This window comes from Aulonocara sp. 'chitande type north' Nkhata Bay, linkage group LG16 (genome assembly GCF_057382095.1).
Source record: "Aulonocara sp. 'chitande type north' Nkhata Bay isolate Kocher_YH1m ecotype deep benthic linkage group LG16, A_spYH_male_GT1.1, whole genome shotgun sequence".
Classification (NCBI taxonomy): domain Eukaryota; kingdom Metazoa; phylum Chordata; class Actinopteri; order Cichliformes; family Cichlidae; genus Aulonocara; species Aulonocara sp. 'chitande type north' Nkhata Bay.
This window is the reverse complement of record NC_141359.1, coordinates 40,435,659-40,664,053: the sequence shown is the minus strand read 5'-3', so window position 1 is coordinate 40,664,053 and position 228,395 is coordinate 40,435,659. Positions and strand designations below refer to the sequence as shown.

Here is a 228,395-nt window from a genome sequence, read left to right as displayed (position 1 = left end):
GAGGAACAGTTTATTCCCCCAACACACACACACCAAGTCAGGGCTGGCTTTATGCTGGGGCAAGAGGGGGCAACGCCTCCTTAAACAATCGTTCTGCCTCCTTAAGTTAAACTTTTAGAAGTTGAGAAAGAAAATAATAGATTTCTGTGCTTTTTACTGTCTGTTTGCTCTGTGCAGTGCTTCACAGCTGGGAGCTCTTTTTGCTCGTTAAAGAGGACATGAAACACTGAACATGTTTACCCCACTGATCCTGACACACCGGGTCATGTTCAGCACCATCTTCTGTCAGTACGAGCGTGACGTCATGTGATTGGTTGGTTGAGGCTAACAGACGCACATTAGTTTATGTTAGCTAACTAGTGACAGGATCGATACCTCAGAGGAAAATAGGGACATTAAAGCTAAACATCAGTGTGAGGGGATCACTGTAGTGCTGCAGCAGTGAGTTTATGTGAAACCAGGACATACTGTGGACATACTGTCCACTTTACTGTCTGTGTCTGTAGCAGGAAGTGGCTGTTTGGCTAGCTGCACTGAAACAGGAAATCCAGCTGTTAGCCGTGATGTTGGTGTTTGTAAAGGACAGTGTAGAGGAGAGGCTGTTAGCTGCAGCCAACCAACCACCTGACGTCACGTTCGTACTGACAGAAACATGTTTTTATAACTTTAAGCTGTTATTTGTTAAATCCAGCTTCACAGCAGTTACATGTGTGTCAGAGTCAGAGCTCAGTGGGGTAAATTAGCCTCGATGTGTTCAGTGTTTCCTCTTTAAAGCTCAGTACAGACAACAGAAGGTTCACACCTGTGGTTCATTGAGCAGCTCTGTGTTACCGCGGTCATACAACAGAAGAGCCCCGCCTGCAGCTACAGACGCCGTGTTATGGCGAGCAGGTGTGAGGTGAGACGGCCTGCAGACAAACCAACAGTGACGCTGTTGGAGGTGTGCAAATCACTTGCTGTCATTAAAGGTTTAAGTCTGGATGAACTCCTGAACAGGTGATGGTACCGCCACAAGACGACCTCTGACCTTTGACCTCTTCTATCTGTTTCAGGTCAGGGGATGACCGAGCCTGATCAGAGTCTTCTTGGCAGCGGGAACGGTGGGATCACCGTGGGAGGCCTCAAGTCCGTCCTGGAAGACGCCATCTCCCCGGCCTTTGGCGCCACCATCATCATCATCATCACGGTGATCATGTCCGGCAGTGCGTACCTCTGCTTCCTCAAGTACATCTGCAACGGCTGCTGCAAGCCCATGCAGGTGGTACCGGCCGCTGACGTGGACCCCAACAAGGTGGAGGAGCAGGTGTAGGTGATGGAGTCGGTCCCCGTGCTCGATTCAGGCCGTCGAGTTTTTCTGTCTGAAACGTTGTTTTCAGTTTCCTGCAGCTGGATGGATCAGAGGCCTCTGCAGGCGAGACGTGAAGCTCAGCACAGGCTGGAGAAACCAGCCAATCAGTGAACACCAACATGGTGCAACCACCTGCCAGACGCGTCACAAAATCAAAGACCTTACTTCAGTGGTTTGTTGGATCTCTGTGTTTGTGTTCAGTGGAGCTCCGTGTGCTGACATGTTCATGGAGCGTCAGCAGGTAAAAATACGAGGCTGCAGTTTCTGTGAGGATCTTCAGGAACTGTTCTCCAGGCTTCCTGAAGGACAGTCAAAGCTCTTCTTTGGATGTTTCTGCCTTTGCTTGTGTTCTCTGTCAGGATGATCCCACACTGCTTCAGTGGAGCTGAGCTCTGAGGAGGCGCATCCATCACTGATGTGTGCTTTGTGTTTGGCATCACTATGATGTTTCCAGATGTTCCTGCGTGGTGGATCAGACTCTGTAATTCATCAGTTTAAGATCTCCAACAGCACTGACTGACCTGAAACCATGACACAGCCTCCACCGTGCTTCACAGATGGCTGCAGACGCTCACTGCTGGACCTCCTCCTGACCTCCTCGTACACACTGACCATGATGTGGATCCATCTCTCCATCACACCTGTTCCTCTGACCTTCAGTCCAGTTCTGGTGTCATTTTCAGCCTCAGGTTACTTTATTTCTACATGGAGGTAGCTTTGTTCTGCAGCTGTGAATCCTCACATACACACTCTCAGTACAGCTACACACAAACACAACGTTCATTCGTCCGTCTCAGTAACGGCGGCTACAACAAAGCCATTTTTAAACGTGCTGTTTTACGTTTTGGGACCAGAAGGAAAAACTGAAACGGACCAGCTGCACCTGCCTGCTGTGGTTCCTCTGTCGGCCCGTTGGACTGAGTTTCTTTTCTTTACCGATAAATATCCAAACTGTGACACCAAAGAAAAATGACAGGGTGATAAAATAAACCATCATGGTTTTGTCAACATGGAAGCGAGAAAGCTGTGCGAGACATGAGCGTGGCTGGTGGGCGTTAAGCTCCACAGTCTGACCTGTAATAAGACTGACTTCATGTGTGCGAGTGCTTTTCCTAAAGTCACGAGTCGTATCTTTAGACGTAGCTATGCTCGGCTGCAGACAGGACACCTCAGCAAGTACTGAGTCATGGCTGCTACGTGCTGTGGCTGGAAAGAAACACAGCAGATTTCCATGAGACTTACTGCTTCTTACGGAGCAGAAGGCTTTTCCACGTGACCCCCGCTCGATGCCAATGTGCTCGTTATGTTTGCGGCTGAATGAACTGAACATCAGCTGGCTCACAGTCTGGATGCTGCTGTGGTTCTCACTCTGGACCAGGCTTGGTGTTCCTCAGCAGCACGGCGAGGTCAGACGGCGTACGTGTTTAAAAACAGGATTCCTACAGATTCAGTCACTCATGGTTTAATCTTAGGATGAGCTCTAACTCACCTGGAAGGAATAATCGTGTCTTTTCAAAACACAGAATAAGAACACATCAGCAAGCGTCCACATCATCCCCACAAGTCTCTGTGAACATGTCCCCACTGTGTGCTGCGTAAGTGAGCAGTGAGTGCACACAGCTGTGATCTGGACTCATCTGTTTGCCTTCAGTAAGGATGTCTTCCTCACAGACGTCCTTACTCAGAGCATTTCTGAGGAGGCTTCAGTGAACAGCAGATGATCAGCTGAAGGTCCTCCTTGTTTACCTGCTGTGGATGGGCTGGTTCTGTGTTCATGTCTGTTATGTGTTGACACGGCTCTGGTTCATCTTTTTGTTAGGAGCCTTTGATGCTTGAATGAGTTGTAGGTCAGAGTTCAGACCCTTAATAAAAAACCTTCCTCTGGTACAAAGACTGGACTGAACCTGAGTGTAAGAGCAGCCAGTGTCCAAAGAAGACCTTTTACAGACCTTCAGGGGGATGTGGATCAAAGGTAAGGAAATGACGGTGGCTCAACAGTACTGAGCTGTAAAAAGACTAAAGCAGCATTTCAGGAAAACATGAGTGTTTCACACAGACTGTCCTGTCGCCGTGCTGATTGTTGTACGTGTGTGCGTGCGTGTGTGTGTGTGTGTGCGTGTGTGTGCGTGTGTGTGTGTGCGTGTGTGTGTGTGTGTGTGCGTGTGTGTGTGTGCGTGTGTGCATGTGTGTGCATGTGTGTGTGTGCGCGCCGAGCTCTGTATTCTCCAAAACGTGTTTTTTAATAATTAAAAACATGAACGCTGAGGCTGTGACGCCGAGTTAATGATCCCAGCCGTGAGCTCGGAGCTCATCAAACACACAAACATGGACGCTGCAGCATCCTGTCAGCAGACCCATCACCATGGAGACCAAACATGTCCTCCTGTGACAAAAACTCCGCCCTGATGTGATTTGAATCTGCTTCCTCCTGATTGTTCGGAGGCGCCTCACGCATCCAGCAACGGAAGTGAGTTCAGAACTGACACACACACGTACTCGTTTTCATATGCTAGTGAGGACATCTCATTGACATAACCCTAACCTGACCCCGACACTAAAACCTTCAAATTCATGTGGACGACCCTTTGTCCCCAGGACTGCGGGTCCCCACAAGTATAGTAGGATGCCAATTTTTGGTCCTCACAAAGATACATTTTATTTATGAGCACCTTTCAAGTCACCCCAGGACACTTTACAATAGGATAAAACACTTAGTAAAGATAACATTAACAAACAGTGGAGTCACAGTGAATATGCAGATTTGAACAGATGAGTTTTGAGTTGGGATTTAAACTGGGAGAGAACCAGTGTTTCTTATTTCTGGGAGCAGAGCAGCTGAAAGCTCTGCTTCCCACGGTGGTGAGGCGGAAGGAAGGCACAGCAAGCTGGATGGAAGAAGAAGATCGAAGTGAACGGGCAGAACAGGTGGTGGTTAACAGGTCAGCAAGGTAAGGAGGAGCGAGGTTATGAATGGCCTTGAAGGTGAGCAGAAGAAGTTTGAATATTATCTGGATTTTCACAGGGAGCCAGTGAAGTTCCTGAAGAACAGGTGATGTGCTGGTAGGAGGGGTTCTGGTGGTAATGTGAGCAGCAGAGTTCTGAACCAGCTGAAGCTGATGGAGGGATTTTTGGGGGAAACCATGCAAAAGAGAGTTGCAGTAGTCGATACAGGAGGTAACAAGACTGTGGACAAGAATGGACGTAGACTGGGTGGAGAGAGAAGGAAGCAATCTGTTAATGTTACGTAGATGGAAGTAGAATGGCCTGGATGACACCAAGGCTCTTAACCTGAAGATGCCTAAACATGGCGCGCACACACACACACACACACACACACACGACATAAAACTGACAGATTGATGATGTCACCTACACCTGTCAGTGAGGGGGGCGGACCCTTCCTGTCTTCGTGCTCACTGGTTACAGGCTGTCATGTGACTGCCCTCCTCGCCTGTCGCTTTACCTGCTCATCATTAAAGCTGCTGTGCAGGTGCGAGTTTTCAGAGCGTCCACCTGAAGCGGGCCTCAGAGTGGAGGGAGGTTCACGCCTCCTCTCTGAGGGACAGTGAAGAGCTTTGAAGTGGGAGGAGTCAGATCAGGATTTACTGTTTGAGTTTCATGATGTTCAGTTTTCATGGTGATAGATCCACAGCCGATTACCCACACATGCATGTCTCTCTGTTACCGATGACCTCTGACCCTTAGACTGAGAATCCTCTCAGAGCTCCAGACGTACCCAAAGCATCAGCAAACGCCCGCGGCTGATGGAGCAGGAGGGCCGTGAGGAGCGCACGGCTGAGCTGTGGAGTCCATCTGTGTCCATCAGCCACTGTGGGACACAAATCCATGGCTGACACCTGAAATCTGTATATGACAGTTTGGGGGTTGAGTCACGAGACCGATGCTCGTCGTGTTCGTGGTCCTGTAAAACCATCACACAACAAAGAACGACGTTCAGCTGCTCGTGAGGATTTCATCGACCTTTAAACACAACCTCACAAATTTTACTGTTTTATTATAAAGACAAAGAGACTTTTCTTTCTTTACATTAAATAACTGAATTTTTCAATGTAATATTTATCTTTCTTCCTGACTTGATGGAAATAAGCAGTGGTTGGACCCTCTGGGTGGACGCTTCTGGCCCACGGGCCGTATGTTTGCCACCGTTGCTGTAAAGCTTGTGAAGCTAGAGTAGCTGCATCGTGAAGGTTCGCTGTGCCAGCTGCTGTTTGTTTGTGCGGCGTCTCACTGGGACACAAAGACTCGGCTCAGGTTTAAAACGGTTTTTATTAAAGCAACAACAGAAAGAAGTGCGGTTGGCGTGAGAGCGCCGTCAGCAGAGACCGCCACGGTCATCAGGGCTGCTCAGGTCCTCGAGCGGGGAATTGGTGAGCAGCCTTTCATCCTCTCTGCTGACGCGCCGAGACGTGAGGAAGGAGGAGCCGAAAGAGCGCCGAGAGCCGGAAGCAGGAAGAGGTCGAGGTCAGAGTCAGCGTCTGATTTGGCACGGCGTCTGATTGGGATGCTTTTTGGACCTCCCTGCCCTCCAGCTCTCGGCTTACTTTCAGGACCCACAGTTCTCCTTCGGCAGCACGTCGACGTCCTGCTCTGTGGGCGGGGTCATCAGGGCGGGTTCGCTGCTCATCCTGTCGCCCTTGCGAGCTGCGGAGACAGAGAGAGATGGAGAACAGGAAAGAGTTTATTTAAAATGGAAGAACTTCCTGTCTGACACTGTTCTAACTTTAGAGGCTTTTATTCTGTAAAAACGTCAGCCTGAAGCTCCTCCAGCTTCACGCAGTCGGAGCTCTGATGTCTCTGTTCTCCTCACACAGGTGTGCTCAGGTGAGTCCAGCTCCTGTGCTGGACCGTTTGTCTCTGGGTCCCGGTGATTCTGCTGCTCAGTCGCCATCAGACTCACAAAAGCGCCGAGTGTCGGCTCTGCAGCTCCACAGCACAGAAACAGGCGTTTCTTTGTGTCTGCAGGTCAAAGGTCGCGGTTCTGCTGAAGTGGAGTCGAAGCTCCACACAGGTTGCCCCTCTGGGAGTCGTGTCACGTAAACACGGAGCGGCGAGGACTGCAGGACTGGAGCTGCTGGTCCAAACCTCAAACGTCCACATGACGCACCAAAGAGCGTCTGTGAGCGCAGACGGGGTTTCCTCTGCAGTGAGGCGCACCGCAGGGTTTAAATACAGCTTCTGTTCAGGTGAGCTGCCCAGAGTGTTTCTGTGGTGAAGTTTCTGTGCGAACGCTCTCACCAGGCTCTCTTGATTTCCTCTGTCAGCGCTGCAGAGGCGCCTCGTTGGCCACGGCGGCGTGGAGAAAAGAGGACAGTCTAAAACAGCTGCGAGAGCTTCACCACATCCTTCTCACCGCAGCTGCAGCTCTGAGCGCCGCTTTCTCACAGTAAACAGAGTCTGAGGCGAGTCTGCAGAGGATCTCTGACCGAACCTGAGCGTCACCTCTTTGTCCTCTGAGGTCGACTGACACCGATACATCACTGGAGGACACTGACCACACTCACATTTAGCCTGCTTGCATCCCGCGGTGCTCGGCTTCTCCGGCTGCTCCTCTCCTCGCGCCGCAGCCCGGATCTTCCTCGCCACGTACCGACAGGCTGCAAACAGAACGACATGAACTCGAGTGAGTTAACGGACCCACCGTGAGTCCCATTCCCCGAGAACATCGGGACTTAGGATCAGACTTAACTGAAATCATATCTGAGCCAGCAGGCTCTGACACCGCCACACCGTCCCCGAGTTTGACCCCTAACCCTGAATTATCCTGCCGGTGCAGGAAATGCTGATTACATCTCATAAATGCAAATTAACAGTCCGTTCATGTCTTTGTCAGAAGCTGACCTGATTGGCACTTTTTGGGGGGTAACAACAATAATAATATTGATATTTATAACAAAGTGCAGTAATAACAGTGTGCAATACACTTATTCTACATTTTATTACTAACTTAAGTTACTGCGTGGTGTTGTACGTAGTGCCGACGGGGGAGTTTTTCCATTGTACTGCTGTACTATGCCTGACTGTGCAATGACAGTAAAGAGTCCTTATCTTATCTTGTGGTAATTATCTGATGGTTCAGGCTTAACGGGCTCGTTTGCATCTGGAGCTCCGGCTGTGGGAACCCCGCGATGATGGTGTCAGAGTCTGAAACCGGATGCAGGCTCGTGACCGTCTCGCTCGGCCGGTTTGGCTTCAGAGGAATCCAGAGAATGAATGTGGGTCCCAGCCACTGCTCCTTAATCTGACAGCTAAAATAATCCCAGCTTCTATTATCATTATTATTATGAAATCCTGTTTAGCTTCCGGTCGGCATCAATGAACATGCTGAAGCAAACAGAGACCATCGTTCATAATGTAAAGAGCCGCAGCGGCCACACACGAGAAACCAACACAGTGAAAAATGTCTCCACACACACGGAACTAAAGAAACGACACGTTACACGGTTCACGCTGACAGCTTTGGTTTTAAGTCATCTTTTCATTACTTATTTCTTTCTTTAATTTTCACTGATCGCTGAAGAAAGACTGTCGCTGTGTTCAGGCGCTCCGGAAGCTCCTTTACACCAGTTCAAAGTCTGGCACGTAAATCCAGGTGAGACCAAATCAGCGCTGTTTACCATCTGCACTCAGATTAGACCGAGATTATCTTTAAAGGTGGGAGTTAATCTGGGCTGTCTCTCAGCCGCAGGTTTGGCTCTCGGGGTTAATCCAGAGTTTAGCCAGAGCCAGGCCCTCAACTGTGGGCTCGATCTAATCCCTGGAGTAACCCTGACAGAGCCGCAGGTAACCCGGAAGTGAGAAGCCTGGTCTCGGGTTCAGACCTGAGCCAGAGTCTGTCGGACTCACCGCTGATGATCAGTCACACCATCCTTCAGATGCGCGGTGTCAGGAGCTGCTGTTCTGGTCCGTGTGTCCGTGTGTGTTAACGCTCAGCTGATATCTGAGCTCTTCCTCAATAACAAGTCTCCTCTGATAGCCCCTCCCTCTGAGGAGGGGGAGGAGCCTTCACTGTCGCTGCAACAAGCTCAGATCCTCCTTCTGAGTGATCTGTGCTCCTGGATCGTCCAACACTGAATCTGACTGTAACCCACGATGCTGTCAGGTCAACGATGGTGTTCAGAGGGGTCAGACAGATTGTAACTGAGTACATGTACTCAAATACTTACTGAAGTGCAGCTTTAATGTACTTCAGTAAGTATTTGAGTACATGTACTCAAATACTTACTGAAGTGCAGCTTTAATGTACTTCAGTAAGTATTTGAGTACATGTACTCAAATACTTACTGAAGTGCAGCTTTAATGTACTTCAGTAAGTATTTCTGTGCAGTGGCGGTCCTAGCCTGTTTGGCGCCCTGGGCGAACACTCCCTCTGCCCCCCCCCCCCCCCCCCCCCCACACACACACACACACACACACACATATGGAGAGAGAGAGAGAGAGAGAGAGAGAGAGAGAGAGAGAGAGAGTGCATAGTATGCAAACGGCTACCAAACAGCCATCATAATTCGTCATACAATGAGAACAGGACAAATCAACAACTGACACTGACTCATTAATATTAAAACCTGTAACATAATGTGTTGTTTGGAGTTTCGTCTGTTACTGTTGCTGTTTTTACCATTTCTTCTGGGAGCAACTGTAACCCACATTATTTCCTCATTGTCAGTTGTTGATTAGCTTCCCCAGCTCATGAATGGACGCGATGCTGTTTTGATCCTGAGAGACAGTTACTTCTACATCTGCATCATCGCTCTCAGCGCCACTCTCCCAAAACTCTTCGTCAGGCTCAACATGAGCTTCCTCCATGAGGCCGCCTCTCTCTGACTCTCTGTCCAGTTCAACATCCAAACTAGGCAGAGGGTGACGTCACACAATGCACTGGCACAAGATGGCGCTGCACATGCTCTAAAACATAGGTGTCAAACTCTGGCCCGCGAAGCCATACCAAATTACTATTAGAGCTGGACTACTGGTATTATACAGCTAATATATATGTTGTTTAGTATTAAGCTTTGCTTGTTCCATATTCAGTCCATAAGAAAAGATTCATTCATATATCTGGAGGAAGGTTTTTTTTCAATAAATATCAATGTTAGCCCACGATTTTGTTCCAGTTTTCAATTTTGGCCCACTTTGTATTTGAGTTTGACACCCCTGAAAACCAGTAACTTTAAACACTTACTGGTCAAATCCATCACAGACCTGACACAGCACCTGAGCGACGGTCCACAGTTCACTGAAACCTCCTCAGAAATGCTGTCATGAAGACATTCTTAATGAAGGGAAACAGGAGGACAGACTGAGGCTGAAAATGACACCAGAACTGGACTGAAGGTCAGAGGAACAGGTGTGATGGAGAGATGGATCCACATCATGGTCAGTGTGTACGAGGAGGTCAGGAGGAGGTCCAGCAGTGAGCGTCTGCAGCCATCTGTGAAGCACGGTGGAGGCTGTGTCATGGTTTCAGGTCAGTCAGTGCTGTTGGAGATCTTAAACTGATGAATTACAGAGTCTGATCCACCACGCAGGAACATCTGGAAACATCTGACTGGCAGCAGCTTCATTTTTCAGCACGCCGATGATCCCAAACACACTGAGAGAGCAGTGAAAGCACACAGGAACACACACACGAGTCATGGAGTCCAGTGTCGAGTGGAGACTGCTTTGTTCCTCCTGAATTGGAGGCCTTGTTTCTTGAAGAGTCAAACACCATCCCGCTCATGCAGCGTTGTAGAGACATGCAGCCAGAGCTGCAAAGCACTGTGGGTGAGCCTCATGCACCCGCGTAGCTTCTACGTCTCTAAGCAGGCCTTAGCCATCACTCGTCATCGCTCGCTGTGTTATCAGTTAAATACAGGGACCAAACAGTGCTGCAAACATGCTTATCTGCTGGGAAGCTTTAACATGGGAGTCTACGGGGACGGGCTCGCTGCTTCCCCTACTGGACGTCAGAGGAACTGCATGTTTTGTGCTTCAGTGTGTTTCCGTCACCACGAGTGTGTGAACAGGTCCTCACAGCATCACACACACACTCCTGCCTTCCTTCCTTATGAGGCCCACTGTCATAATGACTTCAACCACAGACTGACCCGAGCCTCAGCTTGAACACACCGCGAGTCCGAACCCCCCTGCCCCCTAAAGCTGCCACCTGCCCACGTGACTGCACACTGTAAAAAGTAAGTGTCGGTGAAAACGTTGAGAAGTGTTACGGTTCCGTTTCGGAATAACTCGGTGCTGTTGGTTCGTCTGCCTGTGACTAAGCAGCAGACATGCGCGCTGTCACATAAATAAACCCACGTATAAATAAAGGCACGTGACACCCCGTGTGCGCGTGCTCTGGGTGAACCCACACTTTTTCCAGCGCGCTCTGATTCCTTGAAGCCGGACTCGTTTCTGCGCACACGCCAGTTTCGCTTCCGCGTACTTCCCCGCCTCTTGTTGCCGTGAAAGCTACCAGGAAACACACTCGGAGCCGGATCACAGCACACTGACAGCGGCGAACCTGCCGGGGACATGGCAGCCTCTGTGTGCGCCTTCATCCTGGCGCTTTACGCACTGTGCGGCTCCGCAGGTAAGCACACCTTTACTTTGAGGGCAGGTGAGGAGGAGGCGGTCTGACGGAGGGAAAGGCAGCGCAGAGCGTCTGGAGCTCAAAAAGAAAGCTCAGCTAGTGACGAGTGTTTAAACTAAAGCTGTGAGCTGAAACCCAGAGCACAGTCTGCTGTTTACTCAGTCAGACAGGTGAACTTTGACCCCAGCACAAGAGACAGCAGTGTGTTTTAGTGTCAGCGAACAGCGCTCATGTCTTTGTGTTTGTGCTCAGCCGGCTCAGGAGGGCTCAGCGCACCCACCCACGTCCGACTGACGTCCTACAACATGGACCTGGTGCTCAGGTGGGATCCACCTGAAGGGACGACCGATGTTCTGACCTACACGGCCGAGTACAGGTGAGTCACCGGCGGGTGTGACAGCTTCAGGTGATCGCAGTTTAGTGTCAGAGAACTGAGTCACTTTCAGTTTGAATGTTTACCTTCAGGAGGGCGAGTGCGATCATCACACTTAGGGCTGGGTATCGTCACTGATTTCTAGAATCGATTCAATTCCGATTCGATTTAATTCGATTCTATTCAATTTGAATCTGGGAAATTTTGACAGTCAGAAATATTATAATTCAGATCAGTACATTTACATATTTTTGTATCTATAAAAAGGAAGCTGACACACGCAAGACTTTATCAAAGGTGTGAGCATCACAGCAGAGGCCTTTGTGTCAAAGTAGCTGAGGATAAAACACAAAAAAACATGAAGGTGATTTTCCTGGCCTGGGATTTTATAAAAATATTCTGCAGTACATCAAAAACGAAAGAAAACCATTAATCAACACATGATTGTAATCTGAAGTTACAGCGGTTTTATTAGAGACACAGCATTTTGCATAATTTCAAAAAGTTTTAATTTGTTCAGTATTGAACGGCAGAAATTAGGTTTTCTTTTCGGAAGTATATAAAACGAAAAAAAAAGAAAGTCGGCCGACAGCGCTGTAAACAACGGTAGTCTTGTGCGTAACAAGTAAGCGAATAATGAAGAAAACAGATTTTTAGACGGGAAACTGTTCTTGAAGTATACTGAGAGAGAGAGGGAGAGAGAGAGAGAGCTGTGCATCGTGGTCGAAGCAAAACAGTAAAAGTCAGAGTGAATACATGACGATGTTTATGTGAAGCGTAGTTTGGATCTTCTTTTGCTGCTGGTTCGGTCAATATTGTTTGGAGAGACATCAAACTAACAGCTTTAGAATCAGCGCATAAAGGGCGTGAACACACGGACCCGCCGAATCAGAATCAGCGAGCTGTCGGCTTTCAGCCCCGACCGTGAGAAAGGCGACATCTCACTGATTCTGATCCGTGGGTTCGCGCTGTGTGTTTAAGTCTTTGTGCAGAATCCGTGTTCCTGCTCTCATTTACTGTCTTAGCTGTTTGGTGGTTCTTGAAATTTTGTGAGATTTCACCTGAGATTCTGGCATTTCGGGCAAAATAAATTTATATAAAAAAATCGATTCAGGATTTTAATGAATCGATTTTACGTTATCCAAGCCAGAATCGATTTTAATCGATGAATCGATTATAAAAACCCAGCCCTAATCACACTGCGAGCTAGAAAAGGAAACTTAATCTTTGGGTCTTACTCGTCGCTGTCAGTGGAAAATCAAAGATTCCAGAGCAGCTGGGCTCAGAAATGGACGTTATTCTTCCTCCGAAGAGTCCGATCACCTCAGTGTTTGGGAGCAGGTCACACTTCGCTTTGTCATATTTTTAGTTGCTCTCTGAATCAGGGATGCCAAACATGAGGCCTGGGGACCAGCACCGGCCCACCAGAGGCTCCATTCTGGACAGTTCATAAAGTATTATGAAGAAGTTTTACCTGCAGGACACTGGCTTGGGAATACGTGGAAAGTTAAAATATTCCTAGATCTTTATAAACTACTGACATCATACAGAATGAGTGCACGTTTGCTCACTCCTGCCAAAATAAAAAATGAAAGGCTGCAGCAATAAAACATCCGCTGATGCTTTCTCCTATGAAACCCTTCGGTTCAGCGATGCTGCAGAGCTTCAGGTCCTGCTGGGATTTGTCCCAAGTAAGGCGCGAGCCTTTTCCCAGGGTCTGCATGGACTGAAGGAACAGTGACTGCAATAAAGCCTGTGAGCGCAGGATGTACTCTGTTCAGGCCACATAGAGGAAGTTGGATAAACTGTCAGTAAGATAATCCATGCAGAATGTGAACTAATGAAATCCGATGTGGCCACAGACCGCCCCTGAGAAGACCCGCCTACCTTGATGTACTCACGCGTGCGAGCAAACCTGACCCCCACGACAAGCCCATTACCGTCAGATTATGAAACGCCACCCTATTCAGCTCTTCCCACCATGTCTGTGTCCGATGGGCTCCTGCAAAAAGCTCATTATCTGCAAACTGACGCGCCGCCATCCCTGCATGAGGAAGCACCTGTACCTCCAGGTGAAGCGCTGATGGTGCCTCGCGATGAGGAGACTGAAACAGCCGTGTCCAAAGAAGAAGTACAAACGCAGTTATGGAATCACAAAGTCACAAAAGTTACTCATCCAAGAGCAGGGGAACGGTGAGTTCCAGCTGTTGTTCTGGGAGAGATCATTCTAAGAAGAACGGATTTCATGAGTCTGTATAAATGTGCCCTCGTGTCCAGCATCAGGAGTTTTTCCTGCAGGCAGTATAAATTTGAACCTGATGTCTTTCTGTAGGAACAAACATTTAAAACTCAGCGCTGAGTAAACCTTCCATCACACCTGGATTTACCTGGATGCAGAGGTGCGGCGGTTATTCTGTAGAACGCCGTGCGCTGATGAACAGTGTGTTTGCAGACTCGTGGATTAGTCGTGTTTTTTCTCTCCTGTTGAGATGTCGAGTAAAACCGTCACAGGAACATCTTCGCTTCTTTGTGGGTGTTGACCTCCGACCTCAGCCCCTCCTCCCTGCGCTGTCAGATCTCGGCTTTATGAGGTCGATCTGATGAAGACGTGCGTTCAGGCAGAAGTCAGGAGGCGGAGTCGTGTTCAGATGAACAGATTAAACTGCGGTGCGTTTGTGGAACCGACACAACCGCCGTCATGTCCAAACATAATCTCAGCATCTGATTGGTCAGGGCACAGCCTTCCATCTGTGCCCGGCTCAGGCAAGCCGGCGGCGTTCCCGGGTCTTCTTTGCGTGGACGCAGTGATGATCCTGAGCCCATGCAGATGTGTCCATCCAGCTGTGTGCGCTCTGGAAACACCCGGCCTCCTCTTTAGTTGGCAGACGTCGAGGTTTACACTCTTCTCCAGCCTTTTGTTGCAGCTCGTCCAACTTTTCTGAAAAACGATTCTAAAGCGGTGTCAGTGTCAGCACTCGATGTGCTCCCTTTGTGCGTTTTCAGATGATCCTTAATGATTATTTAAAAACAGTATGCACGTGCTCTGAAACGGTGAGGACAGCGCAGTGACTGCAGACCGGTTTAGTCCTGCTTTGCATATGAATCTGTGATATCTGCACCATCAGTCCTGCTGTTCCACATTTCTGAAAAGCTGCAATCAGATCACTTACAGGAAGAACAGCACCTGCCTTTCTCCTGCTCTCCGGCCCACTGAAGCCATTTTAATATGTGTGGTGTGGTTTGTGAGGACCGTGGTGAAATCGAAGCTGTTATTGTTGCGGTCCAGGTGTTCACACAACAGAAACGTCCTCTTATCTGCAGCGTCTCTGTTCTGGGAAACGCCTCCACTCGACTGACTCGTTAGAAAGCAAACGCACGCTTTTCTGTCCCGATGCACAAACGGTGAACGTGGCGTTCCAGCTTTGATGTAACCAGCACCGCCAGCTCGTGTGAGCGTTAGTTTCTTTGCTTCGTGCCGTCACACGTCCTGCAGGATAAAGTCGTGAGATCTTCTTGAACAGCGGTCGTGTTCCCGAGAGGAGAACATCTGTCTGAAGTCACACCTGTGACGCCATCGCTGTGTTTCTCTGTTACAGAAGCTTAGCAACTGGATACAACAATGGCTGCACAAACACATCAGCCCTCAAATGTGAGTTCACCTCCTCCTCCATCACCGTGCACGGGAGTTACACGGGCAGAGTGCGGGCGCATCGGGGGGCCGAGAGCTCCAGCTGGGTGGAGAGTAACGTCATTGACATGGACAGACACAGTAAGTGAATCTCGTCATATGTGCCGAGCTCGTTTGTCTCTGATCCAGTAGCGTGACACAGAGAGGAAAACCGAGTATTAGCCGATGACGAGCTGATGGGTGTCGTTTATCCCACTGAAACTTTTGCCCGTTTGGCACTCGGGTGGAAATTTTAGCTCTGTGCTAAAAAACCAGCCCATAGTGATTGGAGAGGGGATCTAACCCCTGCAGTTATCTGCATTTGAAACTATGAAATCTGCAGGCACAAAGCAAGACCTCTGCTTCTGGGAGCTTTTGGTATCCTCTCGTTGGCCACTTCTACTGGACAGAGCTGAAGCTTTTCCAGTTGTGCCACATGTGCTCCACAGTGGGAAATGTTGCTCTAACTCCCATCGGCTGCTCAGTTTTGTTCCAAGCTTCCATGTTAGTGGATTTCCAGGCCAAGACTTTCCCCTCTGTCGTCTGGTATTTACAAAGGAAGAGGCTAAAAAGCCAGCTGACAATTATAAGGCAGCAGATAATAACCCTCACAGCTGACTTGTAGATGATTAAGGTTATTTTCCCTCGTGTAATGTCATCATTCAAGTCAAGTCAAGTCAAGTTTATTTATAGAGCACATTTAAAAACAACCAAGGCTGACCAAAGTGCTGTACAGTAAATACAGATAAAAATACAATAGAACACAATTTCGTAAAACACCTCGTTGATCAAAATAAAAAATAAATAAACAAATAAATTAAACCTTTCTAAAAGCCAATGAAAAGAGGTGAGTTTTAAGAGCAGTTTTAAAAGTTTCTAGGCTTTTGGAGAATCTGACGTGAGGAGGTAAACTGTTCCACAGTCTGGGTGCAGCCACAGCAAACGCCCTCTCTCCCTTTGTCTTTAATTTATACCTGGGAACATCTAAAAGCATCAGATCGGCTGACCTCAAAGATCTCCTGGGGCGATAAGTACTAAGGAGTTCTGACAGGTAAGAAGGTGCAGTGCCATTTAAAACCTTAAAAGCCAGCAATAAGATTTTAAAATCAATCCTAAAAGCAACTGGGAGCCAGTGGAGAGAGCAGAGAACCGGAGTGATGTGGTCTCTTTTTTTTGAACCGGTCAACAGGCGAGCGGCAGCGTTCTGCACCAGTTGAAGGCGATGTAGACAGGAACGATCTAGGCCAGCATAGAGGGAATTGCAGTAGTCCAGCCGTGAAGTAATAAAAGCATGGACCACTCTTTCTAGATCGTTCCTGCAAAGGTAAGACTTGACTTACCTTGACTTGACTTGATCATTGATCTAACAGAACAAGTTTTGGGAGGTAAAATGAAAGATTGGTGAATGAGACCATTTGGTGGGTCTCAGAGAAGCTTCCTGAGATCAGGATGGTCCCCTTCAGCTCCGGTTCAGACTGTGGCAGCAGCTGTGTGGGGAGTCTGCAGTTATGCAATGACTGCTTCAGCAGGGGACGTCTGAAGAGCCTCGCTGAGCTGAAGACGATCAGAAATGAAACCGTGAGCGAGCTTTTCAGCGTCTCGCTCGTCAGAGCTCTCGCCGTCGCTGACTTCAGTCCAGTCAGAGTGAAATCCTGGTTTCTGTGTTTCTGTCTGTGTCCTCAGTGAAACCGTCTGCCGTCATGGTGGGAACCTCCCCAGCTCCAAGCACACTGGCATAACAGAGCTGTAGCAGATGGAGTGGACTGTTAGAGAAGCTGCAGCTTTGATTTTGTCCAATAAAAACGTCTCTCCACATCTGTCCCCCTCAGCCTTCATCGGTCCACCTGATGTGACTCTTCATGTCACTGGGACATCTTTGGAAGTCAGCATTAAAGACCCAGTGTTCAAGCAGTCAGAACTGAGGGAGACGTACACCTCGGCCACCTATAACATCACCTACTGGAAGAGCAGCTCGAAGGAAGAGGTGGGAACGCCGGTTTGTAGTTTTAGCTTCTAATATTATTAGAAGCTAACATTATGCCAGCTAATATCAGGCTCCAGTGTCCTAAAATCACACTTTCCCTCTGATAAACAGTTTGATTACGTTCTCATATCACACGAGAGTTTGTTCACAAAGCGTCTGGGTGCAACAATGTTAGATGCACAATAAAGTTTCATTAAACCAGCTAAAAGCAGCAGAAACAGCATTGCTAAGGACACTTAAGCATAAGCTCAACAACTCATGGCTGAGCTTCCCTGACTTGCACTGGCCTCCTGTCACAGAGCTTCACAGCCTCTTTCAGATTAAATAAAGGTGGCGGCGTCTCGCCCACCAGTGACAGCTGAGGTAAACAGCACTGACAGCCTTCCACAGGCTTGGAGGTGGACGCGGTCCAAACAGTAGCAGGAATACGGCCACAACCGTTATGATGTACAGTCCAAATTTCATGTGTTTGATCTCTCATAGAAGCATGTTTGTCCTACAGCAGCCACCGTAGTTAGAGCTACGCACTTAAAGTGTGAGGGGTAAGAAACTGCTGACAGCTAGTGATGATGTTTTACACACTCATAGGGTGAGAGATGGGTACACCAGTATCGGTGCATCCCTAACTGTAACTTTTAAAAATTCAAAGAGTGAAAACAGTGAAATCAGCTGAGCTCCTCTGCTGCCTCCTACAGGTAGAAACAATGAGTGACATGATGCAGGACCGAGTGGTTCTTAGTGACCTGGACCCGCTGAGCGAATACTGCGTCCAGGTCCAAATCATCACCAACATGAACCCCAGACCGAGCGAGTACAGCGACGTCGTCTGTGAGCGCACCGGTGACGGTAGGCACCGCCGTCACACAGCCGTCACAATCGCTCAAGGTGTCGCTGATGGGCTCACCTGCTGCTGTGTGGTTTTCTTACAGTGGATGCAGCTCCGTGGGTGGCGGCCGTGGTGGCGTTTGTGGTCATGGCCACGGTGGTGGCTCTGGTGGTGACTCTGGTGGTCTACTGGAAACAAATCTCCAAGTTCCTGTGCCCAGAAGTCGTGCTGCCGCCACACTTTAAAGAGGTGTGTGTGTGTGTGTGTGTGTGTGTGTGTGTGTGTGTGTGTGTGTGTGTGTGTGTGTGTGTGTGAATATGTGCGTGAGTGTGTTCTTTAATCTAACACTGACCTTTCTGCCCCGCCCCCTCAGTCTCTGCTGCTGAATGATCCCAACTCCATCTACCCAGTCTCGCTGCCCTCTGAGCACTGCGACCACGTCAGCATCGTAGCAGACCACAGGACTGAGGAGGAAGGAGGGTGCAGCACTCAGCCTGATACCTCACAGGATGGGGGCTAGGAGGCGCAGGAGGGGGTGGGATGCACTTTAAAGACTCTGAGAATCGGCCTCTGACTGTGAGGTTTTAGAGCTGTGAACTCTGCAGCAGTGAAGTGATGAAGACGAGCAAGAACAGGTGAAGCTGGCCCAGGTGAAGCTGTTCCCACTGTCACAGGCTGCTGTTTATACTTTAATAGTTTATTCATGTCAATGTAAATGTTTTGCTTTCTACTGGTTTTTTAATGGTTTTAATGGTCGGAGGTTAACCGAAGCCTCTGCTGCTCCTGCTCGTAGGAACCAGGTGACCCGATGCTGGGCTGTACTGAGACAGTCTGGGTCTTTTACTGCTCTGTCTTCGTAGCCCAGTTTAATTACGTGTTCAGTAACTGGATTACAACATAACTACATGTGAAGGTGTAGCCCTGCAGGCTGTGTGTTTGGGTGTAGTAATAACTGATGTGGGGATGAGGTTGGCTTGGGTTTGCCACCAGCTGCTGTGAGACCTCGCCGTCCTCTGCTGTTTCCAGCGGGTTCACCTTGGATCTCCATCAGGCAGGATTCGGGCCGTCCAGCAGAACTTATGATGAAGAAGTGTGAACACTGTAAATACTCTGATTTATTTCTAATAAAAGTCTTTGTGACGGATGAAATGCTTCTGATTGTTCTTCGCTACAGAAACACGTGAAACATCGTTTTAAATCAGACTCAAACTTGGCTGCTGGTGTTCCAGATCAAGTGGCGTTGGTCAAACAGATGTGTGGTAGACTTGCTTTTCAGGACTCCATTTGAGTGCTCACAAAGTAAACTGCACGCTTTAGTTGTGAAGCGAAAACGCTGAAATCGCAGTAATAACACGTGCGAGGGGAACGATAACAACGACAAGATTCTCCAGATCGTTTGCTCTGTCCTGTGAACTGCATCGGCGTGGTGTCAGTCGTTTGGTGTTTCTGCGATCGTGCGAGAGAACATCACCAGGTAAACTTTTTGAATATTTTATTGTTCAGCAGCAACAAGACTGACGGAGTGTGTTTGAGGGAAGCTCACAAATGTCAGGGAGGAAATATTTGATGTTTATTTGCTGGTTTGTCGGTAGCAGCTCCTGAAAAGCAAGTCTACCACACATCTGTTCGAGCAACTGTTGCCAACCAAGTTGATTTTGCCTCTGACAAAGACGACTCCTCAGCCAGGCCTCATTTCAAAGCCCTGTAGCGCCACCCTGAGGCCCCAGTGCTACCTGTACACGGGCCGTTGAGGCCAGCAGGAGGCGCTCCAGTTGAACTTGTTTTCCCATCAGTCACTGCGTGGACGCACACTTCAGCTGCATTTATGAATCATTTGAACCCTCCTTTATTTATTTTGTGCATCTCGATGATGTTTTGTTCTGCTGGGCTGTTCTTTTGGTCCGGCTCTCAGACTAAAGGTCAGCTGTCACATACATGTTTTTTTACAGGCTACTGACAAAAAAACAAACACTTTTAACCACATCCTCGCTGAAAACACAGAAATGCAGAACTTCAGCAGCACAGGAAGTTTCAGGGTTTTACTCAGAACCAGAAAAACTTTATTTTGAGACGTGAGGCAGAGCCTTCAGTTTTCAGGCCCCTCTTCTGTGGAACCAGTTTGGATCCAGGAGACAGACACTATCTCTACTTTCAAGATCAGGCTTCAAACTTTCCTCTTTGCTAAAGCATATAGTTAGGGCTGGACCAGGTGACCCTGAATCCTCCCTTAGTTATGCTGCAATAGACGTAGGCTGCCGGGGATTCCCATGATGCACTGGGTGTTTCTTCTTCACTCTCTTAAACAAAGTCTATTTTAGTTTCATGATCTGTAATGAAATGATCTAAATCATTTATAAAACAAACTGACCTCTACACCTGATCTTAAAACCTATTTTGTCACATCTAAGTTGTAATTGGAACATGAGATGAAAATGCAAAATTTTCTTTTCTTCACTGTTACTTGTGTTGTTGCAGGATGGGGTTAAAATCATATTTTCCTGGGTATGAGCTCCTGATCCCTCAGCTCCCAGTATGAAGTGGTTTAGTGGTGTTCTTCTCACAGGCATCTGTGTCACCTTCCCTGGAGCTGCTGGTTTAATCTTTTAAACTTGTAGGTCCTGAAACAATCTTTGCTTTCCAGTAAAATTCCTTTTGTGTCTCGTTTGTCCTGAAAAGTTTATCTGGCTGTGTTTCCTACTGACGTTGGAACTGTGACAGTTTCAGTATGGCTGTTGAGGACAGCGTGCATACTAGGGCTGCCACGACTAGTCACGATTAGTCGACTAGTCACGATTAGTCGACTAGTCACGATTAGTCGACTATCAAAATGGTCGACGACTGATTTAATAGTCGACGCGTCGTTTGAAGCTTTGTAAGATCCTAAAAGATCTAATCTTTTGTGAGCTAGTAGTAGGATAAAGGAATGAGTAGCAGGATTTAAGAGTGTAATAACGGACTGAAACAGAAGATGGCAGCACTGCATGTACAAGGATGCCAGCTGCCGTTAAACCCCGTAGAAGAAGAAGAAGAAGTAGCTGTGTCCGGTATCATAGCTTTTTTTTATCGGAGCATTTTTTCTTTTTTTGCCGATGCCCGTGATGCCGCCCCGGGCAAACCGCCCGTGTCGCCCGTATCTAAAACCGCTGCTGTTTCTGTGTTCTGTTGCTTCCTGTGTACTCCACTCTGTCATACTGTAGATTTGATTCATCGTTTACAGGTGAAGCTGTCATTAAAATCATTGAATGAGATCAATGAATCAGTGATCAGGATCCAGTGGATGGATACGATTCAGCCTGTGGTTGTGATGTGAATAAAAGTGACGTGAATAAATCTGTGATCTCTGATCAGTTTGTTTAAGGATCACATTTTCATACAGAGGGATTTATTTTGGCTTCACAGACGCTGAAGCTTCAAACATGTCAGCAGGCTGGTGGTTATTATGGGATGGCATCCTCTCCTGCTGGGTGAGCAGAGTCTGTTCATTTTCATTACAGTCCAGGGTCATGGTGTGGGCGGAGCCTATCACAGGTCTCATAGGGTGAGAGATGGGTACACCTGTACAGGTTTCGATCCATCACAGAGCTCTGTGTGCCTGAGTCAGACATTTGAACTTTATACAGCTTTAGGTTGTGTTTTAGTTTCAGCTGCTGAAAAAGAATCTTAGCTTATCTTGTGTTATGTTGAAGGAAAACTGAATCTCTCTCCGTAGACTCTAACACCTCAGAGTGATCTATCAGTGAGTCTGCAGATATGAACAAAAGCAGACTCCGAGCCTACCATATCGCCTCTTATCATCGCTTTAATGACGTTTCCATCTGCTATCTCACCTGCTGACACGTCTGAACCTTCACCGACACCCACAGCTGGACTCTGAACATCTGGCTGCCTAAAAAGAAGAAAACCATCCACACAAAGATTAGGAGCTGGAAAGTGATCGGGGTGAGTTTACTGCTCTGTGTGTAGCTGTTCAGTGTTGAATGTTCACGGATGAACCTCCTCAGGAGGAGAGTGAAGGAGTCGTCCTGCATCAGTATCTGTTCAGTTAGGTCCATATATATATGGACACTGACAAGTTTTGTGTTGTGACCTGTTTACTGAGTCATATTCCAGTTATAGTTATATAATAGACGTGGATATGATGGTTAGACTCTCAGCTTTCGATCGAGGGTAACCACGTTCAGACTGGGTGAAGGGTTTAGGAGTTTCAGCTCCTTAACGTGTGCAACCCTCTTCTTAAGTGGGCCAAAAGTAATTGGACAGTTGACTCAAAGGCTATTTCATGGACAGGTGTGGGGAATTTCTTCATTACATCCTTATCTGTGGCCAAGTCAGTCACCTGACCTTCACCCAACTGAGCATTTCAGTTGTTCGAGACTAAACTTTGGTCAAAAAGACCCACAAACACACAGGAGCTGAAAGCTGCTGCAGTAAAGGCCTGAGAGAGAGAAGGAAACCAGCATCTGGTGATGTCTGTGAGTTTAAGACCGTCAGCAAACCCAGCAAAGGGTTTTCAACAGCGTATTAGAAATGAACACTTCATTATCACTTATTGAATCTGTGTGGGAATGAAGGGATTGTGTTAAACATACTTTAGTTCCTCACATTTTAATCCAATCTTTTTGTCCAACCCACTGAGTTAAAGCTGAAGCTCTGCATCTGAGCTGTTTCGTTTAAAATGTATTGTGTTGATGCACAGAACCAAAAACAGTTGTCTGTGTCCAAATATTTATGGACCTGACTGTATTTAATCTGTATCAGGACCTTTATCCGTATCTGTATGTGTGCCTGTACCTTTATCAGCATCAGTATTTGTACATGTATCAGTATCAGGGCTGAAAGGGTTAGGGCAAGTAATCAGGCTTTCTCTGGAGTGGGTGGAGGTGACGGTGCTGTGAGTCTGCATCGCCTCTCTGAACAGAAATCTGACCTTCCACATGCTGTTCTGGTCATTAGAAGAAAAATATATTTTTAGTAAATGAAAGCTGACGTTTCAATAAAATGAAGTGAGAGAGCGGCCGATTGTCCTTTGGTGGAAGAGAAAAGCTGTGGCCTGTGTTTCTGAACGAAGCCCAGAGGTCTGTCCATGACAGGAACGCTTGTCTGAGGCTCTCTGATGATGAAGAGCACCGCTCTGCTTCATGTTCACGTCTGACTGAAGCTCGTTCAGAGCAGCAGCTCTCAGGTCAACCTCGCAGCCTTTTTCTCTCGCCGTCTGTCTGTGTCTGAAGTCTGGAGCCGTTTCAGACTTTCATGCTGATGTTTGGCTCGAACAAGCAGGAGATTTCTGAGGTTTTCTCATGAATCAGTCTCTGCTGGTTTGTGGAAAAACCATCAACATCAAACATCAAAGCAAGGCAGCAACATGAGTCCAGCTCAGAGAAGACTCAGTGAAAACAGCGACACCTACTGGACACTTACTGTGGCCACATGTGATAATGCCGTTGCTGTTCTACTCTTCTCTCTCATTTTTAGTTCATGGACAACAAACCAGCTTATAGAACAAAACATATTAAGAAGGCTGCTGTGTTTATGGTGCTCACCACACGGGTCTCACAGATAAGACCTGAGACATCTTTCATCTGTGCTGGACTGAAGTGTGAGTGAATGCAGATCGATATGCTGATGGGAAATAAAGATGAATGAATGAAATGCAAAAACCTCCCTATGTGTAAAGATTTTTAATTTAAAACATTTTATGTAAAAATATATTTTTATATGGTTATATAATTATTCTTTGTAAACGGCCTCCCCAGCCTTGGGGAATCGTTCATCACATGTGTGTATACGTGGTATTTGTTTGCCAGCATACAGCGCTTCACTACTGCTAAAGTTAGTGACTTTACAGGATGCAGAGCCTGGTCCTGACCGCAGGAGGCAGCAGTGTGCCGCAGAGCCCGTGAGGCTCCCGGAAATGAAGCCGCAGACGAGGGGCTGTGCCGTAAATGGAAAGTGAAAAACGTTGTTGCGCGGCTCTGTTTCATGGGGGTGATTGATATCAGGTGAGTTTTCAGACAGCTGGGAGGCTCGCAGGCAGGTGCGACTAACGCGCTGCTTCAGATGTTACTTGAAGGAATAAAGCGGGAAACGAGGCGGGTTACGAGCAGTTAGCGTTAGCCTCCGTTAGCTCCCGTTTGCTCGGTGGAACAAATGCTCGGTGAGCTGTGACCGTCACAGGACAGGTGTACGGTTATTAATCCAGCAGGGAGCGAAGAACAGACAGGTGTTGACAACCCTGACGGTGTGGGAATCCGCACACCTGCAGGAGGCTGACGGAGCAGCTACGCCTGTGCTGCGGTGGAGCTAACAGTTAGCCCCCGACCAGCTAGCAAACACTTTGCCCTGCGGATACACCTGCGCTTTAAATATGTACATGAGAACAAGTGAACCAGCCGGAACAAAACAGACCTCAATAACTGTGAAAGAAATAAAAAGCTGAACTACAGTGTAAAGTTATAAAATACCAATTAAATTCTAAAAGACCACAAAAGAAGCTCCTTTAAATGTAAAAGATCTCAGACTGAAAAAGAATAATAAGTCAAAATAAAGTAATTATATCACGAAATGGCTTGTTAAAAAATAAAGAAACAGTAAAATAATCAGGTTCCTGCAGGAAACTGGTGAGCAGGTGTTAGCAGGTCAGCATCTGCAGCTTCAGTCCATCACTGAAGCATCTCAGTGTTGGAGCCGGGACAGGTGACACTCCTAAAATTGGGCCTCTCTTTTTACCCACTAAGTCACCATGGTAACGGATGCTCAACACCTTACCTGGTCATAACCTGCACCTGGTCAGGAGGAGGTAATGTTCAGAGTTTCCTCCGATTCGTGAAGCTTTTTCCTGAGAGCAGTGAAAGAACCCCGGCTGTGAATCTCAGACTGAACTTGTGATCATCTGATCACGTGCTGTTGGAGGAAATGTCTAAATGTTGTTCTGTGTGATTCTGACCTGCTGCTGAGTAGGGCTGCACGATTTTGCATAAAATGAGAATCACGATTTTTTGCTTAGAATTGAGATCACGATTCTCTCACGATTCTCTTTTCCAGTATAAATATTTATTGCACTTATTAACTGCACATCAACTTCGTAACAGTTGAGACTGAACATAAAAACAATAAATAAACATAAAAACAACAAATGTCTCACGTTTTGTCGTTGCTGCAAAATGTTGTACTGCTTGAAATTCCGTCTCCACCGTTGCTCGACGCTGCGTGTACAGAGCAGGTAGTGCAACAATAGAAAAATAGTTGCGGGACGGCACTGTGTAGCGTTTGTCTAGGGTGTTGATCATTTTCCTAAATCCCTCGTTTTGCACAGTGTTGATGGAGCCATATCTTTGGTCAGGTGATAAGTGATAGCCTCCGTAATGTCTTTGAGTTCGACGGGTATAGGGAAGCGCTGTGTAAGGTTCCCGTTATTGATGTTTGGGTGGTTGACCGGGACGGATTTTCTCCAGTCACTTTCTCGTCATCCCTGACGTGCGCTCCGTTGTTTTTTCCTGCTAATTTTAGCATCACACCTTCTGTATCACGTGGTATAAGGCTCCGCCCTTGTCATTTGTTGAGCAGGAAGAGTGAGCGCTTGTTTTCATGCAGATTACGTCCCGGATCAAAATGCGGTACAATCGTCTTTAAATCGTTGTCATTTGGAAATGAGATCGCACATAAGTATGAATCGAGATCGCGATTTTCTAACGATTAATCGTGCAGCCCTACTGCTGAGTCTGTAAGCTGATGCGTGACAGTGAGCTAAACCCAGGTAGAAACATGGATCTGTTTCTCCCGTCTGTTTATTTTTCAAAACGTTCTTCTGCGATTAAAATGGAAAAAAAAACCTTCTGAATGACGATGTGTCCTCATATTTCTGACAGTTTGTAGCAGATGTGGTGAAAATCAATGTCCGTTGGTTCTGGTTGAATCTTCAGGTCCAGACGTCCTTCACCCGCTGCAGGACGCTGTTAACGGCCTGTGTTTGTTTTAAAGGCGCCTTTCACAGAGTGTGAGCAGCTGCTGAGGGGGCGGCAGACTCGCCTGTCAGGACAACTGAAGAAGAAGAAGGCGGAGGAGGAGGATGGCCGGCTTTTTGGATAACTTCCGCTGGCCCGAGTGTGAATGCATCGACTGGGGCGAGAGGAGGAATGCCGTGGCCTCCATCGTGGCCGGAGTTCTGGTTAGTGTGAGGCAGAGAGGGGCGGAGTCTGTTTGAAATCTCCGATAAGATAAATGTTCGCCGCTGGGAGGTTGGTGAATGGTGGAGGTCTTATTGGAGCTGTAAATATTCCGCTTCACGCGATCTGTTTCCCGTTTGTCCCAGAACAATGCCATAATCTGTGTTTACCTCAAACATGACTGTTAATAATCCAGAAGTTTGCTGTGATAGTCTGATGTAAAAACCAGTCCAGCTAAGACACATCTGATCAATCAAAGCCTCATTCACACAAACACTTTTTGCTTTGCTTTCTATCCAACATTCACACACATTCATCCATCGGAGAGCAGTGAGGTTTAGTATCTTTCCAAGGATATTTGGTATGCAGACTGGAGCAGCCAGATGAGCTGAGCTGCAGCCACCCCATGATCTGTAAACACTCAGACATTAGTGACAGCACGGATGTCTGCTAAGGATGGACAGGAAGTAAAACCTTTAGAAACGTCACGTCTCGCTGTGCACGTTCTCTTCTTTTAGTTCTTCACCGGCTGGTGGATCATGATCGACGCCGCTGTGGCGTATCCAACCCAGGAGCAGATGAACCACGCCTTCCACACCTGTGGCGTCTTTTCCACCATCGCTTTCTTCATGTAAGTGTGAAACGTTGCTTTCATACCGTACATGCTTTCAGAGTTGTTAGACCATTGAGGGTGGGGGAGAGTTATCCACATGAAAACACATGTAAGATTTGCTTGGGTTTGTTCATGTGCCTCACAGCCTCTTTACAAGCAGCTGCTTTATATGGTTTCCTCCTGCAGTGAAATGTAATTTCAGCTTAAACATCTCAGCGAGGCTTTGAAAGGACAAATTGTGACCTCTGATGATGCCTCATTACTTAGAACTCTTCTTTCACCAAAGAGGAACCAAAACCTTTCACGATGTGACAGGAGAGCAGCCAAACTGCAGAATCATTCAGTCTGTTGTTATTCTGACCTCGATGCTGTTAATGAGCTGAGCTGGTGTCAGACAGGTTTGACCTCAGACTCCGAGGAAGTTACAGACCTGCCAGATTTCACGGTGTGCTTGGAAACTGGTGCTGCAGTCAAATGTGAATCAACAAAGGTCAAAAACAAAGCAGAGACTCTGAAACATCATGTGATCACTTCCTGTTTATGTCTGCAGTGTGAGCAGCATGAAGCGCTCAGACTCCTCTATGTGACTCTGTGTTCATTCTCAGGATTAATGCAGTTTCCAACGGCCAGGTGAGGGGGGACACGTACGGAGAAGGCTGCATGGGCCGGACAGGTGAGTGTTTGTCACCTGTCAGGGATCTGCTGTGGCGCTCAGAGGTGTGAGAAACACACACGTGAGGCAGATGTTAAGAGTAAAGTGCAGAGCCTCAGCTGTCTGTGTGGCTGTAAAGAGACTAATATGTGGTGTAGCTCAGTGGGTGCACAGACCACATGCCGGCGTGGGTTAGGGTTACCCTAACCCTAACCCTGTCTCTCTTCGCTGTATCTAGCCAATAAAAGCTAAAATGATATTTTAAAAAAACGTATATCTGACGGCGGTGTGAATCCTGCCCTTTGCACAGCCGTCAGGATGGACAAACACAGCAGACACAGCACTGCTCATATGTAATTGTACTGCATGTGTCTGCGATTGCAGGAGCTCGTCTCTGGCTCTTCATCGGCTTCATGATGATGTTCGGCTCGCTCATCGGCTCCATCTGGATCCTGTTTGGAGGCTACGTAGTGCCGAGTGAGTTTCTCCCCTCAGTCTGTCCTTGCTGGTCAAACATGCAAACCTGGAAATGATCAGAAGGCTGGAGGGAAAACCAGAAGTTATACCTTTAAGTTAATAACAGCTCAGCCTGGACAAAGTCAGAGAGTATGTTATGGTTTGGAGCGCGAAGTCACTGCTGGCCTTTATCAGCTGCTTCATGGTGTTTTCTTCTGCTCTGAATCACATGACCGTTTTGGAAACTTGGAGCTTTTTCCTGTGGTTTGGTCTCGTTTCACACAGAAAAAATCCACACGAACCGAAAGCAAACCTCAGTGAATCACTACAAACCACACAAGGTTCAAACTGCTCATTGTTCTCGTGACTGAGGCGCAGGTAGCACTCAGGGACAGCCCTCGGTTCATTTCACCTCCAGCGGGTGCAGTTTGTGGCCTCTCACACGTGACCACAGCAGGGTGTTTGAGGTTGCAGCGTAGACCTGGTAGTTGGTCGGATTTGATCCTGAAACGATGGATCAGGGAGTCTTATTTTAAATTCAGCTTTGCTCCTGCAGCAGGTCCATGCGCTGCAGTCTTCACCCTGCTGCGCTTGCTGTGTGAGCAGCAGAAGAAAAGCCTTGTGGTTATTACACTGTGGAGTCTAAAAATACAACAAATGATTTTAATCTGACTTCCTTAGACCTGCGCAGGGAGTCGGCTCTCTCTGAGCATGCTCAGTCACAGTGAAACCTGATGTGACTGATAACATGTCGCTGTGTTCCCGCAGAGAAAGAAGTGGCTCCGGGGATGGCTGTGTTCTTTCAGAACGCCTTCATCTTTTTTAGGTGAGTGAAAAGCAGCAGCGCTGACACTGAAGCAGCTGAAACGGCACACTGTTGTAATTAACCAGCTTGGTGCCAAATATGTGCTTCCTGCAGCGTTGCGACACATTACATGAAACCTGTTGCATCTTATTTCCCGTAATGGGCGGGAGCTCCTGCCAGGAAAGCCTGGCTCAGTTTAACCCATTCAGGCCCCTTTCTGTTCCACTAACTGATGCAGAAAGAAGAACTAAAGGCGGGTGGATGGATACGAGCGTGAAAAGAAGCTTTAACATCCACACAGACTGTAAATACCAGATTTCTCAGGGAGGGGTTTCCAGCTCTGAATGAGTGTTTGTTTTCTAACCTGCTGCAGATTAATGATTGATTCACACCCTGTCGTGGTTGGAGTTTGTCTCAGTCCATCAGGACCATCATGTTTCACCTCCACCTGCCTTGTGCTCATGTTAGTTTAACCACAGCTGTGTAGCTTGTCGCTACCCGATCCGTACCGGAAACCCGATCGGTACCCCGCATGCGCAAATCTTACGTCACTTCCTCTCTTTGCCAACATTGCGACATAGTTGAATGATACGGTTAGCGCCCAGTTAGCTCCTAGCATTTCTCAACAGCTCTTCCTCCTTTTCGACTGCCCGGGACATTTAAACAATGGATAATCCGTTTACAAACAAATTCATGCTTTTCTCCTCAACAGAGGTGAGCAACAGCGCCGTAAAATAAGAAGAATGGCGCCTAATTTTGCTACTTGTATTACTTTTGCTGTAACAAAACAAATTTCCCACCTGTGGGACTAATAAAGGTCATCTTATCTTATCTTAATTACAGAGTTAATAATACAGACTTTATAATGTGTCACGCGAAGATTCATCAGCCACATGAAGTGTTTACTGACAACTGACAGTGATGGCAAACATCATCATCACTATTCCAATCAATCCTCTTCACAGACGAGCATAAACACGCTCGACTATCACTACATCAGATTGAGGCCACGGTTGTAATGACGCTAATTCAGTTTACAATACGGTTCATTCGCTCGGTCAGCAGGTGGCGGTATCCTCGTACACTGGGGAGTAAACTGCCATTAAACGAACAGAAGAAGAAGAAGAAAACATCTGCACATGCGCAGTACGGATCGGGAGCCCTGATCTGTAACTCTTTTTATTTTTGTCTACATTATATTGACATGTTTCATTATTGGAAACATTTTAACAGATGCTTGTTATTCTTAACAACAGATACTCTGACCTGTAACTATCGTAAAACGCTTCGACCGGAAGTAGACACCTTTGGCGCATGCGGGGTACCGATCGGGTTTCCGGTAGTGACACAGCTATTACATGACAGAGAGCTTCATTAGCCTCCAAACATCACAGCACTGTGGAGCTGAGCTGTGAGTTTGGATCTGTCTGCTCAGTGTGTGACATCACTGTGACATCACTGTCTTCTCTCTCTGCAGCACTCTGATCTACAAGTTTGGCCGCACTGAAGATTTATGGGGTTAAGACGTCTCTACACACACACACACACACACACACACACACACACACACGTGTATTTATATCCTTGTGGGGACATCTCATTGACATAATGCTTTCCCTAGCCGTTTACCCTAACCATCAAAAATGAACGCCTGACCCTAAACCAAATCATAACCTAGTTGAGTCTCAAAAATGCCTTCAAACTGGGGCCCGGTATTTTGGTCCCCATGAGGGCTGCTTGTCCCCACAAGTATAGTATACTACCAAATGTTGGTCCCCATTAAGATGTTAATACCCGTGCACACACACACACACACACACACACACACACACACACACACACACACACACACACACACACACACACACACACACACACACACGGCCTTCAGATGTTTTGTATTCTGCTGTTTTAATCGAAGCTGTAAAAACAGTTTTAGTATTGTTGCTTTTTAAATGGAGACCAATCAGTGCTGCTGCGCGCACACACACGCACACACACACACACACGCACGCACACACACACACACGTGTAAATATAGTTCTGTCATGTTTCACTTCTCTGTGTCAGTCTCAGTGTGTTTTGTAAAATGAGGGAATTCCTGCTGGCGGGCAGGACCGCCGGTCTTACTGTTAAAGTGTCACTCTGGGAGATTTCAGCCTCACTTCCTGTTGATTAAATGCTAATGGTCACATGTTAGCCGTAAACAGCTGGATGTGAGACTCGCCTCTCGCTCTGACGAGAAGCCGTAAACAAATAGCCGAGCAAACCGGCCCCGTCCTGCTGTGGTTGGATGTAGCACAGTCGAGCGGAGCGATGTGTAGCCGCCACAGGACGGATGCTAACCTGTTAGCCACAGGTGACACACACACACGTTTCACCTCGTCCATCAGGTCACGCTCACTCTGGACCGTTTTAGATAAAAAAAATTTTTTACCTCAGACTGTACCTGATTGGTTTCCAGATTGTACTTCCTGTGACTCCTCCAAATTAAAAGTCTGTGATTGTTACATGTATTTTTAATGAAAATCTTCCAGGCTGACACTTCAAGGGGGCGGGGCTAATTTATAGCTGGAAGCACATTTGCTGTCTCGTCTCCGTCTGACACTGGATTATAAAAGGACGTTTTTTGTTCCTGAACTTCCTGTTTGTGACTACGATGTGTGTTGATGATTTTTCAGTATTAAAGTTAAAAATCTCGGCTGCTTCAGTCGTTCCTGAAACAATAAAAAGTGTTGTGGGCGTGGCTGTGAGCTGCTGCTTTGTTTGTTACTGTAACCTTTAACTTGCTGTTTACTGGAAGCAATGACTCAGCCTCACCAGTGACTCAGACATTTTATTAAGGTGAACTCCGCTTATTCAGAAGGACGGGGAGTTGACCTCTGCAGGGAGGAGGGGCTTCCTGTGTCCCCGCCCCCCCCAAAAAATTACATGAAAATTTCCCGTAGACAAACATTTACCCAACAGTGTTCATGTTACAGGCGCATGCGACACTTCCTATTTCACTGAAACAGGAAGTGTTGGCCACAACTGTCCTCTTACCGCAGCCAGTCAGATCCAGCAGTGAGCGTGTTATTCCCACCTGCCCAGGAACGCTCTCACCGACAGTTATTAATAAAGGAACTAACTCTCAGAGTTAAACAGGACTGTAGGAAGTTTGAGAAAGAGCACGCAGACGTGTTTGCAGTTCCTGTTTTTCTACTATTTTCTGTCATCGGAGGTTTGAAGCAGTGGCAGCGTGGAGAACATTCAGGGAGGCGTGGCCATTCAGAAACGATACTTGGTTAATGCTAGAGTGACCCGCTTCTCTGCTGCGATGGTTGTTAGCGCGCAGTGGTTAAAATTAGTGTCAGGAAGCTGCTCGCTGCGCTCCATCCTGGTTTTACTCCACCCACTGTCCTCATGGGAGTAGTTCACAAATGTTCTGAGATCAGGTGCTCACAGGTAAATAATCCAGATGGTGCACGGTTAGATCACCTGGAGCAGGTGAGCGACTCAGTCGCCTCTGCTGGTAAACTGAGTGGAGTCTCTGTGAGTGGGCGGAGCCTCTCCAAGAGTTCAGGAAGCAGCGGCGGGAGGGCTGAGTGCTGATCTGGGCTCGTAGTTACCGTGAGAGATCTGGAGGTCGTCATAGCGCTCTACGATGGGAGTAAATGGTCGGACTTCAAATTCCCCACGAAACAGATTCTGAAGGAGGAGAAGACACAGGAACCTCAGAGGCAGTGAAGACTAACGATGGGCGATTGGCTGAGCCTTTCACCGATTGTTTTTACAACAGTCATTTATCTGCCCATGAGTACGTCTGCTAATAATGTTGGTCGAAGCTCAGAGAAGCGGTTTTAACTCTTCCAGCTGCGAACAAATGCAGCGATTCGTTTACTCAAACACATAACAGAACAAAAGAACGGCAGCAGCCTGCTTAAAAACAAACAAATTATTCAAATAAAAAAACAATAGTGGGAAACACAGGACGGCCTTTTCCCCACTCTAACCGTGTCTGTCTCACACACTCGACCAAACAAGTACAAAATTAAACCCATCTAACTTTGGCTCTAACTTTGCTGGACTGACGGCTCTGTTAACACCATTGGACAGTTCAGCGACTCACCAGTCACCATGAAGAACCACGTCGGTCTTACACACTGATCGTGAAGCGAACACTTTCAAAATCAGCTCTTTTACTCGCTGACACGCTCTGAGTAGATACAGCGCCCACCAGTGTCTGTGTGGTGAGTGTGCAGCAGTGTTGGTCTTACCAGCGGGATTTCATATTTATGTGGCTCCAGGCAGCGTTTGATTTTCTCAGTTTGGAAAAACCCGAGGTATCCCAATGTAAGAATGATGATGGCGAGGACCACGATGCCGACGAGCAGCCCCACGATCATCGGCGTCCTGTTCACGTGTTCTGAGAAAACAGACGCAGTGAGTTTACTGCTGCAGCTTTAAAACCTTCAGCTGATTCAAAAGCAGCGGAGTAGTTTTTAGTATTACATCTGTGTCTCTGGTTGGAGTCGGAGCGCGTTAAAGGAACGTTACACCAAGAAGAGCAGCTTACCTGATGCAGGGATGACCTCACACTGGATGCAGCTGCGTGGTTCCACGAGGTCCCCGTGGACCGTATAGGCCACCTGAACACAGTACCGCTGCCCCTCCTCCAGGTCTTCAATGGTCCTGGAGTCTATGGTGTCTTCATACTTCTGATGAAGACAATGACACACACACACACACACACACACACACAGTGTGAGTGAATTAAACTGAAGTGTTTGCTTCTGCTCGTCTTCTCCTGTATCCAGCTGAATTATCAGACTGTCAGAGCTCCACGGAAAGTAACCCAGCTGTGCAGCTTAACATTGATAAGAGCAGATGTTTATCCCTCCATGGACCCATGACCACATGCTGCTTCAGGGCTTCACTGCAGCTGCTGCCCGTTTGTGGCTCTCTGGCTTCCCTGAGCCTGGTTCTGCCAGAGGTTTCTTCCTGTTAAAAGGGAGTTTTTCCTTCCCACTGTCGCCAAAGTGCTGCTCATAGGGGGTCATATGACTGTTGGGTTTTTCTCTGTATCTATGAAGCGCCTTGAGGCGACTTTTGTTGTGATTTGGCGCTATATAAATAAAATTGAATTGAAAATTGAATTGAGTTTAGTCCTAAAAATGAAGGCGCAGGATTCATCTGGACACGAAACTGCTTCTCAGTCACTTTGAGCTTCTGAAAATGGGAACTGTGTAAAAATAGCTGTAATTCTGAAACAGTTTGTGCAGACTGTCTGTTGGTGCAGAGGCAAACTGTCCAAATATGCTTGGACCTGCCTGCACACACTGACAGACACATGTGGCTGTATCAGCAAGCACACTGGCATGAATAATAATAATTTTAAAAAAAACTGCTCAAAGGAATTAAAAGAACACTAAAAACTACAGAGCCCAGCAAGGGACATTCTTCAACGCACATATTAAACAAATATGTCAGACTGCTTTCTTCCATTTGCGCAACATCTCTAAAGTTAGAAATATCCTGTCTCAGAGTGACGCTGAAAAACTAGTTCATGCATTTATTACTTCCAGGCTGGACGACTGTTATTATTATCAGGAAGTCCTAAAAACTCCCTGAAAAGCCTTCAGCTGATCCAAAATGCTGCAGCAAGAGTCCTGACAGGGACTAGAAAGAGAGAGCAGATTTCTCCTGTTTTGGCTTCCTGTTAAATCCAGAATTCAAAATCCTGCTCCTCACATACAAGGTCTTAAATAATCAGGCCCCATCTTATCTTAATGACCTTGTAGTACCATATCACCCTATTAGAGCACTTCGCTCTCGCTCTGCAGGCCTACTTGTTGTTCCTAGAGTATTTAAAAGTAGAATGGGAGGCAGAGCCTTCAGTTTTCAGGCCCCTCTTCTGTGGAACCAGAATGAAGTCTGTTTCTGGTCGTTTGGTCAAACACATTCACACTAATGTGCTGCCAGAAGTCATTTTGTAGCTCTGGCAGGACTCATCCTGCTCCTCTTTACACAAAGGAGCAGATACCACCCAACATCAGGTGAGCATAAACACCTGGAGGAATCACTCCGTGTTCTCACCTGCAGAGGACTCTCTCCCTCTCTGCCAAAGTAAATCCTGTGCTTGGCATTGTTGGCGTGTTCCTTCGCCAGCTCGTGGTCATCGTTAAGGAATACGGTGAGTGATCCAGGCCGGGTCAAAATGCTTAACGGAGGCGTGCAGACGTCACCTGGAAGAGCAGAGCGAGCGTCAGCACAGCAGCAGCTCGTGGTTCACACTGTGGTCAGGATGGTTAACACCTCGAGTCTCACAGCTTCACCCACAGACAGCGCTGACACATATCTGAGGGTTCTCACCGTATCTGCTGCAGGCGTTAACACCCTCAGATCTCAGCCCCCGTCTCTCGGCCCGCACACGCAGCGTCACGCAGCTGTTCTCGGGCGAGTCGTTAGTGTCGCGCGGCCCAACCGCTGATATGTTGCAGGAATGGAAAGGCGTCTGGATGCAGGCTGGAAGAGCTTCCCATTTATCAGAGTTAAATCTGAGGATGAGGAACAGAAACGAGTCAGAGAAAACATCTGCTCAGCGTTCTCTCTGCTGTGAAACCCAATCACTCGTTGCTTTGAAGCAGGAGCTTTGCTGACCTCTGACCTCTTCCTAAACATTTTACCAGCCCACTGTGGATTAGAATCTGTGACAGTGACACTACACTCAGCCTGCTGCTCTCTGATGGCGGCTTTCATGTGAAACTGTGAGAACGATGGAGTAAATAAAATGTCATCAGCTGACCTCTCGCCACCAACGGCCGTGACGATATAAAAGGAAGCTCCACCTTAAAACAGAGCACCTTCCCTGGCTGTGAGGGCTCACCTGCGGTAATTCACAGTGTAGGTAACGTCCGGCTCCCCTGGAGTCCACGTCAGCTGACCCTTCTCCACCTGGACGTTCTGTGGAGGCGGCGGCGCCTGAGACGCGACTGCAAAGGTGAAGAAAGCAAACCAGAGAAATCCCTGCATAATCCAGATTATTGTTATTCATGTGATCACGGCCTCAGATGATTTATTAAAGAGACAGCAGGAACCATCGACGCCACGACGCCTGAGCTCAGAGGGACAAAGATTCAAAAACGAGGAATAACATCTGTCTGCTGCACACGGCACGTTTTTAAAAACTGAACAGATGTGAACCTGATGTTTGTGGTGACGTCATTTATTCACTTTCATGTCTGTTTTCTGATTGGACAGATCAGTTATTTATTGCCTGAGAGTGTCAGAGTCAAAAGTGTTTACAGTGAACAGATGAATGAACATTTATTGCATCAGTAATAATGAAGGTTAAACATGTTTACAGGCTGATTTAAACAAACACAGAAGTGATGATTATAACCTGAAATAAACTCTTTGAAAGCCTCACAGATCCTTTCCTGTCATGTCAGGAGCTTTGGACATTTATAGCCCACTTCCATGTTTCACAGGAACCTTTAACCCTCCAGCAGCTGCGACTGTTTCACCTTTTTAACCTGAAACAGTCGCAGCAAACAGAAAAAGGACATTTTCTCATGTTAGACGCGCTGAACCGAACATTTCCTGGTCTGAGCTCAACGAGTTCCGTATTTTATCCGGATGATCAGTTTTAAGATAACCTCTGACATTTGAACCTGAATGTGACGGCCACGCTAAATCCACAGGTGAAACCCAGCTGGCAGGTAACAGCAGCCTTTCGTGTTCAGCTGGAAACACCTGACGCCGATTACAACAAAACAGCTTGAATGAGTCATTAATAACTGAAGACATTAGAAAATGACATTTTAACATCGGTTATTTTAAAGTTCAGTCTGACTCCGGAGCGAAAACGTGATTCAAACACAAAATCTCTGTCTGTCTGTCGCGCACACGCACAGAATATTGCTTCATCCGTGGTTAGCCTGCGGGGCTACAGGCCGTTGTTAGCCGGTAGCTCGGCAGGTATTGTCCGGCGGCGGCGGCGGCTCCTTACCCCAGGAGACGGCGTGGAGGCAGAGCAGGATCAGCAGCATGGTGTCGGCCTCATTCCTCGGTCTGTGGCCGAACGTGCTGGCTGGAGCTGAAGAATCGAAACACACACCGACGCACTTCCTCGTCCTGGATAATCTGGACGTCTCCGTCCCAGACTGCTTCTGTCTTGGGGGATTTCCGGTTCCGCCTCTTAAAGCTGTACGTGACAAACGATAACAAAACACCAACAACTGCTCCACACGGTGTTTGATCACCGCTCACAGCCGCTGGGACAGACTGTGTTTACCAGCAGAGCTCAGAATCAGCTCAGATTCAGCTCAGCCCCACCTCACCTGTGCAGCCAGGTGAGTTACGCTGCCCTCCCACCTGAGGGTCCCGGGCCCTGCACGTCGAAGCTCAGCAACGCCCGTGTGTGGACTCGCCCTCACACCAGCTCACACGGGGCTGAGTATCGACCGACCGGGGATTCCCCCGCGCGTTCACGCGAGGGTGACGTCAGCAGCATGTGATCAATCACAGGAAATGAGAGTTAAATCTTCCAAATAAATAAATCAATGAACCGTTTATTTTATGATTTTCTGTGCTGTGTTCAAGGAAAACGAAATGCATTCTAACACAGAGTGATGCACTTTGGTAACTGTGTACAGTGCACTGGAAAGTTTGTTTTATTTTATGTCATTATATTACAGGTTTGGTTTTAGTTTTTAATATATCAAAGATATAATCAGTCATTTTTCAAGTTATTTAATCAAAAAAAGAATGTTGTACTCAGAAACTTACATGTTAGTCTGTAATTTCATCTTCCAGCAAACTGATAAGTTTAGAATTAACTTCTTAAAATAGAAACGGGCACCAGTTTGTGGAGGCTGTCATGCTGAACACAGCGGCAAAGATATCTGGATACTGCACCCTGCCGCTCAGCCTTATCACATTTTAGGCTGGAGTACGCCAAAGGCAGAGGACAAGAGCAACTGTAGATGTTTGCATACTGTGGACGGACAGCTAGATTCATACCTGCATCATACCTGTTTGATCATCTGAGAAGGGGAAGCTTTCACCAAAGAAACCAGAATATGAACGAAAGGGACTACGCCACCGGCACCTTAATCAAATCCCACCCTCTTCCTCCTCAAGCTGAAGTCTCTAACATGTGGAAATGTGCATAAACGTGCTCATTTACTCCTGATATTGTGACTATTATCAGCAGATCGGACGTGACCCCGCTGTTTCCAGACAGCTGACAACAATAACAGCTGGTTAAAAGTTAACAATTTACCAACTAATGTCAGGCTATACTTTCCCCTGATAAACAGTTTGGTTACATTTTCATTAAGGCCATTTCTCAATTCGCGAGTACTCGAGTCCGTACTCGCGTTCTCGGCAACATGGCGCGATTTCTGTACACCAGCGTACTTGATGACACCACAGCTCTGGAGTTTGATTTAACTGTGATTAATATCTGCACTGGAAATTACACATGACATGAAAAAAATTATACATGATGTAGTTGATTTCTTTAACGAAAAAAAGATAATTAAAAAATGATCTTAAGCACTTTGGTAAAATGCACTACACGTCGCTTACATGTCATCTGTTTGATAATGTCTAATAAGCTTCATACAGTTAAGCACAATCACTAAATGAACGAAACACAAGCTTAATCTCTCTATTAATAAAAATAGTACACATGTATGCCTGATTAAAAATTATAACAGGTGAGATGTTATAACGCTTTTATTTTTATTTTAGTAAACATTTAAAAATTACAACTGACAGCTGCTGGGTTTGGAAGAGAACTGAACAAATACTTAAAATCTAATCTGATCACTTTTGGAGCCTTCAGGATCTCCACGTATTAACCTGCTGTTTTTGTTCCCGGTGAAAATGTTTCCTCCTGAATTGAAATATTTTTAATGTCAGATTTAATTCAGAGTCAGCTAATTTCAGCCGGCTCTAGTGAGCCTCGAGCTCCCGGCTAGCTATTGAGCGGGTGGGTAACAGACGTCTCCGAAAACATCGGAGCACTTTTGCAAATTGTTTGCAAAACTTGTGCATATAAATTAAAATTGACGATTTATATTTGCATTTAAAGTTATGAAATATGATCATTAAACATGTTTGTGGTTGTTACAGTAAAAATATATAACTTTTTACTCAAATTTTATGTTTGTTGTCTGATTTTAGATCAATTGTGTTAATACAGTATGTCAAAAGGAAAACATAACTGTAAATTCAGACACGTGAGGTTGTGCTGAAAAGAATGAGACCAAACAAAGCAAATAAACAGTTTTTAAAGGTGAGATGTAGAGGAAACATCAAAAGTAGTTAAAAATGGACAATAATACCCTGGACCCCAGAGGGTTAAACATTGTAGCAACCCCCCCAATGAAGGATGCCACTTTACTGATGAAGTTTTGAAGGTTTAATGGCAGTAAACCATCAATCTCAGAGATGGGGATATATACACAGAAGCAGCGTGTAAGCAAAATTCCACACTCTTACAATTGTAAACCTTATAACATAAAGTAAGCTTCAACATAAAATGTAACAAATGTAGCCTCTGTCACACAAAACATGTAAACGTGTCCTTATTTATGTCATAAACATACCTTGTGCCTCCCGCCACTGCTGCAAAAACTGCAAACATTTTTACAGGAAATCGTCCCATCAAAATAAAAGCTTCTAAACCCAAACAGGAAGCTGGTAAGTGAAAACAGCGATGAGTGCCAAAATAAGGTGCAAGGAATTGAGTAAAAGCATTTAGGGTTATTTACAAACATTTTTTTTAAAGTAACGCAATAATTACTTTTCAAGTAATTAATTACTTTTAGAGTCTTGTAACTCAGTTACTAACTCAGTTACTTTTTTGAAGAAGTAACTAGTAACTATAATTAATTACTTTTTCACAGTAACTTGCCTAACACTGAACACAAGTACACATATTGTGACATGGCTTAAGTGTCTGAGTCTAACAACTCTAAACCTACTTCAAGTTTCACCAACAGCGGCTAACAACAACTAGCAGAGACCAACAGCAGCAAAAACAGCAGCGCTTACCAACAGATCTCACAAATCCACCTTAGTATGGCTGACATGGAAAAGTGAGCCTCTCTCACTCATCAACTGGTGTCCAACTTTCACAAAGTTTTACAGCCTCTTTCAAATGAAATAAAGGACACTTATCACACAGCATTGACAGCTGATGTCAACCACTGACTGGGAATGAGCCATTCCAATCCATTTTCACTTAAGCCTTTCCATCATGTCCAGAGATGGGCAGTAACGCGTTACTTGTAACGCGTTACTGTAATCTGATTACTTTTTTCAAGTAACGAGTAAAGTAAGGGATTACTATTGCAAAAATGGTAATTAGATTACAGTTACTTTCCCGTAGGAACGCTGCGTTACTGCGTTACTAAAACCGTGATTTTTTTGCGAGAATGTCTCATGACAGTGACGTAAGCGAGTGCGACGTTCGTGACAACAGCTGTGTGCAGATCAACAGTGGATCATATATCGAGTGCAGAGAGAGTATGAGCGTGCAGCGTTTAAAGCGTGGAAGTACTGACCTTACTTTGAGTTTGATTCCATAAAAAGTGACAAAAACATTAGTGTCCGCTGTGCGTGGGAAGAAAACTTCTTTTTACAGCGAAAAAACCCCTAAACTTCCAACAAGCACCGAGTAGCTACGACGTAATGGGAAACTCACAGAGAAACTCGCGGATTCTTCCACTGACCGCGGCACACCTGCACCAGGGTAAACCTCCGCCTACCCCACTCCTGCTTTACAGGTGAAAATAGAGCAACAGGACCGCTGAGTCTTTGACTTTATTTATTTTCTGCTGTGTTTTACTTGCATCTATTTGAAGGACTGAGTGTAAACACAAAAAATATTTTATTTTATGTGCAGAAAATAGGTTTAAATGTTCAACTAATTTCTTCCAGTCAGAGAATGTTGCAGATAATTAAATCTTTGCTTGATGCATAAAGTTAAAAGATTAAAACTAATAAAACAAGTTTTAAAAAGAGACTTTTCCATTTGATTACATTTTGTATGATGGATTATGCAGAAAAAGTAGAATTGGGCTGAAAGATCTATCACTTTATCACCTCTTCAGGTTGTAAATCGTGTTTTTAAAAAGTAACTAAGTAACTAAGTAACTAAGTAATTAATTACTTTTGAAAATAAGTAATCAGTAAAGTAACGGGATTACTTTTTTGGGGAAGTAATCAGTAATTAGTTACTGATTACTTTTTTCAAGTAACTTGACCAACACTGATCATGTCTCATACATTCCTATTGGTTCATCCTTCTTCCTTGTTCTTTATTATCAGCACGTATACACCACCACAAAAAGAGAAATCGTGTGCGTAAGGCCTAGAAACCTGTAACTCCCTCCAAGTTCAATAACTGACACAAGGTGCTCTTGAGTCTTACGGGCATTTGTTGGACACAGGTGCACCAACGACGCCGTGAGATCTGCACAAAGCAACATAAAATAATCATTTTTCACAGTAAGGTGTTCTAATCGAGAATAAACAATAAAGTGTATTATATGACAACATAAAACATTCACAAAAATGTTGTATGCTGTTGATTTAACCTTTACAAAATGTCGACACATTCGGTATGACACGTGACTAATATGAACTCGACAGCTCTGTCACCAGCCTTAGCTGAGATATGCAGAGCTGTCTGGAAGTCCGACCCCAGCATCGGTCAGGCTGCGGTCTGGACTCTGACTGGACCACTGCAGCAGCTCCATTCTTTCCTTTTTCAGCCGTTCCGTTGGAGATCTGCTGCTGTGCTTGGATCATTGTCCTGTTGATGACCCAGTTTAGCCGTGGGACAGACAGCCTCACACTGACTCCTTTGGTATACAGTTCATGTTCCACAGAGATCATCGTCCTTCCACTGCTGTGCTGACAGCTGCTGACAGCTGTTTCCTCCAAATGTGCTGCTGTGCGTTTAGACAAACATCTTGTTATGGAAAATTCTAGTTTATCCTCACATTAGATTTATGTGTTTAGAATCTTGTATAACCTTTGCCTGCTTAAGATGAAGCAAGTATGTGTCAGCATGACCTTGTGAAAACTGCTTAGCTAGGCCTAACGATGTTTCACTATGTTATCTGCAAACTGTTTTGCTCAGAGGGATGAAGCTCAGGGTCAGCGGCAGGTGCTGGCCTGGGAAAGGATGGTGGGAGTCTTCTGTGTACAGCAACAGCCCGGGTTGGACAAAAGACTGTTGTAACTGAAAAGATACACAGAGTTTGTGCGATGGTATGAAAGGGCGCTGCGATGCCCCGAGGTTAGACGTTCGTTACTATGAACCTGCTATGTTTTGATGTGTATGTGTGTTCTCCTGCGCACAGTAATAAATAGCATGACCACAGACTTTATTTACAAAATTCCACGACAATCTCCACTTTGGTCTCGTTTGTTCCTGAAGTCTTTGCAAACCTAAGCTATGCTAACATGTTCTTTTAGAGAGAAGAGGCGTTCTCCTGCAGCACGTCTAACAGCCACACTTCTTTATCTTCACGGTGTGACTGTGTGGCCGACCACAGGCCACGATTTGAATACACATTAGAATGAGAGTTTGGATTTTCTTCATGTGACTGTAAAACAGGCGCTGCTCTGTCACACTGTGCTTCGTCAGCCTGCATCAGTTTTTATAACCAGCTGACATTAGATTGAGTTGTTCTGGAGCACTTTGTTGGCAGAGCTTCCACAGAAACACAAACGCAGTGATTGTAGGAAACTGTGCTCCGCTCTGGTCCTCGCATGTGTGTCCCTGAAAGCTTCATGTTAACGTTGGACATTTATTAAAAGTGACAGAGCCTCAAACTGGCTGCGAGACACAGAGAAACAAACTGCACACCAGCCTAACACTGCTGATGGAGCTTCACCTGAAATCCACTCTGAAGCTGCTCCTTAGTCATGTCAAACTCACCGGGGCCCTCTGCTGGACAAAGACGCTCTCTGCAGAATTCAGTTCACTCACCTGCTGCTGCTACTTGAACTCTGTGAGGCATTAATGTGGGCTCTGAGCTGAGCTATGCTACTATTATACTGCTCTCTGTGAGAAGCAGAGCAGGAGGATGCAGCTTTCCTGATTCAGTGTTCATAAAAAGGAAATCAGAAGAAATTAGAGACCAAGAACTAAAGTTACACAGGGGGTAAAACAAGTACTGAGCACCAATATATTTCTAAAGGTGCTACTGACATCAAATTCTCACCAGATGTTGGTAACAGCTCATCCAATCCACATTCAAAGAAATCAAAGCACAGACGTCCATAAAAGTAGTTATGTGTAATAATGAGAAATAACACAGAGGAAAGAAAGGAGTCGCACAAAGACACAACAAATTTTGGTCTTCCATCATCATCCTCGATGAAGCTGATTTGATGCAACTGTTGTCATGTGTTCTCATTTTAGCTGGTTTGCTTTTGCATAACTCGATGAATAAATGTTTGTCCTCTGTGCTAATTAGCTCAACCCCAGATGATGCACATGTGTTTACTGCCATGACGTGTTTTCATAGACAACCAGTCAATGGCTCGTGGACCCGCGGGGGTCTGGGGACCCCAGTTTGAGGGCCGCTGCTATAAAGCATCTATGATGCTGCACAGCTTACATTCTGTATGTGTACATCAGCGGGAAACAAGAACTGAGACTGAGGTATGGAAATAAAACACGGCAGTAAACTAGGACATGTTTCTGACTCCTCAGTTCAGAAGATGAGTCTGACTTGGCGCTGTTTGTTCAATACTCTGTTTACTTGTAGTTAAGACGTATTACTTCTACACAACAGCCTTGAGCTGTGCCAGGATAACTGTCATTTAAACATAAATTTAATGATCTTCTGTGTTATGAGCCAACAGATTCTCCAGTGTCTGAATTATGCAGCTGAGATATTGAGAAGTCTCCTCAATTCTGCTTCAAACAGCTGAACTGTATAAATATAGAAGGTGTTTCCAGTGCAGCTGCTTAAAGCACACACACATCCAAACAGCAGCTGTCTTCTTTTTAGTTTGTATTTTGTGTTTAATCGCTTCATATTTTTATACTATGATAGTTTCATCCTCCGCTCTGGTGTTGGTGGAGTCTTATCCATGTTTGTGATTGGTCAGATGCTCCCAGCACCAGCTCTGTCACGTGAACGTGCAGTGAAAACCCCGGATTACCTGAGTGAGTTGATAACCATCTGATGGCGACTGCTTACACAGACTGATGATGTCAGGCTGAATCCAGACAGATCCCGACGTACTGTACACGGTGCAGGGAGGAGGAACAACAGAAAGTCACTGTTTCATTGGATGAAATAAGGTCACTGTTGTGATATTTTGATACCATGGGAGCATTTACAGGATATTGTTTTGTAGTGATATTATACAGGAAAACTGTTACTCAATAAGGCCCATTTACTAGTTGTTTTTCTCTTTCTCTGTGACCCAAGAATTAATGTGTAAGAATCACAGGATGGTACCTCAAGGTCGAAAACACCACAGAGATCACTTCCTTACTCCCATCCTCCCTTCTTTATCTCCTAGAAAAGAGCTTGTTAAAGGCCAGGTGGTTTGTTTCAGAATTCACTAATGAAAGAACTCTGTATTCTATGTCTAGGAGTGTATTTTGCTGGGATGATCATAAATTGTAACTGAAGAGATAAACTACACAAAGGATACTTCTTTGCTCAGGAGGCAGGAACACGTTTCCTTATTTGGTCTGTACCGGTTTGAACTGAGAACATGCTGACACACGAACCTTTTTCCTCTATATAAGCTGTTGTATACTTAATAAACCTTAGAGTTGATTTTGGAAGAGCAACCTGAAGCAGTTTCTGTGTCATTTTGTTCTCCCAAGCTACTCCCGGCGCTGTAACTAACCTGCTGAACAGCATACTTGAGTGTTACTTTGAATAATTAGGAATCTTATAAGGAAAGGACAAAACTCTGCTTATCGGTGCTCACGCCTCGGAGGAAACCCGATCCACGGATGAACCCGGGACGGAGATTTCTTTCAGTCACCATGAGGAATGAGCACAACTCCCAAAGCTTGCAAATAAATCAGGAGAAACATGAAACACACTGAGGAACAAACACAGAAACTATGATGATCTGATGACAGGACAATTATTAGTCCTTTATTTATCCAGGTAAAAAAATCTCATTTCCAAAGAGAGACCTGGTATCATGGCAACAAAAGTCAAAATACACTTACCACATGTGAGTGTATTCAAATTAAGAGCAACACTAAAAACAATCACACTGAGTTATTCTCTCGTTGCTTTAAGACAGACTTCCTTTCCAGCTGCCTTCTTCACTCACTATGTGTTAACAGACCTCTCTGCACTGAATCATATCTGTTATTAATCTCTGTCTCTCTTCCACAGCATGTCTTTATCCTGTCTTCCTTCTCTCACCCCAACCAATCACAGCAGATGGCCCCGCCCCTCCCTGAGCCTGGTTCTGTCAGAGGTTTCTTCCTGTTAAAAGGGAGTTTTTCCTTCCCACTGTCGCACTTTGGCAACAGTGGGAAGGTCATATGATTGCTGGGTTTTTCTCTGTATCTATTAATGTACGATCTACTGTACAATATAAAGCACCTTGAGGTGACTGTTGTTGTGATTTGGTGCTGTATAAATAAATTGAATTGAACTTAAACTCCCCCGAGGTAACAAATTCTGATCATTTCAGTTCCTTCTGCAGATTATTCCAGGAAGCAGGGGCAGCGTATTGAAAAGCCTTTTTCCTCAGTTCTGTCCTAATTTTTGGGACAATCAATTGTATGATATTGTGAGAACGAAGGCTGTATTGGTTGCGTTTTTTACACATATAAACACATAAATAAGAGGGAACCAGCCCAAGCAGAGATTATAGATAAAGATCAACCGATGGGAAAGTCTGTGAATATGAAAAAAAGAAAGACATTTAGCAGAAGCATACAAAGGACAATGATGTACACGATTTCCATAGCCAGTAATAAAACATAAAGTGTTTTCTCACTTGGAGGGAGAAACAGGATTGATTTCCAAAAAAACCCCCCAAAAACTATTTATACTCAGAGGAGGCTGAACATCATCAGTACAGGAGCAGATAATAAACACATCATGAAGACATCTTGGGCTTGTATAAAGCATATCAGCAAACATGCATTCATAGTCTCCATCCAAACCCTGACATCCTCCATCGTGCCGGGTCATCTCCATGGAGATGGCTGATTTCTTTGCCGTCTTCCTTCTGCATCAGATGGACAGCAGCACACCAGCAGAGATGCAATATGGACAAAAGACCACTAGATGGCAGGATAGTCTCAGTACAGACAAAAAGTGAGGAGGAGGAGGAAGGGAGGAAGAAAAGGGGGACGAGGGGAGGAAGAAGGGGTGACAGCAGGCTCTGCAGGAGAGATGATGAAGGTGGGTCTGTCAGCGATCAGTTTAGTTAGGTCACGTCTTTAAACAGGAAGTGATGTCAGTGTCCTCACCTCTGACCCTCAGAAAGCTCTTAAGAGATTCTTCATCTACGCCGACAGAACACGAGTAGACGCCTTCATCAGACCTCTGCACATTAGTGATGATGAGCTCTGACTTGTGTTCAGCTCCAACATGACTCCCATTAATGAAGAAATAAGCTTCAACCTTTGAACCCCTGTGGTTTCTGCAGCGCAGCGTGACATTACTTCCTGCCCTCACAGGAAGTGCAGGGATCTCCAGGATCACACTTCTATCTGACCAACAGAGACACAAAAGGGTGATACAGAGACAAAGATCCACCAGCAGAGCAGAGTCGCACAAAGACAGCTCACTTCCTGTACCTGAAATGCTGATGGAGACTTCATCGCTCTGCTGTCCAGACGAGTTTTCACAGAAGTAAAGAGGATCAGAGGAGAAGAATGAATCCAGAATACAGAAAGAGTAATATCCCACACCATATCCATGCAAGCTTAGACTGTCAGCACAGTCATAACTGTAGTCATCTGTTGTTATCATCACCTTCCACCCATCAGCTGTCTCTCCTTCATCATCAACACAACTCAGAGACACAGAAGAAGCGTAATTTTTGAAGATCTGCTGGAGGTTTGGACTGACCTGCAGAGAGACTGAGCACAGACACACAGTAAATGTATTTGTGATCTTTTGGAGTCTCTGATTGTTTTCACTTCATCAACTCACCTGCAGAAACAGCCAGTGCAGACAGCAGCAGCACACACACACCTGCAACAGGACACAGGTCAGTAAAGGTCAGAGGTCACTGAAGGTCAGGTGGATCAGCTGCTTCTGCTTCACGCTCATTTAAAGAAACCAAAAACTCCCAGCATTCATTCATCAACTGTCCTTCAACTGGACCTGGACTCACTCTGGTTCCTCAGTCAGTGGATGGATGGATGATGGATGGATGGATGGATGGATGGATGGATGGATGGATGGATGGGTGGATGCATGGATGGATGGATGATGGATGGATGGATGGATGGATGGATGGGTGGATGGATGGATGGATGGATGGATGGATGGATGGATGGATGGTGGATGGGTGGATGATGGATAGAGGGTGGATGGAGGGTGGATGGATGGATGGATGGATGGATGGGTGCATGCATGGATGGATAGAGGATAGATGGATGGGTGGATGGATGGATGATGGATGGAGGGTGGATGGATGGATGATGCATGGATGGATGGATGGATGATGGATGGATGGATGGATGGATGGATGGATGGATGGATGGATGGATGATGCATGCATGGATGGATGGATGGATGGATGGATGGATGGATGCATGGATGGATGGATGGATGGATGCATGGATGGATGGATGCATGGATGGATGGATGGATGGATGGATGGAGGAGCTGTGTTTGACTCACCGAGGAGCAGAGAGACAGCTGGAGTCTTCATGTCGTCCGGATGCCGACTGAATGTCAGTCGGAGCAGTGAGACGCGTTCAGCTTCACCACTTCCTTGTTTACACGGAAGCGAAATGCAGACGCGAGTTTGACATAAATAAGACGCCCACCTCCTTCACTCGTTTTATGGACTCTGACATTTTGACTGTTTCAGTACATAATTAGACTCTATGGAGCTCAACAGTAAGACTCCACACAGATCTAGATTGTGAGCCATGACGTTGTAACCTTCCACAGCACACTGACTGCCACACGGTGGCATGTGCGCTTGAAGAAACCACACGTCTGTAAGATCCGTCTGATTTTAACAGAAAAAACATTTTATGACATGACACTGTGGAAAAGAGTCTCCTCATGGTCCCCAACAACATTGTCTCTTATTGGTGGAGCTCACCGTTACCAGAGAAACCAGTTCAGTTTAGAGGAGGTCAGAAGGGTCTTCACTCTGTCTCTGTGGATCAGGGGAAGCAGATGATTGGCTGCTGACCGAGGGACTGTGCTGGACATGCAGGACATGTATGAGGACAGTTTAGACACTGATTGTTCTCTCCGACTTCATTCTGGTTTAGAAAAGAGTTGTGTGAGTCTTGGACAGCAGTTTAGAAAGCTGTGTGCTCACTATATTCAGGTGATATTTTCCTGCTGTATTCTAAATAAAAATGTTTTTATGCTGATAGATGAGTTTTCATAGCTTAAAGCCATTTCAACATCGTTCATGAGGTCCCAGACTTTCTCTTGATTTTCGTGTTACACTAATACAATTCTCATCAGGAGACTGTCTTGCTGACAGCCTCTTACACGGTTTTAAACAGAAAGAAACCTTGGCCAGTTTAACTAATTGGTGTGTATTATCTGGCTTCATGGACAGATAGAGCTGGGTGTCATCTGCATAGCAGTGTAAATGTATGCTATGTCTTCTAATGATGCTGCCTAAGGGAAGCATGTATAATGTAAACAGAATTGGTCCTAGCACTGAACCCTGTGGAACTCCATAATTAACCTCAGTGTGTGAAGAGGACTCTCCATTTACATGCACAAACTGGAGTCTATTAGATAGATATGATGCAATCCACTGCAACACAGTACCTGTAAATGGCCTGCATTTGTATAGCGCTTTTCTAGTCCCAAAGTGCTTCACACTACATTCAGTCATCCACCCATTCACACACTGGCGATGGCAAGCTACATTGTAGCCACAGCTGCCCTGGGGCGCACTGACAGAGGCGAGGCTGCCGGACACTGGCGCCACCGGGCCCTCTGACCACCACAAGTAGGCAACAGGTGAAGTGTCTTGCCCAAGGACACAACAACTGAGACTGTTCAAGCCGGAGCTCGAACCGGCAACCTTCCGATTACAAGGCGAACTCCCAACTCTTGAGCCACGATCGCCCTAGCCAGCTCCCCCGCTGACCCCAGTAGGCACCCCCATACTCCGCAACCCGCCAGGGCAAGGGGGCCCAGGCCCATCCGGACCAGGGCTCAGAACAGCAGCGCCGCCCAGCCCCGCAGAGCCCAGGACAGCCCACTTGACCCCACCACAGAGAAAACTGCACCCACCCCGTCATCCACTTATCTTGCAGACTACACAAGACAATAGACGCTCAGGCTGAGATCTTCCTCCACCTCTCCTGTATCTCTCCCTCCTGCAGAGTGAGTTCTTGAAGAGAGGAGAGCTCCTGCAAGGTGTAACAACCTCCCCCACCAGTCGAAGAGCCCCCAGGTGGCTCGATGCACTGGCGGCACCCTGCGCCAGGGCTGGGCCCCCATACACCCACCCGCCCACAACCCCAGCAACATACCAACCAGGACCCAAGCCCCCGAGGCCCGGCCAGGGCCCCAGCCCAGAGACGGAGCACCCCCAGAACCTCACGCCCGTCCCGGACCCACCCAGGGGCAGCCAGGCTACCAGGTCAGTAACCCACGTCCATCAGTACAGACCCTCCCCTAGCCCCACTGCACGCAGCCACGAGGAAACCGTCACCTAAGAGCCAACAGAGCCCTTAATAGGCCATGACCGCTACCCCGGGTTGAGCCCCCCAAGGAAGATGCTCCTGGGGAACCCCCTGACGCCCTAAGCCTGTCCCTACCCCCACACTAATCACAACAGTGAAGGCGGGACAAAACTATGACCACCCACCCCCACTAGGTGATGGAGGTAATCAAAGGAGCCCAGAGCAATTGATCTGATGTGGTGGCAGAGGCTGTATCAAGACTAATGTAATCTAATAGATAATTTCTATATTGGTTAGAATTAAGATTATTTTTATTTTTCCAGTTCATGAGGACTGTTTTCTTGGCTATGCATAGGGCAGTGAAAACCATATGGGCTATATTCTTTTCTGAAGTGACATTATCTAAGCTGCCCAACAAACACACTAAGGGGGAAGTTGGAATGTTACATTTCAGACACTTCGATAAGTCTTCACATATCTCGCGCCAAAACTTCTGCACTGGTGGATGAAGGAAACGGTTTCCAAGGCCTAATCCGTGGATCGACTTCCTCGGAGGCGTGGACGTCTATCAGCAGAGAATGTACCTTCACCTATCAGCAGAGAATGTCCCTTAGTCTGTAACACAGTCAAATATATTCTCAAGTAATATTCAAGCATGCCATTCAGCGTGTTAGTACGAGCTCGGGAGCAGCTTGGGAGAACAAGAAAACAGAGACTGCTTCAGATTGTCTTCCCAAATTGACTCAACTTTATTCACAAGTACAACAGTTTATATAGAGGGTAAAATTCATGAGACAGCAGATTATCAGTTTAAACCAGTACAGACCAAGATAAGGCAGCGTCTTCCTGCCCATGGGTGAAGAAGCATCCTTTGTGTAGTTTATCAGTTCAGCTACAATTGTGATTATCTCAGCGACATATTTTCAAGGCACAAAACAAAGAGTTCTTACATTAGTGAAATCTGAAACAAACCATTTGGCCTTCAACAGGCATCTAAAAGATTAAGAAACTAATGTAGCTGAGGGAGTGATCTCTGTGGTATTTCAACCTTGTACCAGCCTGTGATTCTCACACATCAATTCTTGGGTCAAAGAGAAAAATAACTAAAACAAAGGGGCCTTATTGAATGACAGAGTTTTCCTGTATAATGTCACTATAAAACAATATCCAGTAAATGCTAACCGTAGTGCTAAAATACCTAACAGTGGACAGTACCAAAGAGCGTGGATATAATTGTCCGGTGAATTGGTTTGGCAGTGTGAGCAGTTGTTGGTAGACGTAAAGCCCATCTTGAACATCCGATGACCTGTATAGTGCACTCTATGTAATATTTTGTATTGAATTAATTGAAGACTGGGATTTCTAATTAGATGAAAGGTTTTTAAGCAAATCTGAGACCAGAAGTTTTGGTCTAAGTTAACTGATAAATCCGCTTCCCATTTTGCAATAGGAAGTGATATTGATTCATCTGTTTTAGAAAGCATTCTGTATATTTTGGATAGTAATTTGGGGGTTTTAAGAGTAAGAAATTGAACCACACTTGGTGGTGTTTGTAGTTCAACTTGACCCGGTTTAAATTTCTTTTTTACTTTTTACTTTTTTACTGTTGATATTCTAAAAATCTTTTCTTGTTGATCCCATATTGTGTAACTAGTCCGTCAAATGAAATAAATTCTGTTCCTTCTAGTATATGTTCTAAATATTTGATTCCTTTACCACTCCAATCTGGAAAGTTTATCATATTATTGTTTTGTAATATGTCAGGGTGTTCCAGATAGGTGTACGTTTGCATGGGATTAATGAAGACTCTGTCAATTTTAGAAACTCCCACCATGCTGTCAGAGAAGAGCTGATGCTGATGCGTTTGAGGCCTTAGTTTTCACCGGAGCTACAGTATCCAGAGTCGTACGTAGTGAGGAGGTGAAATTATTAACAAGATGATCGACCTCTGTTGGGGTAGCGTTCAGATAGCTGCTCTGCTCTGTGTTGGTACAGGGCATTGGAGATGATAACAGTGGGTGGATTATATTCTTAAACTTAGTTACAGCGCTTTCAGAAAGACATCTACTGTGATAAAGTCTACTCTCCACTGCTGTGTAATCAATTATTGTAAATGTAAATGTTATCAGGAAATGATCAGACAGGAGAGGGTTTTCAGGAAACACTGTTAAATGTTCAGTTTCTATGCCATATGTTAAAACAAGATCTAGAGTGTGATTAAAGTGGTGGGTGGGTTCTTTTACATTTTGAGAGAAGCCAATTGAGTCTAATAACAGACTAAATGCCATGTTGAGGCTGTCATTTTTAGCATCTACATGGATGTTAAAATCACCCACAATAATTATTTTATCTGAGCTCAGGACTAAACCAGATAAAAAGTCTGAGCAATCAGACAGAAACTCTGTGTAAGGCCCAGGTGGACGATAGATGATAACAAGTAAGACTGGTTTCTGAGTTTCACAGCTGGGGTGGACGAGGCTAAGGATCAGACTTTCAAATGAATTAAAAGTCTTTCTGGGTCTTTGGTTGATTAATAGGCTGGTGTGAAAAATTGCTGCCACACCTCCCCCTCGGCCTGTGCTTCGAGATTTCTGGTAGTTAGAATGATTCGGGGGTGTTGATTCATTTAAACTAACATAATCATCCTGCTGCAACCAGGTTTCTGTAAGGCAGAGTAAATCGATTTGTTGATCAATTATTAAGTCATGTACTGACAGGGACTTGGAGGAGAGAGACCTAATAGAATAGAATTCAACTTTATTGTCATTGCACATGCACAGGTACAGGGCAACGAAATGCAGTTTGCATCCATCCAGAAGTGCTTTAGTGATATAGATATATTACAATATATATTAGCAATAATATAGATATGTGAGTATATTACAGAAATGGGTCTATTATGGTATGTTATAATGTACACGGTATGAAGTATGTTGTGAATATTCTATAACTATAAGTATGTACAGGCTGTAGTGAGTACAAGCTATGTACAGGATATGAACAGGATATAAATATGAAAAACTATACAGAATATGAAATAAATAACTTTACAGAATCTGGGATATACAGCTATACAGAAATGGGAACTATGCAAGTTGTAAACAGTTGTAGGATTAAAAATTATCGAATGTACAGAATGATTATTTACACAGAGCTATACAGTAGTGCAGTTAAGATAAGTGAGGGTGTAGATAGTTTCTACAGAGGCTATATAAAGTGCTAGTGGTTGTGAGTGGTGGTTCAGTCCATGTTATTATTGTGTTTGAGGGTACAGTTGTCCATTGTGGGTGTGTGTATGTTCAGTCCATGAGTTTAACGTGGGTCAGATGTCAGGAGGCAGAGTTCAGGAGTCTGACAGCTGTGGGGAAGAAGCTGTTCCGGTACCTGGTGGTCTTAGTCCGGAGGCTCCTGTGGCGCCTCCCAGAGGGCAGGAGGGTGAAGAGTCCATGTGATGGGTGACTGGGGTCTTTGATGATTTTCCCAGCCCTTTTCAGACACCGCTTCCTGTAGATGTCTTTTATGGCAGGAAGTGGTGCTCCGGCGATGCGCTGGGCAGTTTTCACGACCCTCTGCAACGCCTTCCGGTCCGAGGCAGAGCAGTTCCCGTACCAGACTGTTATACAGTTGGTCAGCATGCTCTCGATGGTGCAGCGATAGAAGTTCACCAGGATGTCTGAGGACAGGTGGTTCTTCCTCAGAGTCCTCAAGAAGAAGAGGCGCTGGTGAGCCTTCTTGACCAGCTTGGAGCAGTTGGTCGTCCAGGTGAGATCCTCGGAGATGTGGACTCCCAGGAACTTGAAGCTGCTCACACGCTCCACAGCCGTCCCCTTAATGTGGATGGGTGGATGTGGGTCAGCATTCCTCCTGTAGTCCACGATGAGCTCCTTGGTCTTCTCGGTGTTAAGCAGCAGGTTGTTTCTGTCGCACCACTCAGCCAGACGATCCACCTCCTCCTTGTAGGCGGCCTCATCGTTGTCACTGATGAGGCCAATCACCGTGGTGTCATCTGCAAACTTAATGATGGTGTTGGAACCATCAGCAGGTCTGCAGTCGTGGGTGAAGAGGGAGTAGAGGAAAGGGCTCATCACACAGCCTTGTGGTACACCGGTGTTCATTGTGATGGTAGATGAGCAGCGGTTATCCAGCCGGACATGTTTGGGGCGGTTGGTCAGGAAGTCCAGTAACCATTTGCAGATGAGGGAACTGATACCCAGGTCTGTCAGTTTCCTGATGAGTTGTGAGGGGTGGATTGTGTTGAATGCTGAACTGAAGTCTATAAACAGCATTCTGGCGTAGGTGTTGTTGTTGTCCAGGTGTGAGAGGACAGAGTGCGATGGAGACTGCATCCTCTGTGCTCCTGTTCTGGCGGTATGCGAATTGGTGGGGGTCCAGGGTGGGGGGGAGACAGGATTTGAAGTGTGCTAGGACCAGTCGCTCTAAGCACTTAGTGATGATGGGGGTGAGTGCTACTGGGCGGTAATCATTGAGGCAAGATGGGTTGGAGTTTTTGGGTATCGGGACGATGGAGGTGGATTTGAAGCAGGCCGGTACCACAGCGTGGGCCAAGGACAGATTGAATATGTCTGTGAGCACTCCTGCAAGCTCCCCAGAACACGCTCTGAGAACACGCCCGGGGATGCCATCAGGGCCTGCAGCCTTGTGGACATTGATCCTGCTCAGCACCGCTCCTACATCGGTGGGGGAGAGAGTCATAGGTTGGTGGTCTGGCATCATGTCTGCTTTGGTTGTGGTTGTGGGGTTCCCTCGCTCAAAACGAGCATAAAAGTTGTTGAGCTCGTTGAGGAAGGAGACATCAGAGGATGCGGGGGAGGGTTTGGTGGTCCTGTAGTCTGTGATGGTCTGGAGTCCTTGCCACATGCGTCGGGGGTTGGAGTTGGAGAAGTGTTCTTCTACCTTCTTTTTGTAATGGTGTTTGGCTTTTTTGATGCCCTTCTTTAGATTAGCCCTGGCTGTACTGTAGGCATGTGCATCTCCTGACCTAAAGGCAGTGTTGCGGGCCTTCAGGAGGAGACGAACATCCCGGTTCATCCAAGGCTTCTGGTTGGGGTACATGGTGATCCGTTTCTGGGTGGTGACACTGTCTGTGGTTTTGGAGATGTAATCCAGTACAGATGAGGCGTACTGGTCCAGGTCTGTGTGGGTGAACATATTCCAGTCTGTGTTTTTAAATCTGTCCTGGAGCACTGCGTCTGTCCCCTCTGGCCACACTTTAATTGTCCTCACAGCAGGTTTCACACGTTGGATGAGTGGTGAATACCGAGGTGTGAGGCAACAGGGAGAGATGGTCCGATTGTCCAATGTGGGGGAGGGGTGTGGCTTTGTAGGCTCCAGCCAGGTTGGAATACACATGGTCTAAAGTCTTGTCTCCTCTGGTGTGGCAGGAGACATGTTGGTGGAATCTGGGGAGGACTGTCTTTAAGTTGGTGTGGTTGAAGTCGCCAGCAACAATAAAAGCAGCCTCGGGGTGTTTATTCTGGTGTTTGTTAATGGCTGCAGAAAGTTCTTTCATGGCTAACCTAGCATTAGCATCGGGGGGTATATACACGGCAGTGAGTATGATCGAAGTGAATTCTCTGGGGAGATAATAAGGTCTGCATTTGACCATTAAAAACTCCGCATTAGGTGAGCAGTGACTCTCAGTAGTAGTGGAGTTCATGCACCAAGCATTGTTAATATAAATGCACAAACCTCCACCTCTGGTCTTGCCGGAGTCATCTGCTAGCCTGTCGGCTCGGTGTGTGTGGCGTCCTGCTAACTCGATAGCATTGTCCGGGCAGCTGTTGTTCAACCATGTTTCGGTGAAAAACATGACATTTGAGTCCATAATCCGTCTGTTGTTAGTGATGGAGAGCCGTATCTCATCCATTTTGTTTGCCAGAGAACGGACATTGGCGAGAAAAATACTGGGTAAAGGCAGCCGGTGTGGTGTTAGCTTTAGCTTAGCCCGTAGCCCTCCGCGCCTACCTCGCCTTTGTTTACGATCTCGGCGCCGTCTGCGTGCACTTCCGCCCAGCCGGGGAGAGTGGGCAGCCTCCGGTGTTCTGGAGATCTCTGGGATGAGTCGGAGATCGGCGATAAAACTGTTGGAGTTGTGAGTCCAGATGTCCAGAAGCTCTTGTCTGCTGTAGGTCAGCAACGCACAGCAATTCTGGACGAATAATCCGGTTAAAAGTAGATAAAAAACCGCTAAATAGCAGATTCTGGAGAGACACTGAGCCTCGCGTTGTTCACGCGCCGCCATCTTGGATCTAACTATTTAATAATCCACATTTCACTGTTTTACTCTTTAGATCAGATGTGGATACTGTATTGTTCTTTCTTTGTGATTTTTTTATGTTTAAAAAATGATGGTCTTTAGTTTTAGTTTGTGTTTTGTCTGTTTGGGAGCTGACACAGTCGCTAAGCAGGGCTCTAACTAACTTTTTGCCACGGTTTGCACTGGTGTGCCTAATGTTTTCTTCTTAGGTGCACCAGTTCAAAAGTTAGGTGAACCCAAATTTTTCAACCACATTGCTTAACACCGCAGCTTTACACGTTCACTTTTTTTATTGCTGTCCATACAGACAATATTGATTTGTAAATGATTAACTAACAGTCTTGTCAACACAAAGTTCTTTATTTGGAGCACATTTCTACAAGAAAGATAAGTTACCGTAAGCAAAACCAAACAGTCAAATAAATCAGACTTTACTCAACTCATTCTTCTTGCTTCCTCCACTTCCGTACCATTGATTCAGTAATGTTGAATTCTTTGGCAGCTGCTCCATTCCCATGTTCTACTGAGTGACTGATAAATGTGCTTCGTAAGCATGTCTCTTAACTGGAGCCATTTTCGGGTCCTTATACACACACAATACGTTAATATTACGTTGAAGCATGGTATGTATTACTCCGTGAGGCTCCTGACTACAGCAGCCGTAATGCTCCAACAATCCATCAAGCGGTGCAGCTTCATAGCTTAGCAAAGTCATACTAAAACATTTTTGACAGATTTTAGAGCGCCGTGTAGCACATAAAACCGGTTCGAGGTCAGTAAGCACAACCAGAATTCATACATAAGACACACTTTTGAGGAAATGAAAGGATTTTAAGTGCATCTTATAGGCCTAAAAATACGGTACTGAAAAAGTTCTTGTGCTTAAAGTGCTTCACTGAACTCAATTTTACATTTAAAATATCTCAAGATATATAAAATAAAAAGAAAGTGTAAATTAAAAATGGCTCAAAGGCTTCGAACTGAACATCTCAATATCTGAACATCTTACCTTGGGCGTCTCAGAGGTCCCGCCCTCTCTGCTGTTGGCCACACAGAGACTTTCAGAGTTGCTGAGACCTTTTTTTGTCTACTCGAATAGCTGGTCGCACCTATGCGGTATGTTTTTCAGTCGCACCATTGAGAAATTGGTCACACTCTAGAGCCCTGCTCTAAGCGGATGGGTTTTTGGGGGGTAGCAGGAGGAGAGAAGCTGCAGAGAGGCGTGTAAGACTGCAACTCTGCTTCCTGGTCCCAACTCTGGATAGTCATATTTTGGGGGGTTTAATAAATTTGTCCATATTTCTAGAAATGAGAGCTGCTCCATCCAAAGTGGGATGGATGCCGTCTCTCCTAACAAGACCAGGTTTCCTCCAGAAGGTTTGCCAATTATCTATGAAGCCCACATCGTTTCTGGGACACCACTCAGACAGCCAGCAATTTAAGGAGAACATGCGGCTAAACATGTTACTCCTGGTCTGATTGGGGAGGGGACCAGAGAAAACTACAGAGTCCGACATTGTTTTAGCAAAGTTGCACACCAATTCAATATTGATTTTAGTGACCTCCGATTGGCGTAACCGGGTGTCATTTCTGCCGACGTGAATTATGATCTTACTGAATTTACGTTTACCCTTAGCCAGCAGTTTTAAATTTCCTTCAATGTCGCCTGCTCTGGCCCCTGGAAGACAATTGACTATGGTTGCCGGTGTCTCTAGCTTCACATGTCTGAGAACAGAATCGCCAATTACCAGAGTTTGACCCCCGGCGGGTGTGTCGCCGAGTGGGGAAAAACGGTTAGACACATAAACGGGTTGGTGGTGTACCTGGGGCTTCTGTTTAGGACTATGCTTCCTCCTCACCGTCACCCAGCCACCCTGTTTCCGTGGCTGCTTGGGACCTACGCCTGAGTAGGAACGTGCAGGAGGGACAGGTGAAAAGGCCATGCTGCTAGCTAGTTGGCTACAATCTAAGCTAGCAAATCCCTAAAGACACAGTGAGTGAATACTGTGAATATAAATTAGCGAGTACACAGATACACAGAGCATGTGCTTTGGATAAAGAACATGAAGATTACATTATAAGTTGTTATGTAAAGTTTGTAATTAACTGGCTACACTGATAAGCTACACAAAACACCGCTATGCGTGTTACATTACTGCACTAAGATCCAACACCAAGTGAAAGCCCCACTTCTACAACCCTGAAGAACACATGAATCCATGAACACTCAGGATCATCCACTATTCAAACAAAAGCTCAGACATAACGCTCGGTGGTGACATCATCACTGATGACCTCCCACTCTTCATCCAGTTTGTCACCGCCTCCATTGTTCTGGGTCATCTCCATGGTGATGGCTGGCTTGTTTTCCAACTTCCTGCTGCAGCAGATGTACATCAGCAGACCAGCAGAGATACAGTATGGACAGAAGGCCAGTAGATAACACAAGAATTTGAACTGAGTATGACTGAGAGAAAGTGGAGGAGGAGGAGTGGAAGAGGCAGTCGGAGGAGGAGAAGGGAGAGCTGTACTGGGATCAGACTCTGCAGGAGAGAGAATTGTGGTTTAGTTAGTGATTAGTCTTTTATCAGGTCTGTAGTTCATGTCTTTAAATAGGAAGTGCTGTCAGTGTGCTGACCTCTGACCCTCAAAAAGCTCTGAGGAGATCTCCAATGTTGATCAACCAAACATGAGTAGAAACCTTCATCAGATTTCTGGACATTAGTGATGAGGAGCTCTGATTGATGTTCAGAAACAACACGACTTCCTTTAAAGTAGAATTCAGCTGAATATCTGTGATTATATTCACGACTCAGGAATTTATGTCTGCATCGAAGAGTGACATTACTTCCTGCCCTCACAGGAAGTGCAGGGATCTCCAGGATTGTACCAAACCCTGATCAACAGAGACACACACAGAGTGATGTAGAGACAAAGGTACACCAACAGATCAGAGTCATACAGACATATAGAGACAGGTGGGAGCAGCTTACAGCTTGTTACTGTTACATTGATGGAGACTTCATCGCTCTGCTGTCCAGATGAGTTTTCACAGAAGAAAATCCCATTAAAGGAATCAGACATGTCGAGAACACAGAAAGAATCAAACTTCCTCCAAAAGGCTGAAGCATCTGCTCTGCAGTCCACAGTGTATCCTCTTCCAGTCCTCTTCACCAGCCATCCATCAGCTGTCTCTCCTTCATCATCAACACAACTCAGAGACACAGAAGAAGCGTAATTTTTGAAGATCTGCTGGAGGTTTGGACTGACCTGCAGAGAGACTGAGCACAGACACACAGTAAATGTATTTGTGATCTTTTGGAGTCTCTGATTGTTTTCACTTCAACTCACCTGCAGAAACAGCCAGTGCAGACAGCAGCAGCACACACACACCTGCAACAGGACACAGGTCAGTAAAGGTCAGAGGTCACTGAAGGTCAGGTGGATCAGCTGCTTCACGCTCATTTAAAGAAACCAAAAACTCCCAGCATTCATTCATCAACTGTCCTTCAACTGGACCTGGACTCACTCTGGTTCCTCAGTCAGTGGATGGATGGATGATGGGTGGATGATGATGGATGGGTGGATGTAGGAGCTGTGTTTGACTCACCGAGGAGCAGAGAGACAGCTGGAGTCTTCATGTCGTCCGGATGCTGACTGAACATCAGTTTGAGCAGTGAGACACCTTCAGCTTCACCACTTCCTGTTAGCAGGGAAGTAAAATACCATATGTGGCACAAGTCCTTGCATTCTGCATTTAAGTAGAATTACAGATACTTTTGTTAGAAAATACTCCTTAAAGTACTTATGATTCTTCTTTACTCAAGTACAGGGTCAGAAATGTACTCAAGGTATAGAATAGAATAGAATAGAATAGAATAGAATAGAATAGAATAAACCTTTATTATCCCACAGATGAGAAATTTCGGTGTTCCAGAGCTCTTACAGCACAGGAAAATAAAATATAAAAGGAAGACACAAGGTCCTATAAATATAGGCAGCCAAAGTTCATATATACAGGTACAGAATATGTATAGAAAAATTGAGAAAATCTACAGAGCTATCTATAAAATGTACAGTAAACAAACAGGCTGGTGAGTAAGATGACCAAAAGAATTTTTTAAACTGCATTATAGAGTCTGACAGCTGCTGTAAGCACTCCTTCCTACACTGTGGGTGTAAAAGTCCACTGCTGAACGAGCTGCTCAGGACTCAGGACAAACAAGTTTGAGTCTGAAAAACTGAATATGAAACAAGCAAAGCTCAATACTAAACAATATATAACTTATATAAACGTATATATAACTTAATATTGCACATATGCAAAATCGAAATTCCAATTAAAAAACACATCAGTGGAATTCATTTCTTAAATAAAAATTGTATTTGCAGCCTTCTGAATTAAATTTTATCATTTTATCATTTATCAAATTTTCATCATATTCTCCCACCTGTCCAGAAAGCTCCTGTTTTCTGCCTTTCTTTCTGCCATTTTGGGATAGGTAGCATGGCAATATTTGCATGGTTGCTATGACTATGGTCAACAGAGGAGAGGGTGCTAATGGGTCCTGTCGTGACTGACGTGCCAAAACACCAACAGAACATTCTGGGAATTGTAGTATTAGCAGTACATGAACTGTATAATACCAGCAGACCAGCTCTAATAGTAATTTTGTATGGCTTCGCGGGCCAAATGTAATTAGGCTACGGGCCAAATTTGGCCCGCGGGCCAGAGTTTGACACCTATGCACTAGCAGATCCATAACTATGAGAGCAAAACTAATCAGTGTGCACATTTCACACAGTTTGCATAATTTTTCTTGCACTCTTTCTCTTTGTGCAGAGTGAGACTATTTCTGGGCACATACACATTAGTAAATGAAGTGAATGAGCGAGTGAGTGTAGGAGCTCGGTTTGACTCAGAGACCGATGGAAACATCAGTCTGAGCCGCCGACAGGACTGCATAGTGAAGTAGTTCTGTCCCCCACCCCGAACACGACAGGGCAATAGATGCTGCAGCTCCTCCTGGTGGATGGTAGAGGAGCTGTCTGTCCCCAAAATTAAAGGTTTCATTTACTTTTAGTCTTTCACTCAGTTGTCATTTTTTACTACATGATTTATTTTCCAGCAGAAAAACAGCAGATCTTAGTTTCCTCAGGTTCAGTCACATCTATCATCACACTGATAAGCACTAAACTGTCTCTGTGTGACTCTGTCTGTCTCTGTTGGTCTCTTACCCTTCCTGTGAAGGTGGGAGTGCTGTCCTCAGCTGCAACTGATTTCTTCTGATTTCTTCATTAATAGAAGTCTTCTTCTATCTGCTTTTTTAATCCAAATCAGAGCTTATCATCACTAATGTGGTGAATGTCTGTACTCGCGTTCTTCAAATTTTCTTTGAAGTTTCGAGGGCCAGAGGCGAGGACACTGACATCACTTCCTGTTTACATCCATGAATTAACCTGTTGACCTGATAATAAAGTGATCATTGACTGAGCTATCTTCCTCATCTCTCCTGCAGAGCTGCCTCATACCTCCTCTTCCTCCCCTCCTATCATCCCCGTGTCTGTCTATTCTGCCATCTAGTGGCCTTCTATGTGTACTGAACACAGACTGTTCTGCTAGTGCCCATCTGCTGCAGCAAGAAGACAGAAAACAATGGGCAACTTTAAACCCTTTTAGAGGATGCTTATCAGAGGATTTTTAAAAATTACTCTAGTAAGAGTAACAATAATCATGTATTTTAGTATTATTTTCCTAAGTTTTCTTCTAATGTGCACCTGCAGCAACTCTGAAAATGGATTAGAGGAAAAGGATGGATGATGGATAGATGGATGGATGGAGGGATGTGTAACGGAGTTACAAATACATCTGGAAAAACATGCACTTACCTGTTCTTAATTATTATTTTAAGTGTAAATTTTATCATTTTTTAAATTTTATTTTATTTTGAAAACCAAGAAACCGGATCTCACCCTAGTGTTTAGAAGCTGCTAAGGCTTCCGCTCCTCACAGCGCGCGTTTGCACTGTGAGGGTAAGTTCTGTAATGAAAGGCTCTGGCATTTTTATGGTTTCTGGTGTGAATGTTGGTACATAAGTTGTACATGTCGATGCATATAGGTTCATATTGATGTTAGAAAGTTTCTGTGTAACCGAAACAAAGGCTGGTTGCTGTTAAACAGTGTTTCTGCCGTATTTATGCTCTTTGGCAGTAAGCTTTTGTCAGCCCCCTAGTGGTTGCTGCGCATAGCAGGAAATGTGTTTGGATTTACTGTTTTTCTGTGCTTTTTGTGATGTTGTTTTACATTGTATGAGATACAATTGCTGGTACCATCAGAAGACACCTGTTGAGTGTGTTTTATGTCTTCTGCAGGTACGTGAGCTTGTTAACAGTCATTTTGTCTGTAAAGCACAAGCAAGTGAAGATGTAATGCGCTATTGTTAATTTGTCCACTAGAGGGCAATGATTAGCCGGTGATACTGTTTACTGAGACTTCTGTAACCTGTTATTTTGTTTTATACGGCTGTGAAATGGATTTTTATTAGTCATAAGATTTTTTTTTTGTATACAAGTTCAGTGTGACAGACTGTAAAATGGGAGAAATTATTATTTTCCAATTTTTCTTTATTAAAAAGTTAATTGTAAGTCTGTCAAGACAGCGCGCGTTTGCACTGTGAGGGAGATACAATTGCTGGTACCATCAGAAGACACCTGTTGAGTGGGGTCAGCGGGGGAGCTGGCCCCAGGGAGGGGTCACTTGCCCCTCCCTTCCTTCCCTCCCCATCTCCAGCTGCCTCCCTCTTCCCGCTCCACCACAACCACCCACACATGCAGGGCCTTGGAGTAGGGGTATGTCACCAGGGTGCAGAGGAGGCTACCCCCCCCCCCCCCCTCTGTCCCCTTCTGGCTGCCTCTGCCTCAATTTTATCCCACAACTTAGACATTCACAGTACTCACACTCTCATTACACATACATATAGGATCTTGGGGGTGGGCACGATACACGGAGTCCAAAGTACCATCAGGGTGTACAACCCACCCCTGGTGTCGTTGCCCACCTCTCAATTTTAAATACACATAGACATTGAGGGCTAGCAGGAGGGACCATGCGCTTACCTGCTGCTCTCTGGCAGGTAGCTCCAAGCCCTCCTGGGTTTTAAATGCACCTTAGAACACACATGCATCAACACTACAATGAGCGGGTGGAGGGAGGTTTGGAGTCTTCTCTCACCCCCATTCTCTGCGGCCTGCTGGAGCGGGGGGGCTAGGAGGAGGAGTTGGCCGTCCGACTGCGGTCTGGAGTGTGGAGCCTTCCTGCTGCTGCGGAGTCGGGGCGGTCTGCCTCCCCCCACCGCAGGGAAAAGGGAAACACCACCTGGGTCTGGGTGCAGTTCCCCCCTCCAGGGGCGGGGGCACCTAGACCCGGTTTGTAGAGTACGCTTGGGGAGTGTGATCGTGTGTACAACGTCTCTTTATGTCTGTCTCCACGTTGGTTGAGTGTGGAGTAAGTGCATATGAGAGCATGAGGGTGGGAATGGATGTTTGTGTCTGTGTGTGCCTGTATGTCTGTGTCTATATGTCAGGTTGGGTATCAGACGCCACCTCTCTGGGGACATCTCAGGCCCTCCAAGGTTTGGAGGCCTATCTCCCCCTACCACCACTTCCCCTGCCAGTGGCGGACTCCCTCAGACATCGGTGCGTTGGTGGTTCTTTGTGTCCGGGGATGGGCGTCCAGGTACACACCGGCTCACTCCTTGGCGGCCGCTTATCGGGGCCTGGAGCCTGGGGCTCGCTCGGGCCACTTCGGAGGTGGGGTGCCCCCGGCCTCTCGGCCTGGGGCTCGGTCACTCAGGCACAGCTGGCTGCCGGCGGAGCTCACGGGCGCGTCACTGCAACTCCCCCTGGCTTCTGCTCCGCGGCTGCTGAGTGAGCCCTCATCTGGGACTCTCCTCAGCTCTTTCCGGGACAGTGGCGCAGCTGCCCCTCTGTTGGTCTTCCTTGGTCTCTTGTGTTCTGGGGGCCTCTGGATGTCTGGAGTTTTGATCTCCTCCACACCTGCTTCACGCCCTGGAGGACGGGGCTGTGGCCCCCCCACACCCTCTAGCAGATTATTACATGAAGGAACCTTTTAAAAAACAAAAAACAAGCGCGTCCATGCTCACAGGTAGGGCTGCTCGATTATGGCAAAAATGATAATCACGATTATTTTCACTGAAATTGAGATCTCGATTATTTGACGATATTTATTTAACCCTTTAAGACCTCTTTGCTTAGGCTGCTGCCCCCGCGACCCGGCCCCGGACAAAGCGGATGAAGATGGATGGATGGATGGATGGACCTACTATAGAACCAAGTCCGCCAGAGCTTATATTATTTTTTTACATGTTGTAGTGCCATTTATGGGAGCATTTCAAGTTGCTATACAACTGTTATAGCCCATATTTTAATAATATGTATGCATTAAGTCCATAGTAACTACATTAATTGCAAAAAAGTGCAATAAACTACAAAAAACAAATTGAAAATCGTTTTTGTTTTTTTTACATATATTTCTACTTGGAGAAATTTAAGAGGTTTGTCCCTCAAAACTTTAAATACAAAAAAGTTGCAAAAAATAGTTTACAACAGGAAATTTATTTTGAGTGTCTTCATAGTTTTATTTTGGAGATACACCAATTTTTATATACACTGCAGGAAAAACGAAAAAACAATCCTATGATGCAAATTTGCAAAGAAAACAGCATGTGCATCAAAATAAACTATTTCCAGCAGTGCAATTCGAGTTCTAAGCATCCCAGCAACTATTCAGAAAAGTCAAACATGACCAGTATAGGCTTTTAAGGCCTACAAGTAAAAAACTACATTTCCGCGAAAATGACGTCACTTCCGGTTTTGGCCAGGAAATGGCGGACATGTGATAGTTCGCGCTGACGTCTGTTTCACGGTGGGAAGTGTTAAGAACAGCTGATCGGCGAAGCGTGTTTCTGGAATATTATGCTTTTGTTCCTGCAAGCGCTTTTTATGCAATTTTTGCAAAGCTTTTTGTGGAAGGAAACCGTGACCGAGGACAAGCTGATGGCATCAGTGTAAGTACAACTCCTCCGGTTTCATATGGTAAATGGCCTGTATTTATATAGCGCTTTACTAGTCCCTAAGGACCCCAAAGCGCTTTACACATCCAGTCATCCACACATTCACACACTGGTGATGGCAGCTACATTGTAGCCACAGCCACCCTGGGGCGCACTGACAGAGGCGAGGCTGCCGGACACTGGCGCCACCGGGCCCTCTGACCACCACCAGTAGGCAACGGGTGAAGTGTCTTGCCCAAGGACACAACGACCGAGACTGTCCGAGCCGGGGCTCGAACCGGCAACCTTCCGATTACAAGGCGAACTCCCAACTCTTGAGCCACGATCGCCCATATGCAAAACAAATTATTGTGCTAGCTTACGCGGTTCCGGTTCTACAGGGATTTAAAAATAGTTACACAAAACGGAGCGTGCTGCTCTGACCGGCTTTAAAGGATTAACAATGACTTTAAAAAATAATATAACATAGTGTGCAACACCACTGAAGTTTTTTTTTACCTGTCTTTTCAACCAACGGCAGTCACTCTCCAAATAACTCCTGCTTAGCTTTCCGAGCTTCCCTCGGGTCCTCTTAATCAGCGGTCTCCAACCTTTTTTGCGCCACGACCGGTTTATGCCCGACAATATTTTTACGGACCGGCCTTTAAGGTGTCGCGGATAAACGAGGGAGGGGCTAATAATCGGCTCACTCATTTTTAATGATCGTTGAAAGCCCAGATCGTAATCGTGATTAAAATTCGATTAATTGAGCAGCCCTACTCACAGGTGTACACACGGGTGATCACACCCACAAACTACACCCTTTTTGGCTCCTACCTCAAAGCACACTGTGTTCTGTTGATCCTATGTGCTGCACAATAATGTTTAACATTTAGTATTTACTGTCATATTCCCATATATCATTGTGATGTTGTTTATTCTATTACTCTTGTTCTCTTCTGCTTGCTTTCTTTTTTCTTTCTCAGCAGGTGATCCAGGTGATTGATATATGCATTTTTTTTTCTCTGCCCGTTCTGTTGGTTTTTGTCTTTTGCCCTTCTCCCCCGTCCCTCTTCTCAGCTGTTTCTCTTTCCCTCTTTCTTTCTCCCCTTCTTTCCCCCAGTCAAGTCTGTCCCGTATTCAGTAAGTGAAAATAAAATAAACAATAAAAGGTGAATCAAATGGACCATTACGGCAAGGCTGGGATGGTCAGTTTGGTAAAGTAAATCCGTTGGGCATCTTTCTTTGCCTTTAGACAACAATTCTGATGGCAAAAGAGCCAAACGGGACAGGCCAAAAAAACAAAAAAACAAAACAAAAAAAAAAACAGTCATTTTGTCTGTAAAGCACAAGCAAGTGAAGATGTAATGCGCTATTGTTAATTTGTCCACTAGAGGGCAATGATTAGCCGGTGATACTGTTTACTGAGACTTCTGTAACCTGTTATTTTGTTTTATACGGTTGTGAAATGGATTTTTATTAGTCATAAGATTTTTTTTTGTATACAAGTTCAGTGTGACAGACTGTAAAATGGGAGAAATTATTATTTTCCAATTTTTCTTTATTAAAAAGTTAATTGTAAGTCTGTCAAGACAGCGCGCGTTTGCACTGTGAGGGAGATACAATTGCTGGTACCATCAGAAGACACCTGTTGAGTGTGTTTTATGTCTTCTGCAGGAATAAACTGTGAAAAGCCAACCTTTCTGAGCGTCTGTGATTTTTGAAGAGCTGGAAGTGTTACAGATGGACGATGGATAATGGATGGATGGATGATGGATGGATTTTGCCAACGCAGGTTTAAATGTCCAGTGTTGTTGATATCACGATGTTACGGTACAGAGCAATGTTGCTGCCTCACACACATGTTTGTCATTAATAATTAAGACGTGTGTTGCAGCAGATAAAGAGATGTTTCATGATGCTAATCATAACAGATTTAAACACTCTTTACCTGCAACACAGCAAGTTGGAAATTGTTCTGATAATGAGGGATAATTTCAGTGTCTGTTGTTACGTTTCGGTGTGTCAGTGTTTTGTTTTTGCATGACTTATGTATTTCCTGCTTTACTTTGAAAGTCTGTGTTATCTTAGTGTTCAGTTTACGTTTCCCTGTCTCGTCAGTTCTAATTTGCCCCAGCTGTGTTTCCCTCCTGTTGTCCATTTTCCTGATTGCTCCCTCTATGTATTTAAGCCTTGTGTTTCAGTGTGTCATGGTCGCGATCTCCCCCGTGTTGTAAATAGTTTGGTGTTTTGTTGTGAATAAATAGTGTGTTGTAAATAGATTTGTCAATATTTTCGTCATGGGATTTTTCGTTTTGGGATTTTGGTGGAGAGCTTTAGTTTGTTTCTCGTGTGGGGTTTGTGTGTGTTTTTTTTCTTTATTTTTACTTTTTTTCGTGTTGCACTCCGGTTGCCTAGGCCGGGGTGTAACATATGGGGGCTCGTCCAATCGCTGAGGGGTCCGAGGACCGCTTCAGCCGTCTGTCTTCGCTGGAGGGTCCGAGGGCCGGTCCAGCCTTCATCCGCCTTCGCTGGAGGGTCCGAGGGACCGCTCCAGCCTCCGTCTGTCTTCGCTGGAGGGTCCGTGGGACCGCTCCACACTTCATCCGCCTTCGCTGGAGGGTCCGTGGGACCGCTCCAGCCTTCATCTGCCTTCGCTGGAGAGTCCGAGGGACCGCTCCGGCCTTCGTCTGCTGGAGGGTCAGTGGGACCGCTCCAGCCTTCGTCAGCCTTCGTTTGTCTTCGCTGGAGGGTCCGAGGGACCGCTCCAGCCTTCGTCGTCTGCTGGAGGGTCAGTGGGACCGCTCCAGCCTTCATCAGCCTTCGTCCGTCTTCGCTGGAGGGTCCGTAGGAGGGACCGCTTCAGCCTTCGTCCGCCTTCGCTGGAGGGTCCGAGGCACCGCTCCGGCCTTCGTCTGCCTTCGCTGGAGGGTCCGAGGGACCGCTCCAGCCTTTGTCGTCGCTGGAGGGTCCGTGGGACCGCTCCAGCCTTCATCCGCCTTCGCTGGAGGGTCCGAGGGACCGCTCCAGCCTTCGTCGTCTGCTGGAGGGTCAGTGGGACCGCTCCAGCCTCCATCAGCTTCGTCTGCCTTCATCCGCCTTCGCTGGGGGGAGGGTCCGTGGGACCGCTCCAGCCTTCGTCGTCTGCTGGAGGGTCAGTGGGACCGCTCCAGCCTCCATCAGCTTCGTCTGCCTTCGTTTCAGCCTTCGTTTGTCTGCATCAAACTTTTCACTTGGGGTTACATGTTTGATTTTTGGGTAGGGGGAAATGTTACGTTTCGGTGTGTCAGTGTTTTGTTTTTGCATGACTTATGTATTTCCTGCTTTACTTTGAAAGTCTGTGTTATCTTAGTGTTCAGTTTACGTTTCCCTGTCTCGTCAGTTCTAATTTGCCCCAGCTGTGTTTCCCTCCTGTTGTCCATTTTCCTGATTGCTCCCTCTATGTATTTAAACCCTGTGTTTCAGTGTGTCATGGTCGCGATCTTCCCCCCGTTGTAAATAGTTTGACGTCTTGTGTTTGGTGATGTAAATAAATGTCGTTTCTTGCTTTAAATCTCGTTTTGGGATTATTTTTGTGGAAGCCCGTATTAGTTTTTTCTCGTGTGTTTTTGCCTTATTTTTACTTTTTTCGTGTTGCACTCCGGTTGCCTAGGCCGGGGTGTAACACTGTTAATTTATATTTTATTCTCTAAAGCTTATCAAAGCCATTAGTTAGTGTAGTTTAATCACCAGAAATTATGAGCTGAAGTTAACTCTCTGAGTAAGTGAGAGAGAATTCCTAACAAACACAATGTGATGAAAGTGGAGCAGAGAAGAAGAAATAGAAAGGTTCGCCTTGTTTTCACTGTGGACAGTCTCGGTCGTTAGAGGAAGATTTGAGAAGTTTTGTTTCTCCTCAGAAAGGATTTCATCCAGCGTGGCTAAGGCCAGAACTCATTTACAGCTGAGGTGTTCTCTCTCTCCTGACTAAAAACTCATCAAAGCTGGCAGTAGATATTTAGCAACAGTTTAGATTGCATTACTTTAATTTTTTAGTTTTACTTTTTTTATTTTAAATTGTAAAACGATCTGACTGATTTGTGATTATGATCGTCTCTTCTGATTCCATACAGGGCAGCTGTGGCTACAACTGTAGCCTTCACCAGTGTGTGAATGTGAGAGTGAATGAATAGTGGTATTGTAAAGCGCTTTGAGGGGTCCCGAAAAGCGCTATATAAATGCAATCTATTATTATTATTATTATTATTATTATTAACTGTTTGAGCTCTTTGCTTAAATAAAATATTGTATCTGCCATTAAAGTCAGTTTTGAGGAGGTTCTTATTGAACTCTGCTATTGCCGGTCCCAAGCCCGGATGAGAAAGGAGGAGGGTTGGGCGTGGGGCTAGCAACCCCACCCTGTAAAAACTCCAACTGCTACGGAAACAGCAAGTGAATTTCATTATCGACTATGGAATATGGAATGTACGGACTCTGTACCAAACAGGTAAATTGGCCCAGCTTCTATATGAATTTGACTCGTACCATATGGACATCTTGGGCATCTCAGAAATGCGATGGGCAGGAAGCGGGAAGATGGTTAGTGATGGAAAGATGGTGCTCTACTCTGGCCATGCCCAAGACCATGCACGTGGCGTGGGCTTCATCCTCTCGCAACGTGCAACAACATTATTGCTGGCCTGGAAGCCCATTTCAGACCGCCTAATCTTGGCTCGTTTCCAAGCTAGGCATGTGAAAGTCACAATTCTTCAAGTATACGCTCCAACAGAAGAGGCTGACGATACTGACAAGATGGGTTCTATGCGATGCTCCAGGATCCATGATTTGCTGATCGTGGGCGGAGATTTCAACGCGTAAATAAGCAGTAACCGGGACGGCCTGGAATCAGCTATCGGCCCGTTTGGAATTGCAGCAATGACAAATGAAAACGGTGGGCGGCTGATCTCGTTCTGTGTGGCAAACCGGCTGACCATCAAGAACACCTTCTTCGGCCACAATCGGATACACAAGGCGACGTGGAAGGCCCCCGGTGGCGGATATACAAGCGAGATCGACTACATCTGCATATCATCCCGCTGGGCATCCACCATTAGCGATGTTAGAGTGTGGCGTGGAGCCGACATTGACTCTGATCACTACCTGCTAATTGCCAAATGTAAACTTCACCTGAAGAGCCTCCAACCACGACTGCAGCGGCCAAGTCCTTTTAACGTTCAACGCCTAAAAACGCAAATACGGCAGCGGAATTTCAACTCGAATTGAGAAACCGCTTCCAGCTCCTTGCTGCAGAAGGAAATAACAACAAAAATCCAGATACACTCTGGGATGAGCTAAAAGAGGCTGTGGTCGGTGCAGCAGAATTGAAGATTGGTCACCGACGGGGAGGCTTTAAGGAGCGCTGGATCTCCGACCGTTCATGGGAACTTACAGATCAACGTCGCTTGGCAAAGTCAGTTCGGGACCAGGTGGCCTTTGACTCACCAGCGTGAGAGGGCCATGGCCACCTACCAAGACCTTGCCCGACAGGTCAAACGCAGCTGCCGGCATGAAAAGCGTGAATGGATCGAAGCTAAAGGCATCGAAGCCCAAGAAGCAGCCGATCGGAACGATACCCGAACCTTATATCGCATTGTACGAGATCTAACTGGGGCTCGTGGTGGCCGCGGTGTTCCAATCCAAGACAAAAATGGACATGTCCTCCTTACTGCAGCTGAACAAGACCAACGATGGGTCGAACACTTCCGCGATACTCTGAACCAACCTGAGCCACCCCAACGGTTCGAGACCGAAGACCTGGCACCTTCCATGGATCTTCTTCCTGTCGATATTGGACAAATCACCATCACCATCACATCCGACTCCTCAAGAGTGGAAAGGCCGCAGGCCTGGACGAAATCCTCGCCGAAATGCTGAAGCATGATGGACCCCATCTTGAAGCCGCCCTTACAAGACTCCTAAACGCCTGCTGGTCAACATCACATGTACCCGATGATTGGACAAAAGGCACCATCATCAAACTTCCAAAAAAAGGTGATTTGGGTGACTGTAACAACTGGCGGGGCATCACGTTGCTGTCAGTACCCGGGAAAGTGTTTTGCCTCGCTCTTTTGAATCGGCTACGACACGCAGTGAACGAACGATTGCGAGAAGAGCAGGCTGGGTTTCAGAGTGGCCGGTCATGCGTCGAGCAAATCTTCACCCTCCGCATGATCATTGAACAAACATTGGAATACCAAAGGAAGATTTCTATTAATTTCATTGACTTCGAGAAGGCTTTTGACAGCGTCCACCGGCCGACTCTATGGGCAATCCTACGCCACTATGGAGTCCCTCAGCAGTTTGTAGATGCCTTGCGTTGTCTCGACTCCAACTCCCGTTGCTGCGTCCGGACAGATGACGGCTGCACATATTTCTTCAAGACAAGTCCGACAAGGATGCATGCTATCCCCTTTCCTCTTCCTGTTGGTAATTGACTTCATCATGCGACGATCAGTTGACCAAGCTGGCATCGGTGTGCCCTGGCACGAAGCGCGTAATCTCACTGACTTGGACTTCGCAGATGACATCGCCCTGCTGGGCTCGACTCAGGAAGACCTCCAAAAGTTGACCGCGGCCCTGCAGAGGGAGGCGACGAAAGTTGGATTAAGAATCAGCGCCAAAAAAACCAAGGTACTCCGAGTTGGCTATGCACATGCCCGCATTCCTGTCATGATCAGCCAACAATGTGCTGAAGAGGTGGAGAATTTTACATATCTTGGCAGCATCATCTCGAATGACGGGGTCTCTGATCGGGATGTCGACGCCAGAGTAGGGAAGGCAGTTGGTGTCCTGCGACATCTCCAACCTATTTGGAACTCGACCTCCCTGAATGTAAGGGTCAAGATCAGACTACTGAACTCTATCGTCTTCCCTACTGCACTTTACGCTAGTGAAACCTGGTGCTCAACAAGTGCAATTATTCAACACCTGAACGTGCTTCAACAACGTGGCCTGTGGCGAATCCTGAGAATTTCCTACCGGGACCGAATAACAAATGAGGAGGTCCTACGAAGAGCAGGCACCCGCCCATTAGCCGATGTTGTTGCAGAAAGGCGCTTCCGCTTTGCGGGCCATATTTTACGCCTACCCCCTCATCGCCCAGCTAAGATTGCCATGACATGGCGTCCACGCACTGGCAAGCGAAAGCAAGGCCGACCAAAGACCACATGGCGTCGAACATTCATGGACGATCTGAGAACTGTCGACATTGCCTGGGACGAAGCTGAAGCAGTCGCTGCTGACCGACATCGATGGAGATCACTAGCTGCCCGATGCGCTGCCCGGCGTAGGAGGAACTAAGTCTAAGTCTTATTGAGTATTCTAGTCTTTAAAAATGAACAGATCCCTGGCGCCTACTTTTCAGGTCATCCATCCATCCGTGTTCTTCCACTTATCCTAGGCCGGGTCGCAGGGGCAGCAGCCTAAGCAGAGAAGCTCAGACCTCCCTGTCCATGGCCTTCTCTTCCAGCATGTGGGACATGCCCAGAAAGATCGACCGGTAAATTGAGAGCTTTGGTTTTAGACTCAGCTCTCTCTTCACCACGACAGACTGGTATCCACATCACTGCAGCTGCAGCACCAGTCGATCTCCTGCTCCCCTCTCGCCTCACTCCTGAAGGTCTGGAGACACTTAAACTCCTCCATTTAAGGCTGGAACTCTTCCCAACTCCCAAGGAGTTTTTTAACTGCCTCAGTGACTTCGCCCCCAGTGATGGACGAGTCCAGAGACTCTGCTTCCTCTACAGAAGACATGTCACTAAACTTAAGGCGGTCCTCGAAGAATGTCTTCCACCACCCAACAATATCCTCAGTTGAAACCAGCAGTGCTTCACCTGTACTACACACAGTGAGGGAAAGCACCCTCCTGAGTTCCCTGAAAGTTGGCCAGAAAGCTTCGAGGGAGTCTTTTTCCATGGCCTTCTCCGGCCACTGATGTGAATCCTAGCAAAGTTCCACGTGCCATAGATCATTAGAGGAGCGCTACCGTTAATAACTGTGGCTGTTGATTGAACTTTACTGAGGGTTGCTATTGGGGTGCATCATCTAGCAGACAGCATGGGCATGAAGATGGAGGTAGTCAGTTCCTGCATGAATCCCCCCACCACCTGCTTAACTTAGTTTCTTTTGACCTATTACAGTAACGAGTCTGGCGAGCAGAGCCTTCACAGTAACATGTTCCAGCCTGAACAGTGAAAAAGCCAGATACTGTGGCACTGAGGTCCGGCCATGTCTCTGTGAAGCACAACACAGTGAACTTCCAATCCTCCCTCTGATGTCTGACCAGCGCCCACAGCTTGTCCATCTCATTAGCCAGAGACCCTCAAGTTCCCTGTGATGGCCGAAGGAAGGCAGGGTTTATATTTCCTGCTCCTCACTTTCCTCACACTGAGACACTCTGCTCAGTGTCCCCCCGCAGGGCTGGACTGGGACAAAAAATCAGCCTGGGCATTTTGACTAGAGACCGGCCCACCAGGTATTACAGGAAAAACCAAATAGCCTTTGAATGAAAACAAATGTCGTTGTCACAGTGATGTACACTGTCTTGTTGGTACATATGTATCAGTCTAATAAACTTAAACCTCCACCATCCCCCCTATTCTGGTATTCTAAACAGTACTTAGCCGAAACCCAAAGACTGCTTGGTCGAGTTAACCTCCTGAACTATCTACAACACATGGTGGAAACCTGAAATTAAGACAGAGAAGACTAGAGGTGAGACATGACCATTACTGAATATTAAAAATAATAAATGACAGTTTATAATTTTCATAAACTATTTATTTACCACATCAATAAACAGCATGCCAGGGCAAAATATTTTTTCTAACATGGCAACCTTTTATAAGTGAAAGGAGACAGAAAGACAGGTGAGAAAGAATAAAACTTAACTGAGTTTTTGATGGCATTTTACACAAAGTACTTGTACAGTATCTGGAAAATGTGGGAAAATACTGGCATCATGTACAGTACTTTTTTCTGAAGAAATTATGTTGGGACCCTGAAAAAAACGTACTACGTACAATAATGGATTTCTATAAATTTGACATCAGATGAAAACTTTGGTTGTAAGATTCGGATAATTATTTGTTAAAAGCGAGACATTTTAAATGAGAATAAGAAAGAAAAGTATATCTTTGTGCCCCCCCTTCCCTGTTAATGCCCTGCCTAGGCCCCTGGCAACACTTTTCTAGATCCGCCCCTGCACAGTTACCAGCTGTCAGCTACTTAGAAAAGGATCCTGGTGTTATTAGTCTCTCAGAAACAGTTCAATCTGACAGCGTAAAGACAGAATAACTCCAGCTTTTTGTCTTTTTTTTTTATTGTAGCTGAAGACAAATCACGTTTATTTTCAGCTCAATACGAAACGGTAATATTAATTCTGAATACCAGAGGATTCCGTTTTTTAGGGGACGGTTGGCAACTCTACTAAGTAACCATATGAATAAAATAAAGTTCACCAGTAACATCATAGCACCCACCCAACTGTATAGAAACTCCGTCATGCTAGCTAGTACACAGTACAAGTTACTGTAAGAGTCAGAATCCTCTAAACTGCTTCTCAGGAGACGTCCTCCTCCTGCAGTTGAGCAGACTCCAGTATCAGCTTTTTTAACCTATCCTATTACGTCACTTCAGAAATCTTGTTTTCCCCTCATCACGGTCCAAACGCATACATCCCAGCAGCCCACGAAAATAATCCGAAAACTCATTCATCTGATAGTCCAGTTTGTAGGAAACACACAAGCTCTGCCATAATAAAGTCCTCCATCAGACTCTGTTTTGAGAAGTTTGTGTGTTTAGGTTTAAGAAGTAAGACGTCGTCTTGGACAGCAGCACAGCTTCTTGAATGTCCTCTACCTGCTGCCTGCTGAAGGCTTCTGGATGTCACCATTAGCAGCCTGGGAAACACGACTCTCACTGCATCTGTAATCACACAAGCAGAAAACATCAGTTTATAGTGTTAATGTGACCAGCAGCCTTTAGTGTGTCTGGTGTACGCTGCTCAGAAAATGTTACAAAATAGAGGAGCAGTTCAACATCAAGTCAGTGAAACTTTGGGATATTGATCTGATTAGTTCAGTATCAGAGGTGTTAATCAGGTTCAGCTGCTTTGGTGTTAATGAAACTAACAACAGGTGCAACAAGGACACATCCCCCAAAACAGTTTCACAGGCGGAGGACGCTCACGTCTCCCGCCTCTTATGTCTTAGTCTTACAATATCAGAGCCTTGAGACGAGCGCTGTTGTCACAAATAACTGAACTGAACACTGTGTGTCTATCACAGCCATTTCCATAGAACAAGATTTAATGTGATGTTAATTTATTTTGTTTAGGTTTTTACCTTTTTTTACTCATTTTCACTTTTAGCTGTGATTGTTTTTTTGTTCAGTCATTTGTGTGTTTCTCGTCTTATTTCCCAGTGGTAAAGCACCTTACCTTCTTTCGGTTCCCAATTTTGAATTGTTCCATATCTGAGGCGTGATCCCAGGTTTTCTGGTTTTCTTTTCCTCTTGACCATCTTCAGCGCTGACAAACTCATGGGCTTTAAAACCTTTAATGGTCAGCTTGTAAAAACTGCTCCTTCTTTAAGGAGGAACACATAAACTACTATGTGAAACACAATTTCTTGTGAATGTCAAACTGAGAAGCAGAGAACCAATCAGAGTGTTTTTAGCTGTGATGTTGGTGCTGCACTGCTGGTTAGCTCAGCTTGATAGTGCCTTTGAACCCAGAGGATGCTGAAAGGTTCCCGGTTCAGTATGCTCTCTGTTTTAGTTTCATGTTAGAATTTTAGCCTGTTATTAACTTTTCCACACTTTTAGAATTGACAGAGTTTGTGGCTCAGTGTTTTCCTTTCTTTGTTTTTCTTTGTTGTGGGGTTTTGTGGATTTGGGGGAAGGCATGTTAGCAGGCAGTGAGAGAGAAGGAAAGACAGAAGTGTGGACATGAGAGCAGGAAGTTAAAGCATGTAGGGACTATGAGTTGTACAGATAGAGGGGAAGTAAGAGCAGGATCATTGGAGGTGGATTCAAACTGTTGTGCCGCGGTGTCAACAGGAAGACCAGTGGAGGATGGGCAATCGTTTGTGTTTGTGAGCAGTGGAGGTGAAGAGAGGGTCAGACGGGATCATGAGTTTGAAATCAAATAGTTGATGCTGAATGTTGTCAGTGGCCCACAGGTTGGGTGTCAGTTAGAAGACAAAGAGGAAGTGATAGAGAGAGTTCCCAGGAGGCAAGAGTGATGACTGGAGCCGATTTACCAGAAGTTAACTAGTGTTGTAAATATGGTTCTGTTTGTGTGTTTCACTTCACTCTGTGTCAGTTTCAGTGTGAGTGAAACACCGATCTTATGTCTAAGTGTCACTCTGGGAGATTTCAGCCGCTCACGTTCTGTTGGTTAAATGTGAAATGTCACGTGTTTGTTGGTAAATACAAAGATGTGAGACTCGCTGTCTGATAGGAAGACAAACCAAAAGCCGAGCAAACTGGCGTGACGACCAGAGCTGGTTGTAACACTCCCACCAGTTATGTGGCAGGAAATTCAAGGTCAAACAAGTTTTTCTACCACAGAAAATGACTTTTCTTTCTCGAGTAAACTCTGGTACTCTCCAGTGTTTAACACCATTGGACATTTCATTGACTCACCAGTCACCAAGAAGAATCACATCAGTCTTACACACTGAGTAATCGTGAGTAGAAGGCTTTCAAACTGTCGAATCAGCTCTTTTACGTGCCCCGCTGACACGCTCGGAGTGGATACAGCACCCACTGGTGTCTGTGTGGTGAGTGTGTGCAGCAGTGTGGCTTCTTACCGGTGAGGCATACCATGGTTAGTGTAGGCAGCGTTTGATTTTCTCAGTTTGGAAAAACCCGAGGTATCCCAATGCAAGAATGGCGAGGACTACGATGCCGACGAGCAGCCCCACGATCATCGGCGTCCTGTTCACGTGTTCTGAGAAAACAGACGCAGTGAGTTTACTGCTGCAGCTTTAAAACCTTCAGCTGATTCAAAAGCAGCGGAGTCGTTTACATCTGTGTCTCTGGTTGGAGTCGGAGCGCGTTAAAGGAACGTTACACCAAGAAGAGCAGCTTACCTGATGCAGGGATGACCTCACACTGGATGCAGCTGCGTGGTTCCACGAGGTCCCCGTGGACCGTATAGGCCACCTGAACACAGTACCGCTGCCCCTCCTCCAGGTCTTCAATGGTCATGGAGGCTATGGTGTCTTCATACTCCTGACAATATGAAATTAGAAGATATTTACTTGATATTTACTTTGCTTGGGCTCCTGTTGTAATTTTAAAATGTTGACTCTCTGAGCGATTCCAGTTGTTAAACATGCAGGTTTAGTTTTTGCTGCTGATGTCTGAAATAATAATTTAACCAAAACAATTAAAAGTAAGTGGACAAACTACTGAATTTTATATATATATATATATATATATATATATATATGAGTTTTTAATGTGGCTGAAAATCTCTTGCAGTCAGTAACAGCCTGAAGTGGCGGACACATGACTCTCTGGCTTCAGTTTAGTTCTAAAAATGAAGGCGCAGGATTCATCTGGACACGAAACTGCTTCTCAGTCACTTTGAGTCTCTGAAAATGGGAACTGTGTAAAAATAGCTGTAATTCTGAAACAGTTTGTGCAGACTGTCTGTTGGTGCAGAGGCAAACTGTCCAAATATGCTTGGACCTGCCTGCACACACTGACAGACACATGTGCACATCTTTCTTTAAAAAAAAAATAAAAATATCAGATATATTCTGAGCAGTGACACGTGCTGTAACATCAGGTGAGCATAAACACCTGGAGGAATCACTCCGTGTTCTCACCTGCAGAGGACTCTCTCCCTCTCTGCCAAAGTAAATCCTGTGCTTGGCATTGCTGTCGTGTTCCTTCGCCAGCTCGTGGTCATCGTTAAGGAATACGGTGAGTGATCCAGGCCGGGTCAAAATGCTTAACGGAGGCGTGCAGACGTCACCTGGAAGAGCAGAGCGAGCGTCAGCACAGCAGCAGCTCGTGGTTCACACTGTGGTCAGGATGGTTAACACCTCGAGTCTCACAGCTTCACCCACAGACAGCGCTGACACATATCTGAGGGTTCTCACCGTATCTGCTGCAGGCGTTAACACCCTCAGATCTCAGCCCCCGTCTCTCGGCCCGCACACGCAGCGTCACGCAGCTGTTCTCGGGCGAGTCGTTAGTGTCGCGCGGCCCAACCGCTGATATGTTGCAGGAATGGAAAGGCGTCTGGATGCAGGCTGGAAGAGCTTCCCATTTATCAGAGTTAAATCTGAGGATGAGGAACAGAAACGAGTCAGAGAAAACATCTGCTCAGCGTTCTCTCCATGAAATCCCTGCAGCGGGTGGAGAACTGCAGCACAGCAGACAACTGTCCATCAGCAACATATTTAATAATAAGAACAGTGCAGTAAAGTTGCTGCTGGTACATGTGCTAGTAATTTATCAATATATTAATTTGCTCTGTGTTACAGAAACATGGTTACAGCGGGATGAACACAATGCACCTCAAAGGTCTTGACAACACTTCACTTGTTCTACAATTTTTCATGTTACAGCTTTATTCCAAAATTCATTTTTCATCCTTGCGACAGGAATGACAGATCACATAGTTCGCTCACTCGGTCGCAGCTTTCCAGCTGCAGCCCCACACACAACCACAACCTCAGGTGCCGGCACGCTCTTATTCATGGGAGGCGTTATGAGCTAATGGAGGTCCGGTGTGTCTCAGCCTCCCCTGCAGCCGTGCCCAGGCCACACCCAACCTAGGTCGGGCAGCCATCCAGCCTAGCCCAATCGGCCATGGCCATGTGCATCCGTGGTCCATGGACTAGCGGCAGGGATGAGTTGTGTCCGGGGCCGACCGAGTGTGTCCAGCGACGGCGCAGCAGTCGAGGAGGTAAGCCGCGTCTCACATGCAGCTTGGCAGGCCGCCGGCAGGCTAGACCACAAACGCTGACCTCTGGTGTAAACAATCCAGGTTCAGACGGTGCTGGCCTCTGCCGAGGACGCCGCTTGGACCAGACAGCACGGTGACCTCTGACATGAATGTGGCAGGTTCAGATGGCGCGCAGACCTCCAACTCAGCCTGGGCAGGTCCCTGTTCTGGGCGACCTCTGGCTCGGCATGAGCTGGTCCAGATAGCACGCAGACCGCTGGCTTGCAAAACAGGTCCCTCTCGTGCATGGACATCTGCAACACCATGGGGGTCGTCTCCCTCCCCAATGCGGTCTAGGAACGCCGGTCAGGCTGGCGGCGGTGTCCGTCAGGAACCAACCAAGCTTCCAGACTCAATATCAGTTGCATCTGGAGCTCGGAACGGTCCTGCAGCCGTTCCAACTGGCGGCGAGACACCACCACCTGCTCCCTTCACGTAGCTGCAAGCTCAACCACCATTCGGGCCAGCGTGTCCATTGGCTGGCCCGGTCGAGGTTCCGCCATGCCACCTCCCGGGTTTCAGCACCACTGTGACGGACCCGACCATGTAGTTCGCTCTTTACACACTTTTCTTTATTCAGGTGCTCCTTCTTACACACAACCACAACCTCAGGTCCCAGCACACTCTTTTACTCACGGGAGGCGTGACGAGCTAATGGAGTTCCGGTGTGTCTTAGCCTCCCCTGCAGCCGCGCCCAAGCCACACCCCTCCACAATCCTACGACAACTTTGGATCTTTTACGGAAGAGTGACTTCTGTCTGATCACTCCACCATGCAGATCTGATTGGTGGGATGCTGCACAAATTGTAGTCCTTTCTCCACAAAGCAACACTGGAGCGATATCAGAGTGACCAACATTCTTGGTCATCTACCTAAATAAGGCTCTTCTACCCCAATTGCTCAGATTGACTGGGGACAGACCTACATGGAACTCCAGTCACCCCAGTGTGTGAAGAGGATTCCCCAGTAACGAATCGATTCAACTCAATTCAATTTTGTTTATATAGCGACAAATGACAACAACATTTGCCTCAAGGTGCTTTATATTGTAAAGTAAAGACCCTACAATAATACCCTGCGCTTTGGCATCAGTGGGAAGGAAAAACTCCCCTTTAACACGAAGAAACCTCCAGCAGAGCCAGGGTCATTGTCAGGACTTCCTGATAATAATGACTTACAGTCGTCCAGCCTGGAAGTAATAAATGCATGAACTAGTTTTTCAGCGTCACTCTGAGACAGGATATTTCTAATTTTAGAGATCGTGAATGACCACGGCAGACCCGGTGACATTAACATGCTTTGCAGCATGCTTTATTAGCACACACACGATGCCGTTCACAATACACACAGAGATGCAGCTCTCCCGCTGCCAGCCCAACAACAACCCACCACAGGACCCAGTACAATATTTAAGTCAGCAGGGCGTGAAGTGCTTCGAGAAACTGGTCCGACATCACATCATGTCCTGCATGCCACCCACACTCAACCTGCTCCAGTTTGCACACAGAGCTAACAGATCTACTGAAGATGCCATTGTTACAACGCTCCACACCACCATCTCTCACCTGGAACAACAGCGGTGTGACACCAGGCTGCTCTTTGTTGACTTTGGCTCTGGTTTTAATACCATACTCCCGGTGAGACTAACCGTAAAACTGCTGGATATCGGACTTCCTTCTACCACCTCCTGCTAGATCAGAGACTTCCTGTCAGACCGTGTACAGAGTTAGAGTGGGGCCTCATCTTCCCTCAGCCCTCAGCCTTAACATCGGCTCTCCACAAGACTGTGTACTGAGCCCCCTACTGTAAACTCTGTACACACATGACTGTGTTAGTTCCCACCCAGACAACGCAGTCATCAAGTTTGCAGATGATACCACCGTGGTGGGGCTCATCTCTGGGGAGACGGCGTACAGAGCTGAGGTTCAGAGGCTGTCAGATTGGTGTGCCGACAACAACCTGGACCTCAAAACCACCAAGACAACAGAGCTGGTAGTCGACTTCAGAAGGAGGAAGTCTGAGCTGCAGCCTGTCAGCATCAATGGGGAGTGCGTGGAAAGGGTGTCCAGTTTCAAGTTCCTGGGTGTGCACATAGACACAGACCTCCAATGGTGCTCAAACACCTCGGCTGTTGTAAAGAAGACCCAACAGTGTCTCCACTTTCTGACAATCCTCAGAAAAATGGACCTGAAGAAGGAGCTTCTACTGCTGCTCCATTGAAAGTGTGCTGACATCCTGCATCTGTACAGTAGTGACACCTGAGAATGCTGTTTGTTTCAGCTCCGCCTTCAATACAGTCCAACCCCACAAACTGGTTAATAAACTAAGCAACTTAGGACTCAGCAGCTCACTGTGCAGCTGGATATTGGACTTCCTGAGCGTTAGACCCCATAACGTCAGGATGGGAGAGCACACCTCCTCCACCCTCATTCTGAACGTAGGCGTCCCACAGGGGTGTGTCCTCAGCCCCCTCTTATACACACTTTTCTATCTGTGTGTGGTTCTCCAGCTGCACCATAGCACACAGAAAGACAAAAAAAAAATCACGACTTCCTCCCTGACCTGTACAGCACTCGCTGTCTCAAGAGGGCATGCAGCATCCTACGGGACTGCACACACCCAGGACACCGGGCGTTCAAGCTGCTGCCATCTGGCAGGAGAGTCAGGCTGCTGAGGGTCCAGACAAACTGACTCAAGGACAGCTTTTACAACAGGGCACCAGCTTTTTCGTCATCATCAGGTGACGTCTTCAGTCTCAGCTGACTGCAGGTTTCAATCTTATAAACAGGACATTTGCATAATGACTGAAACCAGCCCACTGAAGGAACAATGGGCTGGGAGGTCAGTTCCTTAATCTTAATTATGCAAATTCTCAAGATTATTGATCAACAAACACTGATCAATGGCCATGAGTCCCATTCACAGAGAGTTGGGGAATGGCTGCAATCACAGCATTGTAAGATGGTGACAGATGTACCCTTGTCCCCTTTTCGAGGTTGGACTAAGGTTCGGTCACCAGATGCTTGCCCTCGGGCACCCTCCCCTGGCCTGGCTCCAGGGCGGGGCCCCGGTAACCCTATCCTGGGCAGGGTAAACTGTTCCCTTGGTGATATTCTCATACGGGTCTTCTGAATCGCTCTTTGGCCCTTTCTCAACTCTCAAGTAAGCAAGTCCACGCTCCCGTGCGTTCCCGGCGAGTCTGGACTTGTCGAGAACGCACTGGAGAATGGACTCACGATTTGTACAATTGTACAATTTATTTTTTGAAGATGCAACACTCAGGAACAAATAAAACACTGAAATAAACCAAACATTAACATTTCGAAGTGATCTAAGTGACTTATATATCATGTTTAACCTCAATAGCGAAATCTCTATTTATAAAAATAAGGTACATGTATGCCTTAATAAAAACAAACAGGTGAGATTTTAGAACGCGTTTATTTTTGTTTTTGTTTTAGTGGACACTCAAAAGTTGCAATAGACAGCTGCTGGGGTTTGAAAGAGAACTGAACAAATATTTCTGGAGCTTCATCAGGTGATGGCCTCCAGCTCGCACTGCAACAGTTTGCAGCAGAGTGCGAAACGCTGGGAATGAGAATCAGCACCTTTAAATCTGAGGCCATGGTTCTCAGCCGGAAAAGGGTGGAGTGCTCACTCCGGGTCAGGGATAAGTTCCTGCCCCAAGCGGAGGAGTTTAAGTATCTCGGGGTCTTGTTCACGAGTGATGGGAGAAGGGAGCGGGAGATCGACAGACGGATTGGTGCTGTGGGAGAGCTGAGTGTAAAAGCGAAGTTCTCAATTTACCAGTCGATCTAGGCCCCTGCCCTTGCCTACGGCCACGAGCTGTGGGTAGTGACTGAAAGAACAAGATCGCTGATACAAGCGGCGGAAATGAGCTTCCTCTGAAGGGTGGCTGGCCTCTCCCTTAGAGATAGGGTGAGAAGTTCGGCCATTCGGGAGGGGCTCAGAGTAGAGCCGCTGCTGCTCCACATCGAAAGGAGCCAGTTGAGGTGGTTCGGGCAGCTGACAAGGATGCCCCCTGGGCGCCTCCTGGGTGAAGTGTTCTGGGCATGTCCCACCGGAGGAGGCCCCGGAGCAGACCCAGGACACGCTGGAGAGATTATATCTCTCGGCTGGACAGCATTGAATTCATACAGTAAACGTGCTTCCTGTAGGCCGGGGATTTCCAACTCAGTTTACACTTCGATCCTTGCAGGCCTGACAAGTGAAACAACCCTTTCAGTCAGTGTGAAGTGCAGTTTCAAAGTACATCTCAATTGTTCCACATGATAAAGAATTGCTGCTGTATCTAATGAAAGAAATCTATCAGCACGACTACACAGTGGAACCCCGAGTTACGAATACCCCGTTTCACGAAAAATTTAAGTTACGAAGGCACTGAACGGCAATATTTCTGCCTGTGTTACGGCAAAATGCCCAAGTAACAAAATGCCATCCGAATCATGTGACAACCCCTTGGCTTCCGTACTTGCGCTTCGCTGTTCCACTTGAATGACGTATTGTTGTTCTAGTTAGCAATTAGCCTGTAGCCTATATCGTTCAGCATCGCCTCACTCAAAACGCGCAATGGGTGCTTTGACTTACGAAAGCTTTCGACTTACGAAAGACCCTCGGGAACGGATTAATTTCCTAAGTCGGGGTTCCACTGTATTGGTTTAAATAGTAAGAAAGAAATGTGTCAGGCTAAAGTACAAGTTGTGGTAGCTGGTCTGCTAGATTAGATTAGATTAGATAGAACTTTATTAATCCCTCGGGTGGGTTCCTCTGGGAAATTCGATTTCCAAAAAAGCACAGCACCGACAGAAGTTACAGAGTTACAGAATATTATTTATATATATACACACACACACACACACATATATATAAATACAGAGACAATATAAATCAGAATCAGAATCAGAAAGGGTTTTATTGCCAAATGTTGAGCAGGTTTACAACATTAGGAAATTGCTGTGGTGCTTCAGTGCAAACATACTGTCATAAAAATATAAAAATAAGAATAAGAATTAAAAGTGCTAAGTGGATAGATAAATAAAATATACGAAGGGGATAAATAGAATAAATAGGAATAAAAAATAAAAATACAAGTGAATTGCACATTTCAAGTATTGAGTCTATTGCTAGTAATCAGACCTGGTTACTGGCCTTGTTTGAACCTGAATCTGACTGAGATGCTGTGGCATCAAAGAGGCAGTTCATTCTCGAAAACCCTCGAATGTGGCTGAATGACATCAACTGTCCAAAGATGAGTGGGTCAGCGCTGCTTGATTGCAGCAGTTGCTGCAAAGGGTGGCCCAACCAGTTACTAGGTTTTAGCAACAATCCCTTTTTCACACAGGGCCATGTAGGGTTGGAGTTTTTCCCTTAATAATAAACACCTTCATTTAGAAACTGCATTTTGTCTTATCTTTGCCTGATATTTAAATTTGTTTAATGATCTGAAAAACACAGCTGTATGCCCTCCTTCACATTTCCAAAGCTGCCTGCTGGGCAGGATCGTACTTTTTCTGTTCTAATTTGAAGCGATATAAATAAAACCGCATTGAATAACAGCTGCCGACTCATTCTCAGTCAATGATCTGATTTATCGATAAACCGACGAACCTCTGAAACTGTTCAAAAACAGAAGTGGTTATGTGGCACAGTCGGCCTTCCACTTTCTGTTTGAATGGATTTTATTCTCAGTTTTACTTTTATTTCTTGTTATTAGCTTTCTTTTTCTTTTTCTTTTTTTAACCTATGTTTATCTTTACTGTAGTTTATTTAATTCAAATTATTATTCAAATGGTACGTTCTGGGCTCCTTTTATTTTAAAAATATTTCTATTTAATTTCTTTCTGTAGTTTTTAGCTTATTAAAATGTTTTATTTAACCCATCCAGTTTGTTTGTTTGTTTGTTGTTTTGTCTTCTGTAAAAGTGATGACCTAAATCCAGAAAATGATATCTTCAGTATAGTTTGGAGCATGAGATGAAATTCTTTCGTTCATTTTAATTATCACTAAAGGAAAAGGAAGCTCCACCTTAAAACAGAGCACCTTCCCTGGCTGTGAGGGCTCACCTGCGGTAATTCACAGTGTAGGTAACGTCCGGCTCCCTTGGAGTCCACGTCAGCTGACCCTTCTCCACCTGGACGTTCTGTGGAGGCGGCGGCGCCTGAGACGCGACTGCAAAGGTGAAGAAAGCAAACCAGAGAAATCCCTGCATAATCCAGATTATTGTTATTCATGTGATCACGGCCTCAGATGATTTATTAAAGAGACAGCAGGAACCATCGACGCCACGACGCCTGAGCTCAGAGGGACAAAGATTCAAAAACGAGGAATAACATCTGTCTGCTGCACACGGCACGTTTTTAAAAACTGAACAGATGTGAACCTGATGTTTGTGGTGACGTCATTTATTCACTTTCATGTCTGTTTTCTGATTGGACAGATCAGTTATTTATTGCCTGAGAGTGTCAGAGTCAAAAGTGTTTACAGTGAACAGATGAATGAACATTTATTGCATCAGTAATAATGAAGGTTAAACATGTTTACAGGCTGATTTAAACAAACACAGAAGTGATGATTATAACCTGAAATAAACTCTTTGAAAGCCTCACAGATCCTTTCCTGTCATGTCAGGAGCTTTGGACATTTATAGCCCACTTCCATGTTTCACAGGAACCTTTAACCCTCCAGCAGCTGCGACTGTTTCACCTTTTTAACCTGAAACAGTCGCAGCAAACAGAAAAAGGACATTTTCTCATGTTAGACGCGCTGAACTGACCTATCAGGAATAACCTACTGCTGACTCTGTTATACCATTAAATGAGTCACCGTCAGCTGAAGAAATGAAAGTAAGCTTTAAAGTGTGACTCAGGAGCAAAAATAATCGATTTACATAATTAAAGGACAAAATCACACACAGGATGTTGCTTCATCTGTGGTTAGTGTGCCGTTGGCGGCGGCTCCTTACCCCAGGTGAAGGTGTGGAAGCAGAGCAGGATCAGCAGCATGGTGACGGCGAGAATGAGAAGCTGAGCACTGTTTCAGCTGTGTGTGTGTGTGTGTGTGTGTGTGTGTGCGCGCTCAGGAAGCACAGACAGCTCAGATGTCATGTGACCCGACTGAGGTTTTGGGATGTTTGACCACAGTTTCCACAGGAGGTGGAGCTTGCTAAGCTAGAAATTACAAAAAGAAAGAACTTAAATTAAAAATTTTAAAATATTAAATGACAGAGCTTAAAAAGTACAGATCTAAGTTAAATAAAATAATTAGTTAAAGCATTTAAATAAACATTCCTAAGCATTCACAGACATTACTGCAGTTTAACTAATTAGTGTTTGTTATGAGGCTTCAGGGATCGAAAGACTGCATCTGCATGGCAATGAATATATCTAAGCTGCCTTCTGAACAGTCTCACAGATGTAATATTATCTACAGCTACTCTTAGTACCATTGATGTTAAGTTAGACTCTTTTTCTCCAACTGATCTTTCTGAGTTAACTTCAATAATTACTTCCTCCAAACCATCAACGTGTCTTTTAGACCCCATTCCTACAAAACTGCTCAAAGAAGTCCTGCCATTAATTAATTCTTCGATCTTAAATATGATCAACCTATCTCTAATAATCAGCTATGTACCACAGGCCTTCAAGCTGGCTGTAGTTAAACCTTTACTCAAAAAGCATCTCTAGACCCAGCAGTCTTAGCTAATTATAGGCCAATCTCCAACCTTCCTTTCATATCAAACATCCTTGAAAGAGTAGTTGTCAAACAGCTAACAGATCATCTGCAGAGGTTTATTTGAAGAGTTTCAGTCAGGTTTCAGAGCTCATCACAGCACAGAAACAGCTTTAGTGAAGGTTACAAATGATCTTCTTATGGCCTCTGACAGTGGACTCATCTCTGTGCTTGTCCTGCTAGACCTCAGTGCAGCGTTCGATACTGTCGACCATAATATCCTATTAGAGCGATTAGAACATGCTGTAGGTATTACAGGTACTGTGCTGCAGTGGTTTGTATCATATCTATCTAATAGACTCCAGTTTGTGCATGTAAATGGAGAGTCCTCTTCACACACTGAGGTTAATTATGGAGTTCCACAGGGTGAACATGATTTATTGATGTACAGAGTCATGTTTGACCCCCTGGAGTCTAGACTCTGCTGGTGGAGATAGAGACGGAGGCTTGAATGGAGCCTGAGTGAGCAGGGAGAGGCCATGATGGGAGGAGGTGGGTTGCACAAAGGAGTCTGTGAGACAGAGTGAACGTTGACTGGCCTGAATAAGGCCGGCAGATAATTGGACTAAAAAAAAAAAAGCGCAAAGGCCACGAGATGAAGGATGTATTTGGTCATACATGATGAGCACAGCAGGAGACGGAGCTTTCTGGAGCATTTTGATAACAGAGCCGATCCATATCCCAGATCCAGAAGGCTGGGAATGAATCCTGGGAAAGCTCACTAACATTTGTGCTTCCTTCATCGTTGTGATCGCCTCACTCTTCCCAGGGTTAACCCAGGGCATTTGTGCTGTGTGCATCTATTTGAGCAGTGTATGGATCAGCATGTTACAGACCCCAGAGAGAAGCCTCCTTTACCATCAGCACCTTAAATGTTGACGGGACCTTAATTCCCACAGGAGCATCAGGACAATCACACTTAATCTGAGGCATCCCAGCACATCTGAGGGCCTTTTTGCATTTGCTTCTTTCACTGAGCAGCTCATCATGTAAAGCTCCATAACTGCGGTACCATTAGCTGGACAGGGAGGATCACGAAAGACATAAAGAAGAACCAATAATCAAACTGGAACAAGGCGGTGGATCCCGCTGACGTGATGGAAACCTTCTTCCTTGAGTTAAAGTCAGGATTCTCAGTGCCATGACTCATATTTCATCAAATCTCTGCTTAAAGTTTAACTCTGATACAGACTTTATAAATCAGGTTATTTTTTGCATCAATAAATCATTGGGCTGAAACATTTTCACTGCAAGATGGCACTAAGAGACAAACAGTCTGCCCAGCTCCCTCCATCAGAGGGCGCCATTGATCTGTACACTTCCCTCCGACTGGTAGTTGTTACATGCGCTGTGTTCAGAGCCATGGTGGCTTAAGTATTCTTCATAACAGCACCGAGCAGTTACACATCAATCAATCAATCAACTAATCAAAGCTTTATTTGTCACAAGCAGGTTGCCCTGCCGTGAAATGGGACCACCCCCGACCTTACACACATAACACAGACATCACATGGGGTTACAAGTCGGAGATCGGTAGCGTTGCACTGAAAACACTGAAATGTACATAACAACGGGAAGGTACAAGAGGAAAAAAAGAGACCTCCACTCATGCTGTGCTTCCATGGTAGGACAGCACGAGAGCAGGAAACAAAAAAAGTCCTCTGCACAAAAAAGCACATGAATGTCCACAGCACAACATCGTGAAGACATGACAAGCCACAGGGTTGGGTAGGGGATGAGGAGTAATCCCAGGCAACACAGCAGCCATCCTGCAACGGCGCCGTCTCTAGCGCGGGCCCAGACCCGCCTCGTGTTCCCAGGAGGCAACAAGCATCGAAGGCGTTGGAAAGGGAGGGGGGATGAGTGAGTGCTTATCAGTGTAAGTGTATGTGTGTGCGTGTCCATAGTTCAGCTGAGACAGTGTCCTTCACCCTATCAGGCTAAGTAAACAGTCCTCCAGCCAACCCAGGTGGCCTTGCATGGGATGGGAAGAATAGTCATCACACAGTCGTTATCAGCGAGTGATTGTTCGGCTGGCGCCGTGGTGGTGTCTGCATTACGATGTTGATTTTGTTGATTTTTCATGCGAGCAGCCCAGGAGAACGTCAAGCTGCTCTTTAACACTCTGATGCTGGCCTCTCAATCTCCCGTTGGAGAGCCGCGAGCCTCCCCATGATGGTATCAAACTTCTGTTCCATGGTGTTGTCATTCTTTTGATTCTGAGACCTCACAACTGCAGTGATCCGTTCCGCGATGTTTTCCAACTGTCGCTCAAGGGTCTCATTCTGAGCAGGCCTCTCTCTGATGTATCCCCCCATACGCTCAATGTTGTTGTTTTGAGTCTTCACGGCAGCTGTAAGCATCTCCAAGGTGTTACCCATGCTGCGTTCGTTGTGAGAGGTCGCACCTCGTCCCATCACTTCGATTCCAGCGGGCAGCCTTGGGGGGGTTTGAACAGCCGGTTCCGCTGTCTTAATTCTCCGATAAGCCAGGGCCAAGCCAGCTCCGATCAGCAAGAACCCTGTTATCATGGTTCCAAATAGGTAGATATCTTCAGCGTCCTCGATCGACAGTCCCGCCAGGCACACAACCCTCCATTCCTGCCACCTGTCCATCGTGTATCTGGCAGGGAAAGTCCCTCCAGGGCACTCAGGCTCTCCCAAGCCCAGACTTCTCATTGAGAAAAGGGAGTCAATAACATTCAGAGACCAGTTGATCAAATCCATAATTCTCTTTTAGGTTTTAGAGAACGACAGTGAGAGACTGTTCCAGGGAAAGTAACACACACAAGACAAGACAAGGACACAAGAGGCTAAGCAGGGAAGATAAGGGTGAGGAGGAGAGGAGAAAAAGTGCGACCGCCTTTGCTGAGAGCCAAAACGAGATGTCCAACATGACCAACGACCTGTGTGAACCTCTGAGCTGCTCACTCTGAAAGACCAGAGGAAGCTTAGACGTTCTGCTTCACAAACTCAAGGCTGAGAGAGAAGCTACCTCAACAAGACCCAACAAAGAGATGCATGAATCCCTGTAATAATTCACAGTCACATCCCTTAAACCACATGAGTCATACGCTAGAAACAAAATGGTATTCTAAGGTCTAAGACTTTCCAAAAAAGAAGCAAAGTTAGGACAACTTACTGTCCTCTGAGGAAAACAGGAACAAACCCAGGTTTCTTTTCAGCTCTGAAGCCAGACAGGCAAGCAGAGTCCTTACCACTGTCCTCCCAACCTGTCCATGAATAACAGTTTTCCACAATAACTGGGCATTGTGATGTGATCGTACAGTCACACATTCAGGTGGCTTAAACACATGGAGAGGAGATTCAAAAATCCCTCCTTCAGTCATATCTGAGTTTTTACTTCTATGTTCTAAAACCGTGCCAGCCTGTGCAGAAAGTATAATCCACAATGTAGATGCTTCCCTTTGGTACTATTACTAGAAAACCTGATACTGATTGCTACGCAGAGGATACTCAATTACAGTTATGTGTGAAATCACATGACACATAGATGGCTACCCCTCCCTGAGCAGGACAGAGTTTTCTTGTTGGAGGTCAGGTTTAGGGTTCCTGCCAATTATGTACCTGGTATTTAAGAAGCAAACTCAGTCTGATGGAGAAGTCTGGGTTCAATAGTCAACAGTACTTGTCTGACCGCTCTGTGCCATGGTGTGGGGGTGTTTTGCAGTAGCTGGGCTCAGCCTCTCAGATCCAGTGAAAGGAACTCTCAATGCTTCAGCATAAGAAGACTTTATGGACAATTTCATGCTCCCAAATTTGTGGGAACAGTTTGGGGATGTCCTCTTCCTGTTCCAACATGACTGCACACCAGCACAGAGTCCTGACAGAACGGATGGATGGATGATGGGTATATGGGATGATGAATGGATGGATGGATGCCTAGGTTGATGGATGGACCTTTGGAATGAATTAGCCAGGCCTTCTCGTCCAACATCAGGGTGACCAATCCTGTACCTGTGGAAAGACTTCCTAGAAGATTTGCAGCTGTTATCGCTGCAAGAGGGGGGCTGACATCATATTAAACCTATGGATGGATTAAGAATGGGAATGCCACTCAAGCTGATATCCGTGTGAAGCCAGCTGAGCCAATCCTTTTGTCAATATACTGAACAAAAGCACAGAAGCTAAACTAGTGATATCAGGTAACGTTGCTAAGCAGGAGAGGACGGCAAAACAAACAGAGGCGTTGACTGACTCAAGCCCAGAAGCCCTAAACAAACACCAAAAGCATCAAAGCCTGAGACCATAAGCGCGCAAACAAAGGAGCTAAATCCATACTTCAAAGAATGACCGGAGAACTACAGGCACAGGTTCATAATCAGAAAGACTGGAGGTGACAGCAAGGCACACAGGAAAACCAGAAAATGAAGAAAAACAGGATAAAACTACAAAAATCTGACAAAAAGTCAAAAACATCAAAGACAATTAAAACCTGAACCACATTTAAATCTGGTTCTTTCAATGACTACCGCCCAGTAGCACTCACCCCCATCATCACTAAGTGCTTAGAGCAGCTGGTCCTAGCACACTTCAAATCCTGTCTCCCCCCCCACCCTGGACCCCCACCAATTCGCATACCGCCAGAACAGGAGCACAGAGGATGCAGTCTCCATCGCAATGCACTCTGTCCTCTCACACCTGGACAACAACAACACCTACGTCAGAATGCTGTTTATAGACTTCAGTTCAGCGTTCAATACAATCCACCCCTCACAACTCATCAGGAAACTGACAGACCTGGGCATCAGTTCCCTCATCTGCAAATGGTTACTGGACTTCCTGACCAACCGCCCCCAACATGTCCGGCTGGATAACCGCTGCTCATCTACCATCACGATGAACACCGGTGTACCACAAGGCTGTGTGATGAGCCCTTTCCTCTACTCCCTCTTCACCCACGACTGCAGACCTGCTGATGGTTCCAACACCATCATTAAGTTTGCAGATGACACCACGGTGATTGGCCTCATCAGTGACAACGATGAGGCCGCCTACAGGGAGGAGGTGGATCGTCTGGCTGAGTGGTGCGACAGAAACAACCTGCTGCTTAACACCGAGAAGACCAAGGAGCTCATCGTGGACTACAGGAGGAATGCTGACCCACATCCACCCATCCACATTAAGGGGACGGCTGTGGAGCGTGTGAGCAGCTTCAAGTTCCTGGGAGTCCACATCTCCGAGGATCTCACCTGGACGACCAACTGCTCCAAACTGGTCAAGAAGGCTCACCAGCGCCTCTTCTTCTTGAGGACTCTGAGGAAGAACCACCTGTCCTCAGACATCCTGGTGAACTTCTATCGCTGCACCATCGAGAGCATCCTGACCAACTGTATAACAGTCTGGTACGGGAACTGCTCTGCCTCGGACCGGAAGGCGTTGCAGAGGGTCGTGAAAACTGCCCAGCGCATCGCCGGAGCACCACTTCCTGCCATAAAAGATATCTACAGGAAGCGGTGTCTGAAAAGGGCTGGGAAAATCATCAAAGACCCCAGTCACCCATCACATGGACTCTTCACCCTCCTGCCCTCTGGGAGGCGCCACAGGAGCCTCCGGACTAAGACCACCAGGTACCGGAACAGCTTCTTCCCCACAGCTGTCAGACTCCTGAACTCTGCCTCCTGACATCTGACCCACGTTAAACTCATGGACTGAACATACACACACCCACAATGGACAACTGTACCCTCAAACACACAATAATAACATGGAGTGAACCACCACTCACAACCACTAGCACTTTATATAGCCTCTGTAGAAACTATCTACACCCTCACTTATCTTAACTGCACTACTGTATAGCTCTGTGTAAATAATCATTCTGTACATTCAATAATCTTTAATCCTACAACTGTTTACAACTTGCATAGTTCCCATTTCTGTATAGCTGTATATCTCAGATTCTGTAAAGTTATTTATTTCATATTCTGTATAGTTTTTCATATTTATATCCTGTTCATAGCCTGTACATAGCTTGTACTCACTACAGCCTGTACATACTTAGTTATAGAATATTCACAACATACTTCATACTGTGTACATTATAACATACCATAATAGACCCATTTCTGTAATATACTCACATATCTATATTATTGCTAATATATATTGTAATATATCTATATCACTAAAGCACTTCTGGATGGATGCAAACTGCATTTCGTTGCCCTGTACCTGTGCATGTGCAATGACAATAAAGTTGAATTCTATTCTATTCTATTCTAAAATCAGCAGGTTTTCAACCCAATCACTTCCTGTATGAGGAGTAACAGGACCCCAGGTCAAAAAGATATCTGGAATATTTGGAAATGAGAAACAGGGAGAAGAAAGCTTCAGGCGGGAGAACAGAGGACTGATTAAGAGAATAAACAGAAATCAAATATCAGCTGTTTATCAGCTGTTTATCAGCTCCCACCACATGTTTGGAACTGTTTTGGTTCTTGGCCCCGCTGCGACCCTTTGTTGGTCGTGCTCGGAGCGGTTTCATTTTCTGTCTGACTCGGGGAAGTGACGGGGAATACCAGCTGAGAGCAGGGAGAGGGAGCAGCTGTGAATCACGAGGCTCGACCGCCGCTCTCCGCTGGGCGCCACGGAGCGCACTCACAGCACAGTGACTGTCTCACCTGTCTGTGCACGGCAACATCACAGAACATCTCTCAGCTTATATGTAAGTACGACAGATTATTGAAACCTCAGTCTCTCTCCACCACCATCACAAGTACATAAAAGATGGCCCTCGCTCCCGTCTCATCTCCCATTAGCTTGTTTTATTTGGATGAAAGCTCAGAGCTGAGGAGGCATCAGCCAATGCTAGTGCTGGTCACGGGCACGCCTCTAATATTTGGTAAACGTTCCTCAGAAAGGCACGCCTCAGCGTCGTCAGCAGGCTTCTGGCATAATTCTGGTTCAATTCACCTCAGGCTGCACGGACTACTTTTTCAGGTCTGTCCCATGTACTCCATACATTCCTGACAGAACAAGAGCAGTTCAAACACATATCACATCAAACACAGAGAAAGACTCAGCTCAGACTTGTTGGACGGTCTGTTAACCAAACGTAGAGTCTGTGGGGACTGACACACTGCTGGAGCCTCTGCTGGACGTCAGAGGAACTGCAGGTTGCAGCTCCATGTTCGCCGAAAGTGTCGTCCAGTCTCCTTCAGGCAACCTTTGGCACTGACTCAGGGAGAATAGGAAACTCAGGCGCACAGCAGCATTTGCCAGTAACTGAGAGAAAATTAGCCCAGATTATTCCCAGATATGTCTGCTGTCTGAAATCATCACAGTCAACTTTCAGCCATTAAATCTGTAGAGCACGCCACCATTTCTGCAGATGTAGACCTCTCTGCATTGAATCATATCTGTTATTAACCTCTGTCTCTCTTCCACAGCATGTCTTTAGCCTGTCTTCCTTCTCTCAAACAATCACAGCAGATGGCCCCGCCCCTGCCTGGTCCTGCTGGAGGTTTCTTCCTGTTAAAAGGGAGTTTTTCTTTCCCACTGTCGCCAAAGTGCTCATAGGGGGTCATATGATTGTTGGATTTTTGTCTGTATGTATTATTGTACGATCTACTGTATGATATAAAGCACCTTGAGACGACTGTTGTTGCAATTTGGCGCTGTATAAAACTAATTGAACTCCCCAAGGTCATTGTTGGGAAAGCTACAAGATCAACCATCCTTTTTCCATGTGACAGTGTGAGCAAATAAACACAGAATTAGAAGTGGTTCATCTTGGAGGGATTTAGTAGCTGAACTTTACATGAATCATGTTTCCTGTTCTCAGGTCATTTCACCCGAGGAAAGTGCAGCTTTGGTCGAGCTTTCACGTACCTGTCCAACATTTCTGCCACGGGAACAGAACCGGCTGCAGTTTATCAGCGACACTCAAGCTTTTCTTCATGACGTGGAAAAAACCAAAGAAAAGCTCTGCAGCAGAGCAAACGCCTGTCACGTGAAAAATCACTCGTTTCATGTTTTTGCACTGTTGGGCAACAGTGTACCATAGAAACGCAGGGGCGTGAGTTTGAGTCCGCACAGAGGCTCTTTGCTGCTGTAAACATGGGAGTTTATGGGGACTGACTCACTGCTGCCTCTGCTGGACGTCACAGGAACTGCGTCATCAAACATGTGAAACGAGGGTTTGGAACGAGAAGATGTTGCGCACAGTAACATGAAGCGAGTTTGGTTTTTTCAGGAGTTTATTTAGTTTCTGATTGTAAACACAGCTGCACAACAAGCTTATATACAAAGGTTAACAGAGGTCAGCAGATGGGCGGGGCGATTCAGAGCAGGAAGTCAAACCACACGACTGATGCTTCTTTGATTACAATTACTGTTTGATTTGTCCTGCTGATACATGCCACAGATTCGGTTTCTACATCACCATGTGGGCGGAGCATAAGCTGCAGATGGAGGTGAGACAGACCCATAAAGAAAGCAAGAGTTACCAGAACAGAGATTCTATAAGAACCATAAATGGAAGAATAAAACGTGCTGTTACGGTAAAACGGAGATTAAATGAAAGCGACACAGAGGCCGCCGCCCGCAGAGATGTCATGCTTGTAGCCAGGTGCGCTCACGTAATGAACTGCTTCCTCTTTGATTAATGCTAGCACCTGCAAGCTACCTGTGAAAGTTAAAGTGATGCATGATGGCGCGCAGAGTCGAGCTGTGTGGCGAGGGTTAAGACGACAGTAGCGGCTGAAGGAGGAATGTTTCTGTCAGCACCAGCAGGACTTCCTGTCTGCCTGAACCAGGATCAGCAGCTGCAAACGGCGACGCTCCAGCACGACTCATTCCTTCTGCGTGAGGGGCGTGGCTCAGCAGTTCAGTCTTTTTCAGTGTTTGTGTTTAAAAAGAGACGCTCGTTTCACAGTGACTGGTGGAAAAAAGGCACGCCACACATTTCCCACGGACCCGTCTCCTCTTCGCTCAGACGCACACGTCCACGACGCCCTCGTCTGCGACCTCGGGCTGGCTCTTGAGGTGGGCTGTCATCTCCCGCAGGTTCACCCGCTCAGGGTCCAACAAACCCTTAAAGATGTCATCGCTCCCCATGTGGTTGTGGCGAACGGCGCTGAGATGCTTCAGGGCAGAGCTGCTTGAGGAGCCGCCGCCAGAGGAGTAGACGCCGGAGTCGCCGCTGCTGCTGCTGTCCTGCCGGCTGTGCCTGACACTGCAAACACAGAGACACGGTTTAGCTGGCGTTGCCGGATCTGCCATCATGAACGCTCTCTAATGAACACGCCAACACTGACCTGCTGTTCGGCTCCAGGCCCGAGGGGGGTGCTGCCAGCTCCTCGGCAGGAGGGATGTGGATTTCCAGGACGGTGGGCGGTGGACAGATGGTCACACCTTCACACAGCAGCTCAGACTCAGAGTCCGGGGTGAGGAGGCGAGGGATGTCGGAGCCCGGAGAGCTGCAGAGGTACTGCAGGAGGACAGAGGAGAGAAGAAGAGCTGCTGATGATGCACACATCACAGAGAAACGCCCCGATCACACCTCATCATAAGTGTTCCAGTTCATGGTTTAAATAAAACAGATCAATCAGGTGAACACCACCCGCTCATCAACTGCAAGCTACCTTCTTCAGGTGGGAGGGCATCTGGTCGGACGGGTTCAGAACATCCTTCATGGTCTTGCAGCACCTGAATAAACCGTAAATGGTTCCCAGCACGATCAGGAAGAAGAACAGCAGCGAGCCCAGGAAGTACAGGAAGATGTTCCACCAGGGGATCGAACCTGGAAACAAACCGACGCCGTTAGATGGAGGCGCTCCGCCTTCAGAGTCACAGCTGTCACCATGAAGATGGTGGCAGACCATGTGACCACCCTCTCAGACCCTCAGAGAACTTCACTTATCTCCTCTGCAGGCTATGATTGGACGAGTTTACATTCTGACACCTGATTGGTTCTCCTCTGATGTGTCCCTGCGTGGAGGCTGTGCTGGTATCGGTTTTAATTTCTACAATCAATTCGATTCAATTTTGACTCAGAAAGAAGCTGGTCTCTGAGAGAGAGAGGGCGAGAGAGAGAGGGCGAGAGAGAGAGCGGGCGGGCGAGAGAGAGAGAGAGGGCGAGAGAGAGAGAGAGGGCGAGAGAGAGAGGGCGAGAGAGAGAGGGCGAGAGAGAGAGAGCGAGAGAGAGAGAGAGGGCGAGAGAGAGAGAGAGAGAGAGAGAGGGCGGGCGAGAGAGAGAGAGAGGGCGGGCGAGCGAGAGAGGGCGAGCGAGAGAGGGCGAGAGAGAGAGGGCGGGCGAGAGAGAGCGAGAGAGAGAGGGCGAGAGAGAGAGAGCGAGAGAGAGAGAGAGGGCGAGAGAGAGAGAGAGGGCGAGAGAGAGGGCGAGAAAGAGAGAGGGCGGGCGAGAGAGAGAGGGCGGGCGAGAGAGAGAGAGAGGGCGGGCGAGAGAGAGAGAGAGAGAGGGCGAGAGAGAGAGAGAGAGGGCGAGAGAGAGAGAGAGAGAGGGCGAGAGAGAGAGGGCGGGCGAGAGAGGGCGGGCGAGAGAGAGAGGGCGAGAGAGAGAGAGAGGGCGGGCGAGAGAGAGAGGGCGGGCGAGAGAGAGAGAGGGCGGGCGAGAGAGAGAGAGAGAGAGACAGGGCGAGAGGGCGAGAGAGAGACAGGGCGAGAGAGAGAGAGGGCGAGAGAGCGAGGGCGAGAGAGCGAGGGCGAGAGAGAGGGCGAGAGAGCGAGGGCGAGAGAGAGGGCGAGAGAGAGAGTGGGCGAGAGAGAGGGAGGGCGAGAGAGGGCGAGAGAGAGAGGGCGAGAGAGAGAGAGGGCGGGCGAGAGGGCGAGAGAGAGGGCGAGAGAGAGAGGGCGAGAGAGAGAGAGGGCGGGCAAGAGAGAGAGGGCGAGAGAGAGAGAGAGAGAGAGGGCGGGCGAGAGAGAGAGAGAGAGGGCGGGCGAGAGAGAGAGAGAGGGCGAGAGAGAGAGAGAGGGCGGGCGAGAGAGAGAGAGAGAGAGGGCGAGAGAGAGAGAGAGAGAGAGAGAGGGCGGGCGAGAGAGAGAGAGAGGGCGGGCGAGCGAGAGAGGGCGAGAGAGAGAGGGCGGGCGAGAGAGAGCGAGAGAGAGAGGGCGAGAGAGAGAGCGAGAGAGGGCGAGAGAGAGAGAGAGAGAGGGCGAGAGAGAGAGAGAGGGCGAGAGAGAGGGCGAGAAAGAGAGAGGGCGGGCGAGAGAGAGAGGGCGGGCGAGAGAGAGAGAGAGAGAGGGCGAGAGAGAGAGAGAGAGAGGGCGAGAGAGAGAGGGCGGGCGAGAGAGGGCGGGCGAGAGAGGGCGGGCGAGAGAGGGCGGGCGAGAGAGAGAGAGAGGGCGGGCGAGAGAGGGCGGGCGAGAGAGGGCGGGCGAGAGAGGGCGGGCGAGAGAGAGAGAGAGGGCGGGCGAGAGAGAGAGGGCGAGAGAGAGAGAGAGGGCGGGCGAGAGAGAGAGGGCGGGCGAGAGAGAGAGAGGGCGGGCGAGAGAGAGAGAGGGCGGGCGAGAGAGAGAGAGAGAGAGACAGGGCGAGAGGGCGAGAGAGAGAGGGCGAGAGAGAGAGGGCGAGAGAGAGCGAGGGCGAGAGAGCGAGGGCGAGAGAGAGGGAGGGCGAGAGAGTGGGCGAGAGAGGGCGAGAGAGAGGGAGGGCGAGAGAGAGGGAGGGCGAGAGAGAGAGAGAGGGCGAGAGAGAGAGAGGGCGAGAGAGAGAGAGAGGGCCGGCGAGAGAGAGAGGGCGGGCGAGAGAGAGAGGGCGGGCGAGAGAGAGAGGGCGAGAGAGAGAGAGAGGGCGAGAGAGAGAGGGCGGGCGAGAGAGAGAGGGCGGGCGAGAGGGCGAGAGAGAGAGGGCGAGAGAGAGAGAGGGCGGGCAAGAGAGAGAGGGCGAGAGAGAGAGAGAGAGAGAGGGCGAGAGAGAGAGAGCGAGAGAGAGAGGGCGAGAGAGAGAGAGCGAGAGAGAGAGGGCGAGAGAGAGAGGGCGGGCGAGAGAGGGCGGGCGAGAAAGAGAGGGCGGGCGAGAGAGGGCGGGCGAGAGAGAGAGAGAGGGCGGGCGAGAGAGGGCGGGCGAGAGAGGGCGGGCGAGAGAGGGCGGGCGAGAGAGAGAGAGAGGGCGGGCGAGAGAGAGAGGGCGAGAGAGAGAGAGAGGGCGGGCGAGAGAGAGAGGGCGGGCGAGAGAGAGAGAGGGCGGGCGAGAGAGAGAGAGGGCGGGCGAGAGAGAGAGAGAGAGAGACAGGGCGAGAGGGCGAGAGAGAGAGGGCGAGAGAGAGAGGGCGAGAGAGAGCGAGGGCGAGAGAGCGAGGGCGAGAGAGAGGGAGGGCGAGAGAGTGGGCGAGAGAGGGCGAGAGAGAGGGAGGGCGAGAGAGAGGGAGGGCGAGAGAGAGAGAGAGGGCGAGAGAGAGAGAGGGCGAGAGAGAGAGAGAGGGCCGGCGAGAGAGAGAGGGCGGGCGAGAGAGAGAGGGCGGGCGAGAGAGAGAGGGCGAGAGAGAGAGAGAGGGCGAGAGAGAGAGGGCGGGCGAGAGAGAGAGGGCGGGCGAGAGGGCGAGAGAGAGAGGGCGAGAGAGAGAGAGGGCGGGCAAGAGAGAGAGGGCGAGAGAGAGAGAGAGAGAGAGGGCGAGAGAGAGAGAGCGAGAGAGAGAGGGCGAGAGAGAGAGAGCGAGAGAGAGAGGGCGAGAGAGAGAGAGAGGGCGAGAGAGAGGGCGAGAAAGAGAGAGGGCGGGCGAGAGAGAGAGGGCGAGAGAGAGAGAGAGAGAGGGCGAGAAAGAGAGAGGGCGGGCGAGAGAGAGAGGGCGAGAGAGAGAGAGAGAGAGGGCGAGAGAGAGAGGGCGGGCGAGAGAGGGCGGGCGAGAGAGAGAGGGCGAGAGAGGGCGGGCGAGAGAGAGAGGGCGAGAGAGAGAGAGAGGGCGGGCGAGAGAGAGAGGGCGGGCGAGAGAGAGAGAGGGCGGGCGAGAGAGAGAGAGAGAGAGACAGGGCGAGAGGGCGAGAGAGCGAGGGCGAGAGAGCGAGGGCGAGAGAGCGAGGGCGAGAGAGAGAGAGAGGGCGAGAGAGAGGGCGAGAAAGAGAGAGGGCGGGCGAGAGAGAGAGGGCGAGAGAGAGAGAGAGAGAGGGCGAGAGAGAGAGGGCGGGCGAGAGAGGGCGGGCGAGAGAGAGAGGGCGAGAGAGGGCGGGCGAGAGAGAGAGGGCGAGAGAGAGGGCGGGCGAGAGAGAGAGGGCGAGAGAGCGAGGGCGAGAGAGCGAGGGCGAGAGAGCGAGGGCGAGAGAGAGAGTGGGCGAGAGAGAGGGAGGGCGAGAGAGTGGGCGAGAGAGGGCGAGAGAGAGGGAGGGCGAGAGAGAGAGAGAGGGCGAGAGAGAGAGAGGGCGAGAGAGAGAGAGAGGGCGGGCGAGAGAGAGAGGGCGAGAGAGAGAGAGAGGGCGAGAGAGAGGGCGGGCGAGAGAGAGAGGGCGGGCGAGAGAGAGAGGGCGGGCGAGAGAGAGAGGGCGAGAGAGAGAGAGGGCGGGCAAGAGAGAGAGGGCGAGAGAGAGAGAGAGAGAGGGCGAGAGAGAGAGGGCGGGCGAGAGAGAGAGAGAGGGCGGGCGAGAGAGAGAGGGCGAGAGAGAGCGAGAGAGCGGGCGAGAGAGAGCGGGCGAGAGAGAGCGGGCGAGAGAGAGCGGGCGAGAGAGAGAGAGAGAGAGCGAGAGAGCGGGCGAGAGAGAGAGAGAGAGCGAGAGAGCGGGCGAGAGAGAGCGGGCGAGAGAGAGAGAGGGGGGGCGGGCGAGAGAGAGGGGGGGCGGGCGAGAGAGAGCGAGGGCGAGAGGGCGAGAGAGAGGGCGAGAGAGAGAGAGGGAGGGCGAGAGGGAGGGCGAGCGAGAGAGAGAGAGGGCGGGCGAGAGAGAGAGAGAGAGGGCGAGAGAGAGAGAGAGAGGGCGAGAGAGAGGGCGAGAGAGAGAGGGCGGGCGAGAGAGAGGGGGAGCGGGCGAGAGAGAGAGAGGGCGAGAGAGAGGGCGAGAGAGAGGGTGAGAGAGAGAGAGGGAGGGCGAGAGAGAGAGAGGGAGGGCGAGAGAGAGAGAGGGAGGGAGAGCGGGGGCGAGAGAGAGGGCGAGAGAGAGAGGGCGAGAGAGAGCGGGGGCGAGAGAGAGAGGGGGGCGCGAGAGAGAGAGAGGGGGGGCGAGAGAGAGAGGGCGAGGGAGAGAGAGAGGGCGAGAGAGAGAGAGAGGGCGAGAGAGAGAGGGCGGGCGAGAGAGAGAGGGCGGGCGAGAGAGAGAGGGCGAGAGAGAGAGAGAGGGCGAGAGAGAGAGAGAGAGAGGGAGAGAGAGAGAGCGAGAGAGAGAGGGCGAGAGAGAGAGAGCGGGCGAGAGAGAGGGCGAGAAAGAGAGAGGGCGGGCGAGAGAGAGAGGGCGAGAGAGAGAGAGAGAGAGGGCGAGAGAGAGAGAGAGAGGGCGAGAGAGAGAGAGGGCGGGCGAGAGAGGGCGGGCGAGAGAGGGCGGGCGAGAGAGGGCGGGCGAGAGAGGGCGGGCGAGAGAGGGCGGGCGAGAGAGAGAGGGCGAGAGAGGGCGGGCGAGAGAGAGAGGGCGAGAGAGGGCGGGCGAGAGAGAGAGGGCGAGAGAGAGAGAGAGGGCGGGCGAGAGAGAGAGGGCGGGCGAGAGAGAGAGGGCGAGAGAGAGAGAGGGCGAGAGAGCGAGGGCGAGAGAGAGAGTGGGCGAGAGAGAGGGAGGGCGAGAGAGTGGGCGAGAGAGGGCGAGAGAGAGGGAGGGCGAGAGAGAGAGAGAGGGCGAGAGAGAGAGAGGGCGAGAGAGAGAGAGAGGGCGGGCGAGAGAGAGAGGGCGGGCGAGAGAGAGAGGGCGAGAGAGAGAGAGAGGGCGAGAGAGAGAGAGAGGGCGAGAGAGAGAGGGCGGGCGAGAGAGAGAGGGCGGGCGAGAGAGGGCGAGAGAGAGAGAGGGCGGGCAAGAGAGAGAGGGCGAGAGAGAGAGAGAGGGCGGGCAAGAGAGAGAGGGCGAGAGAGAGAGAGAGAGAGGGCGAGAGAGAGAGGGCGGGCGAGAGAGAGAGGGCGGGCGAGAGAGAGAGGGCGGGCGAGAGAGAGAGAGAGGGCGGGCGAGAGAGAGAGGGCGAGAGAGAGCGAGAGAGAGGGCGGGCGAGAGAGAGAGGGCGAGAGAGGGCGAGAGAGAGCGAGAGAGAGCGAGAGAGAGCGGGCGAGAGAGAGCGGGCGAGAGAGAGCGGGCGAGAGAGAGCGGGCGAGAGAGAGAGAGAGAGAGCGAGAGAGCGGGCGAGAGAGAGCGGGCGAGAGAGAGCGGGCGAGAGAGAGCGGGCGAGAGAGAGCGGGCGAGAGAGAGCGGGCGAGAGAGAGAGAGGGGGGGCGGGCGAGAGAGAGAGGGCGAGAGAGAGGGGGGGCGGGCGAGAGAGAGCGAGGGCGAGAGGGCGAGAGAGAGGGCGAGAGAGAGAGAGGGAGGGCGAGCGAGAGAGAGAGAGGGCGGGCGAGAGAGAGAGAGAGAGGGCGAGAGAGAGAGAGAGAGGGCGAGAGAGAGGGCGAGAGAGAGGGGGAGCGGGCGAGAGAGAGGGGGAGCGGGCGAGAGAGAGCGAGGGCGAGAGGGCGAGAGAGAGAGAGGGCGAGAGAGAGGGCGAGAGAGAGGGCGAGAGAGAGAGAGGGAGGGCGAGAGAGAGAGAGGGAGGGCGAGAGCGGGGGCGAGAGAGAGGGCGAGAGAGAGAGGGCGAGAGAGAGCGGGGGCGAGAGAGAGAGGGGGGCGCGAGAGAGAGAGAGGGGGGGCGAGAGAGAGGGGGCGAGAGAGAGAGGGGGCGAGAGAGAGAGGGCGCGCGAGAGAGGGCGGGCGAGAGAGAGAGAGGCTGTGCTGTCACAGCTGCAGGAAGCAGAGCGCCAAGCTTAGTGAGAGTGACGGCGTTACCTTCGGTCTGCATGCAGTGCGGCACCGTGAAGTCGCTGGTCTTCGAGTAGAAGTCGTCGCGAGACTGCACCCTCACACAGTACCAGGTCCACGCCTTCAAGCCCGGCAGCGTCACCATGGTGGTGTTGATCCTCAGCCGCTTTGCCTGAGGGGGAGGGGCAAAGGTCAGAGGGGTAACGGCAGAGAGCATCACTCTGAGCGGACCGCCACGCACCAGCATCAACATGCAGTCAGACATCATCATCATCAGTCCTGTAATAGTCAGCCTGACTGCAGCCAATCAGGACAGACTGCAAACAGGACTGTGTGCGTGTCTGTGTGTGATTGTGTGTCTGTGTGTGATTGTGTGTCTGTGTGTGATTGTGTGTCTCATCCTAACTTAAACTCCACCACGAGTGTAAACGTGACGTCTGTGTGGTTTCCTGTGCGTTTGGGGGTTTGGTGCTGAACACGTTTGTGCTCCCACCGTCACCGACATGATCACTGAGGCTGCACCTCTGCAGCTGGACCACGTCTTCATCATCACCTTTATCACACACACAGGCCTGAGACGCTCACGTGTCCCGTCTACTCACTCGACCACCTTTGTACAGTCTGAGTCAGTCAGCTGACCCGAGGGGGCGGGTCCTTCTGCAGATGTGGTGGGCTCTGATAGGTTCCCGTGTTTCTGTGTGAGGCTCTGAGCTGTCCGATTCCTCCGTGCATGTCGTGTTTGTGTGGCGTTAACCCTCATCATCGACTCGCTCGTCACGCGCTCGGCTTATTTTGGGACGTGCTGCAGTGACCTGTTTCTTCCTCATCAAACCAGTTTTCAGCTCGCTGCTCAACTGCAGCCAGCTGGCAGGAAGTACGGCAGGAAGTACGGCGAGATTCACACAGGAAATACATCTGTTCTCCACCGAAACGTCTTGGGGAGGCGAGAACAAACACACACACACACACACACACACGAGGAGAAAAGGTAATACTGAAGTGGGAGGGGCTTCCTACCTGCCCATCAGCCTGGCGCTCCCAGTACTGGACGTGGTAGTACAGGTTGGGGACGTGCTCCCTCATGGAGGTGTTGTTGCTGGTCAGCGGGTCGGTGACGACCACGTCCAGGTCGCTTCCAGCAGGAGCGAGGGTCACGTTGCTGGGAGGCCCCAGAGCCGCTAGACGGGACAGAGAGGAGATCACATTTATTCACCTGATGAGCAGGTGTTTCACCTGCTCTGACACCTGTGAGGCGGTCCTTAAACACCATGTGACCGTCTACTGAAGGAGCTCAAGCAGACTGCTGTCTCACTGCACAGGGCCTGAAACCTCTGCAGCTGGACTTTAGCTCAGGCCGCCAACGCTGAAATAACAAGCACAGAGGACGTGACAGCTGTCCTGGTTTCTCCCCGTCGGCTGCTTCCTTCCTCTTTCTTTCTGCTTGTCTGACGCCAGCAGCAGATTTAAGCAACACCTGACTGCAATCTTACAAAAACAACTGAAATCGTCTACAGAGATGAAGACACGAGGAAAAGAACAGAAAATATTAATAGTAACATTCAAAGGCTGAACAGAGAAGAACAAGAGCAGGAACATTTTCTACTATCACACACTCAGCAGGCGTTACATAAACCTCTCCTCCTCCTCCTGACCCGTCATCTTCATCAGCACAGGTACAAACCAGCAGGTGAGTCTGGAGACGCCCACACCGACCTGAGACCTGCGCCTCGCTCTGATCAGTGATATCAGGCTGCACTGAATAATAACTCACAGCGTGCTTCGATGTTATCACCGCACCAAACAACAAATAAACCGCTGCAGTGCAGACGTGTGTGAAAGCGGCGTGCCCACGCAGCCTGCAGTCTGATGTCATAGTTTAAGATAGAGTCTGTCGACAAAGAGGCGGAGCCTCTTCCACAGGTAGAAACAAAATGTGTTTGTAGCAGCGCCCGTTCCAGCTCTGCATCGCCCGGCGTTAACTTACAGCCACAGGCGTCAGAACAGACTCATCCTTACATGGCAGGGCTGCGTCTAAAGGGGGGCACGGGGTGGACTACCATACTTATTTTAAGGCTTTGCCATTTTATGCAGACAGCCTGGATTCAAACCCAGGACCTTGTTACTGTGAGGCGACAGACCACAATCGATGAAATACTCGATTACTCAAATCAATGCGACGCGTTCGCGGTGTCGGTCGTCTACATGCAGAGAGCTCCGCTGCTCGGGCTGCATATTTGCATGTTGGTATATGTGAGGCAGCACACAGTGCAGGCTCAGCTAGGCAAATACAGCCAAGCCCATAATTATAACACACTGTCACGAGGCCACATCTCACGCTTTCCAAAGTTCCAGTGGCTGCAGTTTCCACGGATGCATCTCAAGGAGGACGCCACCTCTCCAGAGGAGGCGCACAAATACCCGCTTGGCCTTTGCAAATGCTCATCTGGACAAAGAAGAGGACGTCTGGTCTTCTGTGTTTTGGTCGGAGGAAGAAAAAATTTAGTTGTTTAGTAACGATGACGTTTCTTTAATTGATCCCAAAGAACACCATCCCCACTGTCGAACATGAACGCCACCATGAACGAAGATTCTCAACAACAACATCAGGCAGTCTGCAGAGAGACTTGGCCTCAGGCACCAGTGGACATTTCACAGCAAAACCAACAGTTAGCAGACAAAACCATTAACACTGTGCAGCAGCCCGGCCAGAGTCCTGACTCCAACCCAACTGAGACTCTGTGGATGAGCTGAGAAACCTCTTGGACATCGACTTAGAGAGACTCCCGCGTCACTTAGGGTAAAAACAAAACAAAATAAAAAAACTCGCTGGTTGAATAAAAGTTGGGTCAGAACTGTGGGCTTGAGGGCATCTACACTAATGGTTCAGACAACAGGTGAGCTCAGGTCCCAGGATGTGTAGTGAACACCTGCACAGACTTTCTGTGACTGCTTGGCTGATTCTGGTTCATTTACTGCAGCGATGAGAGCCTCACACATGGACGCACGATTCACAGTCACATATTTGAAGCTGGAGATCTTTATCCCTGCTGAGCGCAGCTCTCGGCTGTTGCACCGATACTGTGCGAAGGCTGTTCACCTCTGAGTCATAACACCTTGTTTTTCATGGTTTGTGGTGAGCTCACACGCTCACACGCTGCTGCAGCATGTGCACATGCTGCAGCAGCGTGTGAGCGTGTGAGCTGCAGCATGTGCACATCGCAGTTCCTGGAAAGCCAAGCACTCGTCTTACCCTCCTTATCGGGGCAGAACTCCGTCTGCGCCCACTCCGAGTGCTGCCCGTCCACGGTGGCTCGCACCTGGAGCACGAAGATGCCCAGGTAGTGCAGGTTGAACCGTGTGAGGTCACATGACCGGTGTGACGTCTGGTTGCACGCCGTGATCCAGTTTGTCTTCTTCTTCTTAAACTTCAGCTGGTACCTCCTGAGGATACGAGAACATGAAAACACATTAGTGGAGGGAGAGCTTTCATTGAATCAAATCTAATTACAACAGCAACACACCAGCCGTGTTTCAGTAAACGTGTCTGTTTCATAGGTCGGGGCTGGGAGGTTAACGCCTGTGGAAGCAGGATGATGGGGACGAGGGAGGAAAACTGCGAAGAGGAAGGCTGCTCCACGGCTCTCTGAGGCATGGAGCACACTCTGACTTACACTTAAACTTGTATTAAAATACCAGCGAGGAGTTAAAAGGTCTTTATGTGATCACATGATGGCAGGCCAGGTGGTTAATAAACGTCTCAAATGAATTCCAGTGAAACCAGAGAGGAGAAACACGAGCCGGGCTCAGGCTCTGCTTCAAGTATGAGGAAGAGATGGCTGAGCCTGAGCCCGTTTCCAGTAAGCCTCTCTGACAGCTTCCTGTCGCTGGTTTGGTGAGGTGGACCACGCCCCCTGTGTCCACCGTCTGACAGGTAAATAAGCCCCGCCCTCGTGATTCTCAGACTTACGGCACATATTGCGTGGTGAAGGTGACGGCGTGGGTCCCTGCAGCGCCCGGCGGCCAGTCCCAGCTCAGCGTGTAGTTGGTGTTCAAGGTCTTCGTGATGACGTTCTGAGGAGGCGGCACCTCGGATCCATCGGCTCCACCTGCAGGACAGAAACAGAGGATTGGCTGGAGTGGGGTTAACAGTTTGCATACTATGCGTTCTATATCGCTCTCTCTCTGAGAAAGTCAACATGTGTGTGCGAAGAGAAAAACAGAAATCTTTCCAGCTCAGTGTCGTCAGCGCGACCTCACAGGAAGTAGTCCCGAGACATCGGCCTTTCAGGCAGCAGCAAACAGGTCGTCAGAGGACGCCGACATGAGGTTTAACATTGCCTACGATATTCCCAAAGAAGATGTTCCGTTCAAAGTTCAAATGGCTTGAAAATAAACCCCACCTCCAGTAATGATGTCACGTGCACCCAGGTTACAGGTGTCATCGCAGACACATGGGGAAAAGGACAAGTTACAGAAGTAAACGTTAGTCTATAGCCCTGCTGTGTGTGTGTGTGTGTGTGTGTGTGTGTGTGTCTGAGGGTTTGTAACACGTGCACACGCAGCAGATCAGCTGCCGCCATCTTGCCTCTAGTCTCGGTCTTCAGGTGTCCACAGGTGGTCATTGTGACCTCAGTCTGGGACATGAACCCCGTGTTTGATTCCCTCCCCAATTATCCATCCCTAGGTCCTAGAACTAAGTGAGGCTTTTATTTTGAAAAATAGCCATCAATTTGTCACATGACCCTTATGTTGTTCCTTCGTCCTCAGCTGCTGGCCCCGCAGCTGTAAATCAGGTCCACGTGGCTGTGATCAGAATAGAGCTGTGCGATATGACCAAAATCTCACATCCCGATATCAGAATTCTATCGTCCTGACAACGATATAAATCACAAAAATGTAACAATTTCTGTAAATTCTGTGAATCTCGGGCAGCTCGACTTGCGTGAAGTGTTTCCAGCTGCGCGTCCTTTACCCGGAGTCGAGTGTTTTAACGATGCATGAAACGATACATTTTTTTCTTTGTGAGTATTTATCACACGGCGTGCTGCGGGGAAAAGCCTGTTCTGATGTTTGAGTCTAAGGTTGATTTTTTTAGCACCTGGCGGCTTTTTTTTTTTATTTTTATTTTTTATTTTTATAACTTTTTATTTTATTTATTTGAAGAACTCACCTGTCCATTACGCATACAGTTTCTTCAGAATAACAGAATACAAAGAGAGTCACAAACTCAAGACAGTGAAATTAGAAAGAAAAAGAAACAAACAAATATATATGTATAAAAATATAGATACATATAGAATAATAATTAGAAAAATAAGATAAAAACAAAAGAAAAAAAAGGAAACATGCCTGTGGTGTCAAACATTTCCATCGTTCATTTCACTTTTTTTTTTTTTTCTTCTTCTTGTATGCTCATCTTCATTCAGTTCAGTCTTTTTTCCCCTTCCGTTGTACGTCAACCATTTTCCCCAGTCCTTCAAAAAGCGTTCTTCCTTTACTTTCAGTTTATATGTAAGGTTCTCCATCTCCATAATGTCCTCCACAATTGCTACCCACTGCTGCTTTCCTGGTGTTTCTGTCTTAAGCCAGTTTTTGGTGATGGCCTTCTTTGCTGCCAAAAGGAGAATCTTAGCCAGGTAACGATCCTTTACATCTACAGTACCTTCCAAGTACCCTAGATACAAAACAAGGCAGGTTCTAGGAATAATATAACCTAATATATCACAGAGAGCTGAGTGAATTTTAACCCAGAAAGTGTGAATTTTTCTGCATTTCCAGAAAATGTGTGTATGGTCTGGTTCATCCCATCCACGCAGCCTCCAGCATTGTTGTTGTGTATTGGTTTGTTTATTTTTAATCTGAGGTGTAATAAAATAGCGAATTTGATTTTTCCAGATGAATTCTCTCCACCTCAATGAGTGAGTTGTATTCTTATGTTCTTTCCATGTTTCATACCACACCCCCTCAGTGATTTCTTCACTCAGCTCTCTTTCCCATTTTACTTTAACATATACAGTTGAGTCCTGTCTTGATTCCATCAAACATTTGTAGACACTGTTTTTGGAATAACACTTTTATATGCCAGTATAATTATTTTTATAATAGGATGGATTTTGTCTTCCTCTATTTTTATGTTTTTATTAAAGTAATCTCTCACCTGTAAGTATCTGAAAAAATCCTTGTTTTTTAAGTTGTATTCCCGTTTTAATTCTTCAAAACTTTTAATTTCTCCTTTTTTGATTAATAAACAAATTGCTGTGATTCCCTTTTCATTCCAATTTTTAAAACCAAGATCCAATTTTCCTGGTCTAAATTCTTCATCGAAGGCTATCCATTTTAGCAAACCAAGCTCTTTGCCAATCCTGAACTCCCTTACTGTATCATACCATACATTTAATGTAAAGGATATTATCGGGTTCCTATCTTGGTCTTTAGTTACGTATTCAGGGGTCTTCTTCATACCCATGTTTGTTTGGATTGGGACATTGAGTGTGGAGAGCTCCACATCCTTCCAGCGAGCCCCGTCATCATCACTACACCAATATGTTATCTGGCGTATCTGTGCAGCACGAAAATATTCTTTTAAATTAGGAAGCGACATTCCTCCTTTCTCCTTAGTAAGCTGTAAAGTAGTGTATCGTACCCTTGGCCGCTTGCCTTCCCAGACAAATCTAGATATATACTTATCCCATTCTGAGAATATGCTTATCGGAAAAAAGAGGAATAAATATAGCAATCGTGGTAAGCTATTTATCTTTATCACATTTATCCTGTCACTAAATCCTAACGGATATGTATTCCATCTTTCCATATCCTGCCTTATCCTGTAATTTATATGTCCACAGTTACTTTGATATAGTTTGTCATAGTCTTTGGTTATATTTATACCTAAATATTTAAGGGTTTTTGCCTCCCACTTTATTTCCCATTCCTTAAGATTTTGAGTTGGTGTACAATTAAACAGAACTTGAGTTTTAAGTATATTTACTTTGTAGCCAGAAAGCGTACCAAATTTTCCTAACATTTCTGTAAGCTGCATAAAAGAGTTTGTGGGGTTTTTGAGGGCTATCAACACGTCATCAGCAAACAGACTAATTACATGCTCTTGTCTATTGATTTCTATTCCTGTTATTAGGGCGTCTTGTCTAATCATTTGTGCCAATGGCTCAATATACAAGGCAAATAAGGTTGGACTTAAACAGCAACCCTGTCTAGTTCCTCTCTCTACTTGGAATGTCTTTGTCAATGAGCCGTTAACTTTTAGTCTTGCAGTCGGTTTGTCATAGAGAGATTTAATACATTGGATTGATTTCGTAGTGAACCCGAACTTTGCCATGGTTAGGTACAGGAAGTCCCAGCTGACTCGATCGAAGGCTTTTTCTGCGTCTAAACTTATCAATGCAGCCGGTATCTTGTCTTTATGTATTTGGTGTATGATGTGTAGGGTCCTTCTAATATTGTCTTGTGCCTGTCTATTTTTGACAAAACCTGCTTGGTCCTCATCTATCAGGTCTGGTATAAACGACTGGAGCCTATTTGATAGGATTGTAGTATAGATTTTATAATCAACATTCAACACCGATATAGGCCTGTAATTTTGGCAGTATTCTCTTTGTTTTTGTGGTTTTGGCAGCACCGTGATAATTGCCTCCCTCCAAGAGGGGGGAATCACATGTTTAGTGTGAGTCCAATTAAGAGTCTGGTGGAGTAAGGGTATCAATTCTTTTCCACATTTCTTGTACCATTCGGCAGGAAACCCATCACTGCCTGGTGCCTTGTTTGTACGTAATTTTCCAATCGCTTTCTGAATCTCCTCTATCGTTATTGGCGGCTCTTTTTTACTTCTCATCGTAAATAATCTGCTCTTTCACGTGATTCAGTTTATTTTGAAAAGTCTCAACAGGATCTTGAGCTTTATTGTGAAAGGTTTATGTGGAACATAAACAAGCGGACACGCGATGCTGTTACCGTCGTTGTTGCTAACGACAACGCATAAAAACAGGCGCTTGTCCGTCCGTAGTGTGGTGATATTAAATATAAGAGAAAGAGAACTTTAATAAATGAATATAGCCACTACAGTGACATCAGAACCATGAACACATATTGCTGTAAACAGTTTATTTCCGACACCACGAAACAAACGATAGCGTGAAATGAAACGACGTTTTTATATCGTCATCCATATAAGATAAGATAAAACTTTATTAATCCCTCGGGTGGGTTGCTCTGGGAAATTCGGTTTCCAAAAGCACAGCACCGACAGAAGTTACAGTTACAGAATATTACACACACACACACGCACTCTCACACACACACACACACACACACACACACACACATAAATAAAATATACGAAGGGGATAAATAGAATAAATAGGAATAAAAATAAAAATACAAGTGAAATTGCACATTTCAAGTATTGAGGTCTATTGCACCATTGACTATTTACAAAAGTATTGCACAGTGAGGTGAAGAGGCACTACAGCTTAGTTGTCCCCCCTCCTTTGTCCTCCTGTTTCCCCTCCCTCTCCCCTCCAGAGAGGAGTTAAACAGTCTGATGGCGTGTGGGACAAAGGAGTTTTTAAGTCTGTTAGTTCTTGTCTTGGGGAGAAGCAACCTGTCACTGAACAGACTCTTCTGGTTGTTTATGGCCGTGTGCAGAGGATGCCCAGCATTGTTCATAATGTCCATCAGTTTCTTTAATGTCCTTTTCTCTGCCACTGTCACCAGAGTGTCCAGCTTCATGCCGACCACAGAGCCAGCCCTCCTGATCAGTTTCTCCAGCCTGCATGAGTCCTTCTTTGCTGCGCTGCTCCCCCAGCACACCACAGCATAGAAAAGTACTCCAGCAACCAATATATATGGTTATATCAAACAGCCCTAGATCAGAATAACAATAATCGTATCAGCCACGAAAACGAGCGTCTGCACATCGAGTAAAAACACCAGCACAGCGTCTGCCGAGGAACAGGAAGTGCTGCGACTAACCTGACCGCACTGGGAGTGAGAGTGATTATTTACCCAGCAGCCCCAGGGACAAAAATAAAGCACAGGTGTTTCCGAGCAGAATAAAAATATGAGCGAGAAAGCATTCGTGAGAGTGAAGGAGGAACTGTGGATAAAGACCGAGCTTCCCCCACACCTGGATCCAGATGTGCTGGCCACAGCAACAAAACAATAATCCCCCAGAATCACAGCCACTCTGAGATTATTCAGCGGTGAGGAGTATCTGCCTGACGACGCTCCGAGCAGACAAAGAGCCTCAAAGTTTACCCACAATGCACTTTGAGAAGGTACCAGCGCTGGGTTGTGCGCCTCTCTGAACACAGCGGCCCAGCCTGAGCGCTCCTGGGAAGTAGAGCTGGGCGATATGAGATTTTTTCATATCACGATATGTTTTTTTCATTTCAGGCGATAACGATATCTATCACGATATAAGCCAAATAACTATATTTGTAAGATTTAAATGTGCCGTTGCTCACAAGTAAAATGTGAAATAATCAGCAGCTTGTTTTTATTTAAATATTTATTTCCCATAATAAGTTCAACAGGGTAGATGTACTTAAGGAACATGAGACTTTTTCAGATAAATAAAGGCAAATATTGCAAACTACACAAAAGGCAGCCGCTAAAGCGTTTAAGTTTCAAAATAGAACAAACGAAACAAACTAAATTGTCAATTCCACTTAGAAACAAAATATTAATTCTAAAAATAAATCTTAGTTTGTTTTACAGAAGAACAGACAAAACTGACTAACTTTTGTCAATATCAAATAAACTGAGAACTAAAAGGAAATTCTCAATCTCTCCTTGTTGTATAGCTGAGCTTTTCAAACAGTTGTAACAGTTACTTTATTCTGACAAAAGCCGAATGACGAATCAGCGCTTCCAGTCAGAGACTGAGGCTACGTCCACACGTACACGGGTATTTTTGAAAACACAGATTTTCCGTTTTCGTTTTAAAAATAATCCCGTCCACACATAAAGGCAGAAATGAAGGAAAACGCTGCTATGAACATGCCAAAGCAGCAGGTGGCGCTAGATTCCTAACCGTGCAGAAATGCTGGCCAATCAGAAGTCTAGAAGCCTCGGTGGGAAAAAGTAAACAAAGCTGGGGCATAGAAGCAGAACCGAGTCGTATGTGTGGAGGGACAGTAACTGTGTGTATATGTAAGCATTTAAACACTGCAGAGAGTAGAATTAACAGTATTGTAGAAATTCATTTCACCGAAACAATAACGTGGCGCACAGTGTGACGCATGCACCAGTTTATTGTATTTCCAGACTTGCTTTCGGCACATTTACAGTGCACGCTACTCTGTTTTTTGTCAGACTTGAAATAGCCGAAATACCTTCACACTACGGAACTTCTATGGCTCTTCCGTTCGACAATCTCTCCGGCATTGGAACCATCATCTGTTTTCTCTTCGGTCACGCTCGGTTGATTTTTCTAGTCGGCACACTCATTTCCTCCATTACCCGCTGGCTGCTTCCCAAACAAACACACATGCGGCTTGGCACTTGTGCTGTACGTAACAAGTCACGCGACGTGACGCTGCGGCTGTGATTGGTTCGGCTCTGCGCTACTTAATTTGGATTGGCTGACCTTTTTTTTTTTTTTTTTCTTTTTCTTTTTTAAGAGGACAAGAGCGGCGAGGTCTATCGCGATAGCTTAATTTCTCTATCGAGTAAAAGTTATATCGCGATACATATCGTTATCGTTCTATCGCCCAGCTCTACTGGGAAGTCACCAACATTCAGGAACGGCATTTATTTCATGTTTCAACGCGCTGCCGCTGTGAAATCACTGACTGTGTGGGACAGAACTGACTGATTTGATTTTCTCACCACTTTTACTCTTTTATACACAGCAGAGCTATTTGTACGCAGCAGAAGGAATCTAAAGGAAGCATCACACAGCTGCTCACAGCTGCTTTAACAAACACAGGCCGAGTCTTCAGACCGGGACTCCTGCAGTGGCTTTAAAGCTGACTCGATGTTTCCTCAGAGCTGACGTTTTTCAGCCCTGCAGGTGGAGATCTGCTGAACTTTTGAAGGACCAGAAACACGGGAAAATTCATTGCAAGCATCAAACGTACTCGAAGCGAGTGTAGCGTGGACATGTTGATGGTGTATATGAGTTAAATGCAGTGCAGTGACAGCGAGCTGAGTGGGGGGGTCTGTGTGCCAAACGTGTTACTGATGCGAATCCAAAGCAGAACAACTTCAAGGTGAAACTGTTGCTCAACAAAGGGTGTCGGCTCACCGCCCTGAGTAACGACGTGCCAGCCTTCACCACCGCAAGCACACAACTACAGGAAACGGTGTCTGTGCGATCTGTGCCTGAGGAGGGGAGGGGAAGTGTCCTTCAGCCTGCAGAGACACGCCACTGACACAGGCGTGGCCTCAGACTCACAGTGAAACTCAAGTCATGAATCAGAGAGAAACACACCGAGGCAAAGTGAAATGAAAGTGAATCCACACAACAATCAGCAGCTCACACAGCACCAGAGTCTGCACACAAATACTAGAGACACACTGACGGGGAGAGCTGTGCGTTACAGCAGCAGCCACCTGAAACAGATCAGTACTAAACCCATGTGACCACTGGGAACCTGTCATGACAGTCATGAGTCCTGCAGGTTCATCCAGGCTGACCGACTCTAAATGACTCCCTGTAAAACTATTATGGCCACCGTTAAACCATAAAGCACCACCAAGCCTCACACTGGCCGACTGTCAACCAGTTATCGACCAGTTATCGACCAGTCACCCTACACTGCACGAGCCGACCCTCACACACCAGTAGAAGCTGTGATCACTAAAGGGAAACACACCAAATGAAGACTTTGTTGACATGATGTACTCACACATTTTGATACGACACACACACACACACACACACACACACACACACACACACACACACAGGACAAAGGCTGAGGTGTGCACACTAAACTATGCCTCACACTGAGAGTGGGAGAACCTGTGGGGCTGGATGACGCCGGCATAAAAACAGAATTGTTTGAAGCTCGGATCCATTTTACTGATTCAGGTCAATTTATTGACCCCAATAAAAGGTGTGTGTCGCTCGCACACAGCAGTCACACAACAGATACATGACAACAAACAGAAAACAGACAAGACAGAAGAAGCTCTGTCAGAGTGGCGTGCTCTCACAGCGTCTGTGTGCTCTGCGCTCACAGCGAGATCAGGGCGGTTAATAAAGTTTTTTCCTTCTTTATCGCCTGATTTCTCAGAGTGGACACACATCGGACTCCTGTGGTTCTAGTTTCTGTCACATAAAGGGTGAAGGAAGAATAACTGCTGTGAAGAGGACTTTCCACTCGATCATTTCCCTCCTTTCTGACAGCTTCAGGTCAAACAAGCTCAGACGCCTGGCAGCTGAACGAGGACCTGCTGAACTCTGATTAAAATGGATTCAGTGTGAGCTGACGATCCACAGGGTTCCAGCTCCAGAGGTGTGAGCGGTGTGGAACAACTGCTTCATCTGAAGTTCCTGTTTGTGGCATGATGGTGGGCGTCCAGCAGATCATGGGGTTTGTCCACCATCGACACACCTGCGAAAGGTGAGCGCAATAACGCAGAGGAGCGGCAGCCCTCCTGACCGTCACCGTTTACACCAGAGCACGCTGACCCCGCTGCCTGTTTCAGAGCCGCTCTGATGCTTCAAACGTAGGAACAGGAACAGCCTTCGGTTTTTGCAAACACAGAGCTTTTTCCTCCATGTTTGGTTTCACAGTCATGCAGGTTTATTTTCATTCTGTGGGTGCTGTTCGACAATCTTTATCCTGAGTGTGAACACAGCCTCAGTCTTTCACAGAAAAGCAGAAGAGAGCGGCGAGAGAGGAAGTGGAACAAGACGTTTTTATGCTGTTTGTCAAATCGTTTTGTCCCTGAGTAAATCTCTGACCTCTTCCCATTTATGTTTACCAGGAACAGATGATTTCTGCAGAAACTTTAACACCACGAGTTCATTCTCCTGTCAGCTATTTACATCATCCAGCAGCTATGAGGAACAGACAATCAGGAACTGCAGTGAGCTCAGATCAGTTTCCCGAAAACACAGACGCCATCAAAGCTCACGGACACGGCCGCGGGCAACAAACTGAAAACACCGCGCACACAAAGTACAACTTTAATGCAATACTTGGAGTATATTTACTGTAATACTGTATTTAGGAGCACAACTCTGAATAAAAACTCTTATTTTATCTCCGTTATCTCCCGTTTAAAGAATCCTGAAAGACAAAGTGAAAGGTGAGTCAGTCCAGCAGCCCGAGGCGCATCTTCGTGTCTCTGTGCACAATCATAACATGAGACGAAGCGCACATCCCAAACCTGCTCTGGGAAATATTATCATACATTTCGTCCGGTAAATACACTGTAAAAACCCCCCGTGGGACGCCTGTACAGAGGGAATCCCCCCCACTGTGAAACATGATCGACTTCATGTCCCGAACACCCAGGCTTCTCTGATCATGTGTCACCGCACAGAAATATTATAATTACAGCTTTCACTCCAATAACAGCCACCGCTGATTTATGACACACACACACACACACACACACACACACACACACACTCATTTTATCCACTTTAACACACTCTGTCTGCTTCGTAGAGCCTTCAGCCCCACCAACCTGGCATTCCTGTCTGTGACACCGAGCCAGTCCGTGCCAGTTTAACCCGTTTGCTTCCCGTTTGTGCGCACGCACACGCACACACACAAACAGCTGCGGACTAAAACGATCATTTAATCTCAAATATAAACCCCACCGCGGGCAGGTGAGAGACCCGCGCGGCACACAGGTGAGCCTCGCTCTGTAGTTTCGGAGAAAATTAAGTAAATAAGCAGCACGGACCGAGGCTAGCATGCTATGCTAACGCAGCCAGTTGTGGGACTTACCACAGAAGAAGAAGAGGAGGAGGAGGAGGCCGTGAAGAAGAGCGAGGCCGTGGCGGGGGGCGGCGGACATCGCGCCGCTGACAGGACCCACGGACCGAGAAACTTCCACACTGACAGACTCACCGACTCACGGATCGGACTGACTCGGCACGTATCTCTCTCTCTGTAATTCACAGAGTTCTGTTCCGGCGTGGTTTTCAAAATAAAAGAATGGGCGGGGCCTCAATCAACGTCCGGTCTGAGACGCGTCTGCGCCGTTGTTGTTGTCTTGGTCTGGGACGGTGTCACTGTGGCATCACTGAGAGTTAAAAACTGTCTAAATTCTTTAATCTTTAATAAAATGATCAGTGTTGCTGCTTTACCAGGTGTAAAAATTAAGTTTAACATCCAGGCATCCATGAAAACAGGATTTATTACATAACATGAAGCTAGCAGGAAGTTAGCTCGCTAGTTTCCACCTAAACATGATATAGCATGTTCTGACTGAGAGATTTCTGAAAAATTCAAACGTACAGCTCTGCTATCACTTCCAACATAGATAAAGACAGAAAACTAAACAGCAGTGACGTTTGTAGGGTTACTGAAGTTGGGCTAGCTGCTATATAATGATGTGCTACGTCAGTGGTTCCCAAACTTTTTTGCTAGCCACCCCCCTCTCCGACCCCCCTTTGTTTTACAAGAAAAATGTTCGCGCCCCCCACCCCCGCGCGTGCACATGCACTAACACATCCTCCAACCACACACACATATTTTGCTCCATTGCAGTTTATTTCACACTTCAAACCTTTAGTAAACAATTAAGCAAATACAAGTAATCTGCAATAAATTACAGGTAGTAATAAAATAAACTACTAACTCGTTTACGCTGCGTCCGCACCAATGGCGTGTCCAGCGGGGTGGCCTGGGGGGGCACAGGCCACCCCCCCAACCAGACTGGCCACCCCAGGTGCCACCCCAAAGGCAAAACAATAAACTTCAATCAAATATCAAATGTCCGATTATGTTTTCACGGTGAAGCTCAGATATCCGAGTGTAAGTGAATGCAGCATCGGCTTCTGCACTATGTGCATCATGTTAGCAAAGGTAGGAGAGCCAAGCGCAAAAGATGGCACTGCAGGAAACAATTTTTCGGTGAAAGAAAATGAGGACAGAATAAATGTCCTGGTAAGTAATATTAAGTTTGTTGAGTTTAGTAAACTTCGGTGAAATTAGAATACCAAGGAAAAAATAACACTTAAAGAATTATTGCAGCCGTCGAATATTTCAGACAGTATGCTACAGAGGGCAGCTAACATAAGAGTTATGAGTTATAAAATGTAATCTAAGTCGTAACATTGCTGTATGGAGCTGCAGATTTGGTTGCAGGTTAACATAGCTGGACTGGCCATCGGGCATACCGGGCATATCCCCAGTGACTTATTTTTTATTTATTTTTAATGGCATGAACAATGAGAGGTGGTGGATTGGCCAGATGCAGGTCGATGTGTAAAAATAACTCCGTTGTTTGGTGGTGGCTATGGTGGAGCTTCCACAGAGGCCAGCAGGTGGATGAGGGAAGGGGAGGCAGGAGGAGAGCCCCGAGGCAGCCGCCAGTCCGAGTGTCAGGTGAACTGAACTTCAGGTAAGAAGTTATGACCTGCAGTCTATCTGGGTCAGATATGAACTAAGTTTAGGTGGAGTTTATTTTCATTGTGCTGACTTTTTACTGTCAGTTGCAATAACTCATACTGCGTTCTAGCCAGCTTGGAGTTTTTATACAGCTGTGTGGGTGCTATGATGTTACTGATAGTGAACTTTATTGTATTCATAAGGTTAGTTAGTAGAGTTGCCAACGGCTCCTTAAAAAAAATGGAATGGTCCCTCATTCAGAGAAAATATTACACGTTTCGTATTGAGCTGAGAAGAGACGCAGTTTGTCCCGAACTTCAGCTAGAATGAAAAAAAGACACAAAGCTGGAGTTATTCTGTCTTTATGCTGCACAGCTGCTTCTTCTCCTCTCATTCTCTCCCCTCCCTCTCCTGTTGCTACTTCAATCATTAAACTGATCAATGATCAGCTGATCGGCTTTTCTCTCTCATTTATTTATCGCCCACTTTGCGCCAGAAAGAGGAAACCAGCAGATGTTGCGCTAAACAACAGCAGCACGTTTAAGCTTGATCAGCTGTTGTTAGAATTTATTTAATATTAATTTCTAGTATCAGCTGATGTTTGCTGGAGCCACAGCTGTAAAGCTGCTGGTCATGATGTCAGTTTGGATATGTGGTGAGAGGGAAACATGAAGATGAAACCAGGAGATGTCCTTACTGAATCATCAGAGCTGAGCAGGTGATGGAGAAACAGGTTTACCTTTTAGGTGACATGAATGAGTTGAAGTTATGAACTGTTTCTGAGAGACAAATAACACCAGGATCCTTTTTTATGTAGCTGACAGCTGGTAACTGTGCAGGGGCGGGTCTAGGAAAGTTTTGCCAGGGGGCCAGGTAGGGCATTAACAGGGAAAGGGGGGCACAAAGAAATACTTTTCTTTCTTATTCTCATTTAAAATATCTCGCTTTTATTAAATAATTATCTGAATCTTACAACCAAAGTTTTTATCTGACGTAAAATGTATAGAAATCATACATATACCAACAAGACTGTACATCACTGTCACAACAGCATTTGTTTTCATTCAAAGTCTTTATGGCTTTACTACCTGGTGGGTCGGTCTGTAGTGAAAATGCCCAATTTTTTTGTCCCAGTCCAGCCCTGCAGGTTAATACTGGCAGTGTCACCATGCCAGCTGACTGTATTTCATCATCAGCCAGTGTTGTTCTTTATCAATATTACCAAAGTTTACCATAAGGCAGCATAGAAAGTATTTACTTGCTTTCAGGTTTTATTCAAATGTTAGTCTTTTCATTTGTTTCCCCACTTTTTTCCTGTTTCAAAATCAAACACCAGTTTGTGAGAAGATTATCTTCTTTTTTTTTAACAGGCAGATAAAGTTTTGCATTGGCATTGGCTAATTTGTCAATTGTTTGTTACAAATGTTCGTATTTTAATATTCAAAAATGTTTTTGCCCAAAACATATGTGCACTATATGTCAGTAAAAATACTATGCAAATATTGTTGTCCTTGAATGCTGAGTAAACACTGACAAAGCACTGATTGTATCTCTTGTACTTTATCAACGCAGTATCTAAAAACTTTGCACCATAGTGGTTAAAATCTCATTCTAATAAGAGTTAAAAGTGCATTTGGTTATTAGGTTTATAGGATTATTGAATTATGGTTAACGGTTGGTAGAATTTTTTTTTAAACATTATCTGCCACCCTTCTCCAAATCTGTGCCCCTACCTGGCCCCCCCAACAAAAATTTTCTAGACACGCCACTGGTCCGCACCTACACGGGTATTTTTGAACACGCAGCTGTTTCGTCCACGTAGACGGCGTTTCGAATCACCGAAAACTGAGATTTTTTAAACTCCTTTTATGCGTTTAGGTGTGGTTCATTGCAACATCAAAGGTATGTGCCTTTTTCACGTCACGCTGTGCGCCACGTTATTGTTTACATGAGATGAATTGCAGAATGGCAGATAGAGACGAAATACTGTTAATCTGACTGTCTGCAGGTTTTACACGCAGTTACTGTCCCTCCATTTACAAAGGCAGAGGCGTCACGCTGTGATTATTTTACTGTAGTTGTTTTTTTTCCTGTGTAATAATGTTCAACATTGCTATCAATACATTTTTTTAAAAATGCCTCTCTGTGCAAAATGTGTTCAAAAACATAAACAGCTGTGGGATTCTGTTTGTCTGTGATTTGAACTGGGGGAACAAATCGTGGCAGGATCAGCCTGATGTTATTTGTATCCCGCTGTAACTTTACTGTATAAAGAGCAAACATCTCCAACATGTCAGGAGCAGTTAGTCATTACAACAAGTGTTTGTGAACTAAAAATCAAGAATGTGGGATCCTGTTTGTCCGTGATTTGAACAGCCCAGCGCTGCTCCCAACGGAGGGGAAACTAATCCTGCAGGGAGACCTACCTCAGCACCTGTGCAGGTGAAGCCAAAGGGAAGATTTGCTTCACCATATTTTCTAGTCTTTGGCTTAGAATGAAGTTGGTTTGGAAACATATTCAGTGATGCTTCATCTCCTGCTTTGCGTTTCTATGGCCGCCCGTGCTAGCAGTGTCCAAGCATTTTGTTTTTTCCCCCCCTTTTCATCCCCCCCCCCACACACACACTTTGGGAAGGTCTGTACTACGTGATCGCTAGCGACACAGCTATGTTAGCCTAGCATAAACACAGTGAAGCTGGAGGATGAACACTAACTTTTTTTCCACACGATAAGTTAACGTGAGGGTTCCTGATGGTTAGAGACAAATGCAATCGCATGGCAGGATGCTGTAAACGGACCAAACTTCAGTCAGGAGAACAACTGAGATAATCCATCCACAATACGAGGTTAGTCATTAATATACTGCTGCAGGGGCTGGAGTTACATCGTAAGGGTTTAAAAACTGAGCTTTAAAATGAACAGTGGTGGTAAAAAAAGAGAGAGGCCGACAGTGATCACTGACTGTTTTAGGGGCTTGTTCAGATTAAATAGAACAAAATACAAAACATGTTTAAAAACACGAGTACGTGATGACTTAACAACTGCATCTGTGCTTCTGACCTTTGACCTGCACTCTTAAAAAACACAAACCTTTAGATCTGTTGTCTAAAGAATTCAGAACTGAAAAGCAGCACATGCGCAGTTGGATTTAATATTTACCTGTCATAAAGGTGCACCGTTTGATGCGTCACAATAAGTTATCTGTGATTTCCATGCTGGACTAAAGGATTTCGTGGTCGGTCAGTCTGAGAGTGGTGCTTCAGAAATATGGAGCTTTATAAATGTGTCCTTCTTTTCTTACAAACCGCTGCTGCAGGATTTATGTAAATATTCCCACAAAATTAAACAGAGGACTAAAGAATTTCAGTGTCTTGTGCTATCAACAGGAAGCGTTTGAATTCATTATAATCAAATGAAGACAGATATCAGGTTTCATGATCCAGACTCATAGTTTAGATTGTGAAATAAATCTAAGTCCACATTTCTGCAGGCTGGTTACAGACCGAGGGTCTGATATAGAAACCCTTCAACTAAATACGGAGAACCTTCCAGAACTGTGTCTGTGAAGGTTCTGGATTATAAATGGCAGACAGTTGGTGTCATAAGCCACCGCCTCTGTTCTCCGACCCTCTTTGAACAGAGACACCGGTTTTCACACCTCGGCTCATGTGATTAGGTAGAGGAGCAACGGGGGTCCATGACCCTCTGGGGGGACACTTAGGGCTTAAATCTGGGACTCTCCACCATTTGACCTTAGAACTGAAGAAGCTTCTCGGATGAGAGGTGAAACGTCTTCAAGCAACAAGTCCAGACACATTTCTTTCCAAGTTGCTTAGCCTTCCAGAACTGTGTGCGCACTACGGCTGCCACAAACGATTATTTTGATAGTCGACTAGTCACCGATTATTTTTGCGATTAGTCGACTAATCAGATCATCATCCATTGGACGTAAAACTACAGCTTATTGCACCAGCAGCATCTGCTCTTATAAAACTATCATTAGCTTACAGCTTTAAGTGTTTAAGGTCTGTGCTAACTAACAATAAAGACAAGATGATAGTTTATTAAATTTCAATGAAATCTGCAGATTGTTTCGGTGAAGTTTAATAAACTCCTTGCTATCTAAAATATAACAGGACACCGGAGTATATTCTGGAGCATCTCACACTTCTGATAATCAGCTGTCTGCTTGACGTTTATTCAGCTGTGTAAAAACTATAACTTTAATCTCAGCCAAACCGATTTACTCAGGAACAAATAAAATACTGAAAAAAGCCAAACAACAACATTTTAAGTTATCTAAGTGACTCATATATCATGTTTAACCTGAGTAGCGAAAGACGGCGGTGGGTTTGAAAACGATCTGCCGGGAGTCCGGTGTTCTCACGGCGCTAGTGAGCCTAGCCCCCGGCTAGCTATCGAGCTAGTGGGTAACAGACGTCTCCGAAAACGTCGGAGCGCTTTTGAAAATATGCGGTGTCTTGATAAACTGAGCAGATATTTGAGGTTTACACAGCTACATTCCAGCCTGAAAATATGTTAAACGTTTATTTTGTGACCCAGAAAGAATAATAAGAGTAATATTCAAACTAACTAGCTGCCGCCATTGTTTGAAACTGAGCTGGGCTGCGCTATGAATTCTGGGACAGAGCTACTTCTTCTTCTTTTTCGGGGTTTAACGGCAGCCGGCATCCTTGTACATGCAGTGCTGCCATCTTCTGTTTCAGTCCGTTATTACACTCTTAAATCCTGCCACTTATTCCTGCGTCTTTCGGGATCTTACAAAGCTTCAAACGACGCGTCGACTATTAAATCAGTCGTCGACCATTTTGATAGTCGACTAATCGTGACTAGTCGACTAATCGTGACTAGTCGTGGCAGCCCTAGTATGCACGCTGTCCTCAACAGCCATACTGAAACTGTCACAGTTCCAACGTCAGTAGGAAACACAGCCAGATAAACTTTTCAGGACAAACGAGACACAAAAGGAATTTTACTGGAAAGCAAAGATTGTTTCAGGACCTACAAGTTTAAAAGATTAAACCAGCAGCTCCAGGGAAGGTGACACAGATGCCTGTGAGAAGAACACCACTAAACCACTTCATACTGGGAGCTGAGGGATCAGGAGCTCATACCCAGGAAAATATGATTTTAACCCCATCCTGCAACAACACAAGTAACAGTGAAGAAAAGAAAACTTTGCATTTTCATCTCATGTTCCAATTACAACTTAGATGTGACAAAATAGGTTTTAAGATCAGGTGTAGAGGTCAGTTTGTTTTATAAATGATTTAGATCATTTCATTACAGATCATGAAACTAAAATAGACTTTGTTTAAGAGAGTGAAGAAGAAACACCCAGTGCATCATGGGAATCCCCGGCAGCCTACGTCTATTGCAGCATAACTAAGGGAGGATTCAGGGTCACCTGGTCCAGCCCTAACTATATGCTTTAGCAAAGAGGAAAGTTTGAAGCCTAATCTTGAAAGTAGAGATAGTGTCTGTCTCCTGGATCCAAACTGGAAGCTGGTTCCACAGAAGAGGGGCCTGAAAACTGAAGGCTCTGCCTCCATCTTAAAGGAACGAGAGAACAACTCTTTTACTCAGTGTGATTGTTTTTAATGTCGCTCTTAAGGATCTGTTATTGTATATTTTTCAGATGTTTGTATGAAATATTGTATTTGTTTTAAATGTTATGTGTTTATGTGGTACGTGTATATTTGACGTGATGCCAGGTGTTGTAAAGACTCACCTTTCAGCACACTCACTTCATCACATGCACCTTGTTTCTTTTCCTCACCTTTGATTGGGTGTGGTGTTTGCCCTTGATTGCACTCACCTACAGCTCACTCTTCGCTCACACATGGGGCAGCAGCTGAGGTGAGTTTCTGTTGGAGTCTCCTGAGTTCATGTGTTATTTTGAGTTATTGAGTGACTTAAATCACACTTTATTTCCTTTCAGCGTTAGCACTCCATGTGTGTCTTTGCTTACTGATTCTGAGAATAAAAGGAGAACCCTATAAAGGATTGATGACTGCTTATTCTCATTCTAATCAGATGAGCCCGTGATGGCAACGACTTAAAACTCTGAGCCTTTCTTCCTTCATAACACCAGGGCCCTATTTCAGGAAGCCGGTTTAGAAAACTCAGAGTGAAAAACGATACTCAGGGTTGAGTAACCCCGAACTGTCCAACTCAGAATATTCGGTTTCAGAAAGGCTGATAACAAGTAGTTCAATCAACGCGGAGTTGCTTTAACCCCAAGTTAAGCGCGCGCACGAGGATACATAAAGCCCTGATTAGTGGAGCACAGATTAAGCGAGTCACCATGGAGACGGAGGGAAAGAAGGCGCGGTCAATGTATTTCACAGCGCTTGAGGCTGAAATTCTGATGGCAGCATATGCCGATAACATGCAAATTTTGCGGAAAAAAAGTAACACAGCCTCAGCTGCAAAAGAAAGTGAGCATGCATGGCAAAACATAGCCGACAGAGTCAATGCGTGAGTGTTAATTTAAACATTGATCGAGGGATTTCCACCCATTTAACACGTTATTTTATTATATTTTATTTTTTATTTTATACATTTTATTTTGTGATGTGATGTGAGCGCAGGTGCAACCCAACAGGCCCCAAACGTTCCTGGCAGCAAGTAAAAATGAAATATAGAAATATAGTCCAAACAGGTAAGGTGTAATTGTATTATGAGCCATAGTGCTTGGTCTGTTTGTCCGATGTAAATCAGTTGCAGTTAGAGGCTACATTAACTTCCCCTCTGTAAGCACTTATTGAAATTATCTGAGCACATTACAAGTACATATTTGCTTACTCTGTATGCTCAAATGTGACCCGTTATAGCCAACAGAAAAAAAGCGGAGGCCCGAAAAACAGGTGGGGGTCCTCCACCACCACCACTCACAGAGCCTGGCCACTTGGCTTCCACATTTGTGATAATGTTGGCAGCATCACATATGATCTTCACAGTGCAGAGAACACAAATTAGCATCCATTACTATAATGAAATAATTTGTTAGTTTGAAATGCTACAGGGAACTATGTACCTGTACATTAATGCTGTGGAAAGACTTCCTGTTCACATAGTCTCCTTCATTTACTGAAGGAGCAATGATTGGAATGTGAGTGCCATCTGTACAGCCAATCACGCCTGGGAACCGTGAGAATAAATGTAAAATTTAAGTAGTAGTTCAAGTATCACCACATCATGAATTAAATTTCGTTCATCCTGATACCTGCAATTTTGTGGCATCCCTCTTTGATAAATCTTGTGGGTCTATGACCGGGGAACACCACAAACGAGTACAGGAGACGTTTCAGTGCAACTGTAACATTCCTGACTGCCCGACAGACGGTAGCCTTGGAAACGTGCTCAGCGTCACCAATATTATACAGAAAGCTCCCGTTTGCAAAAAACCGAAGTGCGATACAAATAATATGTACAGAACTGAGAGCATGTCCGCGATGTGTCACATGAGCAATATTAGGCCTGAGGATGTTATTCAAATAAATTATAGATTGTGCTGAAAAACGGTAACGTTCACACAGGAAATCATCAGGAAATGATAAAATGTCCAAACGCGCTCTAATCACTCTCTCCCGGCGGAGAGCTCTGCGGAGAATTTGGGCTTCAACATCTACTGGCTCTTCAAGGAAGGGGCACGCCATGTCTGACACTTCCTACAGTCAGGTTTCCGACAAAGAGGCGGAGAACGTCAGGGTTAGTTAAAGTAAACCTGCTAGGGGGCAGGTTAGCTTCACGGAGTGTGTTGTCATAGTAACTCGCTCAGAATTAATCTAAACTCGCTTTGTGAAACCGAAAACCCAGAGTTTTCGTTAACTCAGGGTATACTTACTCAGAGTTTGCTCTAAACCGGCTTCCTGAAATAGGGCCCAGGGCCCTGTGCTTCGTACGTCGCTTACTACATCCAAGATCAAATGAAACATCCAAGACCAAATCATCGCGCTAACTCTGAGCTCGCTATTCCGGTTCCCCGAACACACCTGTTGTTGACGATTAGTATAGCTGGATGAAGTAATGTGAGATCACTGGGTGGCCCAACAGGGGCTACGCATCGATAGTAGAAACATTGATCGGCAACCCTTTGATTGGTCGGCGAAAATGTCGAAGGAGCGCGCTCGGTATTTTTCGGCAGCAGAGCAAGAACTCTTGAGTGAGGGATTTCAGGAGTTTCAGAGTTTAATTAAAACGCAAGAGAACACTGCAAAGGTTGCAAAAGCAAGGAGAGAGGGCTGGCAGGAAGTTGCTGACAAATCAAACTCGTAAGTAATTTAATAATAACAATAATAATGGAGTGGATTTATATAGCGCTTTTCAAGGCACCCAAAGCGCTTTACAATGCCACTATTCATTCACTCTCACATTCACACACTGGTGGAGGCAGCTACGGTTGTAGCCACAGCTGCCCTGGGGCAGACTGACAGAAGCCAGGCTGCCATATCGCGCCATCGGCCCCTCTGGCCAACACCAGTAGGCGGTAGGGTAGATTTATTATATCACACCATATTATCCAATATTATATTACATTATATTATATTATAATATGTTATATTATATCCCCTTTCACATTAGAGCCACAACAGGACCCACTAGAACATGGGAACAAGTAAAAGTGAAATATAAGAATATGCTACAGAATGGTAATATTTATCACTTATATTGCTTTTAGTCTCTTGGAAAGAGACCCTGAAATAATCTGTTTGTTTGTTTATAACAGCAACCAAGAAAAGGGCAGAGCAAAAAAAAAGACAGGTGGTGGTCCTGCACCCCCTCGTCAACAAGTTAGTTAAGTAAATAATACCCTCACGGGAATATCGATATCTCTCTATGAGCACACTGTCGCGCTGAGCTAAAGGATCCTGTCTGTCCCGCAATATACGCTGAATTCTGAGGACTCTCCTTATCAATCTTGCACCTTCCGCAATGGGTTGGTCGCGTATACGGACAGGACATGGCTGCGACAGACTTCCCAAATCCACCTTCGCTTTTATAGCCGTGGTCTCTCATCTTGATTACACGAAGTAATTTACAATTACTACTCTGAAATATGAATTACATCTGTAATAATCACATACATGTAATAGAATGTTAATAGTACATTTCCCTTTTTTAGGAAATGACCTGTATGTATCTGTGTGACATCAATAAAAGGATCAAGTGCTGCATTATCTTTAGTTACATTGATAATATTTATTTATGGTGAAACAGTGGTGGAATATCGCTGTTGCTTTCGTATAAATGAAGCGGACATACCTGCGTGGCCGCGATCTAATCCTGTTTACATAAAGTAAACCTGCTCCCCAGCAGGTTTACGCTTACGGCTCTGTTGCTATGACAGCAAGTCCCGGATGAGCTTCGGGGAACCGAACGATCCAGGATCACGCAAAATCGTCAACAATCTAATCCAGCTAACTTACTTAGCGTGGTATGAAGAACAGGCCCCAGGACTCTGTTGGAAATGAGATTTTTTTTACCTGGATAAATAAACGACTAAAAAAAACTTCCTGTGCTGCTGAAGTTCTGCATTTCTGTGTTTTCAGCGAGGATGTGGTTAAAAGTGTTTGTTTTTTTGTCAGTAGCCTGTAAAAAAACATGTGATGTGACAGCTGACCTTTAGTCTGAGAGCCGGACCAAAAGAACAGCCCAGCAGAACAAAACATCATCGAGATGCACAAAATAAATAAAGGAGGGTTCAAATGATTCATAAATGCAGCTGAAGTGTGCGTCCACGCAGTGACTGATGGGAAAACAAGTTCAACTGGAGCGCCTCCTGCTGGCCTCAACAGCCCGTGTACAGGTAGCACTGGGGCCTCAGGGTGGCGCTACAGGGCTTTGAAATGAGGCCTGGCTGAGGAGTCGTCTTTGTATTCGAGCCATATGAACAGCTGAGCCCCCTCCTCATTACATATTATATCAGCGGTCCCCAACCCCCGGGCCTCGGACCGGTACCAGGCCGCGAGAGTTGAGGCTCAGGTGTGAAATGTCTGGTTTTCAGGGTTTTTATTGGTTTTCAGCGTTATTTTGTTATCGTTTTTATCGTTTACTCGGTTTTCCTGGGGCTTTTCACGTGTGTTATGAATAAATCTTCTTTTTTTCTGTACCGGTACTGGTTTTATTTGGTTGTATTTATCCGCGACACCTTAAAGGCCGGTCCATGAAAATATTGTCGGGCATAAACCGGTCCGTGGCGTAAAAAAGGTTGGAGACCGCTGTATTATATAATGCTTGATATTCTGCTGTGTCAGCTGTTGTTGGATGATCAGACTGTGGTTTGTTGTAGTTTCATGGAACTCTGCTGAGCGTAAAGATTAGATTAGATGAAAGTTTATTAATCCCTCAGGTGGGTGGAAATGTAGTTTCCAGCAGCACAGCACCGACAGAAGTTGCATGTTACAGATGCAATAAAGGGGAATGAGAGTAAGGATTTAAGCATAAATATACCATATATACATATAACACATATATAAATGCAGAATATATAATATGGATAAATGGGAATACCAGTGGATTCCACATTTGAGTGAGTCGCAGTGAAAAGGCACTACAGCTCAGTTGTTCCCGCCCTGTATCCCCTCGCTTTCCCCTCCAGAGAGGAGTTCAACAGTTTGATGATGTGGGACAAAGGAGTTTTTCAACCACCAACTGGTCAAACATCCTCAGGAGCTTCCTGCAGATGTTAAAAGACCTCAGCCTCTGTTGGAGGTTGAAGACTCGTAGCGGCTCTCCAAGTTCAGCAGCACACGCCTTTAGCATCCTAGGACACACCACGCGAAAAATAAAAACTCATATTCTGTTGAGTGAATACTATTAGTCAACATTTTAAACATGATTAGCAAGTAATGATACTAAGACTTATGTGTTTCTTTTGTTTTACCATTTCAATCATGCTGCGGTCAGCGTCAGCATCTAACATGGAGCAAACAGCGCAGTAGTCCTCAGCGTTCCCTGAAACACATTCATAGTTAGGTTTTAATCAAACATTATTTATTGAATAATTAAAAAATAACACTTCATGGAAAATTAGGCTCCTGAATTTTTTAGACTTTGAGAAGGGTCTTATCTGAAAGTGTTTGAAGAGCACTATTTAAATTGGAAGTGCGCACTCTAACGTGATAAGGACTTTACTGAACTTACCTCCATTTTCAAGTAGGGTGCACTGTTAAAAAAACCTGTAATATTCCGGCAGCCGGGGCGCCAAAATACAACCGTAAAATAACAGAAAATAACTCCCGCATAAAGATACGGTTCGTGATGTTATTTTACCTTTGACATGTAAAATCAGTCTACTTATGTAAATTTAATGATATTTTAGAACGACAGTACAAAACTGTAAAATATACAATCAGAATACTTTACTCAGTGTGAACGCACTGTGTTTTCCCTCTAACAGCCTCCACATGTTCTCACTCTACTTTCCCCTCATGAATGAATTTATGCTGTACTACTTTGAATGTTCGGGGAAATCAAACGCATTTCACTCGCAGTACTCGAGCTGACTTACCTTTGTTTGAATGACGGCGTATTGACAACGTGGAGTCTAATAATTGCCAAATCTTGTACCCGATCCTTGGTGGATGTGCGCCTCCAGAGATTTATAATGGCAAAATTGGTTCGCCGTGTACGCGGTGACTCCACAGACAAGGAACGAGAATAGATCAGGCTAAGCTAAGTCAATAGCGGTTCAGGGTTTCAGCTGTGTTTCATACGGGTCCACACTTCCAATGCAATCTTCCTCCATAACGTCCTTTTTCTTTTGAGCTGCTTTGAAGTATGGTTCATAGCAATCTTCCTTCCAACACAGTGTGTTTGTTTTGATTCGCTACCTGCTAAAACGGTGGCGTGCTCCCACAATGCATTGCAGCGTGACCTGGGCCAGCTTCACCTGTTCTTGCTCGTCTTCATCACTTCACTGCTGCAGAGTTCACAGCTCTAAAACCTCACAGTCAGAGGCCGATTCTCAGAGTCTTTAAAGTGCATCCCACCTCCTCCTGCTCCTCCTAGCCCCCATCCTGTGAGGTATCAGGTTGTGCTGCACCCTCCTTCCTCCTCAGTCCTGTGGTCTGCTACGATGCTGATCTGGTCACAGTGCTCAGAGGGCAGCGAGACTGGGTAGATGAAGGGGTTGAAAGGCAGCAGAGACGGAGGGGGCAGGACACACACCTCTTCAAAGTGTGGCGGCAGCACGACTTCTGGGCACAGGAACTTGGAGATTTGTTTCCAGTAGACCACCAGAGTCACCACCAGAGCCACCACCGTGGCCATGACCACAAACGTCACCACGGCCGCCACCCACGGAGCTGCATCCACTGTAAGAAAACCACACAGCAGCAGGTGAGCCCATCAGCGACACCTTCAGCGATTGTGACGGCTGTGTGACGGCGGTGCCTACCGTCACCGGTGCGCTCACAGACGACGTCGCTGTACTCGCCCGGTCTGGGGTTCATGTTATAGATGATCTGGACTTGGACGCAGTATTCGCTCATCGGGTCCAGGTCACTAAGAACCACTCGGTCCTGCCTCGTTTCAAGGATCTTTTTTACCTGTAGGAGGCAGCAGAGAGGAGGTCAGAGGTCTTCAGTATCTGTTTTTATTCTTTGACCCAATACAGATCAAAAGTTTAAAACCAGTTTAAAATGAGCAAAAATCATATTTTGCATGCTGGAGCTTAACAAGGTTCCAAGTAGAGCTTCAACATGCAACAAGAAGAAATGTGACACAAAACAACGCTTAAACTGAAACAGGCTGTTTTACAGCTCATCAAAAGTTTAGGACCACACCTCAAAAAAGGTAAACCCAAATATGAAGTCAGTAATGAGGAGCTCCACTCTTATTGTTGATCACTTCAAAGACTCGTTGCAGCATGCTTTATGCCAGCGTTTCCATGAGGTGAGTGGGAACATTTCTCCAAGTGGTGAAGACGGCCGCATGAAGGACATCTACTGTCTGAAGCTGTTCTCCATTTCTGTAAACTTCCCTTGCCATCCATCCCCAAAGGTTTTCAGTTGGATTTAGATCAGGGAAACACGCAGAATGGTCCAGAAGAGTGATGTTTTTCTCCTGGAAGAAGTCCTTTGTCCTGCATTGTGTACTGAAACGTTATCCTACTGAAAAACCCAGTGGTTACCACACAGACGAGGGCTCTCAGCAATGAGGGATGTTCTCTGCAACATCTGCACACAGCCATCGGCCGTTTATCTCCTGAAGCTCCGTTGTTCCACTAAAGCAGGGGTGTCCAAACTTTTTTCACTGAGGGCCACATACATAAAAATATAGGAGGGGCGGGGCCACTTACTAGAAATTAGGAATATAACCTTAACTTTAGTGTATTAAAGTTAGAAAAATCACTTAGAAGTGGTCAAATATGTTATATTGTTGAATATAATTAAAGACAAAACTGCCTTCATCACAGCTTTCCATAAATGGATCTTTATTGATTTATTCAGACAAAGCTTTGGTAGCTCGTTCTCACAACAGCCTCGGATTTATTCTTAGAAGATTTACAGCACAGAGAAAAAACAAAGATGTGACGGGTACATTTCAAGCTTGTTATTTAAGTTATTAGGCTCAGCAACACAGCTGTTAACATCTGTTTGAAACCTTTATCAACATTAACAGACTGAACTGGGCTTAATAACAGGAGTGCATCATTTTAGTAAATTATTCTGGTGATGTCACTTGATCAAGGAGCAGATCTGCGTCAGATGAGATCAGCTGACTGCATGTGCGTGCGCCGTGCACAGCGGTGTGCTCTGTGTGTTAACAAGAAAAACGCACATAAGAAAGTGGTGCTCAAAAGCAGGGTAGTGACAGAAAGATGCGCATTATTGATATTTGAAGCATGTGCACATTAACACACGGGTACTGTGGGATATATTTTTAAAGCGCTCGTGCTCTCGTCCACTCCCCGCAAAAACAATTAGATTAGCAGCTGTGCGGCGTCTGTGGCATCGGTGCTCTCATCGCCTGCGATGGAGTCAAAATCAAAAGCACAGCTTTATCAGACAGGTGCAGTTTAATGTTGGCTGACGAGTCTTCAGTGCGTCGCACGACTGGATTTCTGGACACGCTGACGTTGTTGAAGTTCTGCACTTTTTCCACATTATTTCAGTGACTTTAACGAGGCCGTGTTTTATGAGGTCTCCATCTGAAAAAGGCTCGCCATGTCTCGCGATGAGTTGGGCGACTTCATAGCTGGCTATCGGAGCCTTTTCCTGGACCTTTTGAGCACGAAATAAATACAGTTGCTGACCCTGCAGGAGAGCTAATGTCTGCTCTGGCTCAGCACCAGTGTCGGCTGCACAGGCCTGATGTTTGGTTTCATAATGACGTCGTACATTATCTTCTTTCATAACTGCCACAGTCTCAGTGCAGATCAAACAGACACTTCTCCTTGAATTCTTTGAAGAATTCACTCTCCCACCATGTCTGAAATTTTCTGCACTCACTTTCTACTTTTCGCTTCTTTGGTTCTGCCATGTTTAATAACTTGGGGTAAATTTCTTCTGTGATTGTCCTTTTTGGTGGAGCAACTGCCTTGATCAACAGCAGCTCCCCCTGGTGTTAAAAATAAGAAGTGCAATACACTCAGGCAAAAGTTGAAGTGCGGCCATATTCTATTCTATTTATAAAATTACTTGCGGGCCAATTAAAAGTGGATCGCAGGCCGCAGTTGGCCTGCGGGCCAGAGTTTGGACACCCCTGCACTAAAGGAAAAAGACCCCAGAGCATTATGGTGCCCCCTCCACTGTGGGGCGTAGAAAACATCTCAGGTGGGATCTACTTGTCATGGCAGTAATGTTGGAAACCATCAAGGTTACATTTGTTCTCATCAGAGAATAAAACTTTCTTCCACTTTTCAACGTCCCATGTTTGGTCCAAACGGTCAGTTCTGTTGTGTCCAAGGCGACGAGGCCTTTGGAGACGTGTTTTGTTTTTGAAGCCCTTCAGTCTCAGATGTCGTCTGGTGGTTATGGGGCTGCAGTCGCCACCAGTAACAGCCTTAATTTGGGTCGAGGATCGTCCAGTGTGTTGATGGACAGCCAAGTGGATCCTGCAGCTCAGTGCTGGAGACGTTTCTTTGGGTCTTCCACTTGACTTTTTTGTTCCATAACCCTCAGGATCATTTAAGAATTTATTTAAGATTTAAGAAATTCCAAATGACTTTCTTACTGCGTCCCACCTCAGCAGCGATGGCGTGCTGCGAGAGACTCTGCCTATGCATTTCAACAACCCGACTAGGGCTGGGCCATATTATACCGTTCACGGTAATACCGGTATAATGTTATGCAACGATAGGAAAATGAAATATCGCGATAGAATATGAGTAAAACGCGCATGCGCAGTGGCTTTGTTTTCATACGCACATGGCCGATTGTTGAGTGAAACAAATGAACCAGAATTGGTTTGTAAAAATGGTGCAACTTCAGTGATGTGGAACTGGTTTGGTGTTTGTCCGTCAGATACATGACAAAGCACATTTTTTTGCAGAACATGCAAGCGGCCGTCGTTATTGTCATATTTGTCGGACTAAGATGCTCTTAAATCTGGGAGTAATCTGGGTCCTAAACTCCGTCTTTTTCAGGTCAAACGAACACTGCAGCATCACTGAGAATTAAAAATTGTCTAAATTCTTTCATCTTTAATAAAACGATCAGCATTGCTGCTTTACCAGGTGTAACTATGAAGTTTAACTTCCAGGCATCCATGAAAACAAAATTTATTACATTTAACGGAGTTAGAAGTTAGCAGGAAGCTAGCGGAAGTTAGCTCGCTAGTTTCGCTAGTTACCTAAGCATGATATAGCATGTTCTGACTGAGAGATTTCTGAAAAAAATCAAACGTACAGCTCTGCTATCACTTCCAACATAAATGAAGACAGGAAACTAAACAGCAGTGACGTTTATAGGGTTACTGAAGTTGGGCTAGCTGGTATTTAATGATGTGCTACGTGATCGCTAGCAACACAGCTATGTTAGCATAATATAAACAGTGAAGCTGGAGGACGAACACTAACACTTTTCCACTTAAAAAGGTTAACGTTAAGGTTTCTGATAGTTAGAGACAAATGCAATCGCATGGCAGGATGCTGTAAACGGACCAAACTTCAGTCAGGAGAACAACTGAGATAATCCATCCACAATACGAGGTCAGTCATTAATATACTGCAACAACATGGGAACAGAGCAGCTGCCAGACAATTCAACATTAATGAATCAATGGTACAGAAGTGGAGGAAGTAAGAAGAATGAGTTTAATAAAGTTTGATTTATCTGACTGCTTTGTTTCGCTTAATGTGCCTTATAATCCTGTGCACCTTATGGTCCGAAAAATACGTACTGCACACTGCAGTTTAATGTTGCAAAGCACCTCTTTTTAACTTCAGTGGATATTATACATGGTTATGCTCAGGATATGTCAGCCCATTTCTACTGGAAATGCCTTTTGGTTAAACTTTCAGCAAGGAATTTGCATTTGCACTGTTACATTTTTATAAAGCTTTAATGTACATAAAAACCAGCTTCTTGTTTAAGTGAAAATAAATGGAAGGTTGTCTTTTTGCGTTAGTAATGTTGTGGAGTTGTATTTTGTCTCGCATCAATTATATCGTCAGTTATATCGTTATCGCAAATTTTCAAATATATATCGTGATAAATATTTTTGGCCATATCGCCCTGCTCTAAACCCGACCACGTTCAACAAGGGAAAGTCTTTTTGCCTTTGCCATCAGAACATCATGGCAGTGACCACCTGACAGAAAATGAAATGAATCCACATTTTTGCACAGATTTGGCTTTTTAAAGGCATGTGGTCCTAAACTGGTGTAAAACAGCCTGTTTCAGTTCAAGTGTTGTTTTGTGTCACATTTCTTCTTGTTGCATGCTGAAGCTCTACTTGGAACCTTGTTAAGATACCCCTCACACTTTAAGTGCGTAGCTCTAACTACGGTGGCTGCTGTAGGACAAACATGCTTCTATGAGAGATCAAACACATGAAATTTGGACTGTACATCATAACGGTTGTGGCCGTATTCCTGCTACTGTTTGGACCGCGTCCACCTCCAAGCCTGTGGAAGGCTGTCAGTGCTGTTTACCTCAGCTGTCTCTGGCCACGAATGTAAAACATGATGTCTTTCCCAGCCATTGTATTCAAATATGGTGGGTAAACAGCTTCTACAAACCACAAAGCCGCTCCTGCCTATTTTTAACAGATTAATGATAAGTTTAAGAAAATTGTTCAAAGATGTAATTACACATGTAGTTATTACTGAGTGAATCTTCAGTGTTTAGTTTTTATGCTTTTTTATTGTTATCTTTGATTTGTTTTAATGTTGAGTTTTCATTTCACTGCTAACGTGGTTGAAATCATGAGTGAACTGCAGCTGCCTGGCTCTCAGTCCCGGCCCATAACATCACTAACTTCCTGTGTTTGACTGTTTCTACACGTTCAAGGTCCAAACTACAAACCGGCGTTCCCACCTCTTCCTTCGAGCTGCTCTTCCAGTAGGTGATGTTATAGGTGGCCGAGGTGTACGTCTCCCTCAGTTCTGACTGCTTGAACACTGGGTCTTTAATGCTGACTTCCAAAGATGTCCCAGTGACATGAAGAGTCACATCAGGTGGACCGATGAAGGCTGAGGGGGACAGATGTGGAGAGACGTTTTTATTGGACAAAATCAAAGCTGCAGCTTCTCTAACAGTCCACTCCATCTGCTACAGCTCTGTTATGCCAGTGTGCTTGGAGCTGGGGAGGTTCCCACCATGACGGCAGACGGTTTCACTGAGGACACAGACAGAAACACAGAAACCAGGATTTCACTCTGACTGGACTGAAGTCAGCGACGGCGAGAGCTCTGACGAGCGAGACGCTGAAAAGCTCGCTCACGGTTTCATTTCTGATCATCTTCAGCTCAGCGAGGCTCTTCAGACGTCCCCTGCTGAAGCAGTCATTGCATAACTGCAGACTCCCCACACAGCTGCTGCCACAGTCTGAACCGGAGCTGAAGGGGACCATCCTGATCTCAGGAAGCTTCTCTGAGAGCCACCAATCCTCAACATGCCGTCAGGCGTACGTTGTATTGGTCTACCTGCAGAGAGCTCTGCTGCACGGTTTGCATATTTGCAGATGTGAGGAAGAACAAACTGACGGCTCAGGTAAGCAAATACCTGCAGTAATGATTCAGACACAGGCGGTTCAGATAAGAGGTGAGCTCAGGTCCCAGGATGTGTAATGAACACTACTGATGGTGAGATGAAGCCTCGTGATGAACTGAAGCTTCCATCCAACTGGTCGACTCATGGTTCGAAGCATTGCGATGATTCATTTGCTCTACTGCGCCATCAAGTGGACAATTCAAGTGAAACAGGCTCTGTGATTATAATGATGTGATGTGTAAACCTCTAAATGGAATAAATAAATTGTTTTCATGGTTATTTATCCCGAATATTGTCTCAGGATGTCTGATACAAAAGAGAAAGTGGAAACTATGAGGACAGAGTTTTGGTATGATTGTGTAACTGTGTAATCATGCTTATGTACATCTGGACAATGACACAAACTAGTGTGTGGCGCTTCACTTTTTAATGAACTGAAAGACAGAAATCAGATTATAGGATCTGTAGTGTTGTTTACTTATATTATGGTGCTTATCATGATATTTATTACTGTGTGCATACTTTATCAGGAGAGATGAGATTAAAAAAAATCTCTTGCTGGTTCCATCGAAGAAGAAATGCTCAAGTAGCTATGTAGCACGTACGTAATCCAATTCCACAACACAGTGATGGTGGAAATCAGCTGTGTTTTGCTGCCCATTTTATTTCGAATCTGGCGCAAACCGGCGAGCCAGTTCCTGAATCAGTCACGTGGTACGGACTGCCCGCGAGGCCTCGAACGTCACTGCATACGTAATCAAAGCAAGCCTCGATACACGCTTACCAAAACTCCCCCGACATTACCGACACGCAGGACACATCACTAGTGAACACCTGCACAGACTTTCTGTGACTGCTTGGCTGATTCTGGTTCATTTACTGCAGCGATGAGAGCCTCACACATGGACGCACGATTCACAGTCACATATTTGAAGCTGGAGATCTTTGGTCTCTTGTGTTCTGGGGGCCTCTGGATGTCTGGAGTTTTGATCTCCTCCATACCCGCTTCACACCCTGGAGGATGGGGCTGTGGCCCCCCCACACTCCCTAGCAGATCATTACATGGAGAAACCTTTGGAATGCAAGCATGCTGATCCACACAGGTATGCACACATGGGTATTCACAGACGCGGACTAAAGCTTTCTTGGCTGCTGCCTCAAAGCACACTGTGCGCTGTCTATCTTGCGTGCTGCACAATATCGTTTATTATTTAGTAAATATTGATATCTATGACTAGCTAGTTTATTGTGATGGTGCTTTGTTTTCTCTATTATTATGTTGCTCTTTGTTGTTTGCTGTCTCCTCTGTTTGTTTTTTTTGTTTGTTTGTTTTTTGTTTTTTTTCTCCATACAGGTGACCCAGGAGTTCTTTTTTTTTTTTTTCTCTCTCTTCCCCCCCCTTGTCACCGTCTCTTCTCCCCTTTGGTTTTCTTTCTTTCTCTCCCCCTCTCTCTCTCTCATTCATTCCCCCTGTCCTATTTATTAAAAAAAAAAAAAAAAAAAAAGGATGAACTGAAGCTCTGCCATCACGTAATGTCGCATACTGCTGTTTCTGATGTCATTTAAAAAAAAAAAAAAAAAAAAAAAAAAAAAAAAAGAAGCTGGAGATCTTTATCTCTGCTGAGCGCAGCTCTCGGCTGTTGCACCGATACAGTGCGAAGGCTGTGAGCTCACACGCTGCTGCAGCATGTGCACGTCACACTTCCTGGAAAGCCGAGTACTTACCCTCCTCATAGGGGCAGAACGTCTTCTGCGCCCACTCCGAGTGCCGCCCGTCCACGGTGGCTCGCACCCGGAGCATGAAGTCGCCGATGAATAACAGCTTGAAGCGTGTGAGGTCACATGACCGGTGTGACGTCTGGTTGCACGCCGTGATCCAGTTTGGAGTCTTCCTCTTCAGCTGGTGCTTCCTGAGGAGACATGAACATGAAAACACATTAAACCCTTCTGCTCTTTCTTTGTGTTCTGTCTTCGCTCGCTCCTCCCCGAATACTCGGCGGGTCTGGAGGGAGAGCTTTCATTCAAATAAAATCTAATTACAACAGCAACACACCAGCCGTGTTTCAGTAAACGTGTCTAAACAGGCGTCATCTGTGTTTCATAGGTCGGGGCTGGGAGGTTAACGCCTGTGGAAGCAGGATGATGGGGACGAGGGAGGAAGACTATGAAGAGGAAGGCTGCTCCACGGCTCTCTGAGGCATGGAGCACACTCTGACTTACACTTAAACTTGTATTAAAATACCAGCGAGGAGTTAAAAGGTCTTTATGTGATCACATGATGGCAGGCCAGGTGGTTAATAAACGTCTCAAATGAATTCCAGTGAAACCAGAGAGGAGAAACACGAGCCGGGACACGAGCTGTAATAATAATAATAATACATTTTATTTAAAAGCGCCTTTCAAGACACACAAGAATACAATAAAATGACAAAATGAAGAGTGACTACCCCATAGACAAAAAGAGAAGAAGAAACAAAACACAAAGACAAAAACAGAAGGGAAGACTGACAGCGCACTTTGTTAGTGTAAGCAGCACAGTAGAAAGGTATGGAAAAGAAACAAGCAAAAACAAACAAATAAAAATAGTAGCAAACACACCCCAGAAAAAAAGAAAGGAAGAAAAAAGGAGAAAAAGTCAGTCCCCCAAATATTGTTCTTTTAATATGTTGTCATTACTAAATTTGGCTCAATGCTTACATATATGTGTAAAAAGCAAATGTACGAGCTGTGATAGCTGTGTCTGATAGAATGAAGAGTAGACTGATATATGAAATATTCCTTTATTGGGTGAGAAAATCAGACCATGTCATAACTGCTGTAAGTCACACAGAATAGATATCAGAGCCTTAAACAGGCTGTTAAGCTGACTCGATGTTTCCTCAGAGCTGACGTTTTTCAGCCCTGCAGGTGGAGATCTGCTGAACTTTTGAAGGACCAGAAACACGGGAAAATTCATTGCAAGCATCAAACGTACTCGAAGCGAGTGTAGCGTGGACATGTTGATGGTGTATATGAGTTAAATGCAGTGCAGTGACAGCGAGCTGAGTGGGGGGGTCTGTGTGCCAAACGTGTTACTGATGCGAATCCAAAGCAGAACAACTTCAAGGTGAAACTGTTGCTCAACAAAGGGTGTCGGCTCACCGCCCTGAGTAACGACGTGCCAGCCTTCACCACCGCAAGCACACAACTACAGGAACGGTGTCTGTGCGATCTGTGCCTGAGGAGGGAAGTGTCCTTCAGCCTGCAGAGACACGCCACTGACACAGGCGCACAACTGTTTAACTCCTCTCTGGAGGGGAGAGGGAGGGGAAACGGGAGGACAAAGGAGGGGGGAACAACTAAGCTGTAGTGCCTCTTCACCTCACTGTACAATACCTTGTGCAATACTTTTGTAAATAGTCAACAGTGCAATAGACTCAATACTTGAAATGTGCAATTCACTTGTATTTTTATTTTTTATTCCTATTTATTCTATTTATCCCCTTTGTATATTTTATTTATATTGTCTCTGTATTTATATATATGTGTGTGTGTGTGTGTGTGTGTGTGTGTGTGTGTGTGTGTATGTATATATATATATATATAACAATTCTGTAACTAACTTCGGTCGTTGCTGTGCTTTTTGGAAGTCGAATTTCCCAGAGGAACCCACCCGAGGGATTAATAAAGTTCTATCTTATCTTATCTTATACTTTTATTCCACAATCAGAGAGAAAGAAACAGAGAGAGAGTGCAGGACAGACAGACAGGTGGCAGTCTCAGGTGTACACACTGCTACACAACAGCACCAGAGAAGCAGGATTTAGTGTTTGTGTTATTACGAGTGTAAACAAGAAGAGTTCCAGATGGTGCAGTGGACACATGTGTGACTGCTGTGATTAAAGCATCTTTCTTTCAGCTTAACGAGTGAACCGTCAGCTCGTTCAAACACACGTTAAAGTCCGTTTGGCTCGACACCACCGAACAGAGGCAGCAATATAACATAGCTAACATTAACAGTGCAGTGAATCCTGCTTGTGCCGTGATGTTCAGGACTGCAAACCGAGCAGCGTCACTGACTTTCAGCTTGTTGTGTTTGTGGATATATGACTGACTTTAATTATCCACAGAATCATCAGATTCTCTGTAAGATTAAGGTCGACTATTGAACGGCGTATACTTTAAAGTAAAGGCTTTAAAACAAAGTTAGTACAAACGTCACTAATGTCACATAACTTTGCCGACATGTGGCCAACAGCAATGTTTTAATGTTCTTCGTTATTAAACAACATAAATAAGTGACATAATATTCAGTACTTACTTTTAAAAGTTTACTCTTCGGCCGCTCCGCTTCAGTCGTCTGCCACTTTTTTCCGAAAAAAATATCCACACCCACCACCACGCTATGAATTGTGGGATAGATTGGGTCACGAAGGCTACACTGGACCCAGCCTTCAAATCTGGGGAAATGAAGGGCGCATTTGTCAACCGCATTTTGAGGACTCTTCGAATTGGGACACCCTTCGTCGCGTCGCTGTGACACAATCGGTCTACAAATGCCCACTCCGAAGCATGCGGTCCCTGAATTGGACACAGCTAAAGTGTCATAAGAAAGTGCGTTGCTAGGAGTGATTGGAGGCAGATTTCATTTCAAAAGACTACCAAGCAGAAGCCTTGATAAAAGCGTGGTTTTGTACAAACTGTGCAAAAAGGAGTTTGGATACCACCGAAGCACTTCCACCTTATGGTACCATCTAAATGCAAAACCTGTTGCAGCGGGCACAGAAACTGTGGGAGCTGTTAGCGCTACCAGTCGAGTACCAACAAAAGGTGTCGGCAGCCCAAACTTGATGAGATGACTGGCTTCAGGACCAAAACTAGTAAGTCAACATTGGACAAACTTACACAATGGATTGCTCTGGGCTGTAGACCACTATCAGTGGGAGAAGATAGGGGGTTAGAACATGTGCTACAGTTAGCGTCAGGTGGTCCAACTTTCCAACTGCCTGAAAGACTATTTCAAGTAAAATTCAACAGCTTTATGACACTGAAAAGCAAGATTACAGACAGCACCTGCTAATATGGAGGAACTACACCAGGAGCAAACAAGTCTGGGGCAACAGAAAGAGCCACTCACAGAGGATGTTTCCACACGGTGGAGTTCAACACTGGATGTGGTTTCTCTCTACTAAAGAATCAAGAGGCTGTTTTTGCTGCTGTAGACAAACAAAAGCACGAGCTGGTCATTTTAACTCCATCAGAGCTGGTAAACCTCCAAAAGCTGGCAGCTGTACTTGAGCCATGCAGGTAAAGAAAACTATTCAACTTATTGTTACGGTTTCTTCAAAAAGGTCTATAGTTGACAGTTACTGTGGAGATGAATAATGCCCGCTGCAGTGCTGGTCCAGTCGAGCAGGGACCCACCCACAGCTGTCTGTTCAAAGCGTTTGTTGTCATGTGTGCAAAGAAAAGCATTTTCTTTCTCTGCTGTCCACACACAGATGCTGGTTAATGTGTACAAATAGATAAAATACAAATAGCATGGGTAAATGACCTGATGTGCAAAAATTATTATTACTGCTAAAATAGGTCAGCTGTTCAGGAGTCTGATAGCAGTGGAGAAGGAGTTGTTGAGTCGAGATGTTCTGGATTTCACACTTGTGAACTTTCGTCTCGAGGGCAGAAGAGTGAACAGTCTGGGGGTGTGTGGGGTCTTTGAGGATGGAGGCAGCTCTGGACTCTGCGATGGTAGATGCTTATGGTAAATAACACACCACTGGCAAAAAACAGTGAAAGGATCCCAGACGACAAGTTTTTAGTTCAACATACAAGTGACGACCTTTGACCTTCATCGGGTTTTATTTAATTGTGTCAGAGAAAACATCATGTTCTCTTCATGCAGCTGAGTACAGTCAGTGTTTAACTTTATCAATAAACAGCTGCAGCTTTCACTGACAGCACATGTGGTGCTTTAACCTTGTTGTCATTAGTTTTGCAGTCAACATGTGAACATGATGGATGATCTGTCTGCTGTCACTGGGTGGTGTTGAGGTCTGAATCTGAGGACGGCTCCTGCAATCACAAAGAGAACAGAACCGCCACAAACTGAAATATAAGGTTTATCCCTCGGATCTGAAATACAGCTGAGCCTCTCTGTCCTCACACACTCAGGATCTGAAGCTCTTCTCTTACATTTATTCAGTTCTACAGTTCTGCTGACAGAGAGCTGTTTATTAAAATAAGCCTTATATACTAACAGATTTTCCAATATAATGTTCACCTTTGAGTTGTCGGTGCTGTATAAATGGAGATCTGCAAAGATGAGATGATGGAGCAGGTTTGAGTCCTGGTTCAGTCTGCTGCTGCATCCTGGTCACAACACACGGAGGTGTTATCAGCAGTGTGTGACCTGCTGCCTGAGAACTGAGAAACAAACATTAATGCTTTCAATTATTTCTCCTCAAGGATTTAAGCTGTACAGAATACTGCACGTGACTGTGAACATACCTCACTAACAATAATTCAGACTGTTTTTTTAACCTGAATATTTTAAACAAAAGTCATAAGTGGAAAAATTAAACATACATTTTAACTTAAGCTGTCAAGTGGCCGTAGTTGGTATCAGCACATAAATATTGGGCTTTGGTACAGTTATATGATTAATTAATAATTAATGGGGGTTACTGAAGTGCAAGCTTTTTTTTATAAGTTGGTCTTCCTGTCCTTACAGATGTGACAGGAGACAGAAAACATGCTGCTGTTTGCACATATTTAATAATCAGCTCTGCACAGGAGCTGAAGCAGAGTCCTGTTGCTCTTACAGTCTAAAAGTACAGTAACGGTAGTTAGTTAGTAACTGAGCGGCCCGGGGCGTTTCTCTTCATTTCCTTAGTCAGGGTAAATTCATTCACCTGCTCGGATTAGCTAAACGCACTTTAAAAAACGAGTTTCTGCTAGCTAGCTAGCTAAGGACGTTAGTTACGGATTAGCTTACAAACACATTTAACTTACCTCTGTTCTGTCGGGTAGTCCAGTTTACTGAAGAACACGTCAGGCTGTCTGTTTGAAACAGTCGGGACGCTGGCGCTCCTCTCGGCATCCACGCTCTATCTGCTACTCCCAAACAGAGAGACGCAAGTTTATCCGTGACTGCGAGTCAGAAGTGTTGTGATGATTTTTAACAGCATTATAAGTTTAATTAGAATCAAACTTAATAGAAAGGAGACCAACTGAACACAAATCAGTGCGATGAGAACTACTGATAATGTAAGAAAGAATTTTTGGAAAAAATTATCTGAGGAGAACTGTTTTATATCAGCCTGACCCCAGTCCCATCCGCTAACATGGAGGAGGCGGGGTTTAGGACCTATACTCCAGCCAGACACCAGGGGGCGATAGAGACTTTGAAGCCGATCAAAGTTCACCCAGGCCCGAGTCCATGAAAGCGAGCCCGATACCATGGCTCACCATGGCAACGGCGGGATAAGGAGCAGAGCCTCCATTTGGAGGAAGGCTACGTTTAATGTTAAGAGCAGCAGAGTTACCACAGCGGCCCGTCGCCATGGTGAATCCCGGTGCCACAGCTCCATTGATGATGTCATTCTTTACTCAGGGCTGGTTTCCCTCTCAGCAGCGCTCTGTGTTACCATGGTAACTGACTTTAAAGCTGGCTCACAGTTAGTTTCTCTCAGCTCAAACCTGTTTGAACCTGAATCTTCTTTAAGATGGCGCCGGTGAGGTCGGCTGCCGTCACGACTGCTCCGACCACTTTTTCTTTGTCTTTGTTTTTTAAGTTAGTTTTCAGCGTTTCTAAATCGGCAAAATCATCACCATTGGGTACATTAGGTATGACAGTGACACTCTTGTTTCTATTGGTTTACAATGTACTCACAATTCGAAGTTTTTAACTCCGGATCCGAGCTGGCCGAGTGAGATCTCGAGGGAGAACAAAGGGAAGCGGCGGCGGCCTAGAGGGAAGCGAGCCGGCGTCAGGAACAGGCTGAGAGCTCGTGCACACGGCACACCTCTGCCTAGCATCCTGCTCGCCAACTGGAGAACAAGCTTGACGACCTCAGGGCCAGGATAAAGTTCCAGAGAGACATTCGGGACTGCAATCTCCTCTGCTTCACCGAGACATGGCTGAACCCAGCGGTGCCGGACCACGCCATCCAGCCGGCCGAGTTCTTCTCGGTTCACCGCATGGACAGGACACGGGACTCGGGGAAGTCAAGGGGAGGCGGCGTGTGTTTAATGGTGAACAACAACTGGTGCAACAGTGCGAACGTTGTTCCTCTCACACGCTCCTGCACACCAAATCTGGAACTACTGTCCATCATGTGTCGTCCTTTTTATCTACCTCGGGAATTTACATCGGTCATTGTAAGTGCCGTTTATATTCCACCACAAGCGGACACGGTCACCGCCTTATGCGAGCTGCATGAGGCACTCACACAGCACCAGACACAACACCGGGACGCTGCGCTTATTGTGACGGGGGACTTTAATAGCGCCAACCTCAAACGCGCAGCGCCGAACTTTTATCAACACATCACCTGCCCCACCAGGGGTGAAAGGACACTGGACCACTGCTACACTACGGTCAAGGATGGCTACAAGGCACAATCCCGCCCCCCGTTTGGCAAATCTGATCACGCCGCCATCTTCCTCATGCCAAAATACAAACAAAGGCTGAAACAGGAAGTTCCGGTTCAGAGGAAGGTCGCGCGCTGGACGGATCAATCGGTGGCCGCGTTAAAGGACGCACTCGATGACGCAGACTGGGGCATGTTCAGAAACAGCTCCGACGATGACATCAACGTGTTTACGGAAGCGGTTGTGGGATTCATCGGGAAACTAGCGGATGATACCGTGGAGACAAAGACTATCACAACGTTTCCCAACCAGAAGCCGTGGGTGGATAAAACCATCCGCGACGCTCTGAGATCCCGCACCGCTGCCTACAACACGGGACTCACGACGGGGGACATGGACCCGTACAAAGCCGCGTCATATAACGTGCGGAGGGCGGTGAAAGAGGCGAAGCAGCGCTACGGGAGGAAACTAGAGTCACAACTCCAACAGAGTGACTCTAGGAGCCTGTGGCGGGGACTAAGGACAATAACGGACTATAAAGCACCAACAACCGGTATGACGAACGCGGCCGTGACTCTGGCAGACGAGCTGAACACTTTCTATGCTCGCTTCGAGGCTGCAGCTAAGGTCTCCAACAATGCTAGTGTTAGCGGCGCTAACGGCTGCAGACAGGAAGATACTGCCAGCACCGGAAACGTGCTCGTCATCTCCGAGCATGAAGTAAGGAGAGCCTTCAAGAGAGTGAACACCAGGAAAGCAGCAGGACCAGACGGCATCCCAGGTCGTATCCTCAGAGACTGCGCATACCAGCTAGCTCCTGTGTTCACTGAGATATTCAACATCTCTTTATCTCAGTCGGTGATCCCCACATGCTTCAAAGAGTCCATCATTGTTCCTGTCCCGAAGAAACCCCACCCTGCTTCTCTCAATGACTATCGCCCTGTAGCCCTCACCTCAGTAGTGATGAAGTGCTTTGAACGCCTGGTCAGAGACTTCATCATTTCTTCACTACCAGACACACTGGACCCACTACAGTTCGCTTACCGTCCAAATCGTTCCACAGACGATGCCATCTCTCATCTCCTCCACACATCACTCACTCACTTGGACACTAGAAGGGGGAATTATGTTAAAATGCTCTTCATAGACTACAGCTCTGCATTTAACACCATAATTCCCTCCACACTCACCACCAAGCTGGAGCATCTGGGACTCAGCTCATCTATGTGTCAGTGGATCTCCAACTTCCTAACTGGCAGACCACAGGCAGTAAGGATGGGCGGACATGTCTCAGCCTCCACCACTCTCAGCACTGGAGCCCCCCAGGGGTGTGTTCTGAGCCCCCTGCTGTACTCTTTGTACACATATGACTGTGTGGCCACTACCAGCTCCACCACCATCATCAAGTTTGCTGACGACACCGTCGTGGTGGGCCTGATCTCTGATAACAACGAGACGGCCTACCTGAAGGAGATTAGGAATCTGGAGAACTGGTGCCAGAGGAACAACCTCCTTCTAAACGTCAGTAAGACAAAGGAGCTGATAGTGGACTTCAGCACTAAGCAGGAGAGGAACTACCAGACCCCCGTCATCAACGAGTGCCCAGTGGAGAGAGTGGACAGCTTCAAATACCTCGGAGTTCACATCACGCAGGACCTGTCATGGTCCTGTCACATCAACACCGTGGTGAAAAAGGCCCGACAGCGTCTCTACCACCTCAGACGCTTGAGAGACTTCCAACTGCCCTCCAAGGTGCTCAGGAACTTTTACTCCTGCACCATAGAGAGCATCCTGGCGGGAAACATCTTAACCTGGTTCGGGAACAGCACCATGCAGGACAGACGAGCTCTACAGAGGGTTGTGCGGTCAGCTGAGCGCACCATCCGCTCCGAGCTCCCTGACCTGCACTCAATCTACAGCAGGCGGTGCTGGACCAAGGCCAGGAAGATGGTGAAGGACCTCAGCCATCCCAACAACAGACTGTTCTCTCTGTTGAGGTCAGGAAAGCGATTCCGCTCCCTGAAGACCAACACAGAGAGACTGAGGAGGAGCTTCTTCCCGCAGGCAATACGGTCTCTCAATCACACCACCACACAGTACTGACCCACACATATGGTTCTTACACACACACTGGACTTTCTGGACTTTGGTTTTGCACAACACTGGTCACTATATTCTTCATTTCCGGTTAATACTTGTACAGCTGCTGTTATTGTGTATATATTTATTTAGATTTCTTCATACATTCTTATATAGTTCTATATTGTGTATTTTGTTGTACAGTTATTTTATTTTCAACTTTAATTTATATATTTTATCTTATTCTTCCCAGTTAAATTTACCCTTTTTAATTTTTCATATTTATTTCCTATCTTATTCATAGCCTTTTCCTTTTTTGTTTTCTTTAGGTCACGAGCAGTTGTCCAAGCATTTCACTACATATCGTACTGTGTATGACTGTGTACGTGACAAATAAAATTTGAATTTGAATTTGAATTTGATTTGAATTTGAATCAAGAAAACATGTTTCAGGTGGACCACGCCCCCTGTGTCCACCGTCTGACAGGTAAATAAGCCCCGCCCTCGTGATTCTCAGACTTACGGCACATATTGCGTGGTGAAGGTGACGGCGTGGGTCCCTGCAGCGCCCGGCGGCCAGTCCCAGCTCAGCGTGTAGTTGGTGTTCAAGGTCTTCGTGATGACGTTCTGAGGAGGCGGCACCTCGGATCCATCGGCTCCACCTGCAGGACAAAAACAGAGTGACACACATTCATCTTCTGTTTGTATAGAGATTGACAGACCACGTGATTTTCGCGCATTGCATGCCGGTAACTCGTGGCAAAACAATCCAAGTACTGCATCAAATGCAAGCATTTGCAGCACCGCAAAACGTTCATTCTTCGGTTCCAATAAATTCTTGCTTTTTCTTTGTCCCCTAAAAAAGTTCTGTACAAAACGAAGGAGAACAATGCCGGTCCGTACAAAGACAGACTTGATGAAAAGTCAAAGAAAAGATACGAGGAAAAAAATCAAACCAGTGAAAGTGTTAGATCCTTACGAGCACACAGAGGGACAAAAGACGTCAGCGTGCTGCCCAACTTTCACCACGCTCATATTTATAATCATATGGTTCTTGGAGTGAGTGCATACACTCATGAAGTTTAGTAACTTCAGGTCACTGCAACAAGCCCAGGTACAGTTTACCGACGGATGGGTGCAGGACCTTGAAATGCACCGTGTAGAACGAAAGACCATCGTACGAACAAAGGTAAGTTTACCAGTCTCACAAATCGTCGTCATAAATACACATTCGTTAACCGTTTATTAATAGGACCTTTGAGCTCAACGGTAATTAATTAGCAGTGGAAATAATTTCTGGTTCATCACAGAAATGTAGCAGTGACAATAATACTGTATGCTGTAATCGTACTGGACAATTAGTGATACAAAACAACTGTTTTATCCTGTGAATAAAAGTACATGTTTTTGTCAGTGTACCATAATAACAGAAGCGAAACGCAATACTGTGTCAGGACAATTCACTATTTATGCACAATGAACAAAGGAGCATAGCGCGACAATTTCTGTTCAGCGCCAGACTTGCTTGTAACCTATGTCACCAATTATGTTAAGAAAAATGACGTATTAACTACTACAAAACTCTGACCTTTGTGGGAATGCTTGGAGCAGACTAACCTGTGAGCTGGAGGGTTCTGGGACGTTATATTTGGTCTTTGAATGGCTGCAATCCAGACCACCCGTCGCGTCTTTGTTACTTCGGAAACATGGCTCGAACAATTTCTCTTCAACGACGTAATCCGATAACAACCGATCTCTTTACCCGTCGGCTTCCTGTGGCTGTCATGTGACCGGCTATTGCAGTTAATAATACAACAGCTTCTTGACATTTTTGTGTTTCTTTTTATCGCTGTGTGACTGAGTTCAATTGAAAGCCTGCGTGCGCTAGTACCGCTTGCCACAAGTTCCCAGAATTCTTTGCGGTTTTACCCCTGAGTGACGTCACATTTTCAATCTCTATTATAAGAGCCATCCAACCCCAGCTGTTAGAGGGCGGGGTCCAAATAAAAAGAGATATCAGACAGGACCGATCAATGAGGATTCCTCAGGCCTGATGCTAATTATTGGTAATCAATCAATCAGTAATCAAATCAGGCTGATGTTTCAGGACTGATTCCTGTGAGGCCGCGCTGACGACACACTGAGCTGAAAAGATTTCTGTTTCTGTCTTTGAGAAAGTAAACATGTGTGTGCAAGGCTCTAGACATGTGACCTACTTCCTCAAAGGTGCGACTGAAAAAAAATCGTAGGTCACAAGACCGCGACCAGCTGAAAGAAGAGAAAGTCTCTGTGTGGTCAACAACAGACACACGTTGTGCTCATATCGTGGTCTGAACCAATCAGAGATATTCACTCTGTTTGCCAGGTGTGCCTGCTGCTTGTTGCACAGGGAGGAGAGGGGTGGGGCAGGGAGGAGAGGGGCGGGACAGGGAGGAGAGGGCGGGGCAGCGGGGGATTGGCTGGAGTGGGGTTAACAGTTTGCATACTATGCGTTCTATATCGCTCTCTCTCGCACTCTGAGAAAGTCAACATGTGTGTGCGAAGAGAAAAACAGAAATCTTTCCAGCTCAGTGTCGTCAGCACGACCTCACAGGAAGTAGTCCCGAGACATCGGCCTTTCAGGCAGCAGCAAACAGGTCGTCAGAGGACGCCGACATGAGGTTTAACATTGCCTACGATATTCCCAAAGAAGATGTTCCGTTCAAAGTTCAAATGGCTTGAAAATAAACCCCACCTCCAGTAATGATGTCACATGCACCCAGGTTACAGGTGTCATCGCAGACACATGGGGAAAAGGACAAGTTACAGAAGTAAACGTTAGTCTATAGCCCTGCTGTGTGTGTGTGTGTGTCTGAGGGTTTGTAACACGTGCACACGCAGCAGATCAGCTGCCGCCATCTTGCCTCTAGTCTCGGTCTTCAGGTGTCCACAGGTGGTCATTGTGACCTCAGTCTGGGACATGAACCCCGTGTTTGATTCCCTCCCCAATTATCCATCCCTAGGTCCTATAACTAACTGAGGCTTTTATTTTGAAAAATAGCCATCAACTTGTCACATGACCCTTATGTTGTTCCTTCATCCTCAGCTGCTGGCCCCGCAGCTGTAAATCAGGTCCACGTGGCTGTGATCAGAATAGAGCTGTGCGATATGACCAAAATCTCACATCCCGATATCAGAATTCTATCGTCCTGACAACGATATAAATCACAAAAATGTAACAATTTCTGTAAATTCTGTGAATCTCGGGCAGCTCGACTTGCGTGAAGTGTTTCCAGCTGCGCGTCCTTTACCCGGAGTCGAGTGTTTTAACGATGCATGAAACGATACATTTTTTTCTTTGTGAGTATTTATCACACGGCGTGCTGCGGGGAAAAGCCTGTTCTGATGTTTGAGTCTAAGGTTGATTTTTTAGCACCTGGCGGCTCTTTTTTACTTCTCATCGTAAATAATCTGCTCTTTCACGTGATTCAGTTTATTTTGAAAAGTCTCAACAGGATCTTGAGCTTTATTGTGAAAGGTTTATGTGGAACATAAACAAGCGGACACGCGATGCTGTTACCGTTGCTGTTGCTAACAACAACACATAAAACCAGGCGCTTGTCTGTAGTGTGGTGATATTAAATATAAGAGAAAGAGAACTTTAATAAATGAATATAGCCACTACAGTGACATCAGAACCATGAACACATATTGCTGTAAACAGTTTATTTTGCGACACCACGAAACAAACGATAGCGTAAAATGAAACGATCGACGTTTTTATATCGCCATCCGATATTGATTGATTGATTGATTGAATCTTTATTTTGAACATGTTGAAAAAGTATAAAAAAAAAATAGAATTAAAAGAGACAAATGAACAAAGCAAACAAAAGGAAAACGAGTAACCACAACTCCAAATAACGTCCATGTTCAAAAAGGAGCAGGAAGAAGCATAAGCTTATTTAATCCCACCCCTTTTCCACTATCTAGTATCAATAGACTACAGAAATACCTCCTTGTAATTACATTATATGTTATGTGTAATTTTTTTTTTTTTTAATATATACACATATATGTTTCTATCTATCCATACCTACGTATATACACACATACGCACATATACACATTTTCAATAACCCCATTAACACCTGAAGGATACACAACCTACAATTTTATATATATATATATATATATATATTTAATATATATATATATATATATATATATATTTATATCAAACAGCCCTAGATCAGAATAACAATAATCGTATCAGCCACGAAAACAAGCGTCTGCACATCGAGTAAAAACACCAGCACAGCGTCTGCCGAGGAACAGGAAGTGCTGCGACTAACCTGACCGCACTGGGAGTGAGAGTGATTATTTACCCAGCAGCCCCAGGGACAAAAATAAAGCACAGGTGTTTCTGAGCAGAATAAAAATATGAGCGAGAAAGCATTTGTGAGAGTGAAGGAGGAACTGTGGATAAAGACCGAGCTTCCTATGGGCTCAAAATGTGGTCATAAATATTTTGTACTTGTAAATCAGTTTCGTATGTGTAAAAAAGATTTGTGTGTGGACTTAGCCAAAAAAACCCTGCACGTTACAAATACGAATTTTGACCCTATTTTTCTTCCTTTCATCTGATTTGTGATTGACATGACATTGACCAATGTAACTATCCAATCAGAGAACAGATGGGTTTGGCTGTCGGAGGGACACTTTTTTGAACTGCAGGTCCTTGAAGGGTGATACAGTTTGAAGCTGGAGGATCTCTATATAAAAATCCGATAGCAGCTAGGTCCCCTAACTTTCAGCAGCTGTTGAAAGGATAAAGTTGTGGTATATCAGTGGTTAGAAACACCATCATTACTTTAGGATTAGTTTAACACAACGTCAGGGCTGACCCGGGACCATTGCTGTGAGTCACAGTGCGCAGCATAAAGGTCCTTTCACATCGGACGCAGGATGTGCTGCTAATGCTAACTGCTAACTAAAAGCCAAGGATCCAGAATTTGTTGCTGGCTGCTGGGCTCTGTGTGCAGCAGCTCTACCTGCACTAGATGCACCTGCTCCTTGTCTTTTCTATCTCTGACTTTATGTCCTCTACAAGAGTTTGGTTTTTTTGCTGGTTCTTCAAATGTTCAATAAAAACATGTATGCTAATTCATAACGAAGAAAGCTTTGTGATGAAGACTGTCATTTCCAAAACACTGCCCCCCCTCACCCCGCGGTCCGCAGCTCTGTTGAAGTCCCTGTATTAAACACGTAGTCCTGTGACACAAAAATCACCAAACTCAGACAACCAGACTGTTTTCCTTCGTGGTGATGAAGGAAAACGCTGGGTTGGCATGTAAAAGGCCATTTATTCCCTTCAAAGACCTGCAATTCAAAAAAGCGCCCCTCGACAGCCAAACCCATCTGTTCTCTGATTGGATTGTTACATTTGTGATTGACATGACATTGACCAATCAGATGAAAGGAAGAAAAATAGGGTCAAAAATCCGTACTTGTAACTTGCAGGGTTTTTTTTCTAAGTCCACACACAAATTTTTTTTACAAGTACAAAATATTTATGACCACATTTTGAGCCCATATTCATGTTTCAACGCGCTGCCGCTGTGAAATCACTGACTGTGTGGGACAGAACTGACTGATTTGATTTTCTCACCACTTTTACTCTTTTATACACAGCAGAGCTATTTGTACGCAGCAGAAGGAATCTAAAGGAAGCATCACACAGCTGCTCACAGCTGCTTTAACAAACACAGGCCGAGTCTTCAGACCGGGACTCCTGCAGTGGCTTTAAAGCTGACTCGATGTTTCCTCAGAGCTGACGTTTTTCAGCCCTGCAGGTGGAGATCTGCTGAACTTTTGAAGGACCAGAAACACGGGAAAATTCATTGCAAGCATCAAACGTATTCGAAGCGAGTGTAGCGTGGACATGTTGATGGTGTATATGAGTTAAATGCAGTGCAGTGACAGCGAGCTGAGTGGGGGGGTCTGTGTGCCAAACGTGTTACTGATGCGAATCCAAAGCAGAACAACTTCAAGGTGAAACTGTTGCTCAACAAAGGGTGTCGGCTCACCGCCCTGAGTAACTACGTGCCAGCCTTCACCACCGCAAGCACACAACTACAGAAACGGTGTCTGTGCGATCTGTGCCTGAGGAGGGGAGGGGAAGTGTCCTTCAGCCTGCAGAGACACGCCACTGACACAGGCGTGGCCTCAGACTCACAGTGAAATTCAAGTCATGAATCAGAGAGAAACACACCGAGGCAAAGTGAAATGAAAGTGAATCCACACAACAATCAGCAGCTCACACAGCACCAGAGTCTGCACACAAATACTAGAGACACACTGACGGGGAGAGCTGTGCGTTACAGCAGCAGCCACCTGAAACAGATCAGTACTAAACCCATGTGACCACTGGGAACCTGTCATGACAGTCATGAGTCCTGCAGGTTCATCCAGGCTGACCGACTCTAAATGACTCCCTGTAAAACTATTATGGCCACCGTTAAACCATAAAGCACCACCAAGCCTCACACTGGCCGACTGTTAACCAGTTATCGACCAGTTATCGACCAGTTATCAACCAGTTATCAACCAGTTATCAACCAGTTATCGACCAGTTATCGACCAGTTATCGACCAGTTATCAACCAGTTATCGACCAGTTATCGACCAGTTATCGACCAGTTATCGACCAGTCACCCTACACTGCACGAGCCAACCCTCACACACCAGTAGAAGCTGTGATCACTAAAGGGAAACACACCAAATGAAGACTTTGTTGACATGATGTACTCACACGTGTACGCGCGCGCACAGCTGCGGGCTGAGACGAAGCTCCTTTAATCTCAAATATATTTGATTTGATTTATATGAAGTAAAGCAGCAGCACGGACCGAGGCTAGGATGCTACGCAAACGCAACCAGGTGTGGGACTTACCGCAGAAGAAGAAGAGGAAGCCGTGAAGGAGAGCCACTCTGTGGCGGGGGGCGGCGGACATCGCGCTGTTGAGAGGACCCACGGACCGAGAAACTTCCACACCGGCAGACACGGGACGTCTGTAATTCGTGGAGCTCTGTTCCTGCGTTGTTTTCAAAATAAAAGCACTGGCGGGGCCTCCACCACTCGTTACCGTTCCCCTCGCACGTTTTATTTCTCCGGTTTCAGCGTTTTTGCTTCACAACTACAGCGGGCTGTTTACTTTGTGCACTAACATGGACTCCAGTCAACCAGCGCCACCTCTGGCCGAGTTCCAGATCAACCTGTGACACATCTGCAGCACGTTTGAATTCGTTTCATGCACATTTGTACCTTTCAATTGTGTCTGTCTGTGCGTCATGGGAATAAACCTTTGAAAAGAATGAAATGATATCATATATTTATTATCAGCCCACATTTGTACAAAATGCCAAATTATATACACAAAGTCATAAGAATCACCACCCTTCTTCATCATGATATCAATACTTTTGCCCATAAGAAAAATGTCGTGAACAAATATATGACACACTAATATTTCACCAGTGTTGTAACATCACATCCTGCTACTTATTCCTGCGTCTTTTAGGATCTTACAAAGCTTCAAACGACGCGTCGACTATTAAATCAGTCGTCGACCATTTTGATAGTCGACTAATCGTGACTAGTCGACTAATCGTGACTAGTCGTGGCAGCCCTAGTATGCACGCTGTCCTCAACAGCCATACTGAAACTGTCACAGTTCCAACGTCAGTAGGAAACACAGCCAGATAAACTTTTCAGGACAAACGAGACACAAAAGGAATTTTACTGGAAAGCAAAGATTGTTTCAGGACCTACAAGTTTAAAAGATTAAACCAGCAGCTCCAGGGAAGGTGACACAGATGCCTGTGAGAAGAACACCACTAAACCACTTCATACTGGGAGCTGAGGGATCAGGAGCTCATACCCAGGAAAATATGATTTTAACCCCATCCTGCAACAACACAAGTAACAGTGAAGAAAAGAAAACTTTGCATTTTCATCTCATGTTCCAATTACAACTTAGATGTGACAAAATAGGTTTTAAGATCAGGTGTAGAGGTCAGTTTGTTTTATAAATGATTTAGATCATTTCATTACAGATCATGAAACTAAAATAGACTTTGTTTAAGAGAGTGAAGAAGAAACACCCAGTGCATCATGGGAATCCCCGGCAGCCTACGTCTATTGCAGCATAACTAAGGGAGGATTCAGGGTCACCTGGTCCAGCCCTAACTATATGCTTTAGCAAAGAGGAAAGTTTGAAGCCTGATCTTGAAAGTAGAGATAGTGTCTGTCTCCTGGATCCAAACTGGTTCCACAGAAGAGGGGCCTGAAAACTGAAGGCTCTGCCTCACGTCTCAAAATAAAGTTTTTCTGGTTCTGAGTAAAACCCTGAAACTTCCTGTGCTGCTGAAGTTCTGCATTTCTGTGTTTTCAGCGAGGATGTGGTTAAAAGTGTTTGTTTTTTTTGTCAGTAGCCTGTAAAAAAAACATGTATGTGACAGCTGACCTTTAGTCTGAGAGCCGGACCAAAAGAACAGCCCAGCAGAACAAAACATCATCGAGATGCACAAAATAAATAAAGGAGGGTTCAAATGATTCATAAATGCAGCTGAAGTGTGCGTCCACGCAGTGACTGATGGGAAAACAAGTTCAACTGGAGCGCCTCCTGCTGGCCTCAACGGCCCGTGTACAGGTAGCACTGGGGCCTCAGGGTGGCGCTACAGGGCTTTGAAATGAGGCCTGGCTGAGGAGTCGTCTTTGTCAGAGGCAAAATCAACTTGGTTGGCAACAGTTGCTCGAACAGATGTGTGGTAGACTTGCTTTTCAGGAGCTGCTACCGACAAACCAGCAAATAAACATCAAATATTTCCTCCCTGACATTTGTGAGCTTCCCTCAAACACACTCCGTCAGTCTTGTTGCTGCTGAACAATAAAATATTCAAAAAGTTTACCTGGTGATGTTCTCTCGCACGATCGCAGAAACACCAAACGACTGACACCACGCCGATGCAGTTCACAGGACAGAGCAAACGATCTGGAGAATCTTGTCGTTGTTATCGTTCCCCTCGCACGTGTTATTACTGCGATTTCAGCGTTTTCGCTTCACAACTAAAGCGTGCAGTTTACTTTGTGAGCACTCAAATGGAGTCCTGAAAAGCAAGTCTACCACACATCTGTTTGACCAACGCCACTTGATCTGGAACACCAGCAGCCAAGTTTGAGTCTGATTTAAAACGATGTTTCACGTGTTTCTGTAGCGAAGAACAATCAGAAGCATTTCATCCGTCACAAAGACTTTTATTAGAAATAAATCAGAGTATTTACAGTGTTCACACTTCTTCATCATAAGTTCTGCTGGACGGCCCGAATCCTGCCTGATGGAGATCCAAGGTGAACCCGCTGGAAACAGCAGAGGACGGCGAGGTCTCACAGCAGCTGGTGGCAAACCCAAGCCAACCTCATCCCCACATCAGTTATTACTACACCCAAACACACAGCCTGCAGGGCTACACCTTCACATGTAGTTATGTTGTAATCCAGTTACTGAACACGTAATTAAACTGGGCTACGAAGACAGAGCAGTAAAAGACCCAGACTGTCTCAGTACAGCCCAGCATCGGGTCACCTGGTTCCTACGAGCAGGAGCAGCAGAGGCTTCGGTTAACCTCCGACCATTAAAACCATTAAAAAACCAGTAGAAAGCAAAACATTTACATTGACATGAATAAACTATTAAAGTATAAACAGCAGCCTGTGACAGTGGGAACAGCTTCACCTGGGCCAGCTTCACCTGTTCTTGCTCGTCTTCATCACTTCACTGCTGCAGAGTTCACAGCTCTAAAACCTCACAGTCAGAGGCCGATTCTCAGAGTCTTTAAAGTGCATCCCACCCCCTCCTGCGCCTCCTAGCCCCCATCCTGTGAGGTATCAGGCTGAGTGCTGCACCCTCCTTCCTCCTCAGTCCTGTGGTCTGCTACGATGCTGACGTGGTCGCAGTGCTCAGAGGGCAGCGAGACTGGGTAGATGGAGTTGGGATCATTCAGCAGCAGAGACTGAGGGGGCGGGGCAGAAAGGTCAGTGTTAGATTAAAGAACACACTCACGCACATATTCACACACACACACACACACACACACACACACACACACACACACACACACACACACACACACCTCTTTAAAGTGTGGCGGCAGCACGACTTCTGGGCACAGGAACTTGGAGATTTGTTTCCAGTAGACCACCAGAGTCACCACCAGAGCCACCACCGTGGCCATGACCACAAACGCCACCACGGCCGCCACCCACGGAGCTGCATCCACTGTAAGAAAACCACACAGCAGCAGGTGAGCCCATCAGCGACACCTTGAGCGATTGTGACGGCTGTGTGACGGCGGTGCCTACCGTCACCGGTGCGCTCACAGACGACGTCGCTGTACTCGCTCGGTCTGGGGTTCATGTTGGTGATGATTTGGACCTGGACGCAGTATTCGCTCAGCGGGTCCAGGTCACTAAGAACCACTCGGTCCTGCATCATGTCACTCATTGTTTCTACCTGTAGGAGGCAGCAGAGGAGCTCAGCTGATTTCACTGTTTTCACTCTTTGAATTTTTAAAAGTTACAGTTAGGGATGCACCGATACTGGTATCGGTGCATCCCTAGTTACAGTGTGTAAAACATCATCACTAGCTGTCAGCAGTTTCTTACCCCTCACACTTTAAGTGCGTAGCTCTAACTACGGTGGCTGCTGTAGGACAAACATGCTTCTATGAGAGATCAAACACATGAAATTTGGACTGTACATCATAACGGTTGTGGCCGTATTCCTGCTACTGTTTGGACCGCGTCCACCTCCAAGCCTGTGGAAGGCTGTCAGTGCTGTTTACCTCAGCTGTCACTGGTGGGCGAGACGCCGCCACCTTTATTTAATCTGAAAGAGGCTGTGAAGCTCTGTGACAGGAGGCCAGTGCAAGTCAGGGAAGCTCAGCCATGAGTTGTTGAGCTTATGCTTAAGTGTCCTTAGCAATGCTGTTTCTGCTGCTTTTAGCTGGTTTAATGAAACTTTATTGTGCATCTAACATTGTTGCACCCAGACGCTTTGTGAACAAACTCTCGTGTGATATGAGAACGTAATCAAACTGTTTATCAGAGGGAAAGTGTGATTTTAGGACACTGGAGCCTGATATTAGCTGGCATAATGTTAGCTTCTAATAATATTAGAAGCTAAAACTACAAACCGGCGTTCCCACCTCTTCCTTCGAGCTGCTCTTCCAGTAGGTGATGTTATAGGTGGCCGAGGTGTACGTCTCCCTCAGTTCTGACTGCTTGAACACTGGGTCTTTAATGCTGACTTCCAAAGATGTCCCAGTGACATGAAGAGTCACATCAGGTGGACCGATGAAGGCTGAGGGGGACAGATGTGGAGAGACGTTTTTATTGGACAAAATCAAAGCTGCAGCTTCTCTAACAGTCCACTCCATCTGCTACAGCTCTGTTATGCCAGTGTGCTTGGAGCTGGGGAGGTTCCCACCATGACGGCAGACGGTTTCACTGAGGACACAGACAGAAACACAGAAACCAGGATTTCACTCTGACTGGACTGAAGTCAGCGACGGCGAGAGCTCTGACGAGCGAGACGCTGAAAAGCTCGCTCACGGTTTCATTTCTGATCGTCTTCAGCTCAGCGAGGCTCTTCAGACGTCCCCTGCTGAAGCAGTCATTGCATAACTGCAGACTCCCCACACAGCTGCTGCCACAGTCTGAACCGGAGCTGAAGGGGACCATCCTGATCTCAGGAAGCTTCTCTGAGACCCACCAAATGGTCTCATTCACCAATCTTTCATTTTACCTCCCAAAACTTGTTCTGTTAGATCAATGATCAAGTCAAGTCAAGGTAAGTCAAGTCTTACCTTTGCAGGAACGATCTAGAAAGAGTGGTCCATGCTTTTATTACTTCACGGCTGGACTACTGCAATTCCCTCTATGCTGGCCTAGATCGTTCCTGTCTACATCGCCTTCAACTGGTGCAGAACGCTGCCGCTCGCCTGTTGACCGGTTCAAAAAAAAGAGACCACATCACTCCGGTTCTCTGCTCTCTCCACTGGCTCCCAGTTGCTTTTAGGATTGATTTTAAAATCTTATTGCTGGCTTTTAAGGTTTTAAATGGCACTGCACCTTCTTACCTGTCAGAACTCCTTAGTACTTATCGCCCCAGGAGATCTTTGAGGTCAGCCGATCTGATGCTTTTAGATGTTCCCAGGTATAAATTAAAGACAAAGGGAGAGAGGGCGTTTGCTGTGGCTGCACCCAGACTGTGGAACAGTTTACCTCCTCACGTCAGATTCTCCAAAAGCCTAGAAACTTTTAAAACTGCTCTTAAAACTCACCTCTTTTCATTGGCTTTTAGAAAGGTTTAATTTATTTGTTTATTTATTTTTTATTTTGATCAACGAGGTGTTTTACGAAATTGTGTTCTATTGTATTTTTATCTGTATTTACTGTACAGCACTTTGGTCAGCCTTGGTTGTTTTTAAATGTGCTCTATAAATAAACTTGACTTGACTTGACTTGAATGATGACATTACACGAGGGAAAATAACCTTAATCATCTACAAGTCAGCTGTGAGGGTTATTATCTGCTGCCTTATAATTGTCAGCTGGCTTTTTAGCCTCTTCCTTTGTAAATACCAGACGACAGAGGGGAAAGTCTTGGCCTGGAAATCCACTAACATGGAAGCTTGGAACAAAACTGAGCAGCCGATGGGAGTTAGAGCAACATTTCCCACTGTGGAGCACATGTGGCACAACTGGAAAAGCTTCAGCTCTGTCCAGTAGAAGTGGCCAACGAGAGGATACCAAAAGCTCCCAGAAGCAGAGGTCTTGCTTTGTGCCTGCAGATTTCATAGTTTCAAATGCAGATAACTGCAGGGGTTAGATCCCCTCTCCAATCACTATGGGCTGGTTTTTTAGCACAGAGCTAAAATTTCCACCCGAGTGCCAAACGGGCAAAAGTTTCAGTGGGATAAACGACACCCATCAGCTCGTCATCGGCTAATACTCGGTTTTCCTCTCTGTGTCACGCTACTGGATCAGAGACAAACGAGCTCGGCACATATGACGAGATTCACTTACTGTGTCTGTCCATGTCAATGACGTTACTCTCCACCCAGCTGGAGCTCTCGGCCCCCCGATGCGCCCGCACTCTGCCCGTGTAACTCCCGTGCACGGTGATGGAGGAGGAGGTGAACTCACATTTGAGGGCTGATGTGTTTGTGCAGCCATTGTTGTATCCAGTTGCTAAGCTTCTGTAACAGAGAAACACAGCGATGGCGTCACAGGTGTGACTTCAGACAGATGTTCTCCTCTCGGGAACACGACCGCTGTTCAAGAAGATCTCACGACTTTATCCTGCAGGACGTGTGACGGCACGAAGCAAAGAAACTAACGCTCACACGAGCTGGCGGTGCTGGTTACATCAAAGCTGGAACGCCACGTTCACCGTTTGTGCATCGGGACAGAAAAGCGTGCGTTTGCTTTCTAACGAGTCAGTCGAGTGGAGGCGTTTCCCAGAACAGAGACGCTGCAGATAAGAGGACGTTTCTGTTGTGTGAACACCTGGACCGCAACAATAACAGCTTCGATTTCACCACGGTCCTCACAAACCACACCACACATATTAAAATGGCTTCAGTGGGCCGGAGAGCAGGAGAAAGGCAGGTGCTGTTCTTCCTGTAAGTGATCTGATTGCAGCTTTTCAGAAATGTGGAACAGCAGGACTGATGGTGCAGATATCACAGATTCATATGCAAAGCAGGACTAAACCGGTCTGCAGTCACTGCACTGTCCTCACCGTTTCAGAGCACGTGCATACTGTTTTTAAATAATCATTAAGGATCATCTGAAAACGCACAAAGGGAGCACATCGAGTGCTGACACTGACACCGCTTTAGAATCGTTTTTCAGAAAAGTTGGACGAGCTGCAACAAAAGGCTGGAGAAGAGTGTAAACCTCGACGTCTGCCAACTAAAGAGGAGGCCGGGTGTTTCCAGAGCGCACACAGCTGGATGGACACATCTGCATGGGCTCAGGATCATCACTGCGTCCACGCAAAGAAGACCCGGGAACGCCGCCGGCTTGCCTGAGCCGGGCACAGATGGAAGGCTGTGCCCTGACCAATCAGATGCTGAGATTATGTTTGGACATGACGGCGGTTGTGTCGGTTCCACAAACGCACCGCAGTTTAATCTGTTCATCTGAACATGACTCCGCCTCCTGACTTCTGCCTGAACGCACGTCTTCATCAGATCGACCTCATAAAGCCGAGATCTGACAGCGCAGGGAGGAGGGGCTGAGGTCAGAGGTCAACACCCACAAAGAAGCGAAGATGTTCCTGTGACGGTTTTACTCGACATCTCAACAGGAGAGAAAAAACACGACTAATCCACGAGTCTGCAAACACACTGTTCATCAGCGCACGGCGTTCTACAGAATAACCGCCGCACCTCTGCATCCAGGTAAATCCAGGTGTGATGGAAGGTTTACTCAGCGCTGAGTTTTAAATGTTTGTTCCTACAGAAAGACATCAGGTTCAAATTTATACTGCCTGCAGGAAAAACTCCTGATGCTGGACACGAGGGCACATTTATACAGACTCATGAAATCCGTTCTTCTTAGAATGATCTCTCCCAGAACAACAGCTGGAACTCACCGTTCCCCCGCTCTTGGATGAGTAACTTTTGTGACTTTGTGATTCCATAACTGCGTTTGTACTTCTTCTTTGGACACGGCTGTTTCAGTCTCCTCATCGCGAGGCACCATCAGCGCTTCACCTGGAGGTACAGGTGCTTCCTCATGCAGGGATGGCGGCGCGTCAGTTTGCAGATAATGAGCTTTTTGCAGGAGCCCATCGGACACAGACATGGTGGGAAGAGCTGAATAGGGTGGCGTTTCATAATCTGACGGTAATGGGCTCGTCGTGGGGGTCAGGTTTGCTCGCACGCGTGAGTACATCAAGGTAGGCGGGTCTTCTCAGGGGCGGTCTGTGGCCACATCGGATTTCATTAGTTCACATTCTGCATGGATTATCTTACTGACAGTTTATCCAACTTCCTCTATGTGGCCTGAACAGAGTACATCCTGCGCTCACAGGCTTTATTGCAGTCACTGTTCCTTCAGTCCATGCAGACCCTGGGAAAAGGCTCGCGCCTTACTTGGGACAAATCCCAGCAGGACCTGAAGCTCTGCAGCATCGCTGAACCGAAGGGTTTCATAGGAGAAAGCATCAGCGGATGTTTTATTGCTGCAGCCTTTCATTTTTTATTTTGGCAGGAGTGAGCAAACGTGCACTCATTCTGTATGATGTCAGTAGTTTATAAAGATCTAGGAATATTTTAACTTTCCACGTATTCCCAAGCCAGTGTCCTGCAGGTAAAACTTCTTCATAATACTTTATGAACTGTCCAGAATGGAGCCTCTGGTGGGCCGGTGCTGGTCCCCAGGCCTCATGTTTGGCATCCCTGATTCAGAGAGCAACTAAAAATATGACAAAGCGAAGTGTGACCTGCTCCCAAACACTGAGGTGATCGGACTCTTCGGAGGAAGAATAACGTCCATTTCTGAGCCCAGCTGCTCTGGAATCTTTGATTTTCCACTGACAGCGACGAGTAAGACCCAAAGATTAAGTTTCCTTTTCTAGCTCGCAGTGTGATTAGGGGTGGGTTTTTATAATCGATTCATCGATTAAAATCGATTCTGGCTTGGATAACGTAAAATCGATTCATTAAAATCCTGAATCGATTTTTTTATATAAATTTATTTTGCCCGAAATGCCAGAATCTCAGGTGAAATCTCACAAAATTTCAAGAACCACCAAACAGCTAAGAGAGTAAATGAGAGCAGGAACACGGATTCTGCACAAAGACTTAAACACACAGCGCGAACCCACGGATCAGAATCAGTGAGATGTCGCCTTTCTCACGGTCGGGGCTGAAAGCCGACAGCTCGCTGATTCTGATTCGGCGGGTCCGTGTGTTCACGCCCTTTATGCGCTGATTCTAAAGCTGTTAGTTTGATGTCTCTCCAAACAATATTGACCGAACCAGCAGCAAAAGAAGATCCAAACTACGCTTCACATAAACATCGTCATGTATTCACTCTGACTTTTACTGTTTTGCTTCGACCACGATGCACAGCTCTCTCTCTCTCTCTCCCTCTCTCTCTCAGTATACTTCAAGAACAGTTTCCCGTCTAAAAATCTGTTTTCTTCATTATTCGCTTACTTGTTACGCACAAGACTACCGTTGTTTACAGGCTGTCGGCCGACTTTCTTTTTTTTTCGTTTTATATACTTCCGAAAAGAAAACCTAATTTCTGCCGTTCAATACTGAACAAATTAAAACTTTTTGAAATTATGCAAAATGCTGTGTCTCTAATAAAACCGCTGTAACTTCAGATTACAATCATGTGTTGATTAATGGTTTTCTTTCGTTTTTGATGTACTGCAGAATATTTTTATAAAATCCCAGGCCAGGAAAATCACCTTCATGTTTTTTTGTGTTTTATCTTCAGCTACTTTGACACAAAGGCCTCTGCTGTGATGCTCACACCTTTGATAAAGTCTTGCGTGTGTCAGCTTCCTTTTTATAGATACAAAAATATGTAAATGTACTGATCTGAATTATAATATTTCTGACTGTCAAAATTTCCCAGATTCAAATTGAATAGAATCGAATTAAATCGAATCGGAATTGAATCGATTCTAGAAATCAGTGACGATACCCAGCCCTAAGTGTGATGATCGCACTCGCCCTCCTGAAGGTAAACATTCAAACTGAAAGTGACTCAGTTCTCTGACACTAAACTGCGATCACCTGAAGCTGTCACACCCGCCGGTGACTCACCTGTACTCGGCCGTGTAGGTCAGAACATCGGTCGTCCCTTCAGGTGGATCCCACCTGAGCACCAGGTCCATGTTGTAGGACGTCAGTCGGACGTGGGTGGGTGCGCTGAGCCCTCCTGAGCCGGCTGAGCACAAACACAAAGACATGAGCGCTGTTCGCTGACACTAAAACACACTGCTGTCTCTTGTGCTGGGGTCAAAGTTCACCTGTCTGACTGAGTAAACAGCAGACTGTGCTCTGGGTTTCAGCTCACAGCTTTAGTTTAAACACTCGTCACTAGCTGAGCTTTCTTTTTGAGCTCCAGACGCTCTGCGCTGCCTTTCCCTCCGTCAGACCGCCTCCTCCTCCTCACCTGCCCTCAAAGTAAAGGTGTGCTTACCTGCGGAGCCGCACAGTGCGTAAAGCGCCAGGATGAAGGCGCACACAGAGGCTGCCATGTCCCCGGCAGGTTCGCCGCTGTCAGTGTGCTGTGATCCGGCTCCGAGTGTGTTTCCTGGTAGCTTTCACGGCAACAAGAGGCGGGGAAGTACGCGGAAGCGAAACTGGCGTGTGCGCAGAAACGAGTCCGGCTTCAAGGAATCAGAGCGCGCTGGAAAAAGTGTGGGTTCACCCAGAGCACGCGCACACGGGGTGTCACGTGCCTTTATTTATACGTGGGTTTATTTATGTGACAGCGCGCATGTCTGCTGCTTAGTCACAGGCAGACGAACCAACAGCACCGAGTTATTCCGAAACGGAACCGTAGCACTTCTCAACGTTTTCACCGACACTTACTTTTTACAGTGTGCAGTCACGTGGGCAGGTGGCAGCTTTAGGGGGCAGGGGGGTTCGGACTCGCGGTGTGTTCAAGCTGAGGCTCGGGTCAGTCTGTGGTTGAAGTCATTATGACAGTGGGCCTCATAAGGAAGGAAGGCAGGAGTGTGTGTGTGATGCTGTGAGGACCTGTTCACACACTCGTGGTGACGGAAACACACTGAAGCACAAAACATGCAGTTCCTCTGACGTCCAGTAGGGGAAGCAGCGAGCCCGTCCCCGTAGACTCCCATGTTAAAGCTTCCCAGCAGATAAGCATGTTTGCAGCACTGTTTGGTCCCTGTATTTAACTGATAACACAGCGAGCGATGACGAGTGATGGCTAAGGCCTGCTTAGAGACGTAGAAGCTACGCGGGTGCATGAGGCTCACCCACAGTGCTTTGCAGCTCTGGCTGCATGTCTCTACAACGCTGCATGAGCGGGATGGTGTTTGACTCTTCAAGAAACAAGGCCTCCAATTCAGGAGGAACAAAGCAGTCTCCACTCGACACTGGACTCCATGACTCGTGTGTGTGTTCCTGTGTGCTTTCACTGCTCTCTCAGTGTGTTTGGGATCATCGGCGTGCTGAAAAATGAAGCTGCTGCCAGTCAGATGTTTCCAGATGTTCCTGCGTGGTGGATCAGACTCTGTAATTCATCAGTTTAAGATCTCCAACAGCACTGACTGACCTGAAACCATGACACAGCCTCCACCGTGCTTCACAGATGGCTGCAGACGCTCACTGCTGGACCTCCTCCTGACCTCCTCGTACACACTGACCATGATGTGGATCCATCTCTCCATCACACCTGTTCCTCTGACCTTCAGTCCAGTTCTGGTGTCATTTTCAGCCTCAGTCTGTCCTCCTGTTTCCCTTCATTAATTAGAAAAATGCATACGCTATCGGACCTAGAGCCACAAATCGACCACGCCCAAAAAGTGCTATAAAAAATTTATATATTAATATTTTATTCCACTTTAAATTAGCCAATCTTTTAAAACTACTTCTCCCTGAACTATCCATGTAAAGTTTTAATTATATTTCGGGGGTTTTAACCCTTTTAATCGCAGTTTAATTACATGTGCGCACCGTTTTTTTTAGCCCCCCGAAACAAAACGAAATATTTTTTAAAAAAAACATTTGAAGTAATATTTGATTGTTATTATAATTAGGCCTTTAGATGGACTAAAGATTGGCACCAACCTTCATTTCGATCGCCTTTTTTTTTTTTTTTCCGGACCAGAAAATGGTCTCCAGGCGGCAAATGCTTCTCCTCTAGGCCGGAATCGGTGCATGCTCCCGGGTTGACTCGCGACGATGACCGGGGCATGTTGCGTCGGACCCCTTTTTCCAACACACACATCCGGTACCACGTCACAACAAATACGTCATTTCCTGTTGATTAAAAAAAAAAATCCAACCTCAAACGGTCCTGGGGCCGAAAATTGTCCCGCCCGATCAGCGGGCGAAGCCGCTGCAGCACGCCGGAAATGACGCTTCATTCCCCGCAGGTCTCTTTAAGCAGCCCGCTGTTTTCCAGCCCCGGGTCAAATGTGGAGCAAGGGCGCCACCCGGTGGACAAATAAAAAAATTACAACTCTAAGGCCAGTACTGCAAGCGGAAGCGGAAGCATTACCGATCACGATCGATTTGACCGTAATTTTTTTGCCGTGAAAAATAGCGTTTATAATGGGTTTCAATGGGGCACAAATCGACCACTAGGTCCGATAGCGTAAGTTTATCGATAGCTTAGCCACTGAAGCTAATTTCCGGAAGTCATACTGAAATTTTAACAGTAAATGTGACCGAACTTTTTTTTGCAGACTTTCGCTATATTCCATTCAACACTGTGCAAATGGCAGGTAATCAAAATTTGAAAATAGCCACAAATCGACCCAAGACCCTCCAGGGGTTTTAAGAATGTCTTCATGACAGCATTTCTGATGAGGTTTCAGTGAACTGTGGACCGTCGCTCAGGTGCTGTGTCAGGTCTGTGATGGATTTGACCAGTAAGTGTTTAAAGTTACTGGTTTTAGAGCATGTGCAGCGCCATCTTGTGCCAGTGCATTGTGTGACGTCACCCTCTGCCTAGTTTGAATGTTGAACTGGACAGAGAGTCAGAGAGAGGCGGCCTCATGGAGGAAGCTCATGTTGAGCCTGACGAAGAGTTTTGGGAGAGTGGCGCTGAGAGCGATGATGCAGATGTAGAAGTAACTGTCTCTCAGGATCAAAACAGCATCGCGTCCGTTCAAGAGCTGGGGAAGCTGTTTCATGAGCGCTGCGAGGAAGGTTGTGGCAAATGTGTAGTCCAGCCATCGACCACTGAGACAGCTGAAGAAGGACTTGGCCGGGTCCAAATACATCGATGGCCATGACCTCACCTGGAACTCTCTGGTTCGGTCGCCATGGAGTGCAACACCTCCATCCACGCACGTCTCACCACTGCTACGAGTGCACTCCATTTTTGCATTTTTGGTACACCGCTGGTCTGGAACATCTGTTTACAAGAGTGGGGGAGTATTCAGAGAGCATATTCCATCCCTGATACACTCAGTCTCACACACACACACACACACACACACACACACACACACACACACACACACACACACACACACACACACACACACACAGCATGAGCTGTAAGATAGGAGCCACGCTCAAGACCTGAATGAGGTCCTGCAGAGGAAGCACCACCAGGCTGAAGGAGACCGCCATCCTTCACCACATCACCACTCTGCACCTGTGGTGACCTGATGATGAGGTGTGAGCATCCTCCCCTGTAGAAGACAGCAGTCAGCCCCTGCTTCATTAAAACTCTGCTGTTTGAGCTCCTGTGAAATTCGACCTTGACAAAGTGCTCCTACAAAAGTGTGAAACCTCAAAAGTTAAACATACAGGACGACCAAGAGGGAAAAGTCCCTGTAGGTGAGCTTCATCAATTTATCGCAGCACCAGAAGCAGAGAGGAAACCAGAGGATGCTGAAAGTGGCACAAACAGCTGTGCTGGAAAGGAGGTCAGCAATCTGTCATCACACCATGATGTCAGACGAGGCTTCCGAGCTTTGGAGAGGACGTGTCTGCCACGCTCAAACACCGGCTCAGCATAAAGGTGAAACCTGACAGAGCTCTCTGCGATGGGACGGCCGTGCAGATGTTCAAATTCAGAAAACCCCAGAGAGCACAAACGAACAGAGCACAGCAGGTCTAACGGTGTTTGTACTGTTCATACTGCAGCACATTACTGAAGAGCTGCACTCTAAATGATTCCTACATTTGTATGGATGTGTGCATGTACATGTCTATACTGTTAGATAGCTATTACTTGCATATTTCCACAGCCCTTTATCCATAACACATACTGTGCATGCGTGTACATAGAACCTCAGCTACTGCTGTATAGAGCAGGGCTCTAGAGTGCAGCCAGTTTGGTTGCAAATGCGACCTAATTCCTCAATAATGTCACTAAAAAAATGGAGCAGCTGTTCGAGTAAAAAAAAGTCTCTGTGTGGCCGACAACAGACGACACTATGCTCATATCGTGGTCTAAGCCAATCAGAGACAGTCAAGGGCGGGACCTCTGAGACGCCCACGGTAGGATGTTCAGACACTGAGATGTTCAGTTCGAAGCCTTTGAGCCATTTTTAATTTAGACTTTCTGTTTATTTTATATATCTTGAGATATGTTAAGTTTAAATTTGAGCTCAGTGAAGCTCGTTAGGCACAAGAACTTTTTCAGTAACTGGGCTTTCTGGTAGAAATGTGCTCCAAATAAAGAACTTTGTGTCGAGAGGATTGATAGTTAATCATTTACAAATCAATACTGTCTGTATGGACAGCTATTATGGGTTAGTTTGTAAGGTTAGGCGCACAAAAAGTTAGTCTAGAGCCGGATATTGTGTATTATCTTATTTACTTTGTATTTCTTGACTTTCTATTCTTGGTATACTCTTTGTGTTCTTCTGCTATCTGTACCTGAGCTGTGGCAATGCACAAACTTCTCCTCCATGGGATCAATAAAGTCGTATCGTATTTCCTTTAAAATGCAAACCTACAAAAATACAAATACAACAATAAATACAAACAACATACACCTTAAAGATAGGGTGAGGAGTTCGGCCATCCGGGAGGGGCTCAGAGCAGAGCCGCTGCTCCTCCACATTGAAAGGAGTCAGCTGAGGTGGTTCGGGCATCTGACCAGGATGCCTCCTGGGCGCCTCCTGGGTGAGGTTTTCTGGGCATGTCCCACCGGGCGGAGGCCCCGGGCCTTGGTGTTCCCCCGGATAAGCTGGAGGAGGTGGCTGGGGAGAGGGAGGTCTGGGCTTCTGTGCTTGGGCTGCTGCCCCCGAGACCCGGCCCCGGATAAAGCGGAAGAAGATGGATGATGGATGGATGGCAAACATACATTCAGGAAATATCTGTTCCTTTCGTCTAGTCTTTTTTCAGACTGTGCAAATGTCCAAAGAGGAGCTCCAGAAAGCTGAAGAACTGTTGCTCAAGAGCACTTTAAAAGATACAGGCAGCCTCCCATTAGATGCACCGGAGGTATAAATGTGATGATTCTAGGTTATGTTCACAAAGGTTGACCTGTGACCTCGAGGGATTTGATCTCAGTGTGTGGAAGCTCGTCCTCACCTGCTTTAAATAGGTGAGTCCAAAGTGTGATTAATACAGCATCATCCACAAACCTTCACATCAGACTCTCAGAGTTCAGTCTGCTTTATTTAAAAATGAAAGAAAGACAAGTCAAGAAAACAATCAAAGAAAAATCATCGCATTCAAAGTTCACTCCAAATATGGGTGGAGATGGCTGCACAGGCATCCACCCTTCACTCCCCTGCAAACCAGATAAACTTGACTTTAAATGAAAAGCATGGGTCTGCTTATTTAGCACAGAAAGCAGGAAATACAGGAACACTTCACAGTAACGCTTCACATATAAACTTACAGTAACGACACCGAGATTTTATGAAAATTTCACTTCCTGTCTCGATTAATGGGATGAAGAAGAGCTCCAGGTTATAAAAATATAGACACAGACGTTATTCAGATTCACAGGAGACGCTATTGTCAGGATTACATCGTCACAGGTCCGACAAAGATGGGAACGACCTGTTGTGGGACGTGTCCCTGTGGGAAACCGTGTCAGCTCAGCGACGATGACCATCTGAACTCAATCAGTCCAGGTGAGACTGAAGGACTGCATCAGCTGTTCAGGAGTTTGACATTTTTATACACGCGCCCCATTTTCAGGCTCAGAGCAAACAGAGCAGGACTTTTATACAAATATTAAGAATAGGTGGCAGAGTTAAAATGATCTGAGCTTGTTCAGCCCACTGAACCAAAGTTTGTTTGATCCAGAATCCACTGCGGTGGTGTAACAGATGCCAACCGACATCATCCATAAAATACTTGTTACACATCATTACACCTGAAGCCCCACACCCGCTCCGCCGGCTCCACCTAAACAGACTTCTCCGAGTGGCTCCTCTTCAGGCGGTCAGACGAGCCGTCGTCATGTGAGCTCTGAGGCGAGAGTCCGGGTGGAGCGCTTCCTCGCCGGTAGAGGATGACGTACGACTGGAAGAGAGGGCGGGACCGTTTACTCTGACCTCTGCTCAGTCACAGCAGCTCTGACCACGAGTACATGCAGACACCAGCATTTAAATAAAAACACCGTTAACAACAGCAGCAGAGGCGAAACACTGATCCCACACTGTGTCATGTGACTTCCTGTGGACTGCATCAAACGTAGTTTGTGTCATCAGATGATTGATAAACTGGTTAAATCTGATCGATTAGTCGCTGTTACCAGAGATTTGGGAAGTCTCGTTTTCAGCACACTGAAGGTCAGCCGGCTGCCGTAGGCGACCAACGCCACGAGGAGGAACACCAGCGCGCAGAAGGCCCCCAGCAGCACCACCAGCATGTACACTGAGGAAGAGACCAGGGTGCAGGTGTTAGACTTCCACCTGCACATTTACATGCCTGAGAGGAAGTGCTCGCTCTGAAACCAGGTTCCTCTTTCAGTCTTCGAACACGGTCCATGTGCCTTCATCAGGGCGTGAGGTCTGTGAACACGCATGTGTCCATACACGGTAATAAAACCGAGCTCCCATTGGCTGTGCCGGACGCACGAATGTGACATCATGTGAAAAGAAGAGCTAGGCTAATCACAGAGGTGCGTCTTACATACTACATTCAATTCAAAACTGACACTCTGGAGTTTCCTCGTGTCTCTGAGCAGTGAGAACATTGACATTCAATAAATATTCTAACTTATCAAACATGATTTTGTGGCACAAACAGGATTTCTTTATCACCAGACTCCAAATAAGCTACAGCAGCGTGTGGACAGAGTCTTCCTGTCACACCGTGGACAATCAGGTCAGCTTTAGCGCCATCATAAACTTGTAATAAGCATCGGCTCGTGTCTGGACTTCTGGACTCCTCCTTCATCTTATACCAGACCCTGAAACTAGCTGTCCTAACTCCTCCCCTCTTTAATCCAACTTTCTTTCCAATTGGGTCTCATGCTCTGGTGGGCGGGGCTTTGACCCCCTCTGTGACGTACTACAGAAGCAAGAGAAGAAGAACTCTGTGATAAACAGTAAAGTGGGTTAATTCAGCTGTTTATACATCAAAACAAGATAAAATTAGAGCTGTCGTCTTTTAGCTCACTAAACTGAAATGACATTAAGCAGGAGAGCAAGTCTGCAGCCACACATACGTGAGTTTCTGGGTGGGGGGCTGGTGAAGGCACACTGAGCTTCACTCGGGATGGCTTTGGAGAAGTGCGGCTTGACGGAGGCGGTCACACAGTACTCCACACCTGTCTGCAGGTAGCTGATCACAGTCTCCTCAGAGTAGGGCATATGCAGCGTGAACTGAAACACACAAACAGACAAAGTTCATACTGACGGTCCGACAGGCGCAAACAAACGTCATCATGTGACAGGAAGAAGATGCTGAAAATGGACCACGCTTCAGCCAACCCTGAGATCCCCCATCAAAGGTTGGTCATGGATCTGCTGCTGTGTGGTGTGGATGATTCACTGTGAAAAGTCCTGATGCTCAGCTTCACGGCCACCAAAATCAGAGTGTTCTCCAACGTGTCCACAAACTGTTTGTGGACCTGAGCTTAAACACGTGCACATGAACACAGCTGGTGAAAAGCTGGACAAGGTGAAGACTGAATGTTCTGGTTTGTGGGCTTTTTAAAAACACATGCAGAGGCAAAGAAGCGCAGCACGTTAGAAAAGGAGAGCCTGATCCAACACAGAAGGAGGAAACTGACAATACGGGAAAACCTGCAGGTCAGGAAGCTTTTAAACCTTCGACCAAACCTTCACAGATTTCTGATTCTCTGCAGGCAGGTTTATGTTATGTAGTTACCTGACCTGTAGCTTCTCCACTAGTTCCTCCAGGTGGCGCTCTTTCCTCCATTTCTTGTCATTCCAAACAAACTGGTGCAGATGCACTGTACTTTGTACTTTGTACAGTGCATCACTTCCTGTGTTACAACCGTGATTTTATTTTTCCAAAGACAGGAAGAGCTGCAGCTCAGCAGCTGATCAGAACAGGAAGTAAAGCAGAACGACGCACTGAGCCGCTAACATGAGGAGCTACAGAGCGCAGAAACATCTGGGCCAGAGGTGGCCCTGTGTGGACTCATATATGTCTGGGATCAGAGACAGAAAGCTGTGAGGAAGCCCACATCCACAGGTCTGTGCTTATATCTCTGAGGTGTTTGATCAACCTACCAGCTGAGAAACGGTGTGCAAGTGTGCCTAGAAGAAGGCAAAGGGGTCCCACCAAACACCGATGGGGTTTAGATTTCTCTTTTGTTCATTCACTGACTGATAAAAATAAATGATTAACTCTTTGATTTTTGAAAGCATTCTTTGTTTACAGCAGTTTCTCTCACCTGCCTAAAACCTTTGCACAGTACTGTATATGTGTGTGCGTCACATAAAAGTCCACACAGGTGAGACGTGGATTTGCTGGACAAACTGTGTTCACACCTGAACATTTTAGAGAGTTCAGGGTCACTGAGGATGGACTCACTACTCATAATGTGAAAGTGTGACACGACTCCATCCTGGACTCATGATGTCGACTTCAGCAGAAAATGTTCATTTTGTGTACTCGGACATAAATGCGATGAAAGTCGTGTGGCTCGTGATCGATTCATAAAGTTCCATCACAGGGATATTTTCAGTAAGCTGCTGTTGCAGCTCGTTAAGTCGCTCGTATTCTGTGTTTGTGCAGTTATTGCCAGCTGTCAAAGCTGAGCATTAGTGAGTATCAAGGTTAAGGAGGTCGTGTCCCGCCTTCGCCCAGCCGCTGGTGGGCTGATCATCTCGGTGACGGCACCATCTCCTCCTGGTTTAATGAGCTTTAAACCTTTAAGTACCAATGAAGACAGCAACAACAAATCACTATAATTTTATAAACGTAACCACATACGACTTCTTGATTAAACATAACCAAGAAGTTTTTCCACAAAAGGGACACAGAGAACGAGAGGACTCACATCCAGCAGCAACAATCAGAAGATAATGAGCCGACTGAGACTGTGGTGGAAAAAGTTGTTTTTTCACCAAAACCCTCAAAATAACTGTTTTTCTTTAATGTTTGTTATGTATTTACTGTGTTTTTGCTACAACTGCTTTGAACTGCTTTTATTTTTCTTGTGAAGAAGGCATTAAGTGTTGTTTTAGTGGATTTTAGCTCAATATGTGAATTATTTTCATCCTAGTTTTACAGGAAATACTGTGAAGTCGTACATTAAAGTTTTATTTGTAATAAGTATTTGATCAAAGCCAGAATAGTTGTTAGTTTGTTGCTCTGCTACAATCTGCAGGATACGACACATTTTCCAACATACTGAAGAGTTTATCGTTTTTCTCATAAACGTTTCACATTTGTACTGAAAATTTGCCATTTTTGTTGTAAATGTCTTATTTTCCCCATAAATATAAGATGGTTTGGAAAGCTATGTGTGAAAGCGGAGCTTTTGAAAGCTGCTTGTCGTGCCTCGTGCGCACCTTTACTTCCTTTTTTGACACCAGACCGTGCGCCATGTTTTTGATGTAGGCTTCTGATTGGCCAACACTTCTGCGTTTCCACGTGGACGAGGACAATTAGACAGTAAGTGGTTGCACTTAAAGCACCCAGAGTATTAATCACATGTGTGGGCGTGGCCACAGATGTGCTGTCCAGCTTGACTCTTATTGATTGTGCAGAAACATCACTATTACTGCTACAAATAGGAATATATTCATCTTCATAATAACGTTTTGTTTAGGTTTTTGTTTATTATGCTTATTTTGGTCACAGATGTATTTTGGGGCGTGTGAACGTGCTCTTTGTGTTAGCGCCTCCTGTGTAAATGTGATACAGGCTATAAATCAGCTCTACACCTGCAGCCCAAACCTCCAGATGCTGTCTCACCTGCTTAACTCCTGACCCCGATCAGGGGGTATCAGCTGACCTCCACAAAGTGAATGAATCCTGCCTACCAGGACATGTAAGCGGGGGATTTTTCTGTAACTTTCAATGGGACTTTCAGGTCCTGCTTATTGAGGAAGAATCTGTCAATCATGTGTGTTTAATCTCCTCCAGCCGACATGTTCCAGCTCGCAGAGATGACTGACCCTCTTCTCTTGAAGCTCAGCGTTTCCTCGAACACAGGCAGATGTGAGCTGGGGAGAGGAAGACGCTGCCAAAAACCACAGAGTGAAAAACGTCAGCGGCGCCTCTCCAAGCCGCGAGGTGCTTAATAATCGTAGCAAGCTTTCAGACGAGCTGCTGTGTGGGTTTGCCGTTGTGATTTCTTGGTATTCCACACGGCTCAGAGTTTCACAGCATGTAAACGGCCTCCGTTACAACACGCAGGTGTGCGTGACGCGGGAGGATCCGAGGCTCTGCGGCTGGTTCGTCTCAGCATCAAAAAGTTCAAATTTTCCACAAAACACAGAAGTGCTGCTAAAGGAGCGTGGATGAGGTCAGCTCCTGTTTAAGGTGGAAGAGTAAATGTTGAGCCTCACCGTTTATTAACAGCAGGGCTGAAATGTAGGAAAGTTTGCTCTCCATGGAAAACTGTGTCGTCTTACATGATGATGACCAAGAACAAAAACCTACATTTGAATGAACCATGAGAACTTCACAAGATCATAAAACATTTCCTTGTAATAAGTCAAAGCGAGAGAAGTACTAATAAAAATCTGGAAATGTAGTCCTTCACAGACGTGTGCAGGAACTTTGTACTGTCGAGTACACCAAAAACACAACCACATGCAAACCCCTGTGGGTGTAGCCACAGGAGGAAGACAGGAAGTACCGTTTAAACGCACGCATGTTTGCAGAACTCAGATTACCAGTGTGACGGCGCCGAGACAACCGAAGCGCTCCGAAAGTTTAGTCGTAAAATTATTGTGTTGGTAAAATATTTGTTGTATTTGCAGCGGCACAAGTAAAGACTGTAATCTGAATAAATGTTGCTTCAAAACTCAAATCCTGATGAAAAGACGTGTTTGACATGTTCATTCATTTTCATTTATCGTTGAACGAGTCACAAAATGATTTTAGATTTCAATTTGTGTTTTAAACACTTTTAGTTTCTGAACACTGCGATGATTTACAAAACTTAAATATCCCTGAATTCTCTTTAATCAGAAAAGTTATTTTATACCAACAAAAAAAACAAGATTTACTTATAAAATAAAAGCCAAGATTCACTCATTAAAGAAAAGCTTGTATAACTGGATCAACATGTAAGGAACTTTCTGAGGGACACCTTTGTGTCCACACACACAAAATCTACAAGATAATCTAAAACAACAGGCAGAGTTTGTAGGTTGTTTTAGAAAAGTCTCAGTCTTTGTGTGTTTGGCCTTTTGTCCACATGTAAATGGGGTCCTGGGTTACAGAAAAACTGAAAGAAGACAAACAAGTGTACATTTATCTGGTTTTATGATGGTGGGGCAGCTTCTGGTTTGTCTGCATTCTTGTACCGTTAGGTTTAAATATCCACCTGACTTTTCTCGTATTTTGTGTTTTCATGTTTAAAGCAGTTCTTGGGGGTAACGGGGGAAACCCCCTTTTCAAAAAACACCCGAGTGCTGGTGGGCGTAGCCTGAGTGTACGGCCGACATACCTCCGCTCCGTCGCGGGTTCGTCGTACGTGGAAGACTAAGTCTGTGTGGCTGTCCTTCAGGTGCTCGCTCGCCAAGACTTCAGGAAGTGTGAGGTGCAGGATTAAACAGTTCCCACATCCAGACACCGCAATGTCAGGAGGTCCAATCACAGCTACAGAAAAAAGAAGAAATTCAGTCAGCTGGAAGGAGACTGGACACAAATCAGTACAGCGACACAAACACAGGCGATGATTTTAGTTTCTGTCAGCAGAAAAACCCTGAAGAGATTTCTAACCAGGGAAACTGTTCTCAAAGGAAAACGTCATGGGACCGTGTAACATCTGTTTAACGAAGCTGTGAGCAGGACTAGAAGAAGATGAAGGTAAATCATTAGGAATGTACAGGTGATGGCACGAACAGTCACATGACGTGGATACGGCGACGTATCCTGGCTCAGGGCGAGCTTTGATAAAACAACCACAAAACCAGAAAAATATGATGTTTGTGGTGTTAAATGCAAGATGGTGGGTGGAGTTACTGATGTAACCTGTGTTAATAGGAGTTATCGTTTTACACTGCTGTAAGGTTACAACAAATATGACATAATAATAGGTACAAGTGTGCTGTGTTGGCTCTCCATCACACGCTCATGCTTTCATCATAAAACTGGTAATGAAACGTGTTAAAGTGCCTCACTGTCTGACAGCGGCAGGAAGCTGTCCGATACCGTCCAGCTGGACCTCTGGGTGGCCGTGAAGGCCTGGACACGAGCTACGTAGTGGTCGAACGGGTCCTTGAAGGCTCTGGTCAGGTCACATGTTTGTCCCGCCCTCAGTGCCACGCAAGCCGGCACCGGCTTCCACAACTGCTTTCTTCATGTCGAAGAAAACAAAACACAAAGACGGACAGATTACTGTGTCATCCTGTGAAATAAACCTTTCACAGATGAATGAAGCTGTGGGCGTGTGCGTCATCCACAATAAATAACCTCACATCTGCCTTCAAATAAATATGAAAGTTTACATTTACTCAGAAAGGAAAGTGCTGACTCTGTATTTAGAGGTGCCTCAGAAACAGAAATGAAACATGAAACTTACTGAACAAAGGAGCTAAATAAGCAACAAACACAGGAGATATCATTCAGGATCAAACGAGGCTGAAATTAACTTTACTGACATTATTGTGACCTGACGTTTTAGTAAGAAGCACCTTCAGCCCAGGAGGTGCCAAACCTCAGGGACTGAGAAACCAAGAGTACAGTGAAGAATTCATGTTATAACACAGAAACTGCTTCTGTTTCTGGGACATCATCACTAGAATATCGACTTGAGTCATTCCCAGGCGCCGTTTTTACATTTCTGACTACAAAGCTAACCACACAGTCTCTGATGTACTGTATTTTCCGCACCATAAGGCGCACTTAAAATCCTTTAATTTTCTCAAAAATCATCAGTGCTCCTTATGTATGAACTCTGGTTGTGCTTACTGACCTGGAACCGATTTCATGACGTACACGGCGCTCAAAAATCTGTTAAAAATGTTTTACAACAACTTTGGTACAAGATGAAGCCGCACCGCTTGATGAACTATCAGGGGGTTACGGCAACTGTAGTCAAGGGGCCTCACGGAGTAATCTGGGTCCTAAACTCCGCTTCAGGTCCCAAAGTCAAACGAACACTGCGGCATCACCGAGAGTTACAAACTGTCTAAAATCTTTCATCTTTAAATAAAATTATCAGTGTTGCTGCTTTACCAGGTGTAACAATTAAGTTTAACATCCATGAAAACAGGATTTATTACGTTTAACAGACTTAGAAGTTAGCAGGAAGTTCGCTCGCTAGCTTCCACCTAAACATGATATAGCATGTTCTGACTGAGAGATTTCTGAAAAATTCAAACGTACAGCTCTGCTATCACTTCCAACATAAATGAAGACAGAAAACTAAACAGCAGTGACGTTTGTAGGGTTACTGAAGTTGGGCTAGCTGCTATATAATGATGTGCTACGTGATCGCTAGCAACACAGCTATGTTAGCCTAGCATAAACACAGTGAAGCTGGAGGATGAACGCTAACTTTTTTCCACTCGATAAAAGTTAACATGAGGGTTCCTGATGGTTAGAGACAAATGCAATCGCATGGCAGGATGCTGTAAACGGACCAAACTTCAGTCAGGAGAACAACTGAGATAATCCATCCACAATACGAGGTTAGTCAGGAGACACTGGCTGGTTTTAACCTTTGTGCTGTGATAGTACTAATCACTAATCACTGCTCTGCCGTGTCAAACAAGACCAAGCAATCTGTCCAAGCTGCTCTATTAAAAAGACCAGCGAAAGCCTTTAAATTTAGCCTGACACTCTGAATCTGAATCGGTTTTGTTTGAGACAGCTTAAATTTCTGATCAGATTTTCTGAATACCTGGAGCGGACGACTTCTACCATGAATTGGGCGTCAGAGGGGGTCTGAGGGCCCGGCTGGAAGCTGAGTGTGTGTTCCAAGTTGATGGAAGAGATGGAAACGCTGGAGGGTGCAGAAAGGGAAATGCCCGTCGCTACAGAAAGGAAGAGGATATAAAAAAGTTTTAAAATAATCCTCCTGTATGCTTAGACAGGAAGTGTTTGTACTCACACAGTTTCGGCTCTGCAGATTTAAAATGAACCTCTCAAAACGCATTTGAAGTACAAACTCTCAGCTTTACTTCACGGAGTGGAATAATCCACTATTTTATAACAGGATAATGTACTTAACACTGTTTCTTACACAGGAGTGGATATATCTTTGTTTCTTCAAAAACAAAACTCATCCATCCAATAGTGCGAGGGACCATTTGCTGAGGACTCATTAACAGTTTGGTCCACAGAGAGAACAAAGACAAGATCGTGGACATCCACAGGAGACAGAGGGGGATGATCCCAGGATCCTTTCCATGGTGAAGAAAACCCCCCTTACAACATCCAGTCAAGTGAGGAAGACTCAACGTGAGGAAGACTCCTGTTATCGTAGGCCTTTACACACAGACTGACTCAAAATTCAGAATTTTTCAGATGTGAACTTGTCTGTAATGTTAGCATGAAACGATGAGCTCGTCCTGATGTTCCTGAACACAAAAAGGAAGAAACAGAGATTCTGGTTTGTCCGATGCTCGGGAGCAGGCGGCAGCAGGGAGGATTTCCTATTCTGATCCCCGAGTCGAAGCCTTGGGACGGGTTTCAGGATTGAGCTCCTGTTTATTAGAGTTGTGACCACATCTGAGGAGGCAGAGTACTGATTCAGAGAGCCGACTGACCCGCAGCAGCAGCTAGCTGTGAATCTGAGGGATGCAGGATTATTTACTGTTTATAACTTTGTGTGACTTGAGCTACGAGAGCAAGTGTGGCCAAACGCAGTGACCTGAATGGTCAGATATTTATTCACATGTGAAAGCTGGAATAACCCAGCGTGATCGGAGAAATTAATGCTTTAAAGCTGTTCGCTATCACCATCCTGACACTTTGGAGCTGAAATCATAAATGTGGGTGAGAAATGTAGGGAAGCTGAATCTGCAGGAACTTTTCACAAAACTAGTTTAGAAGTCGGAAATAGAAAAGCTTAAAGCTCTAATGTCCAGCAGGGGCCGACTCCTCTGGCTGTGAAATGAAGTCTGATTGCATAGAGGTCTGTGAGACATAAGCCTCCAACTCAAAAAAGATGGTCTCATTGGAGTAAGAAGGGACCTGAAAACAGGGAGGGTTTAGGGCGGAGCTACATTTGATTGACAACTGCATCGTCCCTCTGTCCTCGCAGGTCTCACATCAAATCAAATCAAAATGTATTTCTATAGCACTTAATAATACAACTAAGTTGACCAAAGTGCTTCACAGTCGGTCAGAGCAATAGCATAAGACAGAATAAAAACAGTTAGAAGGAGGACAAGAAACAATAAGGTAAACAGCATAACTAGCCGTCTGTGAAGGTTCTCAGTCATCCAGGTCATCGTAGTCAAAGGAGCTTGCCAGACACTTTTCTTTGCAAGCTCCTTTGACAGCATAACTAGCCACGAAACTAGTTTGAATCAAAAGCCAAACTACAATAACACGTTTTAAGACGCAATTTAAAGACTGGATGGACTCGGAGGAACGAATATAGGGAGGGATGTTATTCCAGAGGCTGGGAGCTACGACAGCAAAGGCCTGACCTCCTCTGGACTTCAGACGAGACCTTGGTTGGGTCAGGAGCATTTGATTGGAAGATCTACAAATGGAGGCGATCGGATAGATACCTGGGAGCCGATTGAAAATTTTAAAAGTAAGCAAGAGAATTTTGAAATTGATACGGTAGAGCAGATCTACCTGCTCGTTTGTCACATCTGGGTTCAAAGCATCAAGATGATGATGAGGAAACATCTTCATGATGGGAATACATCACAGTGTGTCTGTGAGGTGTCTGTATGATGTGCTTGGATCATGACAGTGTTCTTTAGTTCTTTAAAGACATCCACAGGAGACGACGGATGTTTCACTCAGAGCTGCTCTGACCTGCCTTTTGGCCTACTTTGGACAAGTGGACTCTGTCACTCACCTTCAGCCTTTATTCAAAATGATCACGATTAAACCTCCAGGTTTGGGAAGGGTGGGTTTACAAAAAGAGCTTCCAAATGGGAATGTGGACAGTTGGATCACCTCCAGACCTTTCACCCGCTTCATTTACAGAGAAACAGCAGCTCCATTTGATCTCCTGAAAATCAGAAACTGTGCAAAGAAATGTCTGTAGTCTCTCAACTAAGTGAGTAATATTCCTGTTCAATCCCGTGAAGTAAAGCTGAGATTCTGCACTTCAATCACAGAGTCACCGCTATAAAAGGCTGTGACTGTTCAGAGACCTACAGCAAAGAGCACTTCAGTACAGACTGAGAGGGAAATGAAACTTACCTGAGCCACAGACAAGTGGCTACTACATAAATGCAGTGCAGGCTGTTGGAAGAAAGACATACACATGACAGCAGAGTCAAACGAACACTGCAGCATCACTGAGAGTTACAAACTATCTAAATTCTTTCATCTTTAAATAAAATGATCAGCGTTGCTGCTTTACCAGGTGTAACAATTAAGTTTAACATCCATAAAAACAGGATTTATTATATTTAACAGAGTTAGAAGTTAGCAGGAAGTTAGCTCGCTAGCTTCCACCTAAACTGATCTACGTCCCTACCCTCACCTATGGCCACGAGCTGTGGGTAGTGACCGAAAGAACGAGATCGCAGATACAAGCGGCAGAAATGAGCTTCCTCCGAAGGGTGGCTGGCCTCTCCCTTAGAGATAGGGTGAGAAGTTCGGCCATCCGGGAGGGGCTCAGAGTAGAGCAGCTGCTGCTCCACATCGAAAGGAGCCAGCTGAGGTGGTTCGGGCATCTGACAAGGATGCCCCCTGGGCGCCTCCTAGGTGAGGTGTTCCAGGCATGTCCCACCGGGAGGAGGCCCCGGGGCAGACCCAGGACACGCTGGAGAGATTATATCTCTCGGCTGGCCTGGGAACGCCTTGGTATTTCCCCGGATAAGCTGGAGGAGGTGGCTGGGGAGAGGGAGGTCTGGGCCTCTTTGCTTAGGCTGCTGCCCCCGCGACCCGACCCCGGACAAAGCGGATGAAAATGGATGGATGGATGGATGGATGGATGGCTTCCACCTAAACATGATATAGCATGTTCTGACTGAGAGATTTCTGAAAAATTCAAACGTACAGCTCTGCTATCACTTCCAACATAAATGAAGACAGAAAACTAAACAGCAGTGACGTTTGTAGGGTTACTGAAGTTGGGCTAGCTGCTATATAATGATGTGCTACGTGACCGCTAGCTACACAGCTATGTTAGCATAACATAAACACAGTGAAGCTGGAGGATGAACGCTAACTTTTTTCCACTCGATAAAAGTTAACATGAGGGTTCCTGATGGTTAGAGACAAATCGCAATCGCATGGCAGGATGCTGTAAACGGACCAAACTTCAGTCAGGAGAACAACTGAGATAATCCATCCACAATACGAGGTTAGTCATTAATATACTGCTGCATGGGCTGTAGCTACATCAGAAGGGTTTAAAAACTGAGTTTTAAAATGAACAGTGGTGATAAAAACCGAGAGAGGCCGACAGGGATCACTGACTGTTTTTAGGGGCTTGTTCAGATTAAATAGAACAAAATACAAAACATGTTAAAAACACAACAGCCTTAATAAACCTGGCTCAGGGTTCATACTCATCACTTAACAGCCAGATCCCTACACTGACTAGGGAGGGAGCTAAACCTGACATGTATTATAGCATGTAACACTGTAAGATATCTATGACAATATAAATAATCTGAAATTAGTTCAGAACTTTTACTTTAAGTGTCTAAATTCTTCCTTTAGCAGTGTCTGAACATTAACTCAACACAGGCTGCTTTAAAACCTAAGAACAGAAATGCACAAGGACCAAACCCAAGCCTCAAGATCCAGCTGAAAGTTTTACTTATCGCACCTTCATGGCACCATTATCAAGGTCCAGAGACTTTAGAACAATAATATTATAGAAAATCTGAGCAATAAATCACTTTACTGTCAGTAAACTTCATTATCAACTTTTATATTGTGATTTTGTGTCAGTCTTTTGGCAAATGAGCAAAAGTCATTCTACAAGTTTAAGGAAGTGAAGAGAAATGAAACCAGAAGTAACATTTTACAACAAATAATAATGATAATTAGTTATTTAAAATGTTATTAATATAATAGGTCATTTTTTAAACTGTCACAGTTTTTCCTTCACTACCAGTCTGATTTCCTGTGACCCCCTCCTCCTTTGAACTCCCCCAGAAACAGATTCAACACCCCTGTAAACCTGCTGAGAGCTCAAATCAGACATTTCCTGTAAGTCCATGAGTGCTTCAGTAGAAATAAGAATGATTATTAATTCTCCTGCTAACATCCACACTCACTCTTTTCCTCCAATACACACAAACTTCAATGCAAAGGTGTAAAAAACCAGAGAAAACAACAGAAAGCTTCAGTAACCCCCCACCTTCACCCCAGTGAGCATTACCAAGATGTAAATGCAGAAGCAGCAGCATCCACAGCCCCATCGTGTGTCCATGGACTGTGCCAAAGTTAGACTGCTTCAAGGCGGCTGATAAGCTGTTTGTGGGGCTGAGGACAACCTATAGAGGGAGGGGAGGGCAGCACAGGGGCATGTGTTATTGTACAGCTCTGAGTTTCTGTTTCCACAGAAGTCCCTCCCTGCTCACACTACAGCTCCAGCTCCTGATCACAGAGCACACAGGACGCCAGCAGCACCGTCTCAGACCTTTATTGGTTTGAAGCGCGACTCTGTACAAAAACATCTGAGGCTTCTTGTTGTTTTTGATCAATATAGAAATGAAATGGCTCAACGTTGTCCACTGTGAATACAAACATGCAAAAATGGCACAAACATGTTGTGATTACACTGTTTGAATAAGTTGTATGAGTGCATTACAGAGGTATGATGTGCTTTATGTAAATGGAAATAAGCGAATAAGCAGGCTGTGTGACGCTGATTCACTGCAGACACGTTCATGATCAGACACGATGAAGAGTTCAGACACAGACGTGCCCATAATAACAGTCGCTGCCTTTAGACACACATAAGAATCAAGTCATTTCATCTGCTGTCAGATTATTTCTTCCTGATTAAAACATTAAAAATCATAAAAAATGTCCAGCAGCGCCCACCAGAGACCAGAGGGACAAAAACCAACAGCAACAATCAATCAGATTGATTCAGAGATAATCAGCTCTACGTCACTGATTACAGAGGTCCTTACAGGAAAAAGAAACTAATCGTCACTGACATGAAACATACAGGAAATGACTTCAGTTTGTTACGATTCTGTTTTTCTGTTGTGCTTCAGTTTGTTTTACTGTCACCAACAAGAATAAAAACTAAAACTAACGGAGCTGGTTACGCAACCAGCGCTCAGAGCAGCAGCTCTGAGCACAGACACATCACAGTAACCAAACATTTTACAAACGTCAGAGTTTCAGTGCTGATGGACAAAGTCTGCAGATGAGAGACGTTATTGTCCAAAGGGGAAGAAGTCGATCCAGAAGACGCCCGGGTCATTACGCCTGCCATACTGAAGCAAGTCCACCAGGTGTCGCTGCAGGTCTTTCTCAGTGTAAAGCCAAGCCTCCCTGTTCCCCACCGTCCCCCCCACAGGTGAACAAAGAGGCTCTTTAACTGCCTTCTGCTTTAATCACATGATGCAAACATGAGTAATAATCCAAAGCACGGCTGAATACGAAACATTTTGTTCAGACTCGGTGTGGGTTAGAGTTCGACCCGGGCACTGGGATGCTTACGTGACGGAGTTTGGGAATGCCCAACAAACACAGCTGTGTGTTGACAAAACAAACAAACTGGTTTTTATTTAAAATAAGAGATAAAAATAAACCTGCTCAGAACTGGTCCACAGAAAACCTAAAGTCTAACAGGAACATGAGATTTAGATAGATCGCCTCCCTAACACGGGACGTCCTCTAGCTGCTCACCGCGGAGACCAGATGCTAACCTCACGTTAGCCATTAGAGGCGGCTGAGTCGCCATCTCCAGAGACGCAGCAGGGACGGACGTCCTGGACCTCCTGCATCAGCGGGTGTCTCACACTTATTAATAGAACCTGAAACAATGAGACGATCTCTGGACTTCAGCGGACGGACAGATTCAAATAAGTAATATCAGCAAAGAGGTGAGAACCTACACGTTAGAATAAAAATGGCCGACGTCTGCGCCGCTGCTGCTGGAGGGAAAATGAAAACATTTCAAACCCTGGCCCACATGAACCCAGACGTGGACCTGATAACCAGGCACCTTAAAGAGCTCTGTCAGATACCCGAGCGCCCCATGTATCCACAGACCTCCTCCTCTTCATCATGAACAGTTTCTGTGGCGCCCTCCTCGCCGAGCACTGAGTCAAACGCCACCTCCTCCACAATGAAGTCTGATTTTTTCTCCTCCTCTTCCTCCTGTTCCACCCTGCCGAAAGTTAATGTGAGGAGGTTCACATCCTTCTCCTCTTCCTCCTTAGGTCTTCCTCCACAGCTCCTCAGCTCTAGCCCAGCTCTGGAAGGACTTCCTGTTGAAATCAGGGCATTGCGCTGAGAGTACGGCTCCTGATTGGAGGAGACAACAGGCGGTGGTTTGGGCTGAGTCAAAGATGATGATGAAGAGGATGAAGAGGAGAGGAGGTTCGTGCCCGCCCGCTGTGTGTACGCCCCTCCTGTGCTCTCCGTCTCACTCTCCTCATCACTCTCGTCCGAGGAGGAGCAGCTGCTTCCCTTCTTGCCTGCAGAGGGCGCCGTCTGCTCAATGTTCAGTGGGGAGATGATGCAGGGATCGTTGAGCCCCGCCTCCTCCAGGTGATGGATGGTCGTCTGACAAAGAGAGAGCTGAACAGTCAATAACATGAACCAATCAGACGTGCTGACATTAAACACCGGGCCGAAGTACACTGAGATTTAAAGTACTCTGTGCTGCAGGGACACAAGTATAAATACTAATACTGCATTCCTGTTTTAATACTTTACACCTGTGATCAACACCTCTGCTGTTTTTTTAATAATGAAAGTATTTATTAGATGTTGCATTTTATAACATGCACTTCCAACCATACCGTTTTGAAAATTTCCAAATAGGGTTTTGCGTCTTACCCTCATTATTTACTTTTTGTGATAAAATATCAATTGGTGTGATTGGATATGCAAGCTCTTGTTCTATTAAAATCCAATCTATATTGTTTTTCCCTGCGCAATGTTTGCCTAATCTAGCCATTTCAAAAGAGATGCTATAATAGGGCCAGCCCCCCTTCTTTTTTGGGTTGGGACAGCCGATTCAGTAAAAAGACTAGGTGTTACAGTCTCTGATAATTTAGTTAAATAAATTTAGTTTACTCCATTTACCCAAGTTTTTATTGATCTTGTTTAATAATTTTCCCACACTGTTAGTCATAATATCTTCAACATTTGGGTTCAGTTCAATTCCAAGGTACTTCATTCCTTTGTCCACCCACTTAAAGTTAAAGCCCGATATTAAGTTATGACTACAAGCCTGGGAAACCGACATCGCCTCTGATTTATGCCAATTCATTTTGTACCCTGAAAACATTAAGTATGTATTAATCACCTCTTATAGTGTTGTGATAGAATTAGTTGGGTCTTGGTTTAATACCAGAACATCATCTGGTTATAGGAACAATCTGTGTTCTCTGCCTCCCCGAATACACCTTTAATCTCTGCGTTTTCTCTGATGTGAATAGCTAATGGCTCTAAAAAGATAGCAATGGGCTTAAACTGCATCCTTGACGTGTTGATCTGGAAATGCTAAAAAAAAGGAGAAAGTACCCCATCTGCTTCTGGCCCCGAGTACATGGCTCTAATCCATCTGCAAAAATTGTCACCTATTCCAAACTTTTCCAGGGCTGTGAACAGGAAGTTCCACTCCACCCTATCACAAGCTTTCTGTGCATCTAAAGATATAGCAAACACAGGATTTGTGTTATTTCTATTCAGCCACAGCAGGTGTAGTAATCTCTTCATATTATCAGACGCAGCTCTATTCTTGATAAACCCTTCTTGATCTTGATGAATACTTTGTGCTAGTACAACCTCCAACCTCTTTGCTAAAACTTTGATAGAATTTTGTGATCCACATTGATTCAACTTATCGGTCTGTAATTACCTGGATCAGTTAAATCCTTGTCGCCTTTTGGAATTAGTGACATTACTGCCTGATTAAAACTTGCAGGGAGTCGTCCAAATTCAAAAGCTTCATGTAATACTTCAGTTATAGCACATCTATAAATTTATGATAAAATTCTGCCGGGAATCCATCCATCTATTCCTTTCCATGAATTCATGCCTTCAAAGCATCGCATACAATGGCCAGCCTGTCCGTAGATCCAACGTTCACCTCGTTCAAATATCTTATATCCTCTTTTAGGGTTGATACAACTTTCTGGTCTTAGTCTCCACCTACACGTTCTGTTCTTATCAACATTTAGATTTATGTGCAATTCTACCGGCGCGTGGTCTGCAGCTGAGGGAACACAAACTCAGACTGTCCGAACAGGTTTGCTCGTTTCTTGCGTGTACTCATTTGGTGATTTATTAAATGTGTAACTGTTATTCTGATCTGCTGCTGAGTCTCTTACACTGGTGAAAACGCAGAAAACACAGATCACACCTGTTCAACCAATCACTTTCATTCCACTTTGATCTGCGACAAACTGACGGTTCATCTCTGTTACAGTGTTGTTAGACTGCTATATGTTTGTGTTCTTTATGCTGTAGATTTTCACGTCTCTGGAATAGTTGGCAGTAATACGGATGATTTTCTGTAAAATCATACTGATATGAGCCGTGAAATATTCGTAGATGACCGTTAGATTAGTCAGCTGGGAAACTCTGTGTTAACTCAGAGCTGAGGATATCGTGGACATGCTGACCTCGCTCCGTGGTGTACAGGGCCGTTTACCCTCATGATTAATATTCACAATAAAAATATTAGCCGAACATCATGAAGTCTGTATGTGTTTCATAGTGTCGAACAACCTTTGTACAGTTAAAGCCAGCAGTTACTACATGACAGAAACACCAACGTTATCTCTTTTATGTGTTTATACACAGGTCACGCTGATTACTGAACAAAAACCCAAAGATCAGATGTTAAACAGATTTATTTGCTCTCTCTCCTCCTTAAACATGGTTTTAATGTTAGTTATAAGTCAGAATTGGCGACTGAAACACGTAGGACACATAAGAACATCAGGAAATAAAACACCGATAAATATAACCTCAGTAAAAGAAGTCAGCGGGGGTTACTACAGCTGTGTACCGGGGCCTGCGCTTTGTCGGCGGTAATAACAGCTCGATTGCTTGCGAGGCGAGCGGGTCTATCCCACGCTTTGCCGTGAGACTGGGACGACATCTCCGACATCATCGAAGCACTTTTGCAAAGAGGCTGTATCTTGACAAACCGACCAGACACATGAAGATTAAACCACTACATTCTCAGCTAAAAAAAATATTAAAACGGTATTTGGTGACACACAAACAGGGTTTTTCAAAGCTCAGTTCTGTTAGCTTCCACATGCCGGTTGTTGTGTGCTAGAAACAATGGCCACCAGGCCAAAGCAATGGTTTTGACTCGATCAGCGTTAGCCCCGCCCCCTGAGTTTGATGGGTGAGGCTGACAGATAAAATTATTTCATGGTGAGACCTGAAGGAGTCAACTGTGCCAAAATGAATTTAATAAATACACCATTAAATAATTATTTAAATGTGTCCAAAATATTTATTTAATTAATCATTGCATGGTTTAATTAATTCATTATGGCAGTCCTGGCGTTTCATACAAAGCACCCACGCAGCTGTACAGAAACTCCGTCATGCTAGCTAGTAGCAGTACGAGTTATTGTAACTGACTGTATAAAGTCAGCATAACTAAAATAAACTCCACCTAAACTTGGTTTATATCTGACCCAGATGGACTGCAGGTCATAACTTCTTACCTGAAGTTCACCTGACACTCGGACCGGCCGCCTCGGGTCTCTCCTCCTCCCGCCTCCCCTTTCTCTCATCCACCTGCTGGCCTCTGTGGAAGCTCCGCCACAGCCAGTTATTGTTACACATCTGCCAGCATCTGGCCAATCCACCTTTCATTGTTTATACCGTTACAACCCCCCCCCAAAAAAAACAAAAAAACCCCATCAGCCCATAAAAACGAATAATCACCAGTCCAGCTATGGTTGTGCCATCAGTTAACCCTTCGCGTGCCAGCTGTGCCACGCGTGCCCAGGGTTGCCGACCCCTGATCTAGTTCATCCCTGGAGTTAGACGCCTTTTTATTCATTGGTCAGAGTTAAATGTCAAATATATTTTAAAAACATTCCTTTACAGGGCTCTAGACTAACTTTTTGCCATGGGCGTGCTGGTGCGCCTAACTTTAAAAAGTTAGGCGCACACAAATTTTATAATAATTGATATAATGTGTTTTTCTGGATACACTGTGCTTTTTCAGCATGCAAAGATTGATGACACCGTGTCAGAGCACTGGCTATGAATTTCAGAAGGATCAGGCCTTAACAGAAAAGTTAGCAATAGTTCTTTTCCTATTACAGCTACATCCACGTCTGTCGTGCCTAGGCTGCTCACTAGGGCTGGGTATCATCACTGATTTCTATAATCCATTCGATTCCGGTTTTCAAAGTCCCGATTCGATTCAACTTAGCCTCAGACAGTCAGAAATATTATAATTCTGATCATTTATCAGTACTGACTTCATCAGAATTGTGAACATCACAGCAGATGCCTTTGTGTGAAAGTAACTGAGAATACAACACAGAAAAACATGAAGGAGATTTTCCTGGTCTGGCTTTTTATAGCAGAAAACCTTAAAAATATTCTGCAATGTTCTGCATATAAAGTTTAAATTTCTTCAGTATTGAACAACAGAAAAAACAGGCTCTCTTGTCCGAGGTCATTTAAGTGAAAAAGAAAAAGAAAAAGACAGCAGCCACAGCGCTGTAAACAACGGTAGACTGGTGGGTAATAAGCGACTGAATAATACAGAAAACAGAGATTGGAGACGGAAAGTGTTCTTGAAGTACAGAGAGAGAGAGAGAGCTAGCTGTGCATGGAGTGTGATTTTAATAGTCGTGGAAGCAAAACAGCAAAATTCATGACGACATTGATCAAATGTGAAGCGCAGTTTGCTGCTTCTTTTGCTGCTGGCTCGGTGGATTTTGGTTGGAGAGACAAAACCTGCAGCTCAGAATCAGCGCAAAAAGACGTAAACACAGCGCGGACCGGACGCATCAGGATCGCTGAGCTCCGACAGCGTGTCCGTCTGCGGGCCGTCGGGTGAGAAAGCCGAGAAAGACGAAGCTGATTCTGATGCGTCGGTCTGTGTTTACGTCTTTGTGTGGAGTCCGTGTACCTGCTCTCATCTGCTGTTTGGTTGTTGTTGAAATGGTTTTGTGAGCTTTAATCTGAGAATCTGCCGTTTCTGGCAAAACACAGTTATATTTAAAAGTCAGGATTTAATGAATCGATATCCTTTATTCAAGCTACTCACCTCCCACTTCCACCTGCACTTTCAACTGGACCACGGCCAATCAGAGAGGTCCCGCCCCTGACTATCTCTGATTGGTTTAGTCCATGATAGGGGCAAAATGTGTGTCTGTTGTTGACCACAGGGAAGGTTGCAGATTTTTTTTTTTTGCTACCCGAACAGTTGGTCGCACAGGTGCAACCAAATATTTTTTTTAGTCGCACCACTGAAAAATTAGTGGCACTCTAGAGCCCTGGTTTAAACACGTCAGGTGCAAAGATCTGAGTGTGCGAAGGAGACCCCCAGAAATATTCCCATTAGTCACTGCCTCTGCCAGTGCGCCCCAGGGCAGCTGTGGCTACAATGTAGTTTCCAGCTAACAGCTGTTGGTGCCACTATTTCAGGTCAAACTGTGTTTTTTCATTTTTTTGTAGATTTAGCAAAAGAAGCAAATGACGTGTTTTGTGAGAGGCGAGCAAACACAACGAGCCTGAAGATCCGTTTTAAAATGAAAATTGAAATGTTGCGTGTTCATCTAGTTCATCCCTGGAGTTAGAGGCTCACCTTGGCTCATCTCGGCTTCACCTCGGCTTTACGAGCAAACTGAGCTCGGTGTTACGGTCGAAGCGCTGAACAGACCTTTGTGGGCTGTGAGCGCTTCATCTGCTCGCGTGGCCTTTGCGTGTTTCCTAGCAGTGGAAACGTAGCTGAATCACATTAAAAGAAGTGCGGTGTGACAGAGAGCTGGGCACGGCGCCGTGTTTTGGAAAAAACTGTTGGTGAGCACCCAAACCCTCCAAATTTCATGTTTGGTTTGTTGGTCACACAGCAGGGGAAAGCCCCCTCTGCATCTTGGTTAACTAAAGGCAGTTAATAATGGAACATGAAACTGCATCTATTTCATGAAAAGCGTCTGCTGATCCCCCCGTTCGCATGAGACACTACAAATATTAAAAAGGTTAACTGTAAGGACGCCCACAGCTGCTCCATCCCAGCACGCTGTCTGCACGAAGAAAATACTCAGATGAATTCAAGGTTTCACAAACTAAAGGTGACGACGAGTCACACGGCACTCACCGACACGTTAACAGGAGCTCATCTTTAAAATAAGCCCGGGCATGGAAATGCTATCAGAGTACGGCTCTTTTTCAGGATACAAGGTTAATGTAAATGCAGGTATTAACTTTAAACTATGAACCACCAGTTGAATTTAGAATCGCTATAAATGGAAGTGGGATGTAGATAGCATTAGGTACCTAGGGTGGTGATACATCGTGACGTCACCAAAATGTTCAATGCCAACTATGCCCCGCTAAATGAATCTATACAATCAGACAGACAAAGATGGAATACCAATCCGTCTCTGCACTCCAGGATCGAATCAGTTAGATTAAATATTCTTCCCTGTATTTGTTTCAGTCTTTATATTGAATATTGTAAGAATATTGTCAAAACACATCTGGAACGGGAAAAAAGCTCGAGTTAAATATAAACGCTCCAACTAAAGAAAGAAAAGGGAGGTCGTGGGCTTCCTTGTCTACGAGAATATTACTGCACAGCTCAGCTAAGACCACTGATATGTCTCTGCTGTCCAGATTACACCGCCGGATGGAAAGATGTTGAAGGAAAACCAGTTACAGCTTTAATATCGGACATAAAGTTACAGAACAAAACAGACATGGCAGATGAACCCATACTACAAATAATCACATCTGCTCTGAAAGAAGTCATCAGAATTTGCAGTTTGGAAAATGCCTCTAAGGTTTGAAGATGGTGAGCATGTGATTCAGATTTTCCCCCGAATCAGTACGATAATAGATTCAAGAACTGGATTTGAAAAGGTATAACTAATTATTATTCATTCGTCCACAAGGAGGCATTTCAAAGCTTTGAAAGGAGCAAACATGATTTAGGCTCAGACGACTTCTTTAGATTTCTACAGGCCAGAAATTATTTTAATCAAAACTTAAAAGTGAACCTAAACGAATTACAGTTTGTAGAAACATTTTTATCATTAACCAAATCTGGAGCGCAAAGCAAAATGATTTCCAAACGATATAAGAGCATCCTGCGGTGTAAAAACCACAGCTCTCTGTATATGAAAGCAATGTGGGGAAAAGAAGGTAACCTGTCGATTACAGAGGAGTGTTGCATGACACAGTGGGCTACCACCGGGTCCAGTGTTTGCCGTGAGTTCTGCTGTAAAATCATTACGAGAGTTTTCATCAGCCCTGCTCAGCAAAGATATCGGGGAACTGCGACACTTGTTGGAGATGTGGGCGAGATGGAGCTAACCGTTTCCAAATCTTTTGGGATTGCAAAGATAGTCGCCAGCACTAATCCACGAACATCTACAAAATGTGTTTTCATTTGTTTTTCCTTTAACCTTTGAGACCATATTTCTGTGTAACACACCAGTGGATGAATTGAACTCTAATGATAGAAGACTCTTGTATATCCTACTGGCCACGAGTAAAAAGCCTCGAGGAAATGGCTTACGCCTGAACCACCAACGATGGAAGATGGAAAACATTCTGTACCAGAGATCTATACGATGGAAAATTGTCATTTTCTCTTAAACTTCAGAGGGATACTTCCTACAGAATACGTTAAGCCTGTGAGGTGTGATTTTTATTTTTTATTTTATGAACCATGCTTTCTTATTTTTTTTTACATTGAAGCCCCGAGTTGACAATCATGTGATGCTAACTTGCCTGCTGCTACTCCCTTACCCAAGTCTTTTTTCTTTTCAATTGTAAGTTTAAAAATGTGAAAGCAAAGACAGTGTAAAAGTGTTCAATTGCTTTCTCTCAATAAAAGAGACAATGCAAAAATAAATAAATAAGCCCGGGGTTCATTCATGCTCATAAACCACACGACCTTTAGATCCCAGCAAACAGGTGGTTACAGATAAATAATCACGTGAGAAGACGAGATAACGACTCACAGCAGGTAACAGAGAAGACTTCCTGCTGCGAAGTGTTTCCCTGTGCAGGACAGCCTCTGCTCTGAGACTCACGTCACCAAGTCTCCATAGCAACTTCAGCCAAGACGCCAACACAGACATATATCAGCAAACACCGCAGAACGACAACACCAAGAATAAACCCAGATGAACATTTCTACACTGGGTTCAAAGCCAAACTGAACCAGCGGCTCCTCAGGCCACATTTTTAAATATTCACCAGTTTTTTATGTGATAACATTTCCTGTGCACAGAGGAAGCAGCCGCTGGCCGGCGTTCTGCTGCTTCGGGTTGTGATAAACTCAGAAGAACAATGAGCCGAGAACCCTACCCTGGGGTACACCGGAGTCCCGGATACACGGCGAAGACGTTCAACTTTCAGATAAACAACACTCACTCACAACACCACAGAAACGCTGCTCTGCTTTCACCTCAGAGGGGTGGCCAACGTTTGAGTGCAGGCTCGAGGTCAAAGCAGAAAATAAAGCCAAACTTAAAAGCAGCTTTTGAACACTGCACGGAGAGCGGGCCGGGGTCGGGGTCTTCCTGCGTTCCAGCTCTGAGCTCTCAGCCCTGATATGAAAACATTACTTTGATCATGAAGCGTCTGAAATGTGACCAGAGGGACGTGAGACACTGTGAAACTGAATCACTGTGAGATCTCTGTGGACAAACATTACACTTCAGTCTGGTGAGCGCTTTAAACATGGACGGCTCGTGCCGATGCAGGAGTATTAAAAGTTGTTTGCTGGCATCTCCACACCAGGAATAACACGGCACGTTATGAACGGAGCGATTAGCGGCTCGGTGACCGAGCAGCCGAGCGGGTCTCAGCGCTGCTGTGACTGGGAGCAAATGGGATTTCACTGCGGTACGAGCTGTCAAAACATGGCTGTGTTTCACCTCTCGAAGCACATCCTGCCTGCACGCTCTGACTGTGTGCGCGAGCTCTTTAGCAGCATCCTGAGTCTGTGCAGCTGTCTCTCTTTGTTTGTACAACCGCAGCTCTGGCAGAGTTTCCACCTGCTGCTGTTTCTTCCTGTGTCTTTACTCAGAAAACGCTGAGCGCTCGCCGCTCGACCACAAACAGCAAACAGCACGTTAACTGTTTGGCCTGCGACTCCAGCTGTAGCAGAGAGCCCGACCCTGGGCGATTCCACCACATTAGAGTCCTGTTAAAGCATCTGATGGTGTAATCTGCACTCAGATTTATGCTTCACACGCATCAAAGGATGTGAGATGACAGAGATGTGAAACCACAGAAAGAAAGAACTCTTCACACGTTCCCACTCGTGTTCTCTGCAGATCAACGGGAATATTTCTGCTGAGATCGTTCTGGTGCTTTAGACACGCGGATCTGTTCGCGTGGAAAACACTTTGCTGTGATGAAGCAATGAGAAGTGACAGGAGTGAGACTGAAACTACGTGACTATCACAGCACGATCGTATCACGTTCTCATGAACCAGCGTCCTCGAGTTCGCTTCAAAGGCTCAAACTCAGGACCTCTGACCCGTTTGCTGCTGGATGCTGAAGGGTCAGGTCCAGTTAGCGGTGCGGGTACAGGATGGAAACTTTATTTTATAACTGAAAACAACTGAACTTTCAAAATAAGAGCCACTTGTCACACGCATCGCGATGGCGTTCTTTGAAACTGTGAAACAACAACAAAGGTCGAACATCAGACACGAGCGCTGACGACTGAAACCTGAAGGAATCAGATGCTAGAATAAATCGTCTTCCTTTGGTGACGTGTTCAGCGTGTGATGCTCTGACTCTGAACTTACCAGAACCGACGGCAGCAGCCTCCGTCTCAGACAGATGAACCCGGTCGAGATCAGCATGAAGATGCAGAACGTGACGATGATCACCAACGAGCACAACATGCCCGAGATCAGCGGGTCTGCACGCAGGAACACAACGAGTTTAGAGGTGAACATCAGTCTCATCAGCCTGAAAACAGCAACATTTAAACTTTCACATCGTGCTACAGTACATGTAGTACTACCTGTAGTAGTACTACATGTACTAGTACTACCTGTAGTAGTACTAGTACATGTAGTACTACCTGTACTAGTACTACTACAGGTAGTACTAGTACTGCTGTTTCCAGCCGTGACTTGCTTATCAGTCAGATTCGCTGAGGTTAGCGTTGGAAGTGTGTTTCACGGGGAATTCCCTCCATTTCCAGTCACAACAGAAGCTCAGCATGAATGTTGTGGACTAAAAGCTTTTTATTGTCACCTCCATGTGTCCACTTGATTTTTCCAGTGAGTAAAACTAAATAAGCAAACACACAATCGCTGTATCTCACGGTTCAACCTGAGGGGGCTGAAACTTGGCACAGCTTTGAAAAACGTGGAGCTCCACAGAGTCCTGACGTACAGTTATTAACACGCACGCCCTGAACGACACTGCAGGCTAACAGCAGTGTTTATGATGCTGCTCCTTTAGCGTCACCCATCTTCCACCTGACAGCGAGGTAACTGAAATCACTGTGTGTGTGTGTGTGTGTGTGTGTGTGTGTGTGTGTGTGTGTGTGTGTGTGTGTACCTGCAGAGAAGATGGCTGGTACTGTAGCACACTCAGGCGGGCTGAAGTTGGAGTACATGTCCTCGATTTCGTCGCAGAATCGCACGGCGACACAGTACCGCCTGCCGGGCTCCAAACGATCCCACTTATAGCTCTTCAGAGACTCAGTCTTGATGAACTGCACACACAGGCACAGATTATCAGCACAGGAGGCGTCCTGCTCACACAGACTCCGACTGACACAGCAGCAGGTCTCTCACGTGACGCCTGCTCTTAGCCTACAGACTTTTTACATTTAGCAAAATATTTAAACATTTATCATAAATCTGAGTGGACTCATGACTGACTTCAAACCGTTGAAAGCCGTGGGCCACACTTTCTGTCCCAGAGGTTCAGGAGTACGTCACTGCCATAAAGATCCACTCAGAGCTAACAGATGAAAGCAGGAAGTAAACTTGTTTCTAACGCTTCGAGCCAGCGCTCAGGTATCACCACGGTTACTGTGCGAGGTACGCTCTTATGCTCATCGGCAGCTGGTGAGGACGCTCGGCGAGCATCATTTCAGAGACATGTAATAACAGTGGGACAGAATTCCACAGCTGGATCACCATGGAAACATTAATGGAAGCGGCGGACACGGAGAGTAAGCGGAAAAATAACCACAGCGACACGAAGTGGGCGGGTCCAGAGTGGAGTTAGTGTTGTGTGATTTGAAAGGTAACTCGCAGTCCCGTGTCAGGCCTGTAGGCCAGGCTCCTCCCTCCTTATACTTTGCTTGAGTTGACATTTGACCCTCGCCGTCTTTGCCGTTTATTTGCGGAGGTGAAACTCAAACCGGGGGTTCTGATTGGTCTCCCTCTCTCATGTACCTCCATCTTATCCGGGTTGCTGCTGATCCGGAGCTCGTAATGGAGAATGTCGTAGCTCTGCCTGAGGCGCTCCAGCGGAGGGTGAAGATCCACGCTCAGGCTTCTGTCGCTGGGCGCCACGCTAAGCAGCGGCAGGCTCAGGTGTTCTGCAGAAATCAGAAACAACGCATGACGCACACACACGGCTCAGAGGGCTGAAAATAACAAACTCGTGGCGTCTCCGGAGCTGAAGACTCGACACTCACTGATGGGTTTGAATGGGACCTCGGTCTCGTTCGGGTCTCCAAAGACCTGGCCTCCCAGCTGAGCTCCAACCCTTGTTAAGTACGTCTCCGTTAGGACGGAGAACGCCGCCGTCAAGTCACAAAACAGAGGCTTCTGCACACGCTCACAGCCGGCCACCGGGTTCCAGCTATGTTTCCTTTCATGACCAGAGAGGAGAGAAACATCAGATCTCAGAGGAAGTGTTCGTGATCACCTGAGCCAATATGTGCCAGAAACATGTCAGAACTCCTCTGAAGACAACACAGACTATCATCAGGGTACCAACCAGGTGACATCAGCACACCTGCAGCTGTCAGTGTGTGAAGGTAAACCCACCTCTCAGATTTGTATTCAACGTTATAGTAGACCCCTGGAGGTGTGCCTGGTCCCGCCTCCCATTTCAGTATATAACTGAAGTTGAGTGATGTCAGGGAGATGTTGACGGGCTTTGGGAGGGTACCTACAGCTGGAACACAGACAGGAAGAGGAAGGTCAAAGGTCAGCAGGAGACCAGCACCATGAGTTATCTGACCCGCAGCACAAAATGAAACATGTCAGCAGAAAAACAATAAAATTATTATTCTTCACGGACACTCTACATAATTATTAAACAGGCAGCAGCTCTTCTACGCCTGACAGAACTCCAGCTTTGTGCACGCTGTGGGAGGAGCTGAGATCTGTATGTGTGGGAACTGTGGGAGGAAAGAAAGACCCAGCAAACATCTCCCCACCCTCAGTCATTCCAGGGAAAGGAACTTCATGCTTCAGCAGACCATCTCATGGTCCCAACTTTGTGGGAACAGTTTGGGGATGGCTGTTCCAACATGGCTGCACACCGGTGTGCAGAAAGACATGGATGAGCTGTGGAAGAACCTGCCTGCACAGAGTCCTGACCTCAGCCCGACAGAACACCTTTGGGATGAGTTAGCGACTGTGAGCCGGGGCTTCTCGTCCAACATCCGAATGGTCCAAAATTCCCATAAACACTCCTAAACCTCTGGAAAGAAGAGCTGCAAACTGTTGCTAATATAGTGTCCTAAAGACGGCTGCAGCCTCTACGTCTGAAAAGCCTGATTGGACACAAGTCTGTGACAACATGAGCAGCCTACTCTGGGCTCAGCCAACTCCTTCCTGATGATTTCATGGTCTCAGGTCTGACTGAATAACACGCCTTTACAGTGGCAAAGGAACAGGAAGCAGGGGACGGTGAGTGGATGACCACAGCCGGGACACTCAGGTGGTTTCCAGAGGAAACGGCCTGAACTATGACACGGAGAGTCCAGAAATACGCAGAGGCAAGATCACGTGGTTCTGAGTGCGCGCTCACCTGGCAGGATCAGAGGCAGCCATGAGAGCATCCAGGTGAGAGCGGTCATGACAGCTGGAGCACATCTGCCGAGCTTCCATCAGCACCTCAACGGACAGACAGCAGCTGCTTTCCCTTTCTGAGCAGGGATGAAAGTGCAGTTACAGACCCACGCTTTTACTTTCTGTCTCATGTCTTACAGTTAAACACAGTTAATAAAGTTTTGACATTGAAATAAACCTTTATTGACACCCCCGTGGTTCTGTTAGCCTCTGATTTGGCCTCAGACTTCCCTGTAAGTACAGACTGTGAGATAAGTGTAACTTGCTGACCTGTTACGGAGAGATAAAGCCCCCATGAAGCGTCACTGGTCCGCAGATTCAAGTTTTCGTGTTTTTCTCAAACCGCCCACTCGCCGGAAATTCCTCCTCATCTCAGGCTAACGGGCTAACAGGCTAACGGGCTAGCACCCTCTGTGTTGGTAAAAGATCAAAGCTCCAGGCTGGTAGTAACCGATCAATGAGTCCGAGCGTGTTACCTGTCCCGGTGAGCGTCCCGATATGCTTCCGTTAGCGCTGTCACAGGACCGAAACACGCTGCTGCCGCCCCGCTGCCTTCACGGACCTCCGGTAATCGCGAAGTCTCTCCTGCTCATGTGCCGTTCCTTTGATCAAAGCGACATCACACCCAACAATGACACAGCAACAACACTTAGAAACATTTCCCACTCGGTCGGTTTGAGTTTGTTGTTGACCAGTCTGACAAATCATAAAGTGTAAACTTCGTTTGACACACAGCATTAAATACAACGGGACAGACGCCATAAAATATACCGTCACAGTTGATTTAACGGGACATCGTCCCTGAAATCGGGTGTAGCAAATATATATCTATAGATATTTTTTTCTTTACAGTTTATAACGCCGTCTCTTCACGAGATCTCATTAGACCGGCGGTCATGAATGCAGCACCGCGGGAAGTCGGTGATAGGAAATCACGTGATGTTGTTGAAGCACGGACGCTTCCCTGACAGGCTCCCAGTAGTTTTGAGAAGTCATGTGATATAGTTTGTGGTTATTTTCCTTAGATTTGAGGTTTACATTTAGTTTTAAATATCCGTGTACGCGCTTCACGAGCAGGTCATCTTATAACCACAGCAACAAACCACGGTGGAATAAAATAACGATTTTATTTCTTATTTTCAAACCCTTAAGATTATGAAAACCAAAAATGCAGTGAAACCTTTTAACACAAAGAAGTTTAGTAAGTTCTCATTTTATTTATTTGATTGAAAGTGCATATCTTGTAGCCATGTTGTGTACATCAATCCTTGTTCTTGCTTCACTAAAAAACAAAAGGCTGATATATACCTGTGACTTTTCTCTAAATGAACCGTAACTCCAGAGGTCACATAAAAACCACACAAATAACATCAGCAGTCAAATGTGATTGAAAGGTTTGGAGGTTTGTCTCAAAATAAGCCTTTAAACTGATTTTGTACCCTCTGGAAGTTGTGCTAACCCCCATCTTTGCCCTTACAAAGTTCCCATTTACATTCTAATGTAGGAATAAACTGCCTTCATGTTACAACTCTGCTGCAACAAACCACTGCAGACCTTTGCTTAGTCCGATTACATTATTAAATGTCAACAGTCATACTGCTGAAGTAATCTGGAAATCCACTAGCATTATGATTTGGCTAGCAACAATATTAGCATGGGGTAGAGTGGCTGTAGCTCAGGTGTTAGAGCAGTTCATCTGCTAATTGGAAGGTTGGTAGTTTGATCCCAAAATTGTGAGGTACGTAAGTCAAAATTTCAATTTACTAAATCAAAATTTTGAGTTAAGTCAAATTTTTAAACCCACGACACCAATGTAAGGTAGCATGGAAAAATCATTAAGGACTCATTTTTTTAAATATTAAAAAATAAAATGTAATAATTATCACATTATTCTTTTTCTGCTAATTTCTGTTCACGTATCTTCTGTTCCAGCCATGGATGTTTATATGAAACATTGCTCAATGTATGAACAAGTGAGTCAAAGGCTCTTCTGCAGACAGTTTTTTCTACACCTGAGACTCTATTATATCAGAGGGAGGGTATACCCTTATATGGTCATCTCAGAAGCTCCAGCCAGCTTCTGTTTACAAGGGGCAGCCAATCAGAAAGCAGCAGTTTTAAAGTCACTGCAGCAAAAACAGTTTGTCTGAGACAGAGGAGACCCAGCGTGAGATGACCCATACTTAATTATGAAGTACAGAGAATGGAAACCAGGAGAAAAGCAAACATTAAAATCTATATTTAATGAAGAACATTAGAAAGAGAAATGTCACAGTTTCCTTTGATTTTCTTAAAATGCTTATGTTAATTTTCAAACAACATTAAAAAGTGTCTGGACCCCATTTGGCAGCATCAGTTTTACGTTCACAGTCAAACAAGTCAAAAAGTCGGACACAGAAAATCCGGCTGGTTCATTTGCAGATCTTCTGACCTGCAGCACCAAATAATAAGCTGGTCTACAAACACGAGGAGACCCTGCGAGTCATCGACGCTCAGAGCAGCACACATCAGTATCATCTGTTTCTCAAATAGGGCGAGAACTCCTCCTCTTCCTCTTCAGTTAGCGTGTCCGTGCTGTTGCCTTCACATCTGCTCGCAGTGCGGTCTGTGTGTGTCGGGAATACTTGAGGTGTCAGGTGATCTGATTCAGTTTGTGAGTCTGTGGCAGGTAAACCCTCCAGGCTGGACTCTTTCAAAAAGCCTGTGACGTCCTCCTCATCTCCATCGCGTGCAGCCATTGAGGCGAGGGTGACTGAGAACAGGTTGACATTGCCGGAGATGTCCCGCACCTCCTTGTCCTCTTTGGACTTCGTCACCTCCTCGTCCTGACTTTGTCCCCAGACTCCACTTCGACTCCTCTCTTTCACCAAACAGAGCTGCGCTCCCTCCACCTCCGTCTCCACCTGGCCTTCGTCAGACTCTGCAGGCAGCGCCGTTACTTTCACCTTAGCAAATAACCTTGAGCTTCCAGCGTCCAGTGCTGCCGTTGGCTCGCTGTTCGTTGACATGTTGCCAGACAGCTCCTCACAGCAGCAGCTCTCCCCCGAGGAGAGATCCACTGCTCTGTTCACATAGTTGCCATCATCGTCGTCCTCTGAGACATCGTCAATGTTGGCAGAAGGTGATGTTGTGTGATTGTTATGCTCCCCGGTCTCCGAGGTAACTGAGATGGGATCTAGGACGGTGGGCTGCGGGGCCAGGACGTAGCCTTTGGTTAGAGCCGTCTACAAAGAGAAGAGAAAGAAGCTCTGAGAAGGAGGAACAGAGGCAAACTCTGCTGAAGATGTCTATCATCGAGTCACAGCTGTGTCTAAGTATGCAGGACAAACACATCAGCCAAAGCTGTTTTCTGGGGACAGTCACTGTGATCTGTTAGCTGTTTGACAACTACTCTTTCAAGGATCTAGAGATGGTCTAGAGATGCTTTTTGAGTAAAGGTTTAACTACAGCCAGCTTGAAGGCCTGTGGTACACAGCTGATTATTAGAGATAGGTTGATCATATTTAAGACTGAAGCAAGATATACACAGAGCAGCAGGGCAAAACAGAAGTCGTTTTCAGCTCAGCTGACTCATTTGCTTAACCTTTGAAGGACTTTGGTCCTTCTGTGGAAATGCAAATCACAATATGCTGGAGGAGCTTTACGACTGTGGAGCTTCAAAGCGTTTGAACTTTGTCCTCTGAGAGACGCTCATGGATGAAATGAAGGCGATGTTCAACTTCACAGCAGAAATAAACACATCATTATAAAATCTCTCAAACCACAGGTGTTAGAGTGCACATGAAACTGGATTTCTTACAATTAGAGCTCTGGGCACAGTTTCCTTCAGTTTACAAATGACTCCCGTGTAGAAGAGGAGGAGCAGGCAGCTCGTGACGATGAAGATGGCAACCATCGGGACGCCGATGACCAAACCTAAAGTGAGGCCTGCAGACACACAGACACACATTATTCCATGCAGACGACCGTCTGAACCAGCCGAAGTACAGCGGAGGGGTGTGGTTTGTGGCTGTGCTGTGGGAGGGATGGGTGGAGCAGGTGGCTGGGGGAGGAGTCCCACTGGCGAGAGGGGCAGCCCTGGCATGTGTTAGTAATTACTCCCTCTGCATATTTACACAGATAAGGAGGCAGATGAATTGTGGCAGCTCATTATGCTCTGATTCAGCAACAACGCCCGCCTTACCGGCTGCACATCAGCTCACCTCTCTGCTGGTCCACCGCCGTGGTGAAGGTGCACTTCCAGGCAGACGGCTCATGGTTGTTTAGTTCTCTGGTGTTGAGCTTCACCTCTATGCAGTACTCCGCCCCTTTCTTTAAGTTTTCAAGGATAAAACTTTTATTTTCTGTTTCCAGCGTCTGCAAGTCAAAGAAGGAGGAAACGTGTCATTAAAATCACATCTGGGATTTGTCCACGACCCACTGGTGTGATCCTCAGCATTGTTTTCTCCTCTGACCTCTACGCGGCCATGAAGACACCTTTGGAGGCCTGACCAGGTGTACAACACCTGCTCTGACAGGTGACTCTCAAAGTCAAAGTCTCCTCATGTCAATCAACCCGACACCTGCTTTTAGGCAGAAGCCTGCTGTGATTGGCTGCATTTCCATTTTTATATCGTATATGTACTGTATGTGTTTTACAGCCGCGCCTGGACACCAGTCAGCGACCGCTGGCTCAGGGACAGGATGGCGAGAGGTTGCTGACCGGCCTGTAGGCCCATGTGACTGAAGCCTCAAACAGGTTTAAAGGAACTCTAGAATGAAGACTTTCACCAGCTGAGGTCTAAATCTATCCTATCGGGCAGTGGCTGAAGCAAAAACTCGGGTGTGGGAGGAGTTCGGAGAGGCCATGGAAAAAGCCTTTCGGACTGCCTCGAAGACATTCTGGCAAACCGTCAGGTATCAGGCGTCTCTACCTGCACTGTGTATAGTGCTGGCGGAGCGCTGCTGACGTCGACTGAGAAAATTGTCAGGCGGTGGAAGGAATACTTCGAAGACCTCCTTAATCCCACTGACACGTCTTCCAAGGAGGAAGCAGAGTCTGGGGATGAGGGGAATGACCCGCCAATTTCCGGAGGCGAGGTCACTGAGGCAGTTAAACAACTCCTTGGTGGCAGAGCCCCTGGTGTTGAGGATCAGCACCTCCAAATCTGAGGCCATGGTTCTCAGCCGGAAAAGGGTGGAGTGCCCACTCTGGGTCGGGGATGAGTTCCTGCCCCAAGTGGAGGAGTTCAAGTATCTCGGGGTCTTGTTCGCAAGTGATGGGAGAAGGGAGCCGGAGATCGACAGACGGCGGCTGCAGTGATGCGGACGCTGCACCGGTCCGTCGTGGTGAAGAGGGAGCTGAGTGTAAAAGCGAAGCTCTCAATTTACCGGTCGATCTACGTCCCTACCCTCACCTATGGCCACGAGCTGTGGGTAGTGATACGGATACAAGCGGCGGATACAAGCGGCAGAAATGAGCTTCCTCCGAAGGGTGGCTGGCCTCTCCCTTAGAGATAGGGTGAGAAGTTCGGCCATCTGGGAGGAGCTCAGAGTAGAGCCGCTGCTGCTCCACATCGAAAGGAGCCAGTTGAGGTGGTTCGGGCATCTGACAAGGATGCCTCCTGGGCGCCTGCCAGGGTTGGTGTTCTGGGCATGTCCTACCGGGAGGAGGCCCCGGGGCAGACCCAGGACACGCTGGAGAGATTATATCTCTCGGCTGGCCTGGGAACGCCTTGGTGTTCCCCCGGATAAGCTGGAGGAGGTGGCTGGGGAGAGGGAGGTCTGGGCTTCTCTGCTTAGGCTGCTGCCCCCGCGACCCGGCCCCAGATAAAGCGGATGAAAATGGATGGATGGATGGATGGATGGAGGTCTAAATCTGCACGTTGATGTTGGGATGAAATGGATGTCTTACCCCAATTTCTCCATCGGTTCCGATCCGAAATGAGACTCTGAAACTGGCATCGTAATATTGCTGGATACTGGAAAAGTTTGGCAGGTCATCGGGCCAAGGCAGTGAAATGTTGATCTGGATGTAGTTTTCATATCCGACCAGTGAGACCTCTGGAGGACCTAATTTAGCTTGTAAACAGAAGAAAACACGCGGTCACCTTTTGGTAAAGATTCAACCAGTCCAGAGATTTTAGTTCAATCAAAGCCTGATCTGGATTATGGGACACACTTAAATCCAAATGCACCAGTGTGAAACCCAGAAGACGCTCATGCTGACGTACTTTCTTTGTAAGGGACAAAATCTATTTTTCCGGACTCTGGAGACCAGGTTTGGTTGAAGAACGCTTTGACGTGCAGGTAATACTGGGACTCCCACTCTGGTAGCATCAGTGGCATCGATGTTCCAGATGTTAGGTTGCATTGGGGCTGCGTTGGTATGTTGCATTGCTGTTCCCACTCATTCCATTCCTCACTGAACAATGACAAACAGAACATTTTAGATCAGAAGGACAAAAACAGTAAAAGAAACATTTGCTTTGTGTTACGACTGTTTGCTCAAACAGCGACGATGAGCTGTTCATGTCTCGAATCCAGCTGGTCCTAGATTCAAACGAAAGCTGATTTCTGATTGGACGTTTACTGTCAGGTTACCATTCATGAATAAGAGAGGAGTTTAGATGTTAATTAAAAAGCTCAGAAGTCTGCTGCTTTGCTCAGATGCAGCTTTTCAAACCTAAGCCGTGCTGTCGAGGCTGTGACCTTTAACCTTGCTGAGGCCTGTAGACGTGTTTCCAGATAAAAGATGATGCATTCAGGGTGCTTAAGACGGGAATATGACACAACGCCAATATTTCAGAGCTAAAACAGGACAAGTGAACGCACCACGTATCACAGGTTTTATCCCCTCTGATAGCTCGTTCAGATCCTGATGGAAACCCATCTGAGGCCTGAAGCTGGCTCACCTGAGGCCAGCACACCGGCTCTGAAGACTCAGTGAAACCTGAAAATCATTTCTAAGACATGCAGGTAGGCAGCCGGATGCTGCTGCGTTTTAGCTGTAAGACAATTAGGGCTGCCACAAACAATTATTTTGATAGTCGACTAGTCACCGATTATTTTTGCGATTAGTCGACTAATCAGATCATCATCCATTGGAGTAAAACGTACAGCTTATTGCACCGGCAGCATCTGCTCTTATATAACTATCATTAGCTTACAGCTTTAAGTGTTTAAGGTCTGTGCTAACTAAAAATAAAGACAAGATGATAGTTTATTAAATTTAATGAAATTTGCAGATTGTTTCGGTGAAGTTTAATAAACTCCTTGCTATCTAAAATATAACAGGACACCGGAGTAAATTCTCGAGCATCTCACACTTCTGATAATCAGCTGTCTGCTTGATGTTTATTCAGCTGTGTAAAAACTATAACTTTAATCTAAGCCAAACCGATTTACTCAGGAACAAATAAAAGACCAAAAAACGGCAGCTGGCATCCTTGTACATGCAGTGCTGCCATCTTCTGTTTCAGTCCGTTATTACACTCTTAAATCCTGCTACTTGTTCCTGCGTCTGTTGGGATCTTACAAAGCTTCAAACGACGCGTCGACGATTTTGATAGTCGACGTAATCGTGACTAGTCGACTAATCGTGGCAGCCCTAAAGACAATAAAGACTCGTTGGACCCACAGGCTGTGGTTTGGTGACGAGGACGCTGTATGAGGAAGAACACAGTTTCTGAACTAGCTGAAAAACACGAAGCCACGAGCAGTTTCAGTGTATTCATGTTAAACCTTGCAAACGTAAAGCGAACCCTCACGATGAGTGCTGAAACTGAAACGGCGTCAGAGCCATCCCAGCTGCTCGCTGTGAACAAACCGCCCAGGAGAGAGAAAGCACCCCGCCCAGGCAGATATTCCACCAAAGAAGAAGAAGGAGCCAGTGAAGCTGACTGAAAACGTGAGCAGATTAAAGGTCGCGGTTCACCAGCAGGAGATCATCACCACAGCAACGCGGCCCAAACAATCAAAGTCAAACAGTGTAGAAAAACGTGAAAAATGATGGAAATGCAACAGATTTGGTGATCGGTACAAATGTTAGAAGATTCATTCAAATATGAAGGACGTGTACAAACGTGGGGCAGTCTCCATGGTTACATATCAGCTGATGGTTTCCTACAAACATGTTCACAGAGATATCAGCTGTGAGAACTCCCACTGTCAGTGTGTGAGTCGTCCCTGCACACACACTAATATCTGTTATTGATAATATTAGAATATTAAAGGCGAGCTCTGTGTCGGACACGTCGCCCCTCGGAGTACTCAGTACCCTTAAAGTAGCTCTCAGGGCAAAGAGGTTGGTGACCCTGGTCTGAAGAGGTCCCCACAAACCTCAGCCCGCCGCTCTGCTTTCACTTCCTGTTTCATCTCCACGCACTCCAAAATAACCACGATCTGTGTGCTAGAACATCTTTGTGTGTGTGCGCGTAAATGGAAAACAGCTGTAAGCTGTGTTCAAGCTCTCGAGCCTGTGTGCGTCTGTTATCAGGGGTTTCCTCCATGCCTGAGAGGAGCGCTCCCTGAAGCCTGGACCAGCTGATCTCTGTGCAGCAGTTGCTCAGAGGCGGCGGCTCATCGTCCCACAGAGCACGCCGTGCACGCCATCACAGGCAGCAGGGAGGGCTGCTTCATGTTTACCACACATCATAAACCTGCATGGAGGTCACGCCCCCACTCACACACCTGATCCTCCATCGTCTCACGATCACAGCACACTTTGTCTTTTTATTTACGCGTACGAACGAGCTGCTTATGTTTCCCATGTCACGACGAGTTTGGCTCGAATGTTTCTGATGTCGTCACACGTGGACACGACACCGGGTCTAAAGACCAGAACGTCTGTCTCCATGAAATCTGTTCTTCTGGATAAACTGCAAAGATGAAGCTGTTTCCTCTGATTTTATAAAATATGAACAAAAAAAACTTGTAACTAACTAACTTTGTATAGCTGCATAATTACAATATAATTAAAAATGAAATTATTCTGTTGTTTCATTTCTTTCTTTGATCTGAAGAAAAGTGCAGACAAACTTGTGTGAGTTACAAAATAAAACAGGAAATCTATTTTTGAATCGTTCTTTTGGTAAAAAAGAAGAAGCAACAGTGGAATTTCCCAGCAGGCTACGGGGGGACTTTTACCCTCCTTTAGAAAAAATATCGTGTTCTGAACTTCGACAGGAAGCATCTGACAAAAACACGCAGCTGATGCAACACTTTTATTTACAGGTGTTTAATCCTGTCCTTTATCTCAGGTGTGTGTGTGTGTGTGTGTGTGTGTGTGTGTGTGTGTGTGTGTGTGTGTGTGTGTGTGTGTGTGTGTTAATAAAAGCCTGGAGTCACAGCTGAGCTTGAACTTGATCCTTCAAGCGTCTGAACTTTGCGTTTCTACATCACCCACAGAGCTCAGAGGTTTTTTGGGGTTTGATGTGAGCACCATCGTCTTCATGTTACCAGGCTGAGAGTGACAGGACGTGAGGACAGACGGCGGACAAATTACCTCACAAAGACCCCGTACTCTGTCCCAGGTGGCGTGTTGTCGCCGGGCTTCCACCGAAGGACGTGGCGGAAGTTCAGAGAGTCGACAGAAAGGTTAACAGGTGCGGGAGGCGGATGAGCGAGCTCTGCGAGAGGAAGAAAAGAGAAAATATGTGAGGCAATCTGCTGAGTCACGAGGATCCAAAGTATACCTGTTGTAAAGGCTCACCTTTTAGCACATTCACTTCACCAGATGCACCTTGTTTCTTTTCCTCACCTTTGATTGGGTGTGGTGCTTGGCCTTAATTGCACTCACCTGTCACTCGGCATATAAGGACTGCACTCACTTACCCCTCACTCTTTCTTCACTCCCACATGGGGCAGCAGCTGAGAGAAAGCAGTCCATGTGTGTCTTTCTTTCCTTTACCCGTTATACAATAAAATGACAAAACCTATAAATGATTGATGACTGCTTATTCTCACTCTAATCGGATGAGCCCATGATTACTTAAACCCTGAACCTTCCTTCCTCCAAAACAATACCTGACAGGTATCAGCCTGTGTGTGGGTGGGGCAGGACGGTATTTGAACTAGGGCTGCCACAAATGATTATTTTGATAGTCGACTAGTCACCGATTATTTTTGCGATTAGTCGACTAATCAGATCATCATCCATTGGACGTAAAACGTACAGCTTATTGCACCAGCAGCATCTGCTCTTATATAACTATCATTACCTTACAGCTTTAAGTGTTTAAGGTCTGTGCTAACTAAAAATAAAGACAAGATGATAGTTTATTAAACTTTAATGAAATCTGCAGATTGTTTCGGTGAAGTTTAATAAACTCCTTATTTATTATCCCATTGAGATTAAAAACCTCTTTTTCAAGGGAGACCTGGCCAAGATAGGCAGCAGCAGATGTCTCACAGTTACAGAAATTACTCAAACACAGGCAGCAACAACACACATGCAACAATAAGTGAAAGAATACAAATAAAATAAAAAATAAAATTCAATAAAATTCAAATAAAAAAGTCAGTTAAAATGACAATCAATCTAATTGAAACAGTTACATGTTATGGACTTGGCCTCAAGGATTCGTAGTTTATAACAGGACACCGGAGTAAATTCTGGAGCATCTCACACTTCTGATGATCAGCTGTCTGCTTGACGTTTATTCAGCTGTGTAAAAACTTTAATCTCAGCCAAACCGATTTACTCAGGAACAAAAAAAATACCAAAAAAAAGCCAAATAATAACATTTTAAAGTTATCTAAGTGACTCATATATCATGTTTAACCTGAGTAGCGAAAGACGGCGGTGGGTTTGAAAACGATTTGCCGGGAGTCCGGTGTTCTCACGGCTCTAGTGAGCCTAGCCCCCGGCTAGCTATCGAGCTAGTGGGTAACAGACGTCTCCGAAAACGTCGGAGCGCTTTTGAAAATATGCGGTGTCCTGATAAACTGAGCAGATATTTGAGGTTTACACAGCTACATTCTCGCCTGAAAATATGTTAAACGTTTATTTTGTGACCCAGAAAGAATAATAAGAGTAATATTAAAACTAACTAGCTGCCGCCATTGTTGGAAACTGAGCTGGGCTGCGCTATGAATTCTGGGACACAGCTGCTGCTTCTTTTTCGGGGTTTAACGGCAGCTGGCATCCTTGTACATGCGGTGCTGCCATCTTCTGTTTCAGTCCGTTATTACACTCTTAAATCCTGCTACTTATTCCTGCGTCTTTCAGGATCTTACAAAGTTTCAAACGACGCGTCGACTATTAAATCAGTCGTCGACGATTTTGATAGTCGACGTAATCGTGACTAGTCGACTAATCGTGGCAGCCCTAATTTGAACACCTGACTGCTTTTACATGACTCACCTGAGTGCAGCAGCAAGCTGAGGCAGAGCAGCAGAGGCAGACAGGCCATCGTCACAGGTGGGCAGGATTCATCGTCACGTCTGCAAACGCGCTGAGAGCCAGGAAGCACCACGCGGTCCAGCTGCAGCGAAACATCATCTACATTTACATCTCATCGACGAGACGATTGTAATGTTTCGGATTGTTTCAGTTCGAGAAAAGATTTTCAGTCAATTAAACATAAACTCAGTTAGTTGCCCAACTGCAGCCGCTTCATCCTGAAGACAGAAAACCCCCACCATCAGACAGCGGTGACAAAAACCCCTTTTCACAGGAAGAGAGCAGGGAAACAGGATGAAACACTAAAAAGACAACATTTAGTGACGCACTGCAAACGGCGAGAGAGGGGAGAGGACGCTCAGAGAGAGACAGACTCTCAGACTTGTGGGCAACATCGTCAACATGTTGCATCAAGCATGAATGATGACATCACAGCAAGTCTGGCACCTTCTCTCCTCTTCCTCCTCTTCCTCCTCTGCCGCTGAGCCCAGCCCTGCTGCCTCAGCACTCTCACATCCTCCCACGTGCATCACTTCTACCACATTATTAGAAACCAGAGTTAAAGTTTGAAGGTGAACTTTTTACTCAGTGTTCACGAGACGGCAGCTGCAGAAAAAACTGACGTTCTTTTACAAAAACAGGAGCCGTGCAGACTGACTGGAAACACGCTCAGGACCCCGAGTCTGGTCCAGAGGCTGGGAGCCTCAGCACCGCTGTGAAAGTCTCCCAGTTCCTGTTTTCAGTGAAAACATCACGATGAGGACGGTTCATGAGCGTGAAACACCAGGACATCAAAGGTTTACTGTATGGTGTTTGAAAAACCACACGTGAAAAACACACAACACAGTCAACAACAATAACAGTGACAATAGCGATAAACCATCACTTCTGGTGCCCGGTGGGCCGCTGGTGATTTTTTGTTTTTATGGGCCGATGGATTTTATTATTATTTTTTTTTAGGAAGGGTATAAAAGGTATGAAAGGTGTTGGATTGGCCAATTGGTCATGATCGACTCTGGGCTGGACCAATTACAGCCGAGGAGGCCGGATGCACCCTCCCCCTTGTTTAGCAATCACGTGATTTTCGCGCATTGCATGCTGGGAACTCGTGGCAAAACAATCCAAGTACCGCATCAAATGCAAGCATTTGCAGCACCGCAAAACGTTCATTCTCCGGTTCCAATGCCTTCTTGTTTTTTCTTTGACGCACAAAAAAAGGAATGTACAAAACAAAAGGAGAACAATGCCGGTCCGTACAAAGACAGACTCGACGAAAAGACAAAGAAAAGATACAAGAAAAAAATCAAAGGAGTGAAAGGGTCAGACCCTTACGAGCACACAGAGGGACAAAAGACGTCAGCGTGCTGCCCAACTTTCACCACGCTCATATTTATAATCATACGGTTCTTGGAGTGAGTGCACACACTCATGAAGTTTAGTAACTTCAGGTCACTGCAACAAGCCCAGGTACAGTTTACTGACGGATGGGTGCAGGACCTTGAAATGCACCGTGTAGAACGAAAGACCATCGTACGAACAAAGGTAAGTTTACCAGTCTCACAAATCGTCGTCATAAATACACGTTCGTTAACCGTTTATTAATATGACCTTTGAGCTCAACGGTAATTAATTAGTAGTGGAAATAATTTCTGGTAGCATCACAGAAATGTAGCAGTGACAATAATACTGTATGCTGTAATCGTACTGGGCAATTAGTGATACAAAACAACTGTTTTATCCTGTGAATAAAAGTATATGTTTTTGTCAATGTACCATAATAACAGAAGCGAAACGCAATATTGTGTCAGGACAATTCACTATTTATGCACAATAAACACAATAAACAAAGGAGCATAGCGCGACAATTTCTGTTCAGCGCCAGACTTGCTTGTAACCTATATCACCAATTATGTTAAGAAAAATGACGTATTAACTACTACAAAACTCTGACCTTTGTGGGAATGCTTGGAGCAGACTAACCTGTGAGCTGGAGGGTTCTGAGACGTTATATTTGGTATATCCAGACCATCCGTCGGCTCTTACTTCGGAAACATGGCTTAAAATTTTTCTCTTCAACGACTTAATCCGATAAAAACGATCTCTTTACCCGTCGGCTTCCTGTGGCTGTCATGCGACCGGCTATTGCAGTTAATAATACAACAGCTTCTTGCCATTTTTTGGGTTTCTTTTTATCGCTGTGTAACTGAGTTCAATTGAAAGCCTGCGTGCGCTAGTACCTCTTGCCACAAGTTCCCAGAATCCTTTGCGGTTTTACCCCTGAGTGACGTCACATTTTCAATCTTTATCCTGGTGGGCCGGTCTCTAGTCAAAATGCCCGGGCCGATTTTTTTGTCCCAGTCCAGCCTTGCTGGTGATCCTTGTCAGGGTCACAGGGGGCTGGAGCCTCCCAGTTACCCTGCACGCTGGACTGGTCGCCAGTCTGAGACAGACCAGACTGGACACAGACACGGGGAGAACACGCAAAGTCCACGCAGAAAGACCCGACAACAGCGCTAATCACCGCGCCACCGTGCTGCTAAACAACAACAACAATAATAATAACTGGACAGTCTCGTGCACTTAAGTCAATTCAATTTTATTTATATAGCGCCAAATCACAACAAAAGTCGCCTCAAGGCGCTGTTGTTGTGATTTGGCGCATTACAGTAGTTTTAGTCAGCGTGGTGTTTGTCAGAGTGACAGATCGTGATATAATAATCTGAGCCCACGGTGAAACCTGTCCACTCTCCCACGTTTAAAACAATAAAAGGCAAAACCAGATTAGTTTAATGAGCGCTTTGTTCAGAGGAACACAACACACAGTCTCAGTGACCACGGACACCCTGATTGACTTTCTGATCAGTCACTTATCCCTATTATCATTGTTATCATGATGATCATTGTTGTTGTTATCACTTCACGCGGCTGGTCGGTGTCCGCTCCACAGTCTGGCCCCTGCTCGCGTGTACTAGTCGGTAGTTAAACACCATAAACCGGCCCCGGAGTGCCCGCCGGTCACTGCTCCCTGCGGAACCGACACAGCCACACACAGACAGCGGTGTCGTGGACATGCTCGGCCGGCCTCGGTGGCCCTCTGCCCGGTCACTCACCTCCTGTCTGCCCGGAGCGGAGCTTCCACAGCCTCGGAGAAAGACGAGCAGCTCCCAGAAACTCTCCTTACACTGTGACGCAGACGGGCTCCTCTCAGCTCTCCACATCAAACCTACCACCGCTTCCTGCCACGCCCTTCAAAGTAAAAGCCTCCCACACCAACACAGTTCTACACTGGTCTCCGTGGACTTTTTTTCCTTAAGCTGGATCTAGTTTTCTGTATCTTAATAATATGTTATTAAATTATTGTAATGTGATCGGGATGAACTGTGGACCTCTCACAGTAGGAACTGAGTGGTTAACATCACGCGTGGGCGTGTCAGAGTGCCAGGGTAGAATTTTTCCCTTGCGTCGGGAGCGCGCACTGATGAGTGTTTGTGGGTTACAGGAGAAAATGATGCATTAAAAGTTCTCACGCGGCGCATCATTTCCACACCGTGGCTCATATTTATTTGTATCCTGTAACTTTACTGTTTAAAGAGCCAACGCCGCTAATATTTCAGCAGTAATACGTCTTTATAAGAAGTGTTTGTGAACTAAATCTAAAAACGACAGATAGTGTTCATCCGTGATTCGGACAGCCCTGTGCGCGCTCCCGACGCAGGGGAAACAAATCGTCTGGGGATACCAACCCTGGCACCACACCGGCGATCCAGCTGGATGGAAAGGCTGTTATGTTCGGGGGTGAGGAGGGGAGGATGGGTGCCGTGTTTAGGTAGGGACTCCAGACCCCGCCGGATCAGCTGCTGTCTCTGGGATCCCGTCGCGCATGCATATAGTTTAATAGTTTAATAGTTTAATTATTTATATAGCACATTTAATTACAACAGGAGCGTTTACCAAAGTGCTGTACAAGAATACAACACACATAATAAAACAACTTAGAGTATTAAAAGCAAACACCAAATATGAATTAACAAACAACTCTCATGCTGTATTAAAAGCCAGTAAATAAAAATGTGTTTTAAGATAAGATTTAAAAAGATTGACAGTATGAGCCTGTCTGATGTGTAGGGGTAAATTACTCCACAGCTTAGGCGCTACGACTGCAAATGCTCGATCACCTCTATGAACCAGCCTCGACCTTGGTACAGCTAAAAGCAAAAGATCACTTGATCTAAGAGATCTAAGGGGGGTATAAGTCTGCAAGAGCTCAGACAAATACCCGGGAGCCTGTCCATTCAGGGCTTTGTAACAACAATAAAATTTTAAAATTAATTCTGAAGCGGACAGGGAGCCAATGAAGGGAGGCAAGTACCGGGGAAATGTGTTCACATCTTTTAGTACGTGTCAGAAGACGAGCTGCAGCATTCTGGACCAACTGCAGCCTTGAACAAGCATCCTATAAAGGATGCTTGTTCAGGGGAAAGGTTGGGGGTGTGTGGGGGGTCTATAAGTTCGGTATTTTAATGTCGGGGAAGCTGGGAGGAGGTGGCTGGGAGGTGTAGTCGCAGTTGGGGTTGTCAGTGTGCAGTGTCGTTAATTTGCAGTGGGTGGATCCTGTGCTGTGGTTTATACTGGCGTGGACAGATGCGGCCTCGCTCGGGTAAAAAAAAAATCGTAGATCTTTTACTGAAGTTCACGAACTTTTCCGGTAAAACAGAAGATTCCGTAGAATTTCTCTACTATTTACGGACATTCCTTCAACTCTAAAACGGAAAATTCCGTTTCTTCACAATAAAATTTGTATGAATAGAAAAACTGAAAGTCGTGTTTATCATTTACAGACACTGGTTTTCACTGTAACTCATTAAATTAATTTCTTTATATCTTTACACTTCGATACAGTTACAACCTTTTACACCATCTGCTCAAAAATTCGTAAATTAAAACTTCATGAACAAAATAACTGACAGACATCAAAATGTGAAGATTTGTATTTCCCTTGAAGTCACTTTGTCCTCATGTAAACGCGTTCATGCACATTCACGTGTTTTCTTCCTACAGGACACCTGACCAACAAACATGTAATAGTATTTGTACAGTAACAGTATCCAGAGTACTTTAGGTTCGAATCACTGCTGCGGTTGTTTGGCTCAGCCAAACACGCGTGGTTCACATCCATGTGTGTCCACTCATGAGAAGGACACACATGTAGTCCTGCATTCACTTCATCAATGAATCCGAGTGAACGTTTGTCCTGCATTAACTCTGTGGGGTCTTCACCTTACAGTAACACGTGTGTTTGTTCACTGATGCTATATGAATAAAAGGGAACTACAGGTGTTCCTGAAACGTGTCTTTGTTAGAACAGGGCGGATGGATGAGCACAGCCCTCTCAGCGCAGGGCTGACACCACTTTGCCCCTTATAAGAAATACAACACAAATATATTAGGACAGGTTACTAAACCAGGCTTACAGGTAAAAGGACATTTACTGAGCGGATCGTGTCAGCTGTTGCTTCCTTTCACCCGCTGTGTGAAAACAAAGCCCTGGGCTCCCTCTGCTGGTTCGTTAGTTGAGGACAGGCAGCAGAAAGCGCAGGAGGACCCAGTGCTCTTACGTTGAAGTTCTTCCGCTTCCTGTCTCGCTGCTATTGCGCTTCCCAAACGTCACTCGGTGGTTTCCAGGCTGTTGTTCGGGGGGCCGCCGCTGGAGGGCGCTGTGGGAGTTTATTAGTTAGGAGTTTTTTTAAACGCTTTTATTTCTGTGAACTTTGAAAAGCTGCAGAGCTGTGAGGAAATGTCTCAGCGACTCGCTTTAATAACGTTTTTAGCAGAGGTGTGGACTCGAGTCACATGACTTGGACTCGAGTCAGACTTGAGTCATTAATTTTATGACTTTAGACTTGACTTGGACTTTTACACCAATGACCTGGGACTTGAATCGGACTTGAACCGGTTTACTTGAAAAGACTTGATATTTCACCCCAAATATAAAATTTAACATGCATATTATATAGAAAGTGTGCACCATTAATTCAATTCATTGATTCATTTATTCAAACCACACTCCGTATGTATGTGTGCGTGAGCTGTAGCACAGCCGATCAAATTAACCAGATTTAAAAAAAAAAAAAACGCTCAAAAATGCTGCAAGGAGTTATTTTTTTCAGGTACATAAACTATGAAGTAGTCAACAAAAAACTGAAATGCAATATGCAAAACATGCAAGAAGAGAATCACAGACAGAGATGGAACAACTTCCAACTTTCTCCGACAGTTGAAGTTGCATAAAGAACGTAGGTGGTGCTTCTCTCTTGCTACGATGAGATCATGACTTCATCTAACAAGCAAATCTTGTCCAGGCTACGTTGGTGATACAGTTTTTTTAATGTGTATGATACTTTTGTCATGCGATTTTAAAGCCGGTCCTACAAGCGCATCCAAGAATAACATGCATCTTATCTCAGAACTGTCGGTGAAAATTATTCTTGGAGCTAGGTTTAATTGAGCTGCATTTTAAAGAGGTGCAATTTCACAATTTGTGTATATTTTCTAAGTTCACTATTTTGTCATGTGTTGAGAAAAACACATTTTAAAATTACATGGTCTAATATTTACATTTAGCATAACTGCAACATGCTTTTTTCATTATTTTGTTTTTAAAGACTCGAAAGGACTTGAAATTCAAAGTTTCAGACTTGTGACTTGACTCGGACTTTTACACCAGTGACTTGAGACTCGACTCTGACTTGCCTGACATTACTTGAGACTTGACTTGTGACTTGAGGATAAAGACTTGAGACTTACTTGAGACTTGCAAAACAATGACTTGGTCCCACCTCTGGTATTTAGAATCAAAGCCTGTTGGTCTGACTGTGACTGTTGTTTATTACTGTTGGTGTGAAGTGCAGGCATGAAACTGTAACAAAGTCAACATCACAACACGTTTTCAAACTTTATTGTCAGACTACACAAAGCTTCCACATGATGACGTGTTTATGACATTCACTCCAAATTATATACAAATCAAAGGTGCCGAGCCGTTTCCAAATACACAACCTGCTCCTTAAACACAAGTCATCACGAAGCCTGCAACAAGCGTGCAAATCATCCGAAAGCAAAACACGTTCCCTGATGCAGAGTTAAGGTGCTGGAACAGAGACCAGGAGAGGAAACGGAGACAGGACGAGGGAGTGACGTCAAACCCCAAAACCCCGCTGAGCTCATTTTCACCCATTTTGTGGTGGAAAGTTCCAGACTCTTTGACTTTCAGTGCCAGTCCTCTGTGAACTGCCTGAAAACCATTATGGAGGTGTGTTACAGCCCAGTTTAGCAGATGGGAAGAGCTGTGGAAAAATCCCAGTGTGTCAGAGCGCTGCACGCTGGAAATGTGAGCTGCTCTGTTTGCGTTTGCCACAGCAGATGGCGTTCACAGACAGACTTCTGCCTGTTGCATAACTACAAGTGTTTGTGCTCAGGAAGAGCAGGAGGAGCCTGACAGTCACCGAGGAGGGCAAACTCACCCAGCGGTTCTCCTTGTTCCTGACTGGGTAAACTTGAAAACACAGACTGTATATAAAGATGGACAGCATGGCAATCGCCCTCTGGTGGCAGGTTGGGGCAAAAGTTATAAACCCCGCCCCCTCCAAATCAAAGTGATCTTAAACATTTTCTTCTCATGAGCAGTGCTTCTTAAATTTAGGTTTTCACCACTAACCAGGTGACGTCAGCTGTTGGACAGGCCTAGAGACCGGACAGGTCGGCCCGGAAAAACAAGGATTCACCAGCTGGATGGAGAAGCACTAAACCTCCCTGTGACCGCTTCCAGCAACCAGGTGGAGAATTCACATTTTTCCTTAACAATCGGAGGTTTCCGTGCAGTCGCTGACTGTCTGATAAATGCTAAGTGTAAATGATGTAAGCATGAAAATCAAGTGCAGAGACCCTCTGATGAAGTCAGACACTCACAGGCTGAGCATCTTTCATGTTACATGGAGAAAAATCAAGCGGACCGTGTGTCACTGCTGCTGGGTTTGTTTGCTGATGGGGCGTGCAGCCCTGACCCCTCCCTGACTTCACACCACATGATCTATAATTATGTCATAAAAGCTGCTCATATGAGACCAGATCCCAAAGCCTGCAAGACTCTGGGTGCTTATCAGAGTCTGCTGTCAGGACGGCTAACCACGAGTCATTGGTCACTGCTGAGGCATTTAACTAACCAATAGGCGGAGAGGTCATGAATAATGTGCGCTTACATCAAGCCTGAACGTCAGTGTTTATCTGCACGTTCGTTTTTCTGGAAAAGGATTAGCGGTTTAAATGTCTACACTTTCAACTGAAGTTCCACGTACAACCACTAGAGGGCTGCAAACAGCCAGAAAATAAAGAAGAACGTTTGTTTTGGTCATTTAGGGGGTGCTTCAAACAGCAACAGCCCATCAAAGGTTTATATGGACTGTTACAGTATAAGAAATGATAAATGTATCTTTATAGCTTATGGTTTAACTCAGGAGCAGCTTTCAGTTCTGCCTTTGACCACCAGAGTGTGAGGAACTACCAGGACATTAGCAAACATGCACTGATTTGCCTGACATCCTCTGTCGTGTGGCTGCAGCACAGCGACACCTGCAGAGCCAAAACTGAACTGTTTCAGAACAGAGAAACTCCAGGAAACTGAACCCTCTGTTCACATCAAATGTTTGTGCATGAGATCAAACCCAGTTTAAGAAAAAGGGCTAATCCCTCCACCCGGCCTTGATTAAGTCGAACGTGCTAGCTTGGACTCTGGCCATGTGTGTGCACTTTGTAGCTGTCCTGCTGTGAATGAGAATTAGAACCTGGAAGCGAATCAAAGCATTTCTGACGCACATCATTTTGGACTCTAAGGTTGGTGTTTGTAAAAGTGAGCCGTGCTCTGTGCACGTTTTAAAAGTTTCTGTTTGCGGGAACATTTCCTCACACAGAGGCGCTGAGCAGCGTGCAAAGTCCCGCCGTGTAATTAAGCATAGAGGCCAGCGTGTGCTGGGCGTGGACCTGAACTCTGACTCTCTGCTCTGAATCCTCACTGCATGGGTTTAACACACACACACACGCGCACATGTTACAGGCCCCACTATGATGGGCGCGTAGCCAGATTACGATCCTGTAAAACAGGAGAGAAAGTGAACACAGGAGACACGCTGCCGTTCGCCTGGTCAGTCTTGCCAGAATGGAAAACTTACGGCAGCTATGGACCCAACTCAGTTCCCAAAGCACGCTGCTGCCCCCTACTGTCCAAAGTGTTATACACTCTCCTGGCAACAGGGAACTTACATGACATTGTGGATTTAAATTACACCAATAAACCAGCAAAATAAAACATGCATAATAATCTCCATATATCACAACACTTAACTCACAATTGTGACCACATTTCTGTGTGGATCACATGCTCCCAAACAAAAAAAGATGGCTCCAGACATTTCAAGAAAAATACACAGAAAGTTCACACTTCTTAACACTTTAACTCGCTCACCTAGAAACAGTTCTTGATCTTCGTATTTCAGAGCGAAGGTATTTTGTCAGTGTGTGTATCAATATGGGTTTGTGTATGGCACGACCGTGCAGGGGAATGGTTGGTATCAGAATCAGAAAGGGTTTTATTGCCAAATGTTGAGCAGGTTTACAACATTAGGAAATTGCTGCGGTGCTTCAGTGCAAACATACTGTCATAAATTGCGCTTAAATAGACATGAAAAAATAAAAGTAAGATGGGATGTAGTGTGGCACAGCGAGGGGTGGAATTCCCCACACTGGCAGGGCCTGTACTGTACAAAGTCCAGCGGGGTTAAGTGACCCGTGTGCTCGGTAAGATGGCTGGCCCAGGGACTCGTATGTGAGAACCCGAGGGGGTTTCCTGCCCCTGGCGGATCTCCTCACTGTGGCTTCCTGAGAAGTCAGCGGTCGAGCCTCATCACCCTCAGCCATTGTCTCTGGACACTCCTCCGCATCAAGGTGTTCTGGATCAGCAACAGAGCAGTCTGCAGTTTGGTTTTCACCTTGTTCTTGTTCAACTTCTCTTTCAGGAGAAGTGCCTCTGGGTTGCTCTGCCATATCACCTCCTGACTGTGGCATGTATATTTGTTTTCCAGGGACATTCTGGGCTCCTTCAATATTTCTCTGGGACTGACGCATTGGTCTCAGATTCTTTGTTTGGCGTTGAGCCTGTGGTGATACTCTGAGCCAGTACTGCACTCTGGGTGCTTCACTGTCTGAGTTTTCCGAGTTGCTGCTTTCGGGCGTCTCCATCCCGTCATGTCCCACAGCAGGGTCACTCCTTTTCCTTCGAGCCCCTCTGGATGGCAATGGCCCCCTCTGCAGGTCAGGTAAGTCCACAGGTAGATTATTTACCAGGTGTAGAAGGTTTCTGTGAAGTATGCGGGTTTTAGCACCACCTGCCTCAGAGCATACTTTGTAAATGGGACTGTCACCCACTTGTTCCTTGACGACATACACAGTTTGCTCCCAGTAGGGTCTCAATTTTCCAGGTCCTCCCTTCTCACTCATATTACGGACTAGGACCCTGTCACCAGACTGGAGAGTGACTGTGTTCTGTATGTGACGATCATAATACTTCTTACCCCTTGCACTGGAGTACTGGCTGTTCTCAGCTGCAATACGGTAAGCCTCCTTCATCCGTGACGCCCACTTTTTGGCATAACTCTGAGGTGTTTCAGATTGATCTCTGGTTAACAGGCCAAAAATTTGGTCTACTGGGAGGTGGGGGTGCCGACCAAACATGAGGTAGTGGGGTGAAAAGCCTGTGGCCTCATGCCTGGTACAGTTGTAGGCATACACTATCTGGGGTAGGTGCTCCTTCCAGTTGCTCTTCGCCCTCTCCTCCAGCGTCCTTAGCATTTGGAGCAACGTCCTGTTAAATCGCTCGGCTGGGTTGCCCTGTGGATGATATGGTGTCGTCCTCGAGTGAGCAACCCCAGCCAGGTGTCGTAGGGCCATGAACAGGTCATTTTCAAATTCTCTGCCCTGGTCATGGTGTAGCCGCCTTGGAAATCCAAACCTGGGGATGAAGTCATTGAATATCTTCTCCGCCGCCGTCCTTCCCGACTTGTTTTTCATGGGGTAGGCCTGAGCAAACCTGGTGAAGTGGTCGATGACTACTAAGATGTACTCGTAGCCCCCCCTACTGGCTTCCAGGTGCATATAGTCCACAGACACCAGTTCAAGCGGCGCAGAAGTGGAGATTGATCCCATCGGGGCTCTGATCTGTTTGACCGGCTTCTTTTGCTTAATGCAGGGGCATTTCCATAGTGCTTCACAGTCAATAAAAACATGAGACAATTAAAACAAACAATAAAAGAGGACAACAAACAATAGGTAACAACGCAACAAGCTAAAACAGCCAACTAGACAGAATCAAAAGCCAAAGTAAAAAAATAAGTTTTAAGACGTAATTTAAAAGACTGGATAGACTCAGCAGTGCGAATATGAACGGGGAGGTTATTCCAGAGTCTGGGTGCCACGGATGCAAAGGCCCGGTCGCCTCTCGACTTCATTCGAGTCCTAGGTTGTGCTAGGAGCCTATGGTTGGACGATCTAAGTGCTCTGTTGGGATTGTATGAATGGAGTAAATCAGAAATATAACTGGGCGCTAAATTATTCAAAATATTAAAAGTGAACAAAAGAATTTTAAAATCTATACGATATTTAACAGGGAGCCAATGTAATTTGGCTAAAATTGGAGTTATGTGTTCATGAATTCTCGTACCTGTTAAAAGACGCGCAGCTGCATTTTGAATTAACTGGAGCCGGCAAAGAGAGGAGTGTTGGAGGCCCGAGTAGAGGGAGTTACAGTAGTCCAATCTGGATGTAATAAATGCGTGGATAAGCTTTTCAAGGTCCTTTAAAGGAAGGAAAGGCTTTGCTTTGGAAATCTGACGCAACTGGTAAAAGCTGTTTTTTACCACAGTGGACACCTGTTTCTCGAGTTTAAAAGAGCCCTCCAGGAACACTCCGAGGTTTCTTACAGTGGACGAAAGATGGCTAGCGAGAGGGCCTAGGGCATCAACTAACTGGTCTAGCGGAGTGTGACTACCAAAGACTATGATTTCGGTCTTATTCTCGTTCAATGTAAGAAAATTATGTGATAACCAAATTTTAACTTCATGCAAACAGTTGAACAGAGGTTGCAAAGAAGCAGACACATCGGATTTCAAAGGTAAATAAATCTGGATATCATCGGCATAACAGTGAAAGGAGATGTTGTATTTACTAAAAATTAATCCCAAGGGCAACATGTACAAAGAGAAAAGAGCAGGACCGAGCGCGGACCCTTGAGGCACACCACAATAAATAGGAGCAGAAGCCGAGGAGTGTTGCCCCATAGCAACAGAGAACGACCTCTCTGAGAGATAGGATTTAAACCAAGATAAAACCGAACCTTTGAGACCAACAACATGTGAATGACCCTCTCTGCCCCAAAATGACCCAGGTCATCATGAAGATGTTTCAGCACTAGGGGGTGATATTGTGTTGGAAGCACAAGCTGTCTCCGCTGTCCTGCCGTGCGATACAGTAGCTGGTTTTCGATATTGAGCTTTCCCCACTCGTGCATCAACTTCCTCACAGGGCCACTGGCTCTCCTTCTGTCGTCATTCGTTATTACTGTTTTTGTTTCTTTCAGTTTGATCAGTTCGCTGATAACAGGATCCCCCCTTTGTGATGTCACCAGATCACTGTGACAGACTGTAAATGGTGATCCGTTCACAGGTGGCTCCGGGCATGTTAAGCTCAAGGCAGCAACATATGCAACGTCCTCTGTCTTTGCTGACTCACAACCCTCCCAGGCAGCATGGACAGCGTCTCCCGTGAGCTCTTCCGTACACTTTGTGAGATAGGTGTCGATGTCAAGTGGAAACCGGGAGAATGTGTCCGCATCTATGTTCACCTTCCCCGGCGTGTACTTGACATCGAACCGGAAATCTGCCAGCTCACCCACCCAGTGGTGGCCCACCGCATTAAGCTTTGCAGTGCTCAGCACATAGGTGAGGGGATTATTGTCCGTATAGACTGTGAAATGGGGTGCATAAAACAGGTAATCCCTGAATTTCTCACATACCGCCCACTTAAGGGCGAGGAACTCCAGTTTCCCTGAGTGCAAGTTATAATTTTTCTCAGCAGGGGACAGAGTTCTCGAGCCATAAGCGATGACCCTCATTCTTCCACCCTGGCACTGATACAACACAGCACCTAGTCCCTCCTTAGAGACATCTGTGTGGAGTACAAACGGGAGTTCAAAGTCTGGATACGCCAACACGGGTGGGGGCGACAGAGTGTCTATCAGCTGCTCTAGTATCCTCTGGTGCTCATCTGTCCACACGATGGGTGTCTTTGATGGCAGCTGGGCCCCCTTTCCCTTCGTGAGCTTTCCACTTGCTACTGCTGGGGCGGTCTTCACATTCAGCAGCTTGTAGATTGGCTTAGCGATGCTAGAGAAGTTTTGGATGTACATTCTGTAATAGCTCAGGAACCCAAGCAGCTTCCTCACCTCACCCACTGTATTGGGTGTTTTCTCTTGCAGCATCAAGAGACGCATCAGTGTCTTTTGGGTCAATCCTGACACCATCAGCTGAGACCAGCCTCCCCACATACCTGACCTCCTGCCGGAACAGCTCACATTTTGTGGGCCGAAGCTTGACACCATGGGCTTTTAGAGACCTCAGGACCTGACATACTCCCTCGACATGCTCGTCAAAAGATTTTGCGTAGCAGAGGATGTCGTCGAGATAAGGGATGCAGCAGCTATCACGCAGGGAATCTAACATCTCCTGCCATGCTGCGTTGAAAAGCGGCTGGGGCATTGGAGAGCCCAAATGGGATCCTCACCCATTCATAGGGACCCCAAGGAGTGATGAATGCTGTCATGTGTCTGGATCCCTCTGCCATGTAGCCCTGGTGATAGGCTTTGCCTTGATCCAGGATAGTGAACCAGCTGTGGCCTCCTAGTGTGTCTATGAGGTCCTGGATGCGAGGCAGTGGGTGGCGGTCTGGTACAGTCTTTTGATTTAAAAGCCTGTAAGCGATACATAATCTCAATGTTCCATCTTTTTTTCTGACACACACGACAGGTGCTGCGTGCGGTGACTTTGACTTAACTATCCACCCTTTGGCAAGCAGATCTTGGATGTATTCTTTAACCTCTTTGTAGAGGGGTTTGGGCACTGCAGCATAGGTTTGCTGTACTGGGATGTTGTCCTTTAAATTTATGGACATTTGCAGGCTTGGAATACACCCTATGTCTTCGTCATCACAAGCAAAAGCTCCTGACTCCTCGTATAGCATTTGTTTCACCTTTCTCTGTTGCTCATCACTTAGGTGACTAACATCCACTGGCAGGTGCCACAGTGTAGTAGGGGGCAGGTCACTCATGGAGCTTGGTGGCGGGTCAGTGTTGCCCCGGGCTTAACTGTGCTTGCCGCTTGGGCTGCCTGTTCCTATTACTCCATCAATGGCTTCAATGGTGCCTAGGACCGTGGAGCTGGGCAGGACCACCGTCTCGGTAGAGTGGTTGGAAACTGGTACCTTCACGAAGGGTCTCTCATCCTGCTGGATTGCCAATAGCCCTTCACCTATACTCAGTGGCAACAGTGGTGTGTCATCTAGGTTAGGTTCAAACAGCACGAGTGGGCTAGAGTCACTAATGTCTAAAGATACTCCACACCTAATATACACTACTTGACCAGGATTAATAGTGGCACCTTTCCTGCCCACCTTTACAGTCGCATTCTGTTCTACTTTTGGTTTGGTCTGTATGAAGCTTACAATAGCCTCTGCCTTTGCACTGTTGATCTCTAGGGCACCAGTCAGCAGGTTGACGAGGATGGACATGATTTTGGGTCTGCTCTCGTTACTCTTGATGAGTTCTTGGATGACATTAAAACCAACCAATGGTCTTTCTAAATCTAGCCGACTAACTAGAAAAGGTACTCTAATGGATAGATCTGGATCATTGTTGCCTTGCAGGTTTACCACCACTTCCATCCACCCATCATATGGCACTGCCTCCCCCGTGACAGCAGTTACACTGAGTTCCTCATCCATTAGTTCACTCAGTGGGCGGATCTCTTTTTCAGGTAGGTACTTGTTCTTCCAGGCGTGGTCTATGATGTTCACATTTGCCCCGGTGTCTAACATGGCAGTTACTGCTTAGCCGTTAATGCTGCATTTCAATAGGGATTTTCGGCCAATCAGTGGGGCAACTTTCTCAGGTGGGGGTAGGTGGTTACCCATCTGTAAGCTCATAGACTGGTGCCTCTTTCCTAACTCTAGTACTGTGGCATCATGGGGCTGGGATTTGTCCCTTGGATTGGTCAGCGGTTGCCCCTCAGCCCAGACTGGCACTCGTTTCCCGACTGCATATTCCTTTTCAAGCAGCCAATAGCACGATGGCCTACTTCTCCACACGAAAAGCAGTGGTTACAGCTTGGCCTGCCTTGGGCTACACACTGTGGACACCCATATGATCTTTGTGTCTTTCTGTCCGATTTGGTCTTGTCAGAGGCACTCTGTTGGACAATTTGATGGGCAGCCCCAGGCACCAGGGCTGGAGTAGTGAGCTTTCTCAGTGTCTCCATGGCCTCCATTAGAGCCTCGACCTGAGCACTCAGTCTCTGAATTACATTGTCTTTACCTTTGACTCTAGTCTCGCCCACAACGCCGGTCATTCCCTCTGGCTCTGCAACTGTGCTGTGGGCTTGTGTGAACTTCCGGCTGGTGCTACGCCCCAGTCTGCGTTTTCTCTCGTTGTCCTCCATCGTGGTCTGGATAACCTGTCTTAAGAGAGCTTCATCAGAAACAGTGGGGTCAGCCAGGAGCGGCTTCAGGTCCCGCCTGAGGTCCTCGTGCCTTTCTCCCATGCCTTGATAAACTGCGTTCAGGAACACGCCCTGGAGTGTGGAGGCATCATACTTTATGACTGAACTTGCCTGCTTGGATGTTAACGTTATTCTCTGTTTCAGTCCGATCATGCGATACAGGAATTGCTGTGGAGATTCGTTCTCGTGTTGTTTAGCACACATCAGTTCCTGAAAGAGCTCTGTGCTGGTTTTCTCTCTCAAATGGGACTGTAGGAAACTTTTCAGTTCTGTAACTGTCAGGTCTTCCTTGTTCACAAGCATGTCTTTAAAGTTTCAGCCCTTGATTACGCGTAGGACTCCTCTAATTATGTCGTCATCTGTGTGTTGTTCCCTGCGACCATCATCAATCTGTTTGCAGATACTGTTAAAACTAATGTCCGATGCAGTATCAGTTATGCGACCTCTCACAACGAACGTAAGATGGTCAACACCTTGGAGACGTTTGCATCGGCTGTGAAGGCTCAAAGCAACAACATTGAGCGTATGGGGGGATACATCAGAGAGAGGCCTGCTCAAAATGGGACCCTTGAGCGACAGTTGGAAGACATCGCGGAACGGATCACTGCAGCTGTGAGGTCTCAGAATCAAAAGAATGACAACACCATGGAACAGAAGTTTGATACCATCATGGGGAGGCTCGCGGCTCTCCAACGGGAGATCGAGAGGCCAGTGTCGGAGTGTTAGGGCAGCCTGAAAACTCTCCTGGGCTGCTCGCATGGAAATTTACAAAATCAACATCGAGATTGCGGACCCCATAATGGCGCCAGCTGCAGGCCCAAGGCTGGAGCCGAACAATCACTCCCTGATAACGACTGTGTTACGGCTATTCTTCCCGTCCCATGCAAGGACACCTGGATTGGCTGGAGGACTGTTTACTTAGCCTGATAGGCCGAAGGACACTGTCTCAGCTAAACTATGGACACACACACACACACACTTACACTGATATGCACTCACTGATCCCCCCTCCCTTTCCAACGCCTTCGATGCTTGTCTCCTCCCGGGGAAGATGGCAGTCGACTGGACCAGCGCAGATGCTGCAGGACCGGATGCGCTGTCTACACCGGCTCTCTCTTACCCTTTACCCGCCCCTGTTGCTTGTCTTGTGTTTCTATGGTGTATTGATAGTCATGTGCTTTTTGTGCTGAGGTGTTTTTTCTGTTATCAAACTGTTCTCCCACTAGGAGCTCAGTCTGAGTGGAGTTTTTTTCTCCTCCTCTTACCTCATGTAGTGTATATTCGTTGTTTTTTCCTATCAGCCGACCTCTCTGACATGTCTCCCCAATGTGATGTTTGTGTAAAGTTGGTCAGAAGGTTCCTTTGTAAGTGCGCATGCGCCATTAGCGTGCTGCCTGCTGTAACCCTAATTTCCCTCGGGATTAATAAAGTATTCTGATTCTGATTCTGATTTGCCCACCATGTATTTTGAATTCCTTCCTCTGTAACAGGGGCAGGTCGCGAAGGGCAATCACACTCTCGTGGGCTGGGGTAGGCAGTGCTCCCGCAGCCATGTGGTGTTGCTGGGGAATCAGTGGATGTCTGATGTCAGTTGGTGGTGAGTTAGTGGCACGAGGCCCGCTGATGTGACCGCAGCTACCCGTCCTACACTGTGGTCCCTCTGGTTCAGGTGCGTTGATGCTGTGTCTGTGAGATTTGTTCTGCCCCTCCCCTGAATCTGTGAGCAGTTGGTGTATGTCAAAGTTGGGGGTTGCCACTTCGGGAGTGTAGCCACCCATGGGAGATATATAGTGGGGCAAAAAAGTATTTAGTCAGCCACCGATTGTGCAAGTTCCCCCACCTAAAATGATGACAGAGGTCAGTAATTTGCACCAGAGGTACACTTCAACTGTGAGAGACAGAATGTGAAAAAAAAATCCATGAATCCACATGTGTCTGCACATATACTTGGCCAATAAACACGATTCTGGTAGGATTTGTAAAGAATTTATTCGTAAATCAGGGTGGAAAATAAGTATGCAGACATTGCACCCATACGTGCCTGGATGGAGGCCAGCAGTGAGCGTCCTCAATGGACTATTGTTTCACCATGCAGCCCGGCCACTAAGACACACTGGGCTCAATGGAAACGGCTCTACTTCAGAAATGGAGTTCTGGTCCGTTGCTTCTACTGCCTTGACGAGACCCAGTTCTTCCAAATCATACTGCCACGCAAGCTACAACCAGAAGTGATGAGCCTGATGCACAAAGGGCCAGTGGGCGGACATTTTGGTGTCAAGAGGACTGTGGCCAGACTACGAACCCGATTCTGTCATGAATCGCTGTGCGGCAGGCAGGAGTTGGACCCAAAATGCAGGCACTCAGGCACGAGGTTTAAACACAAAGAACTCAGCTTTATTCGCTGGCAGGAGAAAGTCATACAAAGAAAACTAAACTGGAACTCACAAACTAAACCCACAGAGAGACACAGGGAGATCCGCACAGCATGAGGGACGACGCGACACTGACTCAGAGAAACACAGGGTTTAAATACACTGGGAAGTAACGAGGGGAATGAGACACAGAAGGAGGGCACAGCTGGGAGACATCAGGACTGACGAGACAAGCAAAGCAGGACGCATTCACATAAGACACGGACCATCAAAGTAAAACAGGAAGTTTCACACAGAGACACGAACTTGACACAGTGGAGACAGCAACTAAGAAACACAGAGACATAAACCATAAGGCAGAGGACTCTAAGAACCGAGAGACACAGAGGGGAACTCAAACATGCAGACACAGACTACACAGAACAGAGGGGACACAGAGAAACATGAAGGGCAAGGGATCGAAACTAGAAACCATAGAATAACTCACACAAGTACAATAATACAAACATCACAAAGAACTAAAAACGCTGGGTCAGGAGACCCAGGACCGTGACAGATTCTATTGGTATCACATGAGGGAAGACGTTGCTCTTTGGCGCCGTACTTGTACCAGCTGTGCATCCAGAGCCCGACCCCAGAAGACACCACAAGCTCCGATGGGAACTGTCCGGATAGGAGCCCCAATGGAGCGCATTGCGCTGGACATTATGGGACCACTGAATGAGAGCGCAGAAACCGATATGTGCTTGTGATACAAGACTACTTTACAAAGTGGACTGAAGCCTTTCCTATCCCAGATGAATGGGCTGCAACTGTTGCTGAGGTTGTTGCATCTGAGTGGGTGTGCCGCTACGGGATACCTCAAGCAGTGCACAGTGACCAGGGACGCAATTTTGAATCTGAGGTGTTCCAGGGGGTGTGCAGTTTGTTTGGCATAGACAAGACTCACACAACACCATTCAGACCCCAGTCAGATGGCCAGGTTGAACGTTTCAATGCCACTCTCCAAAAGATCCTGGCCTCCACAGCAGAACGTTGTCATTGGGACTGGGACCTGATGATCCCGTACGCTGTTATGGCCTACAGGGCGACCAAGCACAGTGCTACAGGTTTCACCCCAAACTTCATGATGTTTGGTCGAGAACTGAGTGAGCCAGTGGACCTTGTCGCAGGTTTACCTCCCGATCCAGACAACCAACCCTCAGCTCCAGAGTATGTG

General features: G+C 46.2%; 14 protein-coding genes, 1 long non-coding RNA gene and 1 pseudogene across 23 annotated transcripts in view; 4 read left to right on the top strand and 12 right to left on the bottom strand.

Annotated features, from left to right (window-relative positions):
- LOC147312143 (uncharacterized) overlaps window positions 1–6,858 on the top strand; it is a 12,946-nt gene extending 6,088 nt beyond the window's left edge. The window contains exons 2-4 of one of the 4 annotated variants that reach the window (XR_015125309.1): window positions 1,053–3,320; window positions 6,181–6,552; window positions 6,631–6,858. Coding sequence is in view for 1 of the 4 variants with exons in the window: in XM_086266046.1 (XP_086122172.1) it covers window positions 1,053–1,309 (257 nt within the window). In the remaining 3 variants the exon portion in view is untranslated. Of the gene's footprint in view, window positions 1–1,052; window positions 6,011–6,180 lie in introns of those variants that run through there. The other 3 variants (XR_015125308.1, XR_015125307.1, XM_086266046.1) reach the window with 3 other exon arrangements.
- LOC147312142 (uncharacterized) lies at window positions 5,617–8,371 on the bottom strand. Its single transcript, XR_015125310.1, has 3 exons — window positions 8,213–8,371; window positions 6,871–6,963; window positions 5,617–6,010 (listed from the first exon to the last, which is right to left on the bottom strand). It is a non-coding gene; the product is annotated as an uncharacterized LOC147312142 (long non-coding RNA).
- On the top strand, window positions 6,891–18,936 carry LOC147312141 (interleukin-10 receptor subunit beta-like). Of its 2 annotated transcripts, none has more exons than XM_086266044.1 (7): window positions 6,891–7,958; window positions 11,190–11,313; window positions 14,907–15,079; window positions 16,807–16,961; window positions 17,657–17,807; window positions 17,891–18,036; window positions 18,161–18,936. In XM_086266044.1, exons 2-7 carry the CDS (start codon window positions 11,243–11,245, stop codon window positions 18,305–18,307), a joined length of 843 nt encoding a protein of 280 aa, XP_086122170.1. In that variant the 5' UTR covers window positions 6,891–7,958; window positions 11,190–11,242; the 3' UTR covers window positions 18,308–18,936. The 2 variants fall into 2 exon arrangements, with proteins under 2 accessions (XP_086122170.1, XP_086122169.1); XM_086266043.1 differs by lacking the exon at window positions 6,891–7,958 and adding an exon at window positions 8,811–10,937.
- Window positions 18,937–23,628: 4,692 nt separating this feature from the next.
- On the top strand, window positions 23,629–31,228 carry LOC147312140 (transmembrane protein 50B). Its single transcript, XM_086265730.1, has 7 exons — window positions 23,629–23,786; window positions 25,765–25,951; window positions 26,468–26,580; window positions 27,168–27,235; window positions 27,599–27,691; window positions 28,439–28,496; window positions 29,953–31,228. Exons 2-7 carry the CDS (start codon window positions 25,853–25,855, stop codon window positions 29,996–29,998), a joined length of 477 nt encoding a protein of 158 aa, XP_086121856.1. The 5' UTR covers window positions 23,629–23,786; window positions 25,765–25,852; the 3' UTR covers window positions 29,999–31,228.
- Window positions 29,951–36,932, bottom strand: LOC147312139 (uncharacterized). Of its 2 annotated transcripts, XM_086265729.1 has the most exons (8): window positions 36,797–36,932; window positions 36,466–36,660; window positions 35,341–35,446; window positions 34,827–35,011; window positions 34,551–34,699; window positions 33,031–33,172; window positions 32,732–32,880; window positions 29,951–32,162 (listed from the first exon to the last, which is right to left on the bottom strand). In XM_086265729.1, exons 2-8 carry the CDS (start codon window positions 36,503–36,505, stop codon window positions 32,034–32,036), a joined length of 900 nt encoding a protein of 299 aa, XP_086121855.1. In that variant the 5' UTR covers window positions 36,506–36,660; window positions 36,797–36,932; the 3' UTR covers window positions 29,951–32,033. The 2 variants fall into 2 exon arrangements, with proteins under 2 accessions (XP_086121855.1, XP_086121854.1); XM_086265728.1 differs by having other exon boundaries at window positions 36,466–36,921.
- Window positions 36,933–45,783: 8,851 nt separating this feature from the next.
- Window positions 45,784–47,369, bottom strand: LOC147312138 (uncharacterized). Its single transcript, XM_086265953.1, has 5 exons — window positions 47,339–47,369; window positions 46,643–46,684; window positions 46,285–46,569; window positions 45,955–46,197; window positions 45,784–45,866 (listed from the first exon to the last, which is right to left on the bottom strand). Exons 1-5 carry the CDS (start codon window positions 47,367–47,369, stop codon window positions 45,784–45,786), a joined length of 684 nt encoding a protein of 227 aa, XP_086122079.1.
- Window positions 47,370–55,980: 8,611 nt separating this feature from the next.
- Window positions 55,981–59,329, bottom strand: LOC147312137 (uncharacterized). Its single transcript, XM_086266750.1, has 5 exons — window positions 59,217–59,329; window positions 58,958–58,999; window positions 58,600–58,887; window positions 58,245–58,502; window positions 55,981–58,149 (listed from the first exon to the last, which is right to left on the bottom strand). Exons 1-5 carry the CDS (start codon window positions 59,269–59,271, stop codon window positions 57,863–57,865), a joined length of 930 nt encoding a protein of 309 aa, XP_086122876.1. The 5' UTR covers window positions 59,272–59,329; the 3' UTR covers window positions 55,981–57,862.
- A 9,703-nt stretch (window positions 59,330–69,032) lies between these two features.
- Window positions 69,033–70,590, top strand: LOC147312136 (uncharacterized; annotated as a pseudogene).
- A 2,916-nt stretch (window positions 70,591–73,506) lies between these two features.
- Window positions 73,507–85,447, bottom strand: LOC147312135 (uncharacterized). 2 transcript variants are annotated; one of them, XM_086267578.1, is made up of 6 exons: window positions 84,766–85,447; window positions 77,832–78,016; window positions 77,556–77,704; window positions 76,812–76,953; window positions 76,530–76,669; window positions 73,507–74,640 (listed from the first exon to the last, which is right to left on the bottom strand). In XM_086267578.1, exons 1-5 carry the CDS (start codon window positions 84,909–84,911, stop codon window positions 76,548–76,550), a joined length of 744 nt encoding a protein of 247 aa, XP_086123704.1. In that variant the 5' UTR covers window positions 84,912–85,447; the 3' UTR covers window positions 73,507–74,640; window positions 76,530–76,547. The 2 variants fall into 2 exon arrangements, with proteins under 2 accessions (XP_086123704.1, XP_086123705.1); XM_086267579.1 differs by having other exon boundaries at window positions 76,543–76,669.
- Window positions 85,448–88,548: 3,101 nt separating this feature from the next.
- Window positions 88,549–89,157, bottom strand: LOC147312134 (uncharacterized). Its single transcript, XM_086265452.1, has one exon. The coding sequence runs from the start codon at window positions 89,155–89,157 to the stop codon at window positions 88,549–88,551; it is 609 nt and encodes a 202-aa protein (XP_086121578.1).
- Window positions 89,158–94,634: 5,477 nt separating this feature from the next.
- Window positions 94,635–116,396, bottom strand: LOC147312133 (interferon alpha/beta receptor 1b-like). The gene is made up of 8 exons (XM_086266702.1): window positions 116,190–116,396; window positions 106,226–106,364; window positions 105,509–105,699; window positions 103,276–103,436; window positions 102,286–102,430; window positions 96,039–96,196; window positions 95,712–95,884; window positions 94,635–95,629 (listed from the first exon to the last, which is right to left on the bottom strand). Exons 1-8 carry the CDS (start codon window positions 116,257–116,259, stop codon window positions 95,386–95,388), a joined length of 1,281 nt encoding a protein of 426 aa, XP_086122828.1. The 5' UTR covers window positions 116,260–116,396; the 3' UTR covers window positions 94,635–95,385.
- Window positions 116,397–127,047: 10,651 nt separating this feature from the next.
- On the bottom strand, window positions 127,048–153,854 carry LOC147312132 (interferon alpha/beta receptor 1a-like). Its single transcript, XM_086266703.1, has 8 exons — window positions 153,566–153,854; window positions 147,156–147,294; window positions 137,708–137,892; window positions 135,308–135,462; window positions 130,222–130,372; window positions 129,334–130,138; window positions 128,707–128,777; window positions 127,048–128,586 (listed from the first exon to the last, which is right to left on the bottom strand). The coding sequence occupies exons 1-6, from the start codon at window positions 153,624–153,626 to the stop codon at window positions 129,852–129,854; spliced, it is 978 nt and encodes a 325-aa protein (XP_086122829.1). The 5' UTR covers window positions 153,627–153,854; the 3' UTR covers window positions 127,048–128,586; window positions 128,707–128,777; window positions 129,334–129,851.
- A 2,054-nt stretch (window positions 153,855–155,908) lies between these two features.
- LOC147312131 (interleukin-10 receptor subunit beta-like) lies at window positions 155,909–165,115 on the bottom strand. The gene is made up of 7 exons (XM_086266704.1): window positions 163,907–165,115; window positions 163,528–163,651; window positions 159,761–159,933; window positions 157,879–158,033; window positions 157,034–157,184; window positions 156,805–156,950; window positions 155,909–156,684 (listed from the first exon to the last, which is right to left on the bottom strand). The coding sequence occupies exons 1-7, from the start codon at window positions 163,962–163,964 to the stop codon at window positions 156,538–156,540; spliced, it is 954 nt and encodes a 317-aa protein (XP_086122830.1). The 5' UTR covers window positions 163,965–165,115; the 3' UTR covers window positions 155,909–156,537.
- Window positions 165,116–169,025: 3,910 nt separating this feature from the next.
- LOC147312130 (interferon alpha/beta receptor 2-like) lies at window positions 169,026–182,684 on the bottom strand. 2 transcript variants are annotated; one of them, XM_086266320.1, is made up of 7 exons: window positions 182,492–182,684; window positions 177,884–178,016; window positions 176,160–176,335; window positions 175,484–175,635; window positions 171,053–171,209; window positions 170,135–170,256; window positions 169,026–169,902 (listed from the first exon to the last, which is right to left on the bottom strand). In XM_086266320.1, exons 1-7 carry the CDS (start codon window positions 182,550–182,552, stop codon window positions 169,786–169,788), a joined length of 918 nt encoding a protein of 305 aa, XP_086122446.1. In that variant the 5' UTR covers window positions 182,553–182,684; the 3' UTR covers window positions 169,026–169,785. The 2 variants fall into 2 exon arrangements, with proteins under 2 accessions (XP_086122446.1, XP_086122447.1); XM_086266321.1 differs by having other exon boundaries at window positions 182,513–182,684.
- A 92-nt stretch (window positions 182,685–182,776) lies between these two features.
- On the bottom strand, window positions 182,777–198,137 carry LOC147312129 (interferon alpha/beta receptor 2-like). Of its 2 annotated transcripts, none has more exons than XM_086266319.1 (8): window positions 198,029–198,137; window positions 197,512–197,629; window positions 196,521–196,650; window positions 196,166–196,341; window positions 195,921–196,066; window positions 195,073–195,229; window positions 194,307–194,422; window positions 182,777–184,881 (listed from the first exon to the last, which is right to left on the bottom strand). In XM_086266319.1, the coding sequence occupies exons 2-8, from the start codon at window positions 197,558–197,560 to the stop codon at window positions 184,333–184,335; spliced, it is 1,323 nt and encodes a 440-aa protein (XP_086122445.1). In that variant the 5' UTR covers window positions 197,561–197,629; window positions 198,029–198,137; the 3' UTR covers window positions 182,777–184,332. The 2 variants fall into 2 exon arrangements, with proteins under 2 accessions (XP_086122445.1, XP_086122444.1); XM_086266318.1 differs by having other exon boundaries at window positions 182,778–184,881; window positions 197,823–198,133.
- A 1,638-nt stretch (window positions 198,138–199,775) lies between these two features.
- Window positions 199,776–212,182, bottom strand: LOC147312128 (uncharacterized). The gene is made up of 8 exons (XM_086266474.1): window positions 212,046–212,182; window positions 208,897–209,017; window positions 207,037–207,160; window positions 203,765–203,955; window positions 203,446–203,612; window positions 201,755–201,908; window positions 201,352–201,479; window positions 199,776–200,776 (listed from the first exon to the last, which is right to left on the bottom strand). Exons 1-8 carry the CDS (start codon window positions 212,151–212,153, stop codon window positions 200,066–200,068), a joined length of 1,704 nt encoding a protein of 567 aa, XP_086122600.1. The 5' UTR covers window positions 212,154–212,182; the 3' UTR covers window positions 199,776–200,065.
- Window positions 212,183–228,395: the final 16,213 nt, after the last annotated feature.

What these genes read in the sequence shown, in the direction of transcription:
- LOC147312141 (XM_086266043.1), top strand. Translation starts at nt 10,880, where the DNA reads ATGGCAGCCTCTGTGTGCGCCTTCATCCTGGCGCTTTACGCACTGTGC. An exon ending in CATTGACATGGACAGACACA is followed by an intron (nt 15,080 to 16,806) that starts GTAAGTGAATCT and finishes TGTCCCCCTCAG; the next exon opens with CCTTCATCGGTCCACCTGAT. An exon ending in CTGTGAGCGCACCGGTGACG is followed by an intron (nt 17,808 to 17,890) that starts GTAGGCACCGCC and finishes GTTTTCTTACAG; the next exon opens with TGGATGCAGCTCCGTGGGTG.
- LOC147312140 (XM_086265730.1), top strand. Translation starts at nt 25,853, where the DNA reads ATGGCCGGCTTTTTGGATAACTTCCGCTGGCCCGAGTGTGAATGCATC. An exon ending in TCCACCATCGCTTTCTTCAT is followed by an intron (nt 26,581 to 27,167) that starts GTAAGTGTGAAA and finishes GTTCATTCTCAG; the next exon opens with GATTAATGCAGTTTCCAACG. An exon ending in TGGAGGCTACGTAGTGCCGA is followed by an intron (nt 27,692 to 28,438) that starts GTGAGTTTCTCC and finishes GTGTTCCCGCAG; the next exon opens with AGAAAGAAGTGGCTCCGGGG.
- LOC147312139 (XM_086265729.1), bottom strand. Translation starts at nt 36,505, where the DNA reads ATGCTGCTGATCCTGCTCTGCCTCCACGCCGTCTCCTGGG. An exon ending in TACACTGTGAATTACCGCAG is followed by an intron (nt 35,012 to 35,340) that starts GTGAGCCCTCAC and finishes CCTCATCCTCAG; the next exon opens with ATTTAACTCTGATAAATGGG. An exon ending in TAACGCCTGCAGCAGATACG is followed by an intron (nt 34,700 to 34,826) that starts GTGAGAACCCTC and finishes CTGCTCTTCCAG; the next exon opens with GTGACGTCTGCACGCCTCCG.
- LOC147312138 (XM_086265953.1), bottom strand. Translation starts at nt 47,369, where the DNA reads ATGAAGACTCCAGCTGTCTCTCTGCTCCTCG. An exon ending in AGCTGTCTCTCTGCTCCTCG is followed by an intron (nt 46,685 to 47,338) that starts GTGAGTCAAACA and finishes GTCCTGTTGCAG; the next exon opens with GTGTGTGTGTGCTGCTGCTG. An exon ending in TGCACTGGCTGTTTCTGCAG is followed by an intron (nt 46,570 to 46,642) that starts GTGAGTTGATGA and finishes GTCTGTGCTCAG; the next exon opens with TCTCTCTGCAGGTCAGTCCA.
- LOC147312137 (XM_086266750.1), bottom strand. Translation starts at nt 59,271, where the DNA reads ATGTTCAGTCAGCATCCGGACGACATGAAGACTCCAGCTGTCTCTCTG. An exon ending in AGCTGTCTCTCTGCTCCTCG is followed by an intron (nt 59,000 to 59,216) that starts GTGAGTCAAACA and finishes GTCCTGTTGCAG; the next exon opens with GTGTGTGTGTGCTGCTGCTG. An exon ending in GAGCTTTTTGAGGGTCAGAG is followed by an intron (nt 58,150 to 58,244) that starts GTCAGCACACTG and finishes TCTCTCCTGCAG; the next exon opens with AGTCTGATCCCAGTACAGCT.
- LOC147312135 (XM_086267578.1), bottom strand. Translation starts at nt 84,911, where the DNA reads ATGCAGGGATTTCTCTGGTTTGCTTTCTTCACCTTTGCAGTCGCGTCT. An exon ending in AGGGAGAGAGTCCTCTGCAG is followed by an intron (nt 76,954 to 77,555) that starts GTGAGAACACGG and finishes TCATATTGTCAG; the next exon opens with GAGTATGAAGACACCATAGC. An exon ending in TGAGGTCATCCCTGCATCAG is followed by an intron (nt 76,670 to 76,811) that starts GTAAGCTGCTCT and finishes CTGTTTTCTCAG; the next exon opens with AACACGTGAACAGGACGCCG.
- LOC147312134 (XM_086265452.1), bottom strand. Translation starts at nt 89,157, where the DNA reads ATGGATTTGATCAACTGGTCTCTGAATGTTATTGACTCCCTTTTCTCA.
- LOC147312133 (XM_086266702.1), bottom strand. Translation starts at nt 116,259, where the DNA reads ATGTCCGCCGCCCCCCGCCACGGCCTCGCTCTTCTTCACGGCCTCCTC. An exon ending in CCTCCTCTTCTTCTTCTGTG is followed by an intron (nt 106,365 to 116,189) that starts GTAAGTCCCACA and finishes TCTGTCCTGCAG; the next exon opens with GTGGAGCCGATGGATCCGAG. An exon ending in GCACTGCATGCAGACCGAAG is followed by an intron (nt 96,197 to 102,285) that starts GTAACGCCGTCA and finishes GTTTGTTTCCAG; the next exon opens with GTTCGATCCCCTGGTGGAAC.
- LOC147312132 (XM_086266703.1), bottom strand. Translation starts at nt 153,626, where the DNA reads ATGTCCGCCGCCCCCCGCCACAGAGTGGCTCTCCTTCACGGCTTCCTC. An exon ending in GTTCTGCCCCTATGAGGAGG is followed by an intron (nt 135,463 to 137,707) that starts GTAAGTACTCGG and finishes TGTCCCCCTCAG; the next exon opens with CCTTCATCGGTCCACCTGAT. An exon ending in CTGTGAGCGCACCGGTGACG is followed by an intron (nt 130,139 to 130,221) that starts GTAGGCACCGCC and finishes GTTTTCTTACAG; the next exon opens with TGGATGCAGCTCCGTGGGTG.
- LOC147312131 (XM_086266704.1), bottom strand. Translation starts at nt 163,964, where the DNA reads ATGGCAGCCTCTGTGTGCGCCTTCATCCTGGCGCTTTACGCACTGTGC. An exon ending in CATTGACATGGACAGACACA is followed by an intron (nt 158,034 to 159,760) that starts GTAAGTGAATCT and finishes TGTCCCCCTCAG; the next exon opens with CCTTCATCGGTCCACCTGAT. An exon ending in AGAGCAGCTCGAAGGAAGAG is followed by an intron (nt 157,185 to 157,878) that starts GTGGGAACGCCG and finishes TGCCTCCTACAG; the next exon opens with GTAGAAACAATGAGTGACAT.
- LOC147312130 (XM_086266320.1), bottom strand. Translation starts at nt 182,552, where the DNA reads ATGGGGCTGTGGATGCTGCTGCTTCTGCATTTACATCTTGGTAATGCT. An exon ending in GAACCCGCGACGGAGCGGAG is followed by an intron (nt 171,210 to 175,483) that starts GTATGTCGGCCG and finishes TGTGTGTTTCAG; the next exon opens with TTCACGCTGCATATGCCCTA. An exon ending in CGAGACTTCCCAAATCTCTG is followed by an intron (nt 169,903 to 170,134) that starts GTAACAGCGACT and finishes CCTCTCTTCCAG; the next exon opens with TCGTACGTCATCCTCTACCG.
- LOC147312129 (XM_086266319.1), bottom strand. Translation starts at nt 197,560, where the DNA reads ATGACCGCTCTCACCTGGATGCTCTCATGGCTGCCTCTGATCCTGCCA. An exon ending in GTTGAATACAAATCTGAGAG is followed by an intron (nt 196,342 to 196,520) that starts GTGGGTTTACCT and finishes TGGTCATGAAAG; the next exon opens with GAAACATAGCTGGAACCCGG. An exon ending in GGTCCCATTCAAACCCATCA is followed by an intron (nt 196,067 to 196,165) that starts GTGAGTGTCGAG and finishes TGATTTCTGCAG; the next exon opens with AACACCTGAGCCTGCCGCTG.
- LOC147312128 (XM_086266474.1), bottom strand. Translation starts at nt 212,153, where the DNA reads ATGTGGAGAGCTGAGAGGAGCCCGTCTGCGTCACAGTGTAAGGAGAGT. An exon ending in CCGCTCCGGGCAGACAGGAG is followed by an intron (nt 209,018 to 212,045) that starts GTGAGTGACCGG and finishes GTTTCGCTGCAG; the next exon opens with CTGGACCGCGTGGTGCTTCC. An exon ending in GAGTACGGGGTCTTTGTGAG is followed by an intron (nt 203,956 to 207,036) that starts GTAATTTGTCCG and finishes GTCATTGTTCAG; the next exon opens with TGAGGAATGGAATGAGTGGG.